Consider the following 269,703-nt stretch of genomic DNA (forward strand, 5'->3'; position numbering starts at 1 on the left):
ACAGTTTAGCACAGGGAACTACATTCAATATCCCATGATAACGGAAAAGATTATGAGAAAGAATATATATATATATATGTATAACTGAGTCACTTTGCTATACAGTAGAAATAAACAATATTGTAAATCAAGTATACTTCAATAAAATAAATTTTTCTAAAGATTTAAATTTTGAGAAACTAATGGTCCCAGCATGAAGCAGATGTATAAGGCATATCTAGTCCCTACTATGTATCAAGCACTGTGGTAGAAACATCACATACAAATTGTGGCAGACTGATATTAACAATGTGTTTTCCATTTCACTCCTACCTCTACCCTACCCCCAGACACTAGAATTTAAGCTCCATAAAAATGGAGACCTTATCTTTCTGGTTCTCCATTGTATTGCCAGTTGCTCACAATAGATGCTCAGTAAATATTTGCTGGACGAAAGTTTGCACTCCCTGACAGCAAAACTATATCAGGGAATTTATGGGTCATTTTGTTTATATCAGAGTACAAATGACTTTGTAATCAAATCAGTAATAATAGAATACACATCAGGCTAATTGTGTCCTCTCCTGAGAGGGGATAGCAAGAGGTTTATAGGTTTAGATCAAAGACAGGGTTACTGATTAAAGTATCTACATTATTCTCCACCATAGAACATTTTAGAGTAATCAAGTCCAGTGTCAGTTGGTCCAGTGTCTTCAGGGTTGTCATTCCTTGACCTTCCCTTGGAAAGAAGACTGCTTACAGGGAAGGGGTGGGTGTTAGGGAGTGTTCCGATTACAAAAGAAAACTCTAGGTACAATACAACTCTAACTGGAAAGTAACCATTAGTAAAAGAAAGCAATTAAGCAAGGAAGAGACTGTGAAAAGCCAGACACCAGGTGCAATATGACTAGCAAGCAAACATTAGTAGTAAGTTAGTGGGCCAAAGCAGAGCATAATATAATGGAGACTATTTTAACTAGTTTTTAACCATAACAATATTTCCTAATTAGTAACTCTTGATTCAGCCTTTTGAGAGTGAGGGGAGGCCTGGGAGGCTAAAGGAAAAGCCTTTTACTTCAAAACAGGAAAACTTGAGGGCTTGTACATGGTTTCAATGTATAACTTAATTACAATCTTTGCATACATATGCTATTGTTTTCAGGTACAGCTTTCACTTTGGCTGTTTATTCAGATAGAATTATACTTCCCCAAATAATAATGTTTTATTTCATCACCCTGTTTGAATCAGATTTAGCACACAGCTATAGCATGTTGAATTTTTAAGAAGCAAAGAAGGTCCAGCTTCATGAGTTTGAACTTCTTATTCCATATTTTAATTTATTTTTCCTGGAAAGGAAAAACAGTTATAGCAGCACCTGGTATGGTGCCATAAAACTAGTGGAGGATTAATAAATATTTATCATTGTTGAAGTTAGAAGAAACATTGATTTGCACTCTGCGTGAGATGTTGGCATAAGACCATATTGCTTGCACAAAAGTATAAACATTTGGTGCAGCATCTGAATCTTAGACAATTATTTTGAAGGAGGCCTAATCTGCTATAGAAAAGACAAAATGTTACCGATAACTATGATTAAGATGCATTAAAATACAAAAGCAGACTCTAATGTAATGTAATGTAACATCATTACATTATTCATATAAATTACCCTTTCCTCACAAATAGGTTCCTGTTAAAATGAATGGTGAAGGAGGAAGAATAAAACTTATGGTTACCTAAGGCGAAGGGTTGTGGGGACGGATGGGTTGGGGTTTGGGATTGGCACTGGCAAATGCCCACTTTTGTATATGGAATGGATGATCAATGAGGACATGCTATATAGCACAGGGAAATCTACTCAAAGTTCTGTGATAACCTATATGGGAATATATGCACAAATGTATGGCTGATCACTCTGCCATATAGCATAAATTAATACAACATTGTAAATCAACTATACTTCAATAAAATTAAATTTTAAAAACATTTTTCAACTTTAAGCCTAAGACTAATCTTATATATGTTAATATTTCTGTTCCTGTTTTTTAAATATCCAGAATAAGTGAGGTTGAAACATCCAGGGTATTAAGCACGAGGTGGCATCATCAAGCAGATGTGTGCCCACCTTCATTAAGAGCAGTCAGGTCTGGAGTTCCCATTGTGGCGCAGTGGTTAACGAATCCAACTAGGAACCATGAAGTTGCGGGTTCGATCCCTGGCCTTGCTCAGTGGGTTAAGGATCCGGCGTTGCCCTGAGCTGTGGTGTAGGCTGCTGACACGGCTCGGATCCCGCGTTGCTGTGGTTCTGGCGTAGGCCGGTGGCTACAGCTCAGATTCGACCCCTTGTCTGGGAACCTCCATATGCCGCGAGAGCAGCCCAAGAAAAGGCAAAAAGACAAAAAAAAAAAAAAAGCGCAGTCAGGTTTGTCCAGCAGCAGCAGACTGGATCCTATGGCATTTCTTCCATACGCCCTATTTCCTGTTGCCGTATCTTTCTTGCTGATTTGTTTTATCTGGATCTCATATTGGATTTCAAGTGTTCTTTCTATTTCACTCTTGGCATTGCTCCCTTAATAACATAATCATTGTCTCTGAATCTATCTCACAGACATTTTCCCCTTACATTAAATTTGAGGGCACCTGAAGAGCCCCAGGATTGGCTGCTATGTGCCTGTGTCTGGTGTTGCTAGTCTGCGTGTGGGCTATCAGTGAGCCATGGAAAATATTTGCATTAAGTTGGGCATACAATCTACAACTGGGTTATGTGATGGTTACACAGTGTATAAATTTCCTACAAACCGTTGAACCATACATTTAGAATGAGCAAATCATATTATTCATAAATTATACCTCAATATAGCTTAGAAGAAAAAGGTTAGTGAGATAATGGAAGTAGGTGAGACATGTTTGAACTGACACTGAATCCATCTGAAGAATAAATCAATTTAGGGGGGCTATCATCATGACAAATGCTGACCACATAGAAATCTAGCTCTTTGGAGTAAAGCATGGGATCTGTTAGTTAAATCAATTCCCAGTCATGAGAAGACTGGGAAACTATTAAAAATCCAGTTATTTTGGGTGTTGGTCATTTAGCATAGTTGACAATGGGATTCCAAGACTAGGTCCTAGTTGCTGGAAAGAGCACAACAACAAGAATTTGCCTTTGTCAGTTTGAGCTTTGGGATGTAAACCAAGGACACAACATTCCCTCAAAGGCCACATACAATGAGAGAGCCATTGTTTTCCATATAAAAATCAAAATTAATGTATTTTCACCGAAACAGGGAAGAGTTGCTGGGCTGAACACACACACACACACACACACACACACACACACACACACACACACACACCACAAATGTCCACTATGCTAAGATATTATCACTGCATGAAATTCAAAGTCCTGTTTTCCATATAGTCTGACCATTAAAGGCAGGGCCTTTGCAACCTAGTTGGAGATTAGGAAAATTGCTGTAGTTTCTCAGAAAAGAGGCTAGAAAGAATACAACAGGCTTCAATTCTGTAAGAGAACTGAAGTTGCTACAAGAAAAAGATGTTGAGGATAAAGCAGTTTAGCTTTACAAATAGGGTGAAGAAGGGTCACAGGAGGAAGATTTAGATGTATGAACCCCAAAAGAAAAGAAAAGAGTAGCGGTGACTCAGAAAGGAGAGAGAATGTGGTGATCATTTCTAGGAGGCAGGCATGCCCAGCACATATTAGACCAGGGGTCAGCCCAAGAACACCTACTTCTGGCCTCTCTTATTACTCCTTGCCAAGTTCCCTGCTGGGTTTAAGTCAATTTAATCAAATATTTCTTTTGTTAGAATTAGCTCAGTAATTAGGGATCAGCATTTATTAGTAAACCCAGTTGTATTTTTTCCTAAGAAATGTTCAATGTTTTCAGGAAATTAAAGTTCTCGAATTTCTAAGAAGTAGAGATTAAAATCAAAACTACTGGGGAAGAGGCTTAGAGTTTTTATGAGTTTTTACAGAGGCTTTAACATTTTCTGGGTGATAGGGAGAGAATGAAATTCAGTCGAGATATAATTAGCTAATGCCTACTGTGTGCAGAGCACTGCAATAGATATTGGAAATACAAAGATGAATGGCCATCATGATTATCCTCAAGGTAATTGCTATAGATTGAATGTCTGTGTTCCCCCCAAAATTCATATGTTAAATTCTAAGGCCAAAGGGGACTCTATTTGGAGTTTGGGCCTTTGAGGTTAATTAAGTCAAACCTGCCAGCATCTTGATCTCAGACTTTTCAGCCTCCAGAACTGTGAAAAATAAAATTTTGTTGTTTATAAACTGCTCAGAATCTGAGTATTTTCGTTATAATAGCCCAAATGGACTTAGACAATATTTACCACATAGCATAAATATTGTAGTCTACTCTGAGAAATCGGGGACAGTGTCAAAGGAGAAATGGCAGAGAGACTTGAAAGAGAAATAGGCTTTTTTTTTTTAACTGAGGTATAATTGATATACAATATTAGTTTTGGGTGTACAACATAATGATTTGATATTTGTATATTACCTATAGTCACCAAACTGTACATTATATCCAGGACCCATTTACTTTATAACCGGAAATTTTTACCTCTTGATCTCCTTTTGACATGTGGACAAGGTAGGTGATAACATTCCAGCCAGAGAAAATAATATGCAAAATGGTAAGAACAAGTGGCAAGTTCCTCCTTTAAATATAAAAGAGACTGACATGGTCCAGGGACTACATAAAGTGTAGCGTTACTGGGTTGGGGACAGGAGAGGAATGGTATGAGGCCGGGAAGGCTCACTATAGGCCACATATTTCAAGTAGGCATGCCACCAGAAAATTCTGAGCATGAAAGTAAGATGTTAAGGTGCCTTGAAAAATCACAAGGAGGATGTTAATTAAAGAAGGATGATACCTTCTGCTCCTAGGAGCTTCTTCACCATCCAGGTGAGATATGATGAATGGATATTGAGAGAATGGAATAGATATTTAGTAGGTAAAATGGATAGCAATTAACATTTGTAAAACTCCATTTCTTGAACACTGACACTGTGCAATAACTAAGAAGCCAGGTTCTGGAATCTGACTTCCTAAATTCATGTTGTACCTCCATCCATTATTAGCCATCATACAAGTTGCTTAGCTTCCCTGTACCTTAGTTTCCTTATCTGTAAACTAGGACCTACTTCATGGATTCTGTGAGTATTAACTAGTTACTATATGAAAGACATTTAGAACAGTGCCTTAAAAAGTGTTCGCAATTACTGCTATCACATTTTATAGATGAGTAAACTTCAACATACTTAGATTAAGGGTATTCCCAAGGATAGATAGTTAATATATGAAATATAGTTGAAACTCACATTAGCCTAGATCTAGAGCATATAACTTCTAGCATGACTCCAAGTCATCTAACAGAACTGCTCAGTGATAGAAGCTTCAGATAAAGTTCAAAATATTTCAAATGATTGGTAATTTATATATGATTTAAATGTTTTATTTACACTCTGGATTTCCCATAGTTTCAGCTTTGGTCCTTACATAATCTTTAATTCTAAGGTTTCATTAAAAATACTGATTTTACCCTTCTACCATACACTCTTCTAAGAGAAAGTTCCTTCTTCTCTAAGAGTCCTTGCTGTCCCAGTTACCACTAATAAATCTGCGGGTGGACAACAGATCTAGAGGCTGGGGTGCACCAATCACATTCCCCTTCTTGGATATGTGTACTGAGAAAGTTGGTAGATAACTAGAAAGATAGTAGATGGAGCAGACCATTTAGGGGAAGAAAAATTCTGTTTCAAGTTAACAAAATTAAATCATAGGCAGAATATGGAAGGCTTTCAATTACAGACTAAACAGTCTTATCATATTGGCAAGAGAAAAATCACCAAATATTTTAAGTAGGAAAGTCATACTGTGAAAATAAGCAAGGATATTGAATTTATAAGGTACATAAAGTGAAATGAAGGTCAAAGAGGTCAAGAGTATTTGAAATACAAATTCTTGAATCAAAGTAGTTATCTGATATGCAATGTAAGGGGGATAGGTGCCCCGGCCTTTCTAAGGGAGAATTTATAGAACTTGGTGATAGATAAAATATTAAAGGTAATTTTAAAAAGGAACCAAAAGTAACTAAAAGAATTAGGTTTAGAGTACAAATTATTAGAAATATGGACTCTTAAGAAGCAAAGATGTCTTAAGGGCATTGGGTTAAAATTTTTGACAGACTGAGTTTGCAGTAATAATAGAACATTTTTTATTTATTTATTTATTGTCTTTTTTGCCTTTTGTAGGGCCACTCCCGCAGCATATGGAGGTTCCCAGGCTAGGGGTCTAATCAGAGCTGTAGACGCTGGCCTACGCCACAGCCACGGCAATGTGGGATCCGAGCTGCATCTGCAACCTACACCACAACTCACGGCAATGCCAGATCCTTAACCCACTGAGCAAGGCCAGGGATCAAACCCGCAACCTCATGGTTTCTAGTCGGATTCGTTAACCACTGTGCCACGACAGGAACTCCAGAACATTTAAGTGCTAATATCTAGTGGGATGCTTGACGTTAAAGATTTCAAAGCTTGAAAGTATCTTAGAAATATGGAGTTCCCGTCATGGTGCAGCAGTTAATGAATCCAACTAGGAAACATGAGGTTGCGGGTTCGATCCCTGGCTTTGCTCAGTGGGTTGAGGATCCGGCGTTCCTGTGAGCTGTGGTGTAGGTTGCAGATGTGGCTCAGATACTGCGTGCTATGGCTCTGGCATAAGCCTGTGGCTACAGCTCTGATTAGACCCCTAGCCTGGGAACCTCCATGTGCCAAGAGAGCAGCCCAAGAAAAGGCAAAAAGACAAAAAAAGAGAGAAAGAAATAATCACATTCCAATTGCTTTATTATTCAAGTGAGAAAACTGAGGTCTAGAAGGAAAATTTATCTACTACAATATAAGCAATCAATATAGAAGCAGAACTAGAACTCAAGCCTTTTAATTCCCAATCCAGTGCTTTTTTTGCTCTATTGCACTGCCTTCTCTAACTGATTGGTAAGGGTAGAAGACATATCAAAATTATAACATTCGGAGAGATCTACAGTAATAAATTATACTGAAGTCAAGAGATCTACAGAGCATTTAGAGCAGAGATGACAACTTTCAAGATACATGCCAGCTCTAAAAAAAATTAGTAATAACTGCATGGATACTTCATTGAAAACAATTCTGAGTCTGTCCAGGCTTATTGAGAACAAATGATATGACCATTAGCGATCCTGCCCAACAGCAAAGTTGGAGAAATTGGCAGCATATATGCCACCTATTTCTATCACTAGTCAGAAAGAAAATCACAGTCATAATCATGAGAAAGAACTGAAAATATTTTTTGAAAAATAACAACCAGAAAAAATATCATAATGATCAACTTTGCATAAGGTAACAACATTCCCTTTCTATTATCTGATTCCTATCTTAAATGAGAGGTGTTAAATAAACTTCAGAGTGCTTATTGGAATTGAGGAATTTGAACATTTGGGGAGTCATGATGGAAAAGGCTGAAAAAGATTAAGAGAGAGAGAGAAAAAAGAGAAAGAGATATAACCTATTAATTAAACTCTTTTATATAAACTTAATTATTTGTTCTGTATGTTCTCAGACTTTAACTTAATTTGATTTTATAAAGAGACTAACTAATAAAACCTTTTCTAAAATAAGTTATACATGCCAAAGGCGAGAGTATGAACTGACCACATACATTTATCTCATCTTCCTAATAATCCAAGACATGGTTACAAAGAAAACACACCACACACACCACATACCCATCCACCCCCCAAATAAATATGTGTGTGTGTGTGTATCCATCCACACCATATATATGTGTGTGTATGGATATATATATATCCATACACATACAAAATCAATAAAGAAGACAGAAAGCAGACCATCAGCGGATAAGAAATGTCATCAAATTTCTTAAAGACAGTAGTAGTTAGAAGAGTGGTAATAGGGAGTTGAACGGTTGTCCCTCAAAAGGTATGTCCACATCCTAACCCCAGAACCTGAGAAAGTATCTTATTTGGAAAAGGGTCTTTGCAGATGTAATAGTGTTAAGGATCTCCCAATGACATCATCCTGGGTTCGTTTTGTTTTTTTTTTTAAATTGGGCTGTAAATCTAATGAAAAGCATCCTTATAAACATGCAGCAGAGGGAGATTACACAGAGAGAAGACTTTATGAAGACAGGAGCAGAGACTGCAGTGACATGCCTATAGCCATGGGATGCCAACAGCCATCAGAAACTGGACAAGGTAAGGAACACATTCTCCTCAGAGTCAATGACAGAATGGAGCTCTGCTGACACCTTGACTTTGGATTTCTGGCCTCCAGAAGTAAATAAAGTTCTGTTGTTTTAAACTACCAAGTTTGTGGGAGTTCCCTGGTGGTCTAGTGGTTAGGATTTGGCACCTTCATCGCTGTGGCCTGAGTTCAATTTTCAATACCTGGGCTGGGAACTTAGATCCCACATGCATGCCACAGCCAAAAAATAAATAAGTAAAACTACCAAGTTTGTGTTAATTTATTGGGGCAGCCACAGGAAATCGATGCAAGTGGTTTCTAAAGAAGTTGAGAAAACTGACCTTACAGAAATATGAAGAAGCTCAGAAAACAGCAACTGGGAGTAAGGAGTAGAATGTGAAGTTAAAATGGGGGAATTAACTGACAGTGAATGGTACATTATATTTGTCCCTCTCACTAATCCCTCATCCCAACAGGGGGAATTCCAGCAGCCAGGCATTCTTCTATAAAAACTGCACTGTCAAGAGAAGCAGGGTAGCTCTTGGCTGTTCCTCAGTCAAACACCTCAAGGCAGGATTGATCAGTTGGCAAGCAATCCCAGCCCATAGTCATAGAACTCTATTGCCTTATTTTTAACAAATGACAAATTACGTGGGAATTGTAGCCATTTTTAAACATTCTAGAATTAAAGAGAGGACAGAGCTTAACAGGGGAAGAAAAAAAAAAAGTCCACAAAGTTAAAAATAATTCAAGGAACCAGAGAGAATCCCCCCCCCTCCCAGGCAAAGACAGCAATCTATTTATTGAATAGATTCAGATAGTTTTACCAGTTATTCATTTTTTGCCTCTCAGCTCCAAACTCATCCTTCTCTTTCAAAGTGGACTTCGCTGTCACTTGGCCTTGGTTGCTTTGCTAGATGTAGGCTCTGCCTATGGAGGGCGCTCTGAAGGCCTGCAAAGTCGGAAGTGGAAGTGCTTTTTCTTCTGAGGGTTTTTTTCTCGTGTGGTCCAGCAGAGGTCCTGTTCTGTGCCCCTGTGGCAACCAAGCTCTCTCCTTAGAAGACTGAATCTCTGCCTCTGGACCTCAGTCTTTGGAGGTTCCAGGTTCCTTCCTTATTCATTTTTCCCTCAACCTTGGGAGCTGTCTACCTCTGTATACCTTTTACTCCTTTTAGTAATGAATACATCTTTAATTGATAATTTACTTAGTTCACAATTTTTTTCTCAATTGAAACTACTGGTGTGATAATTTTTATTCCCTGATCAGTCCTTGACTTCACATAGTCAATAAGTTTCTGAATCTTTAAAATCTCATAAAAATAAACACTAGAGATCAGGTTGCTAAAGTAAATCTTTCAATAGATGATTACATAATAAAGTTGAAAAAAACTCCCAGAAAATAGAATATCCAGTTAAAAGATAAAAAATATGGGAGGTGAGATTGAGGTGTGGAAAGGGGGGAGAGTGAAAAGAAGTATAAGGGTGGCAATATCTTCATCTTAAAAGATGTGTGACAAGAGATATGATTCAAAGTTGATCAAAAATAAAGGAATGTGTATATTATTTAAGCTTACAAAGAATTAAAAAGGAATTAAATATAGTAATAGTAACTATACTATTCGTGCTTCAGATGTATTGATCCATTTATTCTCATAATAGTTATTCTGAGGAACAGACTATTATTTTCCCCATTTACAGATGAGGAGAAAGGTTCACAGAAATTGAGTAACTTGCGTAAGGTCACACAGCTGGCAAATGGCGGAATGGGATTCCATAGTGTGCTCTTATCTTTTATACTCTACTGCCTCCTTATATGACTTACTGGGAAGAGATGGTTAAGGAATATATTGTCTCTCTTAGCAGTAGATTAAGGCAATATTTAAAACTGGTGAATTAAGAAATAGTTATAAGAGAGAGGCAATCGCTGGAAGAAACAAAAACAGAAAATGTTTAAAGTGGTTTACTCTCAGGTGGCAGCATTTCGGGAAAGAAGTGGTGAACCAGAGATTTGTCATTTTCCTTTATGAGTCTTTCTGTACTACTAACACTTTAACAATGTTATAAACATTTTAAAAGACATATGTTGGGAAGGAGGAAATTTTCCTATACCCTTCGATGGTTCTGCTGGCTGGTCCAAGAATTAAATTGACATGAGACAGATTAAGAGGATAAAATCAAATACATGGGAGAGACCAGGAGACCTGAGTAACTTACCAAAATGGCCAAAGCCCTCACTTAAATACCATCTTCAGCTTAAGCCAAAAGAGGATGTTGGGGGTAGCGGCAGCTGACATGGAGGCAGAAATGTAAATGTTTGATGTATGTGGGACACAGAGTGGACTCTGATCCATAGATCCTGCCTGAGTCTCCCCCACCACAGCTAGCCCATACTCTTTGCAGGTAGCCCTGGCCCTCCATCTAAATTCTTTCAGGCAGTTAGAAGGAAAGTCAAAGGTTCTTTCTGAGTCTCTTGGGCCTGGATTGTTTTCAGCTTGAAATAATCTCCATGCCAAATAGACATGTGAGGATGGCAAATTTTGCTCCCCTCCACATAAGAGTATAAATTACCTTAGGAAAAGAGACAAAAAAAAAAAAAAAAGGGTCAGGAAACTAAATTACACACAGAAATTATGCAGCTTTAAATTTTACATTCTAATTATATCAAGATAATCTTACATGTGAAAACAAGGAAAGTCCCTTCTCACTGACCTGAGGCCCTCAGAGAAGGAGGCGTGGTAATTAGCCACAGCAGGGCTTGGGAAGCCCCTTTGTCATGCTTCATAAGAGAGATGAAGCTAGTTTTTTTAATCTAGTAAATAAACACCATTTGAAAAATAAGATGAAAATTTAAGCATTAGCAACCACAAAAGGCCTTACAACTCAGGAAGAGGAATGAATGTCCAAAATGTACCTTTTGTCCAAACAGAAGGCCTCTCATCATAGAGGAAGGATAAATAAGCTATCTGCAGAGTGATCTTTAATGACAGGAAAGGGCTCTGGACTCTTGTAAGTATTGCTAAACAGACTCTGGTGGTATAGGTATCATTCTCTACTATATTAACCTAGAGACTATATTTTCAGTCCAAGTGTTAAATGAATCTCATCAGTTCTTATAAATTCAAACTACTAGTAGATTAAACATCAGTAAATTAAGTGGTTGGTATAAACATCTTTAAACTGGGATCTTTTAGGCACAGGTAATGATACACATTGATTTGCTGCCATCTAGTGCTTGCTGCTGTAAAGACCTAGATTGAGTGTACTCTGAGGGGTTTTTTATTATTATTATTATTATTTTCTTAGTCTCTGCAGCAGTTTATTTTTCATGGGGGCCCTCTGAGACCCAAACCAAAACATTTTCCTAATAAAATGGTATTCTTAGGTGGACAACAAACCTATAAATTGCTTTATACACTGTGGGAAGCTCAGCGAATTCCGACCTAACCCATATCTATAGGTTCATGTCACCCTGCAAAGTTTATAAGGAAGCTCAATTATTTTAATAAGTCATCTGCTAGATATGAATGGCAATAACTATTACAAGGTAATTACTATTAACTCATAAAATTCCCTGCAATGTGTATTAAGAGTTGAGAGAGAAGAAATTCTTTTTTCACAGTATGTTGAAGAGATATTCTGGGGGAAAAAATTCTGAAAATTAGCTAGAAGTGCTAACTAAATTGCATTGTTGGGCTCACTAAAAAGCAAATAAAATTCTCAAGAGCCCAAAGAGAAGAGAGAACTGAAACAAGTGTGGTAAGCAGGAACTGGAGACATTCTTACCCTCAAGACATTTACTGATACCCTGAAAGTAGTCAGAGAACATAATGGCCTCTTAAGACGTAAGAATTGAGGTCTTGTTCAGTTTGAGAATGAAGATCTTCGCATAAAACTGGAAACTTCAAAAGACTGCCCTAGCAAAGGGAGATAAGGAGGCTAAAATTTGGGTAGAGAAAAAAATCTCCCCTCTGAATTATAAATATAACCTCTCTTATAGGGGATTTGAATTTAAATCTACACTAATTAGATAGGTTGCATGTGGGTTATAAGAAAATAAGAATGGTCAGATTACTCCCAGGTGTTTGGTGTTGAGTAACTGGGGAAAAAAATGGACTTGCCATTATGTGAGATGGAGAAAGCTTCAAGTGGGGTTTGTCTGAGGAAGCAGAAGATTAGTAGTTCAGTGTCAAAAAAAGATAACTGTGACATGCTACTAGACATCTAAATGGAGATATGTAGTATGAATTTGGATAAATGAGCCTGAAGTACAGGAGAGAAGAATGGGCTGGGGAGATACCTTTGGAGTAATCCATATGACCATGTAACTCTACAGAATGGAAGAAATGGTGGGAATGTACATTGGTACAACCATTACGAAAAACAGTATGGTGGTTCCTCAACAAACTAAAAATAGAACTTCCATATGATCCAGCAATCCCACTCCTGGGCCTCTGTCCAGAAAAAACCATAATTTGAAAAGATACATGCACCCCATGTTCATGGCAGCACCATCAACAATAGCCAAGACATGAAAACAACCTTAATGTCCATCAACAGAGGAATGGATAAAGAAGATGTGGTAAATATATATGATGGAATATTACTCGGCCATAAAAAAAGAATTAAATAATGCCATTTGCAGCAACATGGGTGAACCTAGAAACCATCATACTAAGTAAGTTAGACAGTGAAAGACAAACATCATAGGATATCAGATCTCTAGATTATATATGGAATCTAAAAAAAAAAAAAAGATACAAGTGATCTTATTTGCAGAACAGAAACAGACTCACTGACTTTGAAAAACTTATGGTTACCAAAGGGGACAGGTAGCGGAATGGGAGTGATGGACTGGGGGCTTGGGGTTGGCATATGCATACTAAGGTATATTGAATGATTAGGCAATGGGGCCCTGGTGTATAGCTCAGAGAACTCTACCTGGTATGCTGCAATAATCTATGTGGGAAAAGAATCTGAGAGAGAATGGATATGTGTATATATATGACTGGTCACTCTGAGTATAGCAGAAATAATCACAACCTTGTAAATTAACTATACTTCAGGAAAACTTAAAAAAAAAATAAAAAGAACTTGGACATGGGTCCCAGATAACAGAAAAAGAGGGAGAGCTGCTGTACTTTAAGAAGCCATTGTAAGCCAGGTTCCAAAACCCAATAAAAACAATACAATAAAAAAAAAATCACCAAGTGAGTAAGTATAAATATAGAAGTCCAAGCAGTTAGCTCTGGGATGTCCCAATATTGAAAGGTAAAAGGAGATAAACAAAAACTAGCAAAGGACACCTATGAGAAAAAGGAAGATGCACAAACATCAGTCGTAAAATAAAGGAAAGGAGTTACTACATTAAAAATAACACTAGAATTATATAAAATACTGAACAATAGCCTAATAATAATGTAAAATATTTATATGAAAGTTCTCTTAATTTAAAAAAAACCTCGGAGTTCCCGTCATGGCACAGTGGTTAACGAACCCGACTAGGAACCATGAGGTTGCAGGTTCGATCCCTGGCCTTGCTCAGTGGGTTAAGGATCCGGCGTTGCCGTGAGCTGTGGTGTAGGTCGCAGAAGCGGCTTGGATCTGGCATTGCTGTGGCTCTGGCGTAGGCCAAAGGCTACAGCTCTGATTAGACCCCTAGCCTGGGAACCTCCATATGCCATGGGAGCAGACTGAGAAATGGCAAAAAAAAAAAAAAAAAAAAAAAACCTCACATATTTGGCATTTTTAATATAATTGATAAAGAAATCTGAAATAAAAATTATACCATATGAATCCATTAAAATGAATGAGATAGATGAATATTACTAACACAAAAATTCTTCTGGCATAATAATACATGATAAACACAAAAACAGTGTGGCAGGACAAAATCTATAGTATGAAGTAGTCTTTATAATTGAGTATATTTAGTATATACATGAAAGAGAGTCTAGAAGAATGTCTAAAATACTTTCGCAGTGATTATATGGCAGACTTTCAGTTTCTACATTATAAACATTAGGAAGATTGTTCGAATTTTTGCTATAAGCACATTATTAACAAACTTAGAATTTTAATGAAGCTTATGTAGCATATATAATCACATGGAAATGAAAGTATAACAAATGTGACTTCAAGAAAGCAGAAATAAACATCTTACATACATTATGACCAAAAATAGACTATGCATGGAAAACAGACTGAAAAAAATTGCCCAAAAAGCTAATTGAGATTCTCTTTGGGAGTGGTGCTGATTATTTTTTCCTTTTTCTTTGGTTCTATGTCTTTTAAACTTCTGTAATATAAGTTTTCCTACTTTTGTTTTTTCTGTTTACAATGAAAATTTCCAAACACACCAAGAAAACGTATAATAAAATACCCAGCACCTATCAGCCAGCTTCAACAACCATCAAAATTTAGACATACGTGTGTCATCTTTGCCCCCACCTATTTTTTTTTTCTGGAATATTTTAAAAGTAAACCTCAGATATCTTGTTATTCTACTCAGACTTAAAAGGGTCATATTCTTACATAATACAATACCATTTTTCACGTATTAGGGAAAACATTTATTAATATTGCATAATACAGAGCCCATACTGAAAAATCTAGTATTGCCTAGGACATGTCTTTATACAGTTGGTTGTGAATGAGAATCTAAACAAGGTCCAATTGTTGCATTCTTTTACACCTCCAGAACCCTATTCCAGCAGTGTTAGGGTTCCCCCAAAATTCATATGTTGAACTTCTACCCCCTAGAATCCCAGAATGTGACTATTTTGGGAGATAGGGTCTTTAGAGGGAATTAAGTTAAAATTAGGTCACTGGGGGGCACTAATCCGATATGACTGATACCTTTCTAAGAAGAGGAGATTATGACACACACAGGTCCAGAAAGAAGACTATGTGAAGACTCCGGGAGAAGGCAGTCACCTGCAAACCAAGGAGAGAGGACTCAGAAGAAATGAACCTTACTGACACCTTGATCTTGGACTTCTAGCCACGGGAACTGTGAGAAAATAAATTTCTGCGGTTTAAAGCCCTCAGTCTGTGGTTCTTTGTGGTAATGTGTGGCCCTCACAACATCTGTTCTGATTGGTTCGATGCACACCCTGTACTGGGGATAAATATTTTGTATATCAACCATATATATATATTTTATTCAATAAATTCACTGTTTTAATTTAATGTTTTAAATACCTTAAATCTATTTTCATGAATGATTGGCCAATTTTATTATCATTACTACCATTACTATTCTTAATTGCTTGCCCCTACCAGATCTAGCAGAATGACTGCAGTCTTGCACTCTTGGTTACTGAGAGTGAAAGCAGCACATCTACTTTCTCCAATTTGAATGGGACTCACGAATATGTTAACTATATATACAACTGCCTGAAACCACTGAAACCAAATCCCACTGAAACCAAATCTTTTCCTCCATACCTGCTCTTCCTGCCTTTCCATTGTTAATTAGCCATTCTCCACCTAAACCAGAAACCTCACTACATTTAAAATATGATCTATAATTTTAAAATGCTTTTAAACTCACAGAAAAATTGCAAAAATAAAGAACTTTACCTTTGCCCAAGTTCTCTGATTGTTGATATATTGCATTTGCTTCACTATTCTCTCTCTGTGTATGTAGTATTTATATTTTTATCTACTTATTTATATATACTTTTTTATTTGAATAAGCTGTAGAAATGAAGTTTCATTACCTTTAAAACACACTGGTATGTATTTTTTAGAAATGAAGGTATCTAAATTTTCTATAATGTCATCAAAATCAGGAAATTGACCTTGTTATCAGACTACCATCTAGTCCACAGACCCCATTTAAAATTTGCCAATGGACCTAGTATTATCCTTTGTAGCAAAAATAACCAATTCAGAGTCATGCTCCATTTAGTTGCCATTTCTCTTCAGTCTGCTACAAAGTGAAAATGTTCTTTAGTCATTCCTTTGTCTTTCCCAGTGTTGACACTTTTAGAGTACAGGTCCGTAATTTTGTAGAATGCCCCTCAATTTGGGTTGTCATCGTTCTTCATGATTAGATTCAGGTTATGCATTTGGGGTAGGAATATCAAAAAAGTGTGTTCCAAGGGTCTCTTACTATATATACAGCTCCTCTTAAAACTCTCACCTCTCACTTTCTAGCTTTAGCACACACTGACAATTCATGCCTGAATCAGTTTCTACCGTAATGGCTGCCAAGTGGTGATGTTTCTACCTATATCATTCTTTCTACATTTATTAGCAGGGAATCTAACATAAGAAAGAGCTTTTCTTTATCCCCATTTTTTAAAGAAGCATGTATTTATGTCAGTATGGACCCAGATATGCTTATTTTATTCAGTGGATCATAATTTAACATTAATATAGTGGTGATAGATTGACCCAGATATGGCTAATGGGGGCCCCTTCAAGCTGACTTCTCTGTCTCCTTGATTTGTTCCATTATTCTGTGAGAACTTATTTTATTTCTGGTACAAAAAGGTTTTCTAGGCTTGTGTTATACTTGCCATGCTCCTTTCTCTTAATGTCATTTCTCCAGGGTCTCTAGTTCCATTTAGTGGAGATGGTGTTCAGAAACCACTATGTGCTCATTGCTTCTAGGGTATCATTGCGCCTAGATCTTTTTAACAGAGAGATGGGGGAAAGATAGATAGATAGAGAGACAGACATACACATACATACATACAAAAATACTTTTATCTATGTTTTTTTCTGCATGTGTTTACGTATATATTGAAAACTGTCAGTTCACACCAACATAACCAATTCCAATCCGATATCACCACAAAAGTCATTCTGAAATCCCTCCTTTTTCCTATTTTTAACTCCCTTCTCTGTTAGGGAGAAACTTGGCTCCCATTAGCCTCAATATACTTATTTCCTCACTCTCCTTTCATGTGATCATTATGGCCCTGACAGGCTTGCCACATCTTCACCTGGCAAGGGCAGAAACTGGTCATCATTTTTTATTCTCTCCTATCACTCACTCCTCCATCCAATCAATCACTAAGTCCTAACAGGTTTTACCTCCTAAAAATCTCTTGAATTGATACGCTTCTGTCCATTCTGATGGCTCCTAGCCTTGCGCACACCACCACCAACCCTTACATGGGCTACAACAGCATCTTAACCGATGTTCCCAGTTCTAGGTTTGCTTTCTTTCCATTCACTTTTCTGTGCTACAGCCAGAGTTATCTTCCTGAAATTAAAAGCTGACCATTTTCCTCCGTGGTTAAAACCCTTCAATGGTTGGTTCCTCATTGACCTCAAAACATACTGTCTGGCTCTCTTCATAATTTGCTTACCTCTCTTGCCTTACTTCCTCCGAAAGCCCCTACTCCTATTCTTAACATTCCAGTAAACCATTCTGAATTTATTTCAGTTCTTAGATTATGCCAAGTTTTCTTTAGTGAGGACTATACTCCATCTTTTTCTACCTAGAAACCTTTCCCAACCTGAACAGCTCTACACCTTGTTTGGGTCTTTACTTAAATGTCATTTCTGCTAGGAAACATTCCCTGAACACCACCCCACCAGTACACCTCTGCAAGCTATTGTAAGGTCAGGGCAAGAGATGATAATAAATGTACATCTCAGCCATTCTGATAGACTGGGCAGTGTGTTATTAAAAGTCCCTGATGAAGAATGAGCAGCCAGAGTTACAATCTCTCTTTGTAAAGTGAGTACTCACATCACATTTGTGAGGAAAGATGAAGAATACATAAAATATCCACAATGCAACGATCCTAGAAGGAGCTCAATACATATCATCTGCTACTTATTCAACAAATGTTTTTAAAGTACTAATTAGTTGATAAGTACTGTGGTAGATATTAGAGCTAGTAAAAATTAAGATAGGATACAAAAAACTAAAATATAGCTTGTAGAATCAGTGTCCATAGAAAAATAGGAATATATAGTGGGAAACTTCGGCAGAATTATTCAACCTAGTTAAGATTCAAAGAATGGACAACATTTCAGCTGAGCTATTGAGGAGTAGGAGTTTACAAGGAAAGATTTTTCAGGAAGAGGGGACAATATGTGGAAGGTCTGGGCATCATAGGGTATGGATTATTTTGCATGATGCACATAATTCAAAACTGCTGAGGCATAAAAGTGAAATGAGGCAGTAAGAGATGAAACTAGTCAGGGAGATGGAATGTCTTGTACCCTAAGCAAAGTAACTTGACTTTCTCATACAGATCATCTTTGAAGATTTTTTAGGAAAGTGACATATCAGATCTACATTTTCAGTGAGGCCATCCTGATAACAGTGCACAGAATGGCATTCAGGGATCAAAACTATAGTTGAGTGACTGGTAAAGAGGCCATCTCGCAATAAGTGCTAAAACCTGGCCTGAAGCTGTGGGAGTTAAGATAGACTATACCCTGGGCGGGCGTGTTAAAAAGGTAGAATGGACATGATTTAATGTTTAGAGGCTTTTAGGATGTTCTACAGGTTTTTAAGTAGAACACTGGGAGGAAAAAAAAACAAGATAGAAATCCTGCAAGAGGATTCAATTTTAGGTGGAAAGATGGGGCTCCATTGGATTGGTAGTATTTCTCAGACTTATCACGGGATCTAGAGAAACAAATGAGATATGCTTTGTAGGGTGTGGTGATGCCAATGGGAATAGAAAAGCTGGCCTCCAAAGAAATATGCACAATATTCTTACAGTAGAAACGAAGCAACAGGTTTTAAGAGTGTGACTACAACTGCAGAAAATTCAAGAGTCGGGGAGGAAGAGTGACTTGCCTAGTATTTTTCCGTCCCTGGTGACTCAGAGCTAAAGATGGCGCCTGTGGCAAAAACTAGACGTGGGAGGGGGCACTGGAGCAGCAAAAGATGACTTTTTTTAAGGTTGCAGTTCTACTTTAAACACATAGGGAGATACCTCCGCACCAGACGAACTGTGGATAATTATTGTCCTTAAGATTTGGACCGCAGTACAACTCTTGCCTTCTCCACGCTTGAAAGGAGGTTTCACCGTGTGGGCGCGATGGGGTGGGAGGGGCCGAGTGTGTTTCTTTGCCTCGTTCACGTCTCAGTCTTGGCAGGTTCCAAGACAGAAAACCTTCCTGTTTTGCTCAACGCCGGCTACTTTCTGAGGCGCAGAGTGCTTCTTCGGGGGTGACAGTGGGGATGAGAGCAGGCTCTGCGGGGAACCTGTACATTCCTAGGGTCCCTTTCCCCTCCAAGGGGAATGCACCCTTTCTCTTAGGACGGCCGAGGCTTCGCGCTCTCCGCGCGGGCGTCAGGAGTTCAGCGCGCGGCCGCTAAGCGCGTGCCCGGCGGCAGTCTGAGGGCCCGTGAGCGAGCGCGCGCGCCGCCGCCGTAGAAGCCGCACTGCAGCACCTCCAGGCCCAGCGTAGGCGGCGCGGGGGCGGGGCCGCGGGGGGGCGTGGCGCGGCGTGGCTGGGAGAGGGGCACCAGGCAGGGCCGCGGTCCAGGCAGCAAGCGATGGCCGCTTCGGTTGCCATGGGGACGGCGGCGTAGGCAGGGGCTGACGTCAGAGGGTGGCTAGCTGCCCGCACTGCGGCACCCAGCGGGTTCTCAGAGCCCGGGTGGCTGGCGGCTGGGGCGGCTGCGCGGCCGCCTCACTCCCCGCCCGCCCCGCCTGGGCTCTTTTTCCGATCCCGGGGTTGGCTTCGGCGGGACCGGCAGTTGGCTGCTCTGCTCCCTTTTCTCCGTGAGTATCCTGCAGGCCTCCTGGTGGCCGGAGCCCGGGCCCGAGAGCTCGGCCTGCCCTAGCGCTCTCCTACGGCAGCGGCGCGGGCATGGAGGGCTGCTGGGGTCCGAGGGCGCGGGGGCGGCGGGCCGGGGAGGCAGAGAGGGGGCCGTGCTGCGCCACTGCAGTCTGATGGTCCCAGGACCGCGTAGTATAGGGATGTGGTTTTTGAGTTATCTCTGCGTACTTTTCTGCTCCGTTTCCTGGGCTTCTCTTCTGTGGAGAGTTGAGCCTGGAATGCTGAAAGAGTGAATGCAATCCTTTGCCTTACCGATTCCAGATTCTGGTTTAACAACGTTTAAATCAGATGCGCACTAAGTACGTTTATTTCTTTTTAGGGTGACAACCTGGTGCTGAATCTTGAACCTGTGAAATGCCTTCTTAATTACATCTGAGAAAAGGTGATCGATTTGTTACGTATATCAATAGGGTCGTTTCATATGTATACAAATAGAAGAAAATGTATGCTATTAAGCAGTCCTATCGAATTGCTGTGCTGCATTTCAGCATTACTGTGAAAAACATTTACTGAGCAGAGTATACGACTCTTCCTTTTCTTAAGAAAAAGATACTAAACAGTTTTTTCACCTGTTGCGTTTACGATTGCTGTTAACTGCTTGGATGTTCAGGAAGAAGATTGCTTGTTAAGAGGATTGAGAAATTAAAAAAAAATGTATTTGAAGGAAGTTCAAATACCACTAATTTTTTAAAATCGTATTTAAAACCAGATGTTTATGGAGACCATCTTGATTTATTAATTGAATTATATATATGAGGTTTTGTTTGTTTTGTTATTACTCTGCTATAAAATTCGGTTAAGGAGTGAATTATCCAAGCCTCTGCTTTTTCTTCGCTTGGTCTTTAGTCAGTTATCGGCTGATAATCAGGTATTAAGAGAAAAAAATAATAAAATGAGATGAAATGTAGTTCAGTTAATTTTCCTACTTGGTATCTCTTAGCAGGTCCCGTAAAAGGGTTTGTGAGGGAGAAACTTTTAAATATAATGACATATTTGAGGTTCATGAATGTCGTTTTAAGTTAAATCTTAATTTTTGCTGATGATGTTATTCATATATTAGTTATTCTGTAATGTATTTGCTGTAGTACACATTAACATTTAGAGATGATTATTTCTGTATTTGCTATGTTTATTAAACAATATTAATGTTTACTAATTGGATTGTACATTAGAGTACTAAATAATATATACATAATTTAATGTATTTTGTATATCACATAATTGTTTATTTTTAATACTGTAATAATGGACATAAAGTAATATGCGGGTCATTGTGCCGATCACGTTGCTTTTCAGTATTTCCCTTTTCTCCTTACAGTGAAGTAGGTGCCACTTTAATTTACCAGGCAAAAAACAAAGCAAAAAAAATAAGCCTTGGTGAATCAGTTAAATGTCAAAACAAGAACTTAAGGCAGAGTCATTTTGATCCCAGAACCATTATTACTGCACCCCTCCCCTTTTAAAATGAGAATATTTAGATGAAGAGCGCACCCACGTAGCCCTCCACAAGTCAGCAGTTTGGTGGGGGTCACAGCGTTTTGCCAGGGTGCAAATTCAGCGCTGAGGTAGAAAGAGGTTTGTAAATCAAGGCAGTGGGAACACAGAGGAGACGTATTTAATGATTGCTGTTACCTCCTGGGCTTTCAGGAAGAAGATTGCTTGTTATGAGGACTCTGGGAACTTTTTAAAAATATATATTTTAAGGAAATTCAAATTCAAAAGTTTTTTACACCATGTTTAGAATCTTGTTTATTTATAGAAACTGTCTCTAAGCCCTCAAAGTTAGAGAGCTCCGGAGAGAAGGCGCCTATACCCACCTGGGTCCTTGGGTTCTTTGATCGGTAGAAATTGTTGAGGCCAGACTGGAAACTGAGGCACGGGGCTTTATTGGGATCTATGTTGTAGCACGAGGGAGTGAAAACCAGAAACAGAGACCCTTGTTTGCTCTTTGAGGGGAGGGGCCGGTCCTGATTCCACAAATGGGGTGAGGGTGGAGTCTGATTGGTAGGTGGAGCCGGAGGAGTGGCTTCAGTGGTCTGTCCACCTCCTTGGTGGTGCTTAGTGCAGGGATCATGCCTGTCCTCTACTTTCATTCCAGGCACCTCAGAAGCAGTAGTGAGATTTGGGCGTTTTTGTATCCTAGTCATCCTTTGCCCCAACTGGGCATGCATGCATTTCTTTTTAGTTCGGTATGGTTTCTTTGTATTCTGTTGCTAGAAGTTTGTCCAGGTGCAAGCGATGCAGTAAAGAGCCCCAGGTCCCAAATCTGAGCCTTTCTCAATACTATTTGCATTTAGTGTCAAAGGATAGTTAGGCATTTGTTAGACAAGAAAGGGAGGGCATTTTTCAGAAGAGAGAGGTGTGTTCGTAATGGTACAAAGCACGTTAGAGTTTGGCACATTTGAGGACCAGCAACTGGTTACCGTGGCCAAGCGCTCACAAGGGGAAGTGTGCCTGGAGAAGGCGGGTAGAGAAAGGGGGGGGGGGTCATTTCATTAGGAGCCTTGGACTACAGTGGTAAGGAGCTCATTTTTTCCAGTGGGTGATTGATTGGGAGCTAGCGAAGAGTTCTAAACAAAGGAATAATTCCATCACATTTGTGTTTTATAAAATCCTTCTTGTTACAGTGTAAAGAGTGATTTATTTTTTTAAAGGTAGAGTGATAGAGGCATGGAAACAGTCCTAAACAGCAAAATTCTTCCAGTCTTTCTGTACCTCAAAGCTACTGCACTATGTCACCACCTTTGGGAGTGGGGCAGATAGTTGGAAGCAGAATTAATTATGAAAAGAATTATCTACACCTTCATTCTTACCTTCTAGTCCTTCTTCCACCTTTGGCTGCCAGGTTTCTGTCCCTCCACAAATAGCTTTGCCCATGTGACTTCTTGACTGCAGACCCAGTGGACACTTCAAAACTTGTAGCAACTCTTACTACACATCTTTCTTGAAACTCTTTTTCCTTTGTTATTTCTCCTAGTTTTCCCCCTATCTCTCTGATGTCTTTTTACTTTATCTTGTGGGCTCCCAGAGTTCTTTGGCACTTTTTTTTCTTGCAGCCATTACAAATAAAATGATGACCAAATCTTCAGCCTCTGTCTCCTTGCTGGATTACTGTATGCTATTGCCTGCCAAACATAAACTTATATATATATGAAATCTGCATACACATTTTATATATATATAAAATCTGCATACACACACCATATTTGGGTGTGTGTATATATATACAATGATAATAGCTATCATTTTTTGAAGAGCTGGCCATGCTCTAGGCATTGTACTGTGTTTCACTTGCATATTCTTATGTAACCTTTAGAGAAACCCTGTAAGTGATTTCCTATTATTATTCTGTTCTGAAAGATTAGGAAATTGAGGTCCACAGAGATTAATCTACTGATAGGTAGATATTTGAATCCAGGAATCTGACAATGGAACCACTGCTTATAGCTGCTTAGTATCTGTCAGATACCCAGCTCAACATGCCCCACTAAGCTCACTGATTGTCCCCTTAAGAAATATCTACTATAATTGTAGCTAATGTTTATCGATGCCTATTCTAAGGCACTGGTTTAACCTTTGAAAGTCACTGTTAGACTGAATTTACAGATGAGGAAACAAATTGCCTACGGTCATATAAGTTAACTGTGCGAGACTAATTCTAGGATTTGTGTTTTTATTTATTTGTTTGTTTGTTTGTTTTCCTTTTTACTGATGCACCTGCGGCATATGGAAGTTCCCAGGCTAGGGGTCAAATTGGAGCTGCAGCTGCTGGCCTGTCCCACAGCAACACTGGATTCACATCACATCTATGACCTACACTGCAGCTTGTGGCAACACCAGATCCTTAACCCACTGAGTGAGGCCAGGGATCTAACCCATAACCTCACCAAGACTATATCAGGTTCTTAACCTGCTGAGCCACAATGGGAACTTCTAGGACTTGAGCTTTAAATTACTCCACTATGCTTGTGCTATACTGCATTGCATTCCAACTAATGATGCTACTGATATAATTAGTCCAGTTTGAAAAAACATGAGAATCATCCTTGATTCTTTGTCCTATCTCTTCAGTAGTTTTTATGTAATCTGTCTAAAATGTCATAAATCTTCTTCTCAAGGGAAGAGAAAACGAAAGAATATAAGTAAACCTTTTCTTGACTACTCATAGTCATAATATAGTTCAGCTGTTTTCCTATATATTGAATGACTGTAGAATACTATAAATATTAAATCCTTATTTGCTTTATATTTTTCCTACTTATGTGCTGTCAGGTTTCAATTACTAATGCAGTTGTCTTTGCAGCCTCTCATTTCTAAAAATTTGGCGTAGATTGGAAAGATGAACAGGCTTATTATTATATCGTTATATTTTAGAAAGAGTTAATATTGATTCCTGGCAATAAAAGTTAGGAGGTTTTACTAGTGGATTTAATGATGTCTATTTTGTCTGTGTACTGGATAGTTAGTCCATGAGTTACCTCATAATTAGTGTATTTGTATAATCATTCTTTCTTTTATGTATTTCTTTTTTAAATTTTATAATGATTTTTATTTTTTCCATTATACCTGCCATATAGCACTGGGAACTATATCTGGTCACTTATGATGGAGCATGATAATATGAGAAAAAAGAATGTACACATGTATGTGTGACTGGGTCACCTTACTGTACAGTAGAAAATTGACAGAACATTGTAAACGAGCTTTTTCGTATTTCTTCTTTGACTTTTCTGTCCAAAGTACCCCTGATAAAAAGCATCATGAATGTGGATCCTCAGGGATCTGGAAGCTTAACTATTAGTTTATGAGCCAAATCAAAATTTTTTAACAGTTTTAAAAGTGCATGCATATTGTATTCAAATGCAAGAATTAATGTTTATTTTGCATAACACACCCCCATCTTTTTAAAACAACTGGAAATTTAGGAATGTATATACTGAGTTTATCCATGGTTTTGATACACAGTGATACACACCCAGATATTTATTTGAGAAGATGGAATGAATGCTTTTGCTTAACCTTCTCTATTATAGCAGCAGTTTCAGTGGCCAGTACAGAAATATTCCAATTCATTATCTGTGAATGTGCCACCCAGAAGCATACTTTCCTAGTGTAATAGTGTATGCTCTTGGGAAAGTCAGTCCTTAGATGGAGTGTGGTTTCTCAAATGTAAATCGAAATGTACATTTTTTACTTAGGACATTTTAAAAGGTGTATTTATATACTGTTAGATGTTTCTTGCCTTTCAAAAAAATTTAAAATTTGTTTCAAATATGTAAATTTTTGCTCAATTATGATCTAGTTTGTTATATTTTGAGACTCTAAACTGATTCAGATGGATTTAAGTCATTTGCATAAGACTGGGATAAGAGAACTTAGTTTTATTGGTATAAACCTGATGAAGTAGTGGATAGTTACAATCTTGCATGCAGAATATTTTATAATTTTTATTTGGAAATTCCATATTACACATTAATCCTCTTTGTCTTAATAGGATCCTGTTTGAGTCAATACTTTACCCTATAACTCAATGTTCTCCATAAAGCTGAGATATGCCCACGGGTAAGACTTCTATGAAATTTATATATGCAGTACACACTATTTATTTAAAGGTCGAATTACTTTAAGAGATTCTTTAACCAATTAAGGAATAAAGTAGATGTCATCAACCAAATATTACATTTAGAGATATTTAAAAGTTTGGTATCAGTTTTCCATGTAATGTTGATGATTAAGGTTAGTGTGTATTCAATGAATGGCAATTTGGGACTCAACTGGGCAAGACAAATATTAATAACTACAAATGGTTTTTATTTTTATTATCAAAATGGGAGTTTTACTCTAGAGTAGGCTTTGGTGAACTTCTTCCTAAAGGGAAAGCTAGGAAATATTTTAGGTTTCATCTCTGTTACAACTAACTACTCAACTCTGCCATTGAAGCACAAAAAACAGCCATAATAATTCTTAACAGAATGGGCATTTCTGTGTTTCATTAAAACTATTAGATCTGGGAGTTCCCGTCGTGGCGCAGTGGTTGGCGAATCCGACTAGGAACCATGAGGTTAACGATCCGGCGTTGCCGTGAGCTGTGGTGTAGGTTGCAGACGCGGCTTGGATCCAGCGTTGCTGTGGCTCTGGCGTAGGCCGGTGGCTACAGCTCCGATTAGACCCCTAGCCTGGGAACCTCCATATGCCGTGGGAGTGGCCCAAAGAGATAGCAAAAAGACAAAAAAAAAAAAAAAAAAAAAAACTATTAGATCTGGTGACTGGTCTATAGCTAGGAGTTTGCCAGTACCTGCTCTGGGGCACCCATTCATTCAGCATTTGTTTATTTGAAATATGTTAATTGAGTACTTAACTCTGTGCTAGACCCAATGATAGTGGCTAGGGATGTAGTTATGAACTATCTAGTATAATGAGAGAGACACAGTATATTTATTTATATAGATATACAAATAATTATACAGTTTCAAATTGGGTTAAGTGCTATGAAGGAAAAGAACAGTCTGCGAAGACAGAAAGGGGGAAATTTAGATGAAGCCTTCAGGAAATATTCCACTTTAGAGGCAACATTTAAAAAGGCAACTTGGAGTTCCCATTGCAGCTCAGCGGGTTATGAGCCTGACTAGTATCCATGAGGATGCAGGTTTGATCCCTGGCCTTGCTCAGTGGGTTAAGAATCTGGCATTTCTGCAGGGTGCAGCATAGGTCGCAGATATAGTTCAGGTCTGGTGTTGCTGTGGCTGTAGTGTAGGCCACAGTTGCAGCTCTGATTCAACCCCTAGCCCAGGAACTTCCATATGCTACAGGTATGGCTGTAAAAAGAAAAAAAAAATAAATAAAATAAGCAGGTATCTTAACACCAGCCGAGCAAGGGGAGTTAGAGGAATTTTGCACCAGATTAGAAGCAGTGTCATATGGGAAATGCTTGTTCTGGCAGAAGATCCAGAAAAAGGGATGTCTGGCTAGACAAATACAAAATGAATTTTAGAGATGTGAAGTGATTTGTTTAAGGCCACATAACTAACAGTGGTAGATGCTATTGTGTGTTATAAGTAAAAAGTTAACTTGGCAAAGAAACTTTTAGAGGGGGAGCCCAAAAGGTAAGAGGGATACAAGTTGAGTGTGGTGTCACCAAAGCCAAAAGAAAATGGTTTTTTTTTAAGAAAGAAGGACTAGTCACTTGTTTTAGTGTCGCTGGAGAACTCAAGCAGGTATTTAGAAGACTTTTTTTTTAAACATTAATATGTGTGATAATAGAATTATTGAGAAAATGACATGAGTCATTGTCATTTGTAGTTGAAAGTGAAGCCACAGTGGAGACCAAAGTTCGTGTTGAGGAGTTGCTTAAGGCCCACAATGATCTAATACGTGAAAGAAAAAAACTGAAGAAAAAAATTGGCAAATCTGGAGAAAAAATCTCAGTGAGTAATTGATCCTTTGGTAATGCGACTTGTATATCTGCATAAAATTATACCTTCATATGAAAACTCTGTAGAGCTTGGAAATTTAAAAATGTATATCTGTGTCATGGTAAATAACACGATAAAATAAAGCTTGAATTAGAATTAGCTTTACACATGGGAGTTCCTGCTGTGGTGCAGTGGGCTAAGGATCTGGTGTTGCTACAGTTGTGGTGTAGATTGTAGCTCCGGCTCAGATTTGATCCCTGGCACAGGAACTTCCATGTGCTGTGGGTGCTACTGAAAAAAAAATTTAAAAATTTAGAATTAGCTTCACACTTGGATATCAGGTTCTTGAGTACTGTCCTCAAGAATAACAGACAAACTGGTGAGGGTGACTGGGGAATAACAGAAACTTGCAAAAGTGCCATATTACACATTTTTGAAGACAATCAAGATTTTTAACCCAGAGTTGCGAAGACCTTAGGAAGTAATATCTTACTTCAGATAGTCAATGGCTTATCTTTATTTAGACTTCTTCATCTGATTCTATCCAGCAGAACTAGGAGAAGAAGTCAATGGAACCTTAAGGAAATAACTATTCTTTTGTATTTGAGGTACACTTTCAAAGGATAGAATTTTTGGCAGCACACTTAAAGGGATTGAAAATACAGAACCCAAAGCAATGCTAAACAAATCAGCATTAACTACAGTTCAATTCCCAGGGTGTTACAACATCTGTAATGGTATCCTCCCAGTTAATGCACTATTCACTCTGCAAACCTATTCCTTTCCATTGCACCTTTTACTCCTGTGACCATAATCTCCATGTACACACACCTACACACACACACTCATACTCTTGCACACACAGATAAATAACTTCATGCATATTCTGCTAGTTGGTTCATGAATATTCAGGTAATTGATGCAGAGAATACATACATTTCTTTGGCTGGAGTTTTATGAGTTATATGCATCCTATGTTTTACATGTAGCAAATTTTACCCTAGTCTGTGTTTTGTCATGAGACCTGTTCATTTTAATACTCTATCTGGCAGCTATCAGTGTAGCAGTTATAGTCTCAAGTGAGGCAAAAAAAAAAAATTATTAGCAATGGCCAGAATTCAGCTGCACATGTGTGCGGGGTTCATGGTGCGCCAGTGTACTCCTGCGTGCTAATTAAGAACTGCTGACGGGCTGGGGCAGATGAGGTCTCCCATAGTCCCTGCTGCTCTAAAACGAAATATGCTGCTTCTGGTGTACAGTGTGCAGCATGACAGGGCATAGTGGCATATGGAAGATGGAAAATTGCATATTGCTTTGTGTCCGCCCCATGAGTAAGGTGGTCTACTTGGGCAAAAGCAGAAAGAACTTGGAAACAGTTAGCTGCAGGGTGTATTTATGGACTCAGTCAAAGTAGAACTCATGCTTTCCCTCATGTCACACCTGGGCTTTGTGAGCATGAATAAGATGCAGTTTAGGCTGTGAATGCTAAATTAAGTGAATAACTGGAAAATGGGCAGAAGATCTGTCCATTTATCTAAGGTCCAGTTATGGACGTAGGGGATGCACAAGAGGGAGGTGATTAAACAGGATCTCTTCAGCCTCTTTGGGCACACACCAGGCCGTTTGAGGTCTCTCTTAGTTCAGAGATAGGTGTTCTAAAACATATTTTTAGCAAGAGATTTTTCAGCTCAGATTTTTCCTGGAAAACTTAAAGGAAAATACAATATTTCTGAAATGATTTACTTTAGCAGAGGAGTACCTGCCTTTATTTACTAGAAAATAGTGCCCTCTATCTTTCCAGCACTTTTTTAAACATTTTCTGTCTACTCATTTTTTTTTTTTTTTTTTTCAATTTCTTGGGCTGCTCCCTCGGCTTATGGAGGTTCCCAGGCTAGGGGTGGCATCTGAGCTGTAGCCACCGGCCTACGCCAGAGCCACAGCAACGCGGGATCCGAGCCATGTCTGCAGCCTACATCACAGCTCACGGCAACGCTGGATCCTTAACCCACTGAGCGAGGCCAGGGATTGAACCCAAAACCTCATGGTTCTAGTTGGATTCTTTAACCACTGCGCCACGGCGGGAACTCCTGTCTACTCATTTTTAATGTAAACAGTCAAATTATGAAGTTTATTTCTACTTCTAGATGGAGACACTAAATCACAGAGAGGTTGAATAATTTACCCAGAGTTACATATTTAGTGGTAGAACCAGGAGTCAAACTCTGACAGTTTGATTGCAGCATCCACTCTCCTAACCATACCCAATAGATCCTCTTTTAGTGAGGTCTGAAGAGTGTGACCTCTCCAGAACAAGAACAAGGAATCTCATGTACAGAACGGGCTGAGAGGGAAAAGGAAGCAGGCTGAAATAAGAAAATTAAGCAAAGAAAAAGCCATAATAAGAAAATTCATAATGATGGCAGGTTCATCTTACTGTTTTTCAACTATCCATTAGGGGCTCTTAGACTTTTTTTAGTCAAAAGCAAATGCAACTAAAAGCTGATTCACATACACACAAAAAATGATTTTTTCTTATAGTCACAGAGTTAATACTATTTATAGCTGATAATGTAATATTAATTACTAATGTTACTGAACATATAGTCTAGAATCAGGATCTTAGTGTTTTATAGTTATCGATCTTCAGAACCACCTTATTAGTAAGTTCCATCCGTATTGTTAACATGCAGAGAAATACTGTAAGTAAATGCCATAGATAGTAAGATCCTAAATCCCTAGGTGAGCGAAAGGCACGAAAAATAAAACTAATTACAACAGAAAGTAACATCAACTAATAAAATAGAGAAATACTTAGAAGAGGTTCAGATTGGAACAAAAAGATGATATTTTTGCTTACAAATAAGTATTTGAAAGATTATTAGCAGGGTAGAGAGCAGAGCTTTTTAATATAACGCTCATAGAAAGAGAAGTAGTATAAGTATAGACAACTCTTTCAGAAGTTGTGAAGTTTTGTAAAAAGGAGTTTTGTGATGAAATGTTGATTGCATTCAGGTATTTAAATGCTCTTAGGAAGGTAGTGGTGAGATCAGTGATATGGGAGAGGAAAGTTTTCTAGAACTCAAGTAGAGAAGACCCGCCTCTTCATGAGAAGGAAAGAGAAAAAGAGCGTTTGTGGCGCATGAAGATTTGTAGACTTGGTAGCAAAAGAAGCAGCTTCCTATTTGATGGCTTTTATCTGAAAATGAGTCCAGAAATGATAGCACTGGACAGAGGTGAGTGAAGAAAGTTTGAAATAGCCACTGTGGCAAAGGTACAGAAGAATGCGTATGAACAGATTATGCCACATAGAAGAATTGTCCATAGCTCTGAGGTCTCAGTTGAATTTGTAGACTATATTTTTATTTATTTATTTATTTTTTTAGGGCCCACCTGCAGCATATGGAAGTTCCCAGGCTAGGGGATGAATTGGAGCTGCAGCTACTGGCCTACACCACAGCCAAGGCAATGCAGAATCTGAGCCACATCTATAACCTATACCACAGCTCATGGCAACACTGGGTCCTTCACCCACTGATGAGGCCAGGGATTGAACCCACAACCTCATGGTTACTAGTTGGATTCGTTTCCACTGTGCCACAATGGGAACTCCTGTTTTTTTTTTTTTTTTTTTTTTTTTTTTTTTTTTTATTCTCTCTTTTTTTTTAACTATTTTTAAAGTATAGTTGATTTAGAAACTATATTTTAATAATGGTACCAATTTTTGAAGTGGTTCAGCTTCTTCCAGCAGTATTCAACAGTCTGGTTATAGTTATAGAGTTGAAAGTCACTTCATTTGAACAGTGCCTACAGTTCTTGCTGGATAGAAAGTACATGACAAAGGCAAGTGATGTGGTGGATGGAAAGTACATGACAATGGCAAATGATGATTGAAGTGATAGATTATGGAATCAAAGTATCAGGAACTAAAGATAAGAGGAGCATGAGAAAGAGAACATATTGGATTCAGAGCATAATGAGTGATTTATTATTTTATACCACTACATCTGGGCTGTCTTGGTACTCAGGAATAAAAATTGAACAAATATCAATTGCAAAGTAGAAAATAGCCAGTCACACCGAGGCGGTTATTGATTTTTGAAGTTGCATCTGAATTTTTGCCTTTTAAGGGGCAATTTAAATCATGTTTTGTTCATTATCATGACCACACTATATCATCTTGAGTTCACTTTTTGATTTTCTCCTATCTCATTTTATCCTTATAACTGTTTCATAGAGGTGATAACTTATCTCTGAAAGAAGAATAACAAGTTATTAGCAATAACTGTAAGAATACTTACTGTTTCTGAAAGTATTTGTTTTGTGTGTTAAATTAATTTTGTATAGCAAAGTAACTCAGTTATATACCTACATACATTCTTTATATGTTTTTCCATTATGGTTTATTAGAGGATAATGAGTATAGTTCCCTGTGCTATACAGTAGGACCTTGTTGTTTATTGGTGTTAAATTAAATTTAAAGGGAGGAAAATGTTATGGATTCTCTAGAAATTAATAATATCCTTTAGTTGATTCATGTATTCATTCACCTTTGTCAAGCACAACATTCCAAAAACTCAGAGCTCAGATTCCAGGAGCCTGCCAAGGGCTGATGCTGAAAACAGGCCTCTCTTGGGATTTGCAGCACTTGGACAATGAGGCTGCTGAGTTAACCCTTTGCTACACAATCTATAACCAGACTGATTAGAAAGAAGTGAAAGAAGATGCAAATTACCAATATTAGGAATAAAAGAGAGGATTCACTACCAATGTGTTACAGACCTTAAAAGGATAATAAGGGAGTATTATGAGTATGATAGTAAAATCAGCAGCTTAGATGAAATGCACAAGTTACTTGAAAGACACAGACTACCAAAGCTCACTCAAAAAGAAGAGACAGGTGACTTGAATACTTTATATCTTTTTAAAAAATGGAATCTGTGGAGTTCCCATTGTGGCTCAGCAAGTTAAGAACCTGTTTAGTATCCGTGAAGGTGCCGGTTCAATCCCTAGCCTCGCTCAGTGGGTTAAAGGATCTGGTGTTGCCATGAGCTGCAGTGTAGGTTGCAGATGCAGCTCTGATCTGGTGTTGCTGTGGGTGTATGTAGGCCTCAGCTGCAGCTCTGATTCAACCTCTAGCTTGGGAACTTCCATATGCCACAGGTGTGGGCACACACACACACAAAAGGAATCTGTGATTAAAAACCTGCCCACAAAGAAAACTAGGTGGCAAGTTTTCTCAGGTGGCTTCACTGATAAATTTTACCAAACATTTGAAGGAGAAGTCATATGAATTCTATACAGACTCTTTGAGACTATGCAAAAAAGGGGAATACTTTTCCACTCTTTGGGGTCAATCATGAACTACCCTGATACTAAAATCAGAAAAAGACATTACTATACCAGTATCTCTTTTGAACAAAGAACAAACATCTACCACAAAACATTAGGAAATCTATCTTACATTATATTAAAAGGATAGTACACCATGACCAGATAGGGTTTATCTCAGGAATATATCACAACACTTGAAAAATCAGTCAGTATAATTCACCATATAAAAAGATTAAATAAAACCATATAATCATCTCAATAGATACAGTAAAATGACAGAATTCATTGACAATTCTGATAACTCTAACAAAAAGAATAGAACTTTCTCAGCTTGATAAAGGGCATCTACAAAAACCTAGAGCTGAGATTATACCTAAAGAGTGAAAAACTGAACACTCTTGCCTTAAGCTGGAGCACAGGTCACCATGTTATTCATAATTGTACAGGTGACCCTGAGCAATGAAATAATGCAGTTTTAAAAACATAAAGATTGTAAAGGGAGAAGTAGGAGAGTCTATTTGCAGATGACAAAATCTACCAAAATGCTGCTAAAACTGTTAAATGAGTTTAGCAGAATATAAGATCAAAGTATAAAAACCAACTGTATTCTATGCTGGTAACAAATAATTTGAATTATAATTTTAAAGTATCATTTATAGTAGCAACAAAAATATAACAAGGATAAATTTATCAAAACCTATGCAAGACTTAACATACTGAAAACCCAAAACTGCTGAAACCAAAGACCAAATAAATAAAAAGAGATCCACGTCTATTGATCAGAAGAATTATTATTGTCAAATAAGTATTGACAGACCGTAATTATTCATTTTCTGGAAGTTGATCTATTGGTTGAATTCAATCCTAATCATAACGCCAGCAGACTTTTTTTTAAGAATTGAAAATCGAGTTTTAAAATTTATTTGGAAATTTTAACAGCAGACATAGAATAAATAGCTAAAACAATTTTGAAAAAGAACAAAGTTGAGGGATTTTACCATCTGACTCAAAACTCGTTGTAAAGCTATAGTAGTGAGGATAACCTGGTGTTGTTACGAAGGTAGTCATGTAAGTAATGGAACAGTACAGAGTCTAGAAATAGACCCAAATGTATATGGCCAATTGATTCTTTTTTTTTTTTAGGTACAAAGGGAAACATTTATTTAAAATGAGCAAAAGTCTAACAAATTTCAAAATTTCAAAAGTTGAAAACATGGCATCATCACAAAATCTAGAAAATAGAATAATATTTTAATTGACTACCATACATGTATACCTTTGGGCCAATTGATTCTTTTTTTTTTTTTTTTTTGTCTTTTTGCCTCTTCTTGAGCTGCTCCTGCGGCATATGGAGGTTCCCAGGCTAGGGGTCTAATCGGAGCTGTAGCTACTGGCCTACTCCACAGCCACAGCCACGCCAGATCCAAGACACATCTGTGACTCACAACACAGCTCATGGCAACGCCGGATCCTTAACCCACTGAGCAAGGCCAGGGATCGAACCTGCAACCTCATGGTTTCTAGTCAGGTTCGTTAACCACTGAGCCACGATGGGAACTCCATGAGCCAATATTGATTCTTGACAAAATTGCCAAGGTGCCTCAGCAAGGAAAAGGATAATCATTTCAACAAATGCTGCTGAACAATCAGATATATGTATATTGTGTTATAAACTATGACTACATCATGTTCAGAAATTAAAATAGAAATGGTTCAGAGACCTAAAAACGTTAAGCGCTAGAACTATATGACTTATAGAAGAAACATGATAAAACCTTGGTAACCTTGAGTTATGAATAGATTTCTCAGGATGCAAAAGCATGAACCATTAAAAGAAGGAATAAATTGGGCTTTGTGAAAATCAAAACATTGCTGAGAAAATGAAAAGATAAGGTATAAACTGAGAGAAAATATTTGTGATACACTGTTTGATAAAGTCTATTTAGAACATTTTAAGAACTCTCAGGACTCAATGATATAAAAATAAACAATCTTAGGAAAATGGAAAGAGATTTAAACACTTAATCAAAGAATATGAATAACAAATAAGCACATGTAAAGATTCTCAATGTCATTAGTAATTAGGAAAATGCAATTTAAAACAATAATGAGATACCATCACACACCTATTAGAATAACCAAAAAATGAAATGCTAACTGCTGACAAGGATATTAAATAACTGGAATTCTTACATATGTGGAAACATGACTGGTACAGACACTTTCGGAAGCCGTTTGGCAGTTATTTAAGAACTTATATACCATTATAGCATAGCAGTTCCACTTGTGGGTATTTACTTAGGAGAAATGAAAACATGTAACATACAAAACTGGAAATAACTCAAATGTCCATTAGTTGGTATCTGGAGAAATAAAATGTAGTATCTATCCATACCCTGGAATACTGCTCAGCAATAAAAATGAATTAATTATAATAAATGCAACAACACAGATGAATCTCAAAGCTTTATGCTAAGTGAAGGAAACCAGACACAAATGGCTATATTCTGCATCATTCCATTTATAGGAAAAGAAAAACTGGAAGTGATGGAAAACAGATCAGTGGTTGAGTGGGGCCAGGGCGTAGAGGGGTAGGGATTGACTTTGTAAAAGAACATGGGTGGTTAACATCATGATTTGGTGGTCACACATCTGTGTTTGCTTTTGCTGAAATGCACTTAAGTCTGTGCTTAAAACTAGTGAACGTTATTGTAATTCATACAGTTTATTTTATCTCAATAAAGCTGATTTAAAAAAAACTAAAGCAGAAAACCTAAATGATGCACCGGCAATAAAGATAAAAGGATGGGCAAAGATATAATAGAATATGAACAAAAATGTCTTTGGAACATAATGAAATTTCAGTCATAATCCATGAAATATGAAATTCCATAATGTAGACCTTTAAAATTATAGTACAACAAAACTGAAATCAATAACAAAAGTTTAAAATTTGTAAACTACTTGTAAATGTAAAAACTATCCCAGAGTTCCTGTTGTGGCCCAGTGGTAATGAACCTAACTAGTATCCATGAGGACGTGGGTTCAGTCCCCAGCCTCACTCAGTGGGCTAAGGATATAGCATTGCCGTGAGCTGTGGTGTAGGCCACAGACACGGCTTGGATCTGGCATTCTGTGGCTGTGGTCTAGGCCGGCAGCTGCAGTTCTGATTCGACCCCTAGCCTGGGAATGTCCCTATGCCATGAGTGTGCCCCTAAAAAGACAAGAAAAAAACCAAAAACACTATCCCATAAAGTTGTTAGCATGACAAAGGAAATCCAAATCACAAAAACAGAAATTTAAAAAGTAATGAAACTACCAAATCAGTGCAATGGGCTGTATGGGATACTACAAAAATGCTCTGAGAATTGTATTTAAAATGATGCTTGGAGTTCCCTGGTGTCTCAGTGGGTTAAGGATCAGCATTATCGAGGCATGGCTCAGGTCATTGCTATGGGCCTGAGAACTTTTGCATGCTGTGGGCACAGCCAAAAAATTGAAATTAAAAAATGTAGAGGTTAACAGATCAGTGGAAGAGAGTAAGTAAACTGAACTTGATCTGATTAGCTCTCCCAGGATTACCTTTTGAGAATCCTTTCTTCTAGACCCTAATTCTTCTATTTCTAATTCTCGGTTATCTTTTTCCAGTTACTTCTTTTAAGAGTGTCCTCACAATTTGTATAGTTTTCCGCTACATTTCTGGTACTGAGAAAGTAGAAAGAAAAATTTGCATGTGCCTCATTTTGACATAATGGAAATTCAAGGTTATTAGATATGACTGTATTCATAAAAGGAAGACAAAAATAAGTTTCTGAAGAGATGAACAGTGATTTTCCCTGTGTGAGGCAATCAGAGTTGAGCTTTGGGTCTTGTTTTTCTAGTATCTTGGGTTTTTTTTTTTTTTTTCTATTTTAATTTTTTGTTTTCTTTCTGTTTTGAGTATGCATTGCTTCTAGAAACAGAACATGTAAAAAGAGTTCTGTTTTTATTGGCTAGGAAAGATTTTTTTGGAGGTATATGGCTTCCAAATTTATCTTTGAAGAAAAGTAGAATTTGGAATGTATTTTAGGTGAACAAAAGAGGCTTAGAGATGGTAAAATATTGGATTTATATCGGGATACTAGTTCTCTTAGCATTTTCCCATCTTTTCATATACATTAGATATTTTCTAACTACTTTTAAACATGGGGATTTGCGGGAGTCCCCATTGTGGCGCAGTGGAAACAAAGCGTCCGTGAGGATGCAGGTTCAATCCCTGGCCTTGCTCAGTTGGTTAAGGATCCGATGCTGCTGTTGTGAGCTGTGGTGTAGGTTGCAGACCCTGCTTGAGTCCCACATTGCTGTGGTCGTGGCCGGCAGCTGCAGTTCCTATTCATCTCCTACCCTGGGAACTTCCATCTGCAGTGAGTGCAGCCTTAAAAAAAAAGGGGGGGGGATTTCCAAAAATTGAACTTCAGGAATTCCCACTGTGGTGCAGTGGGTTAAGAATCCAACTGCAGGAGTTCCTATTGTGGCTCAGCAGGTTAAGGAGCCAATTTTGTCTCTGTGAGGATGCAGGTTCAATTCCTGCCCTTGCTCAGTGGTTAAGGATCCATTGTTGCTGCAAGTCACAGTGTAGGTTGCAGATGCGGCTCAGATCTGGCATTTCAGTGACTATGAGAATCTGACTGCAACCGCTCGGGTCACTGCAGAGGCATGGGTTCAGTCCCTGGTGTGGTGGGTTAAATGATCCAGCATTGCTGCACCTATGGCAAAGGTTGCAGCTACAGCTCAGATTCAGTCCCTGGTCTGGGCATTTCCATATGCTGTAGGTGCAGCCGTAAAAAAAAAAAAAAAAAAAAAAAAAAAAAAAAAAAAAAAAAATTAAATAAAAAAAAAAATTGAACTTCAGGAGTTCCCGTCATCGCTCAGTGGTTAACGAATCCATCTGGCAACTATGGTTTGATCCCTGGCCTTGCTCAGTGGGTTAAGCATCTGGCGTTGCCATGAAGTGTGGTGTAGGTTGCAGACGAGACTCGGATCCCGCGTTGCTGTGGCTCTGGCATAGGACAGCAGCTGTAGCTCTGATTAGACCCCTAGCCTGGGAACCTTCATATGCTGCGGGAGCGGCCCTAGAAAGGGAAAAAAGACAAAAAAAAAAAAAAAAATTGAACTTCAGTCTTCACTGGTAAGTTCATCTGTTGCTGGAAGAAATCTTCATTTTGTTATTGGATTCGCTCTTGTAGCACTTTTGTTTTTGCCCATTCTGTTTTTAAATACATGTCTTTAGCTTTTATTTCTGTCACTGAAAATTGTGATTCTAATATCTGCAGTTGCTGTATTTTTCATCCCATATGCTTTTGAATTTCTTCATTGTATTAATTCCACTGTCTTCAGATTATTTATGCTATTTATTTTTCTTCCTTGTTAATTTTTCTGTTTTATTGGATTTGGTGCTCTTTCCTTCATGGTGGTACTTTTCCTTGAGTGTTTGTTAATTTTTAGTTGCTAGTCATCTATGTATTTGAGAATTTCTCTTCTCATGCCTGTTGGTTGTTTTCAGCATAGTCTGCTTCTGCAATTGGTGAGGGTTTTACCTACCTGAAACTCGCTGCCATATCTCTCTATGCTCAGCTGCTTTACCCTCTGGGTGAAAGTCACTCTGTGACACAGTTGGAGGTGGGGAACAGAGCTGCCCCTCTCAGCTCTGAATTGGCCATCCTCATACCTGTCCCTCCTTATTGTATTAGTATTACCTTCTCTAGAACCACCCTTTTCTCTGGAGGGTCTTTTCCTATGGGCTGTTTTGTTCTCTAGTTGTTTCTTAATAGATCTGCTCCTTCCTCTTTTTTATCCTTGGGGAATATCTCAAAGTATTTGTTATTTCTAGCAATGTTCCTTTTTGATTTCTAACCTTATTTTCTTTTTTTTTTTTTTTTTTTTTTTTTTTTGTCCTTTTTGCTATTTCTTGGGCCGCTCCTGCGGCATATGGAGGTTCCCAGGCTAGGGGTCTAATCGGAGCTGTAGCCACCGGCCTACGCCAGAGCCACAGCAACGCGGGATCTGAGCCGCGTCTGCAACCTACACCACAGCTCACGGCAACGCCGGATCGTTAACCCACTGAGCAAGGGCAGGGACCGAACCCGCAACCTCATGGTTCCTAGTCGGATTCGTTAACCACTGCGCCACCACAGGAACTCCTGATTTCTAACCTTATTTTCTATTAAAACTATCTCTCATTTTAAATAAATTTACTTGAGAAAAGAGGTACAGGTATGCTTAGTCTGTCACTTGATTTCACTTTGTGATATTTAATACTTAGCAGCATTTTCAGTGATATGTTTGGCCTTAATTGCAGGGTAATCCTAAAGCCTCTGGTTTTAGAATATAATTATGGAGCAAGATAAATGACCTGTGTATGTTTTCTGTTGGGGAATGTGAACTGCTTTAACTATGGCTCTTTTAGCAATGTCTCAAATATCTCTTAATTAGAGTATGGATCATTCTGCCAAAAAGGAAAGTAGCGTTTGAGCTTTGAGCAGTTAATTCACTTTGGAAAAGCCATTAAGTACTTTTACCCATGTTAATTAACTCATTGGATCTAATGTTACTCTCCAGATTGCTAAACTAATGTTGGGAGAATAAACTAGGGAAGTGCCCACCAGATGCCCTAGAACGGTGTCGTGGTTCTCAAGTAAAAAAATGAAAAGTGTGACCAGAGGGGGCGGTTGGCCACTCCCAAGCCACCGCAGCTTTCTCTGGGTTCCACACTGCCTTCTTCTGGACAGACTGCAGCCAGAAAACAGGGGCCAGTTCGTGAATGAGTCAGGATTTTGTAGAGGCACTCAGATGCCATGTAGCATCATATAGGAAAGCGAATGGCTTTATTAGCTTAATATCTAACAATATTTTCCCTGTTATCATAAAAATATACCACTTTTTACTTAAATACCAGTGCAGGGCATACTAACCTTCAAAGTGTTTTAGTTCTTGAAAACATATGTTTAACAGAGTTTATCTCACTATTATAAAAGTTATTTTTATATGTTTTTTCAAAGTGGAAATATTTTGAAAGGAAAAAAAATTAAAAAATAAAAAAAAAAGAAAGAATCCTCCCAGTATTACACATAGTGGGACACTCGTCATTGTTTTATCTTCACATGCCTAAACTCTGCTTGGCTGAAATTATGTTATTCTGTCATCTTTCCTAGCTTGGCACCCTTAGAAGCAATCTTCAGAAAATCAAGGAAACGAAAAGTGATGCCGTAAGTGCTGCTAACACCAATACCCAGAGAAGAACATGCGAGTCACTAAAAACAAACCAAGGGATCCACGGTCAGCACATTCAGAGCCAGATGATGATGTTAGTGTGGAGGAAGACAAGCAAGAAAAGGCAAATAAAATACAAACAGCCCTCCAGGTGACTGCGCCGCAAGAGGAGCTGGAAACGCCGGAGAAGGAGGAGGATGCCACACTTCAGAAAGCGCGGACCAAGCCACAGCCAGGCGGCACTCAGGAGAAAAGTGAGAAGGACGAGGAAGAAAGAGAAAATAAGAGTGTAGATGAGGAGGAAGAACTGATGCGAGTATACCAGCTCCAGGTAGCTGAAGAAATGGCAAAGGAGATTAAGAAGAAAATCAGAAAGAAACTCAAGGAGCAGCTAACTTACTTTCCCTCAGATACTTCATTGCATGCTGACAAATTGAGCGGTGAAAAAAGAAAAAAGAAAAAGAAGAAAGTTCCAATCCTGTCTCAGTCTGAAACAAGGTATGTTATACTGATAAATGTAAAATGCTCTCTTAAAAAAAGCACTCATTATTTTCAGGTTTTGAGTGATACCTGTAATTTCACAAAGAAAATGCTTAGTCTTCCTTTTGGACACATTGCCAGCACAGTACTGACAGCTAACCGTTATGTAGCAACTTCCTGTGTACTTAACGCTTTACAAGGAATGTGTCTTTATTCCTTGTAACATCCCTGTGAGGAATAGGCATATTATCATCCTGTTTTGCAGATGAGAAAACTGAAGGGTTTAAGTCATAGAACCGATAAGAAGCTGAGCCAGAATCTTGGCAGTCTTGCTCCAGAGTTTCTATCCTAAATTACTCACTCACGTCTGCTTATTAAGTAGGAGAAATCTAATTACCCCCTTTACTGTGTTACAAATGCCTCTTTGGACATATGAAAAATAGTATTTTCCCTTACTTTACAAGTAACATTTTTCATGGTAGAACATAGACACAGAGAGAATAACAAAAGTAATCCAGCCATCGAAAGATAATCACTGTTAGCAACTTGGTATATTCCTTTAGTCTTTTTTAAATATATAATACATACATATATATATATATATATATATATATATATATATTATTATGCTGGCATATGCAGTGTGAGTATATTCATATTTCTATGTCTTTCCTTGGGGAAAACGAGATTAAAAAATGTAACTACCAGTTAACTTTGTTTTTATAATCTACATCGAGATGGACAACTTGAGGTGGAAACAGTCTGTATTTGACTATGCCCTGACATTCAGGATCAATTTTCCCTTAATGTCCTCATCTAAAAATGATTCCTCTCTTACCAAAAGCTAGACAGCCAGTCGTAGCAAAGAGAGGGCAAATACACTTGCTAACAGGGACATGTTAGTACATGTATTAGTTATCTGTTGCTGCATTAAAAAGTTACCCCAGAATGGAGCGGCTCCCAACAACACACATTTGTGGTCTCACAGTGTGGCTCAGGAACCTGGGTGTGGCTTAGCTCAGTGCCTCTGACTCAGAGTCCCTCACAAGCCACCGTCGAATGTCAGTCCGGCTGCAGTCATCTCAAGGCTCAGCTCAGGGGAGACCTACCAAGTCGGTAGCTGGTGGAAGACTTGGAAGATCCACTGCCAAACTCACTCATGTGGACATTGGCAGGTCTCACGTCCTGGCTGGCTTTTGGCCAGAGACATGAGGTCCTTGCCACATGGTCCTCTTGTGTGGGCTACTCACAACATGTGTTTGCTTCCCCAGAGCCAGGGCTCTGAGAGAGAGAAAGGTGGAAGTCACAGTCTCTTTGGAACCTAATCTTAGAAATGACATGCATTAGAGTTATCATATTCTGTCTATTCTGTTATCTGGAAGTAAGTTCCTAGGTCCAGCCCACGATCAAGGAGATAACATAAAGATATGAATGTCGAGGTAGGGATCGTTGGGGGTTATCTTAAAGGCTGCTTACCACAGTGAACTGTGACTACTCCTTCATCTCATAGCTGCCCATATCTCTTAGGAACTGTAAGCCATACTCACTATTAGTAAGAATAGTTCATGGGAGTTCCCATCGTGGTGCAGTGGAAACAAATCCAACTAGGAAGAGGTTGTGTGTTCGATCCCTGGCTTTGCTCAGTGGGTTAAGGATCTGGCATTGCCGTGAGTTGTGGTATAGGTTGCAGACGTGTCTTGGATCTGCTGTGGCTGTGGCTGTGGCGTAGGCCAGCAGCTATAGCTTCAATTGGACCCCTAGCCGGAGAACCTCCATATGCTGTGGATGTGGCCCTAAAAAGACAAAAGACAAAAAAAAAAGAAAAGAAAGAGTAGTTCATGAATTTTAAATAAAACCATCTTAACATGACAGTGGTTTGCAGTGAGTAATTGTTCTCTGTAAATAATAGTATTTGGTGATATGACAAAATAATATGGCTTTCTGGAATGATTAGTTTGAAACATTTCTTTAATCTTTTTATTTTTCAGCCTCTTTTTTGAAATATGACAAAATATATTGGAAGTCAATTTTTTTTCCTTTTTTTTCTTTTTACTTGATAAGTTACAAACTCTAAGAGGCTGGTTTCTCTTTACAACCCAGTATGCATCTAGGCTGCCTCCCCTTGCCATTTAGTGGTTCATATGCTGTGGAGTTTAATTTAAGTAATAGCCTTCTGAAAATATATTGACACACCAGCCACTGGAAAATATAAGCAATTTATTTCTACCTAGAAATCAAAAATTGGAGCCTCTGAAAAGAGAACAAAATTAGAACACTTGTTTTGCTTTTAAATAAAATAACTGAGGTATTTGTTCATTACTCATTTACTTGGTGGCAGAGCGAGGATGCTTTGATCAATCCTCGGTAGAAAGAGATCCACTGATCATAAAGTATAATTTCATTTTTCCATGGAGTTTAGAGATCAGTTTAATTTGGCTCATGGCATATATAACTCATCACCAAGTATATATTAATATGCATAATACCTAGTTTGACAGCTAAGTGTTTTGGTGCATAAGAAAATATATGTATCTCCCAGCAGGTAATAATATTGAATTTAGGATTATCCTTGCCTCTATTCACTGTTTCCTTTTCAGTAACAATAAAGTGATATATTTCTAATGGCTTGAACTTGTGTTATATTTGCAGTACATTGATCATCTCTGATGACCCAACTGAAGGTGAACAAAAGAAATCTCTAGTTGGAACAGTTACTTCAGAGTCTCGTCAAGATGATGAAATAAACTCAGTGGAACAAAATGTAGATAACAACATGCAAGAGGACACAAAATCCAAACCAAAAAAAAAGAAAAAGAAGGCTAAAGCAGGTTTGTTATCCAAATTAAATAAAAAATGCGTGCCTTGATAGGGATAACTTGATTAGTTAGATTAGGGATAACTTTTAGTCCTTAAAGAAAATCTAGTCCCAAAGGATATACTCGAAAAAACCCAATGTGGGATATTTGGTACTTATGCTTAGATTCATCTAGATTATAGCATTCATGTATTTATAACTGTGGTCTCTGATGAGTTAGTCTTAATTGAGTCATCTCTGATTAGTGACTGGATTCAACTCTAGAATGACATCGCCTTTGTAGCTGCTATTGTGGCATAGAAGATTTCTTCATGTCCCTGCCTCTAACTAATTAAGACTTTCAGTATTGAAAGCTATAAATGGTCAACAACCAATGAACATTTCAGCTGTTAAAGCTGCATCCCTCTGTCAAACATGCTATCTTCCCAGTTCCTCCCAATTTAGCTTCTCTCCTTCCTGCTGACTTTTCATTTTACCTCTTGCTTTCTACGTTCCTCTCTACTCATTGCTTTTTTCTTTATTTATTCTTGCCTTTTTTCTACTTTCTACATCTCCTTTTTTTTCCCTTTTCAATTTCCATTTAATTGGCCAAAAATTGGGACTAAGTTAGCCAGTTTTTGAATTTGTGATACTTACTCATTAGATGATACAATTGATAGTGTTTTGTGGTTACTTTTCTTTAAAAGTGGAAATTCCATTGTGGCTCAGCAGGTTAAGGATGCGACATTGTCAATGCTGTGGCTCTGGTTACAGCTGTGGCTCAGGTTCATCCCTGGCCCAGGAACTTTCCCATGCTGTAGGCACAGCCAAAAAATAAATAAAAGAAAAAGAAAAATGTACATATTACAAGCATACTGCTTAGTGAATTTTCACACACTGAACCTGCCTGTAAAGTCATCATCCAGATCAAGAACCAGAACATCAGTAGCACCCAAAAGCCCCACAAATTCCCTTCCTATAGGAGTAAACACTATCTTGACATCTAGCACATAGTTGATTTTTCCCTGTTTTTTTCTTCTGCTTTATGTAAATGGAATCATAAATACTGTGCTGTCTGTGTCTGGCATTTTTTTGCTCAGAATTATTTTTGTGAGATTTATACTGTTGTCGCATGCACTTGAGCTTATGCATCATCAATCCTGTTTTGTACTCTGTAGATACCCATTGTGTGAATATGCCACAGTTAATTCTATTGTTGGACATTTGAGGCGATTTTCAATGTCCGTCAACATTCTAGTCATATCTTTTGGTGAGCATGTGTATACATTTTGTTGAGCATGTTCTTAGGAGTAGAGGTGCTGTGTCATAAAGTATGTGCATTTTTCACTTTAATAGATACTTGCCACTTTCCCAACTTGGGTTACCAATTGATGCTGGCAGTATTCAAGAGCTTGCATTCCTCTGCATCTTCACCAACATTTATATTGTCAATGTTTAAAACTATGTCATTCTTAGGAGCATTTAGTGATGATTTCATATTAACTTTTATTTGATTTCTATGATAACTAGTAAAGTTGAGCATCTTATTCATGTTTATTAACTGCTTGGATTCCTTTATTGTGAATTCGTTCAAGTATTCTGGTACCTTAAGAAATGGAATTGTCTGCCTTTTTCTAATTGATTTATGAGAATTTTTGTATACCTAGATAGCAGCCTTTTCTCATATATATAAATATATATAATATCTTCATATATATATATAATATCTTCACATATATATATATATATATAATATCTTCCCACTATGGGTTTTATTGTTTTTCTCATTAATAGCTTTTAAAAAACAGAATTTTAAAATTTTATATAGCCCAGTTCCTTTGATGATAAGTGCTTTCTGTGATTTGTTTAAGAAATCTTTCCCAAATCCTAAAGATGTTTCTTTGTTTCACTTTTCACATTTAGATCTGCAGTTTATTTGGAATCGATTGCTGTGTTTGGGTATAGGTGGTGGTCCAGACTCATTTTTTTCTCATATGAATGTTTAATTGACCTAGTACCATTTACTGACTGACATCTTTTCCTCTGCATTGCAGTATCATTTTTATCATAAATAGCATGACTGTAAATGAGTCAGTTTCTCTTGTCTCTCTTCTTAGATGGTTTGCACCAACAAAACCACTATGTCTTTGTTGCTATAGGTCTTCCTGTTAGTAGTGAAAGCACTCAGGTGTTTTTCTTCTTCTTCAGCATTGCCTGAGCTGTTCATTAACCTTTGCATTGCGGTATGAATTCTAGAAGCAGCTTCTCAATTCTTCTTTCCTCCCCTCTTCGTGATCTTGATTCAGATTGGGTGAATCTAAAGAAGTACACATTTGAACTGCTTTCTTAATAGACTTAATATCTTTACAAAATATTGATTCTTACCATCCGGAAATTGTTATGCTCCTCCATTTATCTGTAAATTTTAGCAGTCTCTCCTTAGGTTAATTTCTGTATGTTTGATGTTTTTCTTTTTTGTGGATATATAGTTGACAGACAATATTGTATTAGTTTCAAGAGTACAACATGATATTTGCATGTATTGTAAAATGATGTTTCTTGGTGCCATTTTAAATGGCATTGTTTTTTAAAATTTTGTTTTCTGTTTGTTGCTAGTATATATGTGGAAATGTATTTTAAAATTGTGTTGACGTTGTATCCAGTGTTGTTGCTAAATTCATCTATTACTTTTAAGAATTTATCCGTGTTATTTTAAATTTTCTACATACACAATCATAAGATCTGTTAATAATTATAGTTTTATTCCTTCTTTTTCAGTTTTTATGTCTTATTCCTTATTCTTGTCTTGATACACTGGCCAGGACTTCCATTACAATGTGAAATAGAAGTGACAATGACAAGTATCCCTGTCTAGCTGCCAGCCTTGAGGGAAAGCTTCAATTATCTCACTACTGAGTATGATGTTTGCTCTCTAAATACTCTTTATCAGATTAATGAGCTACTGTCTATTCCCAAGTGGCTATAGTTTTTTTTAATCATGAATAGATACTGAACTTTATAAGGTGCTTTTTCTGCACCAATCAACATAATCATAATTTGCACCCCTTTTCTATGAATGTGGTTAATTCTTATTTGATTTTAAGCCATCTTTGTGGCTGGGAGCGACTTACTTTATTGTGATGCATTAGCTCTCACTCTTTTAATTACTGGATTTGATTTGCTGATACTTTAAGGATTTTCATGTCTGTGGTCATGAGAAAGATTGGTTTGTACTTTTCCCTTCTTGAAGTACCCGAGTTTTTAATATCAAGGTTTTGGCAGTCTCAAAAAGAACTGGGAGATACTTTGTCTTTTTCAGTGCTCTGCAATTATTTGTATAAATTGGTGTTATTTCTTTCTTAAGTGCTGGGAAGAATTTACTAATAAAGCCTCTTAGGCCAAGATTTTCTTTATGTGAAGAATTTTTAATCAGATTTAGTTTCTTTAATAAATATCAGACTCTTCATAATTTTCCATCAACTTTGATAGACTGTATTTTTTGGGGAATTTGTCCATTTAGTACAGATTTTCAAATTTGGTATGTCTATAGCAGCTGAAAGAGTATCCCTTGATATTGGTAACTAGTTTTCTCTCATTTGCTTGATCAGTCTTGGGATTTTCAATTTTAAAATATTTTTAAAGGACCAACCTTTAGATTTTATTTTTATCTATTGTACATTTATGTACAAGTTTAGTGATTTCTTCTATCTATATTAATTCTTTTTTTCTACTTTCTTTGGATTTGATTTGCTGTTGATTTCTATCTTTATAAGAGGGTTTCCTGAGATTTTAGTCTTTCTTCCTTTATATGCATTTAACACATTCAATTTCCATCTCAGCACTACTTTATCTGCATCCCACAAATTTTTAATGTGCTTTATATTCATTATCATTCCATAAAATATATTTGAATTTTCATTTCAGTTTCACTTTTGATCATGTGTTATTTAGAAATATATTGTTTAGTTTCAGGCAGCAGGTGATTTTCTAGTTACCTCTGTTTTCGTTTTTATCTTCCATTGTTGTCAGAGAACATACATGAATGATTTCAATCTTTTGAGTTTATTGAGGCTTTCTTTATGATCAGCTTATCAATTTGGTAACTATGCCATGTGGAACTGAAAAGAATGTGCATTCTGATGTCATTGTATGTGATGTGCTACGTATGTGAGTCAGATCAAATTTCTTTTTTTTTTTTTTTTTTGTCTTTTTGCTGTTTCTTGGGCCGCTCCTACGGCATATGGAGGTTCCCAGGCTAGGGGTCAAATCGGAGCTGTAGCCACCGGCCTACGCCAGAGCCACAGCAGCTCGGGATCCGAGCTGCGTCTGCAACCCACACCACAGCTCACGGCAACGCCGGATCGTTAACCCACTGAGCAAGGGCAGGGATCGAACCCGCGACCTCATGGTTCCTAGTCGGATTCGTTAACCACTGCGCCACTAGGGAACTCCAGATCAAACTTCTTGTGTTCTGCTCATCTTACTGATTTTTTTGGTCTGTTTGTTCTATCACCTATTGAGATGGGTATTAAAATTCCTGATTTTCATTTGCATTCCTCTGTTTTCATTTCTGTCAGTTTCTTTATATGTTCTGAAGCTATATTGTTGAATACATAAATGTTTAGGATTGTTAAGTCTTCCTGTCAAATTGACACTTTTATCATTGTCTTAGTCCATCACGCTACTGTAACAAAATACCATAGACCAGCTGGCTGAAACATTTATTTCTCATGGTTCTGGAGGCTGGGAAGTCCAAGATTTAGTCTCTGGTGAGGGTCCATTTCCTGGTTGTAGACTAGTGTCTTCACATGCTGGAAGGGGCAAGAGAGCTTCCTGGGGTGTCTTTTACAGCAATGGAATCCCATTCATGAAGGCTCTATCTTCATGACCTAATCACCTGCCAGGGGCCCACCTCTTAATATTATCACATTTGAAGTTAGGATTTCAACATATGAATTTTGGGTGAACACAAGCATTTGATCTCTAGCAATCGTTATGCAGTATCCTTCTTTTCCTCTAATAATCCATTTTCCCTTGAGGTCTACTTATGGTTCGAGTTTGCGTAATGCATTTTTTCCCATCCTCATTTCTCTACCATCATCCACAGAGAACCTGTAGGTGGTGCCAGCCTGGTGTCACCACCTACAGGTGGTGCCTGGTCCATGGCAAATCTGTGCTTGGCCCAGGTCTAGGCCCAGCTTGCCAGTACTCCATGCCTCCTCCTACCCCCTCGGCTCCCTATGTGTGCTTGTTTTGCAGCCTTTTTGCTAGGCCAGTGTCTCTAAATTGCCTTCCTCTTTTGCCTTTACCTTTTTTCTTCCCCACCCCAGCACATGTGAGGTCTCAGCCCCTAGGCTATGAACTTATCAATGACAGGCCCCTAATAAATGTGAAATGCTGCTGCCCTTCCCCCAAATATCCTCTTGTTTGCAACCTTTCTGTGTCCATAGACTTACCATCTCACTGTTGGTTTTCTGTATGATCCAGTGTTTTATGTTCCTTGTTCTCCTTGTCTTCTTTTGAATTATTCCATTTATTTAAAAAAAATTTGCTCCCTCTATGAACTTATTAATTATATATTCTTCTACTGTTTTTTTAGTAGTTATACAGGATAACATGACATTTATTCTTGACTTTTTATAGTCTAATAAGAATTAACTCCTTAACAAAATACACTGCCCCAACCCTGCTGAAACACTAGGACAGTTTGACTCCACTTGAATTTTGTCAGGTGTTTTCTCTGCGTCCTCTCGATCCTGCCTTCCAGGTTCTTAGCATTTATTTTAGTTCTATGTAGATTTTAAACTTCACAGATGTGACTTACAGTTACCATTTTGTACAGTTGATGTTAATTTATATTTATCCCAAGTGTACTTTTTCCTTTATTAATTTCCATTTTTCATCTGCTTGAAGAACTCGGTTTATTCTCTTAGTGCAGGCCTGCTGATTCACTCAGATTTTTTTGTTAAAATGCTTTACCTTTAGTTTTGAAGTATGTTTGCTAGTATAGAATTCTAGGTTACAAGTTATCTTTTTTTAGTACTTTCAAGAAATCATACAGTTGTCATCTGGCTTCCATTATTTTTGTTCCCAACTGCAGGCTTATTTATGCCCTTTTGAAAGGACTGTTGTCTTTTTTCCCTTCTGGCTGCTCTTTTGGTTTTCTTTTTGTCTTTGGTTTCAGTGTTTTATCATGCTATGGCTAAATATAGCTTTGCTGGAATTCACCCTGCTTAGAGTTTACTGGTTGATAACCTTCATCAGTTGTGGAAAATTCTTAGTCATTGTTTTTTTTTGACTACGTCTTCTTCACCATTCTTTCCTCTTTTTCCGGATTATAATTTCACATATATTAGTTCTTTGAGTTTGTCTACATTTCTTGCATTCTCCCTGCCATGTTCTTTTTTTTCCTTTATGCTTCAGCTTGGATTTTATATTCATTTTTCTCCTGGTTTACTAATCATGGCTCTCTTTGTGTCCACTATGCTTTTAGACATATCCATTGAGTTCTTAACTTCAGACATCATATTTTTCAGTTCCAGAAAGCCTGTTTTTTTTTTTTTTTTTTTTTTTCCTATGGACTCCACCTCCCTCTCTTGGAAAGTGTCCATCTTTCCGTTTATTTTCTTGAGCATATTAATCACAGTTATGTAAAGTCCTTGTGTGCTAACTGTAGTCTGAATCATTTGAAGCTGTGCTTCTTTTTTCTGTTTTTTCTCTTAGTTATTGGTCATATAGTCTTACCTCTTTTATGTCTTTTTATTGTGTGCCGGATGCTGTATATAAAATCCCAGAGGCTCCAAATGATTTTATCTTCTGCTGGAGAGGGTTTCCTCTTTCTTAGGCAGACAGGGTGGGCAATTGATTTCAGCCAATCAGGAATTGAGCTAAGTCACATCTGGGTTGTGGTTTTGGTTAAGACACTATCTCTGATTTGCCCTTTTCCTAGGAGTGTGGCCTTCCAGGTGTTTCACATTGAGAGCCTGGCAGGTGTTTGTCTCGTCCGCCCTAAAAGACTAGGAGATTTAGTTTTGCCCTTCACAGGTTTTCAGCTTAGTCCTTTAGCCTTCTGCCCACTGCAGCTTCAAAATTTGGCAAATGTCTTGAGGGAGAAATTGGCCATGTGTTTGAGGCCCCTCAAGTCTCCAATTTTGTCACTCCAGCCCCGTGTGATCGCCACAATCTCTGCTGGTTTCTCTGTCCCCCAGTAGGGGCCTTCTGCCAGGGGCCACGCCTGGACTCTCAACTTCTAGATGCGCCCAGAATTGGTAAGTGACCCCAGGTGCAAAGTGGCTGCAGGTATAAAATGACCACGCCGTTCAGGGCTTCCTCTTTGCCTGTTTCATTTCAGGCCCCTCCCTCTGGTGGGTCATTGGTTCCTAGTAGCATAAGACTGGGAGATTTCATTGCTCTTTAGCCTCTCACACTGGCCATGTGTTTGAGGCTCCTCAAATCTCTAATTTTATCACTCAAATCCCATGCAACCACTATTTGCTGGTTAACTCTTTCTCCCAGTAGTGACCTTCTGCCTGGGTCCTCTGCTTGTATCTTGATCAGCAAATATCCCCCGACACTCAAACAGCTGCCAGTCCATCAGCTTATCTCTGATTGATTCTCCCTCTCTGGAATTTTAGTCCATCCACTATATATTGTTTCTCTACTTTTCTGATGCCTTTAAAAATAAGATTTTTGTAATTTATTTGGCTTTTTCAAGTTGTTACCAGAAGCATTGACCTGCAACTTCCTACTGCATCCTACCCATAAGCAGAAATTACAGTTATAAGTGATTTGAGTGATATGTATTCCACTTAGAAAATATCTAGCTAAAATTACTTTGTTGTCTTTGGCTCTCAGTTTTTTTCTTTTTGTGTTGTTGGTCCCTATTAGGGGAAAAAAAAGAAAGATTTCTCACCCTGTTTTAATTCATTAGTAAATGCAATGTTCACTCTCAGAGTGTAATTTGCTATTATGTAGCTTTTTCTTTTTTCTTGGAGTTCCTTTGTTAACAAAGCCAATCATGGATTGCAAAGATTCGATTATATATTAATTCAGTACTTATTGTTGAGTATATTGTTTTGGGAAATTAATTATAACATTGATTTTTTCCATGCATGTAGTTTCAGATGATAATGAGGACACTGATGGCGACGGTGTTCATGAAATAACAAGCCGAGATAGTCCAGTTTATCCCAAATGTTTGCTTGATGATGACCTTGTCCTGGGAGTTTACATTCACCGAACTGATCGACTTAAATCAGATTTTATGATTTCTCATCCGATGGTGAAAATTCATGTGGTTGATGAGAACACTGGTCAATATGTCAAGAAAGATGATAGGTAATTTTTTTATTGCACAGCCAACCTTTGAAATTGAAACTGTCTATTAACGTCCTCTTTACTGCCATTGACAATCAATGAGAATAGAACTGTTGATTTGTATTAGAAAATAGTTTACTAGTTTCAGGTGTTCATCAACCATTGATATGTTTTTCAGAAGAAATGGAGAATATCTGTTAATTCAGTAATTCACTTTATTTATTTTTATTTTTATTTTTTAAATTTTTGATGTTTTTGTCTTCTTAGGGCTATACCCGCAGCGTATGGAAGTTCCCAGGCTAGGGGCAAATCAGAGCTGCTGCTGCAGGCCTATGCCACAGTTGCAGCAACACCAGATTTGAGCCTCCTCTGCAACTTCCACCACAGCTCACACCAATGCCAGATCCTTAACCCATTGAGCGGGACCAGGGATCAAACCCGAGTCCTCGTGGGTACTAGTCGGGTTCTTTACCGCTGAGTCACAAAGGGAACTCCTTCAGTAATTCATGGTAAGTGGAGGGGATTTGAAAAAGTTTCTACCAAGCTTAATGACTAATGTATGACATTTAAAATGCATTGTAAATCATCTTATGTTGTGCTCTAAATGTTTTATTTTTCTTTTGAAGTTAATGTTATCTGTGCCTCTAGTGAGGCAAATGACTTAAATTTAATGAATTTAATTTTTTCCTAATATTAATGCTATAACTAATACGTACTTGAAGGCCCAAATGAAATGTGTAATAAATAAATGACTGTACTGGAATTCAAAAAAAATATTTGCTTGGAAAAAATGGCAGGGATGGGAAACATGAAGATTATAAAAAGGTTATTCACTTATTCATTTGGGAGCATACAAAGAAAATATGACACTTTGAGGTACTTACAATCTTGTTCTCATTTTGTTATTTAAATCTATTATACTCATTTATCACAAACTTATTTAAGATTCTGAAGCTGTTACTTTAGCTCTGTATGCCCAAGGTATACTCACTGAAGTAATAAAATATTTCTGTGACACTGATAGCTTGTAAATGCAAGATGGCAGTAAGATACTACCATTTTTAAGTCTCATAAAATTTATAATTTCTTAGACAAAATGAATTTTCATTGGGTATCATGGCTACTTATTATTTCTGGTTACTTTACCTTGAACACTCTATTGTTATTTTTTTCTTGCTTTCTCAAAATTATAAAGAATTGTGCTAATGAAAATATCCTTTTTGAACAGTGAACGGCCAGTTTCATCTTACTATGAAAAAGAGAGTGTGGATTATATTCTTCCTATTATGACCCAGCCATATGATTTTAAACAGTTAAAATCAAGACTTCCAGAGTGGGAAGAACAAATTATATTTAATGAAAACTTTCCTTATTTGCTTCGAGATTTTGATGAGAGCCCTAAAGTCATCCTGTTCTTTGAGGTATGAATTTAGCAGAGCAATTTAAACTAAATTTTAGTTACTATTTTAATAGCACAAATATAAGCTATTATTTTAGTACATCAGTAATACAATGAAGTAGTGTGAGAATTTCATCACTAGGAATAGTGTGTTTTTAGTGTGCTATGGAGATACAATCAATATTTGCATTTACCTAGTGCAAGTAGTTAACCATTTGATTTACTCTGTATTATTTAATTTTTACAACAGTACCCTATTAACTGAAGTGATTAATCTATGTCTAAGCAATCTTCTATTCTTAACCCTTTTCACAAAGTGTAAATTCATTTAACTGTATTAGACTTCCTAAGAGTTTGTATACAACTAGAAGACATAAAGGTGAAAATACATAGATCATTTGACTAATACAATGTATTATGTAACGAAAATGAAGCAGAACTTAGATGTGAAGGGTTATTGGAGAGTCAGCAGTCAGAGAAAGCTTTATGGAATACAAAGTCTTTGAGCTGACTTTTTTTTAAAGATTAAATTTATTTGAACCCCCACAAAAAAGAGAGAAAAAACTAGTTCTCCTATTTCTCTCAACCCCCCAACCCCTGCTGCTAGCAACCACCACCTGTTCTTATATCTACGATGGTTAGTTTTCTTAGATTCCACGTATGAGACAGTATTTGTCTTTCTCTGACTTATTTCACTTAGCATAACGCCCTTCTATGTTGTCAAAATGGCAAGATTTCATTCTTTTTTGTAGCTTGATAATATTCAATTGTATGTATACACCACAATTCTTTTATCCATTCATCTGTCAATGGACACAAATTATTTCCATATCTTGGCTATTGTAAATAATGCTGCAGTGAACAATTGCTACAAACAACTCATTTTTGAATTAGTGCTTTTGGTTTTTTTGGGTAAATACCCAAAGTGAAATTGTTGGATCATATGTTAGTTTTACTCTTTTGAGAACCTCCGTATTGTTTTCCACAGTGGCCTCACCAATTTATATCCCTACCAGCTGTGCACAAGGGTTCCCCTTTCACCAGGTCCTCACCACCACTGGTTGCTTCCAGTCTTTTTGATGAAAGCCATTCTGACAGATGTGAGGTGATATCCCATTGTGGTTTTGATGTGCATCTTATGGTTAATGGTGTAGAGCATCTTCTCCTGTGCATGTTGGCCATCTGTGTATCTTTAGAAAAATGTCTATTCAGATCTTCTGCCTAGTTTTTAATCAGATTTTTTTTTTTGCTGTTGCATTATATGAGTTTTTAATAAAGTTTAGATATTAGCTACCTTGTTACTCTTAATTTTTTACCCAAAGGAAATCAAGGTTCAGAGTATAGAGTGATTACCCCAAAGTTATTCTAAGTTTAAATGAAGGTAATTGGTATTTAAAGATACTTTAAACTTACAATAGCACATTTATCTATTTCATGTTATCCTCCATAAGCAAAGGAAAGTAGAGAAAACCTCTCTCCAGTTTAAGCAAGAGAGGATTTTAGCCTGGGAAAAGCAAGGCATGGCCAGAGACAGTAATTGATTTTCTAGAGTTACTTGTTTTTATGATCCTTAACTTTCAGATGATCTATGTGTGTTTATGGTATGAATAGTCCATCGTCTACATCTGTGATTCTGTTGTATGATTTGCAAAAGCCATGCTTTAAAAAAAAAAAAAAAAAAAGTTTTTTTTTTTTTTTTTTTTTTTTCTCTTTTAGGGCCACACTCACAACATATGGAGGTTCCCAGGCTAGGGATCGACTCAAAGCCACAGCTGCCAGCCTACACCACAACTCTTGGCAACATGGGATCCGAGCTGTGTCTGCGACCTACACCACAGCTGTCAGCAATTCTGGATCCTGACCCACTGAGCAAGGCCAGGGATCGAACCCGCATCCTTATGGGTACTAGTTGGATTCATTTCTGCTGTGCCACAACGGGAACTCCCCAAACATGATATATGTGTTATACCAAGGTACTGTTTCTTTGTCATAGAAATTTGTCTTTTGTTATCATAATGTTCTTTTATATTCATTTTAGCAATATTACTAAATTTCAAGAAAGCTAGATTGTGGGATTATAAATACTTTTGGTTGCTTCTTAAGTTTTTGTCTGCAAAGCTAATTTTTGATTTCAACCTTTTTTTAGGGGCTTATTGAGGACAATTTGATAATATCCATCAGAAATCCTTAAATTGTTATCTTATTTTTAGGTATTTCTCCTAAGAGAAGAATGACAAGTACACAAATATGTGTGTTTAGGGATATTTGTTTAAGCACTGTTTATAATAGCAGAACTTTTAAGGAAACAGATCTCTTTAGTCAGGAAGAGGTTTGGTTAAGTAAATTATGGTTTTTATTAATGTTATGGTGTTTATAATGCGGAAGAATACTAGACAGCCGTTAACATGATGGTGTACATATGTATATATTGACTTGAAGAGCCATCCACTACATACTGCATGAAAATTGTTTGCAAAAGCATTGTATTTGGAGTAACACGCAATATTAAGGAATACAGAAAAAGTTTAGCTACCTATAAACTAGATATTAATGTTGATCATCTCCGTGACTGGATTATAAGTTCTTTTTACTTTGTTATATATTTTTCTTTTACTCTTAGTGTTTATTTCACTAAAAATATATTACATCTGAAGACAAGTTTAAGTATACAAACAAGAGGGATAAATATAGTCCATGGGATTTTTTTAGCAGTCTTCTATGAAGATTTGTTATCTCAGCTGAGCTTTTGATAAGCACCAATAAGTTCAAAGTGGTCTCTGACAAGTACCTAGAATATATGCAGTCTCTGTGGCATATTGTTTGCAAATCCATGTGCTTTAACATTCAGACTGGATGGCAATATGAAAGAAATGCTCTTGAGAAGCCTAATGGCAACATATATCCAAAGAGAAAATACCGGACTCGAGGAAGGTGGTCCAAGGAAGGGTCCATAGATAAGACCACGAGTGCTTTAAAGAAGCAGCCCTTGGAAATCCACTCTCAAGCATGAAAAAAATGCGTAAAGCGTAAGAATTCTATGCCTGGTGTCTTTCTGCTAGACTCTATTCATGGTAGTTAATACTTTGTCTTGGATTTTAAATAAATCTCAGGATTTATTGAAAAAGATGAAGTGATCAAAAAATGGGCCTCACATACTGGATGAATTAATTTAAAAGTGAGTGAAGTGAGATAAAAATGTTTTTCCCCTAAGGGAAGATTTTTTAACTTGAATAAAATATTACTAGAAACTATTACATTTTAGGTAGCCTAGTATTCTGTGAAGTAATTTTTTATGCTTATTTACAGATTCTTGATTTCTTAAGCATGGATGAAATTAGGAATAACTCTGAAGTTCAAAACCAGGAATGCGGCTTCCGGAAGATCGCCTGGGCATTTCTCAAGGTATGCTTTTCATCTGTTCTAAAAACTTTTAAAATAAGCTTCAGATATGATTGGCTACTCTTTCCCAAGTCTATTTGGTTTCATATAAGGAGTTATGATAAGGTGCGATTGCGGTGGTAAAGAATTATTGATTCAAGCTCAGGTGGTACTCATTCAGATCCTTAAAGATTTTTTTTGAGTGCCTAGGGTATGCCAGGTACTTTCTGGCTCTAAGGATCCAGCATTGGAAAAGATACACACAGCCCTGCCATCATTTATTCAACTCAACAGAAATTTCCTAAACCGTTTTTATGTGCCAGCCACTGTTCTAGTGAGTGAGCAAAGATAAACTGTTTAACCTCAAGGACTTTACATTCTAGAAGAAAAACAGACATAAAATGATGGATTATACAGTTGATCACTTATTACAGTTTTTCCAAATACTGTCAAGAGGAATGAGGTGGATGGTGAAATCATCCTTCAGGGTCAGGAAAAGGTTCTTACAGAAGAGACATTGAACCTGAGCATTAGCTGGATGGTAGTAGTGGACAGAAGAGAGTTCTAGGTAGAGGGTACAGTTTCTGCAAAGACCTGGATGTCGGAAGGAGCATGGAATGCCAGGGTAACCAAAAAAGGCCCTTGAATTAGAGGACAGAGCCCGAGGGGGAAATAGTGCCTGAAGAGCTTTCTGAGGTGACAGGGTCTTAATTATACAAGGTCTTTGAGCCATTATAGCAACAGGGAACCACTACAGACTTTTAAAGAGTAATGGGAAGCCACTATATGATTTTAAACAAAAGGATAAAATAATCATTTATTTTTTTAGAAAGCTTACTTTGCTAGGTGGGGAATGGATTGAATGTTTATAGTGGAAATCAAGGTAGAATGCAGTCATCTAGATATAAAATGATGGTGTCTTTGACTAGGATGTGTCAGCAGAGATGAAAGAAGTGGATAGACTAATGTTTTAATTTCATATTTTTTTATTTATTGTACCCTTTATTTCAGTTTAAACATAACTCTGAGTTATGAAAATCTGAGTAATTAACTTGTTTTGTGTTATAAAACTTTTCCATGTGAGCATCCATCCATTCAACAAATACTAAGTGTCTATGAAATGCCAGGTGCTCTGCTAAGTATAGGGCATTCACAGGTAAGTTAGACGTTGTTCTTGCCCTCTAGTTGAGTTGCTATATAAACATATTACCTACATGATTGTGTGATTATATACCACATCTGCTGTGAAAACCCAAATGAGGCACTTAATCCACCTTGGGGGTTATTTAGAGAGAGGCCTTAGAAGAGGTGCAATCTAATTGCTGAATGGCAGCCAGGTTGTGTGATGAGGGCGTAATTAATTCTAACATGGTCTTAGGAATCTTTTGGTCCATTGTACCTTCAAAAACTCCCTTCTATAACTTGTTACACCTTCTTCTAGACCCCCTCTCAAACTAAATTTTTAAAGAAGCAAAAATAACGAAAAAGTCACTGTCACATAGTAACATTGCCATCTTGTGGCCTTATTAGAAACTGCTTTCATTCCTTTTATGCTGTGGTTTGTGCAGAACTGCACTACAAACTGCACTTGGGAAGCAGTGTATACCACAGCATTTTAATCTATTAAGTGTCATATGGATTTTTATTTATCTGTTTTATACCACTGGTGTAAATGGAAATCATAAATCAAGGGTATGTTATTCTGTGTGCTTCCTCTATTGTAAACTTACATCTCTCTTTGGTTAAGCTTTTCAAGTCACCGGTTACTCCTTTTGGACAATTTATTGAGCATATTTTAGTCATTATTTTACCAGATCTCTCTACATTTAATGTAGCACTCTTGAAACTCTCTGTTCCATAATAGCATTTGCTTCCTACATATTAATGGCACATAGAAAGTGCTCTGTGAATATCCACCGAGGAAATTAATAAATGTATAGAAACAGTGACTGGGAAAGATCTGTCTTTGAGAAAGGGCATGAATCCAATTAAAATGCAGATTTTTAATAGCTATAGCATTGGTTTCAGAAATGGCCTAGATAATTGGGAAATTTTTATAGTGGTCCACATGAACCCCAAAGGACCTTTGTCCAGCTGTAAATGAAACTTTATCCTAATTTTCAGGTAGGGGCACTTTCAATTTTTTCAGCACATATATGACTATTCTTTTAAACTAAAAAATAATATTTATTCAAATTCCACATTATATATTTTGTAACCACAGTGGCATGATCTTGGCTGGATCTTAGTTGTTTGTTTATTCATGCTAAGCACGATACTAGCATAAACTAAATTGCCTGGTGAATATTAAAACAACTTATGGAAAGTATGATTTTGGATCTAGGGAATCATTGTCTTCTAAAAATGATACTACTTTTTAAGTAAAATTAAATATAATTTAAAATTAATTTCCACAGTTGCACTAGCCAGACTTTAAGTGCTCAAAAGCCATATGTGACTGGTGGATACTGTATTGGATGTACAAATAGAGAGTGTGCCATCATCACAAAAGCTTCTGTTAGACAGCAATGCCTTAGAATCTTTCTTGACTCTTCCCAGTTTAACTTCCCAAGTTGCAGGAGTCAGTAGCAGTTATTAAACATGTTCCCTGTACTCAGTACCTACTTTTCTAGTTTGTCACCTTCATATTCTGCCTGAACTGCTGCAAAAGCTCCCAGCTGTCACTACTAATTTATGAAGGACCCAAGGTTAGTAGAGGTATTTTCTATTCAAGTGAAAGAGGATATATTTTGAGCTGATGAGATTATTTTTCTTATGAGTCTTCAGATATTTAGCTTAAACGTAAGTTGTCTTATTTAATAGTTTTTTAAATTGAATGGACCTTTTTAAAAAGGAAGACTGAAATTTTTTTTTCAAATGAGTTTATCTGAGTTATTTTTTTGAAATAATTTTGACTTTTTAAAAACTGAAACATGCAAGTTTACCATTGATAATACTAATGCTGAACAGACAGAAAACTTGTGTTTAAATAATATGCATTTTATTTATTTTTGTTTATTTATTTTGCTTTTTAAGGCTGCACCCATGGCACATGGAAGTTCCCAGGCCAGGTGTCACATTGGAGTATGGCTGCTGGCCCACACAGCAACACAGGATCCGAGCCATGTTTGCGACCTACACCACAGCTCACGGCAATGCCAGATCCCTGACCCAGGGCCAGGAATCAAACCCACATCCTCATGGACACTAGTCAGATTTGTTTCCACCGCTCCACAATGGAAACTCCTTGTATTTTAATTTTTGTCATTATTATTTCAAACTAATGTGTATTGGTCACCTCCTTTCTGCAAAGTAACACCTGCCACAGTAATGAAAATGCTTTACCAACAGTATGAATTTGTACAGGGGAAATGACAGCCATCAGGAAGATATTTTAAAAGTCAATTGGATTACCCTGGCAAAATGACCTGGAACTGAGCTTCACCAGCTGTGTCAGTGTTCTTTCCTTCACTTAGCAAATCTAAGAAATTTCAGCAGCCCATATGAATTTTTTAAAATGAGTTTTTGACTATATACTGTTGTTTATTGGACGTCTTTTCAGTGAAGGTAATGTTTCATTTGAATTCCTGTTTTAAGCTTCTAGGAGCCAATGGAAATGTAAACATCAATTCAAAACTTCGCTTGCAGCTGTATTACCCACCTACTAAGCCTCGATCTCAGTCGAATGTCGTTGAGGTTTTTGAGTGGTGGTCCAAATGTCCAAGAAATCGTTACCCATCAACATTGTATGTAACTGTAAGAGGACTGAAAGTTCCAGAATGTGTAAGTTAATAGCACTGCAAAAATATATCTTCTGTTGTTAAGACTAAATGGTGACATGTTTCTGTTTCTAAAATACAAAAATCAGAATTATTAAAAATATATCTAGAATTATTTTAATAGACTTTTAAAATGGAAAGGTACCTTCAGAGACTATGTATCGAGCCTGTAATAGCTGGTATTTAAACATAATTAATTTTAAGTACTAAATGTAGATTTCAGTTTTAGGAAAAAATGTTATTTTAAATAATACTGTTTTTTAAAAATGAAAGGTAAAAGAATGCTTTAAAGCTGGATTAACAGATATTTTTCATAAAGTATCAGACAGTAAATATTTTAGGTTTTGCAGGCTATACCATCTCAGTTGCACCTGTTCAACCTTACCTTTGTAACGTGAAAGTAGCTACACAGACATATGTAGGTGATAACTAAACAAATGGATTTAAATGTGTTCAGATAAAACTCAATTTACAAAAACACAATTATGCTACCTTTGGCCCAGATCCATTAATTACAGGCACATTTAAAAAATATTATTCAAATAATCAATAAGTAATAGTTCTACCTCTGTTTAGTTTAAAATTATGAATAACTTAGCAAAGCATTTGTCCTAAAATGAATTGAAACTTTTGCTCTTGTCTTATTGCTATAAGGCATTTAAGGTCAGTTGCATATTCAGTGGTTGGTATTATAAACTGTGACCACAGGATTGGTTTGCATTGGTTTGAGCAGAGTTAAATCTGATTTAAGAAATGGAGGGTTTGGGAGTTCCCGTCGTGGCGTAGTGGTTAACGAATCCGACTAGGAACCATGAAGTTGCGGGTTCGGTCCCTGCCCTTGCTCAGTGGGTTAACGATCTGGCATTGCCATGAGCTGTGGTGCAGGTTGCAGACGCGGCTCGGATACTGCGTTGCTGTGGCTCTGGTGTAGGCTGGTGGCTATGGCTCCAATTAGACCCCTAGCCTGGGAATCTCCATATGCCGCGGGAGCGGCCCAAGAAATAGCAAAAAGACAAAAAAAAAAAAAAAAAAAAAAAGAAATGGAGGGTTTGAAAGACTTCTGTTCTTTATGTTACTAATTTTGTGATTACTAATGTTACTAATGTTTTGTGATTACTATGTTACTAGTTTTAAGCCAGAGATTACCACACTACAGTGTCAGAGCCCTAACATAACATCTGGTAGGTGCTGATGAAGAGATGGAAACAAAGGGACAGAGTTATTAAAACCATTTCATGTAACTATTGGAGTTCTATTTTGTCTCTTCCCACTTTTAAGCCTTTTGGTTTTGGATTATAATTTCAAGCATCCTTCATTTTATTTAGAAAGGTGTGCAAAGAGAAGTAGAATTTTTCTGGATTACATTTTTTTTTTCTTCTTAGGGCTGCACCTGCAATATATGGAGGTTCCCAGGCTAGGGGTCTAACTGGAGCTACAACTGCCAGCCTACGCCACAGCCACAGCAATGCCAGATACGAGCTGCCTCTGCGACCTACACCACAGCTCATGGCCAGATCCTTAACCCACTGAGAGAGGCCAGGGATGAAACCTGCAACCTCATGGTTCCTAGTCAGATTCATTTGCACTGTACCATGACAGGAACTCCTGGATTACATTTTAAAAACATTTCCATATGATATTGTTTGTTTTCAGTATTTTAAAGCCCATGTGTTCTAGAAAAGAAAATATCAACATCATATATTTTTAAATATATATGAAAAAATACAAATTAAAAGGATGTATTTTCTCATTTTCTATACATACTTAGATAAAGCCATCTTACCGTTCTATGATGGCTCTTCAGGAAGAAAAACCAGTGTATTGTGAACGACACCATGAGCCAAGTTCAGTAGACACAGAACCTGGATTAGAAGATTCGAAGGAAGTGGTGAAGTGGAAACGACTGCCTGGGCAGGTGAGGTGTTCGCTAAATGACACTGGATTTATTTAGATATTTACTTATTTACCTTAAAAACTCTAACAGCCCCTAGGGGAAATAGCTCACTATTTAAAACTCTTATATTATCCTTGTTTTTAACCATAATCTTGTCTTAATTCACTTAATAAATAATAATAGGTTGCCTATTGTGTACATAAAGTCACTATCACAAGTTCTTTGGGGACGTGGGGAGTTTGACTAGTTTGCCAGAACTGCCTTAAAAAATATCATAGACTGGGTGGCTTACACAACAGACATGTTTTTTTTTTTTCTTCGTTCTGGAGGCTGGAAGTCCCAAGATTAAGGTTTGGCAGGGTTAGTTACTCTGAGGGCTTTCTCCTTGCCTGGCAGGTAGCTGGCATCTTGCTGCCTCTTCTTGGTCCTTCCTCTGCATGTTCTTCTGTGGTGTCTCCTCCTCTTCTTAGGACACGAGTCTTATTAGGTTAGGGCTCTACCCTAGCAATCACATTTTGACTTAATCAGCTCTTTGAAGACCTTATATCCAAATATTGTGACATTCTGAAGTGCTGAGGTTAGGGCTTCAGCATATGAATTTTGGGAGACACAGTTTAGCCCATAAATCCACAGAGTATGGATTTATGAAATTTTTTATAGCCCCCGGCTCCCTCCTGAATCACATTTTTTTTGATAGATAGTTACGTGTGTATTCTTTTACTGCAAGCTGAGCGATATTTAAACTTTTACTAAAGTGTTCTTACGTAGTTAGCATATTTTGCAGTGGTAAGAAGCATTACTGCTACAGTTTTGTAAATCTTTTACATGTTTCCATAAAGAGTGGTGTGGTTCATTTTATACACTCAGGATATACCTAAGAATGACTATTTTCCTAGACCTTTTCACTTTCTGTGTTTTATATCATATCTTTTTTTATTTTTTTATAATGATTTTTATTTTTTCCATTATAGTTGGTTTACAGTGTTCTGTCCATTTTCTACTGTACAGCAAGGTGACCCAGTCACACATGCATGTATACATTCTTTTTTCTCACATTATCATGCTCCATCATAAGTGACTAGACATAGTTCCCAGTGCTATACGGTAAGATCTATTGCTTATCCATTCCAAAGGCAATAGTTTGCATCTGTTAATCCCAGATTCCCAGTCCACCCCGTCCTTCCCCCTCCCCCTTGGCAGCCACAAGCCTGTTCTCATATTTGACTTTCTTTTTGAGGCCAACTTTACAGATACTTCCTAAAGTCATTTTTCAATACATCAAACCTAGTAATATAGAGAGAATAACATACAGTGCCTTGAGGACCTTTCGCATCAGTTGCATTCTTTTTTTTGTGACGATACCAAAAAGCAGTTTTAGAGTATCAGATATTGAAATTTTCTATTCCTACTTTAGCTGATCAGTGCTGTTGGACTTTAGTTATAAATTCACTTGATTTTATGGAGATCTGAAACTGTTCTCTGCTTTGAAAGTAATTTACTATGGTTTTCCGTCATTCTGCTTACTTGCTTTTCTCGTTTTCTGCATCACAGTAAAGGAACTTTCAAAAAAACCTGGAAACTCCACTACTGCAGTAATTGAGATTAACAACTAACCTCTGGATTTTAACATTTCTTAATTCATATTCATATTCATAAAATGTATGTTTTTCAGGCTTGCCGTATCCCAAACAAGCACCTCTTCTCACTAAATGCAGGAGAGCGAGGATGTTTTTGTCTTGCTTTCTCCCACAACGGAAGGATATTAGCAGCAGCCTGTGCCAGCCGGGATGGATATCCAATTATTTGTGAGTGATAATTATATCTGTTTAATCTGATTGAACCTATATGGAAGATAATTTTTGTTTTTTAAAATTCATTGAAATCTTAATTGGAGCAGCTCACCAGTACTACTAAATTAAAATAAGTTTCTTCAAGTAAGGTAGCAGTTTTTTATAATAATTTTACACTTTTTTCTATACAATGTATATCCAGAAGTAGAAAGAGAATGATCAAATAAAGGATGATAAATTTATTTTTAAAACATTCAGGAAGGTTTTTAAAGCATTTTCAACTTTAAATATAGAAATTTGGCAGCATAAAGGATTAATGAATCTCTTGGAAATTTTAGTCCAGATTTAGTTGGTTGATAGAAGTGATAATTTGATGATGAAAGGCCTCAAATTTGTTAGACACTAAGATAATAAATAGGCTCAGGAGTATCTAGATGAAGAATTCTCATTAAATAGGTCAACAGAGAAGCCTAAAATCCACTCCTTAATTGCCTTTAAAAAATAGAGGAAACTGGAGTTCCCGTTGTGGCTCAGTGGTTAAGGAATCCGACTAGAAACTATGAGGTTGCGGGTTCGATCCCTGGCTTGCTCAGTGGGTTAAGGATCCAGCATTGGTGTGAGCTGTGGTGTAGGTCACAGACTCGGCTTGAGTCCCGCTGCGTTGCTGTGGCTCTGGCGTAGGCCGGTGGCTACAGCTCAAATTAGACCTCTAGCTTGGGAACCTCCATATGCCTCGGGTGTGGCCCTAGAAAAGACAGAAAAATCAAAGACAAAAAAATTGAGGAAACCATGTTAAAAAGAAGAGTAATTTCTGTAGCTTTAGAGATTTTTTTTAAAGTAGTCATTATTGTACTGTTCTAGACTTAGGGCATTAAGTACTTTCCCTTATTTCTTGCCTAGTTAATAATGCCAGCTCATCTCAGCAGGAAGTAACCAGCTCTTCATGGGCATCTGCCCTAAGCACTAGATTGTGTTGAATTTCCTCAGCTTCACATAGTTTGTTATTCTTTGGCTGACTTTTTTTTTCCTAGCAGGGACTAATAGCATCTATTAAAAATTATTTCTCTTAATGAAATAGTGTTCACTTTAAGACATGCAAAGTTATTTTGTGGTTTGATTGTGACTGCTTTTTTTAAAACTCACTAAAACCTCTGCATTGGGCAAAAAAGATTCCTAGAAAATCTACTCCAGAATATTAATAGTGGTTTCTTTCTTTTCACTGTGCACTGGACAGTGAAAGAATTAGTCATTTGATTTATATGTTTTTAACATTTCTGTGACAAATACATGTTACTTTATGCTTTGAGAAAAACTTGTTCAAAATGCTTGAATGATTTACTGCTTAAATCTCAAAAAAACAATCTTGGCTTTGGTTGTTTGATTATGATGTGTCTACTGTGAATTCATTTAGCTTGTACGATATGTAGATCAGTGTTTTCCACACATTTTGAAGTTTTTCATCTTTATTTCTTCAAACATTCTTTCTGCCACCTTCTATTTCTTGTCTTCTGTGACTCTCATCATTTCTTTATTGCTATACTTGATGTCCCAGAGGTCTCCACCCCTTTATTCATTTTTTTTTTCTTTCTGCCCTTCTGACTGTAAAGCTCAATTGACCTGTCTTTAAGGTGTTTTTTGATTTTTTTTTTGTTTGTTTGTTTTGGCTATATCCACAGTATTTGGAAGTTCCTGAGTCAGGGATCAAACCTACGCTACAGCAGTGACAATGTCAGGTCCTTAACCCACTGTGCCACAAGAAAACTCCACCTGTCTTCAAGTTTATTGATTATTCTGACAGTTCAAATCTGCTGTTGAGGCCTCTAGTAAACTGTTCATTTTGGTTATTGCTTTTCAACTCTTAGGATTTCTTCTTAGTCTTTCTAAAATAATCTGTTAATTGGTAAGAAATCATTCTCACACCTTCATTCTTTAGATGTGGTTTTCTTTAGATCTTTGAACATATAGAAGAGTGGATTTAAAATCTTTATCGAGGAAACCAAGGTCATGGACAGTTTCTATTGACTGCTTTTTTTTCCGGTTTGTGGCCATACTTTTCCTGTTTTGGTTTTTTGTGTGTCTCTGTAATTTTGTGTTAAAAATGATGTTTAAAATATCACAAGAGGCAACTCTGGAAATCATATTCTTCCCCTTACTCTGGTCTATCCACTTACCTGGGATTTATTGTTGTTGATTGTATAGTGACTTTCCTGAACTAATTCTGTAGTCTTTATTCTTTGTCAGGTGTTGCCCCTGAAGTCTCTGCTTGGTTAGCTTAGCCATCAGCTAAATGGTTAGAGGGATTTTCAGATGTCTTGAGTGAACAGGTCTTTTGCCAAAGGACTCTGTGTGTGTATTGGGAGGCATTTTCAATGTTAAAGTGGGAGTTGACAGCTCTGCCTTAGCTTCACTTCCTGTTTGCACAGTGCCTCCTTGGGGCAGTCATAGTAAGAGATAGTGCTTTTCAGGTCTTTCTTGCACATATATGCATACAACCTTTCCTGGTTGTTTGTCCTTCTAGATTCCCAGGAATATATTGAAGCTTGTCATAGTCCTCTATGAACATTTCATTCCTAGGTTTTCCTTTTAAGTTTTTTTGGTCAGCCTCTTCTCAGCCTCACCCAGTATCCCTTCGTCAGACAGCTACACTACTGATTATCTCATGCACCCTAGGGTTAGGGATCTTCACACAGAGCATGCACAGAGCCAGGTCAAATAAAGCCAAGCTCTGAGGATGGAGCTTTTCAGGGGACCATCAAGCCATTTAACAGTGATAAGTCTTGGAAGGAGTTCCCCAATGGCACAGTAGGTTAAGGATCCAACTTTGTCACTGCAATGGCTTGGCTTGCTGCTGTGGCACAGGTTTGATCCCTAGCCCAAGAACTTTTGCATGCTGCAGGTGCAGCCAAAAAGGAAAAAAAAAAAAAAGTTTTGGGGATGGGGCTTTGGAGATCTTCAGGCCTCTTCTGCCTCATCCCCTTATTGATAAGCTGCTGGTTTTCTTTGAGTTTCAAGGCTATTGGTTTTTAAGGCTACTTTGGAGCTTGTGAGAGGGGAATGAGAAACAGACAAGTTAAAACACAACAAAGCTCAGTGTTCTTACAAAGATTTAGCTGTTTTTCTTGAATAAATACTCCTCAGATTGTTGCAAGGCTTTGTTTAACTTCCTGAGTTCTGAAAAAATTAATTTTGGCAATTTTTGCCAGTGTTCTCATTGCTTTTATAGGGAAGCATATTTTCTGAAAGTCCTTATTTTGCTGTCCTAGTTCTTATGTACTGCTTAGTTTTTTAGTTTTTTAGTTTTTAAGATTTTTGTTTTTTTCTATTATAGTTAATTTACTGTCAACTACTTAGTATTTTAAAGAGCAGTTGGTTTTACCACTAGGTGGAAGTAGAGACTCGGAAACTTTGTGCTAGAAGATTTAATTGTGTGCATGACAGCAATACCACAATGCTCGGTTTATCAGATTAGATCTCTGTTAATTCCCTTACTGTGTCTATCATTTTTAGTATTAGAATTTTTTTCTGATAGCACAGCACAGTTTCTTATTGCTTTGAATAAATTTTGGTTGGAATTCGATTGATTTTTTTTCCTGATAACATCTTATTCATGAAAGCCCAAATTATAGAATCCTTGAAGTGAATTGTGACGTAAAAGTTATTTGATTAATAAATTGATTATCAAAGATTATCAGGAGAATTGCTGTGAAGAGATGAGGATAATTGCTAATTGTAGCATATTATAAAATTTGAGGTATTATGTTTAAATTAGGTGAAAAATTATTTTATGTAGACTTTGACATTTTTTATACTGAAAATATCTTTGGTAATAATCTTAGAGCAGTGATTACAAATCACTATAAATTATGATTTTTTTTTTACTGTTGGGTTAAGAATCCTCTGTTTGGAAACTTACTCGTTTTTGAATATTTTCATTAGTATATGAAATTCCTTCTGGACGTTTCATGAGAGAATTGTGTGGCCACCTTAATATCATTTATGATCTTTGCTGGTCAAACGATGACCGCTACATCCTTACCGCATCATCTGATGGCACTGCCAGGTTAGTATACTTGAGAGGTACTTAACTGTGTATGCTGTTTGCCCTCAAGGAAAGCCAAGAGAATGTAAATTTTAGAACTATTCACATGCTTTTTTATGTTTTGCTTATCAAGGGACTGTCATAAATATGTATCATACAGACTCACTGGTTAAATAGTGAAAACTTTTTTCTTGAAGATATTGTTATGTGTATTTCATTAATATATATTTCCAGTCCTCACTGACTTTAAATGATCACTGTGTATACTGTTGGATTAATACTTTGAGATGAGGTTATTAAATAATTGAGATTTTTCCTGGAATATAAACTCTTGGTCACAGGGATTCTGTCTTCACCATTAGCTGGATGCAGAGGCCAGGACACAGTGCTGCTTGATGTGCAGTGCAGGGTCACTAAATGAATGTGCACCTTATGTTCTAAGAGTTTAACAGATTGTCAGATATTTGCATTTTTCAGAATATCAGTCTTAAAATAATTTAACTCCTTCCAATTTAATAATACCATAGTAAAATACTCTAAAAGCTACTTTTTCAAGTTTCATTTATAGTTTTTTTAGTTAATTATTCTACCTTAGAGGTTTTCTAAAAATATTGTTAGGGGGAGTTCCCATCGTGGCTCAGCGGTAATGAACCAGACTAGGATCCATGAGGATGCAGGTTTGATCCCTGGCCTTGCTCAGTGGGTTAAGGATCCAGCATTGCCGTGAGCGGTGGTATAGGTCACAGATGCGGCTTGGATCCTGTGTTGCTGTGGCTGTGGGGTAGGGCGGCATAGGATGCCCAGATAGATGTCATTTAATTTCCAAAAAATGTAGGTGGTTACACAGAAATATTACCACTACAGACTGTGAAACTGACACTGAGAGCAGTGCGAGATCCATTCTAACTTTACTCGTATTTACTTCTGCTTCCTGCTCTTTTAACACCTGCTCTTTACAGACACTTCTAGTGTCTAGCTCCCTTCTTCTATGAATCAACTTTTTCAGTATAAAATGTGGAATTAAGATGTTACCATTACTATTTATGTTTAATTGGTGACAGCTGATTTCTAGTCATCTGGGAACCTGCTATTAATCCCTCATAACAATACCCTCTGTAACCCATCTGGCTTCTTGTTCTTTCAAGCATAAACCTTCTGTCAGATACCAGCCTTGCTAGAGAAAAATATATAACCTCAATAAGACCTGACTACGGATTTGAAAGTGTTAAAATCACCTGCACTCTCATCTCTGCTGAGCAGTCCTTTTGCTTCTCTTTTTTCCCATTATATTTACTCATTCCTCTGGCAGGAGATCCAAACCTTACCATGCTTCAAGTTTTTGGCACCAAAACACAGTCTTCCCACTTTCATTGAATGACAACCTTCACTTTATAATGAAATTAAGCCACTCGTGAAATTCCTGTTTTTCCCTCTGGTTTCCTACCTAATATCCATAAATTTACCCATCTTTATCTCTGTACATCTCTCTTAACAAAAAGCAAGAAGGTATGGCTCCATTCACCTTTAAGGCCAGTCTTTGACTTCTGGTTTTTTTTTTTTTTTTTTTTTTTTTGTCTTTTTAGAGCGACACCTTTAGCATATGGAGGTTCCCAGGCTAGGGGTTGAACTGGATCTGTAGCTGCTGGCCTACACCACAGCCACAGCAACTCGGGATCTGAGCCACGTCTGCACCCTACACCACAGCTCAAGGCAATGCTCGATCCCTAACCCACTGAATGAGGCCAGAAATCAAACCTGCATCCTCATGGATGCTAGTCAGATTTGTTTCCGCTGGGCCACGATGGGAACTCCTGATTGTGCTTTGAATCTCAGTCCTTTAATCAATAGTCTGTTACTTTTATTTCCTGCCTCTCTTGTCTCTTTAGTATCTTTCTCTATTGATTTTGTTCTCATTTTAGAAATATGCTCAGATCTCCTTACCTTAATTAAGCAAATCTTTTTCTCAACTCTTCCTGTTTTCTAGGCTATCATGTTACTTTTCTTTCTAGACCATCAAGAGCATGGTCTCTCTTTTTCTTTACTTCAGCTCAGTTTGACTTTCGCTTCCACCATGCTGTATAAACTTTCTTCAAGAAGTCTGCCGTTTCTTACTAATTTGCAGATCCACTGTATAGTTTTAGTCCTTATCCTGTTTTTGCCTTCACTGCAATATTTAATTATTGACCAGTCTTGAAATATTTTCATGTCATGATTTTCATTGACAGCTTCTTCTGTTTTCTTTTTATCACTCCAGCCAATTCTCATTCTCTTTCTTTCGTTCCTTTTCTCCTGCCTATTCTTTGTAAACGCTTATCCCAGGAGCCTTTTTTCAGTGTCTTCTGTGGTTTGGTGTGCTTATCCTGGTCTCTCTCATCTTTCCTGACTTTGAATCTCACTTATACACTAATAACTTGTAGCTCCTACCCTTTTTCCAAATTCACCTTTCTATTACATACTTCTGCTTGGGTTGCCAGTGGCACCTCAAATCCAAAACTGAAATCAGCAGATTTTGTTTTCCTTTTTTGGTCCTCATATTTGTCAGTGGCATCCTTTATCCACGCCGTCTCCCTGGTTGGGAACTCAGAGTGATACTCAACTCTTCTTTCCTTTCCACATCTAAGTTGTTCTAAAATGTGTCATATCTCCCTTCTAAAAGCTCACTGTCACATTCTTTCTATCCTCACTGGTGGTGCCTTAATTCAAGCCCTTGTTAGTTATCCTTTGGTTGAACTGTTGCTTCAAAGCTTTCCCAGTGTCCTGTCTCCAGCTCCTCCATCCCTCTTATGCTAAAATTATCTTTCTGAAACTACCATTCATAATGCCTTGATTTAAAAAATCTTTGATTGCCACTGCTCTTTGGAAATGTTCCAGTTCCAGTTGCCAGGTACTCTGCCTCGCCCACACAGTCTTTGGGGATACCCTTGACATCTTATCTCTTTGACCTCTCCATGCCTTTTATCTTATTGACTCTCCCTATGCTTACATGCCCTTCTCCCCTTCCTGCGCAACTCATTTACTTAACAAACATCTGAGTGCCTTTTGTAAGCCAGAGGGACTCATAGTCCTCATTTAAAATCAGCTCAGTTTTTACCATTTCTTGAAGTCACCTTGAATTTCCTCACACAACATATAGTATAATAAGGGATACTTTTTTCTTTATGTAGCTTTGAAATCGATACTAATTTAGGACTCTATGTCATAAAAATATTATCATGAAGGATTAACTGAGCAAAGAGAGACACATTGTGGCTAGAACCAAAAGGCCAGTGAGGTTTTTGAAAGGTAAGGAATACTTATAATGAATTAGCTAAAGTCAAAAGGAAGAGAATCAGAGTTGTTAATGCTCGAAAGTGGCAGGAGGTTGGGTTTCTTCCCAGGTCTTCTCTCTTCCCTTCGGGTCACTGTCACATGTTACTGTTAGTATCTTCTGTGTAACTGTTTTCCCACCGGTTAGGTCTCTGCCAAATGGATTTAACCTAAATCTCCTTCCTTAGTTATCTCCATAATAATTTGAGAAAAATGCAGATCAACAGCTCCTAATATAATCAGAAAGGCTTGTCCTTGTGGAATGGCTCCCAGATAGAACCATAATGTCCCCACTCCACCCTTGCTTCGCACACACTGTTTTAACTTTGGTATTTTTTCCCCTAATTCTAATAAATTTTGTGTGTTCATCTAGTCTTTACAAATTCATGAATTATTGTTCTTCTCTGTGATCAACTGATTTTTTTCACAAACCTGTTAGTACAGTTCTTTTGATCTTGATTCTACCATTGCTTGGGTGACTGATGCCACCATTGATAACAGTTCAGTGTTTATATAAATGAATAAATATTTATATATCATTTCATTTTTATTTTAAAATATCATGTCAGTTCTAATTATTTGGAGTGTTTTAAAAATGAAGTTGCTTCATTTCTTACTGTTTTATAGTATTAGAGATAATGATGCTAAGATTTATTAGGAGGCAACCAAAGTTTGTATCTTTTAGCATTCTTCTTTATAGTCCCTCCAAAGAAGTGATTTTATGCTTTTAATAAGTACTGTATTTCATGTTGCATATATTCACTGAAAGTATTACTATGGTAAAAATGTTTATGCAGTGACACACGTGTTTTACTTTTACTTAAAAACATGTTCTTTCACTTCCTTCATTATGAGTTTGGATTCTTTGTAATTGAAGATCATATCCTGTATTTTAAGCAGCTGCTGAGAAAACTTAAAAGAATGTTATTCTTGAATAGCAACTTATTTTTTCTTTTATCAATCAATTTGAAAAGGACTTAATTTGCTTCAGTTCTTAGGCAGTAATTAAAAGTATGAACTATAAATCTCTATATTAAAAATTAATAAATTTTTCTAACTTAAATTTTTAAAAATCGGGTGCTTCGCACTCAGAAAGTGCCTGCTTATTCCTTGATTTTGCCTATTTTTACACATTAACTAGAAATGCAGAGTATCTAACATGACTGTAACCCTAAGGGTTTACTCTTGGCAAGACTGTAGCAATGACAATACTAATTTCTTTATCATCACCCATTATTTAAAGGAAGAGATAATAAAAGTATTGAACGTAAGATGAGTGCTCAATGTAAGATAGACTTTTTTCTATAAAAAATATAATTATTTAGTGTTATTTTACTCAAGTATTTATGTAGTAATTTCAGTATGGCTTCTAAGTGTTTGAGATCTTTATGTTCATTATTTAGGCTTTGAAATTACAAACATAAAGTTAATAGAGTATCCTGTTCTCTAAACCCCCAACTGTAAGCACTTTGCAAAAGCCATATACACAACCTAAATAGGAAATCATTGAATTTCTCCTTCGTTTTTATTTTTCCAATATATTGTATTAAATGTAATATTTTACTAGTATTTAATCAATGTCAAAATAGATTTAAAAATACAGACATATACAAATAGAGTTTTTCATTTTGCAGTATAGAAATTAGTAGACAAATTAACTATTGTGCTCCACAATAACTGTAAGAAGTAGATTTGTCAAAATGTAAAGACCTCCAATCATCGAATGATGTGATGACATTATTTTTATTGTTAGAAAATTTTATTTACCATTGTTTATTGTCACTTGCTTACTTATAAAGTCCTTTGCCTATACTAGTTCTTAGAGAAATGTCTGCCTTTCAGAAGCAATATGTAACTTTTTCATCCTTTTCCAGGATATGGAAAAATGAAATAAACAATACAAATACTTTCAGAGTTTTACCTCATCCTTCTTTTGTTTACACGGCTAAATTCCATCCAGCTGTAAAAGAGCTGGTTGTTACAGGCTGCTATGATTCTGTGATACGTATATGGAAAGTCGATATGAAAGAGGATCCCGCCATATTGATCCGGCAGTTTGACACTCACAAGAGTTTTATCAACTCTCTCTGTTTTGATATGGAAGGTATGTCAGAGGTTAAATTCCAGTTGAAGGCTAATTATGTGAAGAATTTTTAATTTTTTTATTTCACTAGTATAGTAATTATTTAAGCTTGAAAGATTTTACGTGTTGAATGAAATCAAATGTGCATTTTTAAAATTATTAGAGTGTGCTTGATTTACAGTGTTGTGTCAATTTCTTCTGTACATATATATTCTTTTTCTCATATTATCTTCCATCGTAGTCTGTCTCAAGGGACTGGATATAGTTCCCTGAGCTATGCAATAGGATTTCATTGCTTATCCATTTTAAATGTAATAGTTTGCATCTGCCAACCCCCAAACTCCCCATCCATCCCACTTCCTTCCCCCTCCCCCTTGGCAACCACAAGTCTGTTCTCTATGTCCTTGAGTCTGTTTCTGTTTTGTGGATAGGTTCATATAGATGCCACATATAAATGCATAGACATGGGCATAGTTTTGGCACTGAGGGAGTTCTTTAGTAATTTTAAAGTCAGTAAATTCCTAAACATTTAGATTCAACTAATCTTGTTGTAACAACCAGTTTTTGAAATATGTCCAAATTTTGAGATATATTTCATTGGATTTGTGTTATCCCCTTAGTACATTTTTTAAAGGGGGCCTTTTATGTTAAGGGATAAAAATGAAGAAGATAGAGGGGAAATCCCAAAAGAATATTGAAAAAAATGTGTTTTAAATGTAACAACGGGATTGTTTGTAAGTATAGAAATGTGTAGAAGGGAAATTTGCAACTATTTTAAAGGTTTAATCTTAGAATAGGAGTATTATAGATGGTGTTTTAAAGATGAAAAATATAGACTATTTTATTAGCTGAAAGAATAAAGAAATTCATTATATCTATTAACAACTTACCTTTTCTGTTATTCAGATACTAGGCATGTATAGCTATAAAATGGAATCTAGATCAAAATGTTAATACTGCTAATGTATTCAGTCCACCCATATGGATGTTTATAAGTTGGAACCCATTCAGGAAAGGTCAACCAAGGATAGAAAGGCATATGAAAACTCTGTCATAATAGAAGAGATGAAGAATTTCTTCAAATATTTGGCTAAGATGTGAAAAAAAGAGAAGTCAGTCTACGTTGCTCCAGTAGGTAGGGACAGGCTCAGAGCTGCAGAAGACAGATTTTCTTTGTGTGGAATTAGAAAGAACATTCTAACATACAGAGAAGGTCATCGGTTGAATAAGCTGCCTTTGTGTAAAATATTACATTCACAGTTGCTGAACAACCATCTGTTCATACTGGTTTGTAAGATATTCCTGAGTGGGTATGAAGTTGAACCTGATTAGTCTCTGAGGTCCCATTCGACTGTAAGATGGTTTGACTCTGAGGATTGATGTTAAGTTGGAACACTTGTTGTTTGTTATTTTCTTCATTCCTTGGTCATTTATTGAATTCCTACTGGGTCTCAGGCATTATGCTAACAGTATATATTAGAACACAAGGTTTTTCAAGGAATATGAAACACATTATATAAGTTAATAAAGGTGATCAATGCAGGTCATATTGGATAATTCAGGTAATTTGTTTGGCTTTGGAATTGAGCCATGTGCACAAACACTGAGATGCTCATTTCTTTTGGTATTCAAATACAGTTAGGTGACAAAGGGAAATAAATCACCAAAAAATAACTCAAAAAGTGTGAAGAATTCACTTAAGGATAATTGGGATTTGATTGTCTGCATTTTTTGGCTTTTTATTTTTTTAACTGAAATACCTTTTAATAGCCTTCCAATTTTTTGTTTTATTGGAATGTGTTTTCCCAATTTCATTTTTGTTTCTACTTCCATGTAACATTTAGATGTGCGTAAATTTTGTTTTTTTTCAATAGGTCATCACATGTATTCAGGAGACTGCACGGGGGTGATTGTGGTTTGGAACACATATGTCAAAGTTAATGACGTGCAGCATTCAGTTCGCCACTGGAGTGTAAATAAGGTATAAAGTCATTTCATGTCATGTTCTGGGGTTTAATTAAAGAAATTGGGAAGAAAAAAATCGAACCATATGATTTTAAAATAAGATGTCAAGACATTCTGTTCCCTCTTTCCAAAGAAATTAAGTTTCTTTGAATTAAGTTTGTCTCAGTCCCTGAAAAGTGAGTTACCATTGATTGATTATCATGTCTTCCTCATAGCTTATTATAATATAGTGACCTAGTGAAAATTTTCTTCATTTTGGCCAGGCTTTACCTTTTTTGAGCCCCAGTTTGCACTGTGCTATTCAGAGATCTGTTATTGAAATTGATGCAAAATGAGCTATATGTGATATTATAGTACCACCTATACATAATAGCTTATATTTTCTGCTATTCATATTCTTTTTTTCTTGACCTGATAACATCACTGAAAAACACTGTGCTCAAGGTTTTGTTAACAGCACTCTCTCTCAAAATTATGTGATTAGAATTAAGTATGAAGGGGTCTATCATTTAATCACAATACTTGTTTCACCTAAAATATACTAAATTGCTAGAAACAAATGAACAATTTCATTTATGAAGTCGAGTGTTTTTAAGATGGCTTGTTTACCAAGCAATTTTGTTGGTGTGTATTTAGTATTTTTTTAGTTTAAAATACAAAGTGAGTCATTAAACCTGAGTTTGTTTTATGTAAATTGATACAGTTTTTGTCTTACATGCTGTACCTTTGGGGTTTTTTTAAATCATTTATTTATATATATATATATTTTTTTTCTACTGTACAGCATGGTGACCCACTTACACATACATGTATACATTCTTTTTTCTCACATTATGTGTTCCATCATAATTGACTAGGCAGAGTTCCTAGTGCTACACAGCAGGATCCCATTGCTAATCCATCCCAAAGGCAATATTCTGCATCTATTTACCCCAAGCTCCCAGTCCCTCCCACTCCCTCCCCTTGCCCCCTGGCAAACACAAGTCTATTCTTTAAGTCCATGATTTTCTTTTCTGTGGAAAGGTTCTTTTGTGCCATATATTAGATTCCAGATATAAGTGATATCATATGGTATTTGTCTTTTTCTGACTTAATTCACTTAGGATGAGAGTCTCTAGTTCTATCCATGTTGCTGCAAATGGCATTATTTTGTTCTTTTTTATGGCTGAGTACTATTCCATTGTGTATATTTACCACATCTTCCTGATCCAATCATCTGTCAGTAGACATTTAGGTTGATTCCATGTTTTGGCTATTGGGAATAGTGCTGCAGTGAACACGTGGGTACATGTGTCTTTTTTAAGTAGAGTTTTGTCTGGATATATGTCCAAGAGTGGGACTGCTGGGTCGTTTGGTAGTTCTATGTGTAGTTTTCTAAGGTACCTCCATACTGATCTCCATAGTGGTTGTACCAGCTTACATTCCCACCAACAGTGCAGGAGGGGGTGTGGAGAAAAGGGAACCCTCATGCTGTACCTTTGTTCTTCAAGGTTTTTTTTGTTCTTCCTAATAGGTTAGAACAATTGTCCTCATTTGAAAAAAAGACACTCTCCATGAAAAATAATTTCATGAACTCTAGTTAAATCTATTGAGTCTATCAGATCTGTTTGAAAACCAGTATAATCTCTTTTTAGTCATTCTCATCTAGTCTGTCAGATCAATGAATGATGACTTGGGATTTGTGCTGTAGGCTAATATCACACACTTTGAAAAGAACTTTTTAATTACTTATATACCTGAGGGATTGACAAAGCTCCAAAGGCACCACTTCTAATCATTTGAGTCTACAATATGGGGTCTATTATTTGTATTATAAATCATGTGTTTATCTCTGTATAGTAACCAAAAGGCCAGCTGTACCTTGGAAATCTGTACAGTCAAAAATAAAAAGTTAGGAAGTGAGCCAGAATGTCTTTTTAGTAGCTTATGCTCTACGACAGACGGGAGAATGTGGTTTCTGACTTCTCCCAGCAGTGTGGGGATGCCAAGTTGAACTCATCTGTCCCTTAAGATGAAGTGTCCATGTGCTCTTGCACACACTCCTTGATGTAGGACATGGTCTTTAACACTAGGACTTTTTTAGTTTCAGCATGACTATAATAAAGAAAAATATGAGGGAAACAATTCGCAGACACTAAAAACACTAAATCTGCCGGCATCTTTCTCAAAATCTATACCCAGCGCTTAACTTGTTATACAGCCTTGTTTTTGATCGTGCGCATTTGCCTCTGGGTAAGTGCTGCTCCAGTTGCTCAAACCTTCAGCAGTGCATCCCCACCCCAAATTGTTGTAGTTGGGCTCAGTAAAATCCCCATCTGTGGTGTCAGTGTTTGACCTCATTCTCTTCTAAAAAGTAGCTAAAGCAGACTTTAGCATCGGACAGCAGTAGCAGGGGCTCTGCTTCTGATATTAGGATTGCAGCAGTTTGTAGTCCACCTCAGCTGGTGCCAACCCACCTCTGAGGAGGATACCCTCTTGGAGAAGTGAGCAAAAATAATAAAGGGTCCTTGAGGGAGAAGGCTAATTCAGAATTCTGCCTGCAGGTTAAAAGTAGACTCTTTTGACTCTTTAGGCTTCAGTCTAAGCAGTTTTGCATTTGCAATTTTTTTCTTTCTTCTGGTCATCCAAACAAGAAGGACCTTTGGAAATTCTTCTTATGCAAGGCTTGTTCAGACAAATCCTTTAGTGTTTATGTCTTTCTGGACCTCATTGGTCAGGCGCCTTCTATAACTGTCTTAAGTATCAAACGAACAAACAAACAAGCCTAAAATTACAATCTAAACTGAATGATTTCAGAATATGCTGATAACTTACCTTCTTCAGGGCAAGTGGAAGTAAATGTGTGAAGAAATAATCTGAGACTGAAGTAGAGCTTGAAAGTTAATTCTATACTTACCATCAAATTTATAAAAATCACAAGGTTTCTTATATTATGATAAACAGAAAATGGGGTGTTAGAAGATAGGTTTGTAGACAGTACTTCTTGTTTGAGAATAAACTACAAAGACACATACTGATTAAATATGGTATTATGTGACAACCAAAGAGTACATTTTATCAGCTTTATTTTCATCCTTAACCTGAAGTTACTTGGCATAATTTTGCTAACAATTTTAAACATCCTGTTGTCATGTAATTGAAAATAATATCTTAAAATTAAATTGTATATTTAAGGTGGCTTAACCCTGACAAACTATACAGTGGTAATATTTTATAATCTTTTAAAAATCATTTTAGGAAATTAAAGAGAGTGAGTTTAAGGGGATTCCAATAAGTTACCTGGAAGTTCATCCCAATGGAAAACGTTTGTTAATTCATACCAAAGACAGCACTTTGAGAATTATGGATCTCCGAATGTAAGTATATTCCAGTATTTACAGGTTAAGGGCTCAAAGAATAAGTAATGAATTAATTCACATTTATAATATGCAGCCATGGTTCTCAACTAGACAGTTTTGTCCTTCAGGGGACCTCTGGCAGTATCTAGAGACATTTTTGAATGTTTATTCCAATATCCAATCTAGTGAATAGAGACCAAGAGAAACTAAGAATCCTGCTGTGTATAACAACCCCACAATCATTATCTGACCCTAAATGTGAATAGTTTTGAGACCGAGATGTAGTTAATTGCTTTTTATTTTCACAATTAAAAGAAGAAATTTCTGCCATGGAATGAATATCCTTTATCTTTCTGATATTGGTTTAGGGTAGTATTATGATCTAATATCATGCCTTGAATGAGATACTATATCTTTTGTTACTATATCCTTCTTTTTCTTTTTTGGTTACTATATCCTTCTTTTTCTTTTTTGTTTTCTTTCTAAATAAGGCAGATGAAGGGAAATATCCTTAATGTAAAAGACAGAAGCAGAGTTCTGGGAAAACCAGTGTGGCTTCGGGAGTGCTTCTGTTTTGATGTTAAAAGTTCCTGTAAAAGAAATGAGAGAAAGCTGTTTTATTAAATCTCATTATTGTATTGGGAAAGGCAAATGTGGTAATCCATATCCACTTATTCTTCAATTATCTTTGTAGAGCTAACCATTAAGCCCTTCTGTATGTATGTAGAACTGTTCAAAACACTGGCATAGGTGCTGTGGGAGAATGATAAGCAGAATTAGTTCATCAGGAGTTTATGATGTAGTTGTGTTACTGCCACAATAACACACTGTGAGGTCTTTGAGGACTGGAATCTGCTTTTTTTTTTTTCTATGCATAGTACCCACATCATACCTGGCAGATAGCAAGTACTTAGTATGTATTTTTTTCATGAATATAAATATATAATAAAAGGATTGTATTTTTCGTGGCAACAGTAAAGCTGATAGCTGTAATATAGTCTCCTGTTAAAGGCTCTGTGGAGAGACTGGTCTTGGAGTTCAATCTTGAAGGATGGGTAGAACTTAGACAAGATGGCAGTGTCCTCAGTTTGGTGTTGAACATGAAAAGCTTGGAATAAGTTCAGAGGTGGGATAATAGAGGTTGTGTTCAAGGCAGAATGAATTAGTCTGCTTGAGCATAAGTTTCTTGCTAAAGAATGCTGATTAGAGATGAGAGGCAGGTTTTAAAAGGCCGAGCCTGCGGAGTTTGGTTGTTCTCTTTTTAAGCAGAATAGTATTCAGCCTATGATCGTGCTTAGGCTCTAGAGGAAAACTGCTTATAGTCAAATTCTGTCTGCACCACCCCTTTCCAGCTGATGAACCTCCCTGTGCCTCTCTTTCCTCATCACTCAAATGGAAGAAATCATAGACCATTCTCAAAAGTTTTGTGGGAATAAACTAGTTTGTACATGTAAAGTACTTGAAACATTATGGACGTAGCAGAAGTGTTTGACCCAGTAATCTTGGGTTTAAGAATTTATGTTGAAAAAAATAATTATAAAGCAGTGCAAAAAAAAATTTGTATATATACAAGATTGTTCATAGAAATCATATTCATGGTAGGGGAAAGCTAGAAACATATTGTTATGCGGCAATAGAAAATTCCTTAAGATACATTTAGACAATGATTTAATATATGTCTATTAAAATGATAATGCATAATTTTTACTGTCTGACATGGGGGACCAGTATTCATAATTCATTGTTGACTGAAAAAAGCAGGTAAACAGAGTAGAATATGTAATAATATCCTCTTCGTAAGTTTGGGATGATAATAGTACCTACCTGGCATATAATAAGCACTGACACAATGTTAGCTATTATTATTCATAAGTTAAAAAAGCCTGGAAGGTTATATACTGTATTTAATAGTTGATTCAATAATGTTTTGTCTAATGTTTTTGCAATAATCAAGTATTCATTGTTTGATTTTAAAAATGTATCACATGGAAAAAATAGAAGACTATAGATTCTATTCATTTTTAGTTCATTCTGTTCATTTTTTAGTAACCAATTCAAATGCTATTTCCAAGGTAGTCTCTTGCTCCACAGCTAGAAATAATCTTTCTTATCCAAATCTATGAAGTATTCTTTCTGTTCTTCTTTTGTGGTGCTTTCTGCATCCACTTTCTATTTTACATGGATGCATTTCTTCTCTCTCTTGCTAAATTATAAACTCTGAGCTCTGGGACAATCTCGTTATTCTGCATTCATCAGCTAATGTATCCTGCATAACAGATTCAACACAAATTGTTAAATGCAAATGAAGTAATTAAGTTTTTCTATCGCCAGTCTTTTAAATGGGTAAGACAGGTTACATCTGTAAAATATTTTTGGTTTCTAGATTAGCAGCAAGGAAATTTGTAGGTGCAGCAAATTATCGAGAGAAGATTCATAGTACTTTGACACCATGTGGGACTTTTCTCTTTGCTGGAAGTGAGGATGGTGTAGTATTTGTTTGGAATCCGGAAACAGGTAAATAATATTCTATTGAAGGTAAAGAAAATTTTTTTGTCTCATTTTGATGAAATATAACAAGTCCCATTTTATGGGATACATTTCAAGGAAATTCTAATTTCAGGTTCTCAGTTATGTTTTTCAAAATTAGAAAGCCGATAATGGAATTCAACTACAGACTAAATTTATACTATGTTCTTTATTGTTTTGATATCTTCATGGATTTAGAATTTCATATTATAATTCAGAGTTTATTCTTTCCTTGCCCTTAATGAGATACTATTGATCTTAGTATTTAATGAGGATTGTAACACAAAATACAATGTTGTAAACTGAATTTGGAGTATAACTAGGTATACAAATGGTTAAATATTGACAATACATTATTATCAGAAACAAACATTCCTGTCAGCGTTTTGGATGTCTGAAACTTAATAGCAATTTACCTGAATTACTGTAATTCAATTTTTTTCAACAAAATAAATTATTACATTGGGCAGTTCATCTGTGTTTCCTTCACCTTGCTTTTTAAAAGAAAGGCCAGGAGTTCCCGTCATGGCTCAGCAGAAACGAATCTGACTAACCTCCATGAGGTTGCAGGCTTGATCCCTGGCCTCGCTCAGTGGGTTAAGGATCCAGCATTACCTCGAGCTCTGGTATAGGTTGCAGATGTGGCTTGGATCCTGTGTCGCCATGGCTCTGGCGCAGGCCAGTGGCTATGGTTCTTATTAGACCCCTAGCCTGGGAACCTCCACATGCCATGGGTGCGGCACTAGAAAAGACAGAAAGACCAAAAAAAAAAAAAAAAAAAGAAAGAAAGAAAAGCCAAAACTACATGAACTTTTTTTAGCAATAAAAAGAATTTTATGAATTTACTTTAAAATTTTTTTAATGAACAGTATTTGATTTCACCTTTTTTTTTTTTTTCATCTTTCCCTTTAGACATTTTTGACTGGTCAGTTCACTTAGTTTTCTTTCTTTTTTTTTTTTCTTCTTACTGTATTTTGATACCTTAGCATCAATACATAAGGGTTAAATCTCTTTTCCCCTGCAATCAGTGGAACTGGATTCTGTGCTTTTTGACTGATTTTCATAGGTTCCTTAAACTTTTGGCCGTAAGCCTCTTTTAGTCATTAACAATTACATGTATCTCTATAGCGGATGGTACATGAAACAACCTCTAGAAAAACATAGAAAAACTAATTCCCCACGAACGCTCCCTCAACCAGGGAGTTTCTTCAGTTTTAGTCCTGAAGTCCCTCCCCTAGTTCTCCCTGGAGTTCTCTGTTAGTTGGCATTTGATCAGCTCTGTCAGAGCTCAGAGTCAGGGCTTGCTACTTCCAACTCTTTGTCTTTATTTTGTGCCTTGAAAACCTCAGTGAAGAGGTTGGACTGCAAAATGGAAAACGGAGGGCCAACTGAAGGAAAAATAAAGATAATTATTTAATATAGTGGTTCTCAGATGTTTATGAGCATTTGAGGTTTTCATATAAATAAGGTGAACTTTGTCATCACTTACTACAAAGTGTTTGTAATAAGTTGTGGAATAGTCTCATCATGAGAAGTATCTAGGATGATGCAAATTATCAAATGTCTTTTCTTATGTAGGAGAACAAGTAGCAATGTATTCTGACCTGCCATTCAAGTCACCCATTCGAGACATTTCATATCATCCACTTGAAAATATGGTTGCATTTTGTGCGTTTGGACAGAATGAGCCGATTCTTCTATATATTTATGATTTCCATGGTAAGTCCACTGCTTGATAAATGGAGACTCTTTAGAGTAACCTTTACATTTAGACTGAACTAGAAGTTATGAGCTCTGTGAAAACTATCATCCTTTGTATTTTATTTATTTATTTATTTATTTATTTGTCTTTCTGCTATTGCTTGGGCCGTTCCCGCGGCACATGGAGGTTCCCAGGCTAGGGGTCTAATCGGAGCTGTAGCCACCGCCTACACCAGAGCCACAGCAGCGCAGGATCCGAGCCGCGTCTGCAACCTACACCACTCAGCTCACGGCAACGCTGGATCATTAACCCACTGAGCAAGCACAGGGACCGAACCCGGAACCTCATGGTTCCTAGTCGGATTCGTTAACCACTGCGTCACGACGGGAACTCCATCCTTTGTATTTTAACAAAGCTCTCTTGAATATACTATAAAAACCAGATAGTTTAAATAGATCATATTATTATAACGTTTTATTTTTTTCATAAGCACTCGTATTAGGGAGTTTAAATACCATCCAAAGTACACATAATGGTTGTGTTCTTATGTTGAAATCACAGAAAGATAGTCATTGCTTTTTTTTGAAGATCAATTTAAATAAATAAAATTCACCTAAAAATTATTTGGGAATATGTTAACTAAGCTTGAAGGTAAATAACACTTAGGAAGTATGGATCTTCGATGTTTTCACTTGAATGAATTAATTTCTTATTCTGTGTTCTCTTTTTTACTAAAGCACATAGTTTAATTTTGGGAGTTTAAGATAAAAAGAGGCAAAAAATCAAGCATCAATGAAAATGAGCTCTAGACTTAGAAATCTAATGTCTTTTCTACATGAAAATTACAGAGTTCTCTCATTTTGGGAAATCATAAGTAAATAAAGACTTTGGACACATTTGCAAGAATAGTATGGCATTCTTAAATTATTTGGATTTATGCTATTTTTTCATGTGTTTCTTTAATTTTGATCCTGAAATTAGGATTTTATTGTTCTGCATTGTACTGATGGTACTGAAACTCTCAAAACTGCAATTCCATTTTCTTCATATATTAATTCTTATACAAAAATAAATTATTTTTATTAGTCTCTGGCGCATTTAAGATATCGTGTCTTCATTCACTGTTTTTTGCTAAGATGGCTTGCAGTGTCGTAAAAGCATAAATTATACATATATATGTAACATTTCTGTGGAACTTTTTGGACAAAGTGTTATAATTAAGGAAATGTTGGTGGAAAAGCTTATTGGGTTAATACAGAGTGAAGTGATGAATGGTTGTGATAAGTGCTAAGTTGTTAGACAATTAAGTTCTAAACCTAAAGTTCTTGATCATAGTATGGATTTTATTGTGCCTTCACAGGTGAATTATATTTGAAAATACTGTGTAAAATTGAGATTTATCTTGTTTTAAAGAAGTTTATGGAGAAGAAACAATGAATTGCTCTAACACATATTCAGATTTACAGAACACTGTTACTAATGGGAGAATTGTTAAACAACACAATACCCCTTACTGTTTGTTCCAAGTTTAGCAAAAGTAGGCACTGCCTGATTGTAGGAAAAGACAAGTCAGTTTCTCAAGTCATCCAATGTCCAAATTTGTTAATTCAGACGTGTATCCTAAAACAGATTTTTGTTTTATCCATTTTAAATCTTCACATAAAGGAGAGAAGCATTATACCTAATTGTTTTATCAATGGAACTGTTTTACAGGAAATCGGCACACAGTTATTTCCTCAAACTCTTAAGAATAAGTTTCACAACAGTTTTCATTCAATTTGTAATTTGCTCTTTAGCTTTTGAAATTTTCACTACAATTGAAGTTAAAGTTCCACTCTCATGTTTTTCCTTCAGTTTGTTATTTGTCTCTGAAAGGAGTCCATTATTAGGTTAGCCCAGTAGGGTTTGTCCATTTGGTTTTTAGACAGTGGGCATTTAGACTAAGAAGTCCATTCCAGAAGCATTAAGTGGAAAGAGCCAAGTGTTTCAGGGATTCAAAAACAGTGCTTTTAGGTTCAATTCTGTGTCTTTGGTGACCTTGCACAACCTCTTGCCTTCCTGAAGCTCTGTTTCCCTATCTAGTAAAGTGTACTACTTCCTGTCCTACCTAAGAGTTATTTGTGAGGATACAGTGATGCAAGGACTGTGAAAGTACTTTCTAAGTTGATAAGCACTATATTAAAACAAACAAAAAAGGAAAAATGGGTTGTCAGCAGGCTCATCCAACCAGTACATAGTTGACTTTATGGGGACTTAATGTTTTTAATATGCTGATAAGCATCTCTGTATGGAATGAAATTGAAAAAAAAGATTTTTTTTTCCCATTGTTTCACTCTTTCTCTTGGCCAGCCTTTTCTTTTAACTTACTAGTTTGTATACCTTTCTAGATCAGTTGTATTAGAAAGTAAATGCATAAAGTTAAGAATATTATGTTATATCCACACTTTTTAATGTAGAGGAGGGATTTCCATGAGTGTTTTAGGAGTTTAAATGTTCAAACAGTAGACAAATTAAAATTATTTTGTGCAATATATTTAGAACACCATTTTTGATATTCTAACACATTTACAAACAAAACTCAAAATGTTTCAACACATTTTCCCAACTCTTCACTGACTATTTTTAAAAAGATACAGCTTAGGAAAAAGTTATATAACCTCAAGCAATCCAAGATTTAGCACAGTTCTTGTGAATGGGGTATAACCATGAAAAAATGAAAACTTGTTTCACACTCTAAAGTATTTTACTCATTAAATACAGACTTATGAAGTCAGTCTTTACATTTTTTATTGAAAATGATAACACTCATTACCGACCTAATATAGCTTTGCCTTATATATTATTTTTTAACATAGGACTATTTTGCCCAAACTTTCTCATCTGAAAATAAAGTTTACATGTAGTTTTACATAAATGTTTTTAATAGTATGAAATTTATATGATTTTTTAAGTAGTATTTATCAGAGCTGCTGATACATTTAGGCAATTTTCAAGGAAAATGGAGCAAGCTCATTTTTTTTTATCAGTTAAATAAGCTATGAATGAGACCACAATGGTAGCTAAATGTATCATCCATCTTTCAGTTCTAGCAAAATCTGTGAAGAGTCAGCAAGCGTCTTTCCCTGTTAAGCATATGTTCAGGTTGTGGTCTTGTGAGTCTTTCATTCTACTGACTTTTTGCTTTTTTTGGTAAGAAATACGATTTTTACTTTCAGAAGGCAGTTTTATTTGCCTGATGTTGAAAGGGTTAATCATCTAGTAATACGAAATTTAGTCACACAGTACCACAGATAATGTACTTTTAGGATTCCCATAATAACAAAGTACTAGTCAGAGAAACGGCTTCTACTGAATTAAATTTGAAGCTAGTCTTTAGCAATTAATGTTCTGTTATTAATCAATATTTGTCTACATCAGTCTCTAGGATCCTGTTCTACATTTAATAATAATCATGCCTAATACTTACAAAGCATTTTCCATGTTCCTGGTACTGTTTTAAGCACTTTTCCTACATTTAAAGTTTTTGCAATAATCCTATGAAATCGGTATTATAATTATCCCCATTTTATGGGAGACAGAATTTGGATCCATACAGTCTGTACTTAGACTCTACATTCTTATTTGCTACACTAAATTACTGCCTTTTTAGATTTCCTGAAATACTAGTTTTTGATTGTCTAATATGCAAACCTTTTTTTTTTCTACAAAACCACTTACTCAGCCTCTCTGTGGAATATGTGATTTCTTTGTATTATCCTTACTTCATCAGAAATGGAGGATGATTTGTCTTTTTATTACTGGCGCCTGGTTTGAATATTGACACATAATAAGTATACGTGTAGTATTTTAAGTAGGGTCAGGTCTTAGTTTGGGAAGTTCTCGGCATTATTTGATAATCCCAGGTAATGAGCCTAATTTTTCACTAGGTGGCAGTAGCTCCTCTGACTCAATATTAACTCTGGAGGTCTTTTCAGAGTATCTTAACCAAAATAAATCTTCCTTGAGCATCTGTGGTGTGTGAAGTTGCATAGGACTGTGAAACCCAGGAATCAGGACCATGTTCTTTTCCAATCTTCGTGCTTCCTAAACAGTTGATTAAACCTGTGGAAGAGTTTTAGTTAAACTGAAATGAATCTACCATTGACACTAAACTTGACTTTATTTATAGATTTCAAATTCATTAATGATCACTGGCACTGCCATTGTTGATAGCCTTAGTTTTCACATTATGACATGCTTTATCAGAGGTCAGAGCAATATATACTGCTACATTCCTATAAAAATTTTGTTGTATAACTTGCTCAGTTATAAAAAGCCCATGGTGTTTATAAGACCCTGTGTCTAATGTAGTACTATCTGCTATGTTACTGATGTGCAATAAATACTTGAAATAAGAATTTAAAATCCCATAGAATATCATTTTTCTCTTACACTTTGTAGAAATCTAGAATGAAAGGCATGATCAGTTAATAAATTTGGGGCTAATAATGATAGTGGTGGTAGTAGTAGTAGCTAACATCAGGCATTTATGCTATCAAGTATATATTTATTTATTTATGTATTTATTTATTTAGTAAGTATCCCCTACTCTCATATACATTTTATATACATTATCTCATCTAGTCCTCTCAGATCCCCACAAAGTGAATGCCATTATTATCTTCATGTTGCAGATGGTAAAACTGAGGCACAGAGAGAATGAAGTAATTTGCTTGAGACATACAATTGGTAAACTGATTATCGGGCTGTCTGACTTCAAAGCTCATGCTCTTGAAACATTAAACTGTCTGTCACAGCTACTTAATTTAGTCTTTGTATTTCCTAGTTCATGAAGTAACTTAACTCAAGAAGGTAGCCAAATATATCTGTGGTGAAATGTAGTGTTTGCTTTCAATTTTAATCTTTAGGAAGACCCTTTATTAAAAGAACTTTGATTATCTAATATCATCATTAATTGTTCACTCCTTTACAAGTGTTGGGGTAATTTTAATGCTTCAAACCATTATATTCTCATATAGTCCAAAAATGAATTCTCTTTATTATGTAGTATTAAGTTTTAATGTAACTGCTTTTACAATATGTTTGCAATAAGGTAATGTCTAGTTGAAATAAATTTAACATCTATAGCTGTATATATAATTTAATGGTGTTCTTGAAGTACTCACCATGAATGATTCAGAAGTAAGTTCAGATATTATAATCCTCACACTCGAATAAGATTATGCAGTACCATTTATAACCAATTGTAGGTCAAAGTTTTAGGTATCTATAGCTAGCCTGGTAGGAAATATTAGGAGTTCAAGATGCCAAATTTTAAGATATACTGAAACTGCCTATTTCTTGGTCCTGTCCTGAAGCATCTCTTTTAGTATTCCACCCCTGATGGATACTCTGATTCAGAGCATATGGAGAACATAGTCAATTTAACGGCTGTGAGAACAAACAAGAATCCTGAATTCATCATCCAGGCATTTTCTTATGCTTATATTGGTGCTTTTTAAAGTGCTCCCAAGAAGAAAGACTGGTACTGTTCAAAATAGACAGCAGCATGGTGGGAAAGACTGAAGTAGGAGTTAGAGCGTTTGGGTCTAGACAAAGTGTCATCACTTTCAGTCTTACACTGATCAAAATGTAGCATTTCTACATCTGTTTTTCCACCTGAAAAATTAAAATAAACCTATTCTATTTTATCTCAGTGTTTTATCAAAGGGTAAAATGTAACTATAAAGCGAGGCATGAGCACAGATAGATGAACCAGGCTGCAGCAGGGAAATCCTAGCCATTTTCTGTAGCACAGTACATGTCCCACACCTTCAGTTGAATAGCATGCTGTGTGGTAATTGATTGATAATGGAAAAGGAAATCAACAAAAGTGCAGTCCGTGTACTTCAGGGGATATGGAGATGGTGTATCATATTTTGATGTTCAACTAACAGATTTTCCAAACGATGGTAGACTCTCTCGTGTTAGGTTGGCTTTGAGACATAATAAATCTTTTACACTTTCTTGGATAGCTTTTTTTTTTTTTTTTTTTTTTTTGTCTTTTTGTCTTTTTTTTGTTGTTGTTGTTGTTATTGTTGCTATTTCTTGGGCCGCTCCCACGGCATATGGAGATTCCCAGGCTAGGGGTTGAATCGGAGCTGTAGCCACCAGCCTACGCCAGAGCCACAGCAACGCGGGATCCGAGCCGCGTCTGCAACCTACACCACAGCTCACAGCAACGCCGGATCGTTAACCCACTGAGCAAGGGCAGGGACCGAACCCGCAACCTCATGGTTCCTAGTCGGATTCATTAACCACTGCGCCACGACGGGAACTCCTGGATAGCTTTTTGAACAGTTTTATTTGTGACACTTATAAGTTCCCCTTGATGTATAAACCATATCAAGGAAATATAAAATTATTAACAGCCCCTGAAACACACTCAAGCTATTAGAATTGAAGTATTACTCAATACAACTTTTTTGGTCTGAGACAATTTCTTAAGATTAGCTAAAGCAGGAACAAGTCAGGCCCAGTAAAATACAGTAAAAAATTATAAGCCCTTGAACATTCTTGTCTTAGTTTGGACTGCTGTAACAAAATACCGGAGACTAGATGACTTGTAAACAACAGAAATGTACTTCTAACAGTTCTGAAGATTGGGAAGTCCAGGATCAAGGCATTGATGGATTCTGGTTCATAGACAGCATCTTTTAAGCTGTCACCTCACATGGTGGAAGAGGCAAGGGAGCTCTGTGGGCCTCTTAGAGGGTGCCAACATTCACAAGGGCCCACCCTCATGGCCTGATCACCTCCCAGTGGCCCCACCTTCTAATACTGTCACCTTGGAGGTTAGGGTTTCAACATAGAAATTTTAGGGGAACACACCATTCAGACCACAGAAATTCTCTTCACATAGCAGAGGTTGGAGGAAGAGAAGCAGGACACTGCATAACTGCTGTTTGCTGGGAAATACAATAGACCTACCAGCTGCTAGCAATCATATTATAAATTAGAAATATTTATAAGTAAATTAGGCACCCAGTAAGATAACTGTACACACTAACAGGGCTATGTATAATAACAGGTCTTGACCAAAGGAATTCATTGTTGAACCCAGAAGAAGTATTAGTGTTAATAGAGTGGAAGAGAAAAAAACATGCTGCTTTTTAGCTGTACTTTACTATGAAGTCAATAGCCCAAGTACCCATGGGTCTCAATAATAACAAACCTTGTATTCTCTTCAAAACGCAAAGAGCACAGGATTAGAATATCTTATTTCCTCCTTTCTTCCTCCTATAAAGATAAAAATCTCCTGAGAAAACCACATTATTTTTTATAATTTTTTAAGGCTGGAGCATACACAAAAGCACTGAATTTATCATATAAATCAAAAAAGAGTGTCAGTTATGAAAACTTTTAAGAATTTTTTAATTGTATAAAATCTAGAATCCGCAGTTATAGGTGATGGTAGGTAAATTTAGAATTATTTTAACAGCCATAACATTCCTTTAATGGAGTTGCCACCTCTATGATCTCAGCACCTTGTCCACTGCTCTGCTATACCGCTTAGCACATAGCAATTTCTTGTTGACCTTCAAAAAGTCAGACCCCAGGATGGGGCCAGTGTCTTTGTCTTCCCAGAGTCTACTCTAGGGCATGCCTCAGGGTCATGGAAACGTAGGGATGGGACTATTAAAATTGTGAGTTTTAAACATATCAGTTTGGGTTAGGGCTAAGTTTTAAACATACAGAGTTAAATTAGCACAAAGCAGAGAAAATGACAAAGTAAAGAAATACAGTTACTTAATTGCAGCCTCATACTCTTAACCATGGCCTATATAAAAATGTTTTAGAAACCCATGAAATATTGCAAGCATAGAGCTTGGCAGAATTTCAGAAATCATCTTTTGTACCTGTTTTACAGAGAAATAATTTATATAGTCTTAAATAGAGATTTGTGGTGCATGGGGGAAAGGAAGAATGCAAGAACTTGTAAGCAGCTTCTGTTGGTGGTACCTGAGGAACTAGGTCTTTATGGATATTTCTGCAGCTTTTGTAAATGGCTGTCTTTACAGAACTAGAGGTGATAAAGATTATAAGGTAGAGTATTACTTTGACTCCCTGAAATCCAGTTGGATGGCTTTTGTATAGAAAATTCCCTTCAGACAGCAGAAACAAGTATTCGTAATTGTTTGGGGTTTATTTTTGTGATCTGCTTCCATTTAGGCCATTTTAATCCTTTCTGAAAGACATCTTAATGCTTGGGAAAAATAAAGAAATAGATAAATAACTTAAGTAATGCCTTTTGTTATTTTTTACTAGTTAAATAAATTCCTTTTTTTAAAAAAGGAAAATAATACCTGTTTAACATAACACAATACTTAGAAAATACAGTTTGGCAAAAAGAATAAAATAAATACCAAAATCCTACTTTCCTGTATAACCATTGCTTATTCTATCAGTGTATATGCTTCTATGCATACTTACTCACTTGAAACTCGAAGTGAAATCATGGTTGGCTAATATATATCTGGCAAGTACAGAAATAATGGGAGTCAGAAACTGCTATTAAATAGTTAAGGCCAGTTTTATTTTCCATTCATCATAGCAAAAGCAATGAAATGTTAACAGGACAATTTGGTGGAGCTCCCCTGTGGCTCAGCAGTAATGATCCAAACTAGTATCCATGAGGATTCGGGTTCGATCCCTGGCCTTGCTCAGTGGGTTAAGGATCCAGCATTGCTGTGAGCCGTAGTGTAGGTCTCAGACCTGGCTTGGAACTGGCGTGGAATTGGCATGGCTGTGGCTGTGGCGTAGGCCAGCAGCTACAGCTCCAATTTGACTCCTAGCCTGGAAATTTCCATATGCCATTGGTGCAGCCCTACAAAATAATAATAAATAATAGTAATAATAATAATTTTGAAAAGCAAATAAGGCAAAGATTATAGAACATGATTTTGATGTGTTGAGTCTTTTATCTCTGACCCATCTATTCATGTGTAAAACTCCAGTCCATTGAGCACTTTTCTTTTATAGCTTCACAGTTTCTTTTTGTTCTTTAAACAATTTTGTATTTGAGGTAAATAAATGTCATGAGTTTTATGAAAAGGAGTCCAAACCATATACTGAAAACAGCAGTCAAACCCGCCAAAATCTAAGTGTAGAAACAGCTATACTTTCATCTGAGAACAATGGTTAGCACTGAGGAATGGGCATCTCTGCAAGGGAGGATTGTAAGCAGGTCCTGTCCCTCAGGTATGTCCCCTAGGTCTTACCACCATCAAGGTCTGTAGGGAGAGAGCGCCAGTTATCACTGAGCTACTCTCACTTAAAACATGTAAATGAAGTAGTACATGATGTAAAGATCAGAGACCTCAAACTTTTTACAGGTGTTGTCTCAAATTCATGCTTCATGAAACCAAGGTTGATAACTACAAAGCGAAAAGGATCTTCCTTTTGTATATTCATTATTTTGCCTTATAAGCTTTTTTCTTCCAATTCATAATTGGAGGGAATTTCCATCATGGTAATTAAATATCTGTATATAATTTTAGTGCTGAATTCTCTTTCATTAAGTGAATGCACTATAATTTATTTAAATAACTATTTTTTGCACAATCCCACTGTTACATCTTTTTAATGGTTTAGACAATACTTCAGTACACACCTGGCTGCCTTTACTCAGTTTGTTCCTTGAGAAAAACGAAATGGTTTTTACACCAAGTTAGTTGAACGGGAAATAGAAAAAGCATCACTAATTTGCCTGTGTCCCCTTATTTCTTCTTTAATTATTAGTGAGGGTAAATGTATAGTTCTTCTTTTGTGATTTTTTTTTCTTAATGATCATTTGCCCCTTTTTCTGTTGGATTATTCATTCTTAATTGATTTTATCTGAATATTAAGCCCTTCTATCGCTTTTTTTGTGAGCGGTTTTATTGAGGTATAATTAACGTTCAATAAACTGTTTATACTTTAAATGCACACTCTGGTAAGTGTAGACTTATTTATATACATGTGAGACTGTCACCTCAACCAGAGTAATAGGCATATCCCTCATCCCCCAAAGTTGCTTTGTGCTCCTTGGTCATTCTGCCCCGCCTCCCCGCTCCACCAGGCAAACACTATGATTTAATTTGCATTTTCTAGAATTATGTAAGTGAAACAGTGTATATCATGTATTGTTTTCTGTCTTTCACTCATAACTACTTTGAAGTCCATCTGTTTTAGAGTTTATCGGTTGTTTTTATTTCTGGGTATTTTATTGTGTCGTATATCACAGCTTGTTTTTCCATTCACCCGTTGATAGGCATTTGGGTTTTATCCAGTATTTAGCTCTTACAAATAAAGATGCTATGACTATTCATCTACAAGTGTTTGTGTAAACATATGCATTTTCCCTTAAATAAATTCCTCAGAGTAGAAGGGCTGGCTCTCATTGCAGACATATGTTTAATGTCTTAAGCTGCCAAACTGTTTTCTGAAGTGGTTGCACTGTTTAACCTTCCTACCAGCAGTGCATGTTTCAGTATCTCCATACCTTTGCTAAATTTGATATGGGCATTCATTTTAATTTTAGCCACTGTAATAGGTATGCAGTGCTATTTCCTCGTGGTTTTAATTTGCTTGTCCTTAATGACTAATAATGTTGAATACCTTTTCATGTGCTTATTTATTGTCCATATGTCTTATTCAGATCTTTTGCCCATGTCTAAAATTGGCTTTTTTGTTTTCTGATTATTGAATTTTGAGAGTTATGTTTCCTACGTATAAGTGACACTCTATCAGATGTATGATTTGCCAGTATTTCTCCCAGTCTTTGACTTTTCTTCATGAGTAATAGACATTTGAAATTTTTATGAAGTCCAGTTTATTTTTTCTTTTATGGATTTTAAGGTTACATAATTATATAATCAAGGAAATGCTATTTTAAATGATCACTGTCTATTTTTTTCCTCCTTTGTACTTATAAACAGGCATTTAAAGTTTTTCAGATTCATTTATTTTAAGTGATCAAAGGAGATAACGTATGTGAAAGCATCCTAAAAATCGTAAAGTATGATACAGATACTGTTGCCCTCATCATCATCATTGTATAAATATTCACCCTTTGGAGTCCCCATTGTGGCATAGTGGAAACAAATGCAACTAGTATTCATGAGGATGTGGGTTTGATCCCTGGCCTCGCTGAGTGAGTAGGGGATCTGGCATTGCCGTGAGCTTGGTGGAGGTCACAGATGTGGCTCAAATTTGGCATTGCTGTGGCTATGGTGCAGGCCAGCAGCTACAGCTCCAATTTGACCCCTAACCTGGGAACTTCCATATGCCACAGGTGTGGCCCTTAAAAGCAGAAAAAAAAAAAAGTTCACCCTTTGAGCCATCTCTGCCGTCTATTCCACTCTAGGAAATTCAAAGAAAGAATTCTTAAAAAATGAATTATGAAAGTATTTATTCACACATGGTCTGTGATGAGGGAAAAGAAAAAACACTGTAAATATTTAGCAGTAGAATACATAAATAAATTATGGTGCTTCCTTAGATAAGATATTGTAAAGCATTTATAACTGATAATTACATAGTTGTAGAAAATGAAAAATTTACATTTAAATTGAAAAACTATTGTGCTTACACTATGATGTTTTACATAAAATGTGCATGTGTGTAACAAGAGAGGTATAGGAGTATGAAAACAGTTATTTTAAGGGGATGGATTTATGAATAATTATATTTTTAAATTCTTCTTAATTCTGTTATACTGTGCCTTCAATTTTTTATATGTTTTCTGTATATATCTCTTTAAACTTAGGGTCCCATCCCAATTTGTTATGTTTCCCATACCAAGATACTGCATGGCTTTTAAGACTAAATTATACTACCTGACATGAAGTTATCTGTGAAATTATTACATTTCCTTCTCTGTTGTTTACAGTATTTAATAATTCTACTTTTTGTTAGTCACGTATTATTATCACCCAGTATTTAAAATGTATTATGCACTTTTTGATCATTCATTTAATGCTGCAAGTTCATGGCTTAATTATTTCATTATGCTTTTGCTGTGATGATTTGAACTAATTATGGACTAATTTTTCCCAGTTGCCCAGCAGGAGGCTGAAATGTTCAAACGCTACAATGGAACATTTCCATTACCTGGAATACACCAAAGTCAAGATGCTTTATGCACCTGCCCTAAACTGCCTCATCAAGGCTCTTTTCAGATTGATGACTACGTCCCCACTGAAAATTCTTCAATGAAAATGCAGCAAGTGAAACAGAGGCTTGATTCTGTCACAGTATGTTTAATTATTTTATGCAGTTAAGAAGTTGGAAATTTTAAAACCATTTTGATTTGGTTTTAATGCTACTCCAATACCTATTCGTTGAATGGAGTAGTTAACTTAAAACTAGACCTTCTTAGACTTTTATAGTTCATTTCTGGTACTTGTTTTAAAATTGCTAATAACCGCAGTATATAAACAGAACTTAGTATAATCTATTATGCTGTCTTGAGTTGATATATCTGTAAAGATCAGCCCAGGACCTCTATTTTGAAATATGTATGTACATGTGTATGTGTCTACATGTATACAACATGCAGAAACACACACACCAAATACCAACATGGGGAAATATTTACATGAAATTTATAAAAGGAACCACCTTCTTAATAGGCGAGAACTAAATAATAAAGAAAATAGATTTCCACAAAGAAATGGATAAAAGAAACATGTACTTCTACAAGGAGTATGTACAATTGTTTCATAAGCATATTTTAAAGTTCTGTATAATTCCTAAGAAAAGTAGTGCTACAGAAACCAGATATTGTCTATAAAACTGGAAAACAGATAATGAAGATGAGGAGAATACTTAGTTAAAAGTCCTGTAGTATCTGTTAGTAATGAATTGTTACACAATCTTTCTCATAGATAAGTGGTAAAATGTATTGGAAAGCTTCAACATTCTTTCAAAGACTTATGCTCTTTGGCCATAATAGTTCTTTTAGTGAGAATTAGCTTGAGCTCCTTGAAGACAGAGACTTCGCAGGCTCGTTCCAGTCCCCCCTTTGATACAGTGCCTGGTACTTAATAAATATCATCTGTTCAGAGTTTCCATTGTCACTCAGAAGTAACAAACCTGACTAATATCCATGAATGTGGGTTTGATCCCTGGCCTCGCTCAGTGGGTTAAGGATCCAGCCTTGCCATGAGCTGTGGTGTAGGTCGAAGACACAGCTCAGATCTGGTGGTGGTGTGGCTGTAGCATAGGCGTGGGAACTTCCATGTGTCGTGGGTGTGGCCCTAAGGGAAAAAAAAAATCATCCTCTCACCTCCTCCTTTGATAGGAATATTGACCAGTTTTAAACCAGACGTAGAAGGAACTACGTTGAGACGTCTTTGGTTCTGGAGAGAGTTGGAAGTTAGCAGAGTGCAGATCACATTCAGGCAGTGGGTTTAGGTTTAGGTGGAGTATGGGGGAAATTTTCTTATATTTCTCAGTGTATATTTTAGAATATATGACATAAATTAGTATTTCAATGTTTTAATTCTTTGTTTTAACATTTTAAAATAATTGAATAATGCACAGTGTTCCAAATTTTAAAAGGAAGTATGAGTAGATAAATGAAATTTTTTTTGTTTTTTGTTTTTGTTTGTTTGTTTGTTTTGTCTTTTTAGGGCCACACCCGCAGCATATGGAAGTTCCCAGGCTAGGGGTCCAATTGGAGCTGTAGCTGCTGGCCTACACCAGAGCCACAGCAACGCTAGATCCCAGCTGCATCTGCGACCTACACCACAGCTCAGGGCAACGCCGGATCCTTAACCCCCTGAGTGAGACCAGGGATTGAACCCTCAATCTCATAGTTCCTAGTCAGATTCGTTTCCACTGCGCCATGAAGGGAACTCTGATAAATGAAGTTTTAAAAATTAGGGAAAAGTATTTCTTCACTAGGAAAAAAAAAATGGCCCTTGCCTAAAATCTTGCATGGCAGAAAGACTTCATCTACAGACTTCAGAGCAACTCACAGATAGGTATATAAAGGCAAGCTTCCTACAATCTGTCAGTCTTTAAGCTGTAGAAACTAACATCCTGAAATCACCTTAGTCTTATAGCTTTTCTCCTACAACATCAAATATAACTATCATCCTCAGGTGTATGAAAGGATGTAAGTACAAACAAAGTAGATATAAAGGAAAAATAAAATCAGAAAAAATATTTTTAAGATATGAAATCAAAGATGAGGGAAGTAAATTGATAATTTACTATAAGAAAAGAACTTATTTTTCTTTGAATCACTAACTTATTTAACTTTTACTAAATCTTTTAAAAGCTATTTAGATAGTATATTTGCTTTTGGGATTGAGGCTGCCTTTGGAAATGAAAGCTTTGTCTATTTTCTGGGGTTTTTGAAAAACTGTATTTCCCATGTTAGGGGAATTCTCCACATTTTTTTTTTCAAATGTTATCTGCAGTTTATTTTCTTTCAAGATGTATATATTATGTATGGGAATAAAAATAAAATGTCTTCTTTATTCCCATGGAAGTGCCGTTCTTTTTATATTTTGCAAGCATTTAGGTTGACTGTATTCTCATCTTTTGTCACAATGCCTTTTTTCTTGTTCCTAAATTGTGTTTTGGTAGGCCCCAAATTCCTTTTTCTGTTAGGTTTATTACTTAGTTTATAAAAGGCTATGTTGCTGAGTTTCTATCTAGAAATTTAATAGAGAAGACTGTGTGAGTTCTGTATTGTAGAAGACTCTCTCACTGGCGATATTTCTTTCTTTGTAACCACAATAAGAATGTTTTTCTAGTAAAATATAGTTCAAGTTTAGAGTATGATTTGTGTATGTGCAAATTGCATAATAAATTTAGCTCCACAGGTATTTAACAGGTGTTTACTCATGAATGAGTAAAGAATACCAGAAAGAGACAATTTTCAGTTCTTGGTAGCTTTATCATTTACTCATAATAAAACTCATTTAACTGTTTCATGTGGCTAATGCTCTAGCAGTACCTAAAAGGCATATTGCAACCCCAATTAAGACCTCACAGGTAGGCAGTAACTTGAGAGCACTGGCAGAGTTCATTCTAAGTTTCCAGATCCAGAAATTGGGTCTTTTCACTGCATCCACAGCTTCACAGAATCCGAGGTACCTGCTAAGAGTAAGCAGTCCGACAAAAAGTTGATTTATTTATAGACATCTTATAATAAAAAGTATGTCTCTCTGGCTGTCTGAGCACTCAAGACCACTCTCCCATTTTAAAATTTACCTGAAATTCAGGTAAATGATCACAGAGTTGATTGTTAAGCAGAGTCATAGTAATAGTGATTGAATAGGTTTAAAAATGCTTTTTGCCAATTTGGGGGAAAAAAAGATTAATTTTCTCTACTCCGCAGGAGGTTTCACTTTATAATGATTGCTGATAATTAACATCTATTTAATTATGAGTAGTAACTGACATTACAAGTTCCTAGTAATGTGCTAAATGTTTTTACACATTCATCATACTTAATCCTCAGAAACATCCTATAGTGTGGGTGCTAGTATTATCCCCATTTTCCAGAGGATGGAGTTGAGGCTTGCAGAGATCAAGCAGCACCACCAAGATCACGCAGATGGAAGCATCAGAGCTGAAATTCAGTCCTGGCAGTCAGAAGCCCATGCCCACAGTTTTACTGTCTCCTTTTAGTGACTGAAATTACTAATATCCTTTTGAGGTAATGTCTGTCCCATAGCAATTTCTGGATTGGGAAAAATGATGGTCCTTTTTTTCAGTTCCCTTTTTTCCTAAACTCCAAATTAACTGTTACCATTCTTCTCTAGTTCTGTATGAGGCTGGTGATATATGCTAGTTAACCTTACCTGGACTTGAGTATTATTCATGTCTCATTAGCAGCAGATTTTCAAATCATCTATTTTATGTTGGCTTTTACTAATTTATTTTTTAAAGTGACCTTTTCTCAGCCTTATCTCTTTCTTAGCTCCTTCAGTAATATACTTTACTCTTTAGTAGTGTTTTTTATTAGATTTCCTCTGAAATAAATTATTAACATGGAATTATATGTATGGATATTGTTATTGATAGAGATAAATACACTGCTCTTCAGAGTGTGTCTTTTAGATCGTTACTGTTCCAGTACAGAATTTTCGTATTTATGCTAAGTTTATTGAGGAGACAAGTTTTTCTTTAGACAGATGATGTAAGCTGTCAGTCCCTTTTGTTTTGGCAGGTCAGGTTTACGAGTCATATCATTGAGTCTCTTTAATTTATACTCTTTCCAGCTCATTGGAAACAATGCAGAGTGACACCTGCAGGATGAGATTTAAAAAAACACTTTCCAAATGTTGATTTGGGTTATTAAAAGATTAATATCTGAATATATTTAAAAGTCAATATTTTACTAAAATGAAATTATGAGCATTTCTTTACTTATTTCTATTGTATTTCTTTTAGGAGGTGATACGAGCCTGTGCTGCAAAGGTCAGTAGTTTTTATTACCAGAAAGATAACTTTAGTTTCCATTGTGATGTACCAAAGAATTGAAACATACCCTTCTTAAGTTTTTAATAGAACTTTTACCAAAACTCATCTCATATGTATTTTCTGTATTTGAACTTAAATTTATCAAGGAATCATAACACTAGAACCAGAGAATTTAGCAAGTAGCTTATTATTTTTGAAGATTTAAGAATATTAAGCAATTGGGATATATTTTCAGTAAAGGGCCAGGAAGATTATTTCCTTCTTGAGAAAAATACTATATGATACTTTACAGGTAAGAGACGCCAATACAGTTCCAGTGGGTGAATACTGAGTAAAGTATATAAGCTCTGAGATAAATGTATGCTGCACATGAATAGCAATGATATGCCATGCTGATAATGCTCTTGATCTTGATACCATGGTATCTTGATACCATGTTTCATACTTCTTTTCCCATTTAACTATAATAATCCTGAGAGACAGATTAGATATTATTGTTATTCCAATTTTAGAAGGGAGGAAACTGAGGCTGAGAGAGGTTAAGGGATTTGCCCAAGACCTCAGTTTGTCTAAAAGTGGAGGTATGCAAAAAGGCTCTTGGTTATTGAAGTTTCAACTAAATTGTATCTGAGATGCTTTCAATACAGCAACTCTCTTCCTTTTACAAGCAGTTATTTGATGTACAACCTTTAATTCAGTTGTCAAGAAAAAAGTTTTGTTTAAAAGAGGTGGAATGACACCACATGTTTGTCCTTCCCTCTTATTTTCTTCTGTCCATTCCCAAAGTTCAGTCGAATAATTAAACATTCATTTATTTATCAAACAGAATTATATATGTCACAGAGTGAAAGTGAGATCTTCAGAAGGGAAAAAATTAAAATGGTATTAGTGCGTTCAAAAGCTGCTTTATATAATGTCAGTGCGGTGGAAATACTGCTTTTATTCAGTAGACATCTCCTACCACGTGGCAGGTGCTTGGAATACAGAAATACGTAGGCTACTTATTGTCTCTTTCCACATGGGGCATCTCATGGAGGAAATGTGTCAGAAGACACTGGGCTTATCCCATCACTGAGCTGTCCAGTATCAGTCAGGACCCATCATTTTTTCACCTAATTATCACAAGTCAACAGGAAATAGAATATAGACAAGGGGAAGGAAGATGGGGGGAGAAAAGGAGAACAAGCTATATTCTGACTTGGCTGCAGATGTTCAGGAAACTTGTTCCTGATAGCAATGATTGGTGTAATGATTGTAGCTCCAAGATTACTAGGTCTTCTTAAGTATGTATAGAATATAAAACTGGAGTCAAAAACTAGTTTATTCTCTAGATTAGCAGTTCAGTGCTATTTCTCTTGATTTTAACAAATATATTGTATACCCTTCTTTTGAAAAGCTGTCTGAATGTCCAAAGACTAAAGTGTTCCACACATATTTGGCCAGGCTTTATGGAGAATGTGCTCTGCTAATCTGGAAACGCCCCGAGGATGGGTGTTCATGTCATTCATCTTTGTATTCTTAGTACTTAGCAAAGGCAGAATAAATAGTCAGTGGAAACATGACATATTTGGAAGTTAATCAAGGTCTGGAAAGATTGACCTGTTAGTGTCTTTAGTTATCATTTTTATGACAGTTTTATTGAGATATAATACACATACCATAGTAGTCATCCTTTTAAGGTGTACAGTTTACTGGTTTTATCATATACACAGGGTTCTGCAGCCATCATTACCGTCTGATTTTAGAACTTTTTCATCACCTCCAAAAAGAACCCCCATATCTCTTAGCAGTCATTCTCCATTTCTGGGTAGGAGTGTACACACACACACACACACACACACAATCCTCAGGTTCCTGTTAAGCACTAATACACATTCTGTCTCTATAGATTTGCCTATTCTACACATTTTATATAAAGGGAATCATGAAATACGTGGTCATTTGTAGCTAGCTTCTTGAGTTTAGAATAATGTTTTTATTGATCCTCCGTTTGTGGCATACATGAGTAGTACTTTTTGTCAAAGAAGATTCCATTATGCAAATATACTGCATTTTGTTTACCCATTAATCAGCTTATGGACATTTGTGTTGTGTATACTTTTTAGCTATAAAAAGTATAAGAATAATGCCACTTTTTTAGCTATAAAAAGTATAAGAATAATGCCACTATGAAATGTGTGTACAAGACTTTGTATAGACATATGTTTTTATTTCTTTGGGGTATACATCTAAGAGTAGAATTGTAAGGTCATATGGGAACTCTATGTTTAGTATTCTAAGAAACTGCTTTCTAAAGTAGCTGCACCATTTTAGAATCCTACTCACAGTGGTTCTAATTTCTCATCATCCTGGCCAATACTTGTATTTTTCTGTCTCTTTTGTTATAGCCATCTTAGTAGATGTGGAGTGGCATCTCATTGTGATTTTGATTTGCATTTTCCTAATGACCAATGGTGTTGAGTATTTTTGATGTGCCATTTTTATATCTTCTTTGGAGAGGTATCTGTTTAAATCCTTTACTTGTTCTTTAAGTTATTTCTTTTTATTGTTCACTTTTAAGAGTTCTTTATATATTATGGATACAAGTCCCTTGTCAGATGATTTGCAAATGTTTTATCCCATTTTGGGGTTATACTTTCACTTCTTTTTTTTTTTTTTTTTTTTTTTTTGGTGCACGCGTGCCTGTGTGTGTTTTTGCCTTTTCTAGGGCCACACCCATGGCATATAGAGGTTCCTAGGCTAGGGGTCTAATTGGAACTGTAGCTGCTGGCCTACACCACAGCCACAGCAACTCGGGATCTGAGCCTCATCTGCAACCTACACCACAGCTCACGGCAACACCGGATCCTTAACCCACTGAGCAAGGCCAGGGATCAGACTCACAACCTCATGGTTCCTAGTTGAATTCGTTAACCACTGAGCCATGATGGGAACTCCTCCTTTCACTTCTTGATGGCATCCTTTAAAACAAAAAGATTTTAATTTTTATGAGGTAAAGTTAATGGTTTTTTTGGTGTCACTTGTGCTTTTGCTATAATATATAAGAAACCATTGCCTAACCCATTGTCCCAGAGTTTTACTTCTGTCTGCTAGGATTTTTATATTTAAGCCTGCGATTACTTTGAGTTAATTTGTTTTAATATGATGTGATATAGAGGTATAATTTTATTCCATTGGCCATGTGACTGTCTAGTTGTCCCAGCACCATTTATTGAAGAGACTATTCTTTCCCCCATTGAATGGCCTTCAAACTCTTGTCAAAAGACTTTAATCTTAAAAGCAGAGGACATTTATGTGGCTTTTTGTCTGTTACATCCAGAGTAAAAAATTTTTACCAGGTACCTAAGGTTTTTCTTCCCTAAATCCCAGCCAGATTTTTATATTGTTGAAGATTTATTCCTTTTTTCCCCATTAATATTCTTTCAACAATATTTACTGAGTATTTACCAAGTTTGTGTGTATGTGTGTGTAAGTATAAGTGCACTTGCAGGTACAACAGTGAATAAAAACGTTATTGCAGGGAGACACACAGTGAGAAAGGAAATAAGATGATGTCAGCAATAAGTGATATGAAGAAAATAAAATAGGCCCACAAGACAAAGAATGACTGGAAGGGGAGGTTATGGTCTCAAAGGATAATCATGGAAGACCTGTTTACAAGAATCTCTTCTGTGGGAGCTAGACCTGTCCTGCAAAAGTTCTCATCTATTAATAAAACCGGCATGCTGGAAGAGCAGAAAAAAGACCACTGAGCTTAAGTGGGATAGTGAGCAAGTGGGGAGGAACAGTGTTTTATGACAAGGCTGGAGAGGTGATCAGGAGATCGTGCATGTTTTTTAAAGGGCCTTGTAAGCATGGTGATGTAGGGAGGGAAAATTGCACCTTGTACCCTTCTAGGTTCCGTGGCTTGTCTAAGGATTAAATTGGTATAGACAGATTAGCAGGAAAAAAATACAATTTTAATCACATGCATACCTGAGCCCCTCAAAGATATGGGATTCCAAAGGCTGCCAGGTGAATGACGCTTATATACCATCCTGAGCCTAGGAAAGGGATGGGGAGTCTGCGGTTTCAAAGGCAGAAGGCAATCCTGGGGAAGATAAGGGGAGGAACTGGTTGGTAGACAAGGTTGCCCTGTATGCAGGTAAGTCTTTCAGGTGGAAAAGTTATCTTCCTGGTATAGACCCCATTTCTAATATATTTTTCCCTTACAAAAGGATAACTTCGATTCTGTTTTCAGAACTCTTATGTCTGCAGTTTCTCAAAATAATCTTTATGCCAAAGAGGCATGTTTTGGAGTAGCATATTCTGCTCTTTTTCAGGAAGGAGTTTAGGATTTTTTTTTTCTTTTTTTCTTTCTTTTTCTTTTTAGGGCCACACCATGGCATATGGAAGTTCCCAGACTAGGGGTCTAATGGGCGCTACAGCTACCAGCCTGTGCCACAGCCACAGTAATGCCAGATCCGAGCCTGTCTGTGACCTTCACCACAGCTCATGGCAATGCCGGATCCTTAACCCACTGAGGAAGGCCAGGGATCGAACCTGCATCTTCATATATACTAGTCAGGTGTGTTAGCACTGAGCCACAACGGGAACTCCAGAATGTTGTTTCAGAGAAACAAGTGATTGAGATGGTTAAGCTGGAGGGAATGTGAGGATGGGGAGTAACGGTCTTCAATTCAAGAAAGAGGGTATCGTGGCCTGGACTAGGATGGTATTAAAAGATAAACCAAGGTGTATTAAACTTTTTAAGAGTTTTTTCCTTTTTTTCTCTTTTGAGCAAAAATGGATTCGAATTAGGTAGGGCCAAGCCAGAAATCATTAGAAGCATTTCACCCTCAGAAGCGGGGAAAGACTTCTGTAGAGAAAAGGCAGCAGTGAAACAAGGAAATTATTGATTGGCTGTAGTTTAAAGCCTCATTGGCTCTTTGTGATTAGCTCTCCTTGGGTTTCAGTTGTGTAACCTTGAAGTCCATTATAGGCTTAGATTTTAGTTTGCTTATGTGGTCATAGGCCACTCTGGCATTCAAGCCACCTCGGTCTGATGATCTCCTTGATTCATTAGTTTAACGATAGTAATAATGGAAATGCAAGCAGTGGACAGATTTGGGAGATATTTTAAAAGTAGATTCAACACAACTTGGTGATGGATAGGTGTGGTGTAAGTGAAAGAAAGAGAAATTAGGAATAACTTCTGTGTTGTTGCTTTCAGCAACAGTATAGATGCTGGTGGTGCTTTGAATGCTATGAATACCAGAGTGGAGTTTTCAATATGAATGTTGCTGAGAAGTAGGCAATTGAATATATGATTCTTGAGCTCAGGGGAGAAGTCAGGGCTAAAGTCACATTTGTTTAAAACTATCAGATTTGGTAAGATCACCTGGGGCGAGAGTATAGCTGAATACCTCAGGCACTGGTCCAGAAGAAGGTATGTGAGGGAAGCCCAGAGAAAGTATTTTAAGAAAGAGAAGTGATAAGCTGTCACATGCTACTGAGAGAATGAGTAAAATGAGGACAGAAAATTGGCACAGCGACGTCCTTTGGTTACCTAGATGAATGCTATTTTAGTAAGTGGCTGAGGCAAAAGTACAAGTGGAGAGAATTGAAGACAGAATGGGAGATGATAAAATAGAGACCGTGTAGACCATTCTTTGAAGAAATTTTGAGTGGGGAGCAGAGAAACAGAACTGGAGGGGAATATTAGATGAAGAATATTAAAGCATGTTTATTTGCTGATAGGAATAATTCATTGGGGATGGGGAAGCTGATAGCATACCATGGAAGTGGTAATTGCTGGACTCAAGTCCTTGAAAACGTGAGAGGGGGTACCGGTGGAGAAGCTAGCCTTAAGAGGTGGGATTTTTTCATCCTTTCTGATAGGCAAATAGATAGAAATTGTGGGTAGATGCTCAGACAGAGAGTTGATGATGGGAAGATAAAACTCTTCTCATCTGAAGGCTTCCGAGATAGTAATTGGTATTAGAAGTTTTGCATTGCTCTGAATTGCACAAGCCCTAGAATATTTACACATAAATTTATAATTTAGAATTTCTTTTTTCTTTGCTTAGGGGTGGATTGATGCATATCAGAAATAGTATTGCCTGGAGTCTGTTTCCATTAAGCTTTGTATGATTCCTCAAAAATGGAATTAATCTGTTTCTCTCATGTTCCCAGACATATTTATTCATACCTGGCATGTTATATAATTGGGCTTATTCTGCCTTAAATTATAATTAATTTCATCTGTCTTTTCCAGAATGAAATTATGAATTCCCTACGGAGGAGCAATTCTTTCTTTCTTTTATTCCTCCCTCCCTCCCTTCATTCTTCCCTTTTAAAATTTTACATAGTATCGCTTCCACTTCCGATCTTTACACATCTGAATTTCTACACTCTTCGTAAGCTTCTTGAAACGAGGGGACTTCTTTTTTTCAATTATTAATATCACGTACCCTAGATGAATATAAATGCAACCAAGCTAAAGTCTATTGAAGAATGCTCTAAGATGAAGTCATGGTCTGTATTATAGTTTAATCTGTTTAGGAACATTTAATTCTCTGAAAAATAAAAAGGTTTAAAAAATAGAGAATCTAAAGAAAGTAAGTTTTTTCATCTCCTTCACAAAAAAGTATTTTGACAATACTTGGAAGACTGGCTTGACTATAAGAGTACAAGCTACAATAGGCCATAAAAATAAGTTATGGAATTTCACTAGAAATCTTAGAAAACAGGAAAAATCCTTGTTTTAGGAAAAACCAGTTTTGTTCCCATCTCCTTTGTTCTCACACTACCGCCCTACTCTGACACTTTGGACACCAGATGGGTGCCCTACAATTTAACTCCCTTCTGACACTGTTTACCTGATGATAGAGTCAGATCGTACAAAATAAAGGCTTGATCCCATACGACTGCCCACCCTCACCCCCTTCAGATGCCAGTTGAAAATCTAGGTTACTTGTGCTTCTGACCAATCAACTATAAATCGGGATTCCCAAGATCCCCTCCTCGGGTTTAATTAATGTACTGAAGCAGCTCATTAAAGTCAAGAAAATAGTGTACTTATTGTTTACCAGGTTATTATAGAAGGATATGATAAAGGATCCAGATGAACATCCAGGTGGAAGAAATGCATAGAGCAAGGCAGGTAGGAAGGGGCGAGGATCATCGTCCTTGCCTTCTTACTGGGTAGGACATTCTCCCAGCACCTCCACGTGTTCACCATCCTGGAAGCCCTTCGAACTCCATATAATTGAGACTTTTATGATGGCTTCAGGTAGGCATGATCAGCTAATAATTCCGTTTCCAACCCCCCTCCCTTCTCCAGAAAATGGAGAGTGGGACTGAAAATTCTAAGCTGATCATTTCTTGGTCTTGCTGGTGATCAGCCCCATCTTGGAGCCCACCAAAAGTCACTTCCCTAGAACAAAAGACATTCCTATCACCTAGGAAATTCCAAGGGATTTCCGGGCTCAGGTTTCAGGAACTAGAGTCAAAGATAAAATATAAGAACAAAAGATGCTCCTGGTGCTCTTATCACTTAGGAAATTACGAGGGTTTTAAGAGTTCTATGCTAAGAACTAGGGCCGGAGACCTATAAATATATTTTTGCTATTATTTCACACTCCCATTTCTAAATTTAAGTGAGTATTAAACCATGTAAATTAGTGTATTTCTTACTTATAAGCCCATTATTCTGTGATTCTTACCATCAGAAAGTTATTTCCATTTAAGAAGTCATGAATACAAAGCCACCATAAGTTTGGGTGAGGTTTTAAAACATGCACTGCTCTCCTGTGTATTAGTGCTTTTAACTTCCTTATAGTTCTTATTAGTGCAGTACCAGCCATTTACTAAAGAAAGATAAACAAAACCTGTTCCTTACCTTCAAGAAGATTGCAGTCTGGTGGATAATAACTAACAAAATAAGTAAGCATACTAAAGTATTACCAGTGCTGGGAATGATGAAGAGACAAAGGAAGGAGAGGCAAGTTCTTTGGGAGAGTCTGAAAGGCTTTTCATACATGATGTAATCCTTGAGCTTAAGCTTGAAAAAGAAGTTAGCATCTTTAGGAGGCTGGAGCCAGGAAGGAAGCCCATTCCAAGAAGTAGGAACACCATGAACTAAGTCACAGAGACATGAAACAGCCTGGCATGTCTAGGGAGCTATGTGCAACGTGTCGTAGCTGGAACATAGAAGATGGAGGAGCAATGAGGTTGAAAAGCTAGGTAGTTGTTAGACTATAGAAAGCTTTGTATGCCATACTAAAAAGGATGGATTTTATCTAGTGGGACAGTTGAAGAGTTTGTTTGTTTGTTTGTTTGTTTATTATTATTTCCTCCAACACACTTTTTTCCCCGCTATACTGCATGTAATTTTTTCTCCCACTGTCGCTCTCCGTTGTAAGTATCTAGACATGATTCTCAGTGCTACACAGCAGGATCTCATTGTTAATCTATTCCAAAAGCAATAGTTTGCATCCATTAACCCCAAGCTACCAATCCCTCCCACTCCCTCCCCCTCCACCTTGGCAACCACAGGTCTATTCTCCAAGTCCATGATTTTCTTTTCTGTGGAAAGGTTCATTTGTGCTGTATATCAGATACCAGATATGAGTAAACTGATGGTTTTAAACAGAAGTGTTACTCAATAAAAGTAGCATTTTAATTTATTTTTTATCTATTTATTTCTTTTTAGGGCCACACCCACATCATATAGAAATTGCCAGGCTAGGGGTTGAATTGGAGGTGTAGCTGCCTGCCTACACCACAGCCGCAGCAACACAGCGTCTGAACCGCATCTGTGACCTACACTACAGCTCACAGCAACACCAGTGAGTGAGGCCAAATATCGACCCCACATCCTTATGGATACTAGTGGGGTTTCTTACCACTAAGCCACAACAAGAACTCCAAAAAGTATCATTTTAGAAAAATCATCCTGGTAGCAGTAGAGAAGGAAGAATTAGAGAAGAGACAAGAAGCAGGGAAACAAATCAGGAGACTGTTGCAGCAACAGCACCGACCATGGAGGAGTGGGAGCCGATGCCAGAGCCTCTGCTTGACTTAATGAGTCACTCTGCATGGATTGTAAGGAAACGGCCCGGGGTGATAGGGTGATGCCCATCTGTCTGGCTGCAGCAGCCTGGGAGGACGGTGATAGCTTTCTCTCGGGAAGTCAATGGTGGGGGTAGGGGTGGGAGGTAGTTTGGTTCTGAATTTCCAGATCAGAAGAGTTTTAGCTTGGAGACTTGCCAGCATAGAGGGCAGATGAGGTGATGAAAACAAACATTAGTGCCCAGGATTGTCCCAGGTGTGAGGGAAGGAGAAGGCCCCGTGGGTCTAACAAACAACACTGATAAGCAGTGGCAGGATGACTAACAGAAAATGTTTTTCCAGAAACAGGAAAACTGATTGACAGTGTCAGATACTTCAGAGGCCTAAATGAATCCACTAAATTTGATGGCTTGCCGCAATGACTTTAACTTCAGATTTAGTGTTCTGATAGAGAAAAGCTTTGTCTTAGCTGCTTGAAAGTGAATGGTTGAGGTATGTGGCTAACAGTTACATGTTATTTTTCAAGAAGTTTAATTTTCAGTGAAGCTTAAGGAAATTATGGAATCACAGTTAAGAATTTTTGTCTTTGTACTCAAGTAGAAAGATTCATGCTGATAGCCTGTAGGGAAACAGCCAGTAGAGAATTTGGAAGAGCTCTAAGAATATCCCCAAGGGGACAGCTGGAGGGATTAATCTCAATGGAAGAGTACCTCTTTCCCTGACACCAAAAGAAAAGAGAGGAGGGTAGGTGAAAGAGGTATATTCTTGGAAGTGAGGGTTTCAGGAGGTTCAAGACCAAATTTTCTCCCTGGAATAAAAAAAACATACTAAGAGAGAAGGAACATAGAGGTTTGTATTGCACAATGCATTGAGATCAGTTGCCTTTCTCCAAGGCATATTGCTACTAGACAGGTGGTTTGAACCAGGACTAGATCTTAATTTTGAGCTTCACACAGGGGAGTCTGTCAGTAATCTTTGAACCACCAGTCCTTGGTATAAGTAGCAAAGGCTCAAAAGGTCTTGATTAAATATTACAAAATAAAATTTTGGGAGTTCCCGTTGTGGCTCATCAGAAATGAACCCAACTAGTATCCACGAGGGTGCGGGTTTGATTCCTGGCCTTGCTCAGTGGGTTAAGGGTCTGGCATTGCCAGGATCTGTGGTGTAGGTTGCAGGTGCTGCTCAGATCTGGTGCTGTGGCTGTGATGTAGATCATCAGCTGCAGCTCAGATTCAACCCCTAGCCTAGGACTTCCATATGCTGCAGGCGCGGTCCTAAAAAAAAAAAAAAAAAAAAATTGTTGTGGTTGATCCCAATTTGAATTCCGGTTTAGTTAATACAGTGATGAACTGGTTTTGGGGGTGGGAATTTTCTAGCACATTATCCACTGTAAAAATTTCTCTTTAGTAGTAACACTGTTTCTTTCTAATCCCTCACTTCACTGTCCCAACTTGTAAGGAAAACATCTAGGACCTAGTGGTCATGTTTGAATTTCTCTCTATGACACTCATTTCTTAGGTTTTACTAACCTAAAAATCATGGAAATGCAGGCTGCTTTTAGAACTTATAAGAATGTTAAGATACCTGACTTCAGATAGCTTGAATCTTGCTTTGGCTCAAGTTTTCTGCTTAACAACTTTAATATTGGGGATTTTAATTTTTACAACAGACATATAATTTGCAACAAAAACATTTCCTAGGTACTGGTTTTTGAAATGTCTTCAAATTATGTGCATTTATTGCTTGAATTTAATGTAAAAAATAGTTGTTTGGCGTGAGAGGGACAAATTTGTGAACATAAATATATTGACAGTATCAATATCTTTTCTGTTATCATTTAAAACCAATTCGAAGTGTCTTCACAACTTGAACTTTAAAAAAAATTCTTCAGGTGCATGTAGCATATATATGAAGTCAGCTGAAATGATTAGACTTGTATGTATATGTGGAAATGAGTGTTCGTCTCACCCAATGGTTTTAAAATTTAATCACTAAAGGTAAACTAATGCTAGCCTGTTTAGTTTTGTGCATTCGATTTTAGGTTAGAGCAATGACCTTTTTAACATGGAAATTAACCTGCTTGTTGAGAATTAGTATTTCCATGTTTTACAGAAAGCTGTTTATACCCTGAAAGAGTAGATAAAAGAGTTTTGTGATTAACTTGGCAGTTCTAGATAGGTTTTTGGTTTTTTGATTTTTTTTTTTTTTGCTCCATTGTGAATTTCATTCAATTTTTATGCTTTTAGTTTTCCAAAGTATGGAGGTATTAAACTAACTTAGGCAGACTGTGGTTTTTGCATGAAGCAAGCAGAAAAGTGTGTTGTAAAAGAGGATAAATGGTTGTAGGGTAGACTCTCTTAGCCAACCTTTCTTTCTGTTGTTGTAAAATTATTAAGCAATTCTTTTCCACAGCATATATTACAAAAATAGATATTGCTTCACTCTATTTAATGGTTGTTATTATTTTTCTTCCTCTAAATGAACTAGTGGATAAGTGTAAGCTAGCTTTGAGAATACGTTGAGTTCTAATTTCAGATCATTATATTAATTAACAATTATCCCAAACCTTAGAAATTGAGTTATCTGCTCTGTTAGGCCACTCATCACTTTATGGATATTTGAATAGTCTCTAAAGAAATGTGTCAAGAAAAAGCAGGTTTATAAAAATGACTAGGAAGAACATGTAACTGTAGATTATAGTTATTTTTTTTTTAACTGCATTTTACTTAAAAAGAGTGACAAGTCTTTCTAAGTAGAGACATTTAAGTATCCACTTCTAGCTTTCCTGGTATTCATTTTTATTTTAGCACAAGTAAATGTCTGAAGAGGGAGACTGAAGAGCAGGTGTGTGTGTGTGTGTGTGTGTGTGTGTGTGTCCAACATACACCTGTTCTTTTGCACCAGATTTCAAAATGTGTTGTTTGACACATAAGGATAAAAATTTTCAAGAACACAGAAGTAAAACCGAAAAAATGATTCTAAAAAGAGAAGTGGATTAAATAGTTAAGTGATAAATATATCATTTTGCATATAGTGCTTCCATTTAAAAGCATAGCACAGTGAAAAATCTACTGCATCATCTTACTGCATTACACCTTTCTAATACCTTGACTTCTACTGATATTTAATAATAATAACTGGTATTTATAGAGACTTGCTTTGTATAGCACTTTATGGTCGCCTTTGCCAACATATTCTGTTTAATCTATTTCTTATTTACTGTGTTATTTAGTGCTGTATGGTCAGCCTGTGTGAACAGCACTTTATAATACCGGTTCATCTTTATTGCTCTTCAGCACGTTTTCTTTGAGGCATACATACTATTTTTATTATCTCCATTTAAATATGAAAATGAAGTTCAGTGATATTAGGTGATTTCAGTGTTACTTTAGTTATTATGTTAATATAGGTAGTCAACATTAATTTCGTTCAATGTTTAATAATGGCTCCTGATAGAATTTTTTAAAAGCTGGATAATTTTTCTTAGCATTGGTATGACATTTGACCTCATCTAACTACTTTGATAAATATTTTTATTTTTTATAAGATGATACCATAACAGTTTAGGAACCTTAGAACTGATATGGTCTTAATTGAGTTTTTTCACTGAATTATCTTTTCTTCAAGAGAAAAACTTAATCTGAGATATACCATTTACTATCACTGTTTGAAAGAAGAGAAACATTTACAAACACTATGTAAATAATGATTCAGATAAAGCGCATGTAACCACACGCACTACTATCACATATAGAATAACAAAAGGAAATTTTTAAATGCTAATACAGTAGAAATCTTCTGTGTAGTTTTATTTAAAATAAAAGATACGAGCGGTTTTCATATACTAATATTTATATACCATAAACTATCATTTAACAGTTTGCTAATTCACAGATTATTTTTATAGTAATTTAGAAATATACATTTTTTCAGACTTTTCAAAATCAGATCACATTTTATTGTGATTTTTGAAAGTGATAAATAAGGTATAATGAATGATTTATTAATAAGGAACAAGAGACTTGATCACTGCTGAAATTAAGTCTGAGTTACAAGATGAATTTACTAATTAACTAAACATTTAACATTTTTTCTATGAATTGTATTTTTCTACAATCGCTGTAGTTACAGTGTTGCCCTTGTCATGCATTTCATATCTGTGAGACTGCTGTACTCACTCAGTTATAGTAGGATTTTGGTTCTGTGGAACATTGTATTTACTTACGGAAATTTTGCTTGTTCATTATTTTACTGCTGTTTTTTGAAATTGTCTTAAGAATGAGGCTTTTTGATACAGCGGAAACTATTTCACTTGGCAGATTAGGTTACAGCTGTGTTATCTATGTCACCATAATGTATATAAACACGAATATTACAGGTGTTTTCTGTGCAGTCTCTGAAAAGGAAGTACCTGCTCTTTCACAAAATGCTAGAGAAGTGTGGGTGTGAAATATTTAAACTCTTTCTTAATTGAAAGCAGTCAAGGAGTCATGTATTTTTGCATAACTTTTAAGAACACTCTAAGTTATGAATAAAGTCAATTCCGTGATTAGCAAACTTATTTTCAAAGTAAGGCAGATTGACTTTCATACAGTAACGCTTTCATTACCACTATTCATTCCTTCCTTGATTAAAAACTAGTTTTGTAAAAACTACAAAGTTTTGTAAACTCTAAAGACTAAGCATATAAATCATTACCACTCCTTTTGACATATGTCCTGGTTTGCATCAAAAGCAAATATTTCTCATCCAGTTTTTGCATCAGTAACCCAGGAAATTACACTTTCGTTTCTGATTTGCCTTTCCTATTACAGGTCAACAAAAATCTCTCATTTACTTCAACATCAGCCTCCTCACAACAGGCTAAGTCAAAACAATCAAACATGCTGGATGCTCATCAGATTCTGCGTCAGTTTGGTTTCACTCAAGCTGGTGAGCCCCTTTCTTACTTTGGCTGTTCTTTAAATGTTCAGATGCTATTTTTTCATGGGTATCATTTATTTCACTTCAGAAACATGGCTCATAGCACTGTAACGGTCAATTTTGACACTTGAATTATATCCCAATCTTTTTTTCCTTTAAAAATTACTAAATTATTTTAAAAGCAAATTTGAATTTGTTAGCTTTAATAGTAGATACTCTCAACCTCTATTCTACTGAGTGGATAATAATTTGAAAGTAGCAAAACATGTGAAATTTAAATATGTATAATATTAAATCTGATTCAGTTTCCCTTGGGTAATACCCAAGGAACCATAGTTTATGGATAGTTGCACTTTATATTTCATTTCAAGGAAAGCTCAGGTAGAATGCATTTTGGCAGGAACAGGATGCATCCTGCCAGTGATATCATGTTTCTTTAAAATTGTCAATTAACAAAATATGCAAAGAGGCTAGTTATTAAAATGTATATCAGTCACAGAGTTGAACTATACAGTTGCAAATTTTTAGGCTGATGTTTTAAGTTAATTTGAATAAGGTTTTCAAAGGATATCAAAGAAAAAGCATCAGATGATAAATGTATATTTTTGGTATTGAAAGATTACAATTTCTATTCATTAGGTTTTTTACAGTATTGTTTCTATTATTGAATTCTTTTAGAAAGATGAGACAGCTGAGAATAACAAAAACAGTTGTCTTTGACAGAGAATTATAACAGAAGAAACTTGAGCTTGAAAAGATTGACATAATTTATTTAGAAACTTGGGAGCAATACTACTTTTCTACTTTGAAAGTATTTGGAGTTTACATAAGCAAGTTATTTTAATACTGCTACATTTTAATATAACTGACCTAGTTACCTACTACAGGGGGAAAATACCTGGATCAAAAACTCTTATGTTCCAGTCCTGGCTGTGCCTTTTATTATCCTTGCTACACAAATGTTAGAATCTTCATTTGAAAACTAGAAATGATGTTTACATTATATATTGTTGATGTTCAAATCACATAGCACATATGAAAACATTCTGCAAGTACAAGGTGCTGTGTGAATGTAACATACTTCTGTTGTAATTATGCTGAGTATGTGCATGTTAGCTTTGAAAATACTTTGAGTTCTACTTTTAAATCACTGTAATAATGAACAATTATCCCAAACCTTAGGAATTTTAAATTTCTAGTATTTCAGTTGTCCGGCTGAAGTTAGAGCAGTAGTTTTGTTCATTCTTGTGTGCAGTGGAGGGCATACCGCGTGCTCCTCCTGTAGACTCATTCCCTACCCTCTAACTCGATACTTGGTTTGCCTTCAGACAGTCATTTTAAAGGCTAGGAGGGAGGGTACCTGTCTCTACCACTTCATCCCTGTCTTTCTGCTGAGGTCCAGCATTCCTCTCGGAACAAATCCTTCATTCCACATTTCAGGATTAAGGGCATAGAACCTAAATTTCTGGTTGAGTTAGCAGATTGACTGCAGTTCACTCAAGTAGGGTCTTAAGTTTATCAACCAACAAGGTGTAGATAGGAGATATAAAACTCTTTCTTTTTCTGTAAACGGAAGGAGCAGAGAGGATAGATAGGAAGGTCTTTGAAATGGAAGTATGATTATCACTGTGACAGATAAAGAATAAAGATAAAGAATAAAAGGAAAGCCAGATATGATAAAGGCAAGGTTTGCAAACGTCACAGTTACACATAGGATTAGCTGCATTTACCGTCAGCTTTCTGTGGGTAAAGAAGTGGGCCTTGAGTGGGGCTTTTATATCATGTGTGTTCCTCCATGCATATGCTGTCCCGGGAGCATTGCCATTAAGCCATTTAATACATGGTAACACTGCTTTGTTTGACTTTTAGTTATTAATATGCATGACCTCATTTTAAGGCATATCCTTCCTAAAAATGTATTGAGATATCACTGTCTAGAAAAATTATGAAAGCAGAATATGTAGTCCATTGCAAAATGGCCAGATCCATCTTATTCAATAAGATGATAGTCTTTATAGAAAAAATCCTGCTGGGAAATTAGGCAACAGGTGAACTAGTTTCTACACTTCAAAACAACTATAGAATCTTTAGCGATTTCTTCAGGCCTCAGTTTTTTCATTCCTGCACTTAAATGAGCGCTCTGGCTTTGGTGAGTGTCTGTCTTGAAAATTCTGTGAGTTTATTCAATAGTCAAACCAGGTGGGGTTTTTTGTTTTTTTATTTTATTTTTTTTTATTTTTATTTTTTAGGGCTGCACCCACAGCATTTGGAAGTTCCCAGCCTAGGGGTCCAATTGGAGCTGCAGCTGCCAGCCTATGCCACAGCCACTGCAGCGCAGGATCCTTAACCCACTGAACAGCGCCAAGGATCAAACTCGCGTCCTCATGAATACTAGTTGGGTTTATTACTCCTGAGCCATGATAGAAACTCCCTCAGACCAGTTTTAAAAAGGAAGAAGTTTTTAAGTGTTCTTGATTATACAAATAATCTGTTAGAATCTGAAATAAAGGACTGTGGAAACAAGGCAGATAGGGTGTTTAAAAATAAAAATCTTACTGAAAATCTCTCTAAATGTTCAAGTGATATCTGTAGTTGTTTGGCTTTGTATAGTATGAAGAACGGCTGCCTACACAGTACTAGCCAATATGGGCCCACTAGCCTTCATGCTAGAGGCTTAAGAGGTTAATAGATAAATTTAGGAGTTCCCGTCATGGCACAGTGGTTAATGAATCTGACCAGGAACATGAGGTTGCAGGTTCAATCCCTGGCCTTGCTCAGTGGGTTAAGGACCTGGCATTGCCGTGAGCTGTGGTATAGGTCACAGATGCGGCTCGGATCCCACGTTGCTGTGGCTGTGGTGTAGACTGGAGGCTACAGCCCCATTTAGACCCCTAGCCTGGGAACCTCCATATGCCGTGGGAAGTGGCCCTAGAAAAGGCAAAAAGACCAAAAAAATTTTAAAAATAAAAATAAATAAATAAAAGATAAATTTAATATGTGTAAGTGAGTTTATATGCTAGAAGGCTAGATCCAGAAGTGGGTTTTTGGTCTGTTGTTAACTTCTGTTGACCTTATTCACGGTGAGCTCTGGGTAATGGAAACTGCTAGAAAAGTAAATATTTCTTTCTTCTTTGTTTTGTATTCTTCACAGTTTCTAGAATACTGCATTTATTCATTCTAAAATCATTTTAAGTAATTATTTTAGTTTGTTTAAGGCCCTTTCTTAAGGATATGGATTAAATAAATATCACAGTTTCTGCCCTCAGGGAGCTTACAGTCTGCTTAGGAAGACAGTTGAGCATGCAACTAATTATGTCACTGATAAATTCTAAAATCACAGTATAAACAAAGTGTCACTGAATAAAGAGGGACAAAGCAGCTGAGGGATTTCTCATGCTTTACATGTAGAACTCTTGCCCCCACACTCTGCCGCTCTGTCTGCTTCCCCTGCTCCTCACCAGGTCTTCCCACCCCAGCACTCCTGGCACATGTACCCATTTGTTTTGGTAGAACCAGAAGGCATTCGGGATCCCTCCTTCTCCCCCAACCTCCCGGCCTCCATGCTTGTCCCTTAGCTTATTCTCCCCACAGCAGACCTCATGATTCTTTGAAAAAATGAATTAGATTATGTTACTACTCTGCTTAAAACTCTTTTTTTTTTTTTGTCTTTTTTTGTCTTTTTTTGTCTTTTGCCATTTCTTGGGCCGCTCCCACGGCATATGGAGTTTCCCAGGCTAGGGGTCTAATTGGAGCTGTAGCTGCCAGCCTACGCCAGAGCCACAGCAACGTGGGATCCGAGCCGCATCTGCGACCTACACCACAGCTCACATCAACACCAGATCCTTAACCCACTGAGCAAGGGCAGGGATCGAACCCGCAACCACTGCTCCACAACGGGAACTCCTGCTTGAAACTCTTAAATGACTTTCTTTAACAAAGTCCTTCCCAAGTCTTATAAAACCCTTTGTGGTCTTGCCTCTGTCCTTGTCATCAGCCGTATCAGCAGGTGAGGCTCCAAGAGGTAGGCAGCCAAACACAGAAGAGAGTTTGGCTTGGGTAGAGAGTGGTTTGAATCCTAGGTTAGCTGGAGGAAATGGTGAGATGGATCTTCAGGAAGGAATGAGTCTGCAGAAGTAGACTGGCTCAAATTGTGCCCTACTGAGATATCCACATTTTATTCTCCAGGTAAAATAAAGCTATCTAAAGGTATGAGGAAGAGAGATGATAAATTGTGTTTCTAAAATATAGACGGTGTCTCAGTGAGGGGTGGGTTAGAGAAGAAAAGAGCTAGATAGAACTCTTATGAAATACTTATTTTAGGAACTGCTCATTAGACTACTACTCTCGGTTTTCAATGAACAAAATAATAAATCAGCTAATTTTATTAAAATTAAAGCCATAAATCTTTTCTGGGTAATTTGTGTAAGAAAGAAGATGATAAAATTGTATTTGTCGATTAGTCCTTAATAAAGCTGGGAAAGAGAGGAACTCTTCATTTTAACATTTTAGGTTAAATTGTAGGTTATAGTTCATAAACATCTCACCATATAGTGAGCATGTTATACTGCATCTCCACTGTTCCAGGCTTCCTTAGTGTAATAATGGAAATCTATCGAAACAATAACAGCAACTTCTGTTTGTATGAACATTAATTTATATGCATCTTCATTTGAGTCTCAAGAAAACTCAGAGAAGTAGGGTAAACCTAAAATCACAGAGAGGATACTCTTTGGAGAGCCTCTAGGACCTTAAAACTTTGACTGCCAATCCCTTTATGGTGAAATAGAAGCAGGGAGTGGGATGTGTCAAGTTCACGTAACTAGTGGCAATTCTGCCTTGAGCCAGATTTCCTCACTCGTTCTCACCCTCACCCCACACTGCCTCTGCCTCTGCCTCTGCCTACAGGGGAGCGCTAGCTCAGAGGTGAAGTGGACCCTCGGTGAGGCTGTGCCTGGAGCCACCCCTTCATTCCTGACCCATGGTCCTCCCATTCTGCCTGGTGGACCCTCTGGCCATGGGCATGACCTTTTCTTACTAGATTTAGAGATCTGTGATAACCTGAACAGTACTCTTTGGAACAGATGTAGTTATTAAAACTAAGGTGTCCCTATGATATTTTCTGAAACTTAATGAGCTTATCTTTTTATTTAACCTTTAAATATAATTCTGTGTTCACCAGTTATTAGATTTCTTAAAGCCTAGTTCCAGTGAAACTGTGGTATTCAGTCTCAAATCAAATCAAGAGATTCTCTGCAGGAAAATTTTGTTCTGTAATAGTTGGTCTGAATCCCAGATCCCATTTGGCCTTCTCCAGAGTCCTTACTATAGCAGTAAATTTTAACATGTGGATCGTTCAGTAATAAATGAAATCAGTCACGGCTGTGAGGGTGGAAACTAGCAGGAAGTGCTCATCATCTTTGCATGTCTCTAGTTGAAGAACATCATCTTTCATTTTTGTGTACTCAGTATATCTTTGCACAGGATTGCACTAGATTCAATTAGTATTAATAGATTAGAAGAATGACACAAAATGAAATGATTCATTTTTGCTAATATGACTGTTAAACATAATGTTTGTGTCATCTTTTTAAACTGTAGACTTGGAGTTTGGGGAGGTAGAATGCAACAAGATTGTTAAAAATAATAGCTTCTGTCTTCATATTTTGTTTGCACTCTTTATTAGACCATATAATTATGTATTATTTGATGGCCAACCATTTGTTTAATCTAACTTATTACCATATCTAAACAGTCAGGATATTTCATTTAAACAAAATCATAAAATAATTCAGACAACTTCAATATTAGTTGAGAGATCTGGCAAGTTAACTTTTGCGCTTCGACATGTTGAATAATATTTGGAAAAACTATATTTTTCTTTTTATTTTGCATGTCTTTGCCAAGTATACACTTTTTCCCTTGACCAGTTCTTAAGATTAGGAGCTATTTTTCTGATTCAATTTTAATTTTATTGTTTTTAACAGATCAGTATTTCTTAAGGTTTTAACTTCTAATAGAGAAATGCAAAACTTTTTAAATAATGTAACTGAAATCTATTATTTATAGGTCATAATTTCACCAGAAATCCTGTGATATCCTTATGTAAACCCGTTGTAGAAGATAGATTATATCTAAACTGGAAATATGATGGTTCTTGTATTTCAAAGGGAGAAAAAGAAAACATTTTGACAAAAGTTAGGTTAGAATGGCTCAATAAACACAGGTGATGGTAGAAGGGAGTTTCCATTTTAAGGAAGGTAAAATGAGCTCAAACAACTTTTTTTTTTTTTTTTTTTTTTTTTTTTTTGTCTTTTTGCCATTTCTTGGGCCACTCCCATGGCATATGGAGTTTCCCAGGCTAGGGGTCTAATCAGAGCTGTAGCTGCCAGCCTATGCCAGAGCCACAGCAACGCGGGATTCGAGCCGCGTCTGCAACCTACACCACAGCGCACGGCAACACCAGATCGTTAACCCACTGAGCAAGGGCAGGGATCGAACCCGCAACCTCACGGTTCCTAGTCGGATTCGTTAACCACTGCGCCATGACGGGAACTCCTCAAACAACTTTCTCATGCTGTCAGAATTGGCAGAGCTTCCTGCTAGTGTTACTTAATGAACTTTATCTATGAATTGAGAAGAATGCTTCACTGAATTCTGATTTCAGACCTCCAGAATTTCAAGACTTTAGTTCAGGTGTGGAATGGTGAAAGGAATTAATTCACTACCATTGATAATCTGCAGTTAAATTAACTGATTTTCTGTAGACAGATGTCCCTAAATAATCTTTATAGTACTAACCAACTACTTTTCTGAATTCAGTACATGTATGTTTTGGTAGAAAAAGCACTGGATGAGAAGGTCAGAAGTGCTGGGCCTGAGCTCTGATTCTGCCACTTTCCCACTGTTACCTTGACTTTCTCTCTCCCAGAATTGTGTCTCTATTTTCTACTTACTATGAATTTTTTACTTCATGGAATTGTGAAGATCAGAAAGATATTTCTGATACTTTGAAATCCATAAAATACTGTGAGAATAAACAACATGATATTTTACTTGAGATGTTTTTGATTTTTTTTTTTTAAGTTTGAAATCATGCAGTTTGCATTTTGGCCAAAGGATTGGAGGAAATCTTATTTTAAGACATAATTTAATAGAATGTGTTAAGTGATTATGGTAGGAAAAAAGAACATGTCAGAGAGGCAGATATGGATAGAGAATTTTGAGAAGCATGCCAAGAAAGATATTAAGATGAAATAGTTAGAGAAGGGTTTTCAAACATCTCAAACTTAAATCATCTACTACAACCCGCTTGACTTTGACAACTTCGACTTTCCGCATAAGTACCAGTCAACACAGAAACCCTAGAGTTGGGACTGTTTTCACATTTGAATTTTTCTGGACCTTGATCACATGGATTTTTTTTCTTTAACACATCACTATTTTATATTCCCCTTCCACAAAGAAGAAATTGTATTTGTTAGATTTTTCTTAATTGGATTCTCTAAAATTGATGTTTTATTGGTACGTTAAAGGAATGAGGTGCATTTTAGTAACCAGTATCAGGATTTTACTAAGTAATTCTCCAGTGATCTGAGTTAATCTACTTATGGAAGATTAAAGCTTATCCTCATTTGTAATAAAAGCCTCTATATTTCCTGAATAATAAATGTCATTTGAGTAGAGTTGCTGTGCTGTATGGCAGGTCCTTGTTGATTGTCCATTTTATATATACTGGTGTGTATATGTTAATCCAAACTCTACTCAATATTCTGTAATAATCTCTATGGGAAAAGAATCTGAAATAGAATGTATATATGTATAACTGAATCACTTTGGTATAGACCTGAAACTAACACAACATTGTAAATCAGCTGTACTCCAATATAAAATAATTTTTTATAAAGTCATTCGTGTTAGTAAAGTGTTTCTAACCACACTGACGAATATATTCTATATAGTTATCATTTCCTAATACAAAATTTTTATCAACTCTAGTAAATTTCATTAATGAATGGTTCTTCATGCACAAGGATATGCATTTAGTGTTATAGTCCCCATGGAGATAGGAAATTTCTCCTAATAGCCTCTGAGAAGAGAATATGAATGCAAGCATTTCTCCATGTTTAAATCTGCTGATTTGATAGAGCTTTTGTAAAAAGCTATTTTGTATGATTAATACATCATGTTCTACCCTTAAAATTTTCAGGCTTTTCTCCATGTGTTAAAAATATAAAACTTTGGAGTTCCCATTGTGGCTCAGCAGTAAGGATCTCAGCTAGCATCCATGAGGATGTGGTTTTGATCCCTGGCCTTGATCAGTGGATTAAAGATCTGCTGTTGCTGTGGCTGTGGCATAGGCCAGCAGCTGCATTCTGATTTGACCCCTAGCCTGGGAACTTCCAAATGCTTCGGGCATGGCCTAAAAAGACAAAAAAAAAAAAAAAAAAAAAAAAAAAGAAAGAAAACTTTTTTTCTTCTTTTTCAGTCACATTTGTGTGTCTGAGTTTGTGTGTGTGTTAAGAACCTGCTAAACTAAATACGTAGTTCTCAAAGTATACTGTGGTATTTGCCCAGTGGATTAACTTTAAAAGTAAAATATTTATATTAATAGTCAGTGAAAAATAAAAAGAAAGCAACTGAAAACCATAAACTATAAGAAATTAAAGTGAGATCTCACTGATTTAATGAAAACTACATCATTTCATTCTAACATAGCCAGAGTATATTACAGATCACTGCATTTGTATTTTATAGATATTCTGATGTTTTCCTTTTCCAAAGCTTTCCAACTGATGTATTACCCTCTTAATTTGCCTTTTTTATATTTTGAAGAGTTATAGAAGTTATTTACCTATGGTGTCTTTTTTAAAAAAGATCAAATATAAACTTTCTGAGAGTTTAGGCAAAGTTAAACAGAGCTATGTATATGTCTCTGAAACACGAAATCTAATCTCAAAAAAGATATTCAGTCTTAAATTTGTGGAGCAAGAGATGTAAGCTAACCACTTTTTGTCACGTATGTGGCAGAAATGTAATCATTGCCATGAGTGAGGTTGCGTTTTCTGAAAGGATCTTTTATGTTTTACTCTTGATGATAGCATTACCATGTTTCAAATGGAAGCTATGGACTCCTTCTCCTTTCCTTTTCCTAATGAGTCAGTCTCAGAGCCCTCTCATTTCTTTCGTCTAAATCTTTCTTAGTTCACCAATCATCCATTTGATCTTTATGGTTTCTTTCTGGTCTTTTTTTTTTTTTTTTTTTTAATTCCCTGGTATCAAAGTTCTATGGATGTCATTGCTTCTTACTAAATCTCTCTAAGCTCTCGTCTCTGAATTGATGTCTCCCCTGTGTTCAATTTTTTCATCTGTTAATTTATCCTACATTTTTCTTTTGTGCCAATGACTTTTCCTTTATATGTGATGTTCCTTAGTGTCTGTCTATTTTTTAGAAATGAAAGGGTGGGTAAAATTTTGGTGTCCCTCCATAATTGTTGTGTAAATAACTCTATAAACTAAATATTTTATCACCTGAGTGGAAAGCCTGTTGAAAACTTTATATATATATATGAGACTAAAACATTAACTGGCAGCTTATATTTAGGGTAAACAGGCAAGGTAAATGAGTCCACCTGGCAGGCTGTCAGACTAATTACCAGAATGAGAATAAGCAGAACAGTATCCACTCTAGAAGTCTTCACTCTTTCTAGATAGTTCATTCAATATAATTTTTAGAAACAGTGTCACTGATATTTATTTATTTATTTATGTATTTATGTATTCTTTTGCTTGTGGTTAATGCTCAGCAGTATCCATTTTATTTGGGATCTGCAGCCTATTTGGCCTTCAGCCTAAGTGTTTTACACATGAACCTTTGGTTATTTCTCCTGGACTTTGTTTTCTTTTGCCCCCTACCAAATATGCTGATTCTGTGTTTACAGCTCCTCTGAGTTTCATCGTCAGGTAGATGCTATATCTACAGAGCCCACTGTAATGTTCTCAGACAGATGTTTCCAATGGCTTTTCCTCTTCTATAGATTTGTTGAAATTTCTGTTCCGTTCTTTTAAAGCTTACCAGAGACCTATACACATTGCTGATCCCAATGGTCAATTCTTTGTCCTTATCTTCCTTGACCTATCAGCAGCATTTGACACATTTGATCACTTCTTAATACATAGGTTTTTGGGCCCATGACATTCTTGGTTTTTCTTTTATCTCGTTAGCCACTTCTCTTCATTCTCCTTCACTGATTCTTCCTCTTTACATCCATGTCTTTTTAGACTATTTCACTGCAATCTGATCTTCTTTTTTTTCCCTGTATATACTCCCTCGATGATCTCATGACTTTAAACACAACCCATAAACCAGTGATTCTCAAATGACTGTGTTCAGCCCAGACTGTGTTCAGCCCAGACCTCTTACGTGAATTCTAGGCCTGCGCAATCCAGTACTGTAGCCTCCAGCCTCCTGTGGCTATTGAATACTTGGAATGTGGCTCATGTGACTCAAGAGCTAAGTATTTTAGATTTACTTCATTTTAATTTAAAGGAAATAGCCGCATGTGGCCAGTAGCTATTATATTGAACAGTTCAGACCTACAAAATCTACTTTGATGTAAATCTTGATTATGATACCAGACAAATCAGGTCTTAAAATATAAAGAATGAATTGTCCATTTTTTAAATTGAATACGAATTATGCTTTTAATATTACAACTTTCCTGAATATATTATTCTGAAGATTTTATGGTATTTCATCATCATGATTGTGCAGATGTTACTAATAAGAGATATTGATTAACTTGAATAGAGACTCCAAAAGTTTCTTATTTTCCATATTTAAATTAATACCTGACATTCTGGTAGCACTTAGCCAAGAAGTTAGAACCACCTGAATTTAGATTCAGATTCTGTTTCTTATTCTATGACCTAGAACAAGTTATTTCATTTTAGTGACTCGTCATTTGAAAATAGAGTATAGGAAAGTGTTTACTGCAAGTGAAAGTTTTAAAATACCAACCTATGTTTGACTTACACTGCAGTAAGAGTTATAGATAGTATCTTTATGACTATATTTAGAACTATTTTAATCACTGAACCTTTTGATTTTAAATTTACTTAACTTCCCACTAAATTATAGAAAGGAAAATCACTATGCTCTTAGAATTAAACTTAGTGAATGTCTTGTGTTAAAATCCATATTTTTTAGTACATAAATAGTTTTTCAGAATATAACTTCTAGGCATACTTATTAAAACATTTCCATGACAAAAGTAGTTTTCATTATGCAAGTCTAAAGTAGGTGACTTTGAAGGTTTCAACTTCCTTATCAAAACATAATTCAAATCATGGTGAAAATAGTGAATGTTTTGTAATTTACTGCTGCATCTCCAGGGAAGATTGATACTATCAGTAATCAATTCACTCAAAGTAAGGATTAAAGAAAGAATTACAACTACTTTATATTGCCTGCAACAGGCAAGGTGAGAGTGAGGTTGTAAAAAGGCAAAATTATTTTTGACCAGGTGTAACTTTATTGTTTGTTTTTTATAGTTTGAGAAAGAGTAGATTTAATATTGTTTAATATCAGCCATAACACACATTTTACTATTTTTGTAATCCCAAACTGAAACTGACAGTTTTTCCATTTAAGACAGGTATACAAAAGGATACTGTGGGCTATATTCCCAAATATGTACTTCTAAGATTTTCTGTACCTTTTTTTCTGCTAATAAATTTAATGTCTGACTTTGAAAACAATAAGTATGCCACAATTTTGAAGCCTTTCTTCAGTTACTAGCTCTTATTATTTTTAGTTTTTCAGTATCATAGTGAATATATCTGTATATCAAACTGTGGACCACATCTCTGATAATGAAAAATATTTTCATTCATGTTTAAAGTAGAATAAACTTTACTTCATATAAATCATATATACTACTTCCTTCCCTTTATATATCTTCCCTTTATAATTCCTTTCCTTATCTATCTGTATCCTTTTATATCTATTCACCTTTTCACATGTTTCATATCCCTGTCCGTTTCAGTCTTATTTTCTGTTGTTCTGTGGAAAGTTATAAATTTCAAATAATACTAATCACTTTTTTTTTTTTTTTTGGTCTTTTTACCATTTCTTGGCTGCTCCCGTGGCATATGGAGGTTCCAGGCTAGGGGTCTAATCAGAGCTGCAGCTGCCTGCCTACGCCAGAGCCACAGCAATGTAGGATCCAAGCCGAGTCTGCAGCCTACACCACAGCTCACGGCAACACCAGATCCTTAAACCACTGAACAAGGCCAGGGATTGAACCTGCAACCTCATGGTTCCTAGTCAGATTGTTAGCCACTGAGCCACGATGGGAACACCCACTAATCACTTTTTATTTACTAATTTTGCTTAGGATAGGCACAGCTTAGAACCAAGGAAGCAGCTCCTTCTATTTCCCCTCCCCTGGTCATGGGGGGGAGGGGAATTGAAATACCATTTATATCATAAAAATAATTTTTATTTCCTTTGTAAATTTATATGTCCCAAAAAACTTTTTTTGTGAATTAAGTCTGTGACAAGAAAGACTTTAGTTTTTAAACACTTGGGTTTGTGTCTGCTGAAAGCCCTGGAAATTCAGAGGGAGAGGGCTATCTAAATTAAGTTTTCATTTACTCTTACTCAGTTAGATTATACTTTTCTAAGACTACACTCAGAATAGCCCTAAAGGTTTCTCATAGAGTAGCTAACTGCGTACTTTTGCAATTTGTGGTTTAGTCAGTTTGGTCTGGATAGTGAAGAGACCATGATCTCATAGAATTTACTGGTAATGTTTTCTGGAAATGAATATCCATCACTTATTGAAAATGTCAACTAACAATGGAAATTAGGTTGAAGAACCAGACCTTCTGGTAATGATATGTCTAGATAATAATTGATTTGTATTTTCCAGAATTTTAAACATGTGTTTTCAGGAAGCATTTTCCTTGAGTGAAAAATGAATGAAAATGTAAAGAGTCACCCTCTGTGTTTTTCTGCAAGTCTAAGAGCAAAGTTGATGACAAATATGGAAACTAAGAAATGACTAAGTGGAGTGACTGGTCATTTTTTTTTAAATAATTTAAGCATTTTTTTGCATTGTAAATGTTTGGTAAGTAAAAAGTAGAACGTTATTCTACTGTTCTAATTTCAGTCGATTTACTTTTTTTCTCAGTTTTGTCCTCTGGAAAAAATCCAGCTATAATTTCATAAGGAGTAAAATTGAGAATGATTTTTGACTAGTGTCTATCTTTTTCTTTTCGCAAAGACAGAAATACTGTATTTTAATAGAAGCACTCTAAAAAGAATCAGTTGTTCAGCTTAAAAAATAAAAGACCTTTTTATACTTTATCAGAAATTAATTCTGGAGTTCACATTGTGACTCAGCGGGTTAAAAGCCCAACATAGTGTCTGTAAGGATGTAGGTTCAACCCCTTGCCTTGCTCAGTGGGTTAATGATCTGGCGTGGCTGCAAGCTGCAGTGTAGGCGGCAGATGTGGCTCAGATCTGTTGTTGCTGTGGCTGTGATGTAGGCTGGCAGCTGCAGCTCTAATTTAACCCCTAGCCTGGGAACTTACATATACTGCAGGTGCAGCCATAAAAAGAAAAAAAATTTAAAGAGAAAAATTAATTCATACAGTTTGTCAACCAGTGTTGATGGAGAGTTTACTATGTGCAACGGACTCTGCCACACCCTGGGGAAGTGGAAGATAAAGGACTGCCCTCGAAGTCCTCCCAGTCTAGTTGGGAATCCAGCAGGCAAAGAAATAGTTATAATATGATGGGGTGAGTTCAACAGAAGATAAGCATAAAATACTAAGGGAGTACAGAAAAAGGAATCAGTCTGATTAAATGTGTTAATTTGCTGTTGTCTTTACAATATAAAACAAATACTGTCCATTTAGGACGCCTCTAAATAACAGCTTAGAACTAGAAATCTGGATTTTGTTGCTGGCCTTTTACAAGATTAATGTGTCACAAGCCACATGGTAGCCTTAATTGCTGTGTTACATCTTTCAAATGTGCCTCCCAGGGGTATTCTGGGAATAAATGAGTGAATACGTAGAAAGCACATCAGTTTCTTTTGTAGTGTGTGTGAGCGACTGTGTGTGTGTGTTGTGTATACTTGCCCTGCTTTTGAAAGGAATCCAGTCTTTCAAATCTATTAAATTTGTCTGAGCAAAGTAGGCAGTGGGCAGGTTTTTTATTTTGGCCAATTCAGAATCAACAAAGTTTGGGGGTTTGGGGGGGAAGAGGTCTCATTTTCCTCTTTTTCCTCTTCTTTCTTTTATTTTTGTATTAATATGACGTGGCTTGGTACTTAATATCATCTCAGTCTTTTCAATATATATATTTCCAAGTGAAGATTTAATAAAGTGTTAAAAGTAAAACACTTTATTTTTTTATTTTTATTTATTTATTTTTTAGGGCCACACCTATGGCATATGGTGGTTCCCAGGCTAAGGGTCAAATCAGAGCTGCAGCTGCCGGCCTACACCACACCCACTGAGTGAGGCCAGGGATTGAACCTGCGTCCTCATGGATGCTAGTCAGAGTCATTTCTGCAGAGCCATGATGGGAACTCCAAAAGTAAAACACTTTAAAAGCTAATGTTAAAGGCAGTTATAGATGCACAGTTATAGCAGTTAGGTACATTAATGTACTCCTTAATATTCTTTGAACTTTGACAGCATAATCACATTTTTAAAAATGACTTATCATTGCTTTGTGTTGTAGGAGAACATCTAAATCATCATACTTACGTTCAGAATTTCAGTTTATTATCTCTCCCAAAATTTAAATTGTGTCTTTTATGACGGCCCTGGGAACATGAGTTCTCACTACCTTATATTCTCAATACTATACCACTGTAGTAGATGAAAGTAGTTTTCCACTATTAAATCTTTTCTCATGTTAAATCTCTTCTTTTTTTTTGTTTTTGTTTTTAATTCTAAAGGGTGTTTCATTCCTGCACATGCAGATACTGGGAATGCAAGATTCATTCATACATTCAGTAAGTACCCAGTGAGTACTTACTTTGTCCCAGGCACTGTTATAAGTGTTATGTACATGTATCAGTGAACAGAACAGATAATAATCCATGTCCTTGTTTCATCTTACCTTCCAGTGGAGGGAGAGACAATAAGCAAATAAATGTAGACTAATTGATGAAACAGGGAAGAGGAATAGGGTGAACTGGGGATCGAGTGAGGTTGCTCTTTTTAATGGGTGGTCAAGGAAAGCTTCACAGAAAAGGTGACACTTAAGCAAAATTTTGAAGAAGAAAACAAGCCATGTTGTCTAGGAGAATAGCATACCCAAACAAGATCCCAAGTCAGGAATGTGCTTGGTATGTCTTTTGCACAGCTGAAGAGGCCAGTATGTCAGGAGTGCAGGAACAAAGGGGAAGAGAAGAAGGACAGAGAGGTAGCGAGGGGCCAGACCATACAGAACCTGATAAAAATAAAATGCAGAGTGCCACCCTGTCTTCAACACTGGCAGTATTCACTAGAAAGAAATTTTTTAAAGGGAGAGGTGAGTGGAATGGTACAGTTTGGTACTTGCTATAATTAAAAATATGAACAAAATGTCCTGGGGAGTAGATACAATGTAGTGACAAACAATCCTGCTAGAGAAGGCAGTATTTAAAGTAATTGTTAAAATAAATAAATAAATAAATTGTTAAAATAAGTAAATAAATAAATGAAGTAATTGTTATAAGATGAGAAGACTGTTTATTATAAAAGGTATTAGGTCAGTCCAGCTAAGAAGGCCAGTTAAAAGGCTATTTTAATGATTGAGGTAGAAGAACAAGACTGAAGTAAGAAACCAGAGATGTTAAATCATTAAAGTATTGGAAATTTGAAATGTGAATGGTAAGGGACAGAGAGGTAGAATTTGAGGATAACTAAGGATTCTAATTTCAGTGAATGGATGGCAATCCATTAACAAAAATAGGGAAGTATAGAAATATTGGGATAACGGTAATGAATTGCATTTTTGGATCTATTGAGTTTGAGATGCCTGACAGTCATCTGGTGTGAGACATCAAGTAGCTGACTCATCTACTTGAACCTTATTTATTAAATGACCTACTATGAGTCAAGCCCTGTGCCAGGAACTGGACTGCTTCCTTTGAAATGTAAGTGTGGAGCATAAGTATAGATTAAGGAGTCAGTGGCATATGTGTAGTCTTTGAATCCACAGGAGTGAGCGCAATAAAGCTGGAAGAGGCTGTTGAAGAGACTAAGAACCATTAGGATGACTTGATAGCTTGGATATTTGCTACCAAAAAAGGCAGTAAAGGAAACAGTTGAGAACACAGGCAAATATAGAAAGCTTCTTTTGGTGCTAAATACCTTTTTTTTTTTTTTTTTTAATTCTTCACTGCAATAACAAATCTGAATGAAAAAGAAATACCTGAATTATATTATCATACCTTTCATCTGTTTTGTAGCTGTACTTGTGATTTGCAAGATATCCTATAACATTGTTCAAGTAATTAATATCAGTGTTAAGGATTTAGAAATACTAAATTATATTTTAAGTATTGGACACACAGAATTATTTTGTCTTCATCTATATAGTATATATCTGTCATGATTTTGTTGGAAACATACTGACTGTACTCAGACTGACTAGAGCATGTCACAAAAGATTGGAGCAGACTTTAGTCTCTTGTTCATTAAGAAATTGATCAAATACTAGAAATCATATGTAGTTGTTGGTATCAGTTTAAAAGTCAGTTGAAGAAATGCTAACTTTATATATTCATTGTATCAGCAAATTTAATTTTTGACTAGTATTTTGGAATAAATAGCACAGATCATTGGAACTTAGCATAACCCAGGAAATCTTACCAGCAGGTGTGAAACATAACTGAAGCCAGGAAAAACTGAATTATACTCATTTTTGGTGGTGGTCTGAAAGCAGGAGTCATGTTGTCTTCTGTGTTCTCCACCATGTAGCTACCCAGTTTTCCCTGCTTGCTTTGTCCTTTTCACATGAGCATTAGTTTACCAGGCTCAAATTTTAGGGGCCCCTTGCCTCGCTTCCTAGTGTCTTACCCACTCATTCATGTTTACATACTCCTAGTGAGTAGTTCACCACTCATTTCCATGACTGACGCAGGAAAACCAACTAATTTGTGGTTTGAATATTCACTGCATTACCTCTGTGGTCTGTGTAGACATCCAAACTCAAGGCCCTTAGCCTTTGATGTTTATGAGTTTGAAGAAGTTTTTTTCGTATAATGAATGAAAAGTGCAGTTTTCAAAGAATATTTTCCATGTGAAATCTTTGAAATATGTACCCAGTAAATAGAGGGCTTCCCATAGTATCCTGAAAAATCCAGTATGAAATAAATGTTAACATTTTACTAGGCTAAATGAGGATAAACCACATTTAAGGTCCACATTTATTAAAAATTCGATTTTAGATGAATATTTAGAAAAATATGTAGAATATGACTGTACCAGTGGAGACTCTATAGCCTATTTTGCTATTTTGCTATTTTTATAATTCTCATTTTTTTATTCATGTATTCAGTCATTCAGCATACATTTATTGAAGATGAACTACGTGACCCAAGCAGCTAATACAGTTTTAGTAAATATAGTGAGGAAAATGCTGTAATAGGCCATTGCACAGGAATACTGAGAGAGGGAGATGGAGAGGGGTGTCTAAGTCAGAAGAGGGTGAGGAGAAGAAAACCACGTGGTATTTCCTGGAGAACATGATGCTCGACCTGAACTTTAAGGGATGCCTGAATGGCTCTGTGCGCCATTTCAAGTTACGCAGTTCGAGTTAAACAGTTGAGGAAGAGGAATGTTATCCCAAAGATTAAGCTATAGAATGACAAGGTAGCAATTTTCTCTTTGGAAAAATCACTCTGGCAGTGTGGGATGTCATTGGAAGACTCATGGAACAAATCAGGGAATTGAGTTAGGAACCTACTTTGAAAAATCCAAATGAGGAGAGGGTGTCTAAATAAGTACTGGTTTAGAGAGGAGGGAGCAGGTTTTACATAGATAGGTAGATAGATAGATAGATAGATAGATAGATAGATGTATGTCTTTATGTTATGTGTATGTATGTCTGTACACATACACATATGTATGTGTGCATAATTTATAATAAAAATATTTTTAGGAAAGGTATGATAAAGCCAATATTTTTACTTCAGTTTGTATGAGACAAGCCCTGAGTTTTTTTGTTCGTTTTGCTTTTTAGGGCCACACTCGTGGCATATGCAAGTTCCCAGGCTAGAGGTCAAATCAGAGCTGTAGCCACCGGCCACAGCCACAGCCACAGCCACAGCCACAGCAACTCTGGATCCGAGCTGCATCTGCGGCCTACACCACAGCTCACGGCAATGCCAGATCCTTAACCCACTGAGCAGGGCCAGGGATCAAACTCACATCCTCATGGATCCTAGTCAGGTCCATTAAACTATAAGCCACAAAGGAAACTCCAGCCCTTAGGTTTTTTAAAGCAGAACTCATTAGAATAGCTATCTTTTGCCATATAAGTATTTGATTAAAATGCTTACTATCTATTTTATCCCTTTAAATTTTAGTATTTAAAGGCTATTGAGGGAGTTCCCATCATGGCTCAGTGGTTAACGAATCTGACTAGGAACCCGGTTGCAGGTTTGATCCCTGGCCTCGCTCAGTGGGTTAAGAATCCAGCATTGCCGTGAGCTGTGGTGTAGGTCACAGACGTGGCTCAGATCCTGCGTTGCTATGGCTGTGGCGTAGGCTGGCGTCTGCAGTTCTGATTAGACCCCTAGCCTGGGAACCTCCATATGCTGCAAAGCCGCCCTAGAAAAGGCAAAAAGACAAAAAAATAAAATAAAAAAATAAAGGCTATTGAAAACATAACAAACATAGAATTTTTTAAAATTCAAGTATAGTTGATTTATAATATATGTTTCAGATGTCCAAGAGTCATTGGATATTTTATAGATTGTACTCCTTTTAACATTTTAAAATAGTGGCTATGTTCCCTGTGCTATACCATACATCCTTGTGGCTAATTTATCTTATACCTAGTAGTTTGCAACTCCTGATCCTCTGCCTCTATCTCGCCCCTCCCTCTTTTCTCACCCCATGGTAACCACTAGTTTGTTCTCTGTATCTGCGAGTCTGTTTGTTTTGTTTTGTTTTTTCATGGCTGAAAGTATTTGATCTTTTAATGGTATTACATTTCTTTTAAAAATTTTTTATTATAGTTGATTTACAATGTTGTCAATTTATGCTATACAGCAAATTGATGCAGTTGTCCATATACATTCTTTTTCTCATAATATCTTCCATCATGTTCCATCACAAGTAATTGGATATAGTTCCCTAACTTCATGTATTTCATCGTGATTTGATCCAGGCCAGACTTTTTTGGCAGGAATACTATAAGTGATACATGCTTTTTTGCATCTAATCAGGTGGCCTATAATGTCAAATTGTTCCACTGTCAGTATTGTTATATTTAGTCCTGGATCTTTCTCTGAACATTTTAAATACATTTTGTTGGTGTACATGTCTACTCATGTGTCATCCCCACATTGTTTTAATTACAGAGGTTTTCTTCAGTGTATATTGATACTTAGTAGTGTTCATTTGCAATCATTGCCCTTTTTTTTTCCCCCAGGATCTTTCTAGCTGTTCTTGCATATTCTTCTGCATGAATTTTAGAATCATGTCTAGTGCTGGGGCAAAAAAGTTCTTCATTGGAACCACATTAAATTCATATGTTATCATTTCATTTGTGTGATTTTACATTATCTTATTTAGAATAAGGAATGTCTTTCCATTTGTTCAAGACTACTTTTATGACTTTCAAAAGTATTTCAACATTTTCTTCATACTGCTTTGTGCATTTTTGTATTTATTCAAGTATTTTCTTTTTTATAATAATGGTATAAATGGGGTATTCTTTTTCATTATAGCTTCTAACTGGTTGCTGTTTGAATATATAAAGGCTGTTGATTTTTGTGTATTAAATTTTAGATTGTGCTGGCTTTCTGATTTATTCTGTTATTGGTTGTGTTAGTTTTCGCATTGATTCTTTTGGACTTTCTGTGTATAAATTGTGTCATCTGAGTAACAGTTTTGCTTTTTTTCTAGCTCCTGAGAAGAGCTTGCAATTTTCATACAGACATCTTTATATTAAATTTGTCAGGAAAGATCTTTGCCTTTTAAAATTCTGTATTTTCCTGAAAAATAATATGCTATATTTCATATTTTCCTAGACATAGATAATCAAAGCATAATTTTCCCTGTACCCTATATAGAGATTCATGGCAATTTCTAAAGCTCAATTTTACAGTGTTGCCTGAAACAAATGATGCTTTAGATGTTTTCATGGAAGGGAGGATAAAGGTTCTCCTGTCCATTGCACAGCACCTTGTGCTTAGTGGGTAGCCCATAATTTGGTGATGATAAGATTGCTGGGTATGTGTTCTGGCTTCAGGACTTGGCACATATTCCCACCTGCTTTGTTTTTGCAATAAATCTGATTTTCTTCCTTTCTTTCCTTTGATCATGGCCCCAACTTGAAGGTTGGGAGAGTTTAAGGACTAAAAAATGTATTATTCTGCTGTTCAATTAATTGTCATGTTCTAATTCTCCACAAAATAAAATACCTAAGAAACATAAAATTTCTTCATTATCTTCTCTGGAGTATATTAATGTCTGGAAAATTAGGAAATTTTTTTAATATTATATTTCAGTTTTATAGTAGATTTAGAAACATTACCAAAGGAAGTAGTTAATTAATGTCTTTTTTTTTTTTTTTTTTTTTTTGGTCTTTTTAGGGCCACATCTGTGGCATATGGAAATTTCCAGACTAGGGGTCAAATCGGAGCTGTAGCTGCTGGCCTAACCACAGCCACAGCAATGCCAGATCCGAGCTGCATCTGCTACCTACACTACACAGCTCAAGGCAACACTGGATCCTTAACCCACTGAGTGAGGCCAGGGATCGAACCTCATCCCATGGATCCTAGTCAGGTTTGTTACCATTGAGCCACAACAGGGATTCCTTTAATTAACATTTTTAAGGAGTTCCCGTCGTGGCGCAGTGGTTAACGAATCCGACTAGGAACCGTGAGGTTGCGGGTTCGATCCCTTCCCTTGCTCAGTGGGTTAATGATCCGGCGTTGCCGTGAGCTGTGGTGTAGGTCACAGACACAGCTCGGATTCCGCATTGCTGTGGCTCTGGCGTAGGCCGGCAGCTGCAGCTCCGATTGGACCCCTAGCCTGGGAACCTCCATATGCCGCAGGAGCGGCCCAAGAAATGGCAAAAAAAAACAAATAAAAAAATTTTTAAGAACAATCCCAGAACATTAACTCAAACATTCTGATGACTAATACACACAGGAACAGTGCATTGCAGCATACAAACCTAGTGCCTAAGGCATAAGTTAATTCACTCAGTTAATATTTGAGTCGATTTTAAGGACTTTGTTTCAGGCATTTGGACCAGGCACTGCGGATACAAAGATTAATTAAATCAGATGACCACAAGGGCTAAGCACACACACACACACACACACACACACACACACACACACACACACACACGCACACGCACGCACGCACACACGCACTCAAGTGAGTCTGGAGGGTTTGTGACTTAGGTGCATGGGTTTTAGTAATGGTACCGTGGCTCCTTGTCTGTGGGTCCTATCTCCTGATTTACTTCTGAAAGCCACTATTTCCTCCCTTTAAAATGCGGTTATCTCTGTTATTTATTAACTACCTTAAAATTCTTAATAGCTGTTGAATTTTTTGTTTGTTTTCTCTTAAGAGATGCTCTTAATGTTTCCATTGTTGTCAGTGGCACTAACAGTTGTATAAGGTTATTTGCTCATCTTCAAGTTACTGAAACTCCTTATAAGAGTTAGTTTTCTTTGCATGCTCATGGTTGTGGTCCCAGCTATGCTGCTGGAAGTCTGAGTTGTAGAAAAAAAAAAAAAAAATGAAAGCAAACTTGCCCAGCTGTTACCCCTCTGCTGAGGCCCAGGAGTAAGTGTCTCCTCCCAAGTCTCATCAGTTGCAGGTTACAGCCATCTCCCAATAGCTGGTCCTGGAAGCAGACTCCTCCAGGTGGATGGGCCCCTTGGCTTATAGGCCCTTTTTAAGGTCCATTGTAGTCTCTAAGGTCTGTCAGGCCCGTGATATACTACCAACATTAAACTGACAGATAATAGCCGCTTACCCAGAGGATTTATAGCTTCTGCTGGCTGAGACCCCTCAGTGGGACACTGGAAAACCCATTTTCTGCCCACACATTGGGAAGAGGCCTGTTTTCCATGCACAAGTCCTTGCTCAGCACCAAAGAGGACACAGCCCTCCCACTCTCCCACCCGTTCCCTGACACCCTGGCCCAGAGACGCCAGGAAAAGTACCTCATCTTCTGAGATCCTGTCCCAGGCTTGCTAGCCCTCTTGCCTCCGTCTTTGTAGGCCTCTGGAAAGGAACGAAAGAAGATTGAAATGTTAAAATCATAGACAAGGTGAAAAAGAAGATACTCACCTAGAAGATTAAGTGGAACCATTCTCAAAAGATAAAAATCATGAAGGTAAAAATAAAATGAGCTGCAGAATTAAACAATAAAATTTCAGCGATAAGATTCTACAGGTTAAAGGATTTCCCAGTTCCAAGAAAGATCACTTATAACAAAGACATACTTAGACCATGGTGAAGGCAGGCTGATGACACGATTCCCTCTTTCAGGTGAGCTCAGTCTCATCCTTAAGGCTTTCAGTTGATTGAATGAAGCCCACTCACATTCTGGCGGGCGGGCAATCTACTCAACTCAAGTCTACTAACTTAAATGTTAATCCCATGCAAAAAATGCTTTCACAGGAACATCTGGAATGTTTGACCAGGTAAAAGTGAAATTAAATATGGATTTTTTTTTTTTTAGGTAAAATGTACTTAAAATAAAATCTATTTGGGGGTGATTTTCCTTAAGCTTATTCCTTTCTGTACATTCTCTTTGAAAGCTGGAACAGACATGTATGATTATACTTCCAAATGATATTATTTCAGTAGGCAATCTCAATTTAAAACTAAGCTTATGTCTTTAGAAAATCCATTTTAAAGTTCTAGTTTTCAGCACATTCTTGTCCTGAAAGCGAAACTGTAACATATGTAATTTTGGGGGGTACTTTTATAAGCTAAGAATATAGACTTGGGGTTTTCTAGTTTTTTATTTTTGTCATTTTGAAATTATTTTCTAATTGGATAAAAATTTTAAAATCAGTAATCACCCTGGGCCAGTTTTAGAGCAGTCAGATTATAGTAGTGAGATCACATATGTAAGGTCTTGCTATTTTCTAAACCCGGTGGTATGACCACTCTCATTTAAAAGCCAACATGTCGGGGGGAGTTCCCATTCTGACTCAGTGGAAAAGAATCTGTCTAGTATCCATGAGGACGTAGGTTCAATTCCTGGCCTCACTCAGTGCGTTAAGGATCCAGCATTGCCGTGAGCTGTGGTATGGTTCTCAAAGGCAGCTTGGATCTGGCGATGCTGTGGCTGTGGTATAGGCCAGCAGCTAGAGCTCAGATTTGACCCATAGCCTGGGAACCTCCATATGCCATGGGTGAGGCCCTAAAAAAAGACAAAAAAAAAAAAAAAAGCCTATGTGTCATGCCAGACCATTCTTAGTGATTGCAACTCGAGAGGGTTGTAGGAATGCAGGGGCTGGAGAAGTGGGGGGTTTACCATTTTTTTCTGAATGCTCCAATGTTATTAAAATCTTACAATAAGAATCGGCATTATTTGGATGTTTTCAATTTATGTTTTACTTGGATTTTTACAAATTATTTTATTCAAGGCCATTGTTATCTGTGCTTAAAAATATCTTTCCATCAAAATTACTTAAAAGACTTTATTACAGATCTGTTAACTTGGTGTGTAGTATTTCTTCAAAAAAAGGACATCTGCTTTACCAGACTCTTAAGGTCGGAAATCATCGTTTATCCTTTATAATTTATCTTTTATCAGTGAATGCCAAATAGCCACTTATAACTAAATATTAGTTGATTGAATAAAGGCAGTATAGCTTTTTAAACTTCACTGGCTAACAGTAGATGTTGAGAGTAGTTTTTACATGAAACAAAAATTATGTTTTTAAAAAATCATGTTTCATAGTACTTTGTTCATTTTGAATATACTCTTACAAAGTGATAAAAAGTGATTTTTTGGAGTTCCCATCGTGGCGCAGTGGTTAACGAATCCGACTAGGAACCATGAGGTTGCGGGTTCGGTCCCTGCCCTTGCTCAGTGGGTTAAGGATCCAGTGTTGCCGTGAGCTGTGGTGTAGGTTGCAGACACGGCTCGGATCCCGCGTTGCTGTGGCTCTGGCGTAGGCCGGCGGCTATAGCTCCGATTCCACCCCTAGCCTGGGAACCTCCATATGCCGTGGGAGCAGCCCAAGAAATAGCAAAAAGACAAAAAAATAAAAAAAAAAATTAAAAAGTGATTTTTTTGTTGTTGTTCTCACTTAAGCCCTTATTATACTTTAAGAAAATGAATTAAATGCCTGTAAATGAGAGGAACTAGTGTTTTGTTTCAACTAGGAATTGTGCTATTCACTATTAACAGTACATTGCAAGTCTCACATCTAACCACCCCTGCATGCGACAGCCTTTAGCATTATTTGAGCAAAGTAATAGCATAACTTGCATATTGGTTTGCTGATTGGCAGAAATTTGAAAGTAAATGAGATCCACACCTGTGTTCATTTTAAACTTGAGTCTGACTTTGAAGTGATATCGTTCAAAGATGAGATGCAATGTGTTACATCCTTAGAAGCTGTTGATTACAAAGAAATGCAATAGAGCACACTGGGAACAAAACATAAATCCATACATGATAGAATGATTTTCCTCAGGTCTAACAGTCTATATTGTCATTTTAAAAGAGAGAATCCAGGGATCTTTTTTATTCAGGTACTCCATGGTGATTGAATAAATAGCAGACTCTGTCATAGTAGGAAGTCAGATGATCAAGGAGAAATTAAAATAAATTTATTTATTCTTTTTGAGAAAATAAAGAAGCAATTCCTTTCATAGACTTTGTGACATTTCTTCATGAAAACTTGATGACCTCAAGTCAGAAGTAAAACTTTCATGGAAGAAATGCAGCAGAGCAGAGATAATGGTATAATTTTTGAGCTGAGAACAGAATTAGCACACATCTTGTGCTGTTGCTGGACGCCACCTGAATTGGGAAAATTGGCTTAGCTCACCTTGCGTTGGATCTCTTAGCTAAACTCTCCAACTGTTCCTGACCAAAGAATTCATGGTAACACTTTAAAGGATCCTGCCATCCAAACGAGGCTTTTTTCTTGCAAGCTGTAGGAGTTATGTCTTGCTGGCATAAATGTTTTCAAAATAAAATGTATAGGTATAATAAGCAAATATTCACAAGCTTTTCTTTTCACAGGGATTATCAGCACAGAAAGGAAGCCTTGTAACCATCATGTAGACACAGCACCAACGGTAAGGCAGTCTGTTTCTGCATTGTTAAAACTGTTAAGAAACTACAGTTAATACTGACACAAAGTGCCATTGTAGAAAGCTCTCATAACCTACCTTTTGCCAAGAATTATATCTCTTTAAAAAAAAAATCAACCTTGTGTTTTCCAATTAATGAAGGAAAAGTACCAATTTTGCCAAGATATAAGAAAGTAAAATACTGTATCTTTTTACAGGTATTTGTTTATAGTAATGTTATGAATATAATGTTTTCTAATTTAAAAATACTTTTATACTTTTGATAAAGCACTGTAAATCTTTATGCAAATTGATCTACACCCTTTTAAAAATGAGTAGCATTATTGTCTAGAATGAATGTTTTGTAATAGTGAAAGTAGGTCATTATGCTTCATTTCTCTTGTGGATTACTATGCTTTATTACTATAGAAGTGAAATCTAATTTTTTATCCCTCTTCAATTACTACTAGACAGCAAAAGGCATTTAATAATTACGGTATATATTCACTATATTAAAAATAATTACAGAAGATAATATAGGAGGAAGACAAATTTCCCTTTTAATCTTTGTGTATAGTATTTGTATGTATAAAATACACATCAGTTGCTGGCTCCCACTTGAAAATTCATAAGATGATATTGACTAGCGTATATCCTACTCTTTGCTAGGCATATTCTTGTTTCTTATCCTTTCTGTATAATAAATCTTTGAAATGCTCCATACAATTCATCATTTCCTACTATGAGAAAGATTTGGTAATACTTTTTAAGACAGTAAAAACAGTATTAAACTATATTTGAATTGTATTGATAATTAATATTTTCCTCATGGATAAATTGACTGTATTTTTCTATTTGTAATAAATCCAAGTAATTAATTCAGCATGTTTGGTAACCATATATAGGGTTCTGGAAGAGACTGGTGTTTGTGGAATTAATCATCAATATAATCATTAAAAAGTACATGGGTATAGTGTGTGTTCCAGTTATCCTTTAGTAAATATGCTACTAAAAGAGCAGCTACAACATTATGTAAATTTTATTCATTAATATTAAAAATTGAAGATTAGCAATTATGGAAAATTACTCATTTGATTATTTTACCAAATTTTGAAATTTATTTCATTCCTGTAGGCTTTCCTGAAGCACCTGTGTTTACATTTCTAGTTTTTTTGTACATTTTAGAACTCAGAAAAGTGTAACCTGGCAGGTGTTTCGTTTCACCCAGTAGGCTGATGGCAGATTCCCATGTTAATTAAATGAGAAAATAATAGAACCAAATATTCATGAAGTCATGAGACATAATGGTATTAATGTTTCCAGTAGTGCCCTAATCTCAAAATGACTCAGGTGAATTAGGAACAAAATCTAATGCCTAATAATTTAGGTATTGTTGGTCTTTGGTTATGTTTTCCCAGTTGGATTATTAAATGGTGGCTCCTAATATAGTCATAACTTAGGAGCCAATAAGTTTTAGAATACTTAGTTTATACCGACAGTCCCCAAACACTTGGTTCCCAGATTGTGACTCGAGTTGGTGGTTCCTTTTTGATGGCTTTTTCTGAGCTCTTCTCCTTCTGCCTCTTCACTCCAAAACTAAGCTTGTTCTTCTGCCTTTCTCCTCTCCCCTGTGGTCCCCAGCTTGCTGACAGTTGACCTTGGCCCCTTCTCCATAACCTCTTAGTAGAATCACAGGTCTGCTCATTACTCACTCTCCTCTGGGCCCCAGGACAGGTGAAGTCTGATCTTCACAGAAATATAATTTTACCTAATTTTCATCCTTTGTGTCAGTGTCCCCTTATTTTCCATACAGGGTTTAACAGAAGAAAATATTGAGAGATAAGTAGGAAAACGTCTATCCAAAAAGTTAACAAAGTGGGATATTTGTAAGTTTGGCTGCAAAGAAGAGCTACTCCTCAGGCCTGAGGAAGGAATGAAGGCGAGTGGGCCAGGATTTCAGAATGGCTGAGGCGGGAGCCCTGCGTGCCTCCATCCTCATCTCTAACCCCAGTTTCTGGCCCACCTCTCTGCACTTCCTCCTGCTCTAAGCACTGCCATGAATGCTTGGGTCTAGGAGAGTGCTGGACAGTAGGGGAGGGAAATAAGACTTCCTCAGGCCTCTGTCACAGGGAAAGATGTGTTCCTGACGTTCCAAGTTGGAACGTCTCTGTCAATAAATGGTTACAGACGATAGTTTGATCCTCTGGCACCATCATGTAGTACAGTGTTCTTCAGACAAGTATAGATGAGCCTGAGAACAAAACCACTTTTGTCCCGTGCTTCTCAGTTCTTTCTCGCTCTTCTTAATGTATTCATTGTCCTTTTTTCATTTATTACCTGAATTTTAATTTTTCGTTTGGAATTTTTTTTTCCTTTTGACACAAATAATACCATGATACCCCAGGTGCCTTTGAGAGATGAAGTAGAATAGACCATTCCGCCATGCCAGGACCTCCTCCACCAAAAAGAACTAAACCCGTCTTCTTAACTGGCTCTAGTCACTACTTGCTTTTTTGTATTCAGAGCTCTTAATTTTGTTCATATCTAAGAGTATATTTTCAAGTTATTTTTTTTCAAGAACTAAAAATTGAGAGGTTTATGACCTGAGTTGACAGACTTTAGACTATCTCTCAGTTGTCTTTGCATAAGACAGCTTACCAGGGTTTTTAATTATTTGAATATAATTTTTTCCCTTCAAAACATTGTAGACATTGGTCATCTTTTGCCCTCTGTCATTTAGTATTTCAGGAGAAACGTTGGATATCAGCCCATGTCTGTGGATAGTTGTTGCTTTGTATAGGCAACCTGTTTTGCCTGCTCATGTGTTACAGATTCTCTTTTCTTTTCTGTATAGCTAATGTCCTAGCTCAGATTTGATGCATAAATGTGTGGCTTTCTTTTCACTCATTTTTGGTCTGAATGATATTCACTCAGACATGTTACTATTAGAGGAAAAGCAAATAAGACATTAGACAATGATAATGTTAGATGACACAAAAATAATTAGGTCATTCCACTTTAAGAGCTACTTGCTGCACCTGCTTATAGCCTACATCAAGTTAAGGATAATATCAGACTCAGATTAATCAGAGGTCATTGTCTAAACCCTGAAAGGCAGGTGTAAAAGTTAGTTAATAGTTAAATCAGCATAGGCTTGAATCCCATAGTCACTTCAAATGAAGGACTTATTTGCACACCAAAGAGAAATAGCAACTAGCATAAGGAAGTATTCTACCAACATGTTTGGTCTTTTCTTATTTTAGGTTATCGCACAAGGTATAGTTAAAACATACCTGCCCTTTAATGTAGAGTCCTATGTGCAGCATTTCCCATAGCTTTTCATATTTTCTGGTGGCATTAAAACATGGCAAGTCATGCTTAATATATAAAGAATTTTTAATGACTTGAGGAGAATTGTTTTTGAATCTCTTCCAGTGAAAACTGATAAAATTCAATTCAAATAACATCATTATGGCCTATTGTAATCAATCATTTTTGTAAAGCTCCTGCATTCCCAACCTGTAACACTATGTAATACTGTTTCTTTCTTCTTATTTTATTTGTCGGTTCCACAGCTCTCATTAATGAGAACAAGTTTTCTTTTAACAAATGGATTTGGGGGTAGTTTATTAAATTATAGCTTACATTTTCATAAAAGTCTACACATCTACCACAGCAGATTGAAACAAACCCCAGTCTGTCTCATCTGGATTATACCAATTACAGAACAGTTTTTCCATGTCTAGGTTTTGCATAAATTATTAGGAATTAAAATATCCTAGCTTGATTAGAAATTTAAGACAAAAAAAAAAAAAAAAAGGAGTTCCCGTCGTGACGCAGTGGTTAACGAATCCGACTAGGAACCAGGAGGTTGCGGGTTTGGTCCCTGCCCTTGCTCAGTGGGTTAACGATCCGGCGTTGCCGTGAGCTGTGGTGTAGGTTGCAGACGCGGCTCGGATCCCGCGTTGCTGTGGCTCTGGCGTAGGCCGGTGGCTACAGCTCCGATTCGACCCCTAGCCTGGGAACCTCCATATGCCGAGGGAACGGCCCAAGAAATAGCAACAACAACAACAACAAAAAGACAAAAAAAAAAAAAAAAAAGAAATTTAAATGTTGATCATTATTCTTCATTGTTATCAGAACAGTTTAATAAACTATTCATTCATTCTGCAGTTATACTCGTTCTAGGTTTCCTAAGGGCTTGATTGGTAATTTTTGTCTCTTGCTTTTCATCACTAGTAAACTTTGTGTGTGTGTGTGTGTGTGTATATGTGTTTCTTTCTAGGGCTGCACCTGTAGCATATGCAGGTTCTCAAGCTAGGGGTCGAATCCCAGATCTGTAGCTGCCAGCCTATATCACAGCCACAGCAACACAGGCTCCGAGCCACGTCTGCAACTTGCACCACAGCTCACAACAACACTGGATCCTTAACCCACTGAGTGAGACCAGGGATCGAACCTGCATCCTCATGGATACTAGCTGGATTCTTAACCCACTGAGCCACGATGGGAACTCCAACTTTGCTGTGTGTTACAGTGTGTTGTTAAATATATCTCAGTTGTTTGTGGTGTTGACAGTTTAATACTAAACTTATTCGTAGGTGTGCTGATCTTAATCATATAAATTAAACTTTATTTTGAGCCTCTTTTGGTTGTAGATCATATGATATTCATTCTACAACTTTTTGGGTTGTTTTTATTGTTAGATTATCATTGTTTAGCCCACTTTAAGTTCACAAGATTGGTACATATTGTATTATTGCTCATTAGTTTAATATACTTTATACATATGTTTATGTAAAATATGTTTTCCACATTTTAACATACTATTGCGGGCAGCTTGTGTATAGATAAGTACATAAGTTACAGTGAAATGTCTTTGATCCAAATGTCTTTGATCCAAAGGAAGCACTTTATTTTCTCCAGTCTATAGAATTTTCCAGGAATTCATATTATTTAAACTGGGGTGAATGTGCCCCTATAAAACTCATAAAATAGAACCTATGGCCAATTTCTTCCTGAAGGTAATTGCAGGGTGGAGAGGGAACTGATAAACTATAAGCTTTTATAACTTAGGTCATAAAAGAATATGTTTTCACTTATCAATAAAGTAGCAATTCAGAGCAATTCTATTGAAATTCAAATATAAATGCAAAATAGTTTCTCCTTTAAGACCACTTGTGAGTTGTCCATAATGTAATATTTTTCTAAGTATCTGCACATTAGTTTTTCTCCAGACCTTGTAAATTATGAGGCTTCTGTTGATTTTCCTTATTAGTATATTAGAATATTAGAATTTCAAATATTCTGTTGATATTTGTCTTAGATTTTTTTTCCCTAGTTCTCTTTTGACTTTGCTAAATTTCTCTACCTGACAGTTTTTAAAAATGTCATTTTTGTATCTGAAAGTGTCATATTACTGGAGAACTGTAACTTAACAGTGGCATAATAGGAATTTATTTTCTAACGTATCAGCAGTCATCAGGCATACAGTGTCCACAGGACAGTATAGTACCAAGCACTGGATAGGTATGGGAGTGGTGTGGGAAAAGTAGAAGCACTAGAAGTACAAAAAAGTACAAAACATGCTTTTGTGTCTTTGAGTAGCTCTTGTGCTAATTAGAGAAGTAAACAGTAAACAGTTAACTCTCAATACATGAAAATGGATAAAAGTTCAGAGCAATGTGGAACAGATGTCATGTCACTGCGGCAGCTTGTACTCATGTATGGGGATATGGGATAGGTCCTGAGCACCATAGGAATTCCCAGGGCTGGAGTAGTTTGGGAAGGCTGCATAGAGTCAGAAGGTGCTGAACTGGATCATAAAAGGAAGATGGGAATTAAAAAGGAATAGGATGTTCTAGACCAGAGTAACTGTTTGACCGAAGATCGTAGAAGAAGGAAAGTAACACAGAGTTGATAGATGGATGGACAGTTTGACGGAAGCATAGTAGTTCAGATCATGAGATAGATTAGAAAAGGTAATTTGGACATGATTTATAAAGATCACTAGATGTTAGGTAAAGAATTAAGACTTTATCAATATAAACAACAGTACAGCATTTGAACATGAGACTGATATGCTCATGGGAGTCATGCTTTTAAAAGATTAAAATAAAAGCAACTCATGAAATTGCAGGTGAGTAGAGATAGGAAGAAGGTCAGTGAGCTATGAAGCTACTGTAATCTCCATGCAAGGTGATAAGGTTCTGCATGTGGAAGGGGCAGTGGAAATGGAAATAGAGGTATGCTTATGAGAAAGATTTGGAGATTAGAACTGATGATAGAGACTCAAAAGAGTTGTAAAGGATGATGCCAAGGCTGGAGACAGAGGTTACTAAGAGAACGATGACTCCATTAGCAGATTTCTTGAAAAATAGGAATGAAAGGTGATTTTTAGAGAATAAAGGGTTCAATTTTAGATGTGTTAAATTTCAGGGAACCAGAAGCCATGAACAAATAGAAATGTTCAATAGAGAACAGAGACTATAGGTTTGGGTCTCAGAAAAGAGGATGAACTTGAAGCTCTAAATTTCTTACGGTTGATAGAGTCCCACTGCACAGCTAGAGTCCCACTGCACAGAAGGGAGATCCAGTGGTCAGGAGGCTCAGGCCCAGGTTGTAGGAAGTCCTGTATGTCACCGTGGGCCAGAAGCAAGCAGCAGATTCTTCACAACATATGTCCAAAGGCCCGTCCGGAATGACGCAGTTGTCAAGTCTTTGGAAAAAGCTGAGTTAGGAACCAGTCTCCTCCTACTTACTTTCCACATCTGTTCTCCACAAAATTATTTATCCAATGCATAAATAATGATCATACATTAAAGATCCTATGATGCACCCCATCATCTACCAATTGAAGACTGAGCTATTTAGCATGTGACTTAAAGTCTTCTGCTACATTTTTAGACTTATTTCCAGCTTTCCCCAGTATTCATGCTGGCCACTCTGAACTACTTTTAGTTCCCTAAACATGTCTAGGTCTCTCACACTGAGAAGTAATTTCAGAAGAGGGGTTAAGCACACTAAGTCCAGAACCAATTACCTGGCTTGAAGTCCTGCTTTGGCCACTTTTGCTCCATGTAACTTCAGGCAAGATTCTTCACACTTTTGGGCTTCAGTTTTCCTTGTCTGCAAGTGGGGGTCATAATACCTACCACAGGGATTGTTGTGAGGAATAGATGAGATGAGACACATTCCATTCATTATGTTTCTATGTACCAGATATTGGATATTATTTAAACACAAGAGATGGCCAGATAATAAGGAAAGACCCTATCCCAAGCCTGAGGTCAGGAACCAGATGGAACATGCCAGGGTCCCAGGGAGGGCAGAAACACCAGGAACAAGGGAATATGATGAAGGTTGACACAGCAGCTGCCTCTGTCTTGACCAGCCTCCTTTCTTTTTTTCTTTCCATCTTTTTTTTTTTTTCAGTGCTTGTTAGGTTTTTTTTTTTAATATATATAATTTTTTTTCATTATAGCTGGTTTACAGTGTTCTGTCAATTTTCTACTCTACAGCATGGTGACCCAGTTACACATACATGTATAGATTCTTTTTTCTCACATTATTATGCTCCATCCATGACTAGATATAGTTCCCAGTGCTACACAGCAGGATCTCATTGCTTATCCATTCCAAAGGCAATAGTCTGCATCTATCAACCATAAGCTCCCAATCCATCCTGCTCCCTCCCCCTTGGCAACCACAAGTCTATTCTCTAAGTCCATGATTTTCTTTTCTGTGAAAGGGTTCATTTGTGCCGTATATTAGATTCCAGATATAAGTGATATCATATGGTATTTGTCCTTCTCTTTCTGACTTACTTCACTTAGTATGATCATCTCTAGTTCCATCCATGTTGCTGCAAATGGCATTATTTTCTTCTTTTTTATGGCTGAGTAGTTTTCCATTGTGTATATATACCACATCTTCTTAATCCAATCATCTGTTGATGGACATTTAGGTTGTATCCATGTCTTGACTGTTGTGAATAGTGCTGCAATGAACGTGAGGTGCATGTGTCTTTTTCAAGGAAAGTTTTGTCTGGATATATGCCCAAGAGTGGGATTGCTGGGTCATATGGTAGTTCTATGCATAGTTTTCTAAGGTACCTCCATACTGTTCTCCATAGTGGTTGTACCAACTTAACATTCCCACCAACAGTGAAGGAGGGTTCCTTTTCTCCACAACCCCTCCAGTATTTGTTATTTGTGGACTTATTAATGATGGCCATTCTGACTGGTGTGAGGTGGTATCTCATGGTAGTTTTTGTTTGCATTTCTCTACCAATCAATGATGTTGGGCATTTTTTCATGTGCTTGTTGGCCATCTGTATGTCTTCTTTAGAGAAATGTCTATTCAGGTCTTTTGCCCATTTTTCCATTGAGTTGTTTGCTTTTTTGCTATTGAGTTGTATAGGTTGTTTATATATTTTAGAGATTAAGCCCTTGTCAGTTGCATCATTTGAAATTATTTTCTCCCATTCTGTAAGTTGTCTTTTTGTTTTCTTTTTGGTTTCCTTTGCTGTGCAAAAGCTTGTCAGTTTGATTAGGTCCCATTGGTTTATTTTTGCTTTTATTTCTGTTGCTTTGGGAGACTGACCTGAGAACACATTTATAAGGTTGATGTCGGAGAATGTTTTGCCTATGTTCTCTTCTGGGAGTTTGATGGTGTCTTGTCTTATATTTAAGTCTAAGCCATTTTGAGTTTATTTTCATGCATGGTGTGACGGTGTGTTCTAGTTTCATTGACTTGCATGCAGCTGTCCAGGTTTCCCAGCAAGACTTGCTAAAAAGACTGTCTTTTTCCCATTTTATATTCTTGCCTCCTTTGTCAAAGATTAATCTTTCCATCTTTTAAAGTTTGTTTTTTATGTACTTATTTGCTTATTGGATATTGTGACTCTTTTTTGGAGTCAGTGCAGAAGTCCAGTTACACCAGGACAACAGGTATGTATAAACTGGGACTGTCTTGGGCAAGGTTAAATGTGTGATCACCATATTCATCAATTCTGTAAGTTATGGTAGGAAGAGTGATCTTTTCAATATGTCAGTAGGGATAGGTTATCTATCCTTCTGCTTATTAACACTCTTCAATAACTTCTCCTTACTTGTAGAATAGAGCACAGATCTTCCCTGGGGCCTATAGGACCTTGCATGTTCTAGTCTCTCCTGCCCCTTCAGGATCACCTTTTGATACTCTCCACTGAGTTTCTTGAACATAGCCAGCCTGTCTCCCACTTACCCATGGGCCTTGAACATTTGGTCTTTCTGCCAAGAATATATACACCCTTTTCTTTAGATCCCAAGAAATGTCAGCTTTTCAGAGCATCTCCCTTCACCATTCTATCCAAAGCATATACTCCCACTTAGTCTTTTTTATTACACCTTGTTTTTTCTTTCTTAATACTTATACCAATTTGTAATTTTGGTTAGTCGTTTTCTTGTTTATCTCCTGTCTTCTTGCTCAATAGGGTGACTGTAAGTTCCATGAAAGATAAAAGTAGGGACCATGTCTGCTTTGTTCACCATTGCTTATGAACTATCAATAGTTACAGCTTAAATGACTAAATGAATTTAGGCTGAAACTACAGAAATAACTAAGCACAAAGAGCTAGGCTGGACTTAAGGAGTGTCCATATTTCAAAAGGTTGGAAAAAGAGCACTTACAGAAGACAGAGAAGAAAGGCATAGGAAATCAGGAGTAGTGTAACATCTTGGAAGCCAGAGGAGTCTAAATGGTAGGAGTTTTTGTGCTATCATAGGTAGCCAGAAACATTTGGGAGAATGGGAGCATAAAGGAAGCTAGATGGTCATGTTAGCAGGCACAATGCACTGGAAGCAGTTCAGGAAACCTGTCATGAGAGGAGGATAGAACATAGAAGAGCAATTTATTTCGCCTTGCATACATGTTGCTGACTTATTTCGCAAAAGAAAGTAGTGTTTGGCCAGAAGGGCCATGAGATGAACCTATGTAGAAAGTGAAGTAAATGTTTCTTTTTCCATGTTCTTCAAAAGTGAAAAATTAAGTTTTAGTATTTATGCAACATTGTTAACACTCAAAGCATTTCTCAGATAGAAGGAAAAATGCAGCATGGGGAGAAAGATACAGACTTTGATTTGGCATTTGACAAAGAGTTGAGTAGGGCAGTTATAGCAAGCTTCCTTGCTAACAACTTTAGCTTGTGCTTTTTTTTTTTTTTTTTTTTTTTTTTAAGGGCTGCACATGCAGCATATGGAATTTCCATGGCTAGGGGTCAAATCAGAGCTACAGCTGCTGGCCTATTCCACAGCCACAGCAACACGCAGGATCTGAGCCATATCTGCGACCTACACCACAGTTCATGGCAATGCCAGATACTCAACCCACTGAGCGAGGCCAGGAATCGAACCTGAATCCTCATGGATAACAGGTTTGTAACCCACTGAGACACAATGGAAACTCCCAGTACTTACACTTTTCTAGTTGATAAATGAGGAAGGTTGAAGAAGTTGATCTTTTAGGTCTCTTTTGGGGTCTAAAGTTCTGTGAATCTTTTTCATCTGTTCTGACTATTCTAGGAAAACAGATTAAAGCAGAAAAACTAAGCAAATCTCTGGTAGTCATCCCTTGAATGCTGACATGATTTCTCTCATTCTTCCTATTCTCAAGATTCAGTTAGAATTCACCTACATATTAGACACATGGCAGTTATGTCCACCAAGTCAAGTAACAAATGCCCACCACCGCCATTGTTTTGGAAATTTCATGCTGCTTAATTAGTAGACATAGGTTAGTTGACTTCAGTAGACCAAAAACTAAGTTTTTTCATCATAAGGCCAAATAATTTCCACCTTCATAAGCCCAGTGCTTGAGGAAATGATGCCAAGCAATAGAGTATGGTGTCCAAATAACTGTTTACTTTAGCCAGCAGGGCTTGAAGAGCTTGTGCAGTATAGTGGGAGAGAGAAGCATGAGTTCAGCTGCCTCTTGATAGTTGCACTATGACTTTTCCAAAGACAACATTTTCTGCTAATAATGGGATATGGCAATAAAAGTATTGAGATTTTTCTGATTCTACACATTTTTAGTCACTTAGCCTCAACATATAAGGAGGATGTATGACTGGTTACTAAAGAAAAAGTCCCCTTTCTCATGAATACATTCTTTCCTGGAAAACAATAAACTACTTTCTATCTTAGAAACACTATGTTTTCATTAAGTACTCAAGTTTTGTGCTTTACTACAAATGGTCAATACGTTGGTTCTATTCTGCTTTTAGATCACTATAGAATAAATGTTTCCTCTCCTATAAACACAGCTCTTGAGATGCTTGAGAGGGTCTGTTTTATCCTGGTCTTCTCTTTTTTAGGCTAACTATATTGATTTTCTTCTGCTTAATCTATACTGATTCCATCCAGTTTGTTCACATTTTTACATTCTTTAGAAAAGTCGCATCCCGAACTGGACTTAATATCTTAATTGTGATACGAAAAATAGTGGTGTTATTGGTTTCTGTAATCCAGATACTGTGTTTCATATTGGATTATGACCTACCATAACTCCTTGATGTCTTAAACAAATACTTTCAAGACCTGTCTTCCCATTATTTACATATTTCGCCTCAGTATTCTCATCTCTAGAATGGAGCTAATAATAGTACCTATCTCATTAGTGTTGTTTCAAGTACTGAGAACAGTGTCTGTCACACAGTAATCTCTCAACTCTCTGTTATCACTGTTTATCACTAAGTACAAGTTGTCCATTTGTCCTTGTTGAATTCATCATTTATTTTTGACTCACTATCCTGCCTGTCAAAATTCTTTTGAGTCCTGACTTTTTTCAGCCGTAATCACTCCTGAACTCTGTTATGTGAACAGATTTTCTAATGCCCCTTATTGTCTTTTTTCACAGCACTAGAAAAAATATTGAACAATGAACAAAATCAAAACGGCAACAATTTCTTTACCTGTGGGCAGTGTCAGTTTTTTTAATAAGTCATTTTGTTTGGAGGATGTTATTGTTTAAAAGCTATTTCAGTGTTACACTGCATTGTCTTTTAGCAAAACATTTACCTGCAAGTCTGTTACAATAAGATTTGGTGACTACTTGGAATTGTTTTTTCAATCAATATAAAATTTGGCCGTTTATGGAAGCATTAAATATAGTACCTAACAGAAGCCAGAATGTGAGTTGATCATGTCATAAGATGAAATAATTGTTTAGAAAGAAAAAAATTCATACTCATCATTTTATAGAATATTATTTTCCATTTGGGGAAAAATTAATCAAAACTTATGAAACTAGTCTTCTGTTTTTCCTGCCTAGATGACCTTACTATCTGCCACTACTAATGTTCCATAGAGTCTTTTCTTACCTTGACAAACACGAGTTCATCAAGTTCTTCTTCCTATGATGCTCTTTATCCTGCCATCATCTCAGTGTCCCCAGAGATCAGTCTTTGACAGAGATGGCCGTGTAGCCATCAGTAATGCAGACACCTCATGGTATAACCACATTACTGGGTCACAGATGAGTTTAATGCATGAAGATGAAGATAAATCCTAGAGGAAATGAAACTCCTTGTTCTGTGTTTTTAATGAAACTTCATATAGTCTTCTTGTTACCATATCTCTGCCTGGTGGCAACATGAGCAGACTGCTCTGAGAGAACTTTCTGGGTTCAAAGCTTATTTTGCCACACTTAGAAATAAATTTTCTTTTTAGAAACAGAGCTAGAGTTAGTAGATCTGTATTTTGTTTTGTTTTTGCTTTTTTTTTTAAGGGCCACACCCGCGGCATATGGAAGTTCCCAGGTCAGGGGTAGAATTGGAGCTACAGCCACCAGCCTGCACCACAGCCACAGAAACTTGGGATCCAAGCCGCATGTGCGACCTATACCACAGGTCATAGTAACGCCGGATCATTAACCCACTGAGCAAGGCCAGGGATAGAACCTGCATCATCATGGATCCTAGTTGGGTTCGTTAACCACTGAGCATGAAGGGAACTCCCAGTAGATCTGTATTTTGTTTGGAAAATGTGGTCACACTTAAGTACTACAAAAGTATTTTACTACGAAACACCATTCCTCTTTGATCAAGAACTTTAGGAGTTAAGTAATAACAATAATACCTGACATTTATTGCACACTTACTGTATCAGGCACCATACAAAGTGTTTTACATAGGTTGTCTCACAAATGTCATAATTATTCTGAAAAATAAAAATATTACCATTATCATCATCATTTGCCCGTAGGGAGACTGAAACACTAAAGGTCTTTGAGTCTTCTAGAAACATTTAAATTAAATGTGTTTCATGCAATATGGTAGATGAGCCAAACATATTAACTCCTTAGAAGCAGAATCAGTTCATGTGCTTAAACCATTAAACTCAAATGTCACTCTGTGACACAAGGCCGATTCAAGGAGCAGTTCAGGTAACATTAAGAGCAATTATCACTTATAAAAACAGTTTTTAGTTTTCAAAGCCCTGCTGCATAGTGTGTGTTGTCTCATCTGATCTTTGTATGATCACTGTGACTTGTCATGGCCCTAGGCAGGGATGGAGATGAAGAGTGTAGACAGCTGAGCAGACCGGGAATGGCTGACCAGAACAGCTTAGAGGGCCAAATTCGGATTCTTCCCTCTTCATAATCTACCATGGAAGTTTTCTGAGAAAGCCAATTTCAAAATTTTTTCTTGGAAAACCTCGCATCCACCCACCAGGAAGTTTCAATCAGATATGATTTGGGGTTGGTGGATTTGGGGTTAGAGTTTTAGATTTCCTCGGAATAGTGGCACTTCGGTTTGCATGGCTGTGGGGTGGGTTAAAGACACATAAGCAGCACCGAGTAATCTGGATGTGAGAAAGGGATCTTGGGGTTTGGTGGGAAGAAAGGGGCCCAGAGGCTGTGGTTTTTCTAGTGCACTGGCAGAGTCACCTGTGACCTTGAGAAAGGAAATTACAAACACCTGCTACACTTCAAACTATGCCACAGACAGCTGTCTGAAGAACAGGACTCAAAAGAACAGGAATGAAAAGGTAGTTGTGAGTGTCACCCAAGAGTGAGGTGATAGGGCTTTGTCCCTCCTTCCTTGAGACCTACTTATACAACAGTTTCAGCTGATACCAAAGATGAATGATGCCTCAGTTGATATTTCTAATCTTAATTATTCTTTCTCCATTCTGCTAGAAAAATCTCTGTAATAAATACTTAGGCTGTTAACCATTTGGTATCCAAAGAACCTAAAAATGAGTATGGCTCAATAAAATTCCTGTCTTCCCTGGGACTGATATTGGGCCTTTCCACTTTATTTATTTACATTTTTTTTTTTAGGGCCACCGTTGAGGCATATGTAAGTTTCTGGACTAGGGGTTGAATGAATCAGAGCTACAGCTACCAGCCTAGGCCACAGCCACAGTAATGTGGGATCCAAGCCACGTCTGCGACCTACACCATAGCTCACAGCAACGCTGGATCCTTAACCCACTGAGTAAGGCCAGGGATTGAACTCACATCCTCATAGATACTAGTCAGATTCATTTCCCCTGAGCCACGACAGGAATTCTTCTATCACTGGTACTAGCAGCTGCTTTGTTCTTACTGGACAAAACCTTGGTAATAAATTAGCTTATCTATTTCTCTTATGTCCCACATGTATTGCTTCCTTCTGTTATATTTCCATGGTCTAATAACCTCTGTTGTCCATTTCCATAGCCAGAATCAAGGCTCTCCTCTCACATGGAGAGTTATGGTCTCCGTCTCTATATTTTTGCTTTCTGTTCCTTTATTCATCATGACTAACTTCACCTTCCATAACCATATTTCTACAATGTTCTTTTTAATTTTTTTATTTTTATTTATTTTATTGTTTTGGTCCTTTTGTCTTTTTAGGGCTGCCCCCACAGCATATGAAGGTTCCCAGGCTAGGGGTCCAGAGCCGCAGCAACAGGAGATCTGAGCCGCATCTGCAACCTACACCACAGCTCATGGCAATGCCAGCTCAACCCCCTGAACGAGGCCAGGGATCGAACCTGCATCCTCATGGATGCTAGTCGGGTTCACTAACCACTGAGCAACAGTGGGAACTCCAATGTTCTTTTTTAATAATAGCTTTATTTGGAAATAATTGACATAGCAAAAAATTTACCCTTTTAAAGTCTATAGTTTATTGGATTTTAGTATATTCACAGTTTTGCACCCATCACCTGTGTCTAATTTTGAAACATAATTTTCACTCCAAAAAGCAATCCCATACTCAGTAGTAGTCACTCACCCCTCTCCGTTGTCTCCTCTCCCTAGCCCACAAATACTAATCTATTTTCTATCTCTATGGATTTGCCTATTCTGGACATTTTATATAAATGCAGTCATATCATATGTGACTTTTGTATCAGGCTTCTTTCACTTAGTATGTCTTCAAAGTTCATCCATGTAATAGCATGTATCAGAATTTGATTCCTTTTTATGGCTAAATAGTATTCTATTATATGGCTCTACTACATTTTATTTATCCTTTAATTCATTGATGAGTCTTGGGTTGCTCCCATTTTTAGCTATGGTGAACAATGCTATGTGAACATTCATATACAGATTTTTGTGTAGACATAGGTTTTCATTTCTCCTGGGTACAAATTTAGTAGTGAAATTACTGTGTCATATAGTAACTCAGCGTTTAACATTTTGCAAAACTACCAAAAACGTTCTCTAAAGTTGCTGAACCATTTTACAGTCCCACCAGCCAAGTCCAAGGGTTTCAGTTTCTCCATAATCTTCACCAACACTTGTTACTGTCTTTTTTATTAGAGTCATTTTATTGGGTGGAAAGTTGTTATCTCCTGATTTTGATTTATGTTTCCTTATTGATTAATGATGCAAGCATCTTTTGAAATGCTAGTTGTATGTCTTCTTTGGATAATTTATTCATATCCTTTGCCCATTTTCTAAGTGGGCAAATTATAACTATATTTTACTGTATAATTATATAAATTAGATATAGTTTAATGAATGTTATATATATGTATGTATATATAGGATTCAGAGTTTATTATACCAAGTGTAGAAATATATTTTTGTTTTTAGAAATGGAGTTGAAGTTAGTGTGTCTACAGTTAATTTGGAAAATAGGGTAATATTTACAGTTGTGGGTCTCCTGCAGAAATATTTTTATTATTAAACATCATTCCTCTATAGTAACTTAGAGAACTTTAGGAGTTGAACAGTAATATTTATTTATGCTTGACACATACTGTGTACCTACCATGTGCCAGGAATACAGTGTATAAACATATATAGTATACCGTATAAATATATAAATATAAATAAATATTATTTATATCTAATTGGGTTTGTCTTATTATTTACTTGTAAATGTTCTTTATATACTCCGGATACAAGTCTTTTAGCAGATGTGTGACTTGCGGATATTTTCTTCCTTTCTGTAGGTTGTCTTTTTCTTGATCATGTCCTCTGAAGTGCAAAATTTGTTTTAAAATTTTTATTGTTTAATTCTTCTACTGTTTTGTTTCTTGTGCCTTTGATATCACATCTGAGAAATCGTCTGATCCAAAGTCACAAAGATTTACTCCAGTGTTTTCTTGGAGAGCTTTATACATTTAGCTTTTGCCTCCATAAGTCTGTAATTCATTTTGAGTCAGTTTTTATATATGCTTTGAATTATGGCTGTAGCTTTTTTTTTTTTTTTTTTTTTTGCATGTGTCTGTCTAGCTTTTCCAGCATCATTTATTGAAAAGACTCTTTTCCCCCATTTAATAGTCTGGCACCCTTCTCAAGAATGAATGGACTGTGTATATAAGGGCTTATATCTGGACTCTCAATTGTATTGCACTGATCCGTGTACCTACTTAATATCAGTAACCCACTGTTTTAATTACAGTAGCTCTGTAGTTTTAAAACCAGGGCATGCTCTCCAACTTTGTTCTCTTTCCAGCCTATTTTTGCTGTTCTAGGTCCTTTATGTTTCCTTATAAATCTTACTATCACCTTAGTTTCTACAAAATTTTTGATAGGGATTGTTTTGAATCTGTAGATCAAAAATCAAGGAATGTTTTCATCTTAACAATATATTAAGTCTTCCAATCTAGTAACATGGGTCTTTGTTAATCTAGGTCTTTAATTTCTTACAATGATATTTTGTTTTCACTGTATAAGTCTTAGACTTTTATTTTAAGTACTTTTGTGCTATTACACATGGAATTGGTTTTGTATTCAGATTGTTCATTCTTCAGGTTTAGAAATATAATTGATTTTTTACATTCACCTAGTATTCTGCAACCTTTCTGAACTTCTTTACTACTTCTGAAAGGAGTTGGGAGTAGATTCTTTGAGATTGTCTATTCACAAGATCACATCCTCTGCTACTTCTTTCTTTCCATCTGGATACCTTTCTTTTTTACTTGCTTAATTTACTGGCTAGAATCTTCAGTACAGTGTTGGAGTAGCAAGAGTGAATGTCTTTGTCTTGTCTTGTTCCTAATCTCAGGGGGATAACTCAGTGTTTATGTTGTTAGCTGTGTGTTTTTGTACATAATCTCTATCAGGTTGAGGAAGTTCCCAAGTATTCATACTTTATTGAGTGTTTTTATCAGGAAAGGATGTTGGATTTAGTTAAATGCTTTTTTCTGTGTTTATTGAGATGATTGTGTAGACTTTATCCTTAAAGCTATAAGACGGAGTTATGGTCTATCACATAGACTGATTGTCATATGCTAAACTATCATTTCCAGTATAAATTCCACTTGGTCATGGTGTATAATCCTTTTTCTGTGTTGTAGATTCTGTTTACAAGCATTTTGTTGTTTTTATGTCAGTATTCATAAGAAGTGTGTAGTTTTCTTTTCTTCTCTAGCTTTAGGATCATGTATTACTGACATTACAATGAGTTGAAAAATGTTCATTTCTCTTTTTTTTTTTTTTTTGGAAGAGTTTGGAAAAGATTGACATTATTTCTTCTTTAAATATTTGGTGCAATTCACCAAGGATGCATTCTGTACCTGGCTTTTCTTTGTAGGAGTTTTTGGTTGCTAATTCAATCTCTTTATTCTTACAGATCTATTCAGATTGTCTTCTTTTTCAATAAGTTTTAAGTTATGTCTTTCTAGGAATTTGTCTCTTTTATATGGATTAGTTTAATTTTAACCTAAAGTTGATAGTAGCACTCCATTATAATTGTTTATATTTCTCTCGGGCTACTAGTGATGTCCTCCCTCTCATTCCCAATTTTATGAATTTTGTGTTACCTTCCCATCCCTTCACCACCCTTGGTCACTCTAACTAAAGTGTTGTTAATTTTTGTGATCTTCCAAAAAACCATTTTTTTGGTTTTATTAATTTTCTCTGTTCTTTTTCTATTTGTTATTTATTTCTATCCTAATGTTTATCATTTCCTTCCTTCTTCTTGCTTTGGGTTTAGTTTTATTTTTCTAGTTTTAAAGTATAAGGCTTGATTATTGATTTAATATCTTTCTTCTCAATGAAGCATTTACATCTATAAACTTTCCTCAAATAATTGCATCTGTTGCTCCCTATACATTTTGATATGTTGTGTTTATCTTTTCATTTCTCTTTTTCTAATTTCCCTGATATCTCTTCATTGACCCATTGATTACTTAGGAGTATGCTGTTTAATTTCTACACATTTGTGTATTTCCCAAATATCTTTCTCTAACACCTGTTGTCATTTCATTGTGGTTAGAGAACACACTTTCTCTGATTTCATGAGGGTTTTAAGGCTTATTTTATGACAGTGTATTATAGAACATTCTCTAATATAGACATGCACTTAAGATCTACATGCACTTAAGAATGTGTGTTCTGCTTTTGTTAGGTGGAGTGCTCTATAGATGTCTCTTAGATCTAGATGGGTTTTTAAAATTTTTTTTTATAATGGTTGATTTACAATGTTCTGTCAATTTCTGCTGTACAGCAAGATAACTCAATCATACATAAATATATACATTCTTTTTCTCATATTATCTTCCATCATGTTCCATCAAAAGTAACTAGATATAGTTCCCTGTGCTATACAGCAGGATCTCATTGCTTATCCACTCCAGATGCAATAGTTTGGATCTACTAACCCCAAACTCCCTGTCCATCCCCCTCCCTCACCCTTGGCAACCACAGTCTGTTCTCATGTCAATGAGTTTGTTTCTTTTCTTTTTTCTTTTTTTTTCTTTCTTTTTTTGGTCTTTTTAAGGCCACACCTGCAGCATATGGAAGTTCCCAGGCTAGGGGTCGAAATGGAGTTGTAGCTGCTGGCCTACGCCACAGCAACAGCAATTCCAGATCTGAGCCACATCTGTAATCTACACCACAGCTCATGGCAACACTGGATCCTTAACCCACTGAGTGAGGCCAGGGATCAAACCTGCGTCCTCATGGATACCACTCAGATTCATTTCCATGAGCTACGACAGGAACTCCTGTTTCTTTTCTATAGATAGGTTCGTCTGTGCCGTATGTTAGATTCTAGATATAAGTGATACCATGGTATTTTTCTTTCTCTTTCTGACTTACTTCACTTAGTATGAGAGCCTCTGGTTCCATCCATGTTGCTGCAAATGGCATTATTTTGTTTCTTTTTTATGGCTGAGTAGTATTCCATTATGTATATATACTGCATCTTCTTAATCCATTCATCTGTTGATGGACATGTAGGTTGTTTCCATGTCTTGGCTAGTGTGAATAATGCTGCAATAAATACAGGGGTGTATGTATCTTTTTCAAGGAAAGTTTTGTCCAGATAGATGCCCAAGAGTGGGATTGCTGTGTCATACGGTAGTTCTTTATTTAGTTTTCTGAAGTACCTCCACACTTTTTCCCATAGTGGTTGTACCAGATCTAGTTGGTTTTGAGTGTGGATCAAGTCTTCTGTTTTCAGGTTGACCTGCCTAGTTCTATTCATTATAGAAAGTGAAGTATTGAAGTCTCAACAACTGTTGTTGAATTTTCTTTCACCTTTCAATTCTGTGGTTTGCCTTATGTATTTTTAGTCTGATTAAATGCATATATATTCATACTTAGTTATGATTTCCTTTTGATTGACCCTTCTATCATTTAAAAATGTCTTCATCTCTACTGACAGTTTTTGTTTTAAATCCTCCTATGACTGATAACAGAATAGCTTCTCCAGCTCTCTTTTGTTTTCTGTTTGCATGGTATATCTTTTTCATCCTTCTGTTTAGTCTAAAAATGTTCCTCTTATAGATAGCAGATAGTTTGGTCATGCCTTTTTTTTTTTTTTTTTTTTTTTTTTTTTTTTTTTTTTTTTTTTTTTTTTCCATTTTGATAATCTCTGCTTTTTTTTTTTTTCTTTTTTGGAGAGCTCAATCCATCTACAATTAATTACTGAAAAGAAATTTACATATGAAATTTGGTTTTGATTTTTTGGTTTGGGAGTTTTTTTTAGCCATACTCTCTGCATGTGGAAGTTCCTAGGCCTGGGATCCAAACCCACGCCATACCAGTGACCCAAGCTGCTGTAGTGACAACACCAGATCCTTAACCCACTGCACCACAAGGGAACTCCTGGGTTTTTTTTTTTCTTTTTGTATGATATATTTTTTGTTCCTTTCCTCTTTCATTATTCACTTTTTTCAATTAAAATAATATTTTTAATATATCAATTGAAATCCCTTTTTTGTGTGTTTACTTGAGTTGTTTTCTTAGTGGTTACCCTGATAATTACAATTAACATCTTAAAACAATTTAATCTGGGTTCATACCAATTTAATTTCAATAGTATAGATAAATTTTAATACAGTCCTTTTCCCTTCTTCTTTGCACTGTTTTTGTCATATAAATTACATCATTATACATTGTAAGCCTACCAACATATTGCTGTAATTATTTCCTTACAAAGTTGTCTTTTATTTTTTTAAATACTTTGATTTTTTTTCATTATAGCTGGTTTACAGTGTTCTGTCAATTTTCTACTGTACAGCATGGTGACCCAGTTACACATACAAGTATACATTTTTTTTTCCTCACATTATCATGCTCCATCATAGGTGACCTTAGAAAACTATACATAGAACTACCATATGACCCAGCCACCCCACTCCTGGGCATATATCTGGAAAAAACTCTGCTTGAGTGTAGCACTATTCACAGTAGCCAAAATTGTCTTTTAAATCAGGTGAAGAGTTTCCAAAATGGGACATTCATACTGTCCTTGGTATTTACTTATGTAATTGCCTTTATCAGTGCTCTTTATTTCTTCATATAGATTTGAGTTACTGCCAAGTGCCCTATTGTTTTAGCCTAAAGAACTCTCATTAGTTTTTCTTGAAGGGAATTCCACTAGCAACAAACTCCCTGTTATCATTTATCAGGGAATGTATTAATTTCTTCTTTTTTACAGGGTAGTTTACTAGATATTGAATAATAAGTCGAGTCTTCTTTCCACACCGAATGTTGAAAGCATCATCTCCCTAACTTCTGAACTCCCCAAGATTTCTGATGAGAAATCTATTGTTAATCTTACTGAGAATTCCTTCTATGTGATGTAATTTTTCTTTTGCTGCTTTTAAGATTCTTGGGCTTTCAGTGGTTTGGCCATGATATGTCTAGGTGTGGCTCTTTTTGAGTTTTCCTACTTGGGGTTTGTGTAGGCCCTTGGATGTTCAGATTAACTTTTTAATCAAATTTGGGAAATTTTGGCCAATATTTCTTCTAATATTCTTTCTTCCTCCTTCCTCTCTCCTTCTGGGTCTCCCATTATGCATATGTTGGTACACTTGATCAGAGCCCATAAATGTCTGAGGCTTTTTTTCTTCATTCTTTTTTCTTTCTGTTCTTCAGACCAGATAATCTTAATTATCTTAAAAGTTCACTGATTCTTTCCTCTGCCACTTCACATCTACTGTTGAGCCCTTCTAGTAAATGTTGTACTTTTCAATTCCAGAATTTCTATGTTTTTTAGTACTTTCTGTCTTTTTATTGATATTTTCAACTTTCTGAGATAGCATTCTCATATTTTCTTTTAATTCTTTAGATATGGTCTCCTTTGGGTCTTTAAACATACATACACTGTTTTAAAATCTTTGTCTAGTAAATCTAACATCTGGGTTTCTCAGGGACAAGTTCTACTCTTTGATTCCTACTAGTGTTAACTTTTCTGTTTCTTAACGTGTCTTGTAACTGGACATTTGAGATAATATAATGTGTCACACCTAGAAATCAGATTCTCTACCTTCATTCGTCTCTCTTTTTGTTTGTTTGTTTTCATGGGGGGTCTTTTGTTTTGTTTTTATTACCATTATTTACTATTTTTTTAGTTAGGGACGTTCCTAAATAATTCTTTAAAGTCTATATTTTTTTGTATGGTGCAACCACTGACATGTTTGCTTGTTTAGCTTAATGGTCAGCTAATGATTGGACAGAGATTTCCTTAAGTACCTGAAACCTTTTCCAAAGGGCTATATATGTGTATCAGGACATGTTTTTAGTGCTTCGGTATGCAGTTTATAACTCTACCACAATTCTATTTCATTTTATGCTTGCATAGACTAACAAAGTCAGCCAGAGGTGAAAAATTAGAGCCTTTTCTGGTCTTTCCTGGGCATAGACAAAGTCTTGCACATGCTCATGGCCTTCTAGATTTTTAGGAATTGATTAGTGTTTTTCACTATACCATATAAAACATATTATTTCCCAGTTGTTCCTTTTAATTTTTTGGTAGGTTCCTTATTTGCCCTAACTTGTATCACTCCCTAAGTTTCCACTGATTGTTTTTTGACAAATGCCCAAAGAATACAGCTGTTCAAAGAGCTGACTCTCAGTCACATCAGATAAAGACAGCCCCTGAGAATGAAGCTTTTTCAGGCTGCTGCCTAGGTCATATAGTGGTACTTCTCTGGAGATGGTAATTTATGGGCACTTTGAACCAAGTCTCCCTTTCCAGTGACTGCTAACCTGATAGTTTTCCCAATTACCATAGTTGTGAGTCTGTTGGTTTTTAAATCTGTCATGGAGCTGACAAGAGAGTAATGGGAATAAGGCAGGTTAAAATTCCACAAAGATGGATGTTTTTAACCAAGATTCAGGAGTTCCCGTTGTGGCTCAGCAGGTTAAGAATCCAACTAGTATCTATGAAGATGCAGGTTCGATCCCGGGCTTCACTCAGTGAGTTAAGGATCAGGTGTTGCTGCAAGCTGTGGCATAGGTCATAGATGTGGCTCAGATCTGGAGCTGCCGTGGCTGTGGTCTAGGCCATCAACTGCGGCTCTGATTTGATCCCTAACTTGGGAACTTCCATAAGCCATGGGTGCAGCCCTAAAAAGAAAAAAAAAAAAAAAGAATCTATGAGATTCAACTATTTTTCTTGAATATATCCTCTGAGTTGCAGTCCTTTGACTAATTTTCAGAGTTCTTAAAAAATTGATTTTGACAGTTTTTGACAGTTTTCTTAATTTTATGGAGGAGCCGATTTTCATTACTCTTCTGTTCCAGTAGCGCTTCCCCTCCACTCAGCTGATCTTAATCTCAAAGTTTTATGTTTACTTCTTAAAAATTCTGTTTGCTGTTTCTATTTTGCCATTTGAAATAATGTTTGAATGATTTTAGAGCCTCTTATTTTACTGTCTGTATCTCTGTATGTATCACAATCAGAATTATATGCTAAAGGAACATTTTCCATCAAGCTTCTTCATTATCCTTCTGTTTTTATATTCTTGTCTTCTTCCATGCTAAACCAAATGCTCATGTGTGGGTATATGAGCTTTTCCTGGAATATTTGGATTAATGTTAGAATTAGAAATAGATAAGCTTCAGTATTTAAATAAGATGAGCAGTTAATTATTGATGACTGACTGTTGGCAACCTAAAAAGCTGCTCTCTTTCCCTTTAATTTATTACTCAAGATTCCTTTCCAAAGCCTTTCCAAATTAACTCTGCCTGTGGTCATTTTAGTAATTCCTTCCACTCTTAAATATAAACTGCAGTGATCAGATGGACACATGTTAGTATACATGTGAGCTGTCACCTTGGCCTAATTTCAGTTGTAACTATGCAACTTCCTAGTTTGATGGTCTCAGCAACTTGTGACTGAGAAGCCAATATGAGAAAAGTACTTTGATCATCTTTGGGTATCTTCTGTATAATTAGAAAATATCTATAGTCTTGTCTTTCTGGCTCATTTCACTCAGGATGAGATTCTCTAGTTCCATCCATGTTGCTGCAAATGGCATGATGTCATCCTTTTTTATGGCTGAGTAGTATTCCATCGTGTATATATACCACATCTTCCGAATCCAATCCTCTGTCGATGGACATTTGGATTGTTTCCATGTCCTGGCTATTGTGAATAGTGCTGCAATGAACATGCGGGTGCATGTGTCTCTTTTAAGTAGAGCTTTGTCCGGATAGATGCCCAAGAGTGGGATTGCAGGGTCATATGGAAGGTCTATGTATAGATTTCTAAGGTATCTCCAAACTGTTCTCCATAGTGGCTGTACCAGTTTACATTCCCACCAACAGTGCAGGAGGGTTCCCTTTTCTCCACAGCCCCTCCAGCACTTGTTATTTGTGGATTTATTAATGATGGCCATTCTGACTGGTGTGAGGTGGTATCTCATGGTAGTTTTGATTTGCAAAAAATACCAAGTCTTAAACATCCTTCTTTTGGTGCAATCTTAGCAAAATTCATAAGCAGTGAACCAAGCAGACATATTTACTTGGTTCCATAAAAATTTCTAACTTCAGCTTAAATGTGTAGACTTAGTAATTAAGAGCATAGATTTAGGAGAAAAGCAAACTTGCTAACATCTAGAATCTGCCAAACTGTGATTTAGACAAATAATAATTCCTTGTGTGTGTGTGTAGTGTAAATGCTTGTTTAGCACATGGCTGATAAATACCAAGCATTAAATAAGTGGTAGATACATATATTTCTAGATACATCCAGAAAGATGTACAGACATTTCTCTGATATGTACATTGATGCTGAGAAAAAAATAAACAGATTTATGTACTTGTTTTAGAACTAGTGAATTAAACTTTGGGTTTTTAAGTATATAATATTTGAAACTGAATTTTACTTCATTGTATCTTTTTTTTTTTTTTTTTTTTTTTGTCTTTTTGTCTTTTCTAGGGCCGCTCCCCCGCGGCATATGGAGGTTCCCAGGCTAGGGGTCTAATCGGAGTTGTAGCCGCCGGCCTACACCAGAACCACAGCAACACGGAATCCGAGCCTTGTCTGTGACCTACACCACAGCTCACAGCAATGCCGAATCCTTAACCCACTGAGCAAGGCCAGGGATCAAACCCGCAACCTCATGGTTCCTAGTTGGATTCGTTAACCACTGAGCCACGATGGGAACTCCTACTTCATTGTATCTTAAGCATCTTCAGATCAAGAACTTTATGCTGCATTTATTTATATTTCCCATCCTGTGTACAATTACATATATATATATATATATATATATATATTATTTAGCATACACTCAAGATATTTATTATAGGGTGTTCCCATTATGGCTTAGTAGGTTAAGAACCCAACATCATGTCTATGAGGATGCAGGTTCAATCCTTGGCCTCTCTCATTGGGTTAAGGATCCGGCATTGCCACAAGCTGCAGCATAGGTCGCAGATGCGGCTCAGATCTGGTGTTGCTGTGGCTGTGGTGTAGGCTGGTAGCTGCAGCTCTAATTCATCGTCTAGCCCGGGAACTCCCGCATGCCATGGGTGCAGCTATAGGGGGAAAAAAAAATCTGTTTATTATATATTACTAATCAGTTCGTCTTTTTAGAAATAGACTTATAAACTTAATGAAGTCTGTTAATAAATTTAACAAATGCCCTTAGAAGTGCTCTTAAGTAGTTCTCAGAAATTTCTGTACAGCTTGTCTTAAAATACCAAGTACTACATCTCTTTGCACTTACAGCTGGTGCCTAGGAAATCCTGAAGATGCCATTAAGCACTAAAAAGATTTGACTTCATTCTCAAAAAGACTTGTCTCCAGACCTTATGTTATTTTTAAGTGATGGGTCTCTTATCTCTATTATGTGTTTTTAAGCATGAAGAAATACACCCATACCTTTCTCTAAAAAAGAAATGGAAATTGTAGCTCATACAGACATTTTTGAGTTCTGTACATGCCTGTTCAATATTAGAATAGGCTTTTCCAAAATAATTTTGCAATAATACAAGTCTGTTTGAAGACCCTTTTCCAACTTATTTATCTATGTTTATTTTTTAAGTTTTTTATTTATATATTCATGTGTTTATATTCTTAAACCACTAATTTTTATTTTACTATTTATAAAATAAAAATTCGTGTGTTTACTGTTTTTAAAAAATGTTTTACTACCTCTCATAATAATGTGGCAATGGAAAGGAAGTATCAGAAAAGTAGCATCTACAGGAAAACAAAAACAAGTTATAAATGCAACAGGTTGAAAATTATATAGGTTGTATATAATCTCTATAAGTCACTGCTTTTAACTATGAAGTATAAAATTATAGTATTATACTACAGTTAAATTATACTACATCTACTAAACTGTATGAACTGTGAATAATATGTTGTTTGCAAATACTTGAATTTATTTTTGTTTGAAAATATTGTCTTCATCTAGTTTTTTTAACTGATTTTATATTTATTTATAGCTCATGGTATGTTAAAATAATTTAAAGAAAGTTATTATGCTTTTCTGAAGTAATTCATAAATTTATTAATTTAATATTCAGTATCATCATGCACCCTAATGTTTCTTATAGGCAGCTTAAAAGTAGAAAAACAGCACAGTACCTTGTACAAATATTAAAAGTATCCTTTTTTTGAGAAAGGCCACCAGAACAGAAACAATGAAACAGCTAATAAAATGGGATCTCCCTAGACCAGGAATTGTTCACTGCTTTCTCCCCAGTCAGTAAAAGTAGCTCAGGCACCAGTATGTGTCTAATACTTATTGCTGGATGAACAGATTTAATCTTTCAATTTTGCTTGCTTTTCTATTTTAAAATTTTCACTAATCCTTGAGAGGCTGTAGGTAAACCTAAGAAATGTTTACTATGACTCCTAGTTGCAGTTTGAGCATGAGCTTTTTGGAAAAAAATTATGAAGTAGATGTTAAATTACTCAAATCTGGAGCTAGTCAGCATTTTGGTGAGCCAAGGGAAACTAAGAAAGATAAGTAAAACTAATAGGAAAGGAGGAACAGGTTTCCTTTTTTCAGTTTTGCCAGTAACAAATTGTTACAAGATTTTGGTTTTCTGTTTTAAATTAGGTTTCTCATCCATGCAGTTGCACACTTGAAATGTACAGAAAATAAATGCACATGTTGCCTAAAGTAAGTCATTGAAATAAAGTTAACTAAACCTTAAGCACATCAGAATCACCTGGCAGGCTTGTTAAAACAGATTACTAGGGCTCAACCCCAGAATATATGGTTTCATTTGGTCTGGAATAGGGCCCTAGAATTTGCATTTCTAACCAGTTTCCAGGTAATGTTGCCACTGATGATCTCGAGACCACACTTTGAGCACCCTAATCTAAACCAATGATTCATAATCCTCCTTTTGCTATCCCTCTCAAGGAAAGAAAAAAAAAATTACGCTATTATTTCTTTTTTTTTTTTTTTTTTTTTGCTATTTCTTTGGGCCGCTCCTTCGGCATATGGAGGTTCCCAGGCTAGGGGTCTAATCGGAGCCGTAGCCACTGGCCTACGCCAGAGCCACAGCAACGCGGGATCCGAGCCGCGTCTGCAACCTACACCACAGCTCACAGCAACGCCGGATCCTTAACCCACTGAGCAAGGCAGGGACCGAACCTGCAACCTCATGGTTCCTAGTCGGATTCGTTAACCACTGCGCGCCACGTCGGGAACTCCCCTATTTCTTTACTAACAAAAAAAAACTGTAGTCCAGACTATAAGGGTCTGCATTCTCTTGTTTTGTTTTGTTTTTTTTTTTAGGCTATAACCAGTAACAAAGATATGTTTTAGAGCCTTTTTCAATGAGCACTAATGATTCAGAATAACCAAGTTATGTGACTTGTGCTTTCCAGTAAGAAGGGGTTTAATTGATAGCAATCATCATATAAAATGAGTAGCTTTATTTGTGAAATCCGAAAGTTAAATCAGTCCTCTTTGTCAAAGAAGAAAGAAGTATTTCCAAATGGTGAATTACAGAGACGTGCCTTATCACCACTATTCTTTAATTATTACTAGGAGGCTTTTCCTGTGTGGTGTTGTAACAAACAAGCTTTTCTAATTCATGTATGATCGCAAATAATATAGTCTCACTATCACCCAACAAATTAGTATTTTGAATTTACTTTTAAAATCTGTGGATGCTATTCTTTTGGAGTAGTTATTCAATATCCGATATAATAGAATTTTAAAACTGGCAAGTATACGCCTAGCCTCTGGTCCAAACCTCTTAGTTTACAGACATCCAATTTGAGTGTTTTGTGATGTATTTTAACCTCCGAAGCTCAGAAAGGACTGGAAACTCACTGTCTTGATTCCTACTTGGGTATTCCTTCATTATCCTTAGTAGTTACTTTACCAGAAAGTATTTGGAATTAAGTGTTTTCAAATATTTGCTTGATGATGTGTTTAGGTTCACATGTACTAGCATTATATAACAGGGTAGGAACGGTTAGGAACAGAGAAAATAAACTGTAATTACTTACTTTATCTCTATTTTCTCAATCTATTGTTACCCAGATAAGATCAGTTAAAAATAACAGGACTTTGATTTCTTTTTTATGTATATCTTTAGAGTTGTCTTACTTAGTGTTCATGGAAATAATCATAAGAGATTATATTTCTACCACATGATGCTAGAAATAAGGTTATAGGTTTTTTCATTCTTTCCATGAAATGAAATGTAGTCCCAATGTCACTCTTAGTAAAGGAGTCATTTGAATGTTTAATAATGTGCTTTTATACAATTCAGGATTTACTGTTAAATTTGATTTTCTACTAACTTTTTAAATCTGCTCTTTTTTTTAATTCTAAAGACCAAATATTCCTTGACATAACTGAAAAGTGAGACTTTCTTGAAATTTATTTTATTTTACTTGATAAATAATTACAAGGGGGCAGCAGGCAGGCTTAGCCAATGGGGAGACTGGCGGAGGTGGGGAGACCATGTCTAGAGGCTGGCCAGCCACAGCATAGCTCATGGGTCAGCATAGTGATGCTTGGGTGGGTGGTGGTTGCAGCTGGGCAGTGGGCAGGCATGCCTACCCATGGCTATGCCCCAACACCTTCCTGGAGGATTTCGTGCCTGTTATCGTCAACTACTACATGGTCAGTGTCACCATAGGGCATAACTAGTACCTCCTGGTTCTCTATGACGTGGCTAAAGAGGGAGATAATGAGCAGACAAGAAGACTGTGATCATCTGAGGCTTTTATCTTGTCCAGTGATTGATGTCCTCTTACATGTTTCTCTGTGGAAAATCTAGCCTCATTTCAAAATGTGAAAGAGGAGTAGGTACCAGAACTTAAGAAATACACATGAAATATACCCTTAATATTAATAGGCACTCAGATTCATCTCTGAGGTGATCCCAAACCATAGCAAGACTGAAAGATACGAAAGGAGAAGCTATGTGTCTAGAACAAGGATGGAAACTAGCAAACGAAATGGGAGCATGCTGCCAGGTGGTATGTTCAACTGTAACCCATCAGGGATTGAGGTGTTTGGTGAGGTTATCATAGCCATTTTAACTCCAAAGAAACATACAGTTTAAAAAAAAAAATGGATAGGATGTATATAAAGTGTTGTTTGAGTACGTGAGAATCATCTCCAGTGACTGGGAAAATGGCTCATTTCTTTCAGAAAGCACATGATTTGCTACATCTCTACCCCCCATCTCTTATAAATAACGAAGCATTTTAAAACTTGAGATTTTTTTTAAAAACCTATCCTCAATATTCTATAAAAGTCACTAAGAAAGTTTCCCTATAGATGAGTTCATGAAGCTATCTATAGAATGAACCTACCTACAGAAAAGAAACAAACTTATGACATGGAGAACAGACTGTGGTTGCCAAGGGGGAGAGGGCTTGCGGGATGGATTGGGAGCTTGGGGCTTGTAGACGCAAACTATCGCATTTGCAGTGGATAAGCAATGAGATCCTGCTGTATAGCACAGGGCCTATATCTAATCACTTGTGATGGAACATGATGGGGGATAATGTGAGAAAAATAATGTGTGTGTGTGTGTGTGTGTGTGTATATGTGTGTGTGTGTGTATATATATGTATGTATAACTGGGTCACTTTGCTGTACAGCAGAAATTGACAGAACATTGCAAATCAACTGTAATAAAATTAAAAAAAAAAAGAATGTTTCCCTAAAGGTCCAAGAAGCAGTAAACACATCTGAAGCTACAATCTACTATGAATATTTTATTTCGACTAAAAGATACAATCTCTCAGGGGTTTCATGGTTTAAAAAGCGACAATCACATCATGTTGTAACTGTGTGAAAACCAGTGTATAAATGAAACTACCTGGCTTAGACCGTTGACATTCCTGCTTAGTCTTTATGGAATCTGCACAAAGAAGTATCTTCTCCCTTTGCTCCTATTAAGTGTTCTTATATGTAAGTTGCCTTCTATTTTAGTATATTCTGAGTAGTGAAATAACAAAGCCAACTATGTAGTCAAAAGTCATTCCAAGTATACAAGAGATAGGCCATACTAGAGGGGAACATGTGTAGGATCAAAAAAGAACAGCAGTTTTGTTGTCACTTGAGCACAAGTATAACCTAAATATTTCTGTATGAAAGTTTGATGTTCTTTCTTTAAGAATCCCAAAAAGTGTAAAGGTCATAACTGCATTTATCATGAAGATTAAAAATGTACACATTTTAATGTACACTAAATACTGTAACAAGACTTCCATCAAAAAAATAATTACTACGATGTTATTTTTGTTTCATTTTATGTTAATTGACAATAATCCTGCCAATAACCATAAGAAATGCTCTTAATAAGTCTAAAGACTAAGCTAAAGCTGAGTATTGATGTGTACCCTCATGGGATAAAACTCCATCAGGAAAGAACCATTAGAAATTAGTAGGCTGCCCATCAGAATGGGAATAATTAACAGTCCTGACAGCCAGAATGGAAAAACCTCCTAATATGTGGGGCATTGGGTAGAATTATCAGGAGACTTCCCCTTTGGTAGGGCAGTTTACTAAGTCCTAGAGTAAAGTCTTCCTGAATCTGCCCAAACAAAACTTAAAGAAAACCTGGAAAGAGTCAAACTGATCTCAAGCAACTACTTGCCAGAAAAAGGTCCAATGCTCTTTAAAGGAATATAAGAAAATCCAGCACTCACCAAAGTAAACTTCATGTGTATTAATTTTCTAAGGCTCTTCTAACAAACTACCTCAAACTTGGTGTGGCTTAAAACAAAGTAATTTATTCTTTGACTGTTCTGGAGGCCAGAATTCTGAAATCAAGTTAAGCAAGTAGAAAGCAGAGGGAAGGGGGTGGGATCCAGATGCTCCATTGGCTGCAGGCCAGCACAGAGAAGTTCCCCAACGATTATGGACCTAGCAGAAGCAGTTTTGGAGGAGAAAGGACTCAAGTGTATGATGTAGTCAACATAACTTATCTTGTGATGACTTGAGGCCATTATGAATATTGATTTTTGGATTGCATCACAGGTAACATTGCATGGAACTTTGCTGCTGAGCAATACTAGTTAAGGTTCCTTCAGTATAGTGGTTTCAGGAACCACTGAGAATTCTTCAGAGTCAACTGCAACAATGAAAAATCTCTCAGAAGACAATGCAAAGAGGAATTCACTTAAATGTCTAGTAACAGCCTGGCAGACTGCTTAAACCAAGAAATAGTGTCTAGCAAGGACTACTATGAAGACCGCAAAATGTGTTAAAAAAAAAAGCAAAACTTGCCACTCCCTCCATGAATGATTGTGCCCAAGCAACTCAGCAGCTTTGAGAAAGGGAAGGAACTCTTGTTTTCAAATATGTAAATAGTGGTCAAAATGTGACCAAGAGGATTTTGTGGAACATTTCATTGCCTAGGTCTGTCGTTACCAACATGTGCACATAAACCCATGTTTTTAAACTTCTGTCTGAAAAGATTAATGAAAGATTTCATAACCACCCTGTCAGCTCAAGATTTGGATCATATTGCTGAAGATATTCTGTCATACCTTCACACCATGTGCAAAAAATGGTATGTTATAGAAGATCCTTCTCAAGAAAATGGTCAAAACAGATCTTCTGCAACAAGACCTACCAGAATAAGGCAAAAATAAAAATGGTATTAATTCAAAACAAACTTCTGCACGGGATTGTGTCTTCCAGTCTTTTGGGAATAACAGCTTCCAATGGAGCTTTACTTTATCCTAAAGCAGTGAGATGACAGTAAAATCCAGTTGGAGATGGGGAAGATATGACTTGTCCAGAATCCACTGCTAAATTAAAACATGCAAAGTTTACTGTGATGCTCAGAAGAGTAAGTGGTCTTCACTTGAGAAGAGGAGAACATATTGATGAAAACCTGCTCTAAGGAAGTTCCCGTTGTAGCTCAGCAGTAACAAACCCAACAAGTATCCATGAGGATGGGGGTGCGATCCCTGGCCTCACTCAGTGGGTTAAGTATCCAGCATTGGTGTGAGCTGTGGTGTAGGTCGAAGACACGGCTTGGATCCTTCTGTTGCTGTGGATATGGTGTAGGCCAGTAGCTGTAGCTCCAATTCATCCCCTAGCCTGGGAACGTCATATGCTACACACGTGGCCCTAAACACATACACACAAACTGGAATAAGCGCAGATTCTCATGAGCCACATGACTTTTGTCATGTGCCTTCAGTAACTTGACTGCCAACACGTGGGCTGTTGGCATATGAAACACACTGACTCTAATAATTTTGCACCTAAATGTCAGTAATGGTATGATGGTGACAAAGCAAGACTGCTTTGGGGGTATAGTCTTCCCAACCATCACCCTCCTTTGGATGGTAGCTGTGGAATTTGGTGATAAGGACATTGCTTCTGTGTCAGGAGATAGCCTTGTAAGAGTGTGGAGCACAGTACTGTGAGCTGGGAAGGACCTAACACGGATGCACGCGAGGCATTGCCCACTTGCAATGCCAGTAAGAGACTGGTAACATGCAATTCATCTGACCATCAGGTTGTGGGACTACCAGGGCTGCTATAACAAAATATCATTAACTGGGTGGTTGAAACAACAGAAGTCCCTTTTGCTTTGTGCACGTGTGCTCCTGGTATCTCTTCCCTTTTTATCAGGACACTAGGAAGAAGAAGAGCAGGAACAAAGCCCCACTCAGTTTCTGGGACTTGGTGTCAGGTGTCGTGAAAGGAGCACAGTGGGCCTGCAGGTGATCAAGGGGAGTTGGTCTTCTCAGCACAGCCACCTGTTCAAGTTACTGCCCAAAAATGTGTCTTATTGTCCATGAGTGATTAGGATCTCCTGTCCTTCCTGCTTTCCTTTTTGATTCTTCTTTCCCATATTTGTTCCAGGACAAATGATCCGAGACAAAGACGGTCTATAACTCAATCACTTCTTCATACGGCAGAAATTATCACATTATAAATCAATATAACCTTAATTAAAAAAAAAAAGCTAGCCTATAGGAGTTCCCATTGTGTCTCAGTGATAATGAACCTGACTAGAAGCCATGAGGACGCGGGGTTCGATCCCTGGCCTTACTCAGTGGATTAAGGATCCAATGTCGCCATGAGCGGTGGTGTAGGTTGCAGACTCAGCTCAAATCTGGCATTGCTGTGGCTGTGGCATAAGCCAGCAGCTGCAGCTCCAATTGGACCCCAGCCTGGAAACCTCCATATGCCATGCGTGCGGCCCTAAAAAGACAGGAAAAAAAAAAAAAAAAAAAAAAAAACAGCCTATAAAATATATTTCATTTTTTTAAAAAGTAAAAAAAAAAATACAAGTTTGTCTTGATTCTACCACTTTCTAGTTTAGGCATGTTACTAAATTTCTCCATATATCAAATTCCTCATTTATAAAATGGAAGTAAGAATTTATGCCTTCACAGGATTGTTGTAAAGATTAAGATAACTCACATAAGCAACTAGCAAGAGACCCAGAACATGACAGGCACTCAGAACATTTTGATTAGCCTTCCTCTCCTGTGATATTACCACTCAGGAGAATTCAGAAGAAGTTCGAAGAAGAAAAAATAGAGGGGAAAGTTAAAAATTCCACTTTTTACGCAAGGGAATTGGCATCAATATACCGAGAGTGATAAAAGATTTGTGAAGGTTAAATAGCATCCCACATCGCATATTGTAAACTAGGGACTGTGCTAAGCAGTTCAGTAGTAATTGTATTTTTACCATTTCAGTGAATTGTCATTACTGCCCTTGTATTGTATAGTGACAGCAGTTAATTCCAGTTGTCCATTAAAATCTCCTGGTTAATGTGTTGTTAATACATGTTTGGAATTAATTTAAAGGTACCACAAAGAGTTTTGTGAGCTGTTAAGGAATTCTTGCTTCCCACCTTCTGGGTCTGGCCTTTCATTGTAGCTGGTCTGGTGCCTCCTTACTCCTGAGGCCTCAGCTTCACTTGCCCTTCTCTTGAGCTTCTTACTTCTAATGCCAGGCTCCCACCATACTGAACTATTTGCAGTTTCTTTTCCCTGGACTCTTCGTACATGGGGTGCAGTCAGCCTGAGACACTCTTTGCATCTCTTCAGCTGGCTATTTCCTGACTATCCTTCATTCGCCTGCAAAACCTAAGCGAGGTACTCCTTCTAGAAATATCTATTTATCACTGTATGGTCAGCCCCTGGCTCTGTACCAGACATATTAGAATTTCAGGAAATACTTGTTAAGTGAATGCATCAGTACTCAACCTAAAGGCAGAGGAATATAATGATAATTTTCCATTACATATGTAGTTTGTAACCTATAAATTTTCAAATCCCATTTCCATAGTGAAAAAAGTAGTAGTTTCTTCATCAGTGTGTAAAGTGGGACATAACGTGTCCTACTTTATACACTGCATCACCTCTAAAATGGGTTGAGGTCTGCCTCCTTTTTGTAACTGCTGTAAGGAATTTGTAAGTACCTGTGCAGCCATTCATTTTGTATTTGGGTTTTAAAAAGAAAAAATAGAGTGTCTGCTATAACAAAGCAGAGAAAGAGGATTCTCATAGAAAGGCATTTCCTCTTAAAGTTGTATCTAGTAAAAATAAGTTTATAAAGGTATTTTTAAAGATAGCAGATTTAGACTGTTGATATAAACTACCAAAAACCTGTGTTTATGTAGAAATTCATCTCAAAAAGAGACATTAACAGTAGACCCAGGGGATCACCATGAAATTAGGTAATCAGGTTGTTCCATTGAATTTTTTCTTTTTTGTAAAATTGTTGACATTCTGAAGAATTTTTTTTTCAGATGCGTCTTCTTAGCACAGGGAATTCGACCCAGAGGTGGTATGAACCAACTCTAAGAATGATGTGTGAGCTGCTTTTTTTATTTGCTTCACAAGTAATTTACTTTAGAAAAAAATTAACATCTGCTATTTTGAAGCTAATCTTAGTGTATTGAATGCTCTTAACCATTTCTCAATCCCACAGTCTTTTATCTTGCTTCTCCTGCTGTGTTCCCACCCCCGCTGATCCCATTAGCAAACCTTGAGACAGCCTCAGACTCACCAAAGTACTGCTTTGGTTTCAGCTGCTCTTCTGCAAGAGGAAGTGAATGTTGGGGGTTTTCTCTGTGGTACAGTTGTGATAAAGCTGTGGTGGTCTTATCTCTCTCTTAGGTAGTGGCGCTTTATGACTACACAGCGAATCGATCAGATGAACTAACCATCCATCGCGGAGACATTATCCGAGTGTTTTTCAAAGATAATGAAGACTGGTGGTATGGCAGCGTAGGAAAGGGACAGGAAGGTTATTTTCCAGCTAATCATGTGGCTAGTGAAAGTAAGTTTCATGCTCCCTTCCTGGTTTACTAATATGGTATAACTGATAGTCCAAGATTTTATCATTTGCTACCCTTGAACCTACTGTCTTGTAACTTTTGCATATGTTTACCAATGGGTATTGCCCTTCATTCCCTGATGCAACAAAATGAAAAGGAGGGGCATTAATACGCTCACGAGCTTTTACATTGTGAAATGGAATATTTGCTTCATAGACTTCCACCCCGGGGGCCTGCCTATCTAGCTACCACCTTCCTTCAGCCCCTTGTCATTGTCCCTGCCATCAGCTGCACACTCACTCACTCACTCACGTCACCTCTCCCACCACATGGACTTTTCTCCTTGACAGGCACCCAGAGAACCTCTGTTCCCCAGCTCCCATTCTTTTTACTTCCCTCATATCTGCAGGCCTTGCTGATATCTGTTCAAACAAAACTGCAGTAGCTTACTCCATTCTCAAGGAAACTAAAGCCCTCATTTGTGGATGGGAAAAAAAAAAAAAAAAAAAAAATGACCTGGCGAAGAAATTCTAAATCTGAGTTTCTGAAAGCTGTAGATTGGCTACCAGGTCTTGAAGGAGAAGTAGAACTAACACAGAGGGCTTAGAAACAAGAGCGTTTAAAGACTGAAGAAAGGGGAGGACAGGAGCAGTGCCTCTTCAGAAGAACACTTCACAGCAGCAGCTCCTCAGGGTGTAGTGGGAAAAGCACGCTCTCCAGGGCTCAGGAGAACTGCCTGCTAATCCCAGCCTGACAGCTGACACTGACATGCCCGTTTCCTCCTGTAAAGCGAAGAAGTTGAGCTCCATCGTCTCTAAGCTCTCTTCCAAAAACACTGAAATCATACAGCTCTGATTTAAAATGTCATAGAGGCGTCCTTGAGAAAACACTCTATGTTTTGAATAGCTATGGTTAAGACTTTTGTTTCTGCAGAGTAATTGTTATAAATAATAGTTGATCTTCAGGCTGGTCTCTGAAGCCCCACTTAACCCAAACTATGGTTGAACAAACATAGCATTGATTTCTAAGCGAAGTTCTGAATTTTGAGGGGAAAAGAGATGAGGGAAAGGAGGAGAAATTTTGCCATGAATCCTGGGTGCTGGGCTGGACCTTCATAAAATTATTTCTTTTGGGCCCCCTTCTGCTATGGGGTCTGCACCTGGGCCTTTGCTTTCTCCTTGGGAGCCCCAAGTCTCATTGCCGCCCCTTTCCTTAGCTTGTCTCCCACTTTCAGCAGACACCTCCTCTCCAAAGTGTGACCTAGTAGTTCTCTCTCTCACAACAAAATTCTCTCTCTCTTTTTTTTTTTTTTTTTTTTTTTTTTTTTTTTTTTTTGGTCTTTTTGCCTTTTTCTGGGGCTGTTCCCGTGGCATATGGAGATTCCCAGACTAGGGGTCGAATTGGAGCTGTAGCTGCCAGCCTACGCCAGAGCCACAGCAACGCATAATCCGAGCCACGTCTGCAACCTACACCACAGCTCACAGCATCACCAAATCCTTAACCCACTGAGCAAGGCCAGGGATCGAACCCACAACCTCATGGTTCCTAGTCGGATTCGTTAACCACTGAGCCACAACGGGAACTCCTCATTACAAAATTCTTAATATCCTCTGTGCCACGGCGTTAATTCTTCTCTGATTAGTAAATGACTCGTTGCTCCTAAACTCTGAGGTATATTTTTATGTTCAAAGGAGGATGCACAATGGAGAAAATGTAAGGCAGCATGGTAGGAGGAATTTCCGGGACAGGTTAATCCACAGTCATCTCCCATCAACCCCATGCCTCTAACTTCTAGGTCGTCTTAGAAATCCAAGCTGGTCCCTTCTCCTTCCCAGTGACAGCTTCCCTCAGGATCAACAGCTGGAGTTCTGCAGGAGTAGCATCTGTTCTTAAATCATGAGCTGCTCTACAGTCTTGGTCACTGTGGAGTAGATCTCTCATTTTAACTAGATATTATAATCCATTGTTTCTTCCAGATACAAGAGGAAGCATTTAAAATATCTTTTCACTTGACTGTGTAAAAGGATCGTGTATTTCCAGGCAGGATGGTATTAGGTGTAAACTTTACAATCAAGTTAACTTGTTTGCGGAAACAACCTCTTAGACTTGCAAATATTGAGAGGCTATTGATATTTGATCCACAAGAGATTAAAGATTCAATAAAATTTGGTTTTCTTCCATAATAACCAGTGTGCAACTTCTGAAGCATGCTGCAGTGAGGAGGGTTGCTGACTACACACAGAAATCAATTCCATGTCTCAGGGAGTGGCCATCCTTTAATGGCCACAGTTCTTTATTATATCTCAGAATAATTGAGGTTTTCTTCTGGCATCAGTCAACTGCCTGTTGAAAAAGCCTTATAAAGGCTAAAACAAACCAAAAAACTTTCAGAAAAGCTGAGAATGACTGAATTCTCACTTCATCAGAGGTTATTTTCCTTTCTTTTTACCCTGCTTTTTACCTGAATTTAACAAAAACTCACCTGCCCAGTTTTGACATTAGAGGAAAAATGACTGTCAGCAGCATATTCCATTCTAAAAATAGTAGGAGAAATTGTCCTTTATCTTTATCTAAAGCCAGAAATTCAAAGCAAATGATCCAAGGGAGTGTGTGTGTGTGTGTGTGTGTGTGTGTGTGTGTGTGAACGTACATACATAATCTCTATCAACCGTTCAATTGAGAGCCATGTCCTTTAAGAAAATGACACAGTAGAAGATATTGGTACCCTTTTGTCACAAAGGACATTCCCTTAGTATCTTAAGCCACTGGGGGGGGGGGGGCAAAAAACCTTGTTCAGCTTCCCTTAATCACATGTAACATCCTTTCTAATAAAAAATAAAGAAGCCCAATAATATTAACCCATACACAAAGCCCATTAATATCTCATAATTTTAGAATTTTCGTCAGGTGTGTTTTAGCACTTTCTCTCAATTTAGGGTTACCCAAGTCATTTAATCAAAACAGATTTCCTCTTTAACCCCTCAAAATTTTCACATAACTTTTGTATTCAATGCCATGTGTAGATTAGCTTATAAGAATTTTAGATCCAGGAGTTCCCGTCGTGGCGCAGTGGTTAACGAATCTGACTAGGAACCATGAGGTTGCAGGTTCGGTCCCTGCCCTTGCTCAGTGGGTTAACGATCCGGCGTTGCCGTGAGCTGTGGTGTAGGTTGCAGACGAGGCTCTGATCCTGCGTTGCTGTGGCTCTGGCGTAGGCTGGTGGCTACAGCTCCAATTCAACCCCTAGCCTGGGAATCTCCATATGCCGCAGGAGCGGCCCAAGAAATAGCAACAACAACAACAGACAAAAGACAAAAAAAAAAAAAAAAAAAAAAAAAAAGAATTTTAGATCCAACATTGAGTAGATTCTGTGTTCCGTATCATCCCAGCCCCATGCTTATTTATTTCATACCATCTTCACGTTATCCTTTATCTGTACCTCCACCTGGCAAACCTACCTATTTTTCAGTCTAGCTTACCTCCTTCTTCTTCCTTTGAGCATTTCCCATCCCCCACGTCAGAACTTGCCTTTGTTATTATCTCTCTTTAGAATAATATCACATTCTATTTCTTTTACATGCTATTTTATATTATAGTTAATTTGTGGACATATCTGTCTCTGACCAGATTGTAAACTCCTTGAGAGCAAAGACTGTCTTTGGTCACCTTTGTATCTCCTCCAGTAGTACCTGGCTGATAACCTTACATATAGCAGGTTCTTGGTAAATGGGTATTAAGGTAAAATGAAATAGGAGTTCCTGCTGTGGTGCAGTGGGATGAGAGTCTGACTGCAGCAGCTTGGTTGCTGCAGAGACACAGGTTTGCTCCCCAGCCCAGCACAGTGAGTTAAAAGATCCAGTGTTGCCACAGCTGCAGCTTGGATTGAGTCCCTGGTCCAAGAACTTCCATATATGCCTAGGGTACAGCCATTAAAAAATAAATAAATAAATAAAATGCAATAAACATCTTCATGACACTTACATAGTAAGTGAAAATAACACTTTCCACATTTCTGAAATCCTGCTCATCAAAAATTGCCAATCGTAAATTATGTTCTTTCGATAACAAATATGTAAGACTAGGAGTTCCCATCATGGCGCAGCAGAAACGAATCCAACTAGGAACCATAAGGTTGCAGGTTCGATCCCTGGCCTCACTCAGTGGGTTAGGGATCTGGCGTTGCCGTGAGCTGTGGTATAGGTCGCAGATGCGGCTTGGATCTGGCATTGCTGTGGCTCTGGCATAGGCTGGCAGTTGTGGCTCCAATTCGACCCCTAGACTGGGAACCTCCATATGCAGAGGGTGCGGCCCTTAAAAAAAAAAAAAAGACAAACAAACAAAAAACAAGTATGTAAGTCTATAAATTGCCTTAACAGTAAGAGCTGGGTAACTTGTATTTACTTCCTGGCAAGGAAGTAAATATCAAGGTCTTTAGTTCCAGATTTTGAAACCAGATTTATGGTCACCAGAGGGGAAATGTTGGGGGCGGGGGGATAAATTAAGGGGTTGGGATTGACATGTACACACTACTACATATAAAATTGATAGATAACAAGGACCTACTGTATAGCATAGGGAAATCTCCTCAAAACTGTATAGTAACCTATATGGGAAAAGAATTTGAAGAGAAACAGATATATGTATAACTGACTGACTTTGCTGTACACCTGAAACTAACATAATTTTTTTTTCTTTTTTTTTTTTGTCTTTTTGCTATTTCTTGGGCCGCTCCTGCGGCATATGGAGGTTCCCAGGCTAGAGGTCAAATCGAAGCTGTAGCCACCGGCCTATGCCAGAGCCACAGCCATGCGGGATCCGAGCCTCGTCTGCAACCTACACCACAGCTCACGGCAACGCCGGATCGTTAACCCACTGAGCAAGGGCAGGGACCGAACCCGCAACCTCATGGTTCCTCGTCGGATTTGTTAACCACTGCGCCACGACAGGAACTCCAACTTTCTAAGTCAATTATCCTCCAATAAAAGTTACTTTTTTAAATGTCTTTAGTTCCATATCTGCCCCCTGCATTGTTGTTTTGCCCCAAGGAACAGTGCTCCTCAATTTGATTTCTTGAATTCTTTGTTCAATTCCAGCTCTCTATCATGAACTGCCTCCGGAGGTAAAGGAGCGATCCCCTCCTTTAACCCCTAAGGAAAAAGCCAAAATGGAAAAAGCCTTTTCAGCTTCTCAAAAGGTAAATGTTTTCAAGAATATGTATTATATGTTGTCTGATTTTCACGCTCTCGGGATGAAGTATTACTTTTCATGCTTCTATCCTTCATTGCTTACATTATGATTTCTTCTCATATTGGCACCACCATTATGTAATATGTAAGGCAAACATTATTATAGCCATTTTCCAGATAAGGAAACTGAGGAGGCTCAGAGAGATTAAAGTAGACCCCCAGGTCACAGCCCAAGTGATGGGACGAGAACGCGCAGTGGAACTTGAATACTTTCCATGTTTCACCCTTTCCAACCTCCATGTGTTTGTGTAGCTGCGATACTGACACTGCCATGAGCCCCACCTGAGGCATACACATTTATGCTAAAATCACTGGAGCCCGCACAATAACGATGTTCTGTCTTCCTGGAGCATTCCTCTCACTTGCTAGTAATTGTAAATGTTTTCAGATTGAAATAAAAAGGGATCAAAATCAGCCAAGAAAAGTAATGTTTTTTAGCTTGTGCCATCAGCTCACTCAGGGATATTAGGCAGAATTCTGATGTTGGTAATGCTTTAGTAGAAAAGTTCAATAAATACTCTACCACCTTATATATTATTTAACCTGTTACGTGACGTTAGCTCTTACCTTAGACTGAATAACTTGTTTTTGACTCCGTGAACTGACAGGTGTGTACATTTTTTTTTTCTTAAAAAAGACTGTGTCATGGTAGAAGTTTTTGGCAGTTGATTTTGTCCTGTATCATTCACTCCGTGTTTATTGAGCACTTGCTTCTTGCTGAGCACACTGTCCTCACTGAAATAAGATTGACTAGGCAAGGCACCTGCCCTTAAACAGCCACAGGCTGGTGAGTGAGACCCCAGCAAGCAGGAGGGTAGGCTGCAGTAGGCTCCAGAAGGAAGACCTGTGCACAAGACATTGGGCACGCACAGGAAGGAACCCCCTAAATCTGCCCTGGGGAGTCCAGTAAGAATTCCTACCAGAGGTCAGGCTTACAGGATGAAAAAGTGTGTGCTAGGTAGAGGACCTCAGGAAAAAGCAGTCTAGCAGAGGGAATAACTTGAGTAAGGTGTGATATGGGGTTGTGTTTGGGGACTGTGGGGTCTGATGGGGAGATGGATAAGAGAAATACAGGAGCCAGGCCGAGTGGCTCCACCAAGATGCTTAGAGCATAGCCTTCAGGCAGAGGGGATCCCCTGGAGAAGGTAATCCAGGGAGTGACACATACAGATTTACAGGACAAAAATGTTAATCTCATGGCAGCATAGTGGATGCATTAGAGGTAGCTGAGACCTGGGGCAGGGAAATTGGTTAAATCCATTGAAACAAAATATAAAAGCCTGAACTGGTAGTGCTGGAAGGAAGGGCTCATAAAGTATAATTGCCAGGATTTTATGATTGATTGGATATGATTGGTGAAGTTGGAATCTAGGATTATGCTAAGGCCCTGGGTACAACTGAATGGGTAGTAATTCCACAGAAATAATAAAAGAATAAGCAAGATTTGGGGAGATGGAGGCAAGGAATGGCGCGAGCAGGCTGTAATGGATTGTCGTGGATGTCTGTCGTGCCCCAGGTGGAAATATTCACTAGGGAGCAAGAAATGCAGGGTTATAATTTGAGAGACGATAGAGCTTCATAATAAAGCAGGGAGGAGTCAGTGTATCCGTGTGTTATATCCGGAGAGATCAAGCTTGTAACCACGGAGAAGGCACAGGAAGAAAGGGTCCTGAGAAAAGCCCACCAAGGACAGAATCCCAGCTGAACCCTAACTAGTATTTAAGGGACAGTCAGGTGAAGGGAAGGAGATTAAGAAAGAATAAAGGGAAAGGAAAGAACCAGAAGAAAAAAGAAGTCGCCTGGAAGCCAGAGGAAAAGAGAATTCAAGGAGAGTGTGGTCAGAAGTGTCAGAAACAGCCGATCAGTTGGCTGTGTAAGCATTTGGCCGTCAGGAGGACCCTGGTACCTTGGCACTGGTGTCAGGGATTGACACTGGTATGACCAGGACTGAAGAGTAGAATGGCCTCAGCAAGTGAGCTCATGGAAGTCACCCCCCCAGAGCTCCCCTTGAAATAAGTCATGCAGTGGATAGAGGGAGACCTGGTTCCTCCAAAGGAACTAGAGTAACATGACCTCTGATGTACCAGAGTACCACATAAAATGCTATGCGAAGGAGTCAGGACAGGGAACAGGTTTAGGTTGAAGGTAGATAAAACCAGCACACATGGATGTTAGAGGAAGCAGGTTTTATTAGAAAGACAGGTTGAAGAGTTCCCATCGTGGCTCAGCAGAAACAAATCTGACTAGCATCCATGAGGACACAGGTTCAATCCCTGGCCTCACTCAGTGGGTTAAAGATCCAGCGTTGCCGTGAGCTGTGGTCTAAGTTGCAGACACTGCTCAGATCTGGTGTTGCAGTGGCTGTGGCGTAGGCCGGCGTCTACAGCTCTGATTCAGCCCCTAGCCTGGGAACCTCCATATGCTGCTGGTGCAGTCCTAAAAAAAAAAAAAAAAAAAAAAAGACAAAAGGAAAGAAAGACAGGTTTATAGCTCAGTCTTGGCTTAGAGCAGTGATCCTCCACTGAGGGTGATTTTGCCTCCCAGGAGACATCTGGCAATGCCTGGAGAAATTTTTACAGATATTTGCAAGAAAAAGGGGTACTACTGGTGTCTAGTGGAGAGGTCACAGATGCTGCCAAACCTCCTTCAGTGAAGGGTTGGTTGGTTGCCCAGCCATGCAGAGGTTAGTCATTAGCCCTCTGAAACAGGTAACCATGAAAGAGGATGCAGGTATGCTGATAGCATGGAAGTCTAGAAATTAAGGATATCTTCATCTTCTCCAAAAAAGAAAGGAAGGTACACTTCAAATGTGGGGGTCATAGGAGTGAGAAAGAGGAAGAATAATGGCTGTTAGGGTACCTATAACACCTGCAGGAACAAGATCTCATTGGGGACAAACAAAAAGATTCCTGAGTAGTCCTGGGAGCTAACCTGGAGCCCACCCATCCCCTATGGAGTTTTTAAGTTGCTTTCTCCTATCTTCAGATTGTTCAGATCATTTGCGGGACCTGACTGATATCTCTTTGGACACCGTAAAAATCCAGGGGCATCATTCTGCATAGTTGAACTTTTCCTCAGTAGTGCCCAGCATTTGGGGCTCAGCAGTGAGGGGCAGAGTTGGTCCGCTGTATGGTTGGAGGTATTGCAGGTAGAGGATAAGAGATGGGAGAGCATTGCTCAGTCACTAGAGACACACTGTGGAGGATCAGCCAGGTTGGAAAGGGCATGGAATCGCAGCTCGAGGTTATGATAAATTCACAAAGTTGTGTATAAGAGGCTAGAGTGAAATCAAAGGACATGCTGTCAGAATTAAGCTGGCCAAGCATCAGTACCCTGAGGATTGGACAGGTTGTTCTCTTGGATGTTAGAATTTCAGGATGGTTGCAGGTGTCCAAATGAAGAGGACTCGGGTGAACCAGGAGCTGGAGTCCTTAATTCTTATGTTGGAGGATGTGTCTCAGCCTTGGCTTCACATCGAAGTCAACTGAGAAATTAAAGAAACAAATGCCTGTCTCCACACCTGCAAATTGATTTAATTGGTCTAGAATGGGACCTTGGCATGAGTAGATTGCAAAAGCCTTCCAGGTGATTTTAATGTACAGCCAGTACTGAGAACCATTGTGTTAGAGTGACCACAAGATTGGAAGATAACAGCTACAAAGATAAATGGAGGGTGTTATAGCCAGATGTCAAGGCACCCAAGGAGGAGTGCTTTGAAAGTGTGTAATAGCCTAAAATCAGCAGCGGAGAGCTAAGAGGAGGCCCCCAAAGTTCACAGTTGGGTTAGATGTGAATGAACAGCCTGTGCTGCAGTGAACTGAAACAAAAACAGTTCTTGGTAAAACTCTGGTTTCAAATACGGCAAGGATGTACGGTGATGGCTGCCTGTACAGGAACCGTGAGGGATACATTTGAAAGGTTTGGCGTGGAATTGGTCTGTGGGCAGATGCCACCTGTGTAATAGTATCCATTGTTTGGAGTTCACCAGATTTAAGAATTTAGAAAGATGCTAATATAAATTTACCACCTAAAGACATATAGTGCAATGAAAGCATTTGTAATATTAGCACAGAGTCCTGACAGATAGCTAACAAGATTTGTAGTCTGTCAGGAACTGTGTGAGATGCTATGAAAGACACAGCCTTTAACATGCAGTGGCTTACCGGTGTTCCTGACTCTGCCTCATGCTGACCTTTGAAACTGGAGTTACCCAGCCCCCACCTTTGAGTGTGTTCCTGTCCAGTAGCCTTGAACTAATTCTGCCTCAGCCAGAGGAGATGTAAAGAAGTCTGCCGCTATCTTATCGGCTGCCTCTTCTGTGTTCTATGGGTGAAGACTTCTTAACCTGCTTCCGAGATTCCCCCAGTTGCCCTGCCTTGCCACTCCTCTGCTTAGAGGAACTTGCAGTCTTAGTTTAGCCTCTCATGGACGTTTTAATTGTGTGTGCTTGTTCCTTCTTCTCACAGACTGATCTCCATGCTTGAAATAGACCTTTATCTTCATGTCCCAAAAGACAGTTCTTCAGATAGTCCACTTGGCCTGTGAGGTCTGCTCCAGGCTATCCCACTGCTGCCCAAACCCTAATTCTAATAGATCTCGAGAACTGTGGAGATATGCAAGTAAAACTTTAAAAGACATAAAATAGGTAAAACAAGAAAGTTGCAGAGGCTACGAATGCATTTAGGCAAGGGAGTAGAAAAGTTCCCAAGTCGAGCGGATGGAGCTTGAATTGGGATTTGAGGTTGAAGATGCATGGATTTCTTTTGTTGAAGAGCATGATCTGACCTGCTTTGTCATGAAGAACATGATTTGATTTCAATCCATGTGTTAGAGTGGAATGGTGCAGGTATATATCTTTCCTATTAGGAATGTACCACGTGGAGAGATGATGTTTTTCTTCCCTGTTGGAGAAAATACAAGGACTGATCCATATTTAAGTAAGAAGTCCCTGAGAAACGTGAATGACCCAGGGAACCAAACTGCTGTGGGTGCACTGGAGTCATGACACAAACAGCCAGCCCTTGAGAAATGGGTAACTGGGCTTCCTTAGCACCTGGCAGAGTTGTATTTCTTCAGTTTAGTTTCTTTATCAGAGCACGTATGGTTTGATTTTATCAAGATCCTGCCTTATACACCTACCACAAATTCTATCAGATGTTTAATTTCATGTGCAAGTTTTATTTTTATTATCATCAAGGAGATATATTAAAAAAAAAAAAAGAACGTGAAACGTGGTCTTTGATAAGTGGCTAGAATTGGGGGGAAGGGGCCTTGTGTTCACAGAACCATAGAATTGGTGGCTTGGAAAGGACCTTAGAGATCAGCCCTGATGATTCTAGTAGGCTCTTTCACTTTGTAGGTGAGGAAATCGAGATGGACACAGAAAGTTCATAAGAGGTTCGTTAGAGTGACACCCCTGGTGGGAGTGGCCTCCGTGCTCTCAGGCCTGTACCCTTTTTCCTCCACCTCCGAGTCAGCAACACAGACAGCTGTTCCCTGCACAGCCGTGCTTTACGTCACGCTGGTTTTTTTCCATCCCTGTTTTATGTTTGTTTCATTGTACCTTTCTTCACGTGGAAGTCTATAGAATTGTCTTCTCTGTACTTTTTAAGGAAAAAAGGAAGTAAACCTCCTAATAGTTTTCTTTCTCTAAAATTATTTCTATTCAGACGATAGAATAAGGTGTAAAATTATACCTTTTAATAGCTTGGCAGCTGCTGAATCTCCTAAGTTCTTCCAAGTGGAACACACCTGTTCTGTTGCTAAATGTGCCAGGTACCTTCCAGCATTTCATCTAGTTCATCGGCGTGTTAGTGGGTGATGGCAGCGTTTGGCTCTTCCACTGCAGGGGGAGGACACGAGTCTTGTTCGGTACTCTCCGCAATTGACCAGGGTCCCCAGACAAATTAACCTATACCACAGGGGTGTAGGGGAATGTTTTCCTCATGCTCATTCCAGTACATTCTTGTCACAGTGTGCTATAAATCTGCATCTCATAGAAAGAAAAATATAGGTTCTGTCAGAGAGAAAAGAAACTCAGAAGGTTTAGGGACAAAAAAATAGTTTATTTGTATTTATATCCTGGACCTTTTGTTTTTTAGACTTTTTTTTTTTTACTAGCCTAAGCATTAATCAATATCATCCATTTATTTGGGGAGGAAAGGTGTTAAAATTCCTTTGCTAAAATTTCTGATTAATTTAAGGATTTATGCTATAAAAGTAATATATGCTCATAGTTTTAAAAATCCAAATAGTGAAGAATAGTATAAATGAAAAATAAGACTGTCCTTTTCGTTTTCATGTTCATCTGTTTCTTGTATATCCTGTCAAAAGTGGTTTCTGCATATGTACACGTGTCTGTTCCTATCTCTTCTTTGTTTTGATGAACCTAGGATCATACTTAATATTTTTCACCCACCAATGGAACACATTTGCCATCTTTTCATTTAATTTGTTGAAGTATAGTTGACACACAGTATTAGTTTCAGGTGTACAGCATGGAATTCAACATTTAAATACATTATGAGATGATCACCACATTAAGTCTAGTAACCATCTGTCACTATTCAAAATTATTACAATGTTATTGACTATATTCCTTTTGCTGTATATTATATCCCTGTGACTTATTTATTTTATAACTGGAAGTTTATACCACTTAATTGCCTGCCTTTGCCTATTTCACCTTGCAACCCCCCCTCCCCCACCGGCCCCGGCAACCACCAGTTCTCTGTGTCTATGAGTCTGGTTTGGTTTGGTTTGGTTTAGGGCTGCACCAGTGGCATATGGAAGTTCCCAGCCTAGGGGTCAAATCAGAGCTGCAGCTGCCGGCCTACACCATAGCCAGAGCAACACCACATCCAAGCTACGTCTGCAGACTACACCACAGTTCACAGCAATGCCGGATCCTTAACACACTGAGCAAGGCCAGGGATAGGACTCAATTGGATACTAGCTGGGTTCATAACCTACTGAGCCACAATGGGAACTCCCTGTTTTGTTTTTTAGAATCTACATGTAAGTGAAATCATAGGATATTTGTCTTTGACTTATTTCACTGAGCGTAATACCCACTAAATCCATCCATGTTTTCACACATGGCAAGATTTTATTCTTTCTATGGCTAAGTAACATTCCAGTGTATATATACACACATCTTTAGCCATTCATCTATCAGTGGACACTTACTTAGGTTGCTTCATATCTTGGCTCTTGTAAATAATGCGGTAGACATAGAGGTGCATACATCTTTTCATATTAGTGTCTTTGTTTTCTTTGGGTAAATATTCAAAAGTGAAATTGCCAGATCATACGGCAGTCCTATTTTTAATTTTTTGTGTAACTTCCATACAGTTTTCCGCAGAGGCTGCACAAATTTACATTCCCACCAACAGTGCACAAAGATTCCCTTTTCTCCACATTCTGGCCACCGCTTGTTATTTTTTGTCTTTTTGATGACAGCCATTCTGACAGGTGTGAGGTAATATCTGGTGGTTTTGACTTGTATCTTCCTGAAGATTACTGATGTTGAACATATTTTCATGTACCTGTTGGCCATCTGTTTGTCCTCTTTGGAAATGTGTCTATTCAAGTCCTCTGCCCATTTTTCAATTGGATAGTCTCATATTTTACATGAGTTCTTTGTACATTTTGGATATTAACCCCTTATTGAATTATGCCACTTCCAAATATCTTTTCCCATTCAGTAGGTTGCCTTTTCATTTTGTTAATGGTTTCTTTCACTGTGCAAAAGCTTTTCAGTGAGATGTAGAATCATTCGTTGATTATTGCTTTTGTTACCCTTGCCAGAGGAGACAGATTCAAAAAATATTACCAAGATCCAATATCAGAGTGTTTACTGGCTAAGTTTTCTTGGAGTTTTAGAGTCAGGGCTTACATTTAAGTCTTTAATTCATTCCAAGTTTTTGTGTATGTCAAGATAGTAAATGCCTAATTATCTTGTTTTTAATTTCTCAAATACCCAGATTTTTTTTTAATTTCTAAAATGCTTGGTTTTCTTCTTTTTTTTAATTTTTAAGTAATGAAACCTGTGATAGAAGAGTACCTTCTACCTTCAATAATTTTTTTCAGTATTAACACAACCAACTATGTTTTTGTATAAATGCCAGGCAGTTACTAATAATTATGCACAGGAGTGTTAGATTGTTTCTGTGAATGTGGAAAATTACTGTGATGTTTTCTTTTTGACTTTCTCTAAAAAACTCCTTAAATGACAAATAGTTATTAGTTTTTCTATTCCAAGATAATTATTAAAATATCCATTATAGTTCATCTCTTCATCTGAGAAAAGCATTTTAGTTATTTCAGTATTTTGCTTAGCATGTAGAGTCAGTGAGAACAGGTTAGGTTAATTCAAAAGAGCTGGCAGTTCCCGTTGTGGCGCATTGGAAACGAATCCAACTAGGAACCATGAGGTTGCAGGTTCAATCCCCGGCCCTCCGCAGTGGATTAAGGATCCAGCGTTGCCATGAGCTGTGGTGTAGGTTGCAGATGTGGCTCTGATCCCGTGTTGCTGTGGCTGTGGTGTAGGCCGGCGGCTACAGCTCTGATTAGACCCCTAGCCTGGGAACCTCCATATGCCACGGGTGCAGTCCTAGAAAATAGACAAAAAGACAAAAAGACAAAAAAAAAAAAAAAAAAAGAGTTGGCTTCCAAACCAAACTTCATACTCCAGTTATATTCAGGAACAGCTATTTGCTTGTCCAGTCCAAAACAAGAACAGAGAGAACCAACCCTAAAGCATCAGATAATTCCACAGTAGTTTCTTGTCCAGTCAAACACATGCGCACACAATTTTACATTGGTAGTTCTGTCAGCCTATCAGGGTAACAGTAGACAATGGATAAGTCGTCTTTAATGTGCATGGTCTACTGTAATCTATAAAATATCCAATTTTTATTTACCCTCTTCATCCCAAAAGTAGGTGTTTATAAAAGCCTGGATTAATTGTGCTATGTATCACTGTTTTCAAAAATCACTTCCCAGGAGCACACTGAATTATTCTTAACCATAGGAATTATGTGATTTTATTGCCGTGTTAAAGTCCAACAACAAATTTATCATGGACAGTAGCAGCAGATTTTCCAGCTACCTAAAAGTTAGTTCATGTGCACTAAATCATTGAATACAATCGTAATTATTATTGCCTCCCTCCTGATGCCAAAGAATAATATAAATTTATTATGTATTTTTTACTTTAGTAATTCTGTTTATCAAAGAAATTAGAGTTGATTTAATCTCTAACTTGTTATATTAAATAGATGAAAATTAATATATGCTTGGATTTGCTTTAAAAATTCCAGGAATATCTGAAGTTTTCTTTTTTTTTAATCTGAAAAGAACTAAGTCAAAATTTTAACTTACAAGTAAATTAAAATTAAAGTGCTTATTGAGGTCCCATGAAGAATCTCAGGGCAAACAACACTGATAGGTTTTTTTTTTCTACATAGTTTGTTTCAATAACTTGCAAATGTTTTGAAGGAAAAAAATGTTAATTTAAAAAAAAAGTTATTTAGATTTGAAAAATATCTCTTAGTATAAAGAGATACCATGTCCCGCAAAGAAAGTAGGGGAACCCCGAGGATGTGACAGCAGAACCAGTCTGAGTTACCTCACATGTGGAGATTCCACTCCCAACAGTCAAGTCCCCAAATGTTCTGCAGGAAGGAACTCCAAAAGCCTCCAGAATCTCTGCCCCAGAACTCAGCGTGTGTTTCATTTTCTTGCTGTCTCCCTAGCTCCTGTTACTTAAAATTCATACGAAAGAACATAAGGGCAAAGTTATTTTCCAGTTTAGCTGGATTCACCCCTCTGAACCCATCCTCATCTTACTTTCTTACCCAAATCTACCAGGAAAACTCAGTTCAGAGGATACATACATTCTCAATAAAGACCTCACAGTTGTTTCGGTAAACTCTGGATGAGTATTTGTAGGACTCCTTCATGACTCTGAGAAGGCATTTAATCTTTGAATGATGAGATACATCCCACTATAAAGTAAGTGATATTGTACAGGATCAAACCAATGTGCTGCTTGGCCCTTGCTGTCTCTGACAGTGACCTTGAGGGTCATTTGATGCAGTAGTATGGTGGTTGCTCTTCATGATGATAATTTACCTTAATTATCAATAACATCTCTCTTATAATCTGTTACAAATCCAAAATGTGAAAGACCTTATTGAGAGAATTCCCACCAATCATTCCTAGTTGCAAATTGCCCTTTAGCCTTGGCACTGTTGGCATGTGGGGCAGGATAATCCTTTAGGGGAAATATGTTGTCCATTATAGGATCTTTAGCAGCATCCCTGGCTTTATCCGCTAGATCCCCAAGCATTAACCTCCTCCAGTTGTGACAATAAAAAGTGTCTTCCAGACATTGCCCAGTCTCCCCTGGGGGTCAAAATTACCCCAGCCCCACCCCATAGTTGAGAACTACAGCTTTACTTTAATAGAAAAAATATATAATATATAATATTTTGGACATTTATGGATATGTGTGTTTTTCCTTAAATCACAATTTTTAACGTATCTTTTTATTTATTTATTTTTATTTTATTAATTGTTAATAGTTATTTCCCTGATACAATTTTTTTTTCTACTGTACAGCATGGTGACCCATATTTTAAGATCTTGTTAAGGAAATTTTGCTTTCGTTTTTCCATTACCTGCAAGTATATAAGTCGTCATGTTGGAGGCATAAACTACCCTACCTAAAAACAACAGTGTCACATAGAGATGCATCCACTTATGTGGGGCTCAATGTGTTGAATACATATAAAAGTCTCAATTAAATTTAGATATCTCTTGATTACCATTTACTTCCTTTGCTTCAGAAATTGACTATTTTATAATATTTACATAAACCATGGAAAATTAACTATATGCTAGCGTTGTATCACTTCGCGGTTGTAATAACATGGTCATAATCTTCTCTGATTTTAGCACGGTTCTCCTTCACTTGATATGAAAGGAAAATATATTTTTTTAATTTGAAAGTCTCTTTCATCCTCCCAAACCATGCGCACAATGGAAGATCTCTTTGAACATATTGGAACAGATTTGCTTTTGTCACTCTTTAAACTTTTTTATGCTTGATGAGTCTTTTGTTTCTTTTTACCCCAATTCCTGCCCCCCTGCGGGTGTGTTTAAGCCTGCGTCTCTTACACGCTGCTGTATCTTGCATGAGGGAGAGAGAATGTCTGATAGACCTCCAGAGGCTGACATCTCCCTTGTGAGAAAATGCTGTCTGCCACGTCATGCCAGCTTGCAGAGCCACTGACTGGAAAGCATTATCGTTCAAAAACATGCCAGGGCCAAGATCACCAGAGCTGCCTACTGCCCCATCCTTAAACTCACCAGCAAGTATAGGTCTAAATTACATCTCACATCCGATTTTTCCATGTGAACAAGCTTCTACGTGTGTCACATTTTTTATCACAACTTTTGTAATTACCTCCAATGCGTGTGTATTTTTTTAGTCTGCTCTAGCTGATAAATGTGTACCTTATAAATACCATAAAACAAAAGGGAGGTTTGTGCTTGGGTGTACATGGTTAAAGAAGACAACTAAAGAACACATTTAAAAGCACCATGACCAAACAATTTTGTTTAAAATAATATGAATATATACACATATGTACACATACTGAGATAGGGAGGAAAAAGGAATCAGTCATTTCGAGACTGGGCTGCAGAAAGGCCATTTAGTTCCTGGTGGTCTAAGTGAATGTTTGTGGAATGAAGGAAGGATCAGGTAAACAAATAGGAGCAGCCGTACCGAGATATTTATTAATCTTCCAGATCAGATCGGAGATGTCAGCAGTGATGGCGTTGCACAGGGCAGATGGTCTGCAGTAGGCAGAAGGCTGTGAAGGGCTTGATAAAATGGTCAGGTCTCCATCAATCTCTCCAGTCTCCTTACTAAGGATTAGTTCAGTCCCCAGAGAGTCAGTGGATGACCCAAATGATTCTTCAATTGGCAGAAAAATTTTTAAAAAGGGCAGGGGGTGGCCTTCTGATGTGTCCTGCCTTCTGGTTATCTGCCATCGGTTTTCTCTGTCTGCAAACCAGGTCACTTAGACCAGCAGGAACTAAATGCATGGAAGCAGCAGTTCCTTAGTCGTTTGATGCCAGGCGCGTGTGTGTGACTTGGTGTACAGGTCTCGCCAGTCCCTGGGCCTGGGAGGAAGCCAGCTGTCCATTTCCCTCCCTTCTGCTCCAGAATGTTATCATTGCTAAAGAAAAGCACGTCATTTGGGTAGTTGTCTCTGTGTCACATTTGTGATTCACAGCCTCAGGGGGGCCCATGGTCTTGAGGTCTTGATCATCTTTTTATTCTTCCTGATGCCCTTGCCCATTCTTTACAGAGCCTGGTCAGAATAAGGTCCACATCCCTCTGGCTCCTGACCCCTTCCTCCAGGCCAACTTTGTGCTTTCTTGAAGAGTCGTCATCCAACATCAAGCCCCTCAACTTCGCAGCCCTGCTTTCTCTGTATGTCTGTAACTTCCCCTCCTCCTCCAGCTGCTCTCAGATCTCAAAGGAAGACGTGCCCTCCTTTCAATGGCTGACCTTTCCACTTGTATTTTTGGTCATTTTCCCCGCCCACGTTCTTCTAGCCCTCACTCAACCAATGATCTGCATCCTCCCTCCTCCACCCCTTTGGTGCCTTCATTGGTTACTCATTTAACACACGCATACTGAATGCCTGCTGCTTTTTCAAGCACTGTGGTAGAATGTTGTCTGGATGGTGTGATGGTGAATTAAACAGAAATAGTCCCTCCTCTTACAGAACGTACAGCTTAATGAGTGAAAGTAACTGTAATTAATGAGTCATAAAACTAAACATATAGGCAGTGAAAGGACAGTGAAGGGAAGCTGCGAGGCCTTGTGGTGAGAAGCAGATGGGTTAGTTTTTATAAGGGGGGCAGGGGAGGCAGGAGGATACATTTGAGGCATTAGAAGCAGCTTGTGCAAAAAGCCCTCAAGTGGCCAGAAGTGCTCATGAGAGAAACTGAAAAACTAGCTGGTCACAAGGGGAGGGGACAAGGGACAAAGCACAAGATGAAGGAAAGGGCCATTTCCAGCAGTTTACAGACCATGTAAAGAAATTCTCCATAGGCCAGATCTGGGTCATTAGCGCCATCATCTCCCTGCTTTTTTGCTCTTTCCTTAATGTTTGCGAACAGTGTTCTTCCCTCTCTCTTTCTCTAGCATTCTCTGGCTTTGCCTGCCACTCTAATACAAGCCTCCACCAAGATATATGATGCATCTTTTTTGTGTTTTTTATTTCTCTCTAACATTTTTTTCTGGATTATCCTCTACCCCTATAATTTCAAATATTACTTTGGCATTTCATATGTATCGAATTCTACATCTGTAAAGCTGGCTCCTGTCTGAATTCCCCAAGCGTATGTCTAACTGCCTGCTAGACTTTTTCGCATAGATATCATTCTGGAATCCCTGGGCCAACCTGCACAAAATCAAATCCATTTTAAAAAACCTGATTTTTCATCTATGCTCCAGTGTAGTAATGGAATCACCATCTGTCTTCACCTTTAAGGAGTTCTCGCTTAAAGAAACAGTCTGGAGTTTACTGGTGGCTCAGCGGTCAAGAATCCAGCATTGTCACCACAATGGCTCAGGTTGCTACCTTGGCATGAGTTCCATCCCTGGCCCAGGCACTGCTGTGTGCTGTGGGTGCGGCCAAAAGAAAAGAATAGACAGTCAAACATCCGGGAGTTTTGCAGCATAATAGTCTAAGTGTTTTGATAGAGGTCTACATGAAATGCAGGAGAGCAAGTAAAAGTGGCCCCTGACTTAAACTTAATGAGGTCAGGAAAGGGGTCGATTTCTAAATTTAGTTTTATGGGATAAAGGGCATTCCAAGCTGACTGAACAGCTACTAAGGACTAAGGCATGACACACAGGTCACCATGCATACTTCATCATGGCTGAAGCCTGGGCTGCAAAGTTAAAAACAGAAAGAGCTAAACCTTAGCAAAGGGACAGGATCAAGAAGATCCTTTGCACGGCATGTGAAGGAGCTGGATTTGATCCCGAAGGCAGAGGGGAGCCATGGGAGGATTTAAAACATGGAGGCTGACATGATTGAATCAGTTGTATCAGAGCTTATTCTCAAGCTCTGAGTAGACTAGGAAAAAAAGGCAGTACTGACGAAATAAGACCAGGAGAGGCTGTTGCAGTGATGCAAGCCAAACAAAATGAGAAAGAGGATTTGGTGATAAAATCCACATGAAGGAAAATGAGAGATCTGGGTTTTTAATGTGAACATCTCAGTGTCTAAGAATATGAGGTCACTTCAGTTTGAGCCGAGCCACGTGTGGTACCTGTGTGCAGGCATCTACCAGGTCAGGAGAGATGTGCTGAAAACTCAGACTTGGAGTTCCCATTGTGGCTCAGTGGTAATGAACCCTAGTAGGATCCATGAGGATGCAGGTTCGATCCCTGGCCTCATTCAGTGGGTTAAGGATCTGGCATTGCTGTAAGCTGTGGTGTAGGTCACAGATGCTGCTTGGATCCTGCGTTGCTGTGGCTGTGGTGTAGGCCAGTGGCTCTAGCTCCAATATGACCCCTAGCCTGGGAACTTCCATATGCCACAGGGGCAGCCTCCCCCTGCCAAAAAAGAAAGAAAGAAAAAAAGAAAACTCGGACTTGCCAGGTAGTCCTGATGAAAATGTATGGCTCCAGGTGTGTTTTCAGAAAAACTGCCATATTCATAAGACTTGCTGAAAACTTACCCAATATTCTGTGATGATCTTTGTGGGAAAAGAATCTGAAAGAGAATGAGTGTGTGTATATGTATACCTGAATCATTTTGTTGTACAGCAGAAATATTACAACCTTACAAACTAACTATACTTCAGTAAAACTGAAAAAAAAAAAGAAAGATTTGCTGAAAACTAACAATTGCCAGATCATTTTGAAGAAAACTCGAGATCTGGGTTCAGTGTGTTGATTTGAAAGTCATTAGCATTGTCAACTTAAAAAAAAAATATGCAACGTGAAAGTTGTGGGTTAAGTTTTATTTGGAGCAAATGAGGACTGTAGCCCAGAAGATAGCATTTCAGACAGCTCTGAGAAACCACTCCAAAGAGCTGGGGGGCTGGGGGGCGGGGAGGGGTCTCAGTATATATGGATTTTGTACATGCAGTCAAATGCGCATTTTGAAGAAGGTTGCTGCTCATCTCTTGAAGGTTACTGCTCATCACAAGGAGCAGATGTCACCAAGAAGGATTTTAGTCCTTTTCTAGGTACTCAGAGATGCAAGAATTGGGTTCATAAAATCTTCTCCTGAAAATATCTATCCAAAGACCTGTTCTGCCAGGTTTTCCCAGCACACAGAGCGTCTCACTCCTGATTGCCACCTGAGCCCTTTCAGGGGGTATTGCAGGTCAGCAGCTGCAGTGGCTCATGCTTCAGTTCTTGCAGAGGTAGATGGCAAGTGCCAGTCTCCAGTTGGCAGCGTAAACATACTGGTTGAATCTGTGGGGACAGAGGAGTGTACAGAATGAAAAAGACAAGGGTGGAAACCATAAAGGGGCACCAGTCTTTTTAAAGCATGGACTGAAGAGGAAGGAGCTTGGACAGGATGTTGCTGTGAAACAGCCCCTGGGAACTGTTCCCTGCCTGTGGAACCTCCCTGCTCCCAATCTCCAGTCTTTACGGCACCGTTTACCTGCCTCCCCAAGGTACCTTTCTAAACTAGAAATCAAGTCATGTAAGATTGCCCAGCTCAGAAATCAAAGTTGATGCTATATTTGTCCCTAAAGTCCAAATCTGGTCAATTTTAATCTAGCTCTCACCCCTCAAAGATGGAAGAGAAGTTCTGGCCTCTTTTCTTCACCTTCCAGGTCATCCTCCTGAGTATGTGCCCTGCAGACACAAAACCTCTAACCCTTAACTGACTCTGGGGTCTCCATCTGTATAGTTTTTGTGCTGCTCCAATGATCAGAACTTCAGTTTATCCCTCAAGGTCTAGCTAATGCTCCCTCTTCTGTGAATCCTTCTCAAAAGCCCCCAGTTGCAGTTCATGGCTTCTGTTCTCTTATACGTGCACATTTTTGTTTATCATAGAATGTACCTCCCTCTGCCTTGTTGGTTGTCGCTCCGTGTAAGCTCTGAGAGCCTATGCAGCTTTGAATCTGCAGGACTTGTGCCCTGAGAGTGGTGTTCCTGAAGTCTTTGTTGTTGTTGTTGTTAATTGGCACAGTTGCATCCAGAAGTACAAGTCATAATCAGGATGACAGCCTCACTTTTTGTTTTGCTGCGCTCCTAGAAACCGCTCCTTAATGCGGAGAAATATTTTGTCCTTAAGGAAAAACACGATTGGAAGATTTAGTATCAAATACGATTCTAAAATCAAAGACTCAATAAACTTACATGAATACTTAAAATCATAACATTATGCTCCTGAAAACAAAATTTCAGCAATAGAGAAAACCTGAAAGAGCTTGTCTAGTTCAGTGGTTTGAAAACTCCCCTCTGAGCCCTTGTAGGAAGACCTCAGGGCCTCTGCGGGAATGTCTGGGGAGGCAGGATTTTCCAGGCTACCAAATCTAGCTGCACCTAGAGAAATTCTAATTTTAAGTGTTTATAGGTGAGCCTTTCAAATAAAATTGTATTGAAAAAGAGTATTGCTGTTTAAGCAATGAAAAACAGTACTGTAACCCTCAGGCTACTTCTATAATCCTGGTGACTCTGGGCCTCCATTTCCTCATCTGTAAAATACGAGAATGGTGCTATGATAGTTCATGCTTTTATTCTGCGCACCTCCTGTACATTTTCAGGTGAAAAATAGATCCCAAGAGAAGGTAAGTGGCTTACTCAGGCCACATAGAGAGTTAGTGACAGAACCACGATTAGAATTTAACCAACAGCCCTAGTTTGTTTGTTTTTTCCCCTCACTCTTTTCAAAAAAATTCCCACAAAGTGGGCTTTAAAAAATTCAGATATTAATTCTTTGGAGAAGGTAGAAATCAGGAGGTCTATAAATAGCATGGAAAAATAGAGCTATATACTGTATCATAAACTTGCCTTATTTAAAGCTGGTGTGCCAGCTACAACAAACATTAGTTAACATTTACCTAATTTTACATTCTTCTTCAAGTTTATAGAAATATTTGGGTGAGTTGTTTGCATGGCGCATTTCTCCTTTACAAAATTATTTGTGAGTTGTCTCTTACAGTCTTCATGTAATCAATACAGGCACTGAAAATCATTCCATTAATCATTCCTTTGATGTTTGTCTCACGGCATCTAAATTTAAAAGCATCACGACAAAGTTGTGAGGGTTTGGGAAGCTGGAGTGTCTAGATTCTGATCCTTGCATTCATCTCCTTTGCTTTGCTCGTCTTCCTCTCTTCATCCCTCCTCTCCAAAACAAGGGTGTCCATGAAGAAGAAACGAAGTCACAAAACAGCTGAGAGGTGTGTGTGGACAGGAGGGAAAGAAGGGCAGTCATGCACCTTGGCCTTGACCGTGGGGGGTGCTTGTGGGCTGATTGTCTCATAGCCTTGGGGGCTTTTTTGTTTAAAGATAAAGTGAAACAAAACAGCTCACAGAGACACCTCCTTCTTCCCCCTCCTTCTGCCTCCATGAGTAACTTCCCATATGGCGCGCTGCTGCTGAGACCAAGGAATGAGTGAGTAAAGGTGTTTAGAAGTGAAGTATTGGTCCTAATTAAATAAGTGTCCTTTTACAAATAAGTGTCAAAATTGTTTAATGTGGATCCCCCACTACTTTGTGATTCATAGGATTTGAACACAGGTTAAGCCAACCTTGCATCACGAAAAAGGACTTGTGTTATGCTCACTGTAGTAAAGCAGTGATCAGTAGGAAAGAAGGCAGGGACAGTGTTTAACCCGAAAACAGACGTTCTGAGGACATCACAGCACCCGTTTCACATGGAAAGACTATTGAAAGCAGGTTTGGTAAGACCTGCACGTAGCAATATGTTCCTTCATTTGTCAGGGTCACAACAAACAAGGAAAAGTAACACTGACTTCACAGTAATGTGTAACTCACTCTGACCGCTTCTCCCTCAACCTCTGGGGTAGATTCAGATTCTGATTAGAGCCATTATGTTGGGTTCATTTTAATGCAGTAGTTTTGCATTTCATATACAGTCAGCCTTCCTTCTCCACAGGTTCCGCATCCAAAGATTTTACCAACCATTGATCAAAATTACTCAGAAAGAAAAAAAAAAATTACAGAAAGTTCCCAAAAGCAAAACTTGAATTTGCCATACTGACAACTATTTATGTAGCATTTATATTGTATTTATAAGTATTTACATAGCACTTATATCATATGATACTATAAGTAATCTAGAGATGATTTAATGTCTATGAGAGATTATTAGGTTATATGCAAATACTATATCATTTTATATAGTACATTTTAGCATCTGTAGATTTTGCTGTCTGTGGAGGTGGGGGTGTCCTGGAACCAGTCCCCCTCAGATGGTGAGGGCTGACTGTATATATGTTTATTTAGGTAAGATGTTACTCTTGCCTTGGACAAAGAGATAAAAGTAATATTTAGACTGTGTGAAAGAAACATTTTACAGAGTTCCCATGTGGCTCAGTAGGTTAAGGATCTGGTGGTGTCACTGCAGTGGCTTGGGTTGCTGCTGTGGCGTGGGTTCAGTCCCTGGCCTGGGAAGTTCCACATGCCATGGACACAGCTCCCCCCCTCCAAAAAAAAACAGAAGTTTAAAAAAAAAGAAGAAGAACCTTATCTTTAATTTGGTTGCTGTGTTTAGAATTTATTTCAGGAGTTCCCGTCGTGGCGCAGTGGTTAACGAATCCGACTAGGAACCATGAGGTTGCGGGTTCGGTCCCTGCCCTTGCTCAGTGGGTTAAAGATCCGGCGTTGCGTGAGCTGTGGTGTAGTTGCAGACGCGGCTCGGATCCTGCGTTGCTGTGGCTCTGGCGTAGGCCGTGGCTACAGCTCCGATTCGACCCTAGCTGGGAACTCCATATGCCGGAAGCGGCCAAAGAAATAGCAAAAAGACAAAAAAAAAAAAAAAAAAAAAAAAAAAAAAAGAATTATTTCATACGTCTGGGGAAAAAACTGAAGCAATTCAGCTAAAATTGATGCTTTCTGAGAGTTTTGATGGTTTTCTTTGCTTCTTATTCTGGATCAAGGGCAGGTAGACTATTCTGCAATTTGCATTAGTCCTTGAATTTAAATTTTCTGTGTGTTTGTGCTTCCCCCCAAACACATTTTAACATCTTCAGCTAGCAGAGAAAAATCAAGGATTGGTTGTTTTGTTGTTCTTTCAAATTGGGTCACTTACTGCAACCTTTCACCACTAAGTCTTCTTGTACTTTAACTCATGCTTTTATTATATGCTTGATTTCAAGCTCTATAGCTAGCAATACTATCACATAATTATGGTCGAGAAAAGGACAAAATCCTCTCGAAATCTCTATGATAAGAAAAGTAGTACTTGTTTAAAGATATTCAGTGCCAAATCTTGCTGAAATCTGATTGTGAAGGAGGAAATCTAAAAAGGCAAAACAAGTTTCAGTAGAGATAAGACTGGGAAAACAGTAGTTACTCAAAGAAGTTAAGACTGAAAGAGAAAGTTGTACTTCTTTTCTTTCTTTTCATTTTGGTTGCTTTCTGAGATTTTAAAAACTTAATTAGGTAGATAAGGTTTATCTCTTTCATTTATATGTAATTCAAAACTTTAATATAGTACCAATTTATGTTCTCTATGTGAATTTTAAGTAGATCCTTTCTATAACATGTAATTTCCTCTAAAAAAATTTCATGCCTATTTTATAGCAAGATTGAGTTGACTTCTAAAATACTGTCTCATATCAAACACTCTTTTTCCATAGTACACTTTCATTTGGAATTAGCGTTCAAACTCTAGAGGTACTACCTAACACTCAGTATAATCTGGCACTGCTGAAAGTGCTTATTTGATTTTTTTCATGGAGGTGCCATTAATAAAATAGATATACTGAACAAATTTTCTCAAAGATTTAAAGAGCTTTCAGATTCAAAATTTTACACACAGTTCAGTGAATATCAGTATGAAAATATGGAGTATACTGACAAAATACAAAGATACAGTGTTGAAAGTTAAATTTAGAACTTGAGTAATACATCATAGTATTACTGAATTAATCTAGGCTGATTCACAACTGACTCTTTTTGCCACACACCTGAAAGCCCACCTTATTTACAAAGAGTGCTTAATCCATCTGGTGAGCTGTTTCCTTGGTTTTCCATGGGAGTGAATACATTATGCTTATAGACACCTATGTTCAGAACAGGCATGCTCTCTTCTCACCCAACCAGTTGGTGGGTTTTCAGCATGTGAATATCCTGAATGTCGCCTGTGTTTACTCCTGTGATTGTGACTTAACTCTTTGTTCTTCTTCTTTCACAGCAGTCATTCAAGTTCCAGGAGTTCAGACTGGGCTCAGAATATATGACACAGTAAGGAACTTTTCCTCTTGAATAATTTGCAGTGATAAATAGTTGGGTTTTTTTTTTTTTTTCTTTTAAGGACAGTGTCTCCACTTCCTTTTAGTAACATCACACTAGAATTTAAATTTCAGATAATTGGTTTCTAAAAGAGGTTAGCTAGTTTCAGGAGAATATTTTAGTGATTAGACTTTGAGGATATGTATTGCCAAGTTATAAGAAGTAATATGAAATAAAATAAAAATATTACAGTAAAGTGTTGTTTTTGTGGACCCTTTTTGTCATTTATGTCATTTGAATAACATTTTGAAATGACATTAACTGGTAACAAGTAAATGATGTGGTAAAGAAAATTAAAATTATGTAATGCTTATTTTGAGGCATTAAAGAAAAAATGCTAATACCCAGAACATTATTGTTATATATTTTTAAGTTTTTTGAGGTGTTTATTTTAAAAGATCTCTAGGAAGTTCTTGTATTTTTATTTGGTACTTACTATATTACTTAATGCGTAAATAGAAAATCCTTCTTTTACCTCAAAGAAAAATATCGAAAACCTTCTCAAAGTACTTATCAATTTTTGTCATTGCAGATCATATTGTATTGAATTTTAAGCCCAAATTTAACATTCACACATCACTAGCATACTGTCACATGAGTGTAACAACCTTGAACAGCTTGGGTAGCTGCCATGCCCTCCCAACCCTCCACCACCATCTTCACAGCTGGGTACAAGCTTACATACATGTGCACAGAGGTGATCCCTACTGAATGTCCTTCAGGAAAACATGTATTTAAGTTAACTCTGCTATACACTTTGACATTTTGAAGAATATGTCTCTTCTAATTCAGAAAATCTGATTTATATGACAGTCTAATTTACAGGAATTGGGAGTTCCCTTCATGGCTCAGTGGTTAACAAACCCAACTAGGATCCTTTTTTTTTTTTTTTAAATGCTGGATCAATAAGGGAAAACCCTGTTTCAGCAACCAAAAATGGCCGTATTTTAATACATTATCAGAACAGTGCCCTCCTTTAAACATGTTTTATAAAATTTTTTCAACTTTTACCTAATATGTTAGTGAAAGATTCTAAATATATTGGATACCTGTTTTCAGGTGATACAGAGATCCACACAGTGCTTTCCAGATGAGAATTCAAAAAAAAGCCTCCAAATATCCCACCCTCTAAAGGCTGCCAGGGTAGCTTGGTTTCTCTTTTTGAACTAGAGCACTTAAGAAACTTCTGAAAATAAATTTTCATGAGAAGTTCAGATATGTCTAAATGCTCAAGTGCATCTAAAACCTTTGGGCTTTCCCACTACTCATAATTTCTTAGAAGTAAGGATGAATTAAGATACATTTCTCATGACTTAGAAACAGTAGGCGAGTTGAAGGTGGAAACACTGTAGCCCAGTATGTACAAAGAAGTCACTTCTTTATTTCTCTGCTTTACTTACATGAGTCCATTGTACCCAAATAAATGGACAGGAGCTAATTTTTTGTTTCTTTACAGCCCTGCCAGTTTCTGACATCTGCTTATTAGTTGGTTGACCAAAATATATAAATGAGCCACTTGGACTGGCTCTCACCACCTTTCACTTGAATTCTTTGTCTCATTTATTCTTTAATTTCTTTTAGAAGTGTCAGTCACTTCTGTGCAAACAGTTTTTACATATTTCAGTAAAGTTATACTCTCTTTCCAAAATACCAAAAAGAAACGTTTATAGGTTAATTTAAAGGCATCTTCTTAAAAGTCTTAAAACTTTCACCTTTTGTATCTCATGCCTCTGTGATGTTATTATCTGTTGCCCAAGTCAGAGTTTGTAATGAAGCATTAGCAAGTAGGGAACATTACAAATAGGTTATAATCCTAAAATTAACATTAATGTTCACTACTTGCTAATATATTTTGTCTTGAGTTTGCTGGAGTTTTTTTTAAGACATAGAATGCGTTATTTCATTAATAGTTTTGGTCATTGAGAAGTTAATTCAGTTGAGCAATGATACTAAAGCTCTGTGTTTGTGAACACTCATATGTGAACTGAATGAATGAGTGAAATCTCTTCTTAATATTAATCCCTTCTTAATATAACTTAATAAGAGTTAATTCCAAGTATCCAGTCTCTCCTCCACTGTATATTGTTCTGTTTATAATAATCCTATTCTTCCTCTCTTCATAAAAAGAAAGTAGTTTACCTTTTTTCTCTCAAATACCCTACCACTTGCAACTTTTTTTTCTAAAGTTCTTACTTTGATTACTCATTTTTCAGCCTTTGTCTTATCCTCCCACCCCCACTCTTTCTGAAATTAAAACTATCCACTGTTGGCTATGTAACAGCACAATGTTATTTATATATTCTAATAATGTTCTCTGTCAGACACATGATTTGCAGAAATTTTCTTTTAACAGTAGCTTTTGAAAAGCAAACTTTTGATTTTGATGAAGTCCAGTTTGTCAATGTTTTTATTTTATAAATCATCCTTCGGTATAGCATCTAAGAAGCCTTTGTCCAGAGTCACAAAGGTCTTCTCCTGTGTTTTCCGGTAAAAGTTTTATAATTCAAATTGGTTTTATATTTAAACCTAGGATCTGTTTTGGATTAATTTTCATATATAGTATGAGGTTTGGATCAGAGGATTTTGTTTTGTTCGCATTTGGATATCCAGTTGGTTCAGTATCATTTGTAGAAAAAACAATCATGCCTCAACGGAATGGTCTTTGTACCTTCTTTGAAAATCAGGTGTCAGTATTAGTGTGGGGTCTGTTTCTGGACTGTATTCTGATCCATTAATCTACTTCTCTCTTTACACGAGTAACACACTGTCTTGATTACCATAGTTTTATAATAGGTACTATCCTTTTTTATTTATTATTATCCAAAGGTCCTCCAGCTTTGTCCTTTTTTTTAAAGCTGGTTTAGCTATTCGGGGTCCTTGGTACATCCACGCAAATTTTAGACTAAGCTTGTGGATTCCTATAACAGTCTTCTGGAATTCCAATTGGTATTGCCTTGAATCCACTGATAGGTTTGGGGAGAGTGGACCTGTTAACAATATGCACTCATCTGAGTCATTAACATGAAATAGTTCTCCATTTATTTAGGCCTTCCTTAATTTTTCTTAGCACTGTTTGTTAGTTTTTAGTGTATAAGTCCTGCACATATTTGACTGGTTCATTTCTGCACATTTCATAGGTGATAATACTTCATAGGTAATAGTATTATTTTAAAATTTCAGTTTATAATTGTTTGCTGCTGATTTATGGAAATACTACTAATTGTTGTGTGTTGATCTTTATCATGCCAGCTTATTAAACTGTCTCGTTAATTCTAATAGCTTTTTGGTAGATTTCGCCAGATTTTCCACATAGACATATAAAAGCCAGTTTAATTTCTTCCTTCCCAGTCTGTTTGCCTTTCTTCTCTACCTACCTCCATCCCTTCCTCCCTACCCCTTCTTTCCTTCTTTCCTCCCTCTCCCCTTATTGCACTGGTTAAAACTTCCAGTACCATGTTGAATAGAAATAAGAATAGATAAGAATACTACTACTTATCTTCTGTTATCCTTAGGAAAGTAAGTGGAAAAGCATTCAGTCTTTTAGTATTACGCGTATTATTGTAGGTGTTTTTAATAAATACGTTTATTCCGTCATTGCCTAGTTTGCTTAGAGTTTGTATCAGGAATAGATGTTAGATTTTTGTCAAATACTTTTTCTGCATCTATTAAGATAATCATATGATTTTTCTTTTTAAAAGTGTATATATGATAATTTTCAAGTGTTAAACCAACCTTTCATTCTTAGGATAAATCCCATTTAGTCACAGTGTATAACCTTTTTATAAATTGGTGTACTTGATTTGCTAAAATTTTATTTAGAATCTTTTATATTTTGTTCATGAGAAATATGGGTCTCTAGTTTTCTCTCATAATGTCTTAGTCTGGCTTTGCTATCAGAGTAAGCTGGCTTCATGCAATGAGTTGAGAGGAATTCCCTCTTCAGGGAATTCCCTCTTCTGGGAAAGTCTGCAGGTTTGGTATTACTTCTTTCTTTTATAGTCTCTATTTCTTTCTTGATAGTCTCTATTTGATGAGATGTTCACTTCCTTTAGTTCTTTAAATATGGTTTTCTTCAGTTTTTTTAACGTATTTACAGTAGTGGATTCTAACTCTTTGTCTAGAAAGTTCAATGTCTGGGCTTCCCAAGGAACAGTTCTTGCTGATTGCCTGTTCCCTTGTATGGTTCATACTTTCTTGCTTCTTTGCATGTCTTGTAATCTTTTGTTGAAACTGGGCAATTAAATGATATAATGTGACAATTCCGGAAATTAGATTCTTCCCCCTCCTCAGGGTTTGTTGTTGTTGCTACTTACTGTAGTTGTTCATTGTTTATTAAGTCACTTCTCTGAACAAATTCTTTAATTCTGTAATTATAATGTTAGGCCGCAGGAGTCTCTGCTCAGTTAGGTTAGCGACCAGCTAATAATGGGACATGGATTTCCTTAAACACCTGGAATCAGAAGGGCCCCCAGGCTTGCTAGAGGTTCTGTGTGTGCTGTGCACCTTCAGCACCCAGCCATGCAGTTGACATCTCTGTCATAGCCTTCACTTCCTGTTGGCATAGGGTGTTAAGGGCAGCCAGTGGCAAGGGCCTAAGGCCTTCTCAGCTGCATGCACATAGCCCTACATATGTGTGAGGCTTCTAGACTCCCAGGACTATATCTGAGCTTTTCAAAACTCCTTTTCAAATCCCCCAGCTTTTCCTTTACAGCTTTTAGTCTGTTGTTTGTCCACCACTTACACAGCCCTACATCTAATTGTAATTGCCCCCCAGGGAAAAGGCAAGCTCTGCGATAAGTCAAACGCAGACAGCCTTACAAGTGGTATCTTCCAGGGAACCACGGGACTAGTCAGATAACAGTAATTCCTTGGGAATGAGGCTTCAAAAGAGCTCCAGCTCTGTTCTGCTCCCTCCGGTGGCTGCCAGGTTGCTGACTTTCACCATACTTGTAGGCTTTTCTTTTTCAAGGTATCCACAAAACCAGATAGTGGGGATGGGATATGGTGAAATTAAAATACTGCAAAGCTCACTGTTCTTCTGAGTGTCATTCTTCTTGAGTATATATAAACATTCTCCAGGTTATTTCTATTGGCTAATTTTCTGAACAAGTTGACTCTAACATTTTGCCAGTTTTCTGGTAGCTTCTTTGGGATAGAGAATTTTCAGAAATCTTTACTCCACCATTTTCGCTAATGTCACTCTATTTCTTCTTCAGATTTTGGGTAGATACACCAGTAAAGAATACCTGGAGTTGGAGTTCCCATCGTGGCGCAGTGGTTAATGAATCTGACTAAAAACCATGAGGTTGCAAGTTCGATCCCTGGCCTTGATCAGTGGGTTTAGGATCCGGCATTGCCGTGAGCTGTGGTGTGGGTTGCAGATGAGGCTTGGATCCCGAGTTGCTGTGGCTCTGGCATAGGCTGGTGGCTACAGCTCTGATTGGACCCCTAGCCTGGGAACCTCCATGTGCCAGGGGAGCGGCCCAAGAAATGACAGAAAAAGACAAAAAAAAAAGAATACCTGGAGTACTCCTTTTTGGAAGACATTTTCCTACGAGTTCAGTTTGTTCAATACAAGTAGAACTGTTAAGGTTATCTATTTCTTTGATAGGTATTGATAATTTGTGTCTTTCAAGGAACTTATCCATTTCATCGAAGTAGTTGAATTTATTAACAGATAATTGTTCAAAATATTCCCTCATTATCTTTTAATATTAATAAAGTCTATAATAATGTTGCCTCTTTAATTCCTGGTGTTGATAATTTATTTCGTTACCCTGTTTTCCCCAGTCAGCCTGGCAAACGATTTATCAATTTTACTGAAAGGAATAAGCTTTGTTTCATTGATTTCTCTTTATTGTTTATTTCTTTTCTTTTTACACTTCAACTTTCATTTATTTATTTATTTTATTATTATTATTATTATTTTGTCTTTTTTGCCTTTTCTAGGACCACTCCCATGGCATATGGAGGTTCCCAGGCTAGGGGTCTAATCGGAGCTGTGGCTACCAGCCTACACCAGAGCCACAGCAATGCGGGATCTGAGCCGCGTCTGCGACCTAAACGACAGCTCACGGCAATGCTGGATCCTTAACCCACTGAGTAAGGCCAGGGATGGAACTCACAACCTCATGGTTCCTAGTCTGATTCATTAACCACTGAGCCGCAACAGGAACTCCTGTTTATCTATTTTCTGTTTCACTGATTTCTACTCTGATCCTTATTTCTGGTTATTTGGGGTTTAATTTGTGCTTATTTTTCTAAATTTTTGAAGTGGAAACTAGTCATTGATTTGACACCTGTCTTCTTTCAAATAAATATTTGGTGCCATAAATTTCCCACTAAGGACTGCTTTAATGGTATTCCACGAATTTTGTGTTGTTTCATCTTTATTCCTTTCAAAATATTTTCTAATTTTCTTTTTTATTTCCTCTTAGGCCTGTGGGTTGTTTAGATGTGGGTCATTTCATTTCCAATATTTAGGAGTTTTTCTAGAGATCTTTTTGGTTTTGATCTCTAATTTAAATTTCATGGAGGTCAGCCCTGTGACCTCATCTAACCTTAATCACCCCCTTAAAGGCCCAGTATCCAGATATATTCACTTTAGGGGTTGGGACTTCAACCTGCGAAAGAACACAATTCAGTCCACTGTAGTCACTATTCAGTCCTACTTACTGCCTGATTTTGAAATTCTTGTCCTTTTTTCAAGCTCTTTTTTGATGTCTTCAACCATTCCTTGGCATCCTAGAAAAGAGACCCTGCCTTCCATTCTTTGAATTTCCCTTTTTTCATTGTTTTTGTATTTTCTTTTTTTAGTACAATTTGCATTGCTACACACTCATTCACACAATATTTATTTTATACTTTACTCTTTGAACCGTCTGAAAAGCAGCATTTTCCATCCAGCAGGTCAGGATATCTAATGCATAAACTTCCTTCACCCCTTTCTTTGTCATTAAGGAATCTTTTGCACTTATACACCCACACACGTTTTTCATTTAATTTGATAAAGTCTTTCTAGTTTTTTCCAGGTAGCTAATCTTTTTCTGAAATAAGTGAAGTTTATTTTATTCTTGTCCTTTCATACAGTGAGAGAGGAGCCCAGCCAGCAAAGATGTATGTCTCCACGTTATTTTCGCAACTCCCTGCCTCTCACCCACATGTATCATCGCTTATATGGTCTGTTGACTGGCTCTCAGATCCTCCTGTTTATCTCCCCTTTTTATTCCCACACCACTTCCCTAAATCAGAACCCCATTCGAGCTGTGGCAGCAGCTTTCTTACTGGCTCCTTGTCTCCTCTCTTCTCCTCCTGCAGTGCGGAAATGGGCAGAGAACAAAGCCGTGAGGACCGAGGACACATGGATACACAGGGGATGAAGAACGAGCAAACTGGCCGGAAAGTCACCCTCATAGAGGTAAGAGGAAACCCAAGAGAAAGTCACATTACAGAGTCAACAGAAGATTTAGGAAAGGCGTGGTCAACAGTGACCAATGCCAAAGAGAGCAAATAAGGACTGAAAATGTCTATGGGGAGTTCCCTTTGTGGCACAGTGGGTTAAGAATCAGACAGCAAATGCTCAGGTCCCTGAGGAAGCACAGGTTCAATCCCTGGCTAGTCTCAGTGGGTTAAAGGATCTGGTATTGCCACAGCTGAGGCATAGATTGCAGCTGCAGCTCACATGAGATCCCTAGCCCAGGAACTTCCATATGCTGCAGGCAAAGCCATTTAGAAAAAAAAAAAAAAAAAAAAAAAAACCTTTGGGATTTGCAACCAGGAGGCCATTTGTGCCCTGGGAGAGAACAGTTTTGATGCAGAGTCCTGGAAGCTTGAGTCAGAGTGCTTCCAGCCCACAGGGGAAGGACCATCAGGAGCTGCCGCTTCTCCCAAAAGTTGCACTTCAAAGGAAAGAAAAAGCTAGGCAGTAACTAGTGGAAAACACAGGATGTCGAGGAGATCTTTATAGAGGAGGGAATGACAAGAATATTTAAATCCAAGAGCAAAGAGCCTCTCAAGAGAAGCCAGTTGAGATATAGATTAAGGAGAGTAATTCCTCAAGACCTGAGGAAAAACACAGAATTTGAAACAAGAAAGAGGGTACTTTTTTCCACCGAAACAAGGAAGTGGGACAAAACTAGTTTGAATGGCAGTGTTTTCTGGTGGGATATAAAGTGTAAGAAGGACAAGAAAGGCCTTTTTAATGAAGGCCTCTCTTTTCTTTATTAGAAGAAGCAAAGTTTGCTGAAAGTGAAATGTTACAACTCTATCATATATGCTTTTGTGAAACTGTCACTTAATGAGAACTCTATATTCAGAATTTTCATAAGTATGTTTAGATTTTTAACTGCAAAAAATAAAATCTCATGATAAAGCTTATAAAATGAATAGCTTGATAACCATGGATATTAAGGAATAACTTTTTATCATTGATACATGAATCAGAAAACATTTTGAAATAGGTTTTTAGATTTAAATAATAGAAACTGTAAAATGACTTGTGTCAAAGAGAAAAAAAAAATGCCGTAAGGAAAATCTGAAAACAAACAATAACCTGGGATCAGGAAGAGTTTCACAAAATATATGATAAGGGATTAATATGCCCTTAATATATAAAAAAGCTCTGAAAAACCAGCAGGGAAAAGAAGTCTATCAATAGGAGAACTGGCAAATGGCGTGATTGGACATTCTTAAAGGGAGATATATATGGCATATATATGTCAGTGAACATATGAAAAATGTCTACTTCCAGTGATCAAAGTAATAGAAATTAAAAAATAAATGAGATAGTATGTTTCCCTCAGCAAGCTTCAGACAATACCTTCTGTTGACGAGAGCATAGGGAAGTGGATTTCCTTATAAGCTGCTGGTAATAGTGTAAGTGTAATCTTTTGTGGAGTATAGCTTGGTAATACTCATTTTTATTTTTTAAGTTTTCAAATTGTTCATGTCTTTTGACCTGACAGTTCTACTTCCAGGAATCTGTTCTAGGAAAATATTTAAGTATACATGCAGAGATTCTGTTAAAAGACTACTCCTTTGAGCAGTGTTTTAAAAATAGAAAGAAAGAAAGAAAAAATCAATTTTTAAGACTACATGGTTGATTAATTTATGCAACATTACTATAATAGAATACCATGTGACTCTTATTCGTTGTATTACAGACATGTTTTCGTAGACTTGGAAAGATTTATGATAGATTTTTAAGTAGAGGAAAGATGATTCTAAAATAGTTTATAACATATACATAAAATATTGACAGTATACATCAAAAAACATGAGAAATTATCTCTTAAGTGGTAGAATTGTGATGATTTTTTTCATGTTATTTTGTGTATTTTTTAATTTTTCTATTTAACATATACTGATATATACTACTTTCTTCTAAAATGAAAGTTGGAGTTCCCGTCGTGGCTCAGTGGTTAGCGAATCCGACCAGGAACCATGAGGTTGCAGGTTCGATCCCTGGCCTTACTCAGTGGGTTAAGGATCCGGCATTGCCGTGAGCTGTGGTGTAGGTTGCAGATGCGGCTCGGATCCTGTGTTGCTGTGGCTCTGGCATAGGCCGGTGGCTACAGCTCCGATTGGACCCCCAGTCTGGGAACCTCCATATACTGTGGGAGCAGCCCAAGAAAATGGCAAAAATACCAAAAAAAAAAAAATAAGAAAAGAGAGTCATGTCAGAAATGTTCTAATACAGCCCATTCTTTCTACATTTAAAGAAATCAAGGTCTCAGGATCAGTTCAAGTATCTCAACTAGGACTTGATCTTCTGGTTCCAAGTTCAGGGTTATGTCTGTTATGAAATGCTCTGCCTGATAACTCTGATTAAATAGTAAGTGCTTGCAGGCAGGGACTATAACATGCTGACAGTTTTTCTCCCCAGCACTTAGCCTGGTGTCTGGCCACATAGTAAACCTTTAGAGAATACTCATTAGATTGAACTTCTCCTGGGGTAGGGCCCAGTATTTTTATGGATCTTATTTTTCACACACAACGTATCCACAAACACTTGGTTTCATATTCATTTTCCGAATCTTGCTATGAGATTTTCCTTTCTCTTTTCGTGTGTTACTCTCTCTTCCGGTCTGTTCTGGGGGTCCTTTACGAGGAAATACCTCAGCGACAGCCTGGATTTGCCCTCATTCGGGGTCTTGGTTAGATGACGTCCCTCCCGCTGTCAGCATCCTTGGTCATGCTGTTGTGCCAGTCACTTGGCTTCTCCCCTGTTGTCAGTGGGGCTTGTTCCTTGTCTGAGGTGTGCATTTGACCATCTCATCTCCTCTTCCTTTCATCTGTCCCTTTTCTCCCTTTCCCAGACAGCCTTTGTCATTCTCTACTCAATGTTCCTTCCTCTCCTTCGTCTGAAGCTTGCTGAGGGAAGTATGTTCTTAGCATGTCCCTAAATATGTTCTCTTTACTGCCTTCTATAGCTTTTTCTAGGTAATTTCTCTTCGGGCTCCCTCTCCTGAGGGTCCTCCTGGCTCCTCTGTTCACTCCTCAGTGCAGCCTCCATCTGATGAATGGAACTTGCCCTGCTGTCCTGTCCAGCTGCTCCCCGCTTCATCCCCCCTTCCCTTTTCTGTTTCCATCTTTGCCCACACTACCATAAACGCCTCTTCTCATCTAAGACGTTTTGCCTCGTCATTCCTCTAAGATCCTTTACCTTCCTCACTGTTCCTGGCAGGGCCTCTGGAAGACTTGCACTAAGCATTTGAGCCTTTTCTTTCCCATTTTTTATCAGATCCTAATTTAGGCACGTTTTATATCCTGCCCCTGTATACACACTAAGGCAGAATGATACCCTTTGTGCCCCTGGTGAGACCGTACCTTGGTACACCGCCTCTGTGCCATTTTATTCTCCACCTCAGTTACTTTTGTGAGCATGGTCACTTGAAACATTTGGGGACTTCTGTATATAAGAGTAGTTTATACAGATGTGATAAATGTATTTGAGTAATAAAAAAAAAGAGTAGTTTAACAAATTTAAAATCAGGAAACACAAACTGACAAAGGATTTTTCCCCTCATGTAAATGTTTTTCATATGAAGAGATCATATAGCCATTTATTTAAGATTGGGGGGCTTGCCCCTAAAATCAGAGAGATGTTACCTAACCCTCCCATGCCACCAGGAAAGGCCCTTAAGAAATGGTTATCAGCACATCCTCTTTTGCCATGATGCTCCAGCCTCTCCTTTTCTCAGGAGTGAGCAATAGAACTGACCACCATGTAACCAGATTGCCGTCTTCCATAGGCTGAAGTTTGTTTTCTAAGAGCACCCAAATGTTAAGCCCTTTTTGTCTAGAGGAAAGACAACAACAGGTTTGTGTAAGTCCATATACTCATCACTGATATATGAAAAATAGCATCAAAAAATTCCAGGTCCAACCCCTAGTTTATCACCTTCTAGTTGTACATGGTCTCTAAAGGAAGCAACTTCTTGTTTCATCTGCCTGTTGATCCTTAATTTTTATTAATGGTATAATGCATTTTATTTCAAAGCTGCATCTAGATACTTAGCTAACAATCACTATCTTGGTCCATCAAAAATGACACATAGTGTTTTTGGGATTTATCTGAAAAACACTTGTAAAAGTAGATACAGCCAGACTAAATGAAAGAGTTCTGTTTAATAAAATGGTCTATATGCTTTCTAGTCACTAACCCTGAGGCATCATCCATGGTGATTTTTTGCCAGTGGATAACAAATTTCATAAACTCTGACTGCCTGCACTTAAATTGCCGGAATTACCTAGGGTTTGCAGTGCTTAGTGTTAATATTTGAGAAACCTATTTCTTTTTTTTGCTTAAATTACCTGATCAATGCGGGGGCAAGCCTTAAGCAACTGCTAATGATACTAAAAGATGTTAACAGTATGTTCAAGAGGCAGGCTAGAAGTTAGACTAGAAGTACGTTCAACAAGGCAAATTGGTATTTGGGTCCTTTTGTGGGGAGGGGTATCTGTCTGTCTGTTGCACAAGGTGTTGTATTACCTGTGCAGTTGCCTAGGCACACCGAGAATTGTTGGGGCCAGAAGACATTGTTTAAGTATATTTTGTGTCATTTTTTTCCTAGTAAAGAGTTGAAGGACGAAGAGACAAAGAACCAAATACACAGAAATGAAATGACAGATTAAACCGAATGGATTTTCTCTTCAGAGTTCAGAAACTTTAAATGGCCAAGGAGAAAGGAAGGATCTACTACTTCTTACCCTTATGAATCTAGAAAAATCAGAAGTGAGGTATGAGTGGAAAAATAAATGTGGCATTTTGAGATTAATTGTTATAAACCACCGTGTTTGCTGTAGATCACAGTATTGGTACTTATATTTATTAGTAATTGCATCAAAATTTCATTACCGTTGTTGGAAAATCAATAGAGAAAAACCGTAATTGCTACTCAGCAAATATGAAGAAAAAGTATTTGCATTGTTCGGATGTCCTTTAAGTAATCTTTTAATATTATATCTGTGGTATGGTTATATGCGTGATGTTATGCTCAGAATTTGAAATATCTGCTATTGAAATTTAACTTGATTTAAAATAAAGATAAGGAGCTTCAGGATTTTGTGTATTCAGAATGGTCGCAGGAAGAAAGGCATTAAAAGGTAACGAATTTGCTGGTTTTGAATGAATTACACATAAACTAAAAGTGGCTTTTGGACACACTGGCAACAGTGTTCCTTTTCTTTTTTTTTTTTTTTTTTTTCACTTGTTAAAGAAAGCATTTCACGGGAGCATATGAGGGATGTGTAGACTTATATTGTTTAGTATTTATTTTAGCCTCAATACTTGTTTTTAAATTTTTACATTGCATTATTTATTTCTTTAGTTCCTGAATAATGGTTGTCGTTACTGTGACTGTATATTTTGAAGTGTGAAGTTATAAAATAGGAGAGTTCACCTCCGTTTTTCCTTGATTCCTCTTCTTTCTCAACTGTGTGATTATAAGTCTGTCAATAAAATATTTAACCTCAAGAAGGTCAGAACTAAAATAAAATTAGAAAGCTTATTTACCAAATTAGACAATTGATTCCATTAAAATAAGAAGTGAGAAAAACAGTGGTGGGCACTGAGGTGTAAATTTTGCCCAGATGTATACCCAGCGTGAAAAATCTTCTAGTAAAAATATATTTGACTCCCTACACATGTTGTAGAGGCAAATATGCCCTGTTGTGTAGAACTTGGTGGGGGGAGGGGAGCGTTTTCAAAAGTGGTGAGTGGCCTTGATGACTGCTGAAGTCCTCAGTGATCAGCACAGAAGCCTGTTCTGATAGCTCCAGGCTCCCTTGTTCTGGATGCTCATGTCTGTGCTTCAGGTACTGCTGGATCTAGCCAGCTTGAGTCACCCTTGTACAAGCTTGTCTTTTCTGTCTTGTGAATGTCTTTGATAATTAAAAAATAAAAATATGTGGCTCTCTGCAGTTTCAGCTCATAGTTTTGAAATGTGTGTTCGATTCTCTGCTTTTTGTTTTAATCACGAAGAGTTTCAACAAGTTGCAAAAGGACGTTAAGACAAGTAAAGTAATATGTCAGGGAAGCTTAACATTTGCTGAGATCTCGGTGTTCATGTGAAAGATAAAGTTAAGGCTTATTTTACACATTGCAACTACTGAAGACAAAAATAGCAATTGAAGCAAACACCAGGAAGACTTCTTCCTACTCCAAGCCCATTTCTTTTCTTTTTTTGTCCTGTTGACAAAACAAGACTTGGGATGTGTTCATGAATAGAATAATAAAATATCTTCCCAACTCTTTCTAAGCTGAGATGCGGTAGGGGAGATCATAAAACTGCCCTGCAAGTAATAAGTCCAAAGTACAATCAAGTAGAGAAATCAGTTACAAGAATCCATTTGAAGATTTATAATACTGCATATTTACTTAGTAATAAATTAGCTTTATCTTTATTCTAAAATTATTGAATTTTATACCGTTGTATGAAGTCTCTCTTCTCCAAACAAGTTTGACACTATCTTTTCTAGATGTAAATAATGTCCTTCTTGCAAATTTATTTTTCAATTATTGATTCTATCTAGCTTGAACAGGCAAGTTTCTTCAGTATCAAAACTATGCAATGAATAGGATTTGCAAAGCTAGAATGAAAATAAAATTTTACAAAGATTTAAAACATGAACTATTTTACACCATGAGTGCAAATTTACATATAAAATGTGTGTTTTAAATATGAAATCAGAGTTTTTAAATGGCTAGCACTTTTGAAACTTTGTGTAAAGTTTATTTCAAGGAAAAAATGATTACTTGTCCTTTATTTTTCAGTTACAGAAAAGTTTCGCTAAAGAAAGACATTTGCTCTTTAGGACATTCAACAAGACTCTATCTGGGAAATAACTTAGCATTTTATAGCTTTATATGACATGTCACCTTCATCGTATATTTAACTCAAATATTTTTCGGAGGGTTAGAAAGTTCTACAAACTATAACAAAAAACTCATGACCTTACACTTTTATACATATTTAAATGATTTCCACCTGAGGTCTGTATGTGTTACGTAGATTATGGGAAAATTTTCCACCTATCCAACTTTTTAAAGTTCTGTTATCTGTTGATTTCTACCTCATTGAACCTAACTATGGAAGAGATTCCTAAGTCTTCACTCTATGTACATGACCTCATTTACTCTGCACTTCAAACCCCTGAGGAAGATAAAATCTTGCCTATCCTACCAGTAAGGAAACCAGGGCTTTGAAGGTCAAATAACTTGCCCAAGTACACATAGTCCATAAACATGTTGCTCTCTGTCCACGGAGGTTTGTCCAGCTTCACTGGGAGGTCTCGAAGGGCCCCACCTCGGGCACTGGGTAGAGTGAGCCAGTTAACCCAGAGTCAGTCTCCAGCCCACCAGGAACAAGGAAGCAACCTGATGCACCTATGCCACACTCAAGGACCAGAAACATTTCCTATGTCCTTCACGCAGTAGTGACCTACATACGATGAAATACATACTTGGGTGAAAATTTCTTAAAAAAACTGATCATGTCTTTACCCTGTAATTATTTTTGCAAAATCTTTGTTCCAAGCTATAATTCTTACATTTTCTTTTTAAAGAAAGCAACTCTGTGGAATCAAACTACTACATGTACAGTAACATATTATTCAAGAAACTGAAAAGGCGCCATCCCAGTCACATAAGAGAAAATAAAAACCTCAAGAGTCACGTCAATCAGTAGGCTCTGCTGACTGGCAAACTCCGTCTGTGGGTGGACCCAATTATCTGCAGGAGAATTGGATGTCAGCATCACTTAGGGTTAACAATGGACCAACTAGGCAACAGCAGACAGCTACTCTCTGCAGAGACCCGGAAAGCAAACTTGGTAATGAGGCACTTCATTCATCATATCCTTCTGCTCTAATTATCAAAGAGAATAGGAAATACTTTAAGTTAAGGCGGGAACTGAATAACATAAAAACATTTGTTTTGTAAGCACAAAGAATGCTTTTTTTCTAATGATCCCCTTCACATCTGCATCAAGCATATGTTGTGAGCCCCCTATTTTCTAAAGTTGCTCTTCTGACACCTCAGATTCATTCTGAGTGTAGATGGGTTATTTTGATTATCTCAAAAAATTAGGATAAAGCTGCTAAGAATCTACAATTTTATTGTCTACTCTCATTATAAAGTGAGGGGGGAGGGTTATAAGTACACATATAATCATGTATGAAGCATGTTCCACTTAACTTGTGCCAAAATGGTTCAACTCTATACATTTCAATGTCATTCATTTCTAAACATACTAAACAATCTGATTTTTACTCATTCTAGTCCATTTCTTCTTAAATCATCGCTTGGAGCCTTATGAAGAATTGTAAGAGAATTTGGTAGAGGAAAATGTAGGAATGGGTTTTTTTATACAGCAGTTACATAATTAAATACTTATTGCCAATCATTTAAAATCGCTTAGAATGAAATGATTTATTTAATGAAGTTAAGGAGAAAAAACAGAGTTCAAAAAAGAAGAAGAAGCAAGAAGGTGAGGAAAATAGCTCGCCACCAGAGTGAAAACGAACATCTGAAGCTTGCGAAAAAGCAGCCACAAGGCCAAAGGAAGAATGTTCCCTGGAGAAAAATGTGGTCGCTTCAGTTCAGTTTTTCAGTGTTTTCAACTGAGGATCAGTAGTTAATTTTTTTCTTCTGTTTACTTTCTTCACGGGACCATTTTGTGTAAACACTCCACACAACTTTTTTCCTGAGCTCTAGCTCTTCAATTTAAAGTAAATGGAAGATGGCTAAGCACCATGATGTTTTTAACCATCCCTGCCTGCTGTACAGAAGTTAATGTTCAGAAGTATCTACTTTTAGCAACTAAGTATTTCCATAGTGGTAAAAAAAATGTCAGTGAAATCTATGCGCTTTAAGAACATCAAATTCTTACTATACTTATCATGTGTGCAGGCCGAGTACATAATAAACTAGTCTATAGCAGCTGTAAATTTCTGAGGATTTATCTAACCACAAATACATTGAAATGGGGAAATGGGGCTATATTAAACTATGCAAGATGCTGCTGGAGCTTTGCCATTTCTGCAACATCCTGTAATTAATTTCTCATGACAGGTCTGGCAAACTGAAACATCCAATACACTTGCGACAGACTGTTGGGCTAGAGTTGTTGCAGATCCCACTGTCCCATAAAGTGAAGGTAGTTTTTTTCTTCCAAACATGTTAGAGTGTCCTGTAGCCAAGAGCAGACGTGTCACTTGTTTAATTTCAAAATAAATATCTGGAATATAGAAACGATCCTGAGCTGAGAGTCTGGTCTGTTCTCTGCATTGCACGGCCTTTTGTGGAAGAGGGACGGCCCTGGGGAGGGGACTGATACACTCGAGTCACCCCCTTGCATGTCTGCCTGGTGTAGATGTGATGGGATTAGAGATCCGTCTCTCTTGACCACCCTCTCTCCCTGTAAACAAGACACACAAGACCACCTCCTCCGTCTGTGTGGCAGCCTCTCCTGGAAGCCGCCATCTTGCCATTTTACCAACTTAAAGCACAGATAAATACGGAAATTATTCTTGCTCCAAGCCAGAGAAAGAAAAAATAATTTTTTTTTTTGGCCAATGTAGATTTTCCTGTAGAACAAGAAGTTCTTTGTTAGTTGCTCTTGTTGTCAAAGAATGATCCTCTCTTTACTTGATGTGTGTAATTTGGTAGGGGTGTGGAGTGGTTGGTGTTAAGAATGGTTCTTGGTACGCAAGGCTCCTTCTTGCTGGGAAACTGGAGATTCTCCCCCGAGAAAATGAATTCAACATGTTAGTGTCCATAGCCTTGCGCATTTCCCGTGGAAGCTCAGAATCCCTCAGACTACAAACAAGAAGATCCAAGGGGGTCTGGGAACCTTGAATCTGGAAGTTTTCCTGAGAAAGGAAAGGTTCAATTGATCAAGAATAAATGGGGAGTTCCCGTCGTGGCGCAGTGGTTAACGAATCCGACTAAGAACCATGAGGTTGCGGGTTCGGTCCCTGCCCTTGCTCAGTGGGTTAACGATCCGGCGTTGCCGTGAGCTGTGGTGTAGGTTGCAGACGCGGCTCGGATCCCGCGTTGCTGTGGCTCTGGCGTAGGCCGGTGGCTACAGCTCCGATTCAACCCCTAGCCTGGAACCTCCATATGCCGCGGGAGCGGCCCAAGAAATAGCAACAACAACAACAAAAGACAAAAAAAAAAAAAAAAAAAAAAAAAAAAAGAATAAATGGGTCCTGTTCAGTGGAAACAGATGAGAAGCCAGGCAGGCTTTCTCCAGTGATTGCATTAAACACGAAGTTCTTTGTTATTTTCGCCACTGATTGTGTGGTGTTTTATTTGTTTGTTTAGAAAAAGGCAACGACAGAACCCCAAACTGATTCACCCAAAGGGAAAAGTGAACAAGAGACACTATAAGAATGCTTCCGGATCTTTCCATTCCTTTCCACTGGAAAAGCTCTTTCAGAATGCTTCTGGTAGAATCCTGGAAATGAGAGAGAGGAGAGGGCAGAAAACATAAAAACAAAGACCCTTCTTTCACACACCCCAGTTAAGGAACTCATCCACTATCCCAGAATCCAGGAGCAGGACCCAGGCTCCTACCACTTCATTCTCCTGCTCCCACTGTTCTTTACTAGGTAACAGTCTCGCTTAACTTAAAGCTGCACTATTACATCCTAGTTCTTAACAACTCCTACATTCTCTCAAACTTCTATACAACTAAAAGTAAATATTCCACATAGAGCGTGGTCTACATTGGATAAATTCCCCTCTAAAACTCAGTTATTAGGGAGTTCCCACTGTGCAATAGTGGGTTCAGAATCCAGCTGCAGTGGCACAGGCCACAGCCCAACCTGGCACAGCAGGTTAAAAATCCAGTGTTGTGGTGGTGGAGGTTGCAGCTGCGGCTCAGATTCAGTCCCTGGCCCAGGTACTTCTACATGCCATGGGTGCTGCCATAAAAAATAAAATAAATAAATAAATAAATACAAGGTTATTACAATACCCTTTTGAATGAGTGAGGGTTGAAAGTAGGAAAAAGTGTAAGTAAGGTGATATCAGAGAGTCTGAAGAAGAGACATTTTGATGTATGCATGAGAGAGGTCATTTTCTGTGATTTTGGTTTTTTACTATATTGACAACTGGATACAGATGGGGACTGATTCTGTATACATATTGGTGGCTGGAGTGATTGACTACTGCCCTAAATATATGCTTAGAGTTAAGGGTCATCAGTAGTTTTAACACTTCATGGCTTTTCAAAGTGTGTGTGATCACAGTGGCGAGTTCACCAGCTGCTTACTGAGAGACTGGGTGTCAAGCATTGGACAGGAACTCCATGGAAAGCTAGACCAGGAGCCTCAACTCTTCTACTCTGTGTTTCTCCTGGAAACTCTCACGTGTTTATTGCCACTGTCACCCCACAGTGGTTGTTCAAGGACCTCCTCATACATTACTAAACCGGAGGCTCGTAACAGTCTTTATCAAACAGAAAGGGCGTTAGGTCCCCATTTTTCAAACGAAGTGCAAAAAGGTAGAGTCATTGCACAGCAACTCTGGATCAGAGTCAGCTAACCTGTTCCCAGGGCTGTGTGCTTTCCAACCAGGAAGACTCTTCACTGACATCTGAAAAGTGTGGAAATAAGTAATATGGAAAGCCAATGTATGTCCTTTGTACAAGAGGCAACCTTACATAATAATACTCACTTAGATGTGTGTCTTTTGGGATCAATTTAGGATTTCCTCCTGTAGTCAGCCATAAACTGTTTTTGCTCCTATCCTGTATTTAGTTTTATATATATATAAAATACATAAAATACATTATATATATAAGGGGTTCCAGCTGTGGTACAGTGGGGTAAGAATCCTACTGCAGTACCTTGGGTTGCTGTGGAGGTACAGGTTCAATCCCCAGCCGGGCACAGTGGATTAAAGGACCCAGTGTTCCTGCAGCTACGACTCAGTTTCAGTCCTTGGCCCTCAAACTTCCGTATGTCGTGGGTGCAATCATCACACACACGTACGTGTTTTAAATACAGGAACTTAAGAATGTAAAGCTGTTAACAGAGGCTAAATAAAAGCATGTAAAAGAAAAAATTTTAGGAGTTCCCATCGTGGTGCAGCGGTTAACAAATCCGACTAGGAACCATGAGGTTGCAAGTTCGATCCCTGGCCTTGCTCAGTGGGTTCAGGATCCTGCGTTGCCATGAGCTGTGGTGTAGGTTGCAGATGCGGCTTGGATCCCGAGTTGCTGTGGCTGTGGCCTAGGCCAGCGGCTACAGCTCCGATTCGACCCCTAGCCTCGGAACCTCCATATGCCATGGGTGCAGCCCTTAAAAGACAAAAAGACTTGGAGTTCCCGTCGTGGCGCAGTGGTTAATGAATCCGACTAGGAACCATGAGGTTGCGGTTCGATCCCTGCCCTTGCTCAGTGGGTTAACGATCCGGCGTTGCCGTGAGCTGTGGTGTAGGTTGCAGACGCGGCTCGGATCCCGCGTTGCTGTGGCTCTGGCGTAGGCCGGTGGCTACAGCTCCGATTCAACCCCTAGCCTGGGAACCTCCATATGCCGAGGGAGCGGCCCAAGAAATAGCAACAATGACAACAACAACAACAAAGACAAAAAAGACAAAAGACAAAAAAAAAAAAAAAAAGACAAAAAGACCAAAAAAAAAAAAAGAAAAAAGAAAAAATTTTATTGGTTTGGTTTGGTTTGGTTTTGTCTTTTTGCCATTTCTTGGGCCGCTGCTGTGGCATATGGAGGTTCCCAGGCTAGGGGTCCAATCGGAGCTGTAGCCACCAGCCTACACCAGAGCCACAGCAACGTGGGATCCAAGCCTCGTCTGCAACCTACACCACAGGTCACCGCAACACTGGATCCTGAACCCACTGAGCAAGGCTAGGGATCGAACTCGCAACCTCATGGTTCGTAGTCAGATTTGTTAACCACTGAGCCACGACGGGAATTCCCTTATTGTGTTTTTTGACAGAGGGGAAAAGAGATGTGCAGAAAATGCCACAGTCCCCTTTCCAAAACCTTTTCATGAACCAAGTAAAACAAAATCATTTCCTTCATTGTATATCGAAGCCAAATCCTTATTGTTCAAGTTACCAAACATATATATGTGCGTGTGTGTGTGTATATATGTGTGTATATGTGTATATATTATATATACACACATATATAAATATATATATATATATACACACACACACACACTTTTTTTTTTTTTACCATGTCTGTGGCATGCAAAGTTCCCAGGCCAGGGACAAAGCCTCAACCCCAGCAGTGACAACCCTGAATCATTAACCACTAAATCACCAGGGAACTCCCATATTTTCTATTAAAGGGCAATAAATTCCCACTTGATCTAAAACTTCATTAGATCAAATACTAACTTGAAGGACCACAGAACCTTTCATTAAATGCAAACCTGAGCACATCACAGACTGGATAAAATCCTTCCCTGTCATCCGTACCCACTCTTACAAATCCTCTGAGCTTTTCCTACTTGCTTAAGAAGAGTTCTTGTAAATCCAGTTCTGTGTCCTCTGATATCACTGGATACTCTCAGATGAAGTGACAGCAAAAGTAAAAAACTTGATTGATATCTGAAAGTCCAAACAGCTGAGCACAGCAAAGCCTCCCTGATCTGCCCCCCTGCTCATCCGTTTCATGACTGCATGTAGAGGTCCTCTCTTCCCACCACAGCAAGACCATGATACTGCCCTCCAAGGACCTTTGCTCTCTCAAACCCTTCCCTTGTTCTCTTGACTTGAAGACACCAAAGCCTCTGCCAAATATGTTTCCATTCAAGTTTCATCTCAAATATCACATGCAGTAAGATTCCTTCCCTAATCACTAACGATGGGTAATTGTGTTCTCACTGTCCTATACCTGACGTCTTCAAAGACACTTAGCACATGACATTGAAAGTGACAACCTATTGACCAATGTATTATTTAACATTAATTAATATATAATTTATCAATCAGTGTATTATTTAACATTTATGCGCTTGACATATGCTTTTTTAGTGAAGTATAATTGTCATATGTACAGATAACATATGTCCATATATATATATATATTCTTATAAATCTGTGCTTGTGCTCAATCACAGGATGTTCTCACGTGGAATTTAATCTTTTAGAAATCTTAAATGCCCTGGAGTTCCCGTCGTGACTCAGTGGAAACGAATCTGACTAGTATCCATGAGGACTTGGTTTGATCCCCGCCTCACTCGGTGGGTTAAAGATCCAGCGTTGCTGTGAGCTGTGAGAAAAAGAAAAGAAAATCTTAGATGCCCAGTAGGAATAGAGAATTAGGAAGGAACTGAAGCTTTCACTGTCATTCTACCAAACCTTTCCGCAGTCACAGCTGTCTTTTATCTTTCTCCAGTCTCTCTTTCCTTTCTCACCCTCTCCCCTCCCCCTTTTTTTTCTTCTGGCTCCCTTTTTCCTTCTTCCCAGCCTGAGATCAGCAGTGGCATTGCCTGAATTCAACATCAAACCATTAGAACCATCGTTGATCCCCTTCTCAGTTTGCTCCTGAAACTGGGGAGTCCAAGGTGGCATCCTGGCAGTGGCTTTGGCTGCCTCTACTCAAACCCCCAGTGCACTCTGAGCAATGCTTTATTTACATAAAAACACCATCTTTAAATGCAGAGGTAGTCTTCCTTTCCTGTCTTTAACTTTTTATTGAGGCAAATAACTCAGAAGTTTAAATCTGATTTGCATAATACTTTGCATTCCCATTCATCTGAGGTAAAAAAGTCCTCCAAAAGCCTTCTAAAATTGGTATACCTGACCCCCATTGCCTGTGTGTGAATCTGATACCCCTACCACTCTTTTCTTAAAATTTCAGTCATTTTCTGGAAAAAGGATTCCTAGATTCATAAAATCAAGTCCATAGTATCTCTCTGCCTGAGTCTAAGCATCTACTTTTAAGGATTCACCACTTCAGGTTACATAGATTTATGCCAGTAATGAATGTAGTCATTTTCATACTCTTTTTTTTTTTTTTTTTTTTTTTTTGTCCTTTTAGGGCCACACCCACGCCATATGGAAGTTCCCAGGCTAGGGGTCTAATTGGAGCAGTAGCCTCCAGCCTATGCCAGAGCCACAGCAACGCGGAATCCGAGCCGCATCTGCGACCTACACCACAGCTCACATCAACACCGGATCCTTAACCCACTGAGCACAGCCAGGATCAAATCCGTAACCTCATGGCTCCTAGTCGGGTTCGTTTCTGCTGCACCACGACAGGAACTCCCATACTGTATATTTTTATCATCTAAAAAAAGCTAAAAGCTTCAAGCAACTCTTGGTTTAACAAGCAAGGCCAGCATCCAGCCCAGCAGTGTTGACATGAGAAATTTCAGGAGCTCCAGAGCCCTGAGGCAGAGGTGTAGGAATCACACACAGACCTGGCTGCCTGGAGTAGCGAGATGGCGCTTGACACTTTTTGGCTTGAGTTCAGGTAAGTCAGGTCTACTGATGGTCATGACACTTTGCACTCAGATTTCTATGTGACTCATGTTAGGATGTGATTTCAACACCCTTGACTTTTACTCTTGATGTGCTTTCAACTTTGGATCTTGGAATTCTCCTCAGGATTAGCGGAACTCCTCCTGAGTATAAACATCATTCTGGTCAGCTCTTGAGAATGCAGGCCCTTGTGGGTAACCTCGCTGTGACACTCTGTCGACACAGCCAGGATAACGTGATTTTGACATTTATCCTAGTCAATATATCACTCTTCAGCACTACTGGGTCAGTCCCCTCAAAAATTTATTTAACCTTTTTAGAGGGCTGTAGCCATTAAATTCACACACACAAAATTATTATTCCAGTTCACTTTGTCCTATGCATAGTTGTAATTTAGCCAGGAAAGGAGAAGTATTTATTATTATAATTATTCATGATTATAGGCTAATTTTAATAATAGCTACTATTTGCTGAGCACAGGCCAGATTTGAAGCTCTTTATCAGGAGCTTTATATACATAATTATCTCATTTAATTTTCAAAATAGGCTTGCAAAGTAGATATCATTACTATTTCATTTAAAAATAAACCATGGAGGGAATTCCCATTGTGGCGCAGTGGGAACGAATCCGACTAATACCCATGAGTAGTATCGGCCTGCCCTGGCCTCGCTCAGTGGGTCAGGGATCTAGTGTGGTCATGAGTTGTGGAATAGGTGACAGATGCGGCCCAGATCTGGCGTTGCTGTGGCTGTGGGGTAGGCTGGCAGCCGTAGCTCTGATTCAAACCCTAGCCCAGGAACTTCCATATGCCACAGGTGCAGCCCTAAAAAGCAATAAATAAATAAATAAACAAACAAATCATGAAGAGTTCCCAAGGTGGTGCAATGAGTTAAGACTCTGACTGCAACAGCTCAGGTCACTGCAGGGTTCAGTCCCTGCCAGGCCCTGTGCAGTGGGTTAAAGGAGCAGCGTAGGTTGAAGCTATGGCTCAGATTCAGTTCTTGGCCAGGGAACTTCCATATGCCACAAGTATGACCAATAAAAAACATACATACATACATACGTACATACATACATACATACATGGATTTCTCTGGTGACCTAGCGGTTAAAGATCTGGCATTGTCACTGCTGTAACTCAGGTTTGATCCCTGGCCTGGGAACTTCCACATACCATGGGCATAGCCAAATAAATAAATAAACTAAACCCCTAACATTCAGAAAGATAAACCTATGTGTCAGAGATGCTTATAAGTTAGGGTGTCAGGATTTAGTGCTCTGGTTTGTCTGAGTCCAAAATTTCCCTCTTAATTATTACTTTACTGCCCTTGAATTTGCCAAACTACAGACTGTATTTTCTTTTAAAATGAAATGGCTTCTTTTTAAAACACTTCTCCCCTTCACAGTTGACAAACAGTGACTTTCTGTTATGTAAGAAAATGCATGAGAAAGTTATACATTTAATATTTTCCAAATTCCTAGAGCCTTTAGTAGTATAATCTTCAACAAAATAGTTGATCCAAAATGAATCTGAGGGAGTTCTCTTGGGGGGCAGTGGGTTAAGGGTCCCACATCCCAGGCCACAGGTATGGCCAGAAAAGAAAAATGAATCTCAAAGTTGCATGTTGCCATGGAAATACTCACATCAACCTTTAGCATTGAAGTAAAACGTTTTCTTTCCAGCATTTTATACACTATAGGGACCTTACCCTAGTCCAAAAGGATGAAGAACAAAAGACCACCACCAATGCATTTCCTATCCTTGTGGAAGTTGTGTCTGCTGGGGTTGTTCTTGGGGTTTGTGTAAGGTCTTCTTTCTTGTGTTTCCTCTGGTGTTCTCCCTTTACCATCCTAAGGAGACCTAGATGGTCCTTTATGGCGTCACGGCGCATGTACAGCATCATGACAGCCATCTCGTGTCAATTTGCCATCTGACTGCAGCATGACGGTATCTTTTCATCATTTATTGCCAGGGTTTACTTTAGCGCCTGGTGCATGATAGGCACATTCAACACTCAACAAGGCAGATCACGGGACCAAAGTTTTATTTTCTGTATATCGATAAGTTGGGGGTGAAGAGCAGATAAGGATTTAACAGATCGTGGGAAATATGCATCAATATCAAACCAATCCAGATTTCTCTGTATTTTTCTATTTCCTTTAGTAAAATTACTTTCTTCCTCCTCGCTCCTTTTCCCCTCTCACTCCCTCCCCTCCACACCTAACCCGGCTTTTAAACTCTTACTTTCTCTTTATTTACAGTCAAAAGTGTTTGCAGTGCTCCACACCTTCTGGCTTCCAGCTGGTACTTGTATTCAGGTGCAAACAAAAGCAAGACAAACACACATTGCATCTGTACCTTGAAACAGCCTCTATTCCAGGTGGTTGAAAGGACTCCCCGGGGCACCTGAAATGCAGGTGGGGCCATAGCTGTGTTTCAAGTCCAGCCTGCCTGTAATTCCCCTTTGCTCCTGGCTGCCAGGCAATGGAGAGCTGGGCGTGCAGAGCTGAGTTCTAGCAGGTGTCGGCCCCTGGCGTGCACAGCGGTGAGGGCAGGCCGATGAGCCAAACTGTCTTCAGCCTGCGCTTCGCCGGGGTCACAGCCAGAGGACTTCACGTGCCCACATTCATTTCCCAAAGAGCATCTTCCTCTGGCACCAAAGGGGAAATCCAGCTTCCTGTGGTTGTTCTCCTAAACCAGCATGCTGTGGATGAGTCTGAGAGCTCAGCCATTCCAGGCCAGCTGGGGGTGCTGGGTGGGTCCTGATTCTCCCAGTCTCGGCTCCCCCTTTCCTTGCAGTGCCCAGGGATCTCGAGGCACATCCATGCACTGCCATGACAAGCTTTCCTAGCCACTGATTCGTAGCATCAGCACAAATCATCAGCTGGCCTTCATCCTGACATGAGAAGAAAGAAAAAAAAAAAAGAAAAAAGGAAAAAAGGGCAGGGTTAACAAGAAGGTGATGTGTGAGAATTTAGGTCTGAGCTAATTATTTTCTGACTGGAGAACCGGATCGATTGCGGCAGCCCTATTTCTAACCCCACGGCTTTCACACTTTCCTGGGTGGACAGATGGACATGAATCAGAAAGGAGGGGAAAGTGAAGGGGGTTTAAAAAGTAAAGACATCTTCTTTGGGTGTTGTGCCCGCGTTCTTTTCTGCCAAGACATGAAGAAAGCTTCACGACAACCTTACACAACATTTCCCGCTTTCTTAATTCCACCAAAGTGCTTTTATTTAGAGTTCGGTTCTTAAAGTTGGCACATCAAGTAAGAAGGAAGTCCATTTCCTTATGGCCCAGCTTAACAAGAGACCCAGGATGAAAACCTCTGCAGAATCTTCATTCCCAGCACGATGGGGGAAAAAATTTATAAGATTTATGCAAAACTTCAAAGGAGGCCCCTCCCTACCCACCCCTCCCCCTTGCGTGGGTGTTTCCTTCACCTACTACCACCAGTGTGGGGTTTTATGTGAGCATAATTGTGCTTTTGTCTTGGAGTTGGCTCACCTCACTACACTCTAGTCTGAGATCCCCTGGCCTCAAGCCCAGGGTGGGGCTTTGCCCTCAGTACTGTAAATAATGGTAATTACCTTTACAAACTTTAAAAAAAAAAATTTTTTTTTTTCCCAAGGCCAAGAATATCCAAAGTCTAGAGCATTTGCCCTAATCCCTTGTGTGTGCGTAACTCTGTTAGAATCTGTGTGGCGATTTAGAAAGCGTTTCTCCCTCACAGAATATCCAAAGTGAGAAGACAATCACTAGCGCTCAGCTGCCCCGTGCATCACTCGGGGCCTGTGTGGTCTCTGCTTCCAGACTCGGGCAGGGACTGCAGTCCAAGTGAACGGAGTGGATATTGATGTTGAATTAGCGTCGATCCTCGCCACTCCTGCAGAAGTTTTGTAAATGAGACCGTGAATTTATATGCCAGCCATAAACCCAGATGGAGAGGAGGTAGGCTCCCTGACTCTAGGCTGTGCCATTTCTGAGGCAAGACTTCCTACGGGATCTCTGTCGGCCTGACAGCCCTATTGTTCTGACAGGCATCCAAGCGTTTGCCTCATTAGATTATCACCATGGCGCTGAGGCTATAATTTCTGCACAATCTTGGTGTCTTATTTCACACACAACCACTAGTGGCTGTTATCCATGTCTAAGACCAAAACAATTAGTGAAAATGCAAAAAAATTAAACCCAATCGTTTTTGGCCAACATAGATCTACCCAGGCTCATACAAAAGGTTTGATTTATGAATGAGATAGATTGGTTTCCAGGCCGCAGAGTTCCTTTGATTATTTTATTTCCAGATTAACTGGTTTGAGTGTGGAGATCTGAACATCTGGACAGATGCCCTCAACATGGCCTATACTCATTTCAAAGGCCGTGCCAAGACGAAAGACACAGAGTGGGAAGCCTCTTGGGCATGTGTGATAACTGGAAATTTACTAAGACTCTCAAAGGAAGTGTCAGGGTTGTCTGCGTGTGTCATTTTTTCCATTCAGAAGTCAAAGCATTGCTCCATGGCTGTGAGTTATTGAGGTCACGCTCTGTGCTCGTTATGGTGTGTTCCAGGCATTTAAATTATCAAGAATGTTCATCTGTGAGGTTTCTTGCGCTCACAGGAGGTGGTTTATAATGCACCTACCAGAACATGAAGCCATCTGATCTGTAAGACCATCACTTCATTAGCAATCTCTTCCCCTTGGCTCAGGACCCTGCTGAGAATACAGAGGAGACCACCCCTGGGCTCTGGAGCCTTCCCCTGAAGGGCCAACTTGTAATTGGCAGTAACAAACTTCCCTTCTCAATGGGAGAGCTCCCTGCTTAAGAGGTAATCCTTCTTTTTGCACTTGGCCTCTTTCCAAATGTTCAGAACCTCTTGTGGAGGTTCTGAGAGCTGTGCATGCAGCCCTCATGATGTTTGCTCATGTGTTTGTTAAAGATTGTCCTCATCCCCATGTGACCTCTCCATCCATCTGCCTTGCAAGTTCCAAAGACTGCCGGAGAGAGCACCATGCAGATGGCTGTCTGTCTGGACTCTACACAAATTCAGCCTCTCCAGGGGAACTCCCCTAATGGCTAATGTCCTTGTGCACAACTATGAAAAGTAACTCCACATGAGGTACAGTAGGAGTCATCAGGGGCAGTGGGGTTGCATGGGGAACAAACACACCAACACAGAACCAGTGAGCCGAGGCTGCCTTGTTTGTCTTTGGAAATTTTTAAACTGGGCTCTGTGGCAGTGTCTCTTCTCTCTGATGCAGAGTCTCTAAAATAACCTGTTTGATGGTGGTGGAAAAAGGCTGAAGGCAAACAGGAATTGGTTTTCTAGGTCAGGTCCTTTAAGACTTCCTGAACACCTAGTGAATCCAACACAAGTGTCACCCCCATGCTAGGGGAGCGAGCGTCTGTCAAACACCATCTCTAGCTGAGTGTCCATTGATGCAAAAGGACCGTCTCAACCTTGGCATCAGTGCTGGAGAGGCCTAGGGATAATGTCTCAAAACTTGTGTCTGAAATTGTTTTGTTCTTTCTCTCTTCGAAGGTAACTTCGATTCCGAGTAGCGTTGCCAGTAGTGTTGCCATTCGTTTGCACTGAATTTCTTTAGAGCAGACAGAGGACTAAGAATTGTTGTCTAAACCAAGAGACTTGACTCTGGCTCATTAAGGAGAAAAAGGGGTTAAGTCCTCTGGGTAAAACATTGTCAATCACTGGTGACTGCCACCAAGATGAAAAACAAGCTGCACCTGTACATGGGCAATTTAAGAGATTCTGGTCAGCTATTTTTCTCTGGTGCTTTGTTCTGCCAGCTGCCTCTGCTTTGGATGCAGGTGGAAGCATGGACTTTGCTATCTATAAAAAAATTTAATGGTGAAGATCAACTTCCGCTTCACCTCCCCAGGGATCAAAGTTTGGGGGCTCTTTTTTTTTTCTTTCTTTCTTTCCCTGAAAGACTGGTAGAGCAAAGCTCAGATCAGACAATGGGTATGTTGTTGCGAGAAGCCCATTCTCCCCCAGAGAAGTAGCAGATCTTTGGTGGGTTATATTTTTTTTCCTCCCAGTTTGAAGGAAATAAAGGAAGCAGGGAGCTGGATGCCTCCACAGGGTGAGGTCAAGCATCTGCTGAGAGGAGAGCCTGGGGAGTGACAGCTTGGGGAGCTTCATTGCTGGCCCTGCACTTTCAGGAAGCCAGCATCCATCACAAGCCTGATGGGAGCAGGCAGAGACCACATGGAAGAGCAGCCTCGTGTCTATGAAAATGCGGAGTGCCACAAATCTTACGCAGATCAGGTTATTTTCCATTACAAAATCAATAACCAGTAAAACGTGTAGGTAGAATTTTAAAATCAACTTTGGAATAACCAGTACAAGAAACTTTATTTCATTTTTTGTCTTTTTGGGGCTGCACCCCACAGCACATGGAGGTCCCCAGGCTAGGGGTTAATCAGAACTACAACTGCTGGCCTATGCCACAGCCACAGCACCTTGGGATCTGAGCCTCGTCTGTGACCTGCACCATAGCTCAGAGCAACACCAGATCCTTAACCCACTGAGTGAGACCAGAGATTGAACCCGCAACCTCTGATTCCTAGGCAGATTCATTTCCTTTTTCGCTGCACCACAATGGGAACTCCAGTACAAGAAACTTTAAATGGTATGCCTCCCAATGACATTAACAAAGTTCTTAAATTAATGCAAGAAATATTTATTGTTACCATGTGCCAGGTGTTAAATTAGTTACTGGACATAAATGGTTTTGGGTTTTTTTGTTGTTTTGTTGTTTTCCTGGAAACAAAGAAAATAAAGGAAGCAGGGAGCTGGATGCCTCCACAGGGTGAGGCCAAGCATCTTTTGCTTTTTAGGGCCAAAGGTGTGGCATATAGAAGTTCCCAGGCTACGGGTCAAATCAGAGCTGCAGCCATCAGCCTACGCCACAGCCACAGCAACTAGGGATCTGAGCCGCGTCTGCGACCTACACCACAGCTCACAGCAACGCTGAATCCTTAACCCACTGAGCGAGGCCAGGGATCAAACCTGCATCCTTGTGGATACAAGTTGGGTTTATAACCTCTGAGCCTCAATGGGAACTCCCCAAAAAAGGTTTTTATGAGATGAATTATGTTCCCCCCAAATTCTAACATACACGCACACCACACTATATTTGGAGATAGAGGCCGTTTGTGGGGATGGGGGCGGGTGGGGGGTGTTAATCCAGCCTGACTGGTGTCTTCATAAGTAGAAGTTTGGGCATCATGGAGACATCAGGGACTCTTGCACAGAGGAAAGGCCAGGTGAGGACACAGAGAGAGGGTGGCCATCTGCTCGCCATGCCAGGAGGCCTCAGAAGAGAACTTGCTCTTGGACTTCCAACCCCCAGAACTGCAGTAAGACAACTTTCTGTTGCTTAAGCCACCCAAACCGTGGTGTTTCATTACGGCAGCCTGAGCAGACAATCCCCACTTTAAACAAGACAAGGTCCAGCTCCTCACTGAACTTAGAATTTATTGAAGCACCCACAATCTCACACCCATAACACAAAGGAGAACGTGAATGGGGCCAATTTTTAACATTGCTTAAGAGAATCCGACTTAGTGAAAGAACCAGGACCAAGAATTCCAGAGAATCTTTGCATGTATTTTATTATGGCACATACAGTCATTACCCTTTATATTTGAATTTAAGGTAAAACAGAATTATCACTGTGCTGCCACATGAGAAAGTAACAAATCCTGCACTGATCATGTGGTGGGGGAGGGAGGAAATCTAACAGATCTGACCCCAAAGGTTAAATGGAAAAGAAGCATGTGGCTAAATGATCATCACGTGCAGACATATCACAAATGCGTGGGCTTCAGTATCACCAGTAGAAGGAAAGGAAATCTGTGTATTTTTATAATCACGACACAGGTGCTTATTTTAGATTGTTTTCTTGAAAGTTGTTAGTTATTTTTTTTTTAACCTCACTGCCCTATTCTCATTGCCTCAAAGGAAACATAACATAAGATAAAAATACAGAAGCTGCTATCCAGAGTTCAGCAGGTTAAAACAGAGCTGAAAATAGCTGCTAGGCATGTCATATGGTTGGCTGACTAATTAATCCTCTGATATGTAAGAGAAAGGGAAGCGTTCTCGTCTGCATATCTACCAACTGTCCATGAAGCTTTACTGTCCTCAGGATTTTTGAGCATGGTCATTAGGGGGCCAAGTTTACCATCTCAATGAGAAGTACAAAGTTCTGGGGTAGGGGAGGATGGAGAGAGGGATGGAGCTGGAGTTTGGGATTAGTAGAAGCAAATTATTACATATAGAATGGATAACAACGAGGTCCCACAGCATAGCTCAGTGATATGCAGTATCCTGCATATCAATATCCATATTCAATATTCAATATCCTGTGATAAACCATGATGAAAAGAATATTTTTTTTTCTTTAAGAGTAATTTTTTTTAATTTTTATTTTTTTTCCCGCTGTACAGCATGGGGATCAAGTTATTCTTACATGCACACATTTTTTCCCCCACCCTTGTTCTGTTGCAATATGAGTATCTAGACATAGTTCCTGATGCTACTCAGCAGAATCTCCTTGTAAATCTATTCTAAGTTGTATCTGATAACCCCAAGCTCCCAATCCCTCCCACTCCCTCCCTCTCCCATCGGGCAGCTACAAGTCTCTTCTCTAAGTCCATGATTTTCTTTTCTGTGGAGATGTTCATTTGTGCTGGATATTAGATTCCAGTTATAAGTGATATCATATGGTATTTGCCTTTGTCTTTCTGGCTCATTTCACTCAGGATGAGATTCTCTAGTTCCATCCATGTTGCTGCAAATGACATTATGTCATTCTTTTTTATGGCTGGGTAGTATTCCACTGTGTATATATACCACATCTTCTGAATCCAATCATCTGTTGATGGACATTTGGGTTGTTTCCATGTCCTGGCTATTGTGAATAGTGCTGCAATGAACATGCGGGTGCATGTGTCCCTTTTAAGTAGAGTTTTGTCTGGATATATGCCCAAGAGTGGGATTGTGGGGTCATATGGAAGTTCTATGTATAGATTTCTAAGGTATCTCCAAACTGTTCTCCATAGTGGCTGTATCAGTTTACATTCCCACCAACAGTGCAGGAGGGTTCCCTTGAAAGGAATATTTCAAAAAGAATATATATGTATATAACTAAATAACTTGCTGCATAGTAGAAATGAACACAACATTGTAAATCAACTGTATTTCAATTAAAATAAATACCAAGTTCTCCTGTGCTGACTGGAAAAAACTGTGACAGAATGCCTAATTTCTGTTGTGTGAAGGATATATTCATTGTATGTTCAGATATTGTGATTCTATCCAGACAGGCAAGGACCCCATGTGTTTTGTAGAAATGGAAGTATGTAGGGTCTCAGATAAAGGGAGAAGTTACTTAACAGGACAGGTGTAAAACCACCACCACATCCCTGAGGGTGGTGTGAAAACCTTGGGCTGGAACCCAGAATAAGGATCTAATGGAAAAATCTTACGCAGGTTGCAGAGTTAAAATCTCTTGCTCGGTCTTAAATAAGGTTGCCAGATAAAATGGGACCCCTCCAATGAAACTCGAATTTTCCATAAACAACAAAAATCATTTTTACTTTTAAGTATGTTTCATGCAATATTTGAAACATACTAAATTTTTTTTTAATCTGAAATTCAAATTTAACCAGGCATATTTTACTTGCTAGATCTGGAGATGCTATCATTTTTTTTTTTTTTTTTTGGCCACGCCTGTGACATGTGGAAGTTCCCTGGGGCCAGGGATCAAACCCAAGCCACAGCAGCAACCAAGCCCCTGCAGTGACGACACCAGATCCTTAACCTGCTGTGGCCACAGGAGAACTCCTGGCAATGCTATATTAATGGTAAATAGTAGCCTCAGGGTGGAAGGAAAGGAAGATTTGATCATTTCTGTTGGTGGAGCTGGCCTAGAGCTGCGTCATGTCATCTGTGGAACTTGTGCCCATCCTTCGGGGTTGGAACTGAGCAGCCTTTCTGCACAGTCTGTGGCATCAGAGCCAGCTGATCTAGAAAGATGGGAAAACTATGCGTATCCTTGAGTTCTCTAGGTTTACTAGTCTTTTCTACTCCCTTAGCGTTTAGTCTTCAAGAATTCCCAGGCCTGTGAATGCAGCTATGCCAAGGTGATAAACCTGAGGAAAGGATTTAGGACCACACTTGGCAAGAACATTAAAAGTGAATCATAATCCCCAGGGCACGGCAAGTGCTGAAATCAAACAGTCAAAACTGCAACCATTTTAACAGTTTCCCCTTCCCACCTGGGATGCCCTGGGACTTATTTTATGGGGGGGGGGGGCAAACACTGCTCCCAAATGTGAAGAAATCTCACCAAATGCTAAGGCTCCCCGATTCTGCTATAGCCACTCCCTCCATCTTCAGCCAAGGGATTTCTTGATTCATCGACCAATTTATAGAGGACCCACCATGTGCCAAGATGTGCCAGGGCTGGAATATAACTACCCCCAGGCTTTGCTGTCACCCCAGAGAGACTCTTGTCTCAAGGAGGGGATCCCTATGCTGTTCTTAGACTCAGCCCTGGACCCAGGTTTTCAGCCCAGCTCCCATCTCCTTCTCACAGGCTTATTCAGTTACAATCTACTCCTCTTGGGCTTTGGGGCAGGGTGAGGGCATGCAAAGTGTGCATCACAAACAGCACATTTGTTTGGTTTCCCTGTAATAACTCATCACATGAGCCTAGAGTTCTTTATTTTCATTCCAACTTGGAGATGAACACAGAGCAGCTTAGCTCTCCGCTCCCCCGAAGGCCCTCTGGTCCTTCCATTCTAATGGGTTTCAGGTATGTTTGAATTACCATGTCCAGGGTAGCCCCCACTCCCTGCCACTCCCCATTACAGTGCCCTGTTTCCTGCACGTATGACTATCTGGAAATGTTTCCTTTGTTAATTTGTGTGTTTATCATCTCTTCCAAAATTAGATGGAACATCGTGAAAGAAACAAACTCCTCTCTCCTTTGCCATTGAACCTCCAAAGCTTAGTAAAGTACCTGACACTGGTAGACATTCAAATATTTATTTAAGAGATGAGAAACTGAATAAGTGAGTGAACAGATCATCTGTCCCAGGAGATCCTGCTCTGGTGCAGTGGGTTAAGGATCCTGCGCTGCCAAAGCTCTGGCATAGGTTGCAGCTGCAGCCAGGATTTGATCCCCTCTAGCCCAGGAACTTTCATATGCCACAGGAGTGGCCACAGAAGCTAAAAATAAAAATAAAAAAGGTAGTGTTTGCTGCAGTTTCAATGATAAAATAGGGACAGTGGAAACAGCACATAACATAACGTCAGGTATCCAGTCAAAATTGTAATCACAGGCAAAATCAATATGCTTTAAGGATTTATTTAAGAAATTTATTAGACTAGCAATCAAATTAAGATGAGAAATTTGATCCATAAATATAAATATTTGATATTTTTTTAATTTTTTTAACTCAATGAATTATATTACATTTATAGTTGTACAACGATCATCACAGCACAGTTTTATAGCATTTCTACCCCATAACCCCCAGCCCATCCCCCCCACCCTCCAACTTGTCTCCTTCGGAAACCATAAGTTTTCTAAAGTCTGTGAGTTAGTATCTGCTCTGCAAAGAAGTTTATTGTGTCCTTTTTTTAGATTCCTCATGTAAGTGATAGGATACGACATTGGTGTCTCACTGTCTAACATCACTTAGCATAATTTCTAGGTCCATCCATGTCGCTGCAAGTGCCATTATTTCTTTCCTTTTAATGGCTGAATAATATTCCATTGTGCGTATGTACCACATCTTCTTTAGCCACTCCTCTGTAAATGGACATTTAGGTTGTTTCCATGTCTTGGCTATTGTACATAGTGCTGCAATGAACATTGGAGTACATGTATCTTTTTGAGTCATGGTTTTCCCTGGATAGATGCCCAGGAGTGGGATTACTGGATCAAATGGTAATCCTATTTTTAGTTTTCTGAGGAATCTCCATACCATTTTCCACAGTGGTTGCACCAATTTACATTCCCACCAATGGTGGAATTCCACACCCTCTTTTTGATGACAGCCATTCTGGCTGGTGTAAGGTGGTACCTCATAGTAGTTTTGATTTGCATTCCTCTAATTAGTGATGTTGAACATCTTTTCATGTGTTTTTTGGCCATCTGTATGTCTTCTTTGGAGAATTGTCTATTTACATTTTCTGCCCATTTTTTGATGGGGCAGAAAGTGATTATAAATTTTGGATATTAATCCCTTGTCAGTCACTTAATTTGCAAAGAAAATATTTTTTAAAAAAAGACTGGCGTTTGATCACACAAGTGGGCACAATAACCTATCCAAGCTGATGCAAAAAATTAACTGTCACAGATGCCTCTTTGTCTCCATCCCAAACTCCTCCAGTGTGCTTTCATTCATTTTTTGACTTTTATCTCTGCCGACTGACTTCTTCCCTTCTTGATTTCACATATTCTGCATATTTTCTCAAGGTACTTTTATGCATAGAAGGCCCTGCTGAAGAGTTGCATGCAAAGCAAAGTTCTTAAAACAAATTCCTCTATCTTCTCTGCCATGCTGCTCAAGAATCCCTAATTTCATCCTTTTTTTCCCTCTTCACTGCCTCCTCTCGAGAGAGAGCAAATTGGTCAATTTTCTTATGTATTTCACTTCCTTCGCCCTCTGGTTATAGACCTTGTCTTATCTTTCCACATCCAATTGACCAATCAAGATGTTTTCTTATGAAATCACCTACTTTCCAAAAGGACTTCTATAGCGCAGTTTGGGAATAGGAGCTGACAAAGCTAAATTACTCTAAATAATTGTATCAAGGTTTTTTAAACAATTGTTATCTCATTTTACAAAAAAAAAAAAAAAGAAGAAGAAGAAGCTGAAAAAGATGAAGGAACTTTCCATTTGCAGAGCTAGTTAGCAGTAGAGCTGAATTTGAAACACAGTCAGCAACCCAGAGCTTGAGCTCCTAAATAGTACAGTTCTCTCTCTGCAGTGCTTTAATTGAACATCAAGGGTGCAGCCCTAAAAAGAAAAAAAAAGACAAAAAACCAAATAAAATAGTAATAACTGTATTTCCCATTATGGTTGAAGTCATAATGAAAATAATGGCAAGTGAATCAATAAACTCATTGAATGAGGCAGAAGAAATTGCTCTTGGACACAGCATGCAAATACCTTGGGGAATAATGGAAATCTTGGAGTTTGACTTTCCCAAGGCTGGGGATGGAGGAGTCATTTGCACTGAGATCTGAAAGGGCAGGAAGAACCCAGGAATATCTGAATTAACAGTCTACAGAGAGGGCCATGCATGGCAGGCAGTCTGCACTTCTCCACTTCTGTGGTTGTCTCTGGCAGCACTGCTGTGTTTAGAAGGATTCTGAAGCCATGCCCAAACTCCACTTGAGCTGGTAGATCCTTGACAGATTAGGAACTCCCGTCATGACCCAGAAATATTCTATATCTGGGGTCATCAGATTATAGCCCATGGCCAAATCCAGCCTACTGCTTGTTTTTGTAGGACCCATGAGCTAAGAATGCTTTTTATATTGTCAAATGGTTGAAAATTGTTTAAAAACAATACTATTTTATTATTTATTCATATCATGAAAATGATATAAAATTCAAATTTCACTGTCCATATATCATTTTGAATTTTGTCAGTTAAAAAAAGTTGTGGATATTATTTTTTACTCTTGTCGTAAAAATTCTTAATTTTATCTTTGACCCAGAAAGTCTAAAATGTTTACTATGTGGCTTCTTACAGAAAAAGCCCCCCCGCCACCCACCCCTATTTTACCTGAGCCAGAGAAATGTGCCTTCTCTTCCTCTCACCTTCAAGGTTGTGCTTATTAGAGTTGATTTACAGTATTGTATTAGTTTCAGGTATACAGCAAAGTGATTCTGTTGCAGGAAGAGAGAGGGAGCCCTCCCAGGGCCCCAGCATGGGCTCTTGTCTAACACCTGGAAATGAAATGTTATAGGAGTTCCTGTCGTGGCTCAGCAGCAACAAATCTGACTCGCATCCACGAGGACGCAGGTTCAATCCCTGGCCTTGCTGCGAGCTGTGCTGTAGGTCGCAGACGCAGCTTGGATTCAGCGTTGCTGTGGCTATGGCATAGACCAGCAGCTACAGCTCTAATTTGACCCCTAGCCTGGGAACCTCCATATGCTGCAGGCGTAGCCCAAAAAGACAAAAAAAAAAAAAAAAAAAAAAAAAAAAAGAAAGAAAGAAAGAAATGTTCTAGGAGACACTCATGCTAACAAAAGACTTTATTAGGAAAGGGCACCAGGATGGAGAGCAGCAGGTAAGGGAGCCCAGGAGAAGGGCTCTGCCACGTGGCTTGCAGCCTCAGGTTTCCGGGGTATCTCTGGCCAATCATCTTGCTCGGCTAGACTATGTGTGGCTCAGGGTCCTTCCTCGTGGAGAGAGCATCTCTCAGCCACAGTGGATTCCAGAGTCAAGTATCCTCAGAGGCCGGTTGTCTCCAACCAACCAGCCAACTCTTGGCCCTCCCAAATTCTCCTGGTTAGTCTTCAGGGCAGCACCTCATTCCTTATCAGGGCCTCCCATGGTGAGACAACTTGTGCAAACAGTTATTATTGCACCTGGCCAAGGTGGACAGTTTCAATCAGTGGTTCCCTAACAATTCTGATATATATATATATATATCAGGTTATTGTCCTTTATAGATTGTTATAAGATAATGAATGTAGTTCCCTATGCTATACAGTAAAACCTTCTATTTTATGTATGTTAGTTTTTATCTGTCCAACCCATGCTCCTAAATTATCCCTCCTCTCCTCCCGCTCCTCTTTGGTAACCATAAATTTGTTTTCTATGTCTGCCAAGTCTGTTTCTGTTTTGTATAGAGATTCATTGTATGTGCTTATTATTTTTAACTCGATTTTATCATAAAAATATTGCGAGTGGGAGCCCACGAGGCCTATGGATTTTCTCTTTTGGTAGAAAATTTCTTTTCAAAATCATTCCTTAGTGAGAAGTACATGGTAAGTCGATAATGCAAGCCTGGTGGACTTTTTTCTTTTATCAGATACTAAAAATGAGTTGGTAGCTCTCATCGTCCTCTATGTTAATGACTAAAGTATAAGACGGGTCCACATCTTTCTCATGATGAAATGTTCTTAGTGTTTCTTCTCCTTTCATGATGACTGTCAGGTCTACTTTGTCTAATTTTTATTCTTTTATTAAAAAACAAAACAAAACTTTCTCAGCCCCTGCCCCCCACTGCCCACGTCTCCTCTCTAATTGCAGACGCCTGAGGAGAGGATGTGCTCACTTAGTGAGAAGAGGACTTGGATACAGTTTCTGCCGGATGGGTACTGAGTTTTCTCTGTGGTGTTGGCCTTGAACGTTTCCCACTCTAGGAAGCCAGCCACGTTTCTTGTCAACCTGAGATACCAGACACCCTTCCTCCAGAAAAACTATGTGAACTTTGAATTTTTTCAATGTAATAATTTCCATGATAATTGCATTATAATATCGCTGGAGCTTATCTTTATTTCTGATTGATCTTCAGTTGGCACCGACTCCTAAAACTTTCTCTTTCTAGACCCCACCCCTCTGTCCCACACTGTAGTTAATAAACTATTAACAAATGTAAAAGGGTTTTAATGGAGTCGCCTTTCAAAAATAAGCCTGGGAGATTCCTTCAAGGAGAGAAAAAATCTTTTAGAGAGTGAATAATTATACCCGAATTGTATTGTTCTGGGGATTTTGCTTTTCTTCAGAGTTTTCCTAGGGTTTACACAACAGTGACAATATCCCTTTCTTTTCTGAAAACATATTTCCTGAAGCCTGTTTAGTCATTCATCAACCATTTATTTTTCTTAATTAATTTTACAAAAGCAACATATACATATGCTGCTCTTTGTGACAAGTCAAACAACAGAGTTATAAAGAAAATCACCCTTCCCCTCCTTCTTCCAGCATCACTTACTGGCTTAACCAAAGATTGCACTTAGGATTTCTTCCATCCACTTCACTATATCAGACAGACCAAAAATGGGTTTTTTTGTTTGTTCGTTTTGGGTTTTTTTTAACCTTTTACAAAGAATACGGGTTCACCATACATTTCATTCTGAAATAATAATCAATGTGTATGGATATAACTCTTTCTTCTTAGTGATTACATGTTAGGTCATGATAAAATTTTTTTGGAAAGCTGCATCCAAGCCATGTGGAAGTTCCCAGACCAGGGACTGAACCTGTGCCACAACCGCAACCCCCACAGCAGTGACAGCACTGAATCCTTAACCTACTGAGCCACGAGGGAACTCCTCATGATAGAACTCTTAATGTCTGTTGATAAACTGTCAATTCAACAAACATTTACTTGCACGAATAAATGCTCTGAACACTGTAAACCAACTGCAATGGAAAAAAGTAAAAATCATTTTTAAAAGATGCTAGACATATGCATAAATACTTAGGGGAGAAAAATAACACATCGCATTTGATGAAGTCAAGGTCCCGTGGAAGGGACCAAACCAATGATTTCATGTGAACATGAAGTGCTACAATGAAGAGTGTACAGTTATACAGAGAAGGGGAAGAGAACTTGGAAGGGGATTTGGATTCATCTAGAGATGAAACTGATAGACAAAGGAGGAGGCATAGGTTTAGGGAACAGCGTGTGCAAAGCCAAGGAATCTTGATAGAATATGGCACCTAAAGGAAACTGGCTAATGTACAGCATGAAGCAGCTGGAAAAGGGCACAAAGATAGGCTGACATAGAAGTTAATGGAACGGTGGAGTTCCCTTTGTGGCTCAGTGGATTAAGAACCTGACTAGTATTCTTGAGGATTTGGGTTTGATCCCTGGCCTTGCACAGTAGGTTAAGGATCGGCATTGCCTCAAGCTGCAGTGTAGTTTGCAGATGTGGCTTGGATCTGGGTGTTGCTATGGCTGTGGCGTGGCTACGGGTCAGATTTGACCCCTAGCCTGGGAACTTCCATATGTCTCAGGTAAGAAGCTAAAAAGACCAAAAAAAGAAGAAAAGAAAAGAAAAAGAGTTAATGGAATCGTATACCAAGCTAGAAAGTCTGGACTTGGGCAATGGGCTGAGAGTAAAGGAAGAATATTGCAAGGATTTTAAGCAGGAGAATAAGATCCTAGTTTTAGAAAGGAAAGGCTGAATGTAACAGAAGATGGCAAGAAGCTAGTGACATAATCTGGTCAAGAGAGGATGAAGGACTGAGGCAGGGCAGTGGCCAAAGAATGGAGGGAAGAGGCTCAGATTCACTTTCTGAGGCTGACACAATAGGACCTGTGTATAAACTAGACAGGGCTTTTAGCTTGAGCAATCAGGTGTACCCATCAAAGGAAACTCAGGGGACTGCATTCTGCCCAGGAGAGGCGGCCACTTCTGTTTGGTATACGTTAAGTTTGAGGTGCCTGTGGAAACATCTTGGACTCTTTGAACAGTTTCCAAATACATGGCAGTGATGGCCCTTCTAAAGTACTTCATTCAACTTTGTGATAGGTTTTCCCCCTTCACAGATTAAAAGGAATGAAATGACTCAGTAGGGTTCCAACCAAAGTTTCCAATCCTAGGAGGTGGGAGCCACATAGCCCCAGGGACTCTATGACTGCTCAGTGCTCCTTAGTGAGTTCATGAAGTGTCTCCTCTAGTTGAAAAACTGCAAAGCCATGACCTCTGAGTAGAGCAGTAAGTCAGTGGCCTCCTTCTACAGGACTGAGGCACACATGGCTAGGAGAGTGGACTGTGGGTAGGATTCCATTGAGCCTCCACCTTCAGTCAAGCACTTGTTTGCAGGTCCCAGTCTGCACAAGCATAGGAAGAAGCCCACATTCATCAATGACTGGTTCGGCTGGTACTTATCAATCCATCTCTTCCTTTATTCAATAAACACATAACACGCCCCTCTATGCCAAGCACATTGGATGCCAAGAACACCATAATGAACAAGACTTGCCCTCAAGCTGCTCTCAGTAGGGGAGTCTGAAATGACAACCCCCATTATCACCCATGAATGATTTCATACTGATAGATTTAAAGGGACAAAAGGAAAAGCTCCTTTGGGTAGAGTTACAGAAAGCTTCAGGGAGCAAAAAGCAGAGAGAGTTGTCTGGAGTTAGCAGGAATCCCTTAGATGGATAGGGTTCCCAGAGGGATCTCCACAGAAGGGAAGGCCATTGTTCCCAGACACAATCAGGAGAATCATCTGGACAGATTTTTAGTGTATCAGCAAAGGAGATATTTGCAATTTAAAGAATGTGACAGTGTATGGAAAAATTACAGAATTTATCTATGGAGAGCAATACTCTTTTTCTTCTCTCTGTCTCTGTCTCTCTCTCTCTTTTTTTTTTTTTTTTTTTGCTGTTTAGGGCCATGCCTGTGGCCTATGGAAGTTCTCAGGCTAGGGGTCAAATCAGAGCTACAGCTGCTGGCCTACACCACAGCCACAGCAAAGTGGGATCCAAGCCATGTCTACAACCTATAGCACAGCTCACGGCAATGCCAGATCTTTAACCCACTGATTGAAGCTAGGGATCGAACCCACATCCTCATGAACAGTAGTTGGTTTTGTTACTTCTGGGCCACAATGAGAACTCCCTGATATTGTTTTTTGTATACAAAGCCCAGAAACTTGGCTGGAGGGGGAGTGTGATGCAAAAAGGGCTGGACTGATCTGAAAACTAAAGAGGGGCCTCTCAGGCTGAGGAAGATGCCTCTAATTTAGGCATCTTCTGGATTGTTTCCAGAGGAAGACCCCAAATAGGAGACGATTGTGGAGGGTTGGAGAGAAGAGGCAGTTGCTTATCAGCTTGGGTGGCTACAAAAAATCCCTATAGAATGGGCAGCTTAAACAGCAGATATTCATTTCTCACAGTGCTGGAAGAACTGGCTGGGAAGTCTGAAATCAAGGTCCCAGTAAGACTCCTGGTGAGGGCTCTCTTCCTGGTTTGTAAACAGCCACCTTCTTGCTGGATCCTTACATGGCAGAGATAGAGAACCCTGGTCTCTGGTCTTCCTCTAAGGGTACTAATCCCATCAGGCGGCTCCATCCTCAGGCCCTCATCTAGACTCAATCACTTCCAAAGAGCCTCACTTTCAAATAGATAGTCATCACATTTGGGAGTTAGAGCTTCAACATGAGAACTGGGGGGAGTATGTTCATTTAACAATAGGAAGGAACCTGAACAGGGATGTGGAACAGGGTTGGCGTCAGGGGAGAAGATGGGACAAAGGCCCTCTGGGGCAGGGAGCAGATAAGGTCAGGGGATAAAAACAGCAATAACCATCCTGTTACTCCTCCAGTGGTAGGAAGAGCCAAGTCCTTTTAGGAGCAGTGGTGAATAATATTGAAAAATTATCTTGTTCCCTATTCTGTCTTTAGTCTTTCCCATGTCATTAGTTAAGCTTTATTATCCACTAATTAGTGTCAGCCTGGTCATTGTGATACCCTGGGGAAAACAGGGGGGGCCATCCTTTGAAACCAAGGCAGGACAGGGAGACCACCAAACTGATCAGAGAAATAATAAAGGGTAGGAGCTGGGGTAATGAGAAAAGTAAAAAAACAAGGAAAAATCTCAGAATATTCTTCCCTTTAGCCCAGGAATCTTCAGAGGCCTTTAGGAGGAAAATGAAATCCCCATGGAAATATAAATCCTGGAAACGTGAGTTCTTTCATGTGGTTGGAGTCACTTCTCTGATTCTGAGAAGCTACTTGAAAAGTAAAATATAAATAGAGATTTTCTTTTTCTGTCTGCCCCTGAGAATTCTGTTTCCAAAGGTTTGGGTGGAGTGGTGGGATGGCTTTGATGGGCCACCAGGTTTGGGGACCACTGCCATAGACTACAGGGCCAAAGAGCATTTCAAGGAAGTGTGTTTTGGGTTTTAGAAAACTCGGCCTGGTGGCTGATTGATGGGGTAGAGATAGGGGTGGCTGGGTCTTGAGAAGTGATGGCAGCCTGAGCTATGGCCCTCCTGAGGCTTCCTGTGTATGACGTACCCGCCACCCTTCCTGTCCTGCCAGCACCCGCCATCTGTCCTGCCACTTTGCATTCCCATCGTCTCCCTGGGAAGTGAGTGTTCTCCCTGGCAGCAAGGTATCTTCACTTGAATTACCACTGTCTGTGGTTGAAGGAAGATTAAAAAAAAACAAAAAACAGCAGGTTTATCTTTCATCAGGGCGCCTTCTCTGGAAGATGGGGACAAAGCCAAGGCCATGCGGACCGACTCCATGCTTTGGAATCCTGCTAGTTTCTAACTTCTGTATCTTATCAGAAAGTCAGGAAATTGCTAAAGCAAATACCTGCTTTTTGCATTAGGTTGGGCGCAGCTTGAGTTTTTCAAAAGAGGAGACTGGTTCCTTCCTTAATTGAAAGGCTTCTATATTTCCCTACTTTTTAGTAAACACTGAAAAGAAATTCGGATGCTGCTCTGCTTACAAAATGTGATTTAAAATGTGTCCTTAATTAAAGCTGAGAGGAGGCAAATCCTAGCAGGGTTCTTTTTCCTCTTAGAAATGTATCCTATGCTCTAAACAGGAGGGACAAAATAGAACAATTACTGGGCATAATAAAAGGAATTACCTCTAAATCTACCCAGCCTCCACCCCCACCACTCACGCCACCTCCCTTTTTAATGTAAATGCGGGCAATACCAGGAAATGAGCCGGGCACAGTATTTGCTGTCTTCATATCTCCACTCTGCCTATTTGGAGTCTTGGGTAAACATGCCCCCAGCCACAGAGCTCGCTGTGTTTGAGTGCTGCAGCCTCTGCCATCAGGCACCTCCCCTGTAAATTCTGATTAATATCTCTCAAATCCATTGTAATCTTTTGGAGTCAAAGAAAAAAGACACTGTACCAGAACTTAAGACAGTATGTGCCTTACACAGGAAAAGCTTCAATACATCATTCTTTTCCAAACAGCAGGAGAAAACTTGTTTCAAGGGTCATCTCACTCTGTTCATGGATACTTTGACATGTAAGTCTCAAATACACACACACACACACACACACACGCAAACACACACTAGGAAGCTGTATCCAGTGTCAGTATAGTATGTGCTATTATTTGACATATAATCCTTCTGCTCTAAGCTACAGTGATACATGTGTCACATATGAACCATGCCCCATAATATGGAGTATTACACATCATGCTACCATGTGTACTATTAATAACTATATTCCATTCAAAATGCTAATTGTCATTTTTCAGAGTCCAGGCACTTGTTTTAGAAGAACAAGGCCAGGGCTCGCATTGTTCTGACAGTGTGGCCAGCTGCTGGCTTTGCCACAATGAGACACATTGTTGGGTAAATGGAGTCCCTCAGGTGAATGTAATTATGCAAATCCTTCCCTAACTACCAGCATTGGCTTGGCCCTCTCCCCGGGGCCTCCCACCAGTGGGAACACTGTCACATTTCATTAGGGGAGGCCTTGCTTGTTTGCTGGGAGTGTCCCCCCACGGTTTCAGGCCTGATGGCCACAACCTGTTGCCGGCCCTGGGCCCACTAAGGAGCTCCTAGAAGACCAAAACCTTTTCACCAGCTGACGCATTTCTCCACAGAGTGTCAAACACTGGCAAACATACCCTAACGTGGTGTGTGTTTACACCCCCGCCCCCCGGACTCAGGGGAGACCAGCCAGCACACAGGTAATTCTAAAGCCAGAGGCCAGAGGGGAATGAGGAGGCTCCTTTTGGAAAGATACCAAAAGTTATGTAGACCCACAGTCATGTGTAATGCGTTCGTGGCACACACACACACACACACACACACACACACACACACACACACAGGGTTACTCTTCTTCATTTACTCCAGAACAATCCTCTGTGGGGACTGATGTTTAGCACCCCCGAATCCACGGACAGGAGAAAACTTAGCTACCTCTGCTTATTTATTGACACACCTAGAAATAGGAAAACTGGGAAAATAGATCTCTTGAAAACCCCACCTTTTAAAATTTACATGAGTCACTCATCGTGCAGGGGTCCTTTTTTCCCAGATTTTTGGTGATTTCCCACAGTCGCCAAAATAGAACTTTGCCTACAGTAGGTCCTGCATCAATATTGAGGGAATACCAACTAATCTATGTCCACTTTGTAGAACTATTGCAATGAAATAAGAATATCTTTTTTTTTTTTTTTTTTTTTTTTGCCTTTTAGGGCCACACCCGTGGCATATGGAGGTTGCCAGGCTACAGCTGCTGGCCTACGCCAGAGCCACAGCAACACAGGATCTGAGCCGAGTCTGCGACCTACACCACAGACCACGGCAACACTGGATCCTTAACCCACTGAGCAAGGCCAGGCATCGAACCTACAGCCTCATGGTCCCCAGTCAGATTCTTTTCCGCTGTGCACGACGGGGACTCCTTGGCCAAGTACTGTGTAAAGTAAAATGTAATGACAGTGAACCAAAGGATATTTTATCTTCTCCATAAAGATATTTTTCTGGAGAAGATAAAATATCCAAAGGAGGTGAAAAACACGGAACACTAATTATAAAGTTTATTTACATCTAACTTAGCTTCAAGATCAAGACGATCATCAAAGAATGAGATATCCTAAATGCTGGAGGTGCTGCGAATTTGCAAATCATCAGTGAGAATACAGACTAAGATTTGAGGCGCAGAGAGAAGAGAAAAGAGGTCAGACTTACTGGAAAAGAAATCAGAGCTGAGACCAGGCAGGAGGGAGATTATCAATCAGGGAGGATGCACTTTATTCACATAAAAGCCGAGTAACAATTGTGGGATAGAGCTGGAAGAAATAGAATATATGTGGGAGTCAATGAATAGGGTTCTGTGTATTTTTAAGCCTTTCCTGGATCCTGCAGTTCCAGTTTTATAAAAGAAGGAGAGATCTGGGCACTGGTCATAAAATATATTTTGCTTAATCTTTCATATTAATTCAAGGGATCTTAGGTTTAGGTAGATGAAAGAAAAATAAATTCAGGTAGTGGAACCTCCTGCAACATTGCCAAGATTTCTAAAAGGGTATCTGCCCCTTATAGGAAATAAGGAGCAGATTTTCCTCATTGAATAGTTTGATCTCATCCAGGTAATGATTTTTAAAAATTTAATTAATTAATTAGTTAATTTTTCATGTTTGGCCACCCCGTGGCATATGGAATTCCCTGGCCAGGGATCAGATCCGAGCCACAGTCTTCACCCAAGTGGCAGCTGCTTCAATACCAGATCCTTAACCCACTGCGCAGGGGCCAGGAATCGAAGCTGCATCCCAGCGCTCCCAAGACGCCAACCGATCCTGTTTTAAAGGTTTCATTATTTTTATCTGTCACTTGTTTAGTCCTTTGCATTGGCCATATGCTGTGTCAGGTACTTTACACACTGGAGCCTCTTTATTCCTCAAAGCAATCTCATGAGGAGTTATGAGCTCCATTTTACAGAAGAGGAAACTGAGGCCTGGCTACCTCAAGGAAGAAACATAAACAAGAAAGGAAATAAATCCATTATGAAACAAACCCTATAGTTGAGCAGAAATCCAGGGGACCCCTGCCTTTTGAGGCCTCTTTTCTGATGGTCCCTCGTGGACAGCTTGGTCTGAGTGACTCCAGGCACAGGAGTTTGGAGCCTGGAAAGCCCAAGTGTCTGCTGTCAGGGTCCCAAGAGAAGATGAGACTCATCAGCCCTTGCTGAAGAAGCCACCAGTAAAACTTGCCAAGACATCACAGGCACCTCTTGCGGTCACTCCCTGGAAACTGAACTCTTTTTGTCTAAAGTCACAACAGTATTCATGTGGACCTAAAGATTTCTTAAAACGACTTTTAATTCTCTTTAGGGTCATGATTCCACTTGGAAATTTTTTTTTCTTTTTTTTTTTTCCTAGAAGGACCTGGTATGTGGTAATATGTTTACAAATGGGATAAGGAAAAAAAGTAAAATGATGAAGAAAGCACTTTTATAAAAAAGATTGCCTCCGTGAGGCAGGTAAAATGGCATCTGATATTCCATATATGAGATAACGATTTTGCGTCTTTTTGACTGATTGTCTACATGGATTTTTAAACAATCCTGGCCGCAGTACTGTGTTTACAGGCAGGATTCTTGCCCTGTTCAAGTTTACTCTCTGTATCTGTTTCTCTAAGAGAGTGAATTTTTTACCAAGAGCCAAATCATATCAGCTCTATAATGTAGAACAGCAAATGATCTGTCAGATCTGCACTGAAAGTATTTTTAAGGCCCATAGGTAGCTATTGATATAAAATTCTTATTGCAGTAACACCTTGCTGGCTAACCAGCACTGCTTTCTCCAGGGCTCCTTTCCAGAAACGCCACCTCAGGGCCCAGTGGCATTCTGGGAAGCTAGGACGGGAGCTATGCTATCCTCAGAAAGCTAAGTTATACCTGGCCTTTCAAGATATTCTAAAACCATCAACGTGAGTGCTTAAAAAAAACCTCCAAAACCCACCTCTCAACGTTAAAGATTGTAATAACCCATCAGAAAGACAGTTTTGCAACTACAGGAGTAGGAGGCAGGAAATAGAAATCCCTTTCTTGTGTTGTAGTTTTGGACTCAGGTTATTAAAAGGAAACAGGCACTTATAGCTTTTCACAGTGGAGAAGGCAAAGCAGGGATGGCTGTAAACCTGACATCTCTCCCATCTGAAGTTGTCAGCTCAGAAACACTGCTGCCCATTGATCCCAAGCCAGAGCAGTGGTTTCTGGGGTTGTTCGAGGGGCTTTTTTTTGGCTGCCACTCTGACAGCAGTAGAAAGCCCAGAAATGACAACAGAACAATGGAAAAAATCCCACCATGTTTTTATTAATCATTAAAAAGGAAAGCCTGTTCCCTGATACCAGTTGGAAAAACCTACAGCAGGGTAGTCAATCCCTTTGTTTCTTCCACTCAGACCAAACTGGGGACCCAAAGCCATCAGGCAAGGGTGAGATGGATGAGAGGGGGGAAATAGCCCTTCCAAAAGGTCAGATTTTCCCATTTTCTTAGAAAAACTACTGTCTTCCTAACTAGGGTGAAGTGCATTATTATCAGATAAAAGGTTAGTGTAGCAGCATGTGCAGTGGAGCCACGAAGTAGTTTATTATTTGATGGTGATGATTAATACAATAGAGTACAATAAGTGAATCAGTACTCAATCCCTATTCAGAAGATTTTATCAAGTGCTTTTTTCAAGCTTGCATGAAAATGCAAACGATCGTTTACCTGAAAATTTTCTCTCATATGTGTATCTAGAAAGTGCAGGCTCTCAAGCATCTTCTGGCTTAAAAAAATAAGTAAATAAAGTGATGTTTCTTTTATTTTTTCCTATTTTTTTTTCTTTTTTATCCCTATTCTAGAAACTTCTAGGATCACTCAGTGGGTTCAGGTTCCAGCAAGCTGTGGCATAGGTCGAGGATATGGCTCAGATCTGGCAATCTGACATTGCTGTGCCTGTGGCGGAGGCCTGCAGCTGCAGCTCGGATTTGACCCCTAGCCTGGGAACTTCCACATGTCACAGGTTTGGCCACTAAAAAAAAAAAAGAAAAAAAAAAAAAAAGTAAAGAATATTTGGAAGGTAGAGTAACTCTCAACTATTTTCACTTTTTAAAATTTCTTTCTAATGCTAATGATATGAATGCTCGGTTTTTACATGGTAGATAGTTTAATACGTGCCAATGAATAAATCCTGCTTTCTTTTACTCAGCATTACATAGTAAGCATTTTACTTGCTTTTTCTAGGTTATTTAGTATTTCATAGGCTGTATTGTTCCATAATTTAATACCCTAGTGTCCTCTTCCTTTCTTCCTTCCAACTTCTTAACTTCCTACCCTCTTTTCTTCTTTCCTTTCTTCCCATCGTAAGTCTTCTTCTTATTATTATTTATTTTGGCTTTTTTTACACCAAGTTTCCAGAAGTACAATTACTGTGTCAAGGTAAGTTATGTTTTTTATTGTTCATTACATATAGTGCTAACTTATTTTCGAAAATATTTGTAGCAATTCACACTGCCGGCAGTGGTAGAGTGTATCAAATTCTATGAGCCTCTTCTGACAGTTTAAAGTATGTTTTTTGTTTTCTTTTTTTTGTCTTTTTAGGGCTACACCCGCAGTATATGGAAGTTCGAAGGCTAGGTGTCAATCAGAGCTGCAGCCACTGGTCAACGCCACAGCCACAGCAACACCAGATCTGAGCCACATCTGAGACCTACGCTGAAGCTTAAGGCAACGTGGGATCCTTAATCCACTGAGTGAGGCCAGGGATCGAACCAGCATCCTCATGCATACTAGTCGGGTTCTTAACCCATGGGCCACAATGGAAACTCCCAATGAATGTTTGAATTGTTCAAAAGTCCTGATTGTTACTTGTATGTGTATTTTTAATGTTAGCAAGGTTCATAATTTAGGTGTTTTTGTTTCCTAATTATGCTTTCTTTTATTCACATCATTCTTATCTACTGGGATTTTTTTCATTTGTTTTTCTTACCAATTTGTATGAAATCTTTAAATGATAAATATTCTGCTGTATTTATCAGATGTGCTCTACACATCTTTCCACAGCCTTTTGTATATCTTTCTACTTTGATTAAGGAAGATTTTTTTTTTATGGAGACGTAAAGATTTGCAGTATCTCTTTAGCTAAAGCTATTGACTTCCAGTTTTTCGATTCTTTCACTTCTACTGTAATCAAAAGCAACTTTGCATTTAGATATTTGATAAATATTCAACTATTTTTCTATGAATTAAAATATTTAGTTTTTTACTGTGTTATACAGTGTGTGATTCAGATAGAAATGGATTTTCTGCTCCAATCACTAACCACTAACCACTATCCCTTTCCTTCCTGGTCATTTTATGAGGCCTTTCTTATGATATATTAAATTCTTATCACTGTGAAGCTATCCCAGCCCAGCTCTACACATAGATTTATTCTGACTAATGTAGGGCAGTGCTGGCTCCCCCTTTTTATTTATTTTTTGTCCTTTTGTGGCTGCACCTGCGGCATATGGAAGTTCCTAGCCTAGGGGTCCAATCAGAGCTGTAGCCACCGGCCTATGCCACAGCCACAGCAACGTGGGATCTGAGCCTAGTCTGCAACATACACCACAGCTCACGGCAACGCCGGATCCTTAACCCACTGACTGAGGCCAGGGATCAAACCTGAGTCCTCAAGGATACTAGTCATGTTCGTTACCGCTGAGCCTCAGTGGGAACTCCTGGCTTCCCTTCTTAGTCCCTTTGTTTTATAGAACATTCTTTGATATTTTTACCTATTACTTTCTTAAAGAAATTTTAAAATCATATTATTGGATTTTAAAATATTATGTTGAGACTTCTTTAAACTTGAGAAATTCTTTCTTGTAAACTTTAAGATAAGGTGGCTTATGATTACTGGGATATTTTAGCAACAGATATCCTGAACCAAGCTGGGCTAGGAGAATTTTTGTTCAGATCAATCCTGAAGCAGATATGAACTAAGAGTCCAACATAAAGTAGAACTAAGGAGAGGATTTCAGATCCATCTTTTAGAAAAATGTTAGGAATCAAGTCCAAAGGGGGAGAGTAAGCTTTGAAAAGCAGAAAGGGCACTAAGAATTCTAGAACCCAGGAAAGCAAGAAGAAATCAGAAAACAGAATTTACACATGACCATGAGTACCTAACCAAATTCTTGTTTTTTTGTTTTGTTTTGTTTTGTTTTTTGTCTTTTGTCTTTCTAGGGCCGCACCCGTGGCACATGGAGGTTCCCAGACTAGGGGTCAAATCAGAGCTGTAGCCGCCAGCCTACACCATAGCCACAGCAACATGAGATCCAAGCCACATCTATGACCTACACCTCAGCTCATGGCAATGCTGGATCTTTAACCCATTGAGCGAGGCCAGGGATCAAACGCTTGTCCTCATGGATACTCTTTGGGTTTGTTAATCACTGAGCCACAATGGGAACTCCTTTTTTTTTTTTCTTTAATATTTTTCTAGAACACCACTGAATTTCCCTTTGCGCTAGCAGTGGGCCTGGCCATGCATTTTAGAAACTAGAAAGAGGCTTTTATAATCCTGTGAAAACTGTCTCAATGAAATCCAAGCATCTGTCAGATTTATTTAATGTGTTCTGCAGGAATCTTATACAAATTGTAGATGAATCTTTCATTGCGGTTGCCTTAACACAGCTTTTTGAATAAGCCAAAGAAACATTTACTTTGGGACATTCTGCAATGTTTTGTTTTCAAATGTGTACTCTTTTGGAATCAACCATAAGTCATAATGTTTGCCTTTAACTATTTTCCAACTTCAAAATTGCCTTTAAAAAAAAAAAATCAGAAAGACATGTGACACCCTCTTAGCTATAAACATCATTTTCTAGGAAGTAAAATACTTTCAGCAACAAATTTCAGGTATATTCTATTTCCTGAAATGCAGATCAAGATAACAGAAAATAGTATGCAAGATCAGTTCTCCAGAAATCTGTCTTTACTCAAACATTGCTATGAGTTCAAGGACACTTTATTTATGAATGCTTTTTGACCTTTTCCAGAGATTTTCTTTCCACTAAAAACCCTTCATTATAAATGACATCTCCATAAATAAACACATTTAAAGGATGCTTATGCAAAGAACAGACTGTTGCATCCTTTATAACACCATATTCCAGTGTTAGATCTTAATCCCAAGGTTCTTTGAAGCTTCAAAGTTACCTGCAGAATTCTGTTAAAAAATGCTTCACTCTTCATAATTTTTGGGGAGTAGCCATAGTAAAAAAAAAAAAAAAAAAAAATTCATGTTTTATTTATTGCATTCCTTTAGGGAAACTTCTCCTTCCCCATCTCCAAACATGAGATCTAAATAGTGGCTGTCATCATTTAAGCAACCCCAAACACTTGGCCACAGTGACTGCTCAAGAGGAAAATCCCTGCATCAAAGGAAGACACATAGAATCCCAAGGCACTGACTGTAGCACTTGCCCCAAAAAAGCCACATATAAAAGACACTCTTGGTACTTTGTACCAATACCCTCTGGTACCTGTTTTTGTGTCCCTGTGCCCTGGCTTTATTATTATTATTTGCTTTTTAGGGCCACACCTTTTTCATATGGAAGGTCCCAGGATAGGGATTGATCTGAGCTGCAGCTGCTGGCAATGCAGGATCTGAGCTGCGTCTGCGACCTATACCACAACTCATCACAATGCCAGATCCTTAACCCACTGAGTGAGGCAAGGGATCAAACCTGTGTCCTCATGGATACTAAGTTGGGTTCATTACTGCTGAGCCCCAATGGGAGCTCCCCCTGTTCTGAGGCCGGCCTAGGGCTACCGGAGTCGCTTTGCTTTCACACATCTGCATGCAAAGGCAGAGAGTCAGAAGCATCTGGAATGGGGTGGCCTTTAGCCAGTGACTAGCTGGTGTGAGAGTTTGAAAGTGCCCAAACTTGCCCTGTGTCTGGACAAACTCTGAGCACCATTTGCACTCTGTAGCTCCCCACAAAATCAGGCTGAAGCTGGAACTTGCCTGAAAGCGTACCCTTGTTTGGTTTCTTTCCCCTTCCGCCTCCTGCTCCCTCGTTCCCTTTCCCATGAGAGCACTTTCATTATAAATGACTTGAATACATAGCCCCTTCATAGGCTCTGCTCCTAGGGAAACTGATCCAAGGCAGCATTGATTCCCACAGGTCAAAGAGTTTCTTTCCTTGAGATTTTCATACCTGGACTTGGGAGGTAGAAAGCTTGTTAGGTTGAGTCTGAAGCTGACCCACAGAAAGCTGGGGAGCCAACTCTGAGATGCCAAAATCCCCGCCTCTAGCTGTTCTTGGGGCAACGTGGGATGCCTCCGAGATGTGGTTGAGATCAAACCTAGAGTTCAGATAATTAATTCCATTCCTGCCATTTGTATCCAAAAAAATCCCAACTAATATCACCCAGATGGTACAGCCCTCAAATGCCAAAACCTCTCTCTATAGAAAACAACATAGTCAAAACTTTGTATGTAATCTCAGAAGTTCAAGGGCACAGTCATGAATTCTTTATGGCTCAGCCCCTAGAACCCTATAACCTATATTAGTGTCATCTGTGCACTTCTGAGTTTATGAAGGCTAAATACAGGTTATCTATTCCTGGCAGAAGTGCTTGCCTTGCTGGGTAGTCCTTAGACATGTTTGAGAAAAACAGTAACTAGGACTTCTGTTTTGGATTTTTCCCCAGATAAACACAGATACCAGTATAGAACTCACAACCAATTAAGTCAATAAAGAAGGAAGCGAAAAATAAGTAAGTGCCAAGTAGAGCACCTATCATAGCTGTGCAAATGGCTCCATGAACAGAGTTCATGAAAACAAGTGGGCAGAACAGAGATGGTATCACTGAGCTATCATCTTACATTGAGCAACACCTAAGTGATTACAATACCTCTTTGATTAGGAAGGATAAATGTTTACGCTGCTGCAAGATCAATGGAATCATGATATGCTTCATAATTTACTTATCTGATTTTGTGTATTTGTATCAGTTCTCCCATGTGTCCAAATTAAAAAAAAAAAATTCTTCTCAGAACACCTGGGTGAGATCCTGTCTTCCCCCCCGCCTTGCACCCCTCAGCAGCCCTGTCCCCATACCACACATATGTGTCAAGAGGATTAAATGGCCCAACAGCTCAGGCCCATCCTGGCAGCGCCACGTAGAAGAGCCACGTTTCTTATTTCAGTCCTGCACCTGTGCTCAGGCGCACCTCATACTCTTTCCTCTGAGCCCTGGGAAGCACCCCTCTGTCGCAGGAGCCCCTCTGGGTGTGGATCTCAGGGCAGCCAGAAGCTGGGCCTCAGAGGGATGCTTGGGGCACTTGCCTTGATATCCCTTCAACACGCAGCAACCACTCAAGAATGTTCTGGGGTCGTTTTGCACTAGTTCTTTGACCCTGGTAAGCCGGCAGGAGGGCAGGGTTTCTACTAGCTTCAGGCAGGAGAGGGTGTCAGGAGAACAAAGAAGTTCTTGGAATTCCCACTGTGGTGCAGTGGAAACGAATCTGACTAGGAACTGTGAGGTTGCAGGTTCGATCCCTGGCCTCGCTCAGTGGGTTAAGGATCAAGCGTTGCCGTGAGCTGTGGTGTAGGTCACAGATGTGGCTCAGATCCCTCATTGCAGTGGTTGTGGTGTAGGCCAGCAGTTATAGCTCAGATTCGACCCCTAGCCTGGGAACCTCTATACGCTGCAGGTGTGGCCCTAAAAAACAAAAAGCAAAAAAAAAAAAAAAAAAAAAAAAAAAGAGTTCTTCTTGTCTAGTGGAATCTTTACTCCAAGATGGCAGTATTTTCTACAGTTGTAGCTAGTTGTTGTTCTCTTTGGAGACTGTTTTGGGACCTGGAAAACTGTATCTCCCTCTGACCATGTTATCTGCTGCCTTATGAAAATCCATCATTGGAGAGGGGGAGGGTGAGCTGGATGACGGGAGGCCAAAGGTACAACCTTGCAGTTATAGATGTAAAGTACAATATGTGAAATATGCTGTATGTTATCTGTGAAGGTTGTTAGGAGAGTAAAGCCTAAGCTTTCTCATTATAAGGAAAATTATTTTTTTTTTTTTGGTATTTTGTATCTCTATGAGATGATGGATGTTCACGAAACTTATTGTGGTGATCATTACATGATGCATGTAAGTCAAATTAAGATGCTATACACCTTAAACTATACAGTGTTTAAGATGTCAATTATATCTCAATAAAACTAAAAGGATAACAAAGAAAAGCTATCTTATAAAATGTAAACTTATATTTCCATATCCCTTGACTTTAGAAAAGAAAGAGAGGAGTTCTCGTCGTGGCGCAGTGGTTAATCTGACTAGGAACCATGAAGTTGTGGGTTCCATCCCTGGCCTTGCTCAGTGGGTTAAGGATCCAGTGTTGCTGTGAGCTGTGGTGTAGGTTGCAGACGCGGCTCGGATCCCATGTTGCTGTGGCTGTGGTGTAGGCCGGTGGGTACGGCTCCGATAGGACCCCTAGTGTGGGAACCTCCATGTGCCGTGGGAGCTGCCCTAGCAAAGGCCAAAAGACCAAAAAAAAAAAAAAAAAAAAAAGGAAAAGAAAAAAGAAAGAGAAGAGAAAAGACAGAAAGAAAAAAAAGAAAAGCCAGCCAGCCCCTACACTTGAATGATGGTATCTGTCAGCACCTTTCTGTTAAACACATCCTCTTCTCATTTTGACAAGCACATGTTAAACGTTAATACTGCCTTTACCTCTGCGCCTTAACTGAAACTTGGTTTTTGCCTGATGACAATTTTCCTTATAACTAGTTCTCAAAAACAGACTACTCATATTCCCTCTTCTCTTTACACTTCACACCTTTAAACTACCGAGTCATATGTTGCTGCATAGCAAATTACCACAAACTTAGCAACCTCAAGCAACACTTAATTATTAGCCCACAGTTATGCGGTCAGCCATTTAAGAGGCCCTGTCTGGGTTCTCTGCTTAGGGCCTCCCAGGCTGAAGTCTGGAGGTTCTGGAGAAGAATCTGCTTCCAAGCTTATTCCGTTCCTGGTGGTTGGTGAGGACTGAGGTCCTCCTTTTCTTGCTGACTCTCTGGTAGGGGCAACTCTCAGCGTCTAGAGACTTCTCTCTGGTCCTGGCACGAGACTTCCCCCACCCCGACATCTTCAGAGACACCAGTGGGTGTGAATCCCCCTCACACTGTCTGGCTTCCTCTTTTGCTGCTTTCTGGAGAAAATCCTCTGCTTTTAAAGGGCTTACCTGTCTGGGTCAAACCCACCAAGGGATGTTCCATGAAGGTCACAGACTTGGGACTTTAACTGCGGGTGCAAAATCTTTCAAAGCAGCAAGTAGATGAGCATTTGATTAAATAACTAGGGCAGGGGAGTCTTGGGGGAGGAGGCCGTCTTGGGAATTCTGTCGACCATGCCCATCAACTTGGAAGCCTCCGAGGGTTGTTGGATGAATGTGGAAACCTCCCCATTCCACAGCCGGCATGAGTATTTTCTTGCAGGGCGACTTCAGCTTTTGGAGTGACTTGGTGATTACCGTTTGGATTTTGCCTGCTAAGCATCTTCATCATCTTATTCTTTGTATTCTTTGAGTTGGCTGGGGGATTTAGAGATTCCTTTTATTTTCTTATGGGGCTAAACAATTCTTTAAAAAAATGTTTCTTTAAATTTATCCAGGTTCTAGTTATTTGTAATAGGAGGGTATTTAGAGAATATAATTCCCTATAATGATGCATTCAATGCCCAAGAAGTCTTTTTATTTTAAGAAAAAATTTTATTATTAATGTATATTTGATTTACAGTGTTGTGCCAATTTTTTGCTGTATAACATAGTGACCCAGTCATACCGATTTTTTTTTTCTTTTTCTCATACTACTTTCCATCATGGATTCTTTATTAATTAGGGGTGTGTGAGTGTGCATGTGTGTGTATTTACTGATTATACAGCATGGTTACTGAGCAATCAGAATGGACACCAACCAAGAAAGCCCAGTACAACTAAACAGCAGCCCTGCTGGGCACCAATACCTAGGGTGCACTTTATAAGGTGCTATGAGAGACACAAAGAAGATGTGAGAGGAGTTCCCATTGTGGCTCAGCAGTAATAGACCCAACTAGTATCCATGATGATGTGGGTTCGATCCCTAACCTCGCTCAGTGGGTTAAGGATCTGGTGTTGCTGTGGCTGTGGTGTAGGCTGGCAGCTGTAGCTCTGATTCAACTCCTAGCCTGGGACCTTCCATATGCAGCAGGTGTGGCCATAAAAAGCAAAATAAAATAAAATAAAATAAAAAAGATGTGACAACAAACCTTGTGAGGAAGATGAGCCATCTATGTAAAAAGTAATGGAGAAATTTATGTGTTAAAAGAGAAAAATAAAATTCTTTGTGGGACAGGGGAGAAAGATTATTTCCAGATAAGAAATCCAGAAGATTCTATGGGAATGCAGCTCATGAGGTGTGGCCTGTGGAAAACAAGTATCCCAGGCCTTTCACAATTTCACTTAAAGAAAAAACATTTTTTTTCCCTCAAAATCCTGCTGGAATGCCCTCTGTAACATACGTGTTAATATGCTGGCAAACCATTAAATGTATGTTTATGTCTAATGCAGGTGGAGCTCTGTTTTCTGTGTTAGGTTTAATTTTGGTTATTTAAAGATAAACCAAGACATCAAGACATCAATTTCATGATGACATCAAGAGACTCATAGACTAGCCATCAGGTTATCTCTTGCTTTATTCTCTGCCCAAAGTAATATTATAAAATAGATTGATTTTTTTAAACTGAAATATAATTTACTTACAAAATTATTTTAGTTTTAATATACAACACGGTGATTTTATTTTATTTTATTTTTTTTTGGTCTTTTTTTTAGGGCCATACCCACAACACAAGTTCCCAGGCTAGGGGTCGAATCAGAGCTGTAGCTACCAGCCTACGCCACAGCCACAGCAACACCAGATCCGAGCTGCATCTGTGACCTATACCACAGCTCATGGCAACAATGGATCTTTATCCCATTGATCGAGGCCAGGGATTAAACCCGCATCCTCATGGATGTTTGTCAGATTCCTCTCCTCTGAGCCACGACTGGAACTTCTTGATTTGATTTTTTGTTGCTGGGGTTTTTTTTGTTTGTTTGTTTGTTTGTTTTTGCTTTTTATGGCCACACCTGCAACATATGGAAGTTCCCAGGCTAGTGGTGGAATCGAACCTACAGCTGCTGACCTAGCCACAGCCACAGCCACAGCAATGTGAGATCCAAGCTGCATCTGCGACCTACACCACAGCTCACAGCAACATCGGATCTTTAACCCACTGAGCAAGGCCAGGGATCGAACCCTCAACCTCACGGTTACTAGTTGGATTCGTTTCCACTGCACCACAACGGGAACTCCTTTATTTGATATTTTTATAGAGTATACTTCATATCATGTTATTATAAAATATTAGCTATCTTCCCTGGGATATACATTACATCCTTGTATCTTACTTATTTTATACATAGTAGTTTTCACCTTTTAACTCCCCTCACCTATCTTTCACCTCCCCATCAGGGCTCTCCCTTTTGGTAATAGCTAGTTTGTTCTCTGTGTCTGTGTGTCTGCTCCTGTTTTATTTGTTCATTTGTTTTTGTTTTAGTTTGGTTTGGTTTTGGTTTTATTGGCCGACCCATGTCCTGTGGAGCTTCTGTGCCAGGGATCATATCTGAGCTGCAGTTGTGTCTTACACTGCAGCTGCAGCAATGCTGGATCCTTAACCCACTGTGCTGGGCCAGTGATTGAACCTGTGTCCTGGTGATGCAGAGATGCCACCAATCTCATTGTGCCACAGCAGGAATTTATGTTTTAATTTTTAGATTCTACATATAAGTGAAAAACATACAATATTCATCTTTCTCTGCCTGACTTATTTTACTAAATATAATACCCTCCAGGTCCATCCGTGTTGTTGCAAATGGCAAAACTGTATTCTTTTTTATGGCTGAAATTCCATTATGTGAGTGGGTGCATATATTCTTTATTCATTCATCTGTTCATGGACACTTAGGTTGCTTCTATATCTCGGCTACTGCAAACACTGCTGCCACGAATATTGGGGTGCACATATCTTAAAATCACTGTTTTCATTTTCTTGGAATTTATACACAGGGATGGAATATTTATTTATTTATTTATTTATTTATTTATTTATTTTTAATTACTCAATGAATTTTATTACATTTATAGTTGTACAACGATCTTCACAACAAAATTTTATATCATTTCCATCGCAAACCCCCAGTGCATCCCCTACCCCCCAGCCTGTCTCCTTTGGAAACCATAAGTTTTTCAAAGTCTGTGAGTCAGTATCTGTTCTGCAAAGAAGTTCATTGTGTCCTTTTTTTCAGATTCCACATGTAAGTGAGAGGATTTGATGTTGGTGTCTCATTGTCTGACTGACTTCACTTTGCATAATTTCTAGGTCCATCCATGGAATTTTCACATCACATGGTGGTTCTCTTTTTAATTTTTTGAGGAACTTTCATACTATTTTTTATAGTGGCTGATCCAATTTACATTCCCACCAACAGTGCACGAAGGTTCCCTTTCTTCATAATTTTGCCAACACTTGTTATTTCCTGTCTTTTTGATAATAGTCACTCTGGCAAGTGTAATCACATTAGCTTTTCATTGCTCACAAGATATCTTTGTTTTGGTCCTTTTACTTTTTTTTTTGCTTTTTAGGGCTGCACCCGGGGCATATGGACTTTCCCAGGCTAGCGCTCAAATTGGAGCTGCAGCTGCTGGCCTACACCACAGCCACAGCAATGCAGGATCCGAGCTGTGTCTGTGCCCCACACCACAGCTCACAGCAACACTGAATCCTTAACCCACTGAGTGAGGCTGGGGATCAGCCCTGCATCCTCATGGATACTAGTCAGGTTTGTAACATGCTGAGCCACAGTGGGAACTCCAGAGTCCTCTTACTTTTTGCTGGCCAGTCCTGAAAGAGGACTTGGTCCACAACTGTACATCTGCCTTAAAGAGGAGGCACCTTTCAGTAACATCTTTCAGGATACAAGTGATGGATAAGATGATGACTTTGAAAAACTGTTTGCAAACATGGCTATAATTATTTGACTTCCTTTGCAATGTGACTTTGTAGCTCCTCCCATCAAGATTCTCAGCTGACCTTGTGACTTGCTTTGACTAATAGAATGCAAAAGAGGTGACATCATGCCTGGTCTCCAGAGACTGTGCCCACTGTGGAACTTTGCAGAGTGACCACATGAACAAGCCCAGCTTTCCATGCGGCCAAATCCAAAAGCAGAGCTGGATTCCAAGTGCTTGAGGAAACCCAGCCGAGATCAGCAGAGAAAAAAATGAATGGCTATTATTTTAAGATGCTAAGTTTTGGGTTGCTTTGTTATATTATAGTTCCATTTCTCTTCTGATAGGTTAAAGGGGCAAGTCCCACCCTGTTCTTTAGCAGCAACATTACTTAGTGACCTGGGGCAAAGAGTTCTCACAGGAACTTTGCAAACATATTTCATTTGTTTCAATAATGTGCAAAATTACCTTTCTGTGATAGGTACCCACAGATTTTGTGTAATTTACTAAAGAGCTATCATTAAAAGTCACAATATTTTATTTCCATTTTTTTCTCTGAGTGAAAAAAATTAAGTGGATGGTGTGTTCCAACTGCTTCAGAAGAAAAAAGATGAGTTTAATTGAGACTTTCCTAAATTTCCAAAATTTCAAAATGCTCCAGTGCTACCACATAGCTTTGGACAAACTGGGGGTTTGGGAGGGGTCTCGTCTGAAACATCTGAATAACAAAAGTCTTTCTATTCTTCATAATTCTTATAGCTGATTTCTTTTTATAAGTAACATTTATACCATTTTAACTTTTAAGGTGTGGGCATTATCCCTCACCCCCACATGCTCAGCACATTTGATACACAGGATTACCAAGGCTCTGAGAGATTAAGTCACTTGGCTTAATGGAAGAGGCATGGAATTTGCCTACTACCATCCGATACCAAAACCCATGCTTTTTCCATGTGTTAATAAATGATCAGTGGTTTGAAACTTGATAGTATGTTCCATTTAATGTCTTCAAAATGTTAATAACTTCTTGCATACCATCTATGTCTTTAATTTGGAAAAAGTTGAATAGGGAAATAATTAATGATAATACATCATTTAATATTTAAAAAAAAACCAAAAACACCTCCACAGTCTTGCTTGCATGCTCGTCTTTCAAGTGTTTATAGTCTGTTACTAATCTCACTGCTGATATTGTGTTCATCCTTCCTCTAACATTTGACTTGTGAATTTTTTTATTTATAATGATTTTTATTTTTTCCATTATAGCTGGTTTACAGTGTTCTGTCAATTTTCTACTGCACAGGAAGATGACTCAGTTACACATACATGTATACATTCTTTTTTCTCCCATTATCATGCTCCATCACAGGTGACTAGATATAGTTCCTAGTGCTATACAGCAGGATCTCATTTCCTATCCATTCCAAAGGCAATAATTTGCATCTATTAACCCCAGACTCCCAGTCCATTCCCCTCCCTCTCCCCCTTGGCAACCACAAGTCTGTTCTCCAAATCCATGCATTTCTTTTCTGTGAAAAGGTTCATTTGTGCTGTATATTAGATTCCAGATATAAGTGATATCATATAGTATCTGTCCTCTTTCTGACTTACTTCACTTAATATGAGAGTCTCTATTTCCATCCATGTTGATGCAAATGGCATTATTTTGTTCTTTTTTATGGCTGAGTAGTATTCCATTGTGTATGTATACCACATCTTCTTAATCCAATCATCATGTCAATGCACATTTAGATTGTTTCCATGTCTTGGCTATTGTGAATAGTGCTGCAATGAACATGCAGGTGCATGTGTCTCTTTCAAGGAAAGTTTTGTGAGTTAATAATTTAAACATCCAGAAAAGTTGAAAGAATTTTAAAGCCATCACCCATCTGCTCACTGCCTTGATTCTATAATTAACATTTTATAATACTTGCTCTGGCATATCATCTACTCATCTACACTTTCCTATCCACACACCAATTAGTCTTTTTGTATTTACCTTTAATTGAATGGCCCCATAGCCCAGGACAAAACACTATTAAGAATATTGCTTTGTGAGCAAAGGGTTGTCACCTCACCTTTGGCTCTAGGGTCTGAAGACAAAACCACTGATGATCTGAAAACCAAATTCAAAGGAAGGATGCCAATAAAAGCACCAACTGCACTCAGTTTCAAAATGACTTGCATAGTCTGAATGGAGGCATTGCCTGCCTGCTGATAGGAAGGTTTGGCAAGAATGCAACTCCTGCCCACTGGCCTAGAGAATGTTCCTTTACTGAAGCTCTAATTCTGAGTCATATGGTGGCCGCTTTTTTCTTCCTTTATTTCCTTCTTCCCCTATTTGCTGTCTTTCTTTTTTTTCTTTGGGAATTTCCTCCCCATAGTGATATAAACAAAAATAAAAGACAGGGAAAGGAGTCATGAAATTATGGGCTGTAGAAGGACAGGAGACCACCTCAAGACTCTGTCAAAGGGGCCAGGTGTCTGAGATTAAGGGTAAAGTCCACCGAAGAGAGAAAGCTGAAAAACATGCACAGTGATGGAGAGATGAGGCAAGGCAATGCCAGAACAGTGACACAGCTAGATGTTAAGGAAAAGTGGTCAATATATGCTCCAGGAGTCTGGAAGAATACCCCAGGGAATACTTTATCCCCTACTGGTTTAAAGCCATAATGCCTGCTGTGGCTGTGGTGTAGGCTGGCAACCGTCACTCTGATTCGACCCCTAGCCTGGGAACCTCCATATGATGCAGGTGTGGTCCTAAAAACAAACAAACAAAAAATAAAACCATAATGCCCACATAGCCTGATAACTATTTTGTTTTTGTTTTTTGTTTTTTAAATCCCTGGAACATGTTACTTCTTGCCTTATTCCATTCACTTAATATAAACATTGAACCAAAGGGAGCCACTCTTACAAATGGATTTGAAATGTATGGCTTTGGGAGCCCAGGGAGTTCCAGTGCATGCTGAGAGATTGCATAAACCATGTGGGAAGTTCTGTGGCTGTGTGACCCTGCCTGCTGGGAATTTCTCCATTAAGCGAAGCCCATTGACTCCTCCTCCTGTTACTAAAACCACAACCATCCTGTTTGGGGATAAGCAGATGTTTACAAAATGTCACCACCTACCAGGAGACCACTCAGAGGGGAGCATTTTAGATGAATAGAAAGAGGGTATTTGTAGTACATCATTTATGGATTTCCCTGTGGATAAGAGTATCTGGACCTTGGCTTGAAAAATGAGGGTCTCTGATAATAGTTTTCGGAAGACAATTAAAAAATTAAGCTCAAGACAAAAACAGTCATGGCATCCTAGTGTTATGGAGGTGATATGAGACTAAAGCATTGTGAGAGCAATGGACCAGGACTTGGAGGGAGCACTCGTGGTGAGAAAGGCTGTAGAACCAGAGTGTCTGGGAGAGAACGGGGGCTGAGCTTTGTGAATGGAAGACTACTAGGGGCAACTGGACCATCTCAACTGCCATGATTTCCCAGACAACCATCTAACTCTCTACAAGACCCGAGTCTGAATGTGTCTTTGGGCTCCATAGTCTTTTTTTTTTTTTTTAATTACTCAAAAGAATTTATCACATCTATAATTGTATAATGATCATAACAATCTGATTTCACAGGATTTTCTGGGCTCCATAGTCTTAAGCAGCTCCATAAAGAAATGAAAGGAAGACCTTTCATCCCAAGGTGTGCTGGCATTCCAGAAGCTCTATGTGGGTGAGAAATGAACCACATCATCTTTTTTCCCTATTTTTTTAAAGTTTTATTGAAGTATACTTGATTTACAAGGTTGTGGTATTTTCTGCTGTACAACAAAGAGATTCAGTTATACATTACACCCATCCATTCTTTTTCAGATTCTTTCTCCATATAGATTATCACAGAATATTGGGTAGTTTCCTGTGCTCTACAGAGCCATAAAATTTTCACTCACAGCTCCATGTTTTTCCTTCTAGGAAGTATTAGGATCTTGGGTATATTGGAGACAATATCATTTTATAGCTGATTAAAAAAACCTATGTGGGTAGTCAGTGGTTCCTATGGACTGAATCATGTTCCTTCAAAATTCATGTGTTGAAACCCTCGCCCCCAATGTGACTGTATTTGAAGACAGGGTTTTTAGGAGGTAGTTAAAGTTAAAGAGGTCATAAGGGTCGGATCCTAATCTGGCAGAATTGTTGGCCTTCTAAGAAGAGGAAGAGAAAAGAGACCTCATGTTCTCTCCACATAAACATACCAAGGAAAGGCCATAGAAGGATCAAGTGAGAAAGTGGTTTTCTAGAAGCTGGGATGAGAACCTTCACCAGAACCTGACATGCTAGCACTCTGATCTCAGACTTTCAGCCTCCAGACCGTGAGAAAACAAATTTCTGTTAAGCCAGCCAGTCTGTGGCATTTTGTTATGGCAGCTTGAGCTAATACTGACTAATACAGTGGTAACACAACCAAGGTAGGAATTGACTCCTCATCAAATACATACTTTGGCCCTTTTAAAAACCCACCAACCAGCTCTTTTTCATTCTTGTCTTCTCTTTCTCCTCTCTTTCTCTTCATCTGTTTTCCCAAGCAATTGTTGTGTTCTTGGATTCCAGCTGACCTAGTGATGATAGAACTTGGCGGCATGGAATTTTTATTTTTTGTCTTTTTAGGACCACACCTGCAGCATATGGAGGTTCCCAGGCTAGGGGTCGAATCAGAGCTACAGCTGCCGCTTATACGATAGCCACAGCAATGTCAGATCCGAGCCGAATCCTCGGCCTGTACCACAGCTCATGGCAACGCCAGATCCTTAACCCACTGAGCAAGTCCTGGGATCAATCCTGGTCCTCATGGATACGAGTCAGATTCATTTCCGCTGAGCCATGATGGGAACTCCAGCAGCATGTAATTTAACAGGGACTTTTCAGAGGACTAGGAACCACTATGCAGGGGAATTCTATGTGCTGTTGTAGTATTCCATGTTTCCCTTTTGTAGTATTTATATTCACCCTTGAAGGTTTTATATTTCTCCATAAAGCATAAGCTCCATGAGGACAGAGACTGTTTGTCTCGTTCACTGCTCTATCTCTAGCATCCGGCACAGAGAAAATAGCCAGCTGTACCTTTGATCATAATTCTCCCATTTATCTGGCTTAACAAACATTCACAAAAGACTACCATGAGCCAGGTGTGGTGCCCATGAAAGACAGCAGCAGCAGTGCGGTAGTTCTCAAAGTGTAGATCCTAGACCAGCAGCATCACTATCACCTGAGGCCTTGTTAGAAAATACACATTCTTGGGAGATCCCTGGTGGGCTAGTGGTTAGGACTCAGCGCTTTCACTGCTGTGGCACAGGTTCAATCCTTGACCTGGATCCCACCTCAAGCTGCTGGAAGCCAGAAAAAAGAAAGGAAGGAAGAAAAAAAGAAATACAAATTCTTGGTACCCGCCCCAGTCCTATAGAATCAGAAACTCTGTGGGTGGGACTCCACTTCTGTGTTTTCACAAGTGCTCCACGTGATGTGATGTAGGTTTGGGTTTGCAGGAGTGACAACCTCTGTTGGCCATTACGGTTGCCTCTGTTCTTCTAAATCCATGGAAAGAGCTCTTAACCTCCAGCCCCAGGGGATGGCCAAAGCGCTCTGTAGTTCAGTGCTGCTCAAGCCTGACTGCCCTCTGGAGTCACCTGGGGTGCTTTCCAAACAGCAAAATACCAGACTCCTCTCTTGGAAATTCCGTTTTAATCAGCTCTGCCTGTGGCCTGGGCCTAAATTTTTTAAAGTTCTCCAGGAGACTCTACTATGTCGCCAAGAGTGAGAACCACTGAGATAGCTGGAAGACGATGAAGGCAAAGGGGAATTGAAACTGAAGGAGGCCGAAGTAATAGGTTTGAGTCACATGACGTGGCCATAGTTGTAAGTCAAAATCTGTCAAATGTTGGCAATGACAAGTGGTTTAACCTATTTGATGTTGTCAACTCCCCACCAAAAGCAGTCATAGATAGCACTTAGCTATAACACAGCACTTAAAAGGGATCAGGAAATGAAGAGATGAGAGTAAATTCAATCTGTTTAACTGAAGCAATATCCATTGTCTTCACCACTAATAATAGAACTGCTACTGTGATTTTTGATTACTTTTCCTCAAGAGCTGGGGTCACAAACTTTTCTGCAAAGGGCTTGATAATAAATGTTTTAGAATTTGCAGGCCCCATGGTATCTCTTGCAACAACTAAACCCTGCCACTGTAGTAAGAAACCAGCCATAGACAATGTGTAAACGAAAGGGCATGTCTGTGTTCCAATAGAACCGTATTTACTTAAACTGGCAGTTTTGGCCAGGGACCACAATTTACCAACCCTGGTTCTATGTTAGGAATTTTCCATAAGAGTGCTGGAGAGTGGTTATAAGTTGTCTGAAACTTTTGCATGATGACACAGCTGGCCAGTTGGCTTAACTAAAGTTATACAAATTAGCTCTAAGACCCACAGAGATCTTCCGTTTGTCAAGCGTACAAGTGATCCAACAGAGTACTCTTGAGTTCCTTGGAATAAAGGACTCCCATTTTGGGGGGCAGACCTTGCCCGTGGCATGCAGAAAGTTCCCGGGCCAAGGATCAAACCCTCGCCACAGCAGTAACCTGAGCCAGAGTTAAGCACGTGGCTCTGATGTGCCTGGGGAAGGTGGACCACGTCTGTGGAGGGATGAACACCTGGTAGCTGAACACCGACAGGGAGCTAGGGAGTTCTTCCTGAAATTTCTGCTTTCCAAGAATTTCAAGCTCTTCCTTTATTTTACGGTATTCTCGATTACATGGCTATAGGGATTTAACAGCAGTTTTCAAAGAAAGAAAAGAAATAGACCATGTTAAAGACACATCTGGAAGTAAAAATGTTAAACCATGAAAAAGGACATTTTGGTTTTTATTTATTTATTTTTTTCAGGGCTGCACCTGTGGCATATGGAAGTTCCCAGGCTAGGGGTCAAATTGGAGCTATAGCTGCTGGCCTTTTCAATGCCATAGCAATGCCAGATCTGAGCGTGTCTGTGACCTACACTGCAGCTGGCCACGCCAGAGCCTAACGCACTGAGTAGGGCCAGGGATCGAACCCATATCTTCACGGATACTAGTTGGGTTCCTTACTGCTGAGCCACAGTGGGAACTCCAAAAAAAAGGACTTTTTTGATTTAGAAAAATGTGATTATGATTATGATTATTAAGATTTAGAGACAAATCTGAAACAGACCATTTTCTTGGTACTTTAGAGGTATCCAAGTTCTTATTGTTCTGTCAGTAATTTGAAAATTATGTATATCAAATAATGCATAGCTTTGAATTCTGCCTTGCACGGGGAAATATTTGTTGAAAAGTGACTGAGATTCTTGGCAAATATCTCTAACTTCTTGTTTTCTAATCTCTTTGACTTGTATATTTATGCCTCTTGTTTTTCCCATCATTGTCATTTGGTGGAGTTTCCTGATGGGGTGTTTCATTAATTCATGTCTTCAGTGCCCTATGTTTAACCAGAATACTTGTTTCTAATATCTTTTTATTTTGGTAGATTTGAAATAGGGGACATAGGAGAGGGAAATGGATTTGGGATGGTCTGAGTCAAACCAAGTGGCCACTGTCTTACTCAGTAACCATCTACTCAGTATGCTTCAGCCTGGACACTGGTCACTGGTCACTGCTTGAAAACTGACCCAAAAAGGGAAGGCGAGAGAAGTACTTGGGACCATTAAAAAAAATGGGTGGATTTACATTCTTTAGAAAAGTGATGGAAAAAAAAAATCTTAGTCCTGTCTTTCACATCTGCTAAGGGAAATTTATTAACTTTCAAATTCAATTCAGAGGAGTTCCTTTGGTGGCACAGTGGTTAACGAATCCGACTAGGAACCATGAGGTGGCAGGTTCGATCCCTGGCCTTGCTCAGTGGGTTTAGGATCCGGCATTGCCGTGAGCTGTGGTGTAGGTCGCAGACGCGGCTTGGATCCTCTGGTTGCTATGGCTCTGGCGTAGGCTGGTGGCTACAACTCTGATTCGACCCCTAGCCTGGGAACCTCCATATGCCACAGGAGTGGTCCTAGAAAAGGCAAAAAGACAAAGACAAAAAAAAAAAAAAAATTCAATTCAGAGGATGTCATCTAGCAGGAAAACCTAACAATTCTATACTAAGTATTCCAATGTCTTTGGGTTCCTGAAGCTTTCTTTGGATTTTGTTTGCCTTTGGTCTGAGGACCTTTGTGTGCTTTGTAACTATATACAGGATTCAATACTTCCTCCGCTTAAATAGAAATCCCAAAGGACAGAGTTGTAAAGGGACTTGAACAAGGAGTTTTGGCAAGTTGATTAGAGACTGGTTTAGAACCAGGAGCTTGTGGATTAAAATAGTGCTATGTTTTGTTCATGTGCTAAACTTCTTGAGCTATAAAATCCCTTTCGATAGATCACATGCAATAGAACCATACTATGACCTTTATTCAGATATACTGTGTGCAAAATTATGCTTCCCACATATTGTAAAAATCAAGCAAAAGATGGATCTGATGGTCGAGGTTAGCCGTAATTAATATCTGTAACATAGTAATTCTCTGGATTTAAGAAAGTACTTACAGTTATGGGCTTAATATTATTCTAATAGTCTAGAGACCAGCAGACATTTGAATGAAGAATTATGGGTTCCACTGGAATTAAAAGCTGTGGAGAGTATTAGAAAGAAAGCACAGCATTGGGGGAATAAAAGGCTTTTCCTAAGGCTGGGTTTTTAGTGTGATTCCCTCCGACCATCTGCCTTAGAATCACCTGGAGGCTTGCTGAACAATTTCTAGGTCTAAACCTGACTCATAAATCAGAATCCCTGAGGGTGAGGTCAAGAATCTGCATTTTAAGTAAGTTCTCAGTATGTTTCTGATGCCCCCCAACATCTGAAAACTACTGGACTATAAGAATGTGTTCTAGATTTAAGAATGTAAAATAAAGGAATTCCCGTCATGGCTCAGTGGTTTACGAATCTGACTAGCATCCATGAGGACTCTGGTTCGATCCCTGGCCTTGCTCAGTGGGTTAAGGATCCAGCATTGCCGTGAGCTATGGTGTAGGTCACAGATGTGGCTTGGATCCCGTGTTGCTGTGGCTGTGGTATAGGCCAGCAGCTACAGCTCTGATTTGACCCCTAGTCTGGGAACCTCCATATGCCACAGGGGCAGCCCTAAAAAGACAAAAAAAGACAAAAAAAAAAGTAAGTTAAAGACACCATTAAGAGCAAATATTGGCAGGATTCCTTAATGGGCAAAATATCAGGCAAATCAAGGACTATGCAATATTTTAAAAAGTCAATTGACAATTTAGTGTTTGAAAACAACAAAAAGGGAGCGGCCCTAGAAAAGGCAAAAAGACCAAAAAAAAAAAAAAAAAAAAGAAAGAAATAAAAAAAGAAAAGAAAACAACAAAAAGAATTTTAGATAAATTATTGGTTATCGATCGAAACTATTCTGCTCTTAAAGGCGAAAGTGTTTTATACAAAGAATTCTTTCTGAACTAATTACTTTATATATGATAAAATATGAAAACAGTCTATACACTTCAGATCAAATGACATTCTTGCAATAAGATTTTCTGAGATTAAAGCACATTCTTTTGAAGTTCATAAGCAGTAGGAAATATACTATGT

At 38.2% G+C, this 269,703-nt stretch overlaps 1 protein-coding gene and 1 long non-coding RNA gene across 2 annotated transcripts; both read left to right on the forward strand.

The window, feature by feature from the left end:
* Window positions 19,730-213,922, forward strand: AHI1 (Abelson helper integration site 1). Its single transcript, XM_003121183.6, is given in 28 exon segments — window positions 19,730-19,981; window positions 20,359-20,421; window positions 25,534-25,601; window positions 27,339-27,463; window positions 39,973-40,048; window positions 40,051-40,528; window positions 43,160-43,338; window positions 51,422-51,641; window positions 52,849-53,041; window positions 56,326-56,421; window positions 59,995-60,180; window positions 61,945-62,091; window positions 63,743-63,875; window positions 67,797-67,920; window positions 73,080-73,309; window positions 75,163-75,269; window positions 78,491-78,609; window positions 80,975-81,105; window positions 82,696-82,836; window positions 94,898-95,094; window positions 99,254-99,280; window positions 113,152-113,269; window positions 138,738-138,793; window positions 174,549-174,711; window positions 179,803-179,903; window positions 200,403-200,452; window positions 207,818-207,917; window positions 212,575-213,922. Coding segments are annotated over 26 exon segments (3,510 nt in total). The 5' UTR covers window positions 19,730-19,981; window positions 20,359-20,421; window positions 25,534-25,591; the 3' UTR covers window positions 212,578-213,922.
* On the forward strand, window positions 125,528-135,776 carry LOC110260025. Its single transcript, XR_002342752.1, has 3 exons — window positions 125,528-126,390; window positions 128,236-128,292; window positions 135,745-135,776. It is a non-coding gene; the product is annotated as an uncharacterized LOC110260025 (long non-coding RNA).

The sequence above is a fragment of the Sus scrofa genome, chromosome 1, assembly GCF_000003025.6.
Source record: "Sus scrofa isolate TJ Tabasco breed Duroc chromosome 1, Sscrofa11.1, whole genome shotgun sequence".
Lineage (NCBI taxonomy): Eukaryota > Metazoa > Chordata > Mammalia > Artiodactyla > Suidae > Sus > Sus scrofa.